The 288358-nt window shown below is 41.7% G+C and overlaps 1 protein-coding gene across 1 annotated transcript; it reads left to right on the top strand.

Annotated features, from left to right (window-relative positions):
- Positions 1 to 124828: 124828 nt before the first annotated feature.
- On the top strand, positions 124829 to 285164 carry LOC308070075 (uncharacterized protein). Its single transcript, XM_080403452.1, has 6 exons — positions 124829 to 189964; positions 212733 to 212947; positions 213099 to 213279; positions 227558 to 227680; positions 228703 to 240267; positions 243790 to 285164. The coding sequence occupies exons 2-5, from the start codon at positions 212901 to 212903 to the stop codon at positions 228745 to 228747; spliced, it is 396 nt and encodes a 131-aa protein (XP_080259578.1). The 5' UTR covers positions 124829 to 189964; positions 212733 to 212900; the 3' UTR covers positions 228748 to 240267; positions 243790 to 285164.
- Positions 285165 to 288358: the final 3194 nt, after the last annotated feature.

Raw genomic sequence — 288358 nt, 5'->3', positions numbered from 1 at the left:
GTTCCTGAGATCTGTGTGCATTTGCACTGAATTCCTGATGTAAGCCTTGGAATAGATAAGTGAAGGAATCGAGTGTCAGGTACAAATGAGGTCAAAATCACGTAGCGGTGAGTTCAGAGGGTTTTGGTGTTCAGCCCCTGCTCACTCGTTACTGTTCTGTGTGTCTCCCTTGGACACTTCTGAAGATCTCCAGGGGGTTTAGGGACAAGGCTTTTTACTTACCTGGGTGGAGAAGGGCAGAGCAGCAAGAAACATGATTCTTTCCTGTACATAGGCCCTCCTCCTCCTCCCCAGGGGAGCGCAGAAAGGGTGGGGGGAGGACAGCGTAGCTGCGCCCGGTCGGTAGGAGCATGCAGGAGGGGCTGGGGACTCCTCAGAAGAGGTTTGGCTCCTCTGCATCCATTCTGCTCAGAAACACCCAGCAAAAGGAGCAGAGGGAAATCTATGTGCAGGGTGAGCAGAATACCTGCTGGAGTGTAAATACTTGGATGAGAGCCGAGTAGCTCTTGGGCAAGTGATAGGATGGTGGCGTGTCAGACCTTTAGCAATTCAAAGCCCTGTGATGGCAACGGCAATACAGAGGCAACGTTCCCCCATCAGCTTGAGTTCTGGGGCTCTTCAGTGGCCTGTGATGTGCTGCACAGCAGGAGGAAAAAGGAAAAAAAAATCTGAAATGGGAAAGAAATGGGAACAGAAACAGGAGAAGGGTCCTGAGAAACTGTGATGAAAAAGCCGTATCAGATCAAGTTAATTGGCAAGATATGTGTTAGGATGTAAACAAGATGGGGCTTTAACGCATGGTTGCTAATTATCGTTCAAGAAGCCAGCATTCTGGTGATGCAAGTGCCCTTCTTTTCCCCCACAATTAGATTTTATGAACTTCATAGCAATAAAATTATTACTGTCGAAGGAAGAAAACAGGGAAGAGAGCTGAGTTGATTTACATGCGTTTCAAAGGGCCGCGGGAAGTCACTGTGGGTGGTGTAAATCATGCCACATGCACCAATTTCTGGAAAAAATGCTCCATGCAAGGAGGAGATTCAGTGCTTGTTGGTTATGACGGGTGGAGAGAGAGCTTGCTTTGGAGCAGCGTATGTAATTAGGTTTCCTGCAGAGCACAGAGTGAATTGCTAATGGCATGATTTTTTCTGTAGTCTCTCTGAAGGGTAGGTTGATCAGAAGTGTGGGTAGTCTGGTTGATCCTTTATACAACAGGGTTTTTTTCTTCCTAAAACTACCACAAAGGAAATCTGATCGGTCACTTCCTACTGTTTCTCTCTTATGTGGCCTTCACTCTTCCCACACCTCTTCTTTTACCTTTCTAACTTTCTTTATTTTTTTCTGTTGGTGGTTTTTTTTTAGAGGGCTTGTTGTTTGCTATTTTGTGGTTTTTTGTTTTATTTTTTTTCTTTCAAATACTTACTATGTACTAACCAGAGATTAGAATATCAAAGGAGAAAGTTGCAAAAAAAAAAAAAAAAGGAAACGGTAAGATTTTCTTCTGTTTTCTCATTGCCTATCTGCAAGGTTCCCAGTGTTTTGCAGAATCTCAATTGCCTCAGACCAGAGGACCTGCTTTTGCTCTGTGTTGTATCTTGGTGCTCATGCTGAGTCGTAGCTGACAGTAGGCTTAGCCTCATCAAAGAGCTTTGCAAGTAATTTCCTGATTTGGCGTACGTACCTAATATTCAATTTCCTGCTTTGTTAACATACATAGTAATCCTGGAAAATACCATAATAATAATAAGAAAGCGAGCTTTGACCATGTTGCTAAGCACCCATCAGAATATCCAGCGTGTGATAACATTTTTTGCCATGGTGCCGATTAGCGAGTTGCCTGAACAAAGCTTGCCTCCTTTCACACTGTGATGTCCTAGGAATACTCTCTTGTACATTAAAAAAGCATTTCAAAAAGCTGCAAAGGTGAAAAATGAGTGTTTTCCTATCAATTATTTACCTCTCTAAGGCCTAGAATACATTGCATCATGCAGATGCTGAAGTGCTTGTATGATAATACAGTCTCCAATGAGATCACTTCACATTGGTAGTTAGTACAGTGGAGTAATTCCTAAGCACATAATAAATCTAACTTTTCCTCTGTCAGATTCTGCAGTGTGGGAGGCCATGAAGTAATAAACTGAAAAGCACCTGTTTCTTCTTAGAATAAAAGCTAATTACACTTGATTCATAGGTCTACGGATGGTGTCAAGATGTGTGCAACAAAAAGCTTTGTTAAGCATAACTGTAGGAAAGGCAGTTGAGATTTGGGGTCTGTGTTACTTTATAAATGGGGTTTACCTATTTCTTTAAAACATTTCAAAGGGTGATTTATAGAAAAGAAAGTGACCATAGAAAAGCTGATAGAGAGGAGTATGGAACTTGCCAGCTGGTGCCTGACCAATGTTAGTGCCCTCAAAATGTGAGGGGGACGTGTGAGGCTGCTGTGCTTGGGACCAGGCACTTTTCCACGTGCTCTCGTTCTAAGGCATCAATAACACTGACGTGAACCGCATGTGCAGGTCTTGCTGCCGCTGAACCCTTGTGCAGAAAGAAGGTGTTAACAGGATGGGTCCCCAGTGAGGACAGGCCAGATGCTGCGTCTCTCACTGTCTCACCCCAATCCTTATTTTGCACGCTACTGAATTCTGTATAGCCACAGTGTCTGGGTTCTTTTAATGGCTGTCGATACATACAAGTGACATAACTATCCTCAGAACATGACATGCTGTGGGTTAAGTATGTAAACCCACTTTTAATTTGCTTTAGACTTTGTAGGTTCTGGAGTACCACCAGACTATTGAGTTGTCTGATTTTTCTTTTCCATTAAGCTGAGTAAAACTGTAGAAGTGTGGGTGAAGTGCTACAGAGTACCTGTCTGCTGACATCTGTTAATTTTTGTTGTTCCTACCTTAAAGATGGTTGGGAAAGATGCATTACTCAGCCGTACAGAATGACTCAGTTCAAATTGGCAGCTTCATTAGAATCCCTGGGGGACAAAGTATCTGTAGAGGAAGCAGCAATTAAATAATTTTGCTAAAAAGTAGAGGACTGTGACTGAGGGACTTTTTTTCCTGGTAGATGTGGGCAAGGGGCTGAAATTGTGTTGCTAGTGCTGTACTGCTGGGGTACGCCTTCAGCCATAAAACTGCTGTCACATTGGCAGATACTTAACACTGACCTTCAAGGGGTTGGTCAGGCACTTGGAGGTGTCTGTGGTTCATGAGCAGCTTAGCTGGAGTCTCTTTGTAGTGGCCTGATTCTGCCTTAGAAAGCTGAAGGGCATGTGAGGTCAGCAGGATGTGTATAGTTGTCAGGAGTAGTTCTCAGTAACATGAGTAAGTCACAGACAGAATTAAGGATTTTAATGAAGAGATTGTGCAAAAAAGAGATACACGTGATCCCTTCCGTGAGACATTTACACAGTGAGGAGGAGGAACGTGTCCGGCTGGGAGCAGTAATGCCCATATCGATATCCCAGATTTGTCACTTGTTGACTGAACAACAAAGATTTGGAAATTGGTCCTCTCCTACAAGTAGGTAAGGTGACTTTGAGGAATTTCCATTAGAATTTTCTTCTGGACAGTATTCTCCTTTAAAAGCCTTCTAAAAACCTTTTTAAAAACAATCTTAGTAGCTGATTCTGCAGTTTTTGCTAGGATAAGTGGTACTTAGGTAGGTGTTCAACTTACAATTGTTGTTTCATAATTGCCAAAAGGGTTTACTTGAAGGGATGTTTGAATACTGTAGTACTTAATTCTTTAACTTAGGCTTTTTTAAAACGAAGATGTGCATCACAGGGACCTGTCATAACACAAATTTCAGGTGGTACAATAAAAAGAAAAAAAAATTACAAAAGACAAGTAGAAAGATGAAAATGCTCCACTGAATGAATAGAGCTAGAAGATGCTTTTGTTCATTGTGCATTCTGTTATTGCAGTGGTAATTAAATGTATTTCCTTTCTGTCCAGGCCATTTCATGTGATGCTCTTTCCTCCTTCGTATCTCCTCGAATGTTTTATGGTTAATCTTTATAAACATTTTTCTGCATGCCGTTTTGAAAACATAGCACAATTTCATAAAGGTATTTGAATGACACTGTTTCTGGTGTCCTGGCCTTTTATTTTCTGTGGCACCTCAGCTGCTTCTGGCCTGTCTGTTTGCCCTGCTCCCTGCAAAACCAGGTTTTGGAATATACTGTTGATTTTTCACAAATCTCATTGATGGCCTTCTGACATTTTGCTTTTTCTAACGTTGGCCTCCACCATCGAGTTTTATGGAAGTGCATTGCATCGTGAGCCTTGTAAGGCTAGATGAAAAGGTCTGCTTCAGCTAGAGACTGGTGGATCATATGTTGACCTAGCTGTGTCCTAATAGGCTATAGCAGTAGTAAAAGAGAAAGTAAGTTTTCATGTAGTGCAAAAAGTTAGCACCTTTGGTGCCATTTTGTTAGTGTTTAGTAACGGAGGTGGGCAAGAGATCTCTGCTCTACCCTAGAACCAAGCACTTTAAGATGATAACACATAAGTTTGAGGGGCAGGTCCTCGGGCATTAAAAACTGCCAGTGGTTGGGTATGAATCAAAGAAACCCCACAGAATAATGTACTGACTCAGAGCCAGCCAAAGTCTACCTATTTGCCTTTAACTTGCGGCAATATTTTTCATCACGTCTAGCCGTGCCTACCTAATTCTGTTTCTATTGTACTGCTCCAAGGTAGACTTTGGGGATTTGACATAGTTTAAAACTATTGGAGATACTATCAATAGTGGCTCTTTAGGCAAAGGTGCCTGGGGAACACTTAGTTTTTAACAAGTCTTTGGAAAGTGGATGACAGTAGTACCGAGAAACTTGCTTTCAGTCTTCTGTTAGTGCTTTTGGAGAAGAGCCTTTACTTCAGCTAAGGAAAGCGATAAGATAGTAGAAAAGGCTGGGAGTCAGGCAGCAACGGCCTTGCCATTCATGCCTTGAAATGTAAGTATTGGAATTTGTCACTTCTCTTGCTTATGCGCTCTGAAGATATTGAGCAAATCATGTAGTCTTAGTTGTTCCATATTGTTGATCTGGCCTTTTCAGCTTGCAACTGCTGCTCTGCCTTTTTGTGGAATCAAACACCAGAGCATAGTTGTTCCCAGCAAGTAACTTCCCCTTTGAGGCCTGGAGTTATTAACATTTACAAGAAAATTGGCTCCACCGTTCATGCTATTTCTCCAAATGTTTGTCTTTCTCTAAAGTCAGGGGTGATTACTTTGATTAGCAGGAATTTATTTCAGGCTGCTGAGGCATGGTCTTTTATCAGCTGGCGTTTGTGCTGTTTCATTATGGAAATACCACCTTCTTTATGTTCTGCAAGGGCTGGAAACTTTCTGTCACAAAGGTGTTAGTTCTTCCCAGCCTAGCTTATGAAAAAATAACGTCATCTTTATGTTCCTGTTGGCCTCTTTGGAGAATTGACTTCATGCAGTGCTTGCTGACCCTATTTAAAAAATAATGCTGCACTGGGTATCAAGAAAAAGCTATGGCTGTTTTCTGATGGAGTGTGCTAACGAGTCTGGGTTCAAAAGTTGAAGGCAAACTTAGATCACATTGCTCTGCTAGCATTTATCTTGAGTAGCGCTATTAAACAGCAAGGTGAGAACCAGTGCAGGGGGAGGCAGTGAAATACAGCGAGAAGGTGACGGTGAGCGTGCCCCTCTAGCACAGAGACAGCGAGCAGAGCGTTGGGGACGGCAGGGGAACTGACGCTGGTTCCCAGGAAGAAATCGTCTCTTTGCCTTAAGTGACAGGCTCAAAAAGATGAAAATCATTTGATAATTTCTCTCTGTTGCTATGAAATACCTGAAGCGTACTCAAGAAAGAAGAGTGCAAGGCCTTTATTGCCATTCTGAATTTAAAACAAAAAAGTTGTGGTTTTGTTTTTTTTTTTTTCCAAAGAAAAGGAAGATGTGAAACATAATATCTTAGCATGCCCAGTTCTGAAAAGTGGTAAAGTGAGGAGGCATCAAATTAAAGAGTGACAAAAAATAGTGCTACTGGTCTGGTATACTGGTTATCTTTAAAAAGTGACTCTGAGTATCTGTGGGCTAAGGAAAACTGATCAAAGGGTCAGCAGAGCTCTGAATTCTTACCATCCATTTGAAATTCTGTATCATGTATCTACTCAAATCCAGCATATAAAAATGCCTAATGAAGCACTCTGAGCATCAAGTGGAGCATTCTGAACATTCACTCACCCATGTCTTTTTCTCTTGGTTGCAAACTTAAATTGCTGTTATTGATTTTTGTGTTTCTGGTTAACATATTGAAGTACAATTCATTTTTAACCATATGTATATATATATTTTATCATAGTGTGCCCTTTGAGAGACTTTTCTACATAATATTGAAATGCTTTCCTTCTGGTCAAGTAGTATATTTTATATTAATGCTTCTGTTATTTTCCTCGGCTGAGATGCTGGGGTTGCTAGAGAGCGAAAACATTAATTTCAAGAGTAGCAGGGGTTTTCTCCTTATTGACGCCGGAGCAATCCTGGAGCGTTAAAAATCTGATTTCAGTCTTTCTGTTTTGAAAGTTTTTGATGTAGATTAAGAAAATAAATTGCTACTGGTATTTCTTACTGATGGCAGCAGTGACTGAGAGATCAGCTCCAAAGGAGCTGCAGTCCAGGGTAATGTAACCTCTGCCCCGCCCCATGGGGAAAGGTGTTACAGGGCAGGGAATGGGGCTGTAATCTGGGGAGCACCAAAGCAAGATGGGCTAAAATCCCTCCGGCATGGATAATTCCAGACTGTCTGCCTGGAATTATCATGGAGATCATTTGACCAGTTGATTAGAAACTTCCATAGGTAATAATATTTGGCATAGAGCAACTTGAGAAAACCAAAACAAATTTGAGAAATACATCAATATTCTAAACCATAGTTTATTTTCATTTGAAAACAAATTACCAGAGTGTAGGGAGTCTCTAGCACCGGTAAGAACAAATACTGGTTTCTTACTTTGTGGCTTTAATTATCAGCTGCAAGGGTGAGTTTCCTTCTGTCCAAAGCAGCAAAATCACAGAAAATGAGGCTATAAGAAGATAGGATTTTTGAAGTCAGCATAGCTTCTGCAGCAGCTCCTTACCAAAATTGGAAACAACCTCAGCCAGAATACACTCACTGAAAGATGTGACTGTATCTTAGGAATCTAGAAATCTTGGTGAAAATCTGTGTGAGACACAAGAATCTTCTGGACCTCCTCCTGTGATGGAGGACTCGGGAATATGTGGGACAGGGAGGACCGGACTTTTTGGCTTTCTTCCCTCTCCTTTGGTCTTTTTAAGTTGTTTCTTAGTGAAGCCTGCTCACCTATGAGCCACAATAGCTGAAGAAATTAGTTTGAGCTTTAGAAATTAGTTTGAAGATTAGATTTAATGGGTTTGAACCAAAATCAGATTTAATGGGTTTGGCCATTCAATATTGGTGTTTTAACCTGTGCACTGGTTCCAACATATGGAAAAACGACCTCAACAACGTGCAGTATTTGGAGGCATGCTGCAAGAGAGGTGGGTCCCACAACGCAGGGACCCCAGACCCGGGGGTCCTTTTCAGCCACCCAGGAGAAGTCTGCAGATGATGTGTTCTCCAGATCAGGTCTGCTTCATCACTCTGCAGATGATGTGATCTCCAGATGATGTCCAGTTCATAACTCTGTGGATGATGTGGCCTTCAGGTGAGGACTTGGGTCTCTCCTTGTGCCTGCAAAGATTCCTGGTGTATCCTAAGTGAAGATAATGAGGCACAAAGCTAAATGGTTATTTTATATTACTTAGTGTTTCCTCTGGCTTGTGGTGATCTGAGGGCTCACTTGTGAACAAGTATGTTTTTCATTAACAGAGCCCTTCCTAGCAGTTTCTCTTTCTGTAAGATACTAATTTTTATGTGCTAAATGTTGCTGTAGTGGTGCTGTCTTAGTCCTTTTTATTCATTAAAATTACTGTGTCCAATTAAATGCTGAGACTGATCTGCAATTTTTGTCCCACTGGTTTGGTTCCATGCAGTATGTAAATACGTTTCATGCCATGTAATTGTAGCCTGCAAAATGTTGAGACTAATTATAATTTGCATACTAACCATCTAGATGATAGAATAGAAAATTCAGAAAATGCTTTGCCACTGGGGGCAATTTTTGATTTTTTTTTTTTTTTTTTTTTCCTGTACTGAAGGCTGGTGGCTTACACCACTACTGCACTGCATTCTGTGCCTGGGAGGGCAAGCTGAGGTGGGGATAGGTGGGATGGTGCTGTGCTGCAGTTGGCTAGAATTGAAATAAATGTTTTGATATCCTTTAATGTTAAAGTAGATGAAAGCTGTTATTCTCTGCAGGAAGTATTTTGAGGAAATATCTATTGTACAGACAAGGAATTGGGTTGGACCAGATGACCTGCAGTGATCCCTTCCAACCTTAGCCAGCCTGTGATGCTGTGAAAAGTGGTGGTCCAGTGTTGGTCACGCTGAGTGCAGCGTGCCCAGGTGGTAACTTGGCCATGGGGTCGATGCTTTCTCACCTGCTCCAGCAAGACTTGTAGAGGGAGGAGAACAACAACTCCACCGTGGCTGGGAGTTTAAAAAGATGAAAGCTAGTGGCAAGCGATTCCCTCTGCCCAGATTATGGGAAAATCCAAAATCTGGAAGTGGGAATGCTTTTCAGGAAAAGGTTTTTTCAAGAGGTTTGCCTGCTAGGTGGGATGTTTACCTAGCCTTTTGTTCCAAAGGGACAGGTGGTAAAAAATTGGATTATTGCAAAACCTTGAAATCAGAACAGAGATGTGAACTGGAGAGGAGCTTGCCTCGAGTCGCCCTTCCTAAAGCCCTTTTCTCTTCAGGATACCGAAGGAAATGCTTATCATAAGGGGTTTTTTGTTTGTTGTTGGCCTTTTTTTTTTTTTTTTTTTTTATCCTTTGAACAAACTCTCCCATGTCTTGTAGAGGTTCTCCCACGGAGCTGTCTGTCTGAGCTTGCCTCCTTCTTTAAGTCTGGGTGCTGGGAAGGAAGGAGAAATACGGGCTGAACTTGCTGTCAACTCTCTTAAAAGCTTTTTATTGTAGCTAAAATGTGTGATAATGGTACCCAGAACTATCATTACGGTTAATTAAAGGTCTGTTTCTTTTCATAATGTGAGGGTTTTACTTTCTGGGGTTGACAACATGGCAATAAAACCTTGCTTTAAGCAAAATCTTAGCATTCAAGGTTACAATTTAGAAGTAATCTTAAAATTGAAGGGAAAACCCTAAATCAGCATATGGTTCCTGTTATCTCTGAGTTGTGGAAGTACAAAGAGAATGATTTAGATTTAAAAAGAAACAAAAAAGAACCCCCCCCCCCAAAAAGGAAAGGAAAAAAGGAACACCAGAGCCTGTGTGCTGATGAAATGTTTAGTATTGATGAAATGTTCAGTATTCACACTGGAAAGAGGTGCATGGAGGATAGACAAGTTGGGGTAAACATCTCCTGAACCAAGGGAGCTGTGCTCTGGGGAGCTGAGCACTTGTCAAATCTTCATTCAGTCTGGTTGCAGAGACAAGACAGAGTCTGGATGTCGGCACAGAAATATCAGGATTTTACTGCTATTTCCAGAAAAGGGACATTTGCAGTCTGTTAGGGATGGAGCTTAATGCACTGCTGATGTGGGAGTGGGATATGGTGGGGCAGTGCCACATCCCACAATTTGCTGTTTAGGGTGAATCCATTCAGTGCTTGGAACCACCTGTGATTGCTTTGAGGATCTTCAGCTGTTGAAATGGGGATGAGCGCTGAGAAGCTGTGGGGTCTCCATCCTTGGAGATGATCAAACCCGCCTGGACACATCCCTGAGCAACCTGCTGGGAGCACGGTAGGACAGAGACCCCTGAACTCCCACCAGCCCCAAACCTCCCAGGGGTCTGTGCTTTGCTCCAATGTTTTGGTAAAGCTTGTAGTGATTTATGTCTTTATGCTTTACAGGAGAAGATAAACAAAAGAATAAAATATTGCTTAAATACTTTAGTCAGTATAGCGTTGCGGATCATGACCATTTCCTAAGTTTTTATTAAAATTGTGATTCTGCTTATTGTTTTTATAATTCTGATGTATATAATTTTTTTAGTATTACTAAATTTGAGAAATACAATATCTCATTAAATAATTGACATAAATTATAGTTTATTATTTTAGCATTTAAACAGTATTCTTTTACTTTCATTATAGGGCCATCTGATAAGACAGCAGGTGCTATATTGGTCAAAAAAGACATTTCTCTAAGTAAGCAATGTATAATAAGTGCCAGCATTAAGAGATTTAATTGCTGCAAATCTGTTGAGTAAAAGCTGAGTTTCCTGTTATCAAAAATAATCGTTGTTGAGGTGACATGGGGTGCTGTTGGCATGAAAGTATAAATTAATAATGGAAGAATATTTAAATCCTAATGTCTTCAGGCACTGCCATGCCATCTGCTTTCAAGGATGTAAGTGTACATGATGGGCATCCTGTCCCCTGCCAAAATGCTGTGTGTGTGGTTGGATGGCTTTCCCTAGCCAGGGACTGGTGGTGGGATACTGGGAGGTGGGCATGTGTGGGCTTGTGACCAGCAGTTCTCCTGTTTCGATACCTTCAGCTTTTTGGCAAATTTATTGGTGAATATGTTAATTATACGGTTAATCGTGGTTGAGATGTTCAGTTGCTCATGTTTTCTGGTGCTGGTGCGGAGCACTAATGCACCTCACCACAAAACTACAAGCACTTAAGGAAAACCAATATTACAGGGAGCTTGTGTTATACTCAAGTTCACATGCTTAAAAACCTGCAGGAGAATTTCTGTTTGGCCAACAGGCAGTCTGAAAGGATGAAAGCAGATGTAGATTTGTGGGTGGAGAAATGGAAAGCACGAGATAGGAAGGGTTTGCTCAGTCGTGGTGGCCTGCAGCAATGGAAGGGGCAAGAGCCACGGTCTGGTGCCACGCTGGTGCAAGGGGCACCCGAGGTGTCAGTCACTGTAAATTCCATGAGAAACTCAGCTGGAAAACACCAACAAAAAGAAAAAAGCAGAGAAATGTGTCGTCTGGTGAGAGAAAATTTTCTATCTGGTGATAGAAAAAAATGTAGTAGTGATTAGTAGTGAATCACATTACAGTTTCAAATGCCTTTTTGAATTTATAAAGCAAGAGTCGACAAAAATATAGGCAAATCCCCAGAAAATAATCCTTACAAGTGGAGCTCTGCATCTGTGTAAGAAGTTGCCAGTGAGCATGGGACACTGGGCCGGGACTGGAAAACAAACTCCCCACCCATCTTCTGCAGAGTGCGGTGCTGTGAAGGCTTCCTCTGCGCTGCTAACGAATCTCTCGGGACCACACCTGCATCGCTTTGAATGAAAAGAAAAACAAATTTCTGTAGCTTTTTGAGGAAAGTATGTGCGTGTGAGATGTGCTCCTGGGACACCAGTTCAGGTGTGCGTCTTTGAGCAGGTGTTGATAAATGTAGAGGAAATTCCTGGTTCCTGGGGAGCCGAGGATGCGCTGGCTGGTAACAGCAGAGACAGTTTTCCATGCAAGCTGGGTGCTGCTGGCATCTCCTGCCAGCCCTGGCTGCTCTGCTCCACGTACAGCAGCTTCGTTGGGATGCTGCAGGTGCCCTCGTCCTGCCCGGTGGGTCTGGGTGAGGCTGGGGGAAAAGGGACCCTGGCCCCAAGCTCCCCGCGCCTCTGCAGGGGCACCCCTTCTGCTCTGCCCCTCCCCCAGGGCTGCCTGCCTGCCTGCCTGCCTGGGGGGCTCCTGCCACCGGTGTTTGATAACAGCATCACAGCAGCCGGCTGGAAAAAGAAGGGGCTTCATTCTGCATTTGCGTGCCACACACCGATCTCTGCGGCCGCCTGTTGTGGGAAGCAGGGGCTGGGGTTGTCTCTTGTCTGCCCCATCATGTTCGCAGCCATTACTGAAACTGTGCTAATTAATGAGCTAGTGTAGAGCAGAGTCTTGGAAAAGTGCTCCTTGTACAAATGCAAGTTCTTAGCTATGTATTCCTAATTATTATCAGCTGCAAAATGAGAAAAATCAGGGAATATTTTTTCGAAGAAAGTCAGTTGAGTGAATGTGGCTAAACAGTGGCTAAATGAATAATTCTTTTGTTATTTGTGTACTGTCTTTTATATCAAAATCTGAGTTATAGGTCAAAAAATAAGGGCCCCGTGTCAGAGGGACCACTTGCTCACTCCCTCTGGCCACTGTGACACTTGGGGACACTCTGAACTTGCTAATGTCAGGCTTCAAAGATGGAACATGTTTTCAGTGAAGAGTCCATCTGAAATTAGAAATCAGAGCTCCAGACTCAGTCCTGTAATCTTCAGCAAAAGACAGAAATAATTGGATATTAGAGGCAGTCTAAGTGCAGCACATCTGCGCAGGGTGATTTTTTCCTTTTTCTGAAAGCGTAAGTTAATTTGTGTCTGGCTTGCTGTTTTCATGCCTGGACCGCTGCTCATACCTGGCTGGTCAGTACATTTCTAATGGTACTTTTTTTCTCTTTATTGTGATGATGCAGGCTAGAATTCAGGCTGCTCTGATAGGATCCGTGCAGATACTCTTACTACATTGAAAAATTAGATACTGGAGAAATAAATGAGGAAACTGCACATCTTTGGTTACAAAAGGATGCTTCTGTACTTCTAAAAAAAACCTTGTTGCTCTTTCATTCTTCAAGGTGATCTAAATGTAATGCTTTTGCAGAAGGTGGTGCCCTGGTATTTCACCAGGAACTTTTACAACAAGGCGTGTGTAATAATTATGAGATAAGAACAGGAATTATCACCTTTCCAATTACTCCTTACAAATCACAAAGCTGTTTATATGCATGAAAGGAAGATGCAAGTTATACACACTTGCATGGCAGACTACACAATCAGAAGTGGAATTTGTTTGCTGCTATTACAGCAGAAAATAAGAGGATTGTTGTATATTCATGTTACATCAATGCAAACAGTGCTGTGAGCCAATGTAAGCTGAATCTGAAAGAAACAGAACTTCTAGCAGAAATGTTCTTACTCTAGCTGTTTCAGGGAAGTGAAATTGACAAAAAGGAACTTCACATTGTAACTGGAAAAATTACTTTTGGGTTAAGAATAAGCCAACTGGAAAGATGTTTTCCTGTCCTTTTTTTTTAAAAAAAAAAAAAACCCAAATGTTAATTTTTACATTGCTTAAAATAATATATAATGAAAGATAGTAACTCCTGAATCTTTTAAATACTGGTTATTTTGGATGATCTTTCAAAAGGTAAATCAACAACCTACGGTAATAAAGTCCTTCTTGGAGAAGAAACTCAGACACCCCACTATGCTTCAGTCTTCAGCATCCTCTCTTGTCTCTAAAGGTTTGTTGTATATGCAAAGGTGGATGGATTCAGTCTAACGTGGCTTATTACAAATGGGATTGAAACCAAGGCATATTTAAACCTATCCAACTAGCACAAATAGAAATAGTATTTCTAATACATGCATTTAATGATGAATATGAAACTATAGCAGGATTCACATTAAAAAATCAAATGTAACCCTGATACTGCTACCCCACCTCCATCTCTCAAAATTTCTATTGCAAGACCTTTTCTGCTAAAATTTTGCATCTATCTTGAAGCCTTACCAACCCTGAATAGAATGACTATTCCTTTTTGATATAGACATTCATAAGAGAGTGTAAGATGTAGAGATAATTGTGTAAGTTTCTGAACTCCAGGATAATATTAAAATGCAGGAGTCCTGGGACTCTATGGCTAGTTTAATGTGATATTTACCTCCCTTAGAAAAGTTTTTGATAGAAACCTCAAAGTTATAATAGCCTGCAACCTTAGAAAAGTTTTTGATAGAAACCTCAAAGTTATAATAGCCTGCAACCTTAGAAAAGTTTCTGATAGAAACCTCAAAGTTATAATAGCCTGCAATAATAAGATTGCTTCCCTACCCGTGAAAAGAGAAAGTTCTTATATTTTTGCTTACTTTTTCTACAAAGGGGTCCGTTTACTAGGGAAGAGTGGTCCTAATTTCACAAGATGTGTGGAAAAAGTTGTTATCTTTCCAACAAGTCAAGTCCAAGAAGTCCAGGTCAAGCCCATTTTTCTACACCATCTCAGGCAGCCCCTGCCAGGCAGCCTGTGCTGATGTCCCCCTGTGGCACCCACCCCTGGGACGTGCTGGGGTGGCCCTGCTTGGTGAGTGTCAGGGCATTTTGGTAGGGGGCCATCCCCTTACGTAGGGTCTCTGTCTTGAAGCTCATGGGTAGCTGGAAGGTCCAAGGGAGCTGAAGGGTGCCCAGCAGCGAATTGCCATCTCACTGGATGAACCTTGCCCTTGGGTGTGTTAAAAGGCAGTTTGGTGACAGTGTGGACTGTGAGTGTTCAAATTTCATGAAAAACATAAGGGGTTGCTTGTTCTTTTCTTTTATTCTTATCTTCTTATCCCCCTCCTGTAACTACTCATGAATGTTTTTTAACCCAGTGTGCTAATTAATTTTCCTGGTTGTACCTTCTGCTCACACTGAGTGTCCTCTGAAGGGCAGCTGTACAACCAGAGCAGGGTAGGTTACAAAGGGCGTACGTACACTCTTGGTGTACCTTGGCTGCTTCCTTGGGCCAGGCTGACAACTGTATCCCCAGGCTGACATCAGTGATGCTGGGCTCCCAGCAGGGTGCTGGGGCAGCAGAGCAGCAGATCCTGGCTCAGACCCTCTGCCTGTGCTGGTGCAGCCAGGACACCCGCTCTGCTTCCCATAGAGGAAGGTTGTCCATGGCTGTGTGTCGTTGCTACTGATAAAGACCAGCCATAGATCTGCAGGTGTGGCATGGGATTCGGTTCTTCCATTGCTCCACAGAGAGTTGTATTTTTTTCCTTTGTTTTTTAAATGAAAACAAGCCCAACATTTTACTCTTTTCTGTCCCTCAGCTTCTAAGATGTCATTAGAACTGACACTGTTGACAGAAAATGTTGAAAATTGTTTGTGTGATGAGATAATAGCATTTGTATTCATCCTCCAGGTGTGAGATTTATTTTTAATAAACTGTCGCACAGCACGTTCACAGCAGTGGCTCTTCCCGCTGTGCAGACAGCATGAAACGGCTACTGGTTTCTCAGGGCTGACTTGCCCAGCCTGGTGTGCTCTGTAGCAAAATACATCATAAATCTACATAATCCTTAGCATTTGCTGCTACTTAAGCTATTAAACAGAGAATATCCAGAAAAATCTATCAATGTCTTCCCACTGAAGTGTTGCAGCCGTTGGAGCATCAATGCTGCTGGACTTCTTGCATGTGGTTTCTTTAGAGGAGTAATTAATCTTGACTTTCAGACAAGCAGCAAAACTGTATGAGCACCTAAGTATCACATAAGAAATCTGCATTAGCATCACAACAGCATTTTTCTTTTTTTGGAACTGAAAAAAAAAAAGTTCTAGAAACTTCAGTAGTGACACTAAAAAAGTTAGGGTGATGGTTTTCTTTCTGTCTTAATCTGCTCTGCTTTGGAGAGTGCTAGGAAAGTAGCAGGCTTTTAAAAGGTGTTCTCTCTATAGATTGTGTTAGGTGAGGTAAGTGATCATTTAAATTCAGAGATCATTGCATGAAGCACAACTGGACTTAAAGGGCATACAGAGTAAATCAGGAGATGCCAGTGAAAATAAAATTGATCTCTGGAAAAGAAAGTGTATGAGCTTAGGGAAAAGATTTCCTGGGTCAGGTTAAGTTTTTTTTTGGGCAGGAACTGGCATATAAAAGCAAAGAAAGATGCTTGGAAGTCAGTTTGGAGAAGAGTGGAGAGGCGGAGATCTCACTTTAACCCAAGGTTTAAATTAGAGAAGAGCCTGTTTCTGCAGCTCTTGTGTTCCAGAGCTGTCTCATGGCCCAAAATCTCTTGGCTGCCAAGTAATCTGCTACGTCTGGGCATATCAGAGCGTATCGTGACACACTCACAGCAAATACATCATCTTCTTTCTAGCAGAGGCTGAGAGCTGGTGAAGCCACAAAGGGATGCTGGAGATGCTGGTTATTTCTGTTTGCACTGGCACCAGTAAGAAGAGGATCCCTTACGGGAGAAAGGTACGTGAGAGCAGTGGATCCCTCTGTGCTGGACAGCCAGCATTTCCCAGGTGCCAGGTTTAGTGGTAGTCATAAAAGCTTTACTGCCATTAAAAAAGGTGAAATAAAAAAGGCTCGACATTGCTTACAGTGTATGTATAATTAATAAAATGCAAGAAAACAAACAGTATTTAATAAAGGTATTTTCAAGGGTGTAGAGTTTGATGGGTTTGGGAAAGGGAAGAATTATTTATTTATTGAAAACTGCTTAGTTTTCAGTGCTACAAAATCATATCAGTGACCTCCAAAATAGTTCTGCCACAAACCAAAATACATTTTCTCCTACTATGGAATATCTTTCTCTTGAAGCAAATCATCTTTTGATGAGATTATTTGTCTTCGTAACACTCAAAGCTGTCATAGATAATATAGCTACTACTAGTGCCTCGTATGATACAGAACCATCTGATCTGAGGTGGGCTGGGCATGTGTTCAACTCTCCTGCCACCTTTACATCTTCAAAAATAGATTTGCCCATGGATGCCCACCTGCAGCACATCTTGGGCTCGGTGGGAGAGATTCAGCAGGTTCCTCAGCGCACGAGCAGTGGAAAGGCAGCAGCAAAGATGACCCATCTATAAAGCAAGGTGAAAAAATATATCAACTGTAATTCAAGGTCTGCACATGTTGTCTGGAGCCGTTGAGAAATGCAGGGCTTCTTTAGTAGCAAGCAAAATTATCTATTTTTGTGTATTTATAAGAAAACTAGCTGAAGAAGGAAACTAGCTGAACAAGGGAGTCTTTTCTTGCCTGTTTGTTTCCTTCTGTAAGAGATTTCCAGCACAATTTGGATAAGTATCTTTTAGGAGTGATCTAGGTGCAAGAACCATCTGGTCCATCCTTCTACACTCCACAACAGTTTTTGATTTCTGTGACTGTAGTGACAGTAGCGAGCAAATTGTGTAGTGATGAAATTCCCTATTCAGAGATTTTCTTGTGAGTTTAAGACACATGAGCAAACAGAAAGAAGAGGGAGTTACAGAGAAGAGAGCTCTCCCCGGTTGTACCATTCAGTGCTGTGGCCTGGGTTGTAGAGGGGCCCTCAAAATCTCTTTTTAGCCAGAGGGGACTGTTTTTTGACTTTCTGCACATGAAACTTAAAATATCTAGGGGAAAAAAACACATGATCCCTTCATGCTTGTTTCAGTATTGTTTGACATGTGCTGTTGTTTCCTCCTACACAGACTGGGGCGAAGGCTTCGCTGTTCTTGCTCTTGCCTGTTGGGTGGGAAGGGTTGACTGGAGATGCTCCTGGATCCCTGCCCACGCCTGGTGCTGGCTGGGCAGCCTGGGATGTTTTGTGTTAGCTGCAAGGTTCGGATGCTGTCTGTATTCAGTAGGCAGAAAACACACTTGTGTTCCACATCAGTGCTTCAGGTGAGGCAGACCTGACCAGGCTGAGCTGGAGCTTGTGCTGATGTCATTAAGGGGACTTGGGAGCTGCGGGGAAGGGCTTTGAGGGTCTGTGGGGTGGGCTGCAGCGGTGGGGCCAGATTTGCAGGTGATTGCTGGTGAGCAGCATCTGGACTGCCTGACCCACATCGTGCTGATGCAGTGGTAAAAAATGGAAGGCCACGAAGATGGTCAGGGGGCTGGAGCCCCTCTGCTATGGCGCCGGGCTGGGAGAGCTGGGGCTGCTCAGCCTGGGGAGGAGAAGGCTCCGGGGAGACCTTAGAGCAGCTCCCAGCACCTACAGGGGCCGGCAAGAAGCTGGAGAGGGGCTTTGTAGGTGGGCACGTGGTGACAGGCCAAGGGGGAATGGCCTTAAGCTGGGAGAGGGGAGATGCAGATGAGCTGTGAGGCAGAAATTGTTCCCCGTGAGGGCGGCGAGGCGCTGGCCCAGGCTGCCCAGAGCAGCTGTGGGTGCCCCATCCCTGGCAGTGCTCAAGGCCAGGCTGGATGGGGCTGGGGGCAGCCTGGGCTGGGGGAGGGGGCCCTGCACAGGGCAGGGGGGGACTGGGTGGGCTTCGAGGTCCCTTCCAGTCCAAACCATTCCATAATTTTATGAAAATAATTTATCTTTATTTTTCTATTTTTCTAATAGAGAAGTTTCATTGTTTTGGTGGTTTTTTTTGTACAGTGGCTGAGGGACAGGTGGTACAGGGTTTATTTTGGTGATGAGTGAACATAGTGTTTTAATACTTAACATTTCAGAAAGTATTATGCATGCAATAACTTGTTTACTGAGAAGTCATCTGCCCCACGTATGTCCCTTTGTGCTGTGGCTGAAGGGACTTGCTGGGCTTGTGCAAGGGAAGGAGGGAAGGGCTGGGCTCATGGCTCCCGGGCAGCGGCAGGGGCTTGGCTGCTGGTGGACTGAGAGTTTCAGTCTCTGCCCCTGGAAACTCCTTCAGAAATGCAAAGTTCAGAATGAGAAAAAAAAAAAAAAAAGTAACCTTTCTTCATGATGAAATCTTCACTACCTATGTGTGTATATATATACTCACACACACTATGTATATTTAATCATAGTATTTTAACCAAATCTAAAGTCACCATTAATAAAATGAATAGGTGACAGTGTCTGGCAAGCAGTAAATAATGATGGGAGGGCAGTCAGCAGGAGCAGTTATAATCCCATGGTGCCTGCAAACAAAACACATGTGGCCGATGTAATGATGTACTACTGCACGTGGCCGCAGCAAGAAAGGGCTACACCTGCCGAGCGGGGTCTATGTCCTGGAAAGGATCCGTGCTAAAACTGGAGGTGCTGGGGAAAGAAACTGTGGAAGAGCTCCCAACATGCCAAAAAACAAGTGCTGGTATCTTTCCATAAAAGGCTGGTGGAGAGTAAGCAAAACTTTTGTTAGGAATTTGAGATGGAAAATGAGATGGCTTATAAGGGCAACAATTTTTTTTTTTCAGGGCTAGATTAATGCTCTGGATGAAGAAAGGTGTGTGAGTACGTACACGTGCGTGTACAGGCACACACACATATATATGAAAAATGAGTGTCTGTATATATCTTACAATAAAAATGTGTTAATTTGTGCTAAAAACTCATAGGTGTTTCTAAGTATCAACACATGTGTTTTGGTTTCTTTGTTAAAATAGTTTAGGCACCTCTAAATACCATTTTCTGTATGAAATAATGAGAGAGGATCGTTATCATGGAGAGCTGCTGGAGGATGCCCCAGTGAGTGTCTGACGTTTCTCAGCTGGGCATCTGCAGGAGGGCAGAGAAGCAGGTGTGGGTTGTGCTCTAAGGAGGTATGAAGCTCTTCAGTGACAAGGACGACATTTGCCATCTGCTGTCACAGCCATCGCTGGCTGGATGATGCCAAGGACTGACTGTGGCGCCTAACCCACCTTGTTGAGCGGGAGCGGCTGCAGCTTTGCTGGGACTGGTGTGCCCTGGCCATGGTGACGTGCTGCAGCCAAGCAGCGCGGAACCTTTCCTTCAGCTCTGCAAGGCTCAATGGCCACCCTGCAGCTGGGTTTCAGCACCAAATTTGACAGGTGAAGGTTGCAGTATGGTGGCAGAGGGTGGGAGAAGGGACAGCAAAGCCCTGGTGGTGTGGTGGAGTCACACCTGCGGGTGGCTCAGCCAGAAGTCCCTGAGGAGGCACAGCATCCATCCCAGACTCCATTGCTTTGCAGGGCATTGATAAGAACCTGTGATGGGGATGCAGAGAGGGCAGGAATAAGGGAATTGGTAAACCAGCAGCATTTCCATAGTGTCATAGTATCTGTGTGGGTTATGGAGGTGCTCCAAAGTGGTCACCGCTGTGCTGAACTAAGCCCATCAGAGGGTGAGTGGTGTCACACCAGCACCTTCACCCCAAATTCCCATGGCGTGTGCAATATGAGTGAGCACAAGCTCCCTCCCCAACAAATGGCTTGAGGGGATGCGCAGGTATAAATAAATAGTGATTATGGCACTTTGTAACCCAACCGACCATTTTGCCTCAGTCATTAAAGTTTCTCCTCTGGTCTTTAGACTTTTGCACTATTAGTAATAACTTTTTAGTGCATTAAGGGCCTGGAATGTGCAGGAGGCATGTCCGCCTGTAAAGCATCCCGTGCAGTCTTTATGTCGTGTGCATCCTTGATCTGGAGGCATCCTCCCAGGGGGACCGCGGCTCCAGTGGGTAAGGAAAGCTGTTTTTCACAGAGGAATTAATTTCTTAAGGAACAGGTTCATTTTTAACAGGTAGCATTCATTCATAAAACTCATACATCTACCTAAAATTATACGTGCGTATATGTACGTGCCACCATAGATATTAAATTATGTTGGTTGCTGCTTAAGATAATATACTCTAACCAGAACAATAACTTGTAAATCACAGAGTTATTGCTGAAACCAGAACTCAGTAATAACAAAATTATTAGAAAGACATAAAAAATAAAGTTGTTTCATCAGCATCATTTGCTCCCTGATCACAGAGATGATAGAAAATGGGTCTGTGTTTAAATGATAGATGAGAGCCATTAATATAACCAGAGACCTTCCAGGATTGTTTGTAGTCAAAATTAAAAGGGAAACTTTAACAGCCTCAGCTTCAAAAACATCCTAGAGAGCTGTCAGCTGTTGTGGTAGGCTTGGTATAAAACACAGCCTCTTACTTTTGTGAATTTCAATATTATTTTGTGTGGTGTATGACTGGGGAGAAAATCCCCTCTTACCTCCTCTCTTCAGCTGTGAACACCTTTTTGCTCCTTCAAAGGCTATTTGAAAAAAACTGAAATAACTTTCTGACAACCTAAAAATCACTTTTATCTCTACGGTACTCCCACGATTGAACAGCTTACTAGAGTAAAAAGCCCCGTTACAAAGCACACAGATCCTTCATTTCCATAAAACTCTTCCCTCTGTGAAATCCTGGACGCTCACGGGCTGGGCATTGCTGCGCCATGGAAATGTTTACCTCTAAATTTGACAGGGGAGGAACTGAAGTCTGAAATCCCATCTCTGCACTGGAACTGCCAGGCAGGCACGCGCCGCCAGCACGGACCCCTTGAAACAGCGGCTGCCGGGGGTGGCAGCGCAGCGGGCAGCCTGTCCTCTGGAGAGCTGGCACCGTGCGTACGGCAGCGCAGGAGTTATGGGGAAGAGGCTGCAAAGGTGCGTCATCTACCACACAATTTTTGTCGTGAAAGAGTTGCTGTGAACTTTTTGGGCAGGTGATATTTTTCAGATTTTGTGCCATCTGCCAAGCCTGGCTCCTTGCTTACACAATAATACATATGCTATAGGTGTTGTTATATATATGTATGCATATACACACTCTCAAGAATATAATAATACAGTAAAAACTAACATAATTAATACAGTAATACATGGATTAGTGTTGTAATATATTATTAATAGTAATATATGTTATATATTCTGTTTTCATTTGTTTTTTTTCTAGTTTAAAGTGTTGGTGGTTTTTTTTTTTTGTTTGTTTTTTGTTTTTTTGTTTTTTTCAGATACAGAATCTCTACACCTATGTTTTGCCAGTCAGGAGGCGAGAGCAATGCATTTACCAGTAAATTTATGGCAGGCTATTTGTGGTGCATGGCACAGGGAGCATCCCTCTCCCCAAGGAATGGCAAAGCCTCTGTGAGACACGAATGCAGACCTGGATGTGCGTGGGCAGATGCAAGTGAGTTTGGGAACGGCTGGTGGCTGCTTGCAACCTTCCTGACATTGCTTTGATTTTACTTTGAAATGCTTTTTTCTTCCTCACAGATGCAATTTGACTTCTTTCTCTGTATTTATCACTTCAATGTGAAAATTAACGTCTCTAGCTCCAAGTGCTTTTTGGATAATCTACAAGAGTATTTATATCTGCTCTACAAAACTGTGCTCAGCTAGTACTGAATGTGCAAATCTGGTTTCATTGGTGTAATGAAAAGAATTAAATAATACATTTGTATCATTCCACAAGCTTTCGTTAAGAGGCTATTGCACCTTACAATCTGAGGTTATAACTTCTGGTCAAGTTGATCATTAACGTGTCATGTGCGCACATGAGCTGCTGCATCCATAACATTGCTAACTTTCTAAACGAGAAATCAATGTTTTTGACTTCTAAATATTAGACGAAATGCTTTCAACATAATGTGAAAGAACTTTAATGTTTCTGTGCTAGAAGAACTATCAGTTTGTTTTGCTTTAAAAGCTTTGGACTATCCTGTCACCAAGCTGAGCAATATTTATTGCAAAATGTAAAAAGAAGTGGCAAAGCTGAGAAACTGGGAAATTAAGGGAAATGGTTTGCCAGTGAGAAAAGAAAGTGCCTATAGGCATTATATTTTCACAGTCAAGATATATATCTGTCATTGCTGCGGTGTTAGTCTGTGATTGAGGCCAGTACAAGTCCCTATGGAAATGACCTGTGTTTTTTAGCCTGTATAAATGTTAACAAAGTCTTGCAATCAGTGAAATCTTCAGGAAAATGAAAGGTACATTCAAGTAAAAGAAAAATCCCTCCCCTGGTTTTGCTGCAGTCTAAATAGAGTGCAGAGCTTTGGGGAGGAGGAAGAATTATTTCTCCCCTGCTTGCTGCCTCTCTCTTGGGGCTTGTCCTCTCCCTGTTGACATGGGTTTTCATTTCACATAAAAACTAAGAAAAGATTTCAGAAAGAGGCATAATTAATCAGATGTAACAGGAAGGGAAAATACATGACAAGACATATGTTAATGCCCTGGCTTCCCACTGAGAATGAGAGTGATATTTAATCCAAAGTTAAATACCATGTGGCTTTGACCTATTGCTAATGAGCTGATGTTTGGTTGAAGGTTGAAAGGTTTCTTGGGAGAAGTTTTTAACCAAAGTGATCATGCGTGTTTGCTGCTTTGCCGCAGACATGTGCAGTTTGCCTGGGCAGTGGCTGTGGGCTGAGGCCATGTCCCCTCTCCCACCAGCCACCCTGTCTTAGAGCTTAAGCTGAAGGACAGCTCTGCTTGGGCTTCCAGCTTGTTTTGCTTTCTTCAATGCAGCTGCAACCTTAGATCGCATTTTCAGAGAGTTGCACTGAAGTCCATGTTCAAACATACAAGATCTGAGCAAATTTTCTTTCCACTTTCTCTCTGTTATGTTAATGGCACAAACCTACGTTTTGCTTGTTTTAAGTTTCGCAGTAGCTTTGCTTTGACTGTTAGATCTGTGAAATTATGGAGTGGCGCTTTTGAAGTCGATGCTCTGTGTTCTCACCAGGGACAGGCACAGGTAAACGTGGCTGCACGTGAAACGCAAGGAATAATTGTAGTCTTTCTCAGGGAGGGTCACTGGCAGCCCCATATGTGCTGTTTTGTGCACAAGAGTTTTGAAGAATTGAGGACACCCACATCTAAAATGCAGGTGACAAATGGTAAGTATTTGAAGTGACTGTTGAGTAAATATCAAGACACTTCTGAAATGAGCCAGAGCTGGAATGGGACATACCTGGGACCTTGCTGCCACCTAGCACTTCCATTTGGCCATGCCCAAAATGTGCAGGTGCAGCCGTGCATATCACTTAAAAGTGAGTTTTGTAGTGTATTGGAGAAAACCAGCCAGCCTCTACAATAGATGCTATCCATTCCTTAGCTAAGGGCTCGTTTTGTGTATGGACAGAAAGAAAAGTTCCTGTTGCGCCTTTCTTGCAAGCACTGAAGCGCATAAGTGAGAGCTGAGGGCTCTCTTGGCGTCTGTGATGGGAGGGCTCTTGCAGTTCTCTGTCCTTCACCTTCCCCGGCAGCCTGAAGTCACTAAGGATTGCTGTGCCGGATGAGGAAGGAGTGGTGTTGGTTTGAGTTACTGGAGTGGCTTTTGTCTCTGCCGTCAGGGGAACACATATTTTGATGGTACTACTGTGTGGGGGGAAAAAAAGGGAAAAAATAAACAAGCAGAAAAAAATTTATCTTTTTTCCTGTGAGGTCGATATAGGTCAGACATAAGTTTTCTGAAAAAAAAAAAAAAAAGAAAAAAAAAGTATAAAGAAAAGGGAAGAAAAGGCATTTTATTATTAAATTTTATGTGTTGTTGCAAGCAATTGAGAAGTCATTTAAGAAAGCTCAGGAAAGCCGCTGGTAAACTCCTTAGACACGTAACTCCCCAGCTCTGCTTGGTGTAGTGAGGGTGTTTGGGGGGTGCACGGCCAGCACAGGAGCCTTCCCGAGGCACCAGGTGTGGACAGCATCGTGTGTGCCCCCACGTCCCCACGTCCCCCGGCTGCCTGGCTGCTTCTGCCTCGGAGGTCGGGCAGGAGGGTGGTGGTCTGGAGGCAGCCGGAAGACCCCAGGAGAAGGTAGTGCCACTGGGCTGTTCCCAAACACGATGAAAGCATCTGCTGAGGAGGCTGGGAAGCTTTCCTGAGGGTGAGAAAGGCTTCATCTGTCCCAGCGCCTGCACTGCTGGGGCCCTGGGGCATGAAGTGCAGCCCTCCAGCTGCTGGAGGAGTTAGTTCAGGTTCCTGCTTCATAACATCTGGAGATTTCAGTTTGTTACCTCCATCTAATCGCTTAGACAAGGGTCCCTTCTGTTCTTCCATTTTCCTCCTTGGGTCTGCTCTGTGGTGGACCATTTCCCACTGGGTTTAGTCTCAGCTCTGGGAGGTCCAGAAGCCTTCCTGCTGTGTCTCTTCATGGCTCCCAAATACTGCCTGTCATTAAAAAACCTGACACAAACATTCCACATCAGTGTGATTTTTCACTCAATATTCTGTGTGCCTGTGATTTCCTCAACATCCTCTAGGTGCTTCTCTAATTTTTTATTTTTCTTTCCTTTCTATTTCACTGCAGACGCCTGGGGATATAGTGATGATTCAGCCTCCAATTTACCTGATTCATCATGCTAAATCCACTGACAAAATCTGCTTGTTTTAAATCCTATAATACTGTGGAGACAATTTGTTTTCTAGCCAGAATGAATTATGGCTTTTAGGACTTCCTATCATTTTGAAACTGCATCCTCAATAACATTCCATTTTTTTTGTTAATTGTGTTTTTTGTTGTTGCTTTTGTTTGTTCTGTAGGAACTAGGAAGTATTTTCATCTTTTTAGATTTTTTTTTCTTTTCTTTTTTTCCCACAGGATTAAGATCTTTAAGTCTCAAAGTCTTTATTTCAGTGAGTAGTATTCCTATCCCTTCTGAAGCTCCATGTTTTTTTCCCCACAGGCTTTAGCATCAATCAAATTCTTTTAAATGTCAGTTGTGTTGCTTCCTGTATTATTATTATTTTTCCCTTTTTAGATGCCATAAACTGAACTTGCATTGTTGATGGAAATGACAAACTGCATCATGAGATAGAGCCTTGCTAGGCTGATATTTTCACATGAAACAGGCTGGTTATGTTTTGGGGAGATTGGCAGGAGAGAGTCAGCATTTTGGGACTAAAGTGAGTTGGCTCTGGATAGTCTGGGATGGAACTATCAGGGAAATATTTAATTTCTTGGCGCTCAAGAGCCGGCTCTAGAACTGGCTGTAGACTGCTGTGGGTATTGAATTAGTAGGAACAGAGCCAGGACTGGAACAACCTCCTCGACATCACCACTTACTGTAATTGGAGAAATGGTGGGGGTTTTGCTTTTTGTGTGTCTGTGGTGATGTCAGCTCCTTCTCATGAGCACACAGTCCCGGGCCGGGCTGAACAGACTGTGGCTCCCGAGGGACTTGCTGGGCAACAGCACAAACACTCCGTGATATGAAAGCCCAACAGACTGAGCTCTCCTGGCAGTAGAAAAGGCTTTTCCTTTTTCCCTAGTCCAGATCCACTCCTGGATTACAGCAGCTGTGGCTGTAACAATTTGCTTTTAAGGGAAATTATGAATGTGTGCTGCGAAACTGCCTGTCTTGAACCCTTACTTGCACAACGCTCTGAGAAATCATTGCTTGAGAGATAAGATATGTACATAACTCACTGAAACTGCTTATCAAAATGGTTTTAGAGCTAAAAGTACAAGGAAAGTCAAAAAGTGAAACTATAAGCCCTTTTCGCTTTTGTTCTCTTTACTAACACAGGGAGTTCAGAACGTGATTGCAGGGGACTGGACTAAGTTCAAAGGCTGTATGCCTTAAGTATTTTAAAAAATTCTTAAGCAAAAGCCCTGCCCCTCATGCAATGAGAGATACCGTTTGGCAGTTGCAAATTTATGGGCAATTTTAATACGATACTCTCCACTGCCTTACGGCAATTTTCATTTTGCAGTAGTGATGGCTTGCTCATTAGCCATGATTCTTCCTAGTGCTTTGCTGACCTCGACACCTTAGAAAATTACTTCAGTAATAATTGTTAATTTAGGTAGCAGAAAGTCAGGAAGTAACTGTGTGTTCTGGCATTGATAGGGCAAAAGGCAGGAGGTGCAGATCACCGAAAGGTGTGGGTGATGTCTCCTTGCTGACCATCTTCCCGCTGCAGAGCTTGACACTGTCACAGTTCAGTAGATGGGGATTAATGAGTCTCTTCGGAAGAGAGCTTGTCATTGCTTTACACAGCAGTTCTCACTATGGTGGTCGTTCCTTTCACTTTTGGGGAAATGTTTGGGGGTGATGCTGTGAGATTTTGCTTTCCTAATGCTTTTGGCATGCTGTTTGCTTAATAGCAGTCGGTCATTAGATTTGCCATTTTTCTTTGGGGTCTGTGATCTGTTTTGCCCTGTGAGCATGGATGGATGTCTTCCTGCCCAGTCTACGTGGTCCTGCACGTGGGCTTACCCACAAGCACCATCACTTTACACCAAAGGTGGCAGTGGAAGGAGAAACAGACAGCCAAGGTGGTTTGTTAAAGGCCTGCAGAAGGGATATGTGGCAGAGGAAAAAAACCTCAGTGCTTGTATCTTAATTCTCAGAGCAGCATCATTTTTGTTCTAGTTTCTTTTCAGTCTTTTGAAATCAGAAGTTATCCATGGGAATTTTGTGAAGTTAAGGTTAGATGAGTGTGTTGGTTTCTACAAACCCTGCAAGGCATTGCTGGTCTGGAAGTATCTGCAAGGTGGACTTAGGTCAGGTGGTAGCTCTGGTGGAGAGGAGGGGGAGAAAGAGGATGACAACATGTCCCATAGAAGACAACATGTCCCACAGAAGCATCAGCTTGCTGGGAGAGTTTTTCCATGTAGCTGTTGCTTAGGTGCCAAAACTTGAGCATGCTCAAAACTCAAAACAGAACCTCTGATGAGATACATGGGAAGAAATGCTGAGGAAGGACCGAAAGAGTTTTCATGACTGTGCCTAACAAGTTCTGGGACATTAGGATTTTTCAAAAAATACATGTAAAGAAAAACCTGGTCTAGATGAAACCTGAGGCTTTAAGATGTACTCGTGCACACAAACACGTGCATGTGTGCACACACCCCAGTGATTCCTGATAAGGGTTTCTTTGTGCAGTGCCTGCTGTAAAGGGCGGGTCTCAGAGAGACACAAATAAAGCAGAAAATGCAGCAGCTGCAAAACTGAACAAGTGAAATGTTGCAATATGAGGTCTGAGGTGTCTGTATGGCATGTATTTTGTTTTATTTCATTTTCCCACAATTACAAAAGCGATGACATACGTGGGAGCGTCACACTCCTGAAAGTCAGTCCCTATGACACTTCCCAAATTTTCATATGACTGAGTGGAGTGTAGCTGCGTTGTGGTCGTGAGTCTGTAACAGGAGAAAATGTCAGTGTTCACACAGAAAAGATGACCCATTCAGGAGCTTGCTATTATTTTGAAGTATTGTCCCACAGCAGAGCAAGATAATACACTAATTTCTTGTTTCACAGAATAGTTCTGCAGAGGTAATCTTTGCCCTATTGAAGAGAGGTTTCAAATGTGCCCTCCAGGTCTAGATTTCATTTTGATCCTAAAGGAGCATTTTACCTGATGAGTTATGACTTACAGGACAAGCACCTTTCTCAGGATTGAACATGTCATTGATTCACTCGACAGGACTGGTAACACGGTGCTGCTTCTCTTTGAAATCTGAGAAAACTAACACATGTCAGATGTCTCCCAGGTTGCTTCTATCAAATTATATCTAAAAACCTTCTAAGAGCAGAATTTTCCCTGGTTACCTACTCGAAAGTTTGAGGAGAAAGGTAGGAGGAGGAGCAAGTGGTGCAGAGAATGCCATGAACCTGCCCAGGCTGGTGGTGTCAGGTATGAATTATTAGACTTGCTCTCTTCTTTAAAAATTCTTTTTTCTTACTAGCATGTTGTGAGGTTTACCTTGATAAAAAAGCTTACTATTTTGAAAGTAGTTTTTTCTTCAACTGAAATGGCACACAAGTTTTAGTTGGAACTGGCTCAAACGTCAGTCAAGAGCTCTCCTGATAAAAGCTGTTCTTAATATAATAGCTTAATAAACACTGGTGGCTAAAAAGTTCTCTCCAGCGAGAAAAAGACATGGGAAAACAGAAGTGTGCGATGGCCCTTTGCCCAGTGCTGACTCCAAGCGCAGATTGCCTCCTGTGTTGCTGATGTTATTTCAGCCAACTTCAGTGTTTTCCTGGAGGTTGAACATATACTTTAAACCTGGTTTATTTATCACAACCAAAAGGCGTTATTACAGCAAATTAGTCTCTTGTTCTGATGCTGTGAAGATGGCTTTTAGCAGGACTGACATCTTGGTGACTATTGAGAAACCTCTGTGCAACATTTTACTAAACAACATGAATACTTGGATTATTTTTATAATTTTTTGAAAACGCTCACCTGTTCCGCAACATGTGAAATAGCAAATGGACAGAGCTGTAGCGAACTGTTTTCTCTGCAATAGGGATGCCTCTTACGCAGTCACCCTTCCAGCTTCTGCAACACGCAGTCTCTTTTTGCACTTGCCGCCTTGCTTTTTTTTGCTTGTAGCTGTGAGAGGAGAATATTTTTGAAAGAAACTGAGACAGAATATGGATGGGATGCAAGTGCAGTACAAGAAAGCAGAGCTAAGGAAAAGTGAAAGCACAGAAGGTGGAAAAGAGAGAAAAAATCAACAGAAAACAAGAAATACAGCCATGCACAGCCATAGGGAAATTACATAAATAACATGTATGTATCTGTGTGTGTGTTTATATGTATGTATATCTATCTATCTATAAACAATCTTATAACAAATGAAAGAGGCAAAAGGTAACTTAAACAGACCATATTGCAGTTGGGAAACGAAAGGGAGATGAAGAAGAGTGAAGTGGATGCCTGGTGACATTGAAGCGATGGCTTCAGGAGAGTCCTCCAGTGGCAAAGGTTTGATTTGTGCGAATGGTTTTATAATAATATGGTTGTTGCCAGCAGACAAGATGACGATAACTTCTGCATGCTTATATGCAAAATATTTTGTTCTCTAAAAATGTTGAGAACTGTAATTCAGAAGAAACTTAAAGCTGAAAGTCTGGGATGGTTTCCATGAAGACTCCAGCATGCCTGGTTCAAGGCATGTAGGCAAGGAGGCACTTGGAACAGGGCAGGATGAGGATGAAGGAAAAGATTTTTAAATTGAAGAAGTAGTTTGCGGATGATATGATATTTCTGGATGAGAAGGACATGTTCTGTTTTGGGCTTGGTATAACCACGTTTTGACCTGGCCACTGAAAAGTTGTTCTGTAGTAGGTTTCTTCACCCTGAGGTTGGGCATTGCAGACTCAGCAAGAAATGGCCAGACAATTGGAATGAGCCGTCCCACTGCTGATGGCTTTTCTGCTGAAGTATTAGGCTTTAGTTAATCAAGAACCTGAACAAAGAGCCAAAGAATGGGCTGATGTAAGTCAGCTAGACGGGGGAAGTAGTGACCTGAAGTCATCTCGGTGCGGCATGATAAGGAGGCTTTGAGATTACCTCTTTTGACCAACACAGTTAGCCAGGAGGTGAGAATATATTCTGGTTTAACACCATCCCCAATGTGTTACAGTGAAATGTCTCAAACTAAGCAGAATCACTAAAATGCTTCTTTTTCTGAAGACTTCCAGGTCTGTTTTCACCCATCGCTCTTTCACATTCACTTTCTAACTTGGAGGTAAAATGTGTCTCTGAATCTCTTGCCTTCTAGTCAGCTACGCTTGAATTTTTCCCTTCTTCTTTTGAATACTGCCCTGGCACGCATGTGCCCACAGTTTGAAGAATACAGCAGTCTGCCTTCAACTCTTAGCTCTGCCTCTGTGGGGGCAGTAGATCTTGTAGTTCCAGCTATTTCATGAATCAGTTGACAGTAATTTCTTATAGGCTATCGGTTTTCTTTTGGACTTTATGCTTGAAGATCAAGAGATGGTGATTCTGGAAGTTTATCTTACTTTTGAAACAAGAAAGCCAGCCAGTGCACGTTACCTTGGAGATAATTCTCAAGGGAGAGACCAGAATAATTGTAACCATAAAGAATTAAAGAACAAAGTAATAACGCTTATTAGGTGCTTTTTAAATGTCTTTGTCATAGATTGTACCCTCAAGTTGTACTGCAAGTTCTTCCCAGAAGCAGCGTAGCATAGCATATTTTCCCATAACACATCCGTGCTGTTTTCCTCTGGACGGCTCCGATGTGCCTTTCAGCTTAGGCTCGGAATTAACAGATGAAAATGTGCCGGGGTGTATTATCTGCCCGCGGTCACATGGGTGACTGGTAGTTTGTTGGGGTTTTTTTTGGTCTTCCATACTAATATAGAAGAGGAAAACTTTGCAGAAGTATGCTTTCTCCTCTCTTTCAGTGGTCAAAAAAGTGAAAGACTTTCCTGATCACATATGAGCAGGGAAAGTTTGTGTATGATGTGTCAGTTTGACAAGGAAAATAGATATATTGCTTCTGCTCAGACATGCATTTATCTGTTTTTCCAACCTAATTGTGTTTTAGATGCAAGTACTTATTCTGGAAAACATCTCTGAATATCTTTGCTGAATATCAGCTGTTCACTCCTACTCATTTTTTTGTCTTAACTGGATTCTGACCACAGTATAGCTTCATTTTCCACTCTGAAAATTTGTTTTTATGGTGCTTTCTCTTAACGCTCTGTTAAAGAGGCTTGAAAGTCTAAATAAATTATATTGTCTAATTCTCCCTTATTTCAAAGGCTTCCGGCAAATCTCTTCTCTTCAGAACCTGCATAATTCTCACTATTTAACTCAAGGTTTCAGATGTTTTCCTAAAGTAAAATCGTTTAAGCTCAAATTCCTAAAGCAGCATTAGACTTCTTTTTTTCCTTCTCTTTTCAAGAAAGGGCCATGGTGACTGTGAACCTGCTGCTTAATTTCTGATTCTGCGTAAGAAGGGGAAACTTCAGATCTGTCATTGCAACTTCAGGTGCTTTTCTCCATTAATTTATTGCTCTCCCAAGACGGCTTGCACCAAGGGGTTGCGTTTTTTTAAAGGGCAAAGAGTACAGAGGTATGTGACCATTAAGGAACCACTCCTTGTTCTTACACTGTGAAACTTAGGAGGCTGAAGAGTTTCCTAGGGAAGATTCTGGACACACTTGCTATGTCCTATTTTACTTCCCTAATTGGCTAGTGCTGAAAACAAGTGCTGGCCTAAACTTGCCTCTCAGCTATGTGGTATTGATGTTCCATACACAGTGTACGTACGTACCTATATATGTATTAAGCGATTTAATGAGTCAAACACACAGTCAAACAATTTAAAACGTTGTGACAATTAAGACAGCTCCTATGGTGTTGTGATTCATGACATCATGTTACTGAGTGCAAAATGCCTCCTCCTCCTTACGTGTTTGTATCTCCAAAGAGTGTTGTTTGTACATCTATTTGTAAAAAATACCCTTTGTCTAGGTACTTCACAGTACAATTTAACCTGTATTTTGTTTAATGTTGTCTTGTAGTATCATGGTGGTAGTGTAAGATTTCTTTGGATTATATTGGAAAAAGATAGTTTAAAAAAGCTTTGCTACTTTGTTGTTCTCTTCTTTTGAGCAATATGAACAGTGTTAGAATATTCTTTATGGCTTGCTATTTTCATTTATAATAATTACATGACTTTCAGCTCATGTAATTTGGGTGTTTCTTTCTCCAAGGAAGCATTCAATACGAAGGGATGAAGCTTTCAGGATCTTTATAAACAATATGTCAGGCACGGAGATGATAGAGTTCAGAGCTGTTGCTTCACGGATAACCCTGAAAAACAGGAAAATATCTTAAAAGGCAATGCAATATTGCTGTGGATAGGACTAGCTGAGTGACAGGCCAGTCTGTTTTCAACACTTTTGGCTGCTGCTCCCAGCCAGCATGAATAGCAGCACCATTGTACATTTAGCAGTGTTACTGTCTGCTAGCATGGCCCTGCTTCTTGCTGTAATTTCCCTCGAATAACTAGTTTATTAGATGCAAGAGGGTGATAATATGGTAACAGGAAACAACAATTTGCCAGTACTGTTTCACAAACTTCATGGGTGTCAACAGGGCAAAACTGTTGCTTCCCATCCTGGCTCCTGGCCCTGTGTCCGGCTACTCCCGGCCACCTCTCCTCTCCCCCCAGCATCTCTGTGGTGCTTCCGCAAAGATGAATTGGACGATCCATCTTCAAGGCAGGAGTTCTGATGATTTGTAGAAAAACTATCACCACTGATAGGACAGCCAATCTATCACATCAGGCCGCCTCCTTTATCCTTCATTTCATTCCTCTTTATTGCAAACACTTCCACGCTCACCCTCTTGACTTTTCTCTCCCTCACTCAAACACTGTCACTCTATAGATTGCCTCAAAAATTGGGGAAATGGAAACTTAACATCATTTAAAGCACAAAAGTGCAGCTTTACCTGCATGGTCAGGCATGCAGATCATGTGCTGTATTTTGCTTGCTTGGTGTCGATGGGCAGTGTGCCCCCCTGCCAGCCCCACAGCTGATTGGAGCATGCAAGCCCTGGGCTGTCCTGCTGTCTGGTGCAGACCTTTTCTTCTGGTCTACAGGTACAGCCCTTGAAGGACAGCCAGGCTTGCAAATGGCATGAGGCTGCTGGATAGTCACCGTCTTGATCCTTGACAGGTCCAGGAGAGCCTCGGCAACCCAGAGGACCATGCACACTGGTCTACCCAAGGTGATACAACAGTCTCTGCTGGCTATCGCAGCTGGTTCCGTCACCTGCAAGGCCAAAGATAATTGAGAATTTGTATTCTGGTGCTTCCCGAGGAACCAGACTATCACCTTTTGCACTGAAGGTAACTTGTGATGACTAATTAAAGGATGGTGTAAAATGAGCCATATAAAACAATGAACACCTGCAGCAAATTATGGTATCCTGGCGGGCTTTTAGGAGCATCCCCTGCCCTGAATCCCATTTTGAGAAAACACAAATAGTACTATAGCAAGAAATAAATAATGCATTGACTTAATTCTGTAAAGAATTAATGTTTCCTCTTTAGAGGGAATAGTCACTTGCAAGATTATTTTAATTTGCTAGTCTTCAGAATAGAGGCAATCACTGTCAGCTAAGACCTTTCTGTGGGTGTCTAGCTGGATCTCTTGTGGGGGTTTTAAATGAGAAGGCTGACATGCAATTGGAGACCTGGCTGATGGTACATCAGCTGCCAGAAACACATAGCTGACATAATGGGAGTTATTCACAGCTGCTCTGATTTAAACTACTACGGCACCACTTCATTGCTTTGTTATGTAGTCTGCAGACCTTAATCATCTGCTGTGCTAATAGAGTACACCAAATTCAGGGTACAGTACAGAGAAATGTATATAAATCGCTTATGTGCTAATTTTGCACCTACCTGATAAGATGTGGTATATAAAGTGATTCTTTGGGCAAAGGGTACTTTTTGAATTTCGATCAAGTTCATATATAAGCATTTTTCACTCTTAGATAACAATTTTGTTATGGCCGGTGTGATTTTTCTTGTGCATAATGTGAAAATCTTGGCTTCTCCATACCTGTTTTGCCTTCTACCATCAATAACAGCCTTTGGCAGAGTTTGTTAAAACTGACAAGTTGTTGGATATAAAACAGATTTGCCTATAGATGAAATATATTTTTGGTCATAACCTTCTCATATAAATCAGGAGCACCACTGCTGGTTTAATTTACAAATTTTAGAACTCATTGGGGAAAAATGAAATAGCCGGCTGATGGCAAGTTGCTTGTTCATTTTCTTTTTATTATATAAATGGCATGCAGATAATGAGTGACTGAAACAGCCAACCAACTTCTGATTAATATATTTGATACAGTTGCTCAGAAGGGAAAACGTATTTTGAATAATTTGTTGTTGTTTGTAATGAGCAGATGATATGACAGTAGTGATTACCTTAATGAATCAATTAAGTGTAATGCAATTTGAGTTGGATGGTGCCGGTGCTGGCCAATTGTGCAGCCACCACTGGGACAGTTACTTAGCAAACCTTGTCAGATCTCAGCCAGCCTGTCGTTTGTGCAGTAGAGGTGTTTTTGGGAGGTGGAGAAGACAAGGAAGCAGGTGGTGGAAAAGGAGCACGCTTTTGCAACTGGCATGTTTCTGAACGTGGTAATTATCTTTGTTGCTTAAGTTGGATGAGATCTGGTCCCTGACCTTCTGGAAAGAGCAGAGATGGATTTGGAGGCACAGAAATTTGTCACCAGATGCTCCTCTCCGAATCTGTTCAGAAAGGAGTAGCGGTAAGAGAGTTTGCCTGCTTGCTGGCTCTTTGCACTGTTAGCCGTAACGAGGTTTTTAATGGAAATAACTCTGTACCTGGAGTGTTTCTGTGTACTTTCTAGTAGTATATGAAAAAAACATTAATACAAATTTTTGTTGGTGTCTTGTGTTGGGGTCCATCAGAGCTGAGATCCCTGTAGTTTGAGCAGTGCACAGCATAGGCTGTGGGATTTCTCTCAGCTGACTCATGTCCAGTAACTCAGGTTGAACTGGAACGTTTCTTGCAGAGAAACACCCAGTATTGTGCTAAGGACCTCTGGCAATAGGGCATCCATGAGAACCTCTGGTAATTTTCTTGAGTCGTTAATTATTCACACCATTACTTCAAGAGTTTCTTTTTTCCTGTGTGATTCTGGCACTTTTCCACTTGTAACCTCTGGAAATTGATATACGTTCATCTCTAGATTGAAGAGCTTGCTATAGCACATTTTCATTATCCTTTTAGGTTCTTAAACTGTGATCAAAGTTCCCCTTTTACCTCCTCTTTGATAAACTAAGTAGTCTGACCTTTGCAGATCTTTCTCTGTGGTTCTGCTTTCTAATCCTTTAATATGTTTTTGTAGATTTTCCCTTAACACTCTCCAGTTTTGAATTATGGAGTACTGCTCAGATAAATCTTTTAAATGGCTGGTTTTTAAGACTTGAGAACTGTCCAGACCCTTTGCTGTTTTCAGCAATAGAAGGTGAAGAGCTGGGAATTCTGTTTTTCTGTTCTGGTCCTGTCATTCATTTGCCGAAGGACTTTCTCTTCACCAGAACTCATGTCTTGTTCATACTTGTACTTCCCAGTACCTCATGCATATGTTGTTCAACCTACAGTTAATTAAAGTTTAGATATTTAAATAGCGTTGGGGCCAAAACTCCAATGTTTAGATGAAATCCTTTTGTCTCTTTCTTATATGAAATTAGTTACACATTTTGCCCTGGATCTGTGGATAGTCTTCACGTACATGAACTGTTTTAAGCTTCTGAAAAGGTGTATTCCAGGCTGAGCTGAGCATCTCCAAAGCACATTCCAGCTGGTGGGAGATTGGTGTAGCATTCGCATCCCCTCTAAGGTTGCTGTGCAACTTCGCCTAATCATTTTTAATAGTTTGTCATGTATTTTAACTGGTTTATACAAACAGTGCATCCAAGCAGTTGTGTATGCAGCTATTTTATAGTCGCTGACATGCCTGTGTGCAATCTGTGGACGTTAAGGGATATCTGTCTGTGACATCTGGGGCTTTCAGAGCCTGAGGTAGATGTCCAGCAGCTTAGTTTGGAGTGGGTTAATTCTATATTATCCTTTTCTTAGACATTTTGCCGTCATGATCCAAGTTGTTCCTGTGAGGACCTTTGCCTTGTGCAGTTCAGGAAGGCAAAGGCAACTGCTGTATGCCAAGTGCAATGCTTGTAGCAGTTTTTTAATTCATCTGAGAGATGAAGGGTGAACCCATTAAAAAAAAAATATCAGTTTGGATGTAGCTTGCTTTAGACTTCTTTATTTCTTGTGGGTGATTGCGGTGACTTCACCTTTCCCCTCAGCAGATCACCATTGTCTCAGATCTAGTGTCCAGTCCCTCCCATTTATTTTTGTTTTGTTTTGTTAAAAGAACGCTGCATACACAGAGATGAGATTCTGGAGTACTTTAATTAAAGCCATGTTTCAGGCGGGTTGCTTGGTTTGCTGTGAAAAAATTGAACATCTTATGTAAAACTTAATTTGAGAGACTTGACAAACTGTACAGGAAAAAATTCAAGTAATGGATTGCTTGCTAGCTCAGTAAAGTATAAACACTTCTCTTGTTCCTGCTGTTGTATACAGAGGTGTAATATGCTGTGCTAATGCCTGATTTGACGTGTAACGCGCCAGATATTGTGTGCATAAAATGGAGTAATTTAACAGAGCAGTAAGATAGAAGAGGGTAAAGTTTAACAATAAAATGCAGTACTTTCTCATGCCTTTCATGCTTAAATTGGGGGAACTGCAACCATTGCGCAGCGGAAAAACTAGAAATGGGTTCAGAAAAAGGGGTAACCATTAAAATGCAAAAATAAAAAAGTACACGCAGGCAAAATAACGTTGCACATGTTTCTTGTTCTCACAGTTCTGAGGTATCAGCTAATGGCTGTTTTCAAGGAAAGGATACCATCCAGAAAGACTTTAGGTTTGCCAGAAACTGTTTCTAGACAGCTTTTGTGTGAAATTATGCTTCTATTTACATGTATACTTTTATTTGTTTGGCCTCAATTACCAAGTCTCTTCCCTGAAAATGTCAGTTGTGTCTGAACAACTGAGGGTCAGCTTCCATAGTTATGTATGTCTTTAAGAAGAGAATTTTGCTAAAGCATGAATATTTTAAGATTTTTTCATCATAGGAAGCAAAAAACTTGCAGTTTTAGTGGCTGCTATGAGACTGATGAAGAACATTCCTGTTTCAATGCAGAAACTGTCTGTCATGTTTGAATAGAAGTTACTGCAGTGGCTCTCAGGTTCCTAGGTGCTATAGGAACACATACAATAACAGCACACAACTTCTGGCTTGTTTTTCATTAAGTAACTACTGGGAAGCACAGGAGGAGATTTATGGTAGTCAGACTAGATGTACTGTAATGTAGCATTGAATGAGCTTTATTGCAATTATACTTCACTATGTTATTTACTCTTTGACATTCCTACAAGACTGCTGCTCTTAACAAAAAAGAGAAATTTGAATGCCTTGCAGCTAATTCCTTCGAATCCTCTAATTTTCTCATTAATGCTTTTGATTTATTTTGCCTCTGACATGAATTTAGTTTTCAGAGTAATTGTGATCGCTGTTACATTCACATGGAAGGTTTAGATTTTCATCTTGTGAATCTGATTACCGGCATCCTAGAGCTTCCATTCTCCCTGTTGAGAGCTGAAGGCAATATTATCTTTCATTAGTGTCACAGTCTTTCTAATTTAAATCTTGGCCTTTCTATTGATTTTTGAGTTACATCTGATTTTCCTACTTCCAAAGTCATCTTTCTTGCCTTTATTTCTTTGTAAGTGCAGGAGTAGTCAGTTATTTTTCACTGCCTTCTAATGACTATACTCACTGTATGTATCAGTACTCCTATACTTCCATGGACAACATTTCTAAGTTGGTTATCAGTTGTAACGCTTATGATGTAATATGGTCCATTCAGTATAATTTGATAGATATATAGCCCATATTTATAAACAAAACATTTGAATTCTGCACTGGAACTGTAGGAGCCATGTTGGAGCGACACTATCTGTACTGTGTGATATCAAGATATCATGCCATAGCTGGATGTTACTGTGTGGGCTTTGATCAATATGGGTTTTTGAAAGCACGGGTGTTGCTATGAGAACTCTGCGTTGCAGGGGGTGCAATACTGGCTTTGACTGGGGTGGAAGGTTGCTCCACAGTTTCCACTCAAGTGAAAGTTAGTAACTCCATGTTAAATACACCAAGCTTCTGACTTCACAAAAGCTTGCTGATCTTCTGAGAGAGGGATGATATTGTAATGAAAAAGAGATAATTGCCTAATAAATATGTGTGATTGGTAGAAAGTGACAGACATCAGTCATAGGCTGGTAAGTGCTTCACAGGTTTGAAGATGCTTTGGTGACAAAGCTGGACAGACTATAGAATAAGGTTCTATGAGAATGGTTTGGGTTGGAAGGGACCTTCAAGATCATCTAGTTCCAACCCCCCAGCCATGGGCAGGGAGACCACGTGTATCTATGGGTCACAAACAGCAGGGGAGTGCTGTACTTCAGCCTCCTCCAGTTCCAAAAGCATTACCTTCAGCAGTTATTTTAGTTTTAACAGGGAATTAGGAACTATGAGTCCAGTAATAAAGCAATATCTGCCACCTGAGAAAACCTGTAGCACTTCAATGTTTATTTTCTCTGATAGCTCACTGCAATGTGATTGAACTAAAAAATGGTAATTTCACAAACTCTGTTCCTGAGGTACTTCTCTGCGTTAAGCTACAAATCTTAATTCTGTGTATTAAAATACATACAAGGGAGACTATAAAAAGCAATTTGAGTGTTGGTCAATGCCTGAAGAGCTTTCATCAATGTTCGCAAATTCAAAGCGTGAATGAAATGGGAGCTTTCAGGGCTTTTTCTTGTATAGAAATAATTTCTCATGTGTATTGAAATGTAAGTGTGCATATGGTGCTTTTTACTTTTAATGCACTCTGTTTGCTTTAATTAATTGCATAGTGTTGTATATGAGAGGCATATGGAAAAATTTCAAAAGTACTCCAGAAATAATCAACATTTCAAGCAGATCTCATTTCCATTTCCATGCTTCACCCTCTTTTTTGGACATATATTGTTGCCTTTCAGAATACTGAATGGATGGCTTGATGTGTATGAGAGGCTGAATTTCCAACTGCTGCTAAATTTCTGAGTTAGAGGGTGGTACAATCTGGGACAATGATATTAACAAGTCTCTTTTTTCCCCTCCCTCCCACCTTCTCATAACTTTCGTACTCTTGATTTTCCCAATGACACTCAGTGAATCACAGGGTGTTTGCCTCAGATTGTCTGCTCAGCAGATGATGGTAGAAACGCTACAAAAAATGAGAAAACCAGCTTGAACACGGGTGGTGAAACTGCTGATAAAAATGCAAAATTATAGATGAAGTAGTAAAACAGATCTTCTGAAGTCGCTGAAGCTGACTTAAGATCTGGGGAATTGCTGTGGGACAATGTAAAGCAGGAGGAAAAGGAGGGAGGGAGGAAGCAGGTTTGGTTCATTTGAAAAGCTTGGTACTTCCCTGGATTTGCTAGCTTCATAGAGCATTCAACAGAAGGTGGTAGGAAACACCACTAGCAGTGGAAGATATCAGAGTTCAACCTAAATATCTGAATAAAGATGACTGCAGTGAGCCCTGAGAAAGGAGGCTTTGGCTATTGCCCAACCCAGGCTTGCCGTTGGCATAAAGTACTTCTGGAGCTCGTCTGGCAGGAGCGCAGTCAGCCCTGCCATGCGATGGCACTGCCCCGCAGTGACGAGCATCCTGGGGCAGCGGGAGCTCCCATCGTGCTGCATCACCAGCGCTTTGCTACTCCAGGAGCAGACAGCACTTGTACTTTAGTTCCTCCTCACAAGCTTATGGCATTCGCTTAGGGAGTTTGTGTGCTGCCGTCACTGCAGTCGCTTGGACATGTGTTTAATTCTGGCAGGTTGGCTCCCATGGCAGTGTCCAGGACATGAACATTGGCTGTACGAGCCACTGGGAAAGATGGGATAATGTCTGGGGCTGTAGTGCTGCGATGTCAGGAGTGTTTGTTAGCTGTGTTTTAAATAACCTTACCCTCCTTGGGTGTGTGGGAGGGCTGAGCTCGAAGCAAAGTTTTGAGTTACATCTTTAGTTAACGTTGAGATGAAGGCTAGCTACAAATGACTGCTTTGCAGAGCTTATCTATTTATGTGTTAGGAGCAAAGACTAGGCTCCAGAGCCATTAGACATCCCTGGAGTAAGCTTGGCAAGAATGTTCAACTACTGAATACTAATACCCAAAGCATAAACAAAGCTGTGCGGAGGAAATTGGAAACAAAATGTTCTGAACTCAGTGCAAGTGCAATGTATTGCAGTTACGTTCATGTAGTATTAAGACTGATATGGTAAGAGTACTGCCAGGCAGAAGAGCAGAGCAAGATATTTTTCCAGATAGTAAAGGATGAGAAGTGGTCAAAGTTACTTATTTTGGATATGTTTAAAATAAAGAACATAGTATATTTTTGTTTTCAGGCACCTCAGTTGCATAAGTTAGTGGAATACTGTCCCAGTCTTTGCCCACTGTAGACATTTTCTGTAAAGAAAAAGGTTTTGTGTCATCAGAAGCATCACTCAAGTTCATTTTTAAAGTACTGTAATTAATCATGGGTGGATATAATTATATGAGTGTTGAAGCAAGCATGAATTATTTTCAAACACAAAAAATGCTTCAAGGCAGGCAGGGAGGGCCAGGGATCCAAGGACTTTTTTTCCCGTTACCTTGCACATCCTCTTAACCCAACACCCCCCTGAAGTTAAGAAGTTAATAACTAGAGGTCAAGCATCTTTACTACAAGAATTCTGGCTGTATGTTGACCATTTTGCAGCAAAGATTTCCCTCTCACACACTGATGCTGAGCAGTGCTTCTGCGTAAGGAACCTGTGTCACGGGTGAGCGAGGCACCGCACCGCTGCCCTGGCACTGCCACCGTGCTCGGCTCCCTGTCCCTGCTGCCTGGGAGGTCTCCGCACCGCAGCCTTGCCTGGGGCTGCTAAAGCATGGGCTGCCTTGCCTGGCTTGCTGAGGGCAACTGGCTTGCAGCCTCCACTCAAGTCTGCGGCTGTGCCTTCTTCCCTGCTCCTTTCTGCTCTAGCTGGCTGCGTTAGAATTAATGCCAGTATGGCACTGGGCTGCTGTTGCCCTGCCGGATTGCAGTGGAGGCATGCATTGAGTTGAATTTCACAGGTCACGTTATCCATAAAATTCCTATTTGCTGCAAGAGAACAATGAGTCAACATTTAACTTCTCCCTAAGAAAAGTGCAATGTGTAACAGACACCAAAGGCAGTTCTGCGTCTGCCTTCCTAAGTGACCAGCTGATAAATCAACAGAATCTAGCTATGCCTAATACAAAAGACGAGTCTTGTGCCATTGAAAGCAAGCATTAAAGGAAAACAAAATTGGGTCAGCCCTAATAATTAAGGTAGAATTTCTTCTACATAAAATTATTTTTCGGATAAAACAGATGTTGAGGATAGTAATTGTCATACACGGTACAGTTTTCCTGTTTATCTACCCATGATGTGAATGCAGGAGTTGTAAATCACCTCTAAATATCTGAAAGTCATGCAAATAGCTTTCAGTCACAGGGAAACAAACTCATTTTATTCCCAGTCAACCATACGTGCAATAAAGAAATGCTTTGCATTTCAGATGAAATACATCTTGGGATGTATAGATAATCCTGGTTAACAGCTGTGGATGCCTATATATAATACAAAGGTCACAATTTTACAGGCAATACTCCCATTTGAATGCAAGAGTTGGCATTTGTTTTTCAGTATTATAGTGTTTGCAAACAAGTCTGGGAAGCATTTTCACAATGAGACTATATTAAACATATGGGGGTTATATTACAGTATGTACATAAAATTTCAATTTGTAGAGGGCTGTAGTGGTGGAGTACTTGGGAAACTGGGTCTCTGGGAAGGGTGGCAGAGCACTTGGTATTAACTGAAATGTCACTTGATGGCTTTTACTTATAGGAAAGGCTCTTTCTTCTGGGTTTGTCTAGCTTTTTGCAGATGTATGATTCACAAGCGATTGTTCAGGGGACTTACCTACTGTTTAGCTTACACCTGTAATAACATCATAGCATAAGTCTAACACTGAAGACTTGATTTGAAAATATGAAAAGGTTTTTACTGAACAACAACAGTGAGAAGCTTTAACCCCACAGTGACCGGTGCCTGTCCTGGTACAGTTTGTCACTAATTTGCAACAGCTTTTTCTTAGATTCCCTCTCCAACGGCGCGGAAACCACATGCATCTTGTCCCACTTGACTGCACTTTGCCTTCAGATAGGCAAAACGTTTTTGCTGTAGCCTGAAGAGTAAACCCTGCAGTGTGTCCTGACGCCTGCCCAAGGAAGGTCGTGGCACTGGCGGGCGGAATGCGAAACCAAACGGTCCTGTCCCAGACCATCCTACGGTAAACCTGTCATCAGGGTAAAATTATTATGCACCTGATGATCTTAAAGGTCTTTTCCAACCTGAATGATTCTATGATCATACTTTATGCACATTTGTCAGCTGTATTGACAGCATTTTCCACCAGTGTCATCATTTCTATGGCCAGTTAGCTTCAAGACTCTTATCAATTATTCTCCAGGACCTCTCAGAAACACAAGACCATTCCTTTTTCTCTCAGCATAGTTGTCTAGTAAGAAGAATCTTCAAATTAATGGAGACAAACAACACACAAAAAAAAGACGGGTTTTTGTTTATCTGTCTTTGGACTGAGATCATTTGTATCTGGAGTATGTGCAGGAGGTTTCATTAAATGTTAGCTATGCTCATGCAGTTGTACTGAGGGCTGCAGAATGTGCTAGGCATGGCCAGGTCCCCTTGTCAGGCTCCGTTTGCCTAAAAAGCTGCTGAAGTTTGAGCACAGATGCTTCAGGAACAAACTTGGAAAAACTTTTGGAGACTCAGGAGCGCTGCCAGAAGCAGAAAGGCTTCTGCTGGCAAGCAGCACAGAGCTAGGGGATGCACAGAGGCAGCCATGGGGGAAGGAGCACATCGATCGTGTTGGAAAAAAAACAATCCAGCAGAACAGAAACTTGTTATTGCTGCCTCGTATTTTCATTGCTTTAAGGAGAGGCAAAAGGTGGTCAAGCAAAATAGTTGAGAATACCCATGGGTAAATTCTCACCCCCCTATTTAGAGAAGCTATTAGGCACCTGTCAGACCAATTAGTGTGTAATGTAATTTCCATATAATTGCAGAATAATTGCAAATGTGTCCATGTTTTTTTTTTTGTTAAAGCTAATATAAGTTAATATGCTACTGATGTTTCTTATGTATCTGCAAAACACACTTTAATATACAATTAAAATGTATAAACATGCATTAATCCCAGTTAAGTTTCCCATGTCATTAAATAGGAAGGTGAGTATAAAACCTAAGGTTCATTTCAGATGAACAAGTCCGTACTCAGGCAGCATTTTAAGTAAACATGCTTGTGAGCTGCCAGAGCACAGGGGCTGCCTGCCTGTTGCACACCCCACTCATTATGAAATTCAGCACGAGTTAGTTTTAGGCTTCTAAAGTCATGTTTTGCAGCTTAAATAAAGGGGAAATTTTCCACAACTGCATTTGTTATCAAGCAACAGTGTTCCTGATATTTTCAGGCTGCATAAAGCTTATATAAAGGTTGTTTTGTGGTGGTATTCAAAAAATCCATGTATAAAGTGACGGGAAGTCCTTGTTTATTTGCTGGAGGCTGCACTTCTGCCCCTTAGGAGCTGTATCAAAAAGAAACCCTGCTTAGGCAAGGCTGGTACTTTCACTGGTTGATCTTATCAGCACCTGTATTGCAGTTACAGCAAGGCTGAATGGTAGCAAACCATTCTTGATAGTTCCTAAGGAAAAGCTCTGCGGTTTTTTTGTGGCGGGGAAGAGAGGACAGAGGTAGCAGGATCTTTTGAATAAAAATCAGGCTGATGGGGTTAGGGTGTCTGACTAGTTAAAGACAGTCTGATCATAGCATCCTGCAGAAAGCAAGTGCTTCCTAGCTGAACAGGTTTTAGACAAATTCATCATAGGGGAAAAAGATATAAGGAAATCTCAAAACTCCCAGGGAGGTGTGGATGTGATGGGAAAGGTCTTCAATACATTACATTGTATGAAAAATGCCCATTACAAAGTTGGAAATTCCCCTTAGTAGATATATTATTAAATAGTTAATCTATTTTTTTTTGTTTTGTTTTGTTTGATGGAAAAACCTTTTTACTAATGAAAAAGTAAGTGACCTTCTGTCACTGTGCACCCCTTAGCACACAGCAATGCTGTGTTGCTTTGCAGTCTACAGAATGCCCTCCCTGGCTGGACCCTACAGTTAAGGGAGAAGGAGGATGAGCCAGAGAGAGAAAAAATGTAGATACAGAGTTTGTCTTTTCTTCACCAGCTTAATATGGATGCAGTTACACCTCTGAAAGGTCTGTTTTCGGTATTCATTTTACCTGAATATTGTTAGGGAGTCTACAGAAAAATGCCTTAAATCAGTATTTTCTGCAAGTAATTTCTCATTTAAACAGTAAACTAGAAAAACTTGGCAAAAGGCAAGGCTTCTTCATCTCTGGCAAAGTTAAGCACAAACCTGAAACTAAGTATCTTTCTGATTTTTCCACACTTGATAGTTCTTTACTCTTTCCTAAGTTTTATAACATTTTAGCTTACCATTGGGTTAAAATTGCACATTTAAAAATGTTTTACTCTTGAGCCCATGGCTAAAACCCTGTTAGATGGGTTATGAGGAACAGAACTAATTAAATGTAACTTGTTTTTTTCAATGCAAAACAAAGTACTTTAGGTATGGGGAAATGGTAGGAGCTTTCTGTAGTCCTGGGTATAGAAATCTGCCCGCCTCTTGCCGGACTGGTGGGGTTTGTCCCTGCCTCCCCAGGGAGGGCTGCGAAACCCCCAGTCATACCCTCGTACTTGTGCCATGCTTTGGCATCCACACCTTTGCAACAGGGTTAGGTAATACACAACGTTTCTCACTGAATTTTGTCTTTTCAGGTTTTCACATGAGGAATGTTGGTTTGCCATTAAGGTGTGTATTTGATTTGATTTAAGCAAGAGGTAACTACATTCAAAATCACACGACCAGTTGCAGGGCTGTAATTCAGAGAATGGAAGCATTTTCTTTATTGAAGCTCTGAAAAATAAAGTAGCATCGTGGCTGGCTATTTAAGGTAAATAGGCAGATAGTGATCAATGCAAATAATATAAAATCAACAAGAAAACTCTCCCATCCTCCTGTCTCACTCCACGGATCGATGTGGTTTGAAGACCCGAAGTTTTATTGCCATTAACATTATTTTTGGGTTGAGCTAACCTTGGAACAGTTCGAAATCGCCAGAACTGTGCATCTAGACTAAGAAAGCTCTTTTTGTGCCCTGATAATTCTGGAGGTCTGGACGTGGGAGACGATAAATGAGTACATTTGTAAGGTTTGTTAGGACTATTTTTGTTCATTTTATTTTTAACACACTCGCTGCAGCAGCTTGCATTGTCTATATTTTACCTTCAACTTCTGCCATCATCCTGGCATCCATTAGGAAAGAGCAAAACTGATCACTTAGTGAATGTAAAAAATCTTTACCTCTTGCCTCCTCAGCATTATTGCAAGCCATCAGGATGTCTAAGTTTCTATGCATTTTGAGGAAGGCAATGATCATCTTTTGCTTTCCTACACCTTCCTCCTCCTCTCCGCTGAAGGAGCCTGTACCGACCCCGGCACGCTGGGTCCTGGGGTGCTGCTACATGGGCAATGCAGAAATTATGGTTTTGTCTGAAAAACTGTGTGGTTGTGTCAAAGCCACGTGGAGCTGCTGTAAGGTGTCAGAAAATAAGTTTCAGGAAAAAGCTTCCATGAGGAGCGGCAGCCTTTGTTGGAGGCTTGGTCAGCATGAAAAAAGCCGAGAAGTTTCTTTTGAGAAAGAAAGGTCTTTGAGAAGCGCGTTGCTGGAGTTGGTACCTTTATATTCTGCTCCTCGGGTGAAGTGATTCATTATTCATCCCTGAAGCTGTCCTGTGGTCAGCACTCCAAATGTCAACTGCTCTCCTGCCTGTTTCCGGGAAAAATGCATGCATTTCTTCATTTGGACTCCAAATAAAGCCATCAAATTCACTTGATTCAGTGGTAAAGTAGAAATTTCAGATTTTGGTAGTGTATTGCTCTGCAGGCAAGAAATTATTTTGCAATGTATTTTTATATAACAAAGTAATTGAATACTTAATATTTACAATATTTTTTGCATTTGCTTTCTACAGGTATTTAAATATTTGAACATAAAATATGTTCTTTCACAATGTTAATAAAATCTAAGGACCTAATACTCACATTCATTACAAAAGGCACTAAATCATCTTTGGTGAGTTTATTTTTGCTTCCAATCTAAATACAGATTTATGAGCATTCCTGTTATGTGATTTATTTGCCTTTTTTCCTTTTTTTTCCCCCAAGAAGACTATCTCCCTCTTCCTAAACTTATGGTATATATAAAAAGGGATTAAAGAAGTGAGGAATTATAAAAAAAAAATAAAAAATCAGGTCACCGTTTCTTCCACTGGGCACCTCAGGTAAAAAAGTTTAAGCTGATCTTTTGATGGGATTTTTGTCTAGAAGGAAATGGTGGATTGTGGAATAAGAAGAGATACTTGCCAGAGTCAAGTAGAGTATGAATACATATGTGACTTTCTGCACTGTAGATAGATAAACAAAAATGATGTCAATCTTCCAGAAGGCATACAAAAATGGCAAAGCATGCCTTTTATTTGCCATGCCTCCATATAGTGTGTTGCTGCTTTTACTGCTTGGTTATTGACTTCATATCACCTTTCAAGCAGTCTTGTATTTGCAGCAGTAAAACACTTTCCATTAGCAAACATTTGTATTTAACAAATTGTATTTTATGGAAGGAGAAGCCTGTATTTACCGTTTGTTTTCTTGAACCTGTGGGATCTTTCATCATTCCATAGAGAACTATCTCAAAGCTTTTAGTTTTCAAGTAAGATCAGCCATTCTCATTTTTCTGAAGCTCTGGAAAGATGTACACAGGAAAATCTCTGACACAGGAGACTCTTAGGAAATATTGTAAAGGAGAGAAATACATTTATAGGAATGGAAGGAGGAAAAGAACATCGTTAAAATCCTGCTACTAATGCACTGTATGGCATGTACCACTTCCATGAGTTTTTAATAGCCGTCGTGACTCAGCAAGAAAACATGCCCCTAGTTTTAATAAATCTAAGGCTGCTGAGTGAGGACAGCTCTTCGAAACAAGTACATATTTACCAACCCATTAATGCTTCATACACTTTACTATATACATAGCAGTATTCTGACTTGCAGGTTGTAGCTCTTAATCTGAAATAATTAAGGTTGATTTCCCCCTCAGTATTTCAGTTCACAATGTCTTTGATTTACACCCAAAGTCATGTACACTTCCATTTCAATGGCACTTCATTTGCTTGAATGCTTCTGATGTCATGAGATGAGTCCACCTATTGCATTATATAAATTTTTCAGTAAGCTATATGCTTTCTTTTTTCGGAAGGGGGAGGTAAAATGGGTGTATGAATATGAAATTACTTCTCTATTTTAACTTCAAAGGGTAGTTGGACTGCTTCAAAGGATTTCTTTGCCAAAGAGAAATCATGGGTTTTGAAAATACTTTAAAAAAATAACCCACAGCCAGATTGTACATGTCTATGCTGAAAAAAATTCGCTCTCAGATGACTTGAGCAATTCTGGGCAGTGGTGATTTCTGTATACCTATAAGACTCACTCATTATGTAAGCTTTGATTGGCAATGGCTGGTGCCTCCAGGCTCTTAATCTATATAACTACATTTAAATTAAAAATAAGGCAAAACATTTTGCTACAACATGTCCCTTACGTGCTCTATTTAGTATTCTCCTGTTGTCACAGAGATTGCTAAGGGAAAACTTAATTTATCTATTTGCCCTTGTGGAATGTCTGTTTAAACATCCTTCAGTGGAATTCTTTTAAGAGTCTTGATTTCTCTAGTAATTCCATCCCTAGTACTTCTACTTAATATTACTTAATTATTGCAGTATAGCCACGGGTGAAATACAGTGTCATCTGCTGGTGTTCATTACCTAAGAGAGTCAGATGACACTGTTGTTAATAAGCAATGCCTGCGTTTCTGAAAAAAGGACCTTATGTAACACATGCTTAAATGTATGGTTAACATTCCTCTTGATTTAATAAGGTTTGAATTGAGTGAGAAGGGAATCATAAAAAAGAATAATACTTTTCATCCTGATGCTATCTCTAGTAGGTCACTGTGCTGACATGAATAGATATTCCTTGGAGTAATGTGTTTCTCTGTTGTGTCTGTGGGTGGCGGAGGCAGATGCCTTGTGGTTCCTGAATAGAAAAACAAGGAATAACTGCATGTTATTTACGGAAAATAGATGGAGTTTTCATTTGGAAAAAGTTTTCTTTTTTCCCCAGGAAGCTCGTTACCATGTTTTCTTTTCCAGTATTAAACTGAATAGTTTTCTACACTAGCAATCCGCATATCAAAAAAGACTTTTAATTTATTTTTATTTTTTGTTTCCAAATACAAGTCATCCTGAATTATTTCAGTAGAGATGATGCTACCTAAGAGTGGAAACTTGATATCCTGGCTTCTAAAGTAGGATGCTTTTCTTCAAATTAGCTGAATATGGTAAGTCTATGAAATCTGGGAGATGTACACTGGTTCAGTGTATGTACATATATATATACATGTATCTATCTATAAGTGAAAGTTCATATGCAGACATCTTTATATACGTACAAACACTCCACACTTGTCCCCTTGCATCTCCAAGGGGACCATAGTGCTACTGAATGCTGAAGTATACTTCAGCAGATAAATTTCCAGACTAGAGAAATGCAAATGTTTTCATTTTTAGGTGTCAGTCTTTTTTTTTTTTTTTTTTTTTTTTTTTTCCCCAGCTGATCGTATTCTTTTGAAGCTATGGGGTCTGTGAACAGCAGTACACTTGAAGCTATAAAAGCAAGCCAACATTTCTTCATAATGGGAAGCGTTCCATGAGTCAGAACAGAAGTAAAATTCCTTCAAGCTACATTTATGGCAGACATTCACTGTGAAACATGAAAGGAGCGTTGATCAGAAATGTGGACCTTTGGAATGGCAAGGGGTTTTGTCTTCTGAGGTTTGTCCTTCCAGTGAATCTGTGTATCGTCCACAGTAAGAAATCAAAATAGCAAAGGTTAATTTAGGAAGAAGGTGGGCGGCTGTTGGATAACTTGCTTAAGTTGTTATTGTTCTTCGTGGTTTTCTTCCATGTTGCAATTGGGAGGAAAAAAAATAATCACAAAACGGCCTCTTCCTTTCTTCCTTTTCCTCACATTTACCTTTCCAGGGAAGCACCTGAACACTTAGTTTTGGGTTGGATAATGTCCACTTTTGACTCTGTGTGGGAAAATGGAAACATGAACTTGGTTGGGGTTTCTGTATTCCTGAAATCCGGTACATCCCAAAAGAATATTCCTGAAATACTGAGTGTCTGGGAGAACGAATGCAGGATTGTCTAAGATGGAGGGTTCACTTTCATGAGGAAAAACATTTTCATCTGCCTCCCTTGTTCTCTGCACGCCTGTTGTTTCAGGTGCTGAAGAGCTATTTAACAGAGAGGAGATTTGTTTCTTCCATTTCCCTTTGCTGATCTCTCCTCTTATATCAAAATGACTTGATGACACATGAGAAAATGAAGTGCACTTGCTGAGCCTTTATGGAAGGAAAAACCTGTATACCGTTAAAAGCTGTCTATAGTGATAAATAGGCAGTTGGCAAGTGGCTGCTCTGGTTTTCCAGTGTGTTTTTCTCGGAGAACCTGCAGCAGATTGGCTATAATTGCTCATTGCTCTCCATTAGTAGATCTCCCTCCTGGCAATTCTTTAATAGTTTACATCTCTTGGGGCTGAAAATTACTATTTTAATTAAAACAATTTGTTTCAAATGGGGCTCCCAAATCCCCATATGATGTTTTAGAAGCCTTGGGCAAAGAGCTGAAAATGGAGAGTAGCAATTGTTTTTAGGGTTTGGCGTGAGGCTGGAAGCAGGAACTGGGATTTTCACGCAATTTCCAAGGCTAGGGCTTGTGGTGGGGCAGAATAACCCTCAAAGTACTGAAACTGAGTAGGACGGAGATTTTTGTCTTCTAAATATTATATTAATTCACAGGGGTGGAGAAAACTTCCCCAAGTTTCAGTTTAGACTCATTATTTTCTTTGCTTTTGTGTAGATTGAGAGAAAAAAAATGTTTTTCTGGTGAAGGAAAGGTGAAAGCCAAAGAAAAGGGACCTTGGACACCTAAATGCTACGAGCCCACACTTTGGAAGTGAGATTGAGTAGCCAACAGCCATGCGAGGGGGGTGTACATGCGAGGCAGGGCTATTTATTGCTTTGCAGATGAAGCCTGGACCCACAGAGCCTGGCTCTCCCTCTGCACCCAGGGAGGCAGGAGACTCCCAGGGGCTGCGCTGTTTCTCAGCTCTCGGGGGTTTAATGTCCAGCTGCTGGATGTGCCCAGGGCTCCTGCTGGGAGGTGGAGCAAATATTTTGCCCACATGAAGGTGCAGGTCTTACACAGAAAGTTTTCATTTCTGAGGATGAGCCCTGAAGGTCCCAGTGTGGTGAATTTGCTGCATCCTAGCAGCTTTGAGAACTACACAAAGCTTCATTCCAAGCAGTATTTTATTCTTTTTATAAGTGTGTGAGTATATATATATGTATAAAATATGTATTTATATTATTTTTTTAGTATTATATATAACGTAGATATGTGTATAATATATAAAAAATACACGTTCATGTGCTGTTCTGAAACATCCTAGTGGTGAGAGCACCTGCCGTGGAAACAGAAGATGCAGGTTCACTGCTGTCCTCGGACAGTGGGTACCAGCCTCCCACCTCGAGGGGAACGCTCCAGCCAGCTTCCCCATCCCCAAGGCCCATGCAACCAAGCTATGGAGCCAGGCTCCCTTCTTCTGTCTCTTCAGCCTCATAAAAATTAGATTTCTTCTTCAGGACTGTTTCATCTTTATTTTATGGTCCTTCTTCCCCAGCCACCATTCTCACCGTTAGCCTGTTACACTACACAGCAGAAAAGGCACCTCCCCTCGGCAAAGGAGAGCCTGGCTGCTGGCACGTGGGCTTGTGATTTAAGCATCTCCTTGCAGAGTGGTTTCAGACTCTCCAACAGTATCAAACAGGCATTTAATTCATGCCTGCCAATAATGCCTGTTTCCCTGAATGCTGTTGCTTGCTCCCACTGCCATGGTGTGAATCCTGTGTTTCCTGAGGTTTGGTGAAAAGCGTAACTCCTCTCCTCCTGGCTGAGATGCTAAGGTCTGTAACCCTGCCCCACATGGTGTGTTACAAGTGCTGAACGGTTGCGTTGGTATTAATGAGTATGAATTTATACAGCATGAAACGTTCACAGAAAGGCTTTTCAGCAATGCTCCTCTGTAGGGGGATAGAGGAGAGGAAGCTCTGGAGCATCAGCTTGCTGGGGGTGGGAAGACCCCTGGCATCTCTCCAAGCAGGGCTGGCCAGCGCCCCATCCCTTCCACTGCAGCGATGCCCTGTTGGGAGCTGAGGGTGTAAAGCTGAGGGTCTGATGCAGCACACAGCTGCTGGGAACATCTGCACTGGGGTTTGGCAATCTGCAGCAGCCCGGAAAGCTAGATTAGACAAAAGCTATCAATTCATAGCAGGTTTGTCTTGAAATGTCTTGTTAACTGCTGCTCGGCTAAAAACTCTGCATGTGCCTGGCTGAGGCTGGAGGTTCTTTCTGAAGATGTAATTCCCAAAGCTCCTACCTTCCCTGGCTGGAACAGTCTGAAATGATAATGCAAAGAGGTCTCTCTGTACTTTACAGCATGGCAAAAGAATCAAAAAACTCAAAGGCTAGGATTACCAAGGGCTCAAGATAAGAAGAGTGACACCATGCAGAACACATGAGAAAGTCTTAGGCTGGGGGAAAAAAATAATAATCCGTTGTGTAAGTGATGCAGCAGTCACGGCATGCCATCGGAGACTGATCAGAGGAGACAGCGAGTGCAGGCGCTCTGTTGTGCTGCCTTGGCTTAGGGTGGTGCGAGCGCGTGGTGACTTGCCTCTTGCCCAGCAAGCTCTCAGCTTTGCTATATAGGCTTGTGTAGAAAATTAAGCTGCTAAGGCATGACAATATATTTTGCCTTCTGTAGAACTGATAAGAGTTATTACTGTTCCGATGTTGCCATTATTTTATCTCCTGACTGGCCGCTTTATTCAATTTTCTTCGAGTCCATGTGCTTTGTGGTGTGCTCATTTTGCTCTTCCTTCCTTCCGCCATTGCTTTATGCACTTCTGTCCAGGGTGGTTAATTCTGACTGCTTTGCTTAAGTGACCATGAACTATGAGTATGCATTAGTTTAAACACATGCTGGATTATTAGGAATGCTTGGCTTTATTCTGGCTTTGTAATGAGCTTTATTTGCATTTTATTTGTGCTGCTTTTGTTCTTGTTTTCCTGCTGCTGTCAAAACTGTGAGGTCTGAACAGTTTCTGGTATGTGCTTAAATCATATTATTTGCTTGTGAAGGTCTGCTTGTATGCCTAGCATCCAAAAAGACTTAATTTCCAAGGATATTGATAATTTAAGATCTAATTAGCTGCTCTGCAAACGTATTTAAATGTTCAGACCTCTTCTATCCATTATGCAGGGCCATTTTTATCTTTTTGCCACAGATCCTATCCCAGTAGGTAGCGTGTCAGGCCTGCCAGGTTATGATGAAATTCCTGACCATCTGTTATCCACGGGCCGTTGGTCTCTGCCAAGTAGTGCACCAAAGGGAAGAAGACTGGCTTCTTCATGAAAATGTGCTTCTGCTTTCTTGAACAATCCCCAAATCAGCCTCTGTTTTTTTGCTGCTACAACACAGCTACCATAAGGGAAGGATATACCCATCATCAAATAATTGCAGCTTTAAGAAAAGCAAGAAAAGAAGTGAATTCCTTATTGGAAGCGCAGATTCCCTTACAGGCTAGAGGAGTGATATTTTTTGCCTTACCCTTTGCAGCAGTGGCTGCCTTTCCCTGCCCAGGTTCGGCTCCCAGCCCTTGTGCAGCTGAGCTGGTGGAGCAGGCACGTTGGGAGCAGCCTGCACGCTGCTGGGGCTCGGCACGTCTGAGGGCTGCAGCTGGCTCCAGGTGGGGAGCCGTTGCCTCTGCACCTCTCTGCAAGCGCAGCCCCTGGTTTGTTCCTAGAGCTGGTGTTTTAATCAGCCTGGATGTGAACATGCCGTTTCTCCAGGATGTTTCGGGTATTTATGTTTGCAGCGTCGCAAGTTCAGCGCTTGGTGCTGGAGCCTGGGCAGCAGCTCTTTGCACTCCCAGTCTTGGCGTGGATGTCAGCCTGCAGGCTGGCTGGCTGTAGGCTCAGGTCTTGCTGAGTTTTCCTGTCCTTTCCACTTGCGTCCTTGTGATGATGAAGTTGCAGAAGTAGAAAAATACCGAGGGATTACTAAATAATCCTACAGTATCTCAACGGCCCAGAGAGATTGCTAAGGTTTAAAGTTTACAAAGTAATCTAATTGCGCTGAAAGCTGTTTTCCTGGAGCAGGTCCAGCACCATCTTTGCCTGCGGGTTCATGATCAGCTCAGGGCAGAGCATCGCACAGCCCTGCGGGAGCTGGTGCTGCCAGCGGAGGCTGGGACGTGCCAGGGCTGCTGCGTTGTGGGCTTTGGCCTTTGGCGGCTTCTTTCCATCCACCAGACTGGGCTGTGCTGGGGTCGTCTCTGTCTGACCAGAGCATGAACCCCGTATCCGGCACTGAGAAGTCCTCGCTCCATCTGGTTCCCTATAGCCTGCTAGGGCATCAGCTTCACAAGTCGTGAGACTTAACCATTCCCCCTACTTTTTTTTTCTTCTTTTCTTCCACAAAACCCAGTATATACACTTTGGTTCAAAGAAAAAACACAGACTATGATTCATAGCACCTAATTACAGATGACAGGCCATGTTGTTGTTGTTGTTACCTGTGCTATTAGATGTTTTTGCTGATACATGATGCTGCCACTTTCCTGCAGCCTTGAACAAGTTTGCCTTTCATTACACCTGCAGATGTTAGTTTATTATTGGTATTTGTCATATGCTTCCAGCATATTTAGCAGGAAAAAACCCAATGCAAAACATTTGCATTTTTTCCTTGTTAGCTTCTTTCTTACAAGCAAATATATACAATCAACTTACAGTTGTTTTAAACAAAACTTAGTTTCACAGCATACTGTGTATTATGATTTTCTTCAGATAGTCATAGACAGGTTCTGGAGGCAGCCTGGAAAAAAGGCCTAGAAAGAGATAGCCTGGAGAATGAATTTGTTCTGTTGGATATTTAATGACTTTTGCCATGATTTATGCTATCTTTAAGAAGACACAAGGAATTCTTTTGACAATTTAAATCCCTACACTGAAGTAAGGTAGGTTGGTTTTTTTTTGTGTGTGTGTGTGCTGCCAGTAATATAGCGCACTTATTACAGTATGCACAAATTACCAAGATTTTAAAAGTCTGTCTAACTAAATTGTATTGTGTAATGTTTTTTGCATGGATTTTTGTGAAAATAGTGAAAACAGTATCCAGGGAAAAGCTGTGCCTTCAGTTTTAGTTTTTATGTTTATGAGTGTTTTTATGGTGTCTGATGAACTGAAAGGAAGAATATTTTTTAAACATAAATATCTTTCTACACACACATGCTCACACATTGCCTAGTATCATATAAGGCTCTTGCACTTTTCTACTTGTGAAGATGTTCTTTTAACAGTTATACCATACTACTCAATACAACTTCTTTATGTGTGAAAACATATTTATGAATTACAAATAATTATTAAATTGACCAAAAATTCTGGATTTTTTACTTATCAAGTTGAAGTGAGCACTAATGAGTGCACTGAGCTGAAGAGAAATCATGGAACTAAATACCTGTTTTTCTTTTAAGCTGTTTTAGTTGGTCTAGAATTCTTGAGTGAGCTGATAAATATTGAGATAAAATATGATGTCCAAGTTAGAGTAGTTGCTGCAGGAAATCAAGCCAATTCAGGATATGATAAGAGACTTAGAAAACTTAATCTGCAAGGTACAGTAATACAAGAATATACCTCCTACAACCTCTTCTATTATTTTCTAAAAGTCGATGTGCCTTTGGTCAGTATCCTTTGGAATGACACTGAGCTTTAGGAAGCACACAGATTCTCAGGTTATGCCTCTGATTTAGTGATTTGCTCATGTTGGAGACAATATTTTAGTTTTGGAGCTGAACGTGTCTGTGTAAGATCACACAGCAACCTGCAGGGTGGTGGATGTTTTCAGATAGCAAAAGTGATCAATGTTAAAGAACTAATAAATCTTACTCAGCTTTTAAAGTAAATAAAACCATTTATAAGAAAAATTAAGGAATTAATATTGATTTTTTTTCCCTTCTGAGTATAATGCAGTGCCAGAAGTGAATATTTTTTGAATGTTTGGAGCCTACAGTCTCAGACTAGGTATACAAATGCCAGCTGGAAAGAACTATTATTCCGTAGTTATAAAAAGCTGAAAATACTGTTCATCCGATTGTCATGTTAACCTTAAACTCAAATGTAGCTCCCTCAGTAGACCTATAATAAAATGAATAATTATTTCATGTCCTGCATAGCATTATATATAGCAGGCAAGTACTAAGCCATCAGTTGCTGTCACTGCTGTGAAAATATATATGAGAAAAACAAATCAAGCTTTCCATGCAGCAAGAAATGTTTTGTGTTTTTCAGTGTTGGTTATTGTAAAAAAAACCCATACTTTGAAGCTGAAAATTTAATTTCCATTCAAGAAAGCTGCTTTCTTTACAAGCAAGCAATCCTGTAAAATTAATGGGATTAATTAAGATATACATGTATTTGGAAAGTATCCATAAGCACAACACAGATTTACTCTTTCATACCATACTGCATAAATTTTCATGAATTTCCTGCGAGATTTTTAAGGCATTTTATAAGACCTTGTTTATAAAAGGAAATTAGGGATTTCTAACTCAATTAGTTTTAAGAAAATACTCGAATGAACATAATCAAGCATTTTGTAAAGCATTTCTGTTTAATATATAATTATCTTTCTAAATAAATATATTAAAAAGAAGAATTTAAATCTCTTGCATTTCTAATTCAAAACAGTTATTTTTTATTCTGCAGTTTTCAGTAATCTTTTACTATTTACAGTTAAATGATGTGACTAGCTTCCAACTAAGAACAGTCACTTCAGCTGCCTGTCTGTCTGACTTCAGCAAGAAAAAGCCATTCCCTTTTAATGGTACCTTCATGCTGCTTTTCACCTGTCTGCCTGCCTGCAAAACGTACTCGCTCTGCGTTGATGGCACCCTGTGCAATTGTTCCTGGGAAGCTGATGCTCACACACGTGCCAGGGACTGGCTGGTGACTGTAAACAGAGTTCCCTTCTGGACCAAGCCACCAAAGACTTGGGTTTGTTGCAGGTCCAGCTGTACAGGTACAGTTTAAGCTCTAGTGTGTTGGCTGGCAAAACCTGAAAAACAGGGCTGTTGATTTTCTGGAACTAATCAGAAATCTTGGTCAATTTTAAAAATGTTTTGATTTAGGTCTGTTGGGGTGGTTTTCTTTTTCCCCTCTTGTTTTTCCCAGTGGCTATACTCAAAGTTCAAGAGGGAAGGATGCCCTTTTAGATGATTGCTGATAGGAAATTTGCAAATGGTTAAGGCATTCTGAAATAGTTAAAACACTGGGAAAAGTGTTCATCAAAGGCTAGTAAATAAGCAATAGTGTTTGGGAATTGCTGGAGTCTGGGAGAGTATTCTAGAGAAATATAAGTATGTGCTTTTCCTGCTCTTACACTTTTCTGTAGGCATCCGTTGCTGGCCTCGGCCCCAGACAAGACAAGCCCACATTTTCATTTGGGAAACAGAGGTTCAGGGTACAGGGATTTGAAATGATTCCTCCACTCTCAGAGGAACGTCCCAACCATTGTATATGCAGTCGTCTGCAGCAGACAGCTTTCCTATCCATTATGCTTCACTTGATACGAAGCACTTGAGTGCCAAGAGTATTTCAATCATCTGGTATTTGGGACACGTGTCTTGCATTGGTGGGAGGACACCTGTTTTGCTCTTCTAATGGATGGTGAAATAACTCATGGAAATGAGCAGTGAGAGAACAAGAACAAACTTCTCCCAAATATGTTGTAAGGTGATGATAAAAGCCCTTCTTTTAGAGGGGCAAAGGAATCAAGGGGTTCAATCCAGGTCACCTACATGTTGGCTGAAAAAACCCTATAGACAGCCTGCTGGGTGAAGGAGAAGCAGTGTTATCTCGCCCTGTGTTTCACCTTAATGAGAAACAACAACAAAAAGCATTTTGGGTAATTTCAAATTATTTACTTTTCCAATTTGGCTACTGAACTGAAAAATCAATTATTCCTCCAACTCTGCCGGAGATTTTGGGTTGGGTTCCTCTCTTGTCTGCCAAGGCTGCAGTGAAAAGCATTTGTAAGGCTGAAATAGTAAATCAGCTGCCATTGTCTTTTACATGCTGCACTCCTAGCCTTTGGACTTAATTGCACTATTTTGTTGGCCCTTGCTGTGATAAAATATCCATAAAAAATGAGGCTTGAATTCTGGGAACTAGATGCTGGATGAAGGAACCAATGGAAGAGAATGTGGGCTTGGACTTGTGTAAAGCATTTGACATTGTCCCACAGGACAACCTTGTCTCTAAACTAGAGAGACATGGGTTGATGGATGGGCCACTGGGTGGATAATGAACTGCCCAGATGGTTGCACTCAAAGAGTTGTGGTCAACAGCTCAATGTCTGAGTGGACACCAGTGACAAGTGGCATTCCTCAGGGCTCCGTACTGGGACCACAATTGTTTAACATTGTCAGGGATATGGACAGTGAGATCGAACACACCCTCAGCAAGTTTGCTGATGACACCAGGCTCTGTGGTGGGTCAACACGCTGGAGGGAAGGGATGCCATCCAGAGGGACCTGGACAGGTGTGAGTGTTGGGCTCGTGTGAACCTCATGAAGTTCCACATGGCCAAGTGCAAGGTCCTGCACGTGGGTTGGGGCAATCCCAGGTGCAGTTACAGGGTGGGTGGGGAATGGGTTGAGAAGAGCCCCGAGGGGAAGGACTTGGGGGTGTTGGTGGACGAGAAGCTCCATGTGACCCGGCAGTGTGCGCTCGCTGCCCAGAGAGCCCCCGTGCCCTGGGCTGCATCCCCAGCAGCGTGGCCAGCAGGGCGGGGGAGGGGATTCTGCCCCTCTGCTCCGCTCCCGTGAGACCCCCCTGCAGCGCTGCGACCAGCTCTGGGGCCCCCAGCATGAGAAGGACACGGACCTGTTGGAGCGAGCCCAGAGGAGGCCACGGAGGTGGTCAGGGGGCTGGAGCCCCTCTGCTATGGCGCCGGGCTGGGAGAGCTGGGGCTGCTCAGCCTGGGGAGGAGAAGGCTCCAGGGAGACCTTAGAGCAGCTCCCAGCACCTACAGGGGCCGGCAAGAAGCTGGAGAGGGGCTTTGTACGTGGGCACGTGGTGACAGGCCAAGGGGGAATGGCCTTAAGCTGGGAGAGGGGAGATGTAGATGAGCTGTGAGGCAGAAATTGTTCCCCGTGAGGGCGGCGAGGCGCTGGCCCAGGCTGCCCAGAGCAGCTGTGGGTGCCCCATCCCTGGCAGTGCTCAAGGCCAGGCTGGATGGGGCTGGGGGCAGCCTGGGATGGGGGGAGGGGGCCCTGCCCAGGGCACGGGGTGGGACTGGGTGGGCTTCAAGGTCCCTTCCAACACAAACCATTCTGTGAGTCTTAACAATTTTGCAGACTCCAGTTTGTTTTGAATTTTTTTTCAGGCATCAGCTGACAGCATGTAAGGTCAGTCAAGCTAAAACATGTTTTTTTTTTCATGAGATGATTCATAACTACTAACATAAATAGGCACAAACTCATCTGATTGACATTCTGAGTCCCTGTTCTCTAGAGGCAGTTTAGGGAGGGCTTTCTTGCGCTTTTCTGCTGAATTACAGACAGAAAATTGGACGAGATTTAATAACAGTCTTAGATATTATGATAAGTATCAGGAATGCTCTCTGAATGCTTAAAGGACTACATGGGCTCTTGGAAAGCCTCTGAAAACTGCAGAAGCTATAGGAGAGAGCTTCTGTCACTCCTGCTTTGTATTTTCCTGGTATTTTTTTGTATATGAGTTGTGGAACTGGTAGATTCTGAACACTTACGCAGCTGCCTGTATAGTTCTATAGCATGCATAAGCACCCCCGAAATAACCCAGTTTGATCCCAGAGATAAGTGCAACAGGAGTTTTCTCTATTTAGAAGAAACAAGAGGTCAACACTGGAACATTGTATAAAGATGAAAATGAAGTTCAGGTGTTTATGTCTAGAGGTAGACATTAAAAGAGGAAAAAAAAAAATATCCCTGTTAAGATACACTTCCATGGTACGTGTTTGCTATGGAAATAAAAAAAAAAAAAACCTGGAAGGCAGACGAAAGATTAGAGATCCATCAGTGGACTGAAACCAAAGAGGTTCAGCTTTTCAGCTTTACACTTGAGGGTTTCCTGCGGGGAGTCATGGGTTTGGAGGGGGGGGGTGGCTGCGCCATTTGGTTTTTCCATGATTACCATTTGCTGAAGTATTATGGTTGCATTCAGCTTTCACTGACTTTTGAATCCATCAGATTAGAAGACATATGTATGGGATGGAGCTGACTGAGGTAAACATCTGATTTAACAGAACCTTTTCTTCTGGAGATATGGATGGAAGTTTCACAAGGGCTTTCCCCAAAGAGGTCTCGGTTCACGCTGGTGTGCAGCTATGGAAAGCGATGTCTGTGCTCAGGAGGGGTGCTGGGAGCTTCTGGTTTTGTTTGTGGGAAAGAGAGGGTACTTATGCTGCCAACGCGTTGTGCTCTACTCCTGGGATTTCTACTCACTCTGTTAGATTTTTATTTTTTAGCCTAGGAAGGATTGCTGGCAAGTGCACGGTTCATTGAGAAGGTAGAGAATTCATGAGCTCAACTGATCTTGAGTCATTCTTAATTTTTTTTTTTTTTTTTTGTACTTTGGACCATAAACTAAGTGCTATACATATTCTTCTGCAAGGAGAGTATTTTTGTCTTTAGTTATATATTGGAGATATATATATCTTTGGGATGCATATTGGCTAACCTATTCTTAACTTTTTTAAAAAGTCCTTTTTTAGGAAATCTCTCATTTCAGAAACTACTATAGTTTTATTTAGGAGTCTTAGTATATTTGTTACCTGCCATGTAAAAATTTAATTCCAGTGTGGGTTTTTTTTTGTTTTGTTTTGTGTGGGGTTTTTTTTGTTGTTTGTTTTTTTTTTTTTTTTTTTTTACTGGAATGTGTCCTAGCATTATCCAGATAATGTTGCTTAAGAAAGAATTCAATTCTGGAGAGAAATTCTTTTAACTGCACTTGAGCTATACTCACAAGTATGGGATTAGGGGATTCTGTCTGTTAAGGTCTTCCTTGATGCTTGTATGCATGGATTTCCAGTTGTCTCTAGCGAATTTATTCAATCCCATGTTCAACTAAATTCTTAAATAAATTAAATTATTTGCTATCTACTTAAACTCTTGAGCTATACACAAGGATGATCTTCAAATTCTTGTTAAAATTAATTATTTTGATTTAGAAGGATTCAGCTTGGAGTTAGAGATATTACTGAAATTTCTCCAGGGTTACAGGTGTCGCTTTACCTGTGTGGGTTACTAAAATGGAAATTATCTGCATGTGGAAGTAGTTTATGCAGCTTGACTCCTCCTGTAATGCCTGTTAGGCCCTATAAAATTGCTAACGGTTTCAAAGCCAGGGAAAATACTATACTATTAAGGGATAATGCAGCCTGGTGCTCCTGGGAAGTGGTAATGAGGGAGATCTTAAGCCTGTAGTCTTGTTTGTGGATTTGAATAAATCATTGTGATCCAGTATCAAGGCTCTGACTCCAGACCTGGCCTGCACATTACTGACCTGCCTGGAGCCAGTTCTCAGCCTTGCGAGGGTAAATCGCCGTACAGTCATGGTTTTGCATTAGCGTCGTATAGTTGCTCTTGGAACAGACTCATTTTTCTTGGAAAAGTTGTCAGGTGAACTTAAGAAGAAAGCAATAAACGTCAGGTCTCCTTTGATATATTTTTCATATACTTACAGTGATATAGCCTAATAATTGTATAATGATGCTTAAGACTATTTAGCACATGCCTCTTCATTGTTCTATTAAACTCTTCTATTTATTTTTCTATTAACCTGCATTTCATGTACAGTATTTTGTACCTCTGCTCTCTGTGAGTTGGGACAAAAGAGAGCAGGACTCCCTATTCTTCTACTACTGCAATCCATCAAAAATGTTATTACTGATCACAATGAATTGAGATTAGGGATGTTTACTACATTTCCACCCATCTATTTAAATCAGATTTCACAAAGGAGAGTTATTAGTAGAGCCTCAGAAGTTTGCAAAGGGACCTCAGTGACTAGGTGATACATTTATCATGACATAAAAAAGCGAAACTCTGGGATAATAAAAGTGGGAATATATATTTCTAGCCCTGCCTATGCCAAGTAATCTCCAAACTACTTCACAGGAGAAAGATCTTGGTGTTGGTGACAACACCTCTGTGAATCACCAGCTCCAGGGACAGAGTAGGCTTGGACTCGGACCGGTAAAGAGGTGATTCAAGGAGAGTGGTAATGCAGATAAATAACATCATCGACAGCTGTAAGAAGGTGGATTGGGAATGACAATCAGCTGTCTCTTGTAGCAGAAATCTTACAGGGATGCTATGCTTTGTACAGTGAAATTCCTGAGGAAAAAAATGGAAGATAAACCCCCCCAACCTACCAGCCCCACAAATGAAAAGCAATTAAGAGTGCTTAACTAAATGTAGAACTGCTAAAGGACATTCCAAGTGGAAGAGTAAAGAGGTTGTTAGTAGAAGTTATGGGAAATAAACTCATCAGTGGCTATTAAAGCACACAGAGATGCTGATATAATCTCCATAAAACTTGCAAGCTGGTGAAAGCCAGCAGGGTGTTTCTGTGAGAAGTTTTTGTGTTCTGCAGTATTTCTTCCCTGACTCACCAATTATTGGCCCTCTTGAGATAAAATGTTGGGGTGAGATAAACCTTAGAGATAGCCTTCCTTTTGGACTGTGAGGAAAGAATTTGTCTTGTTTAGGGAAGGTAAATCGGAGGAGAGACAGGTAATAATAACAGCTGATCCAGCCCAGATGGAATCAATGATACATCATAAGACACACATGAATTATAATAGACTACACAAATCCATGAACCCTAAATATTTAAAAACAAAACACCACCAAGCATGCTGTCTGCTAAGAGGGATTTAGTGTGTAATGTCATTTAATGTCAGTCCCTCCACTGAGATGTTTCTGCTAAAAATGTTAGATTGATGAAATCACAGGCTTGTACTTTGCCTGATTCACTTCTGAGCAGAATAATTAATTTTTTTTCCTTAGAAACAGGTCAACTCGTTGGAGCAGAGCTGAAGCCAAATCAAATTAGGCAGATGTTTACATTTTCTGAGATAATACCATCTATGTTTGGACTGTTATGAGTAAGAAATTTATATAGAGTAAGAAAATTCAGAGACTGTAATATTTCTACAGTGCTATCAATACACCCAGACGTGTTTGTATTTTTTTTTTTTTTAAAGTCACTTCATTTGAGTTATTTCTGCATGCTTTCCAAACTCTGTGCTTAATCTGTACACTGAGTGAATCACCTAATTTATTATAGGCTTTGCAGAGTGGCTAAGGTGTGTTGTATGACTTCATCATAGTTCAGGCAGAGAGATTTCCTGGTTGCCAGTAGTGTTAACTTTAGAGAATAAAATATGGAAAAGAGAAAAAAGAAAAGAAAAAAAAAAAAAAAAAAGCCCACCAGTGTCCCTGTGAAAACCAGTTCTTTCTGCAAAATAAACCACCTCCTGTCATGCCAGCACAAACTAAAACAGTAAAGTGTAGGGCAAGTTAGAAACTTGTCAGGGAAGGCTTTTGCATGACTACAGGATTGGCCTTGCAAGCAACATAAACTTAACAATTGAGTATACATGCTATACCAAGTCACTATTTTTTTCTCCTTATATGAAGGATGAGTGAAGGTAAGATGAAAGGGGATGTCCACCTCACCAAAAACTTTCTGCAAATTGCTTATTTTGGTTAATGCTTATGATTTTATGATAATTTCTTATACATTATCATATAATTTATGATAATTATTATGCCACAGCTGGCACTGAGTCCCCATCAATAATCAAAGCTGCTGAGAGAATAAAATTCTCCATAAGTGCAGCGTCTGCTTCCCTACAGACCCAGCAGAGGAAATGATAGGATCCATGATTTTGCCAGCAATTTTCTCTTAGTTTTACATGCTTCGTTAGTAGCACTGGGCACACAGCGCCATTTGGAGCACAGCTCTCTGTCTGCACCCGATCACCTGTGGTGGAGCTGTGTTTCTGTGCTCCTCCAAAGAGCCTGGAGAAAGAACTGGAGCTGGGACCGACCTCTTAATAAGTGCAAAATTACCACCGAGATCTCCCTTGGGTTCAGGGCTTCCATGGAGCTAAGGCACCTGTGACTTGTAGACTTCTGCCACGTTCCTCATCAATCTCCTTGTTTCCTGGCTAAGGAACCCTTGCTCGCATAGTCCATGCTGACAGAGAAGCCACTGTCCATGTTGTTGTACAGCTGCAATGACTTTGTTATCAAAGCAAGAAATGATTTTGTTAATCCCTCTTTCAGAGGATGGCAGATGCACAGCTTCCTTCAGTGGTGAACTTCTATTGCAAAAGCAGCCAGACGGGTCCTGCCTTTGTCGTATTTAGCCGTTCCTGCTTGGTCTGTTTAACAGCCTACCTCTGATGAAGGGCTTCAGGAAAAATTCTCCTTGGTCATCCAGGAAGAGTCCATTACCCAGATCAGCCTTTTTGACGTGCCTGTTTGAAGCTGCAGGTTTGTAAAGATTATTCCTTTTCCAGACCTCAGTTAGATCATTCTTATGCAGGTGTTCACTCCTGTCTTCCACTGTACTTTCTGTTAATCCTAGTCAATAGGACACTGAGGGTTACCTATATACCCTTTAAATTAATTGGAGAGTGATCACAAAAGAATAATTATTTGAACTTTCTTTCTGTCCAGAGAGAGCAAGTTAGTACTTCATATACATATTCATATGTAGTGTAAAACCTTGTGAAATAAATAGGAAAGAGGTCAGGGCAGTATTTAGGTAATCTCGGCAGTCTGGGGAATGGCTTTCTTTGGACATCATGACTCAACAAGAGTCTTTGAACCAGAAAAGAATTGCAATTTGTTCCTCTCCTCTGGGTTACTGGAATTTTGGCCAAAGAGTTTGTGGGGTTTACACCAGTTTTGTGGCTGTACCTCTATAAAATGCCAGTTTATAACCTGTTATGTCATGAGGCATGTTAATATCTCAGGAGCTGCTTATTCGTTTGTAGGTGGGCTGCTAATATTCAAAGTATTCAGTCTGATTTCAGAAATTGTTCTAAAAAAAAAAATAAAAGCACTGCTCACTCTCGCAGATAACTCCTTATTCTAGGGGTCACCCCGGCCATTAAACAATGAAAGCAGAAAGTGCCATCCAACACTCCAACTACCTTTAGAAAAAAACATTTAGAAAAAACCAAGATCATTTGCTCTTGCTATTTTCTCTTAGCCCCCTGTTCTATACAAATCAATCCTAGGTGTTCAGAGTGCCTTAAGCATAAAACAAATTTTCTACATTCCTAAGCCTTCCCCAAGAGGGACTGCTATGTTGTTTTCCCAGCTTTCTGGGATTTTTGGGAGTCATTTTGCCAAGAATCTGGGTTGTGCTTGAGCCCTGGAACCGCCACTGCAGGGATTTGATTTTTGATTTGATTTCCCAAGTGAAACCCTAGGACATGGGTCCAGTGACTGGGAATAGGAGAGGGAGTGCATGAAGGAGTCATGTTTTTTGCAGAAAGAGAAATGAAAGGAAAAGGGGGTTCTCTGTAGAATTTGATTGGTAAAAACACGTGTTTATGCTTTTCCCTCACTGCTGTAATTCCCCATGCAGTTTCCTCATCTGGCTTCAGTGTCTTCCTAAAGTGGGAAAGAAGCAAACACCAGTATTTCTGCTCACCTAGAAAATGCATTCCCAGGACATGAAACTGGAGCTGGAGAACCCGAGAAGTCGAAGGGTCTTGCAGCTGGAGTTTTGCAGTGTGATGGACCACATGGTGTGGCCGGCTCAGCCCATGGCCATCAGAGTGCTGTCATGCTGTGAGTATCCTCCCCTGCTCCATCCTAGAGCTGGCCTAATTGCAAGAAAAACAAAGGAAAATTTGGAAGTGGAAGGCTGGCTGTAATGATGCTTCCCACAGCTAAATAATATTAAAAAAACAAAAACAAACCCAAAAAAAGAAAAAATAGCCAAACAAACAGAAAAGTGATTTTGCCTAAAGGCACCTCTGAACAATACACTTGGTAAATGACTTTAAACCCAAAGCTGTCCCATCTTCAAAACCCATGGGGATTAGCTTTCCTTAAAAACAATTAAAAGTTACACACCAGCTGTGTTTCAGCGGTGATTTGTATTCTGTGAAGTTTTCTCCTTGGGTCTTTTCTTTAGGTTTATTAAGACCTCCTTTGATTCTCTTTTCTTTTTCTCTTCTCTGTCTTTCTGGTTTACATGAATGGTGAAGATTGTAAGTGGTAGTTGCTGACAGTGATGTATTTTTAACTTATTGCTAATTCAAAACTTTTCAGTCATTCTTTTCCCGAATTTTTGTGCAATTCCCAACCCCATGTTCAAAATCAGTGCCTGAAGTGTTAACTTGGATACTCTGTAGAGGCTTGTAAATGGGACGCAGACAACAAATTTTGGCCAGGGAGGAATCTTTCTGTCCATCTGTATATCTGTGCAAGCAGTGGAGCATCATCTGGCTGCACGGAGAGCCACAACTGGCCCAGCTGTGCTGCACGGCGTGCTTGTATGAGCTAGGAAGCGTAAAGTTTGCTTTTGCATAACAACGTTTTGCCATACAAATATATTATGAACAACCATCTCACAACTGTCGGAACTGTGGTCAAGTGGGTTAGTTAAAAACTGCACAAACATTTATAACACAAAATTTCCCATTCAAGGGAAAGATTTCCAGTGCTTGCAGAATGTCAAATAACCTCAATGACAGTCCTAATTTTTTCTGGTGGGGATATATTTAAGATAATTCAATTCTTGAAAGGGAATATCCTAAGCCTTGTCAAATTGAAGATGGCACAGTCACAAATGTCTTTCTTCTCAGTGTGACAGAGAGAAAACCCAGTAATTTTATTTTTGTCTTTTTTCAAAATGGTAGGTGTTTGAAGCTGACATAGCTACTAATACAGATGGAGAAACAGAAAATGGTATGTAAAACCCATTTGTTTGCAGAAATTGTATTTACACAGACTGTAATCCTGTAGGATCTCAGATATTAGAGATTGTAGCTATAATGATGTAGGAAACCATTTTTATTAAGAATCAGAAATTGAATTAATTATATTTATTGATGGGAAATTAAATTTAAAAATTGAGAATTTCCTTAAGTTAGCAAGATTTTCATTACAGAATCATAGAATCATTTAGGTTGGAAAAGACCTTTAAGATCATTGAGTCCAACCGTTAACCCAGCACTGCCAGGCCCAGCCCACCGCTAACCCATGTGACTAAGTGCCACATCTGCATGTCTTTTAAATACCCCCTGGGATGGTGACACCAGCGCTTCCCCGGGCAGCCTGTTCCAATGCCTGACCACCCTTGCAGTGAAGAAATATTTCCTGTTACCCAACCTAACCCTCCCCTGGCGCAACTCGAGGCCGTTCCCTCTTGTCCTGTGGCTGGTTCCCTGGGAGCAGAGACCGACCCCCCCTGCCCACAGCCCCTGCCAGGGAGCTGAGAGCGATCAGGGCCCCCCGAGCCCCCTTTTCTGCAGGCTGAGCCCCCCCAGCTCCCCCAGCCGCTGCCCACCAGCCCTGTGCCCCAGCCCCCTCCCCAGCCCCCTGCCCGGCTCTGGACACGCTGCGGCCCCTCAGGGTCTGTCTGGGAGTGAGGGGCCCAGAGCTGAGCCCGGCTTCGAGGGGCGGCCTGGCCAGTGCCCAGCGCAGGGGGACGGGCGCTGCCCTGGCCCTGCTGGCCACGCTGCTTCGGCTACCAGCCAGGGTGCTGCTGGCCTTCTCGGCCCCCCGGGCACACGGGGGGCTCATGTTCAGCTGGCTGTCAACCTGCTCCTTCCTGTGCAGAGAAATGCCTGTAAAACATACTGGCCAGACTGTGGTAGTGTTTGGGAGGTGATAGCCACCATTGCTACCTTCAGCTCCAATGAAAAGGTTTGTTGACGACCTAACGGTCCTACTCCTGCTGCCCTAGGTTAAAAACCCCACACCTAAACGTCAAACACCCCCCCGCCCCCACCCCCTCAAATGACATTAACACTATTTCTGGCATTTTTCATCTTTTTTAAAAAACCACAGTTTCATATGAGCTGTGACATGTATGCAGTGTATGTATGATGGAATTACTCATGAATTACTTGAAGCTCTATGGAATAAAAGCATTGATGCTGACACCTGAAGGAGACGAATGACGCAATCGCAGGAGAACCGTGTGCTCTGGTGTCCTGCACAGGAGGGACCGTGCTGGCATTTACAGGTAAGCAGTGACTGCGACAACTGAAACCTGCAACTGGCAGCAAATAAAAAGGAGTAAGCAGGAAAATAGTTTGCTACAGATGTCAGAAAAAGGTACAGAAGACACTGCTTCCTACAGAAGACACTGCTGCGGGAAAAAGTGTGACCCCCTCTTCATCTCTTGTGGGAAGCCTAATGCAAACCTGTACCAGATGGCAGCCTGGGAAAGACGTGCGGACCGTGCTGGTAGGACAAACATCAGAAGGGCCCTATAAAATCAATTTACTCTTTTGCAGGAAGCCACTGTGAATGGTGCTGCATAGACATGATGTGATGACAGTTGCTTAAAACTTTGGCAGAAAGCAAGAGCTGTGCTGCTCCGCAAAGCCCGGAAAGCTCCCGCAGCTGGGAAGGCGACACAGTGGGTGCAGGTGCTCATGGCAGGGTGTGCTCCTGCCAAAACACTGGGCTGGCCAGGGCACGGCTGCTGCACTCTGCTCATGGGCAAGTGTTTCATACAGCATTTGTCGTGCGGCATTGGACAGCCAGGGTGGTAAAAACATCACAACTGCTTCCTAAAAGTCCCCCAGCAGGTGAAGGTACAAGGAAAATGGGTCTGTCTTTTGCTGACAATTCACGGCTGCCAGAGGGGGATTTCCAGGTTGTCAGAAGCTGCATTTTACCTTCAAACTCATGGATCTTTTTAGATCCCGTGTGGAATACTTATGGTTTGAAGGGCAGGAGCTGTACTTGACTGGGGCATCAGCTCCTGTGTTCCTTCAGCTCATGGCTGGAGATGATGCCATTAAAAGATGCAAAGCAGTGGCTCAAACACTGGCATGGGGATTGCTGGTGGTGCAAAGGCCACTGTTTTAGCAGGGGACGTGTGTGTTGTCTGAAGAGACACATGCTTCCTTTGCCTCATTTGTGTAGCTTGGCATCATACCATGCGCTGCTGCTTCTCTGCTGGCTGTGGTACCAGAGCAAAACTGTCTGGGACCCCAGATGTATGCACATCTTAAATACTGGTGCAAAACCTGTGAAAATACAGCCTAACAGCTGCAGCTGGATGTGTAAACAACTCCTGAGGATCCTCTGTCAAGTACAGTGAGGTTGTGCTCGTATTAAATCAGCAGATGAACTTTTATGACCATATCCAGATTGGCTTCACTTAAAGAAGATGTAATCATTCCAAGATTTCACTGGCATTCGGGGGAATTCAGTAACTAAATACAGTATTTCTGCAGGGTCAGTCCTAGGCAATTGGCTGACTTAATGAACTCGATTATGTGTTCCCTTCCCACACATTTATACAAAATCACATCAGTGAATTGAGCAATAGATTGTTCTCTACATCTGAAGCTTCATTAATTGTGCAAGAAAAAATAGTTGTTTTACTGAAATGCCCAGCATACAGAGAACAACGTTCCGAGGCAGAGCACTCTACAAAGCAAAGTTTCTTAACTTGGTGAGAGGTTAATTAAAAAAGTAAATTTGTCTGGTGTGATGGTGCTAAGGTAGTACCTGCACATCTGAAGTGTCTCTCTGTATTTCCCTTATCAATAGTCAAAGCTTCTGAGTAAATTTACTGAGCCTGGGATGAAGTGTATGTAAGTTTGTGCTTCCTAACTCTGAGTTTGCAGTTGATCTTTTCAGACTCCTCATAACATTTAATTTTGCAGCATTCTCCAGCAGCTACTTCACTGCACAGGAGTCGTGGCTGAGAAACACATCTTTCCTCCTTTTAGGGTTGATTCATGTTTAGATACTGCTCAAGCTATCCTGTCATCAAGCAATGGAGGGGGAGCAGAAATCCTGAGTGTAAAACCCAGAGAGGCAGAGGAAATATTGAAGATAGACTGAAAAACACGGAGAGCCAGATTTATGCCAACAAACACTCAATGGGGCAGCAACACCCAGGAAGAAAAAATTATGTGTCCTCTGTAAAAATCTTCAGTTTTTCCATTCCTGTAAATTTTCCTGCATATTAAAATTTTCTTACTTTCTAAAGTAACGAGGTACAATTATGCTTCTGTTAATTCTCATTAATTCCCAATACGACTTACAGCTTAACCTGTGCTTTCCTTTTTCCTTTCATGCTTAAAGCTACTTCACATCAGGTACATCTTCCATTTACATGCTAACAATACTCTTTTAAAATCCACAATAATCTCCTTGTTATTTCACTGCCAGCCTTTTTCTTTTTGCACTTTTTGTTTCTTCATAAGAAAATGTTCCTGCAAATATCCGGCTCGTCAGCTATACAGAGCTCATTCATAAACCGATCAGTTCTACCATTGTAATTACTTCTGAATTGTGTTGTCTTTATTGAGCTTATTTTCTTAGGTGTTATTTCAGATTTAACTAGTTTAATATTTCAGTACCTCGTTTTACATAGCTTTTGGATTGCTCAGTGGTCTTTCATTGCATAATTGAATTATATTTTTATGTCTTCTTTCAAACTTCTGAATTGGTGGGCATACTTGCTTGGCGTTACTTATCTTTTAGGCTTTTTGATTGATCCTGGCAAGGATCTATCTTCTATTTTTCTTGATAGTTCCTTTTATTATCTCTATAAAAACTCCTGTGTCCGCTCAATGGAACTAACTGTATTTGTACCAGTGAAAATGCAGCCATCCAGTTAATGATAAAATGCATTTTTTTGTAAATAGCCTTAGCTTTCCATTCTCCTGGATTTGGAAAGTTTTCTATATTTTTTCCAGCTGATTTTGGCACCATTACTCTATTTGAACACACAAGTTTTTTAAGAGTTTATTTTCAAACCTAGTGTTTCTCGTATGAGACAGGGCACCCCCAGGAAGCTGTGGTACTCTTTAGAAGAGATGCTGGTGCTCCCTCTCTTGGACCACCTTCATGAAGACTGGTATTGGTCACTCAGTGACTAAGGACACCTTTTCTGTGGTGATTAATGCCTTGCAGCTTTTGCACTAGTACACTGATCTGGGAAGACTTTTTTTTTTTTTTTTAATTGCTGTCCCTCATGCACATGTAGAATATAGCTAATTTTTTGGAAAGGTTTGCTTAGTTCCAGTGTAACCACCAAGCTGCACCTATTTTTTTTCTTTCTTACTGACTCTAATTCACAACTTGAGTAAACTGATGAGAAGAACAGTGATATAAAATAATCTAATCAAGAGAATAGCATACCTACCTTTCAGATTGTTTTTAAACAGTAAATCTCAAAGGATTTTATGGAGCAGTCATTATCATTGTCTCCACTAACTTGATGGGGAGAACAGAGGTGCAGTGATTTATTTAACTAAGTTGCTGAGTGCAGGATAATAGCATCCAGGTCTCCTGGGTTCCAGTCCTGTCCTGCTTATGGCGTGTTGCACTGTTGGCTGGCTGTGTGGCCTTTTCTTTCATGTTTTTCAACCAATTTTCACTTTGGGTAATTATCTTAGGAAAACTTAAATAGTAATTGTTTTAACACTGGTTTTCACATGACATAGTAAACCCAATATGGGTATAAGGTAAGGTGGGTTAGAAAAGTGGGCTGTGCCTGGAAGTAGGAAGATGTAGGATTTCTACCTGAGTGTCCCTGTATCAGTATGTCCACCAGAAAGCTGATTAACTATGTCTGAGGACGGGCAGGGCTATGATACCTTTGCCACTTAAATTTTAACAGCACAGGAGTCAAGGCATCTCCTGAGTCTGAGATACTCTTCTACCCTATTTCTTTTCTTCTTGGGGAGGAAAATCACCTAAAAGACATCAGAAGTAAACTTAACCTTTAGTGTGCTGACCTGTGTATCTGTTTCAGAGGGAAGAGGCAGCAGATAGAATATTTGGACTTCAAAGGATTGTTTCACTTCAGGTGTAAGTATGGTTATTAAGAAAAAAATCATATGGTCACAAAATACTGCTTGGAATAAAGTAGATCAATGTAGGTTAACAGATCAGGGTTAAAAGTGAGGCTAGTCACAGAGACCTTAACCTCATACATATTTGGAGACTGTGAAATTGTTTAGAATAGGGAAAGAACTCTGCAATATTTGCTAGATATTTTGTGTTGGGAAACAAATTAACTGATTTTTTTATTTTAAACAGCTTGTGACCTGGCTTGTGATTTGTCAGAAACTAAAACTCTTGCATTATTTAAAATAATACTTCAGAGAAAAAATATACTAGCAGCCAAGAGTTCTGTGACTCTTAACTTCAGGGCTACTTATAGACACAGTACCACAGTTGATAGTGTTTTCTGTCTGTGTGTGATTTAACAGTATGAGCTGTTGTGCTAACTGTTACACACACGTTTTAATTCCTTGTGCGTTCTTTTTCCAAGCAGGGAAGGCTTGAACTGCAAAAAATGCCCCTTTGTGCATATCCAAGATTGGGAACAGTGAAGTCTCTGTTATCATCATGCTCAGCTACAGGCTTTGAAACCCCATGTGAACGGCAAATGTCTGCAGTCTTGGGGTGAAAAATGTCCACTTACACTGTAGCAAATCACTGCTTGCTTGGGTAAATGTTCCTTCATGAGTATCCGTGTCAGGTGCCAAAAGTCAGGGAAATACTGTAGAACGGTGGGACAAATGTGCCATGTCAACTGTTCATTTTCCTTAGAAATGCACCTGGTATGAAACATGCAAGTGATGCAAATAAGCAGAAATGTGAAAAGTATCTGAAGTGCGACTGGTTGTACTCATGGGACAATGATCATGGTAGCTGTTTGAGATACGAACATTTTCTCAAGCAATTCAGGTAGTGGGTGCCTTCTGAGGCAGCCCATTATGTCGAGCCAGGAATTTTGATGGTGATCAGACTTGCAGATGATGTTGAGCTGTCACAGGTTCCATGCAGTTGGACTTCAGGTCGTTGTGGTGTGACTGGCAGTGCTGGGAAAGAGCATCCCCTCTAATAAAAGCCCCACCACACCCCGCGTGTGTTGCCTTTGGGGTGCTGGCTCCACTGGCTGCTGTAGACATGAATGAGATTTCGTTACTGCATTTAGCTGTGAGCCCTTAATGATGCTGTTAGTGCCATTGCAAATCTCCCATAGACCTTGTGGGAAGGAGAACTTCCCACTGGGTTTGCAGAGTTGTCCTGTATCCGTAAATTCTAAAATTGCCTCTGGACCCTGGTAGGGGGATAGAGAGGAAAACATGTTTTTCTTTTCTTTTTTCTTTTCTTTTTTCTTTTCTTTTTTCTTTTCTTTTTTCTTTTTTCTTTTCTTTTTTCTTTTTCTTTTTTCTTTTTCTTTTTTCTTTTTCTTTTTCTTTTTCTTTTTCTTTTTCTTTTTCTTTTTCTTTTTCTTTTTCTTTTTCTTTTTCTTTTTCTTTTTCTTTTTCTTTTTCTTTTTCTTTTTCTTTTTCTTTTTCTTTTTCTTTTTCTTTTTCTTTTTCTTTTTCTTTTTCTTTTTCTTTTTCTTTTTCTTTTTCTTTTTCTTTTTCTTTTTCTTTTTCTTTTTCTTTTTCTTTTCATTCTCTTTTTCTTCTGTTCCAAGAAATGTTCCCCAAGAATTGCTGTATTTTTCTTCTGCAGGGATAAGTGCTAAAAGCCTGCTCAGCCTCAGTGCAATCTAAATGAGTAACAACGAATATCTTGCGATGAGGTCCACTGTGTAATAGAGACCTTCCGAAGGTCTTCTTTCTTAAAAATGCGCCATTTCACGTCTGAGAGGAAAGAAAAAGTTCTCAGTCTCTTTTGGAGTGTCTAATTTAGATATTTCTGAGTCCATCTCCCTATTTCACCAGAGGCTTTTAGAGAATTGCCACTCCTTTTATTCCAAGTAACACTGAAATTGTACCTGGAGTACCTGGAGTGGTATTGCTGGATATTCCTGGTGTCTGCATGTCACCCAGACAGGAACTACCCTTCACCTCTGTTTCTCAAGGCTCTTTCATGTTGTGTTTTATTGACATTTTTTTCTTTGGATTTGTCATTAATATTTGACAACTGTAGTAATGAACCTCCTGTGTCTTTGCAAGTAATATTTACGATAAAATTCTCCCCATTTCAGCATATGCTGGTTAATGTGGCCTGGTGTATTCTTTGGTTTCAGAAGGTGTAAATGCTTAGAGATGAAATACGTTCCTTCTTGTGTGCATGAGGAGAGCATATTGCTTATTTGGCTAAGTGCTGGTAAAATCTCAAGGAAAACCATACATTAAAAGAAAAGGATTATTTTCTGGTTTTGCAGCTTCACTGTTTAGCTGTTTTGCTAATGTGCCATAAAGATTATGTTCTGGTTTTCCATATAATGTCGTTTCTCGCATGTATTAGGTGAAAGGAAGCAGCTGGGTATGGTCAGGTAGGATTCCTTCTCCAGTGCTGTATTTGCACTATGCTTTTAATCTTACAATGAGCAAAGTTGATGTGTAACAAAAAACATATTCTGAGGAGTATTTTGGTATCAAAAAAGTGCTGTATGTATTTAATTTGTTAGGTCTCATCTATCATTCATCCTACATGAAATAACTGACCTTTTTATAGAGAACTTTGATTTCTTGCTTTAAAGTATATTCGTAGTCAGTTATAAATTATGGTCTTCACATGGGAATCACTTGGTGAAACTTACAGCCTGTGTGATGCATGAGTTCAAATAGATCATAACAGTCTCTTCTGGCTCCAAAATCTACGACTCTGAAAATCTCATCTAATTTAATATGTGCAAAAGTACCATGAGGATTTCACTTGGGTTCAGTGCTGACATGGGTATAAGTAAGAACCAAACACATACATTGGGTCAGACCAGCATAAGGAATCGTGTTTCCAGCACTGGTTGAAGGCAGTTACTTTGAGGAGACTTGTTACCTTATTTTTGATTTGTGCTCAAAATATTTCTATTTCTACTTATTTTTCTTCTGGTTGTGCAGAGCATATAGCAGGGGAGACCCTACCAGCTGGGGTGATTTAGGGATGCACTGAAACCATTCTCAGGTTTGTCATCATTAGCAATGTAAGAGAGGACTGTACCAACGGGACTGGCCCTTGCAGTCAGACTCCCCCAGACCTGCTCGTCTGGAGTAAGACATCTCTAACTGGTCTTCCCTCACTGGACATCAACATTTCACGTGAAGAGAGGAACCCCAAAGTACGCTGTGCATCTTCGTCACCCTGCCGCATCTGTGAGAAAAGGGCCAGCTTGCTTTGCTGATTTTTATTTCTCTGAAGAAATGGTATTTTTAAGTACTGTGAACAAAAATATTTAATGCTGAAGGAAATTCGATTCACAGAATTGACCTATGAAGCAAAGGTCAAGTGATCTACTAATGATGTTTTTTAATGTGACCTTCATGATACAGACATTTTCATCCTTTACTGATACCTTCCTAAAACTGAAAAAAAGAGTACAAGTTCCATTTTTATGCACCCAGATCAATCCCATCCAAAATATCTAAATGATAGTTATAGTGTAAAACTACCATATATTTCCTAAAAGACTAAATTCCTGTATTATAGTTTCCTGGCAGGTCTGCTAACGGAAAGAATTTCTTCAAATTTATCTCTCTGTGGCCACTCAGTGTTCGCTTCACCACTGCGTGACTGATAATAGATATATTGAAAGAGACTGGCGTGTACAGAGAAGGTGCTTTGGTTATAATTTATCCAAGGCAATCAGCAGAAGCCAACACATCTGGAAGAAATTATCTAATTATTTTATGGAAGTTAATTGTCCTTCCTACCCCATCTTACCCCTTCCCCTCCCTTATTTAACACAAAGCATGTTTTACCTGGAAAAGCAGCAACTGTCACTGTTCAGAATGCAGCTAAAAGGTCAAAGGTGCCTATAAAACCTAAGTGCTGTAGGCAGCATATCACATTTGCCTGATGTAATTATTCTCCTTCCTAACCCCCTACTTCCCTGGGATTAATCAGTGACACCTCATGCTGAACAGCCAGGGATGATTTTGACAGAGGGAGGCAAAATGGGACGTGAAAAGGCAAAAGAAAAAAGAATTAAATCTTACGCCTTGCTCCTGCAGGTTTGTATTGCTTGCCCATTTTCAAAGAGCAAACAGTAATCATCCCAGCTTCATTTCCTTTGCATCTTACTCTGGTCTGAAACAGCTTTCTGTGTGAACATATGGTTATAACCTGGAAAAAACATCCTAGAAAATTGAAGTGGGGGGAAAAAAGGAACTTGAGTTTTTTGAGCTATTTTTCTTGATGTCTCAAGAAAACAAGGGATATTTGGTGATACACGGTGCATGCGCTGCTCAGGTCATGCTGGATGCCTAAGACAGCAATGTAGGCAGAGAAAGGGAGGAGTGATGTACGTACTGTGGCAGGCACCGCTGCCTGGAAATCACTCCAGGGGCACCTACGGTGGCATTTCAGTTTGGAAGCACTCTTGAAACAATCCTGATTTTCTCTGCTGTCAATGCTCCAGTTTGCAGCGTGAGGTGCCCAGGCTGCAGCCCCATGCAGCTTGGGGCAAGCTGGAGGGCTGCCTCGAATCTTGTGGGCCAATTCTAAATAGCCATTCAGTCCACCTAGTCCAAAATCGTATCAAACAAAGAAATCCCAACCCTGAACTGAGAGAGGAGCGGCTGTCAGGACCGCAGCAGCATCCTTAATCCTCCGGCTCTGCTCCTCCTGCTCCACGATGTAACACCAGCACAGGTTGCAGTGTTTAAATCCAGCGCAGGCTGGAAGCACACAACTGTTTTTAATTTGGCAATTCACAAGGTCAAGGGTAAGCATGATTTAAATGATTTGATTAATCAGAATTTTCCCTTTTGGGGTTACAAATGCAGTATTTGCTTTTCTTTTTTTTTTCTTTTTTTTTCTTGGCCTATGCCAGTTACCCCGAGCCTATGCATCTCTGGATTTTGGCATAAATCCAGTTAAAATCGTTTAGCTGGAGCCTGACCTTTAAAGAACTCCAGTTTTTGGAGTCATGACCAATTAAGGCACATAATCTCCAGTAGAAATAGTCAGGTGTAGCCAAGTTAATTTTTTAACCAAAGGCTTTAAAAAGAACTGAAAAATTAAAATTAAATTTTAATTTGTTATTCATTCCCATGGTTTAATTATGCAGTGTTCCTCCAGCAATAAATGTTTTAGTCTAGAGTGATTGTTAATTTATGAATGTATTCTGTATTGATTTTTGAGCAAAGCTATTTAAGCAACATCACCTTTCTTTCAGCATTTTATCTTTAGCAAGCTTAGGGTATTTGAATTTCTTATCTTCCAATTCTGGTTCAAGGATTTATTAGAGCAAAGGTCAAACATAATTACATTTAAATATGAAATAAGCCTATAATACAACAGCTGAAATGGTGCCATTACAGTGCATAAGGTTTCTGTAAGGAAGAGGTGTCAGGCTTTTCAAAATGTTTTCACTTTTGTTTTTTACAGTAAATTGATACTAGCGCACTGTATCAGAAATGTGGAACTTCTGAGTAAAGAAGTCTGGGTTTTAACTGGAGGAAGAGCAAATTGATTTGGAAATAACTTTTTTTTTTTAAAAAAACATAACTAATAGTATTTAGGGTTGTGGAGCAGGAATTCCAGCCTTCATAGCTAAATGTGCACCATGGGCTCACTTACTCAGATACAGCCATGAAAAGACTTTTCCAACAACCTGAATAATACTTGCTACTTCTCGGCTGTAAGAATTTTCTGGCCTGAAGCCACTGCACTGTCCAAACTGTGTTTAGTTCAGCTTGAAGTGGTTTCTTTCTACTGTTTTTACAGTGCAAAAAATAAAGTGATAAACTTAACATTGCTAATTCCAGGAAGTAAACTAGACTGTAAAAGAAAGGCAAGCTCTTTTTGGGACAAGGGGTAGCTGTAGCTATGAAATTAGTGTGTTTCTCAGTTTGGGAGGCAGAGCAGAGAAAGGCAGAAGTCAGATTGGGAAGGTAAGGGGAGAACTTACAGAATTAAATGATCAGGTTTGATTTAAAAAAAAAGAAGTTAAATTTTCTTAGGCAAACTTCATTTTATAAGGCTCTGTAAGCTTTCCCTTCACCCTCAAAGAACCTTGTTCTGAAGGGGGTGACAAAAAGAAGACAGGAAAGGAAGATGCTTGGCACTGAAGAAACAGGGCAAACAATAATGGAACAATTGTGAGGGTTTTCTTGTTTCTGTGATCCTGCAAATAATGATGGTTTATGGAGAAGTTGACAAAACAACATGAAAAAACCCTGCCTAAAAGGCAGAGGATGTGTTTTGGTTAGCATCAGTTCATTCCAAGAGATGCCCCAAAAAACTGACTTATGGGAGGAGGGTGTGCTGCAGTATGTGCAGGAAATTAAATTCACGTGGAGGTGATTTTCTATGACAGACTGTCCTTGGTAACCAAAGGAAAACAATCCACCCAAATGTCTTACTATTTTCCAAATGTAGACAAAATATCATACTTGGGTGGAATTTCACATTAACATCAAGGCAGTCCTTCCCTGCGGGGAGGAGAAGCTTTGAGCCTTGTAAGTGCTGGCATTTGTGGGCGTATGTGAATGTAGCAATGTCCTTCTTGGGCTGGTCCTAGGTTTGTGTTACAGACTTTGGTGCCTTTTGTGATATTAAATTTCCCAAATCAGCATTGCTATTTGCTTTGTTATATTTAACAGCTTGCCTAGAAAACAGCTCAGTTTGATTACAGTGCAGCAATAAACAGGATAAGTAATTAACTCAAGGCACATTTCCTAGATCGTTTATTAGCTGTAGCTATCCCTCATGTCAAAAAAAAAAAAAAAAAAAAAAAAAAAAGCAAGTAAGTCTTGTTTTCCAGATCATCTGGGGCACTTTCCCAAACAGCCTCCATGGTATTTTTCTCCCGTCTCCATCCTGCGTTGTTCCCCTCCTCCCCAGCCTGTGTTCCAGATGTGGGCAGGGAAGGGGCACAATTCTACACAGGGGCTTCCAGGGAGGAGTTAAAACTTTCCAAAGCCAAGGGTATCACGGTGCTGGGACTGTGTGGTTTCACCCATATGATTTTGCTGCATTTGGTGCAACTCCTTTTCCAGGTCCTAGTGTGATCTGGTAGCTTGGAAGTAACGTTATATTGCTTCTGGTCTGGACCCCGTTTAACTGGGGGTCTTGGCTTAGGTACTTTGCCTTTTGCAAGCAAGCTCCTGTCCCTCATGCTCTGTGGTGGTCCACTATCTCATGGGGGATATGCTAACCACGGTGATGGGTGGAACCCAGGAGGTGTTAATTTGTCTTAAAAGGAACTGAAATTTCATTTTTGCATCACAGATCATGTATTTATCAGAAATCAGTCTTGTAAATTCGATTCGCCCTGATGCATGACCACAGCCAGTAATACAGATAGGCATTTTTAAGTGAAATTTTTTTCCTCTATAGTAAAAAACCAAGACAAGGTCTGAGACAATGAATGAAACAGCTTATATTGTTAGAAGATATACCAAAGACTAAGCCTGACTGTGACCGTAACAGTGAATGTTTTCTATGTGATTATTATACAAATATAGAAATGTTAAAATAGAAATATATAATATTATATAAATAATTATTAATATATAAAACATTAACATAGAAACAGGAAAAATGGAGAACAGTTCTGCTTTGAGGGAAAAAAGATTCTCCGCATGTAGGGAGTGTCACCTGCCCGTTGGTGCCCATGTGCCAAAGGCGGCTCTAGAAGCAGGTGGCTGGTGGCTGGGTTGTACCAGCTTTGGAGATGGCCCGTTATCCACAACGACCTCTCCTGCCTTTATTTTTGGTGCTTGTACTTTCCACAGCAATTTGCAATTTATGAAGACTAGCAGCAAAGTCAATGGCTTTGGAGCATCAAAGGTTGAAATGAAGAGGGTTTTGTAGACAGGTGGCAAGACTTGTTTGAGTTTACATAATGGGAGTAATTCCAGGGAAAAGTGTGAAAAATCTTGCAGTCATTTCAGCTCCTTACTGTGATCACCCTCCTCCCTGTTATAGCATATATTTTTGTGTTATAAACCAAACAAATCTACCTGGCTGTAAAGTTTTATGTAGTCAAACTCTTTCATGGTAAGAACAATCATAGTGTGATCTTAAATGGAGCGAGTGAGATAAGCCTAATTGCTCATTTGAGAGGACTTTTTTATAGACTTCTTGAAAAAGAAGAAATAAAACCTCCAGGTATGTCAGAGAGAACAAAGTTTCATAGCATAGAAAAAAAAATTGTTTGTTGCAATATTTATTTTCCCATCCAACATATAAATAGTACATGAGTGAGAGAGAGCACTACATGCCTTTTAACCATGTGATCCAGAAAACAATGCTTTTGTTGGTTTTTTGGTTTTGTAATTCCCAATGCTGTTACATCATTTATTACTATGTTGTTACTTGTCACACCTGGTTACTGTGTTTTTTATCAGCTGTGTTGTGTGATGTATCATGGAAATCGGCTATGGCTGGGGAAATGTTAAAAAAATACAGGCAAATACCATTAATGGCCATATTGCAAAGTCGGTGGAATTGGCTGTTCCACTTGCTCCCTTCCCAAAATAAGAGGGGCCCAAGCGGAGGTGTTCCCATGGCAGCTCATCTGAAGGCATGTGGAGGTGAGTGGGGGGTGGGGTAAGGGGTGTGTGTGAGTGGAGGGGACTGTGTGGTCTCCAGCCCCCTCGGGAGGCACCTGTGGGTGCAGGCTGGGCTTTTCTGGAGCATGATGAATGGAAATGTGTCTTGCCTGGAGGCTGGCGGGGCTGCAGGAGCTCAGAGCTGGAGGATGCAATATCCCACTATATCAGTTGCTTTAGTGAGAGAAACCTTAATTGCCCCCTACCCAAAACTAAAAACAAAACTCAAAAATATCCCCAAACAAATAAAACCTAAAATAATGTTTTAGGTAAACATCTAAGAATCTAAACCAAGTGTAGTGTGGTTTAGGGAAGGCCAAGTTTCTGTAGGTATTTATCTGTGCACATGAATCTTACGGTAAAAAACCCTGTGTATTTACAGATAGAAGATTCCTGTAGTTACATATTTTTTTTTATCATGATCCTGATTTGCCTTCAAAAATGAGCTCTTCTGCAAGTGCAGTCTTATGCCTTTCTCTTCTCCCACCCCAAAGTTTTACTTCTGGTGTTGCATGTTGGTTCCTCTTTACCACCAGTTTGCTTGTAACTCATGTTGTGGCAGGTTAATTTTGGCAGTGCTGTTTCCCCAGTGTGGTGCAGTTTCACGGCTGGGGCAGTCTTGGGGGAATTGCATTGAGATCTTCCCCTCTGTGTGGTGGACATCCATCGTGCCAGCCCTGACCCCAGCACATCCCTCCATGCCGTTACGCAGCCCAACAGCATTCACTTTTGTCATCACTGCAAATGGTAGATGCTCTGAAGCTGATGATAATTCATCAAAACCCAGCATTAACCTTAGCAATGTATTTTGTTCTGCTTTCCTAGGCAACCAAATTTTAAACAAATCCATTTTTCTCAATGTTGACCGTCCTATTTGACTGTTGGAAACATTGCTACAAATAAAACTATGCTGAGAACATAATAAAGTTGGTCTAGAATTCATTTAAAATTCAGGTGATGAAAGGTCACCTATTAAGCAAGCTAATCCATTTTTTTTTTGCATGCCTCAATGAAAAAATGTATATTTCTGCTATGAAATTAATATCTAGCCTCACCTAAAATCGAAGTATTTTGAAACAGTGTTTTTTCTCACCATTATTCCAGAGCCTTTGAATGTGTTCAAACTTGAAGTATGATCTAAACTAGCCAGATATTTCTACCTCCACACACCTGCAATGATGCTTGAGTATGCCAGCCTTCCCATCGAGTCTTGTGTGTAACTTAGTTATATTCAATAGCGATCTACACTTACACTGTTACTGATGCTGTAGCGCATGACCTACTGCAAGTCAGGCTGCATGATCTGTCACAAGGGTAACAATCCATACAGATGAAAAGGGTGCATATACTGGGAGTGGCTTTCAGGTGACCAAGAGCCCTGCCAGCCTGGGGACTGGGATGGGATTGCCAGCCCAGGGACTACACAGAGTGTTGACACCCCTTTTCCTCCTTTTTTCTCTGTGGGAACAGGTTTGTATCTCTGGTACGGAGAGTTGCTCTTTACAGGTCTGAGATTTTCCTTTTGTGGTTATGCACGGCTTTTGAGAACATGCCTTTCCTTTGAATTTGGATGTAGTTCTTAGGTAAAAAGTAATTTGTTACAGAATTTAATATGGCAGGGAATTATTCAGACACCAGCTTTAGCTGTATGGCAAATCAGCTTGGGCGCATCCTTCCCACAACAGCCCTTATTTCAAAACTCAGCTTTTTTTTCTTTTTTTTTTTTTTTCTGGTATTGCTAAAAGTTCACCAAAAAAGGACCCTGTGGTTAAGGTGTTGTGTCTTGCTGCTGAGGAGTCATCGCTAAATAAATCAGGCTAATTCAGGAGTGAGCGAGGCTGTCCCAGAACCACTGTGAGCTTCCTCTCCATAGGGAGGATGGACACCTACGCCTGCCTTCTTCAGGTACCAATGATCTTGGAAATAATCACGGGCAAAGGTTCTCAAATGGAAAAAACATATTTTATCCTCCCAACAGGCAGGAGCACGCCCGATGCCAGCGAAGCAAGGACTGCAGTTTGTGAAGCTCTGGGCAGACATTTGCTTACATATCCCGGCTCCTTGCTTTTTGGTCTTGGACTCAGGGTAGGATCTATGCTTGGAAAACCGCAGATTCTTGATCTGAACCATGGGCTTGTAGATTAAGGCACTTTGTTTTGTTCTGAACAAGACGACTGAAGATAACACCCCAGTTCCATGTAAAGCTTTCTCCTTTTTTTTCATCTCGAGTTTAACATTGGATCAACGTGATTTTTTTTAATGCAAAGAGTGGATGCTACTCCTAACACTTTTTCATTGTTTTCCATTAACTATATACACAAAATCAGTTTTTTTTCTAAGTCATGAGAAACCTTAGGCTTTCTATGACATGCTGTTTGGGGAGCCCAGGGCATGCACTTTGGGGGTTTGTTTGATTCTGCTATTCACACTTCTATACAACACAGTGGTAAAAAACCTCTCCAACAACTTTATTAGCATTAATATGAAATACTATGTCTAACATAATGATTTCCTTCTTTATTTCTTTAGTCTGAAAACAAACGTGATACATCTCCCTTGAAGCTTCAAATCAATAACCTAAAGTAATTGCTTCTCATAAATGGGTTTCAGGACTGATGCTGATATTTCAAAGTGTGACTTTTCTTCTCTTGCTAAATAAAATAATGCTAATTTTATAGCAAAAACTCTTACCAGCAGGGTGCAAGCTTCTGCAACTTCCATTTTAAGGTGGAAGACTGGGGTCTGGGGCTTGTGTGTTCTGTTTCAGACAATATAAATTATTTGTGTAACAATGGAAAATTTTCATTTCTCTTTTTTACTTAAATTTAACTCTTCATTGAAGGTGCATAGTAATGTTTGCCTTGCCTGTGAGCTGAAACGTTTGCTTAATGGTTACAAACTGCTGTGAAAATTTAGCATTAAAAGCTTTGATCATGCAACTTTGTAATTATGGTTGCTTCTCAAGTGTGTAACGTGAGTATTGCTGGTCGTGGGTTCTCAGGAGTTTCTTCCTCCTTGCTTGTTTAGCCATGAGTGAATTTAAAAATCTTATGAATTATATACTATATGTATATAGTTAATCCACAGGATTTTTATACGTATATTATGTGTGTGTGTATATATATTTATAAATTTTCTCCTTTTATTCTCGGGCTGATGTGGAAGACGGACAGAAGAACAAAGGTGTGTGGAAAGATGAGTTCTGCTGGAGACTGGGGCTGGCTGGTACCTTCCACCTGCTGGGCGTGGGAGTACAGAGGTGTCACCTGCTGTCACACCACCACCGCCTGTGGCTCTGTCAGACCCTCGTCCCCGAAGACTCTTAGAGCAGCCTGAGGTGAAAGCAGCAGCTGTGGAGCTGATCTGTTATCATTTCTACCAATATTCCTGGTGTTCTTTGGTTGCCCTCAGCCCTGCAGGGTTGCCAGCCTGCTGGGTGATGAGACCTGGCTGTGCTGGCACGGCAGCTCCATCCCCAGACCCACTGCACAGCTCCTGGGCTGGGGAAAGGAAAGGCTGGAGGGAAGGAGGTTTACAGCTCCTCTGCTCCCCCCCATAACCCTTGACCATCAGCATGCAGCGTGGTTTTAGGATTTTTTCCTTGGTTTGGTGGTAAAGAGGACTTTACGTGGAGACTCAGAGAATATTTTAGGTGGGAAATCCTTATGCCTGAATGCAGACACCAACACTGCTTGCTCCTGTGTTGCCCTGGGTAAATCCACAAATACTGATCTATCATCAAATGCCTTATCGTTAGCTAGTACATGGTATAGCTTGCCTGTGCGATGTGCTTAGATGGGGGGGTCACCAGGGGTATTGCCACGCACTGAACCCTTGTATAATTAAGTTTCAGAAGGAGCAAGGGGACAAAACACCTCTCCTTGCTTGCAAAGACCAGGAACAAATTCTGCACACCAGTTGCTTCTTGATTCTTCCACTGAATTTTGGTATTTCATTGAATTCTACTTTAATTTTTAACTGAAAGTGTTTTTCAGTTAAAGGGAAGCATGTAATTAAAACACAGAAAATGTTTTTTGTATTCTAGGCACCCATTTTTCCAATTCCCAGCGTTCCTTTTTTTTCTGTTTCCATTTTTAATGGACCTTGTTTTAGTTAATTATTTATATTGGGTGCCATGTATATTTAGGTTAGGAAATTAATCTTCACATTTTGATGTCAAAATTAATTATTTCCAAGTGATATCAGCAAGGGTTATCCAGAATTTGATCTTGCTGATTAAGTTAGAAAAATATTTTTTGTTTGCTTTTGGGAGTTTTTGTTCACCTTTCCAACACCTAGGATTTATATGTGTAATGAAGTTCATTAAGCTACCCACTATATGGAAATGAACAGAAATATTTTAGGTTTTAAATATTGGAGTGGTAATGAAGCAGAACCCCTTGTTTTCAGTGAGTGAAGCTACTCATAAATGCTGAGATATATGTTTTCTAAAGTCTCAGTTCAGTAACTTTTCTCATTTGTCGCTACAATGTGAAATGGGTGAGTTTTGTAATATCTGAAACAAGAGCTTCCCCTATAGTGAAGCTTATACTTCAGGTTTTATACAGCATGTCTGGACTCTATTTTCTAGACTGTCTTTTTGAAAGTACTTCTATATACTAGATAAAAGGTCCCCAAGATCCAAGAAGAGGGAGTTGAAACTATTGTCTCTTTGTGGGTTTGTAGTTGGCAGTAAGGGATGGTTTACAGCTGGTACTGGCACTGGTGAGGAGTGAATGCCGATGAAAACAGGGTAGCTATAGTCATCGGACGTTTTTCTGGCACAGAAAATGTTCCTTTTCTGTCATTGTGTTGTTCAAGTTTGAGTCATTGAAAAACAATTCTCATTGAATGTAGTTTTCTGGATGCAGGGAAGGTTTCTGCAGAGATCTCATGAGGAGTTTCATTGTCATCAGCTGGGATGAGTGACTACTCCTGAGGACCTTCATCCTTGGAGGATCCAAGACCATACGTAGCTATGGTCTTGGGTTCTCCAGAGTAAATTTAAGGTGTCCTCTTAATCTGCTGTCAGAAACAGCTCAGGCGTTGCTCCTCACCATTCCCAAGATCCTTTTCTGAAAGCTGAGACCTGGTGTCGCGGTTGCCTTCCCCAGGCTGGTTCCTCTTGGTTTTTCTGTTTTCTCCGTGATGGTCCCTTCATGCCTTAATGGCATGTGACAACTGAAGCAAACAGGCTTGGGCTTCATAGAGGGATTTTAGGACAAGTACTCCTTAGGTGCCATAAAGAAGTGCAGCTATAAGGAGAACGTAAACCCTTCCTTTGCTATTTCTTGCCTCATTTTTTTTTAGCATGCTTGAACATTCAGTGCTGTTGAGTTGGAGTTTCTGTGGCAGGAGGTCTCACCTCCCCATCTCACATACTTTTGAGCAGGTAACACAAGATGAGACAAAGAAACAAATATCAGAAAGCTCCAAAGTAGATAGCCTTTTTTGACTTTTAATTTATTTTCCTTATACATTCATGAATTTGTAAATAGATGTGTCGCTTCCTGCTAGCTGAAAAAAACAGTACAAAAAAATTTTCCCTCCTCTCTCACACGCTTTATGCTGCAGAGGTGTTCATGCTCACATAATTAACATTATGGCACATTTTATTTTCTTTCAAGCTCTGCCTAAATAGTCAGGAATCAGGATTCATTTTTCTGGGTAGCCTGTGAAGTACAGTGCGATGTGTTAATGGTCTGACCCCTCGGGTAATTTAATTATCTATCAAGTCCATTCCTCTGCACAGCTAATTGACCGTCTCAGCGGTCTGTATGCAGGCAGCTTTGGCAGAAATATCTCCATGCCACTACCTGAGATCCTCTTCATTACGCCCTATGTATCCTGGGTCTCTAAACTATCCTCGGAGCCCAAATCTGTCTGACAAGGAGTGAGAGTGGAGGGAAAGGTGAGGTGGGGGGAAGGCCTGTAAATTCACACGCTGCTCTACAGACACGATGTGCTTTCACCTCCAGAGCAGCTGCAGGTCATAAATCAGGACATGCCCTATTTTAAAAGCTGTAAGGGACAAACTGCTCTCAGTGTCATTTGTAAAATATCACCCTACCTTTCACGAACAACCATTACTGGGGTTCATAGCAGCCTGAACAGAGAAGTGAGCTAAAGAGTGGGGTTTTAATTTTTATGGCTCTCTAAACCATGAAAACTCTTTTGTTTGGTTACCTCTTGCAGTCTTCCTCAGCTGGAATGCTGTACCTTACTGCCTTTTGAAAACCTTACTCAGTCAGCAAACATCAAGCTTGCAGCACTCCAGCCTTATATCATCACCAGTTGCACAGTGTTATTGTTAATCTTGAAAAATATAGTTTGGCTCCTTTAATCTATTCAAGAAAGCTGCTTCAGCATCAAATGCCTTCACAAGGCATTAAAGTATATCACATTAACACCACAGAGATATTTGCATTACATAGGCAATTGCATTCATTAGTCCCTTAGCAGCAATGATGTATCCTGTCTTATACTAAATATCATATATTAGCACACCCATGTACATGCTATATGTAATTAAGTATTTTTTTCTCTGGTATCCAAGTCTATTGCAGAGACTAACACAATTCTTAGTTGGGCTAACTAATTCCTGCCTCAAAAGAGAAAGAAAGAAGGAGGGTAAGAATGATTACAGACCATGCTTATTCTCCACTAATAGATTTTTTTTAAAAGAAAAGCTTATAGTAAAGTTTATTTCAAATAGTTTTTAGTAAAGTTTATAGCTTACATTACATAGTTTAGTTTATATTAGTTTATAAGAGTTTAGTAGAGTTTATAGTAAATAGTTAATAGGGCAATGTTTGTGTGGCAACCTGTCTTCAGAAACAGGTGTGTATTGCATTTGATGTATCCACACTGCATGTGTAATCATCACACAGCATTTATATATGCATGTATGTATATTGTTTCTAGACTATCATTAGTAGGCTGCTGCATATTAAAAATGCATTTGCCCTTTTTGATTTTCACATTTTAAAACATCATTATGTAAATATCTGGCAATGCAACGATGATCAGATATTTCTGAAAGGTGCAGCTGGAACCTTCTAAGTTGGGTAATGTCTGTAGGATAAGTCTGAACAATTATCTTTTTAATGAACTGTATATTCATAGCACAATCATTTAAAAAATTAGAGCTGGAATGAATATTCTTCATAACTGTATACCACTGTTAGAGAAATTTACTTTGATCCTCATTTTAATTTGGCAGTACATCACCGAGTGGTATCCCTATGCCCTGCTGTTTCCAAACGTCAAAATTGCTTTCATTTCGTTGATTTAAGCTGGAATTGCTTTGAAGTGTATTTCTGAAGGAGGATATTACAGAAAGTCTTGTATACCTCTTGGTCAGTGGTTTGGTTTGTGCTGTCAGTAATTTAAGTTTGTTGTGTTCTATGCTGTGTTCTTTTCCTGGGGAAAATCCCATTAGATTAGTGTAGCTGAGGATGTGTGCAATGTGATTCCTCCCAGGGTCTGTGGAAAAGCCATCAGCCTGGCGCTCCAGGAAGTTTCCTCCATGCAAGCTTTTTTTTTGCATCTGTTGGTGAGAATCGAATTTAATGCATATATTCCTCAGTTCCTTAATAAACCTATGTAATGATTCAACATTAAAGCCACGTGAATGACTTACTAGTATTTGTAGCATATTCAGTGTTTCCTCTTATAATTCTGGCATTGTGTTTAGTTGTTTGGTTTTTTTTTTCCCTCAACCACCTCAAGACTATTTCAGTATGCATGTTCTATCAGGTCAAGTGTATGAGGAATTTCAAAAGTAGCTGCCAATCAACATAAATGCTCTCTTTACACTCATCTTTTCATTCTCTTCTTTATATATGCAATCTTCTATCCATTTTGTTTTAGGGAAGATCTGTTGTTGAAGAATATATTAGCTGACCATGTTCTGATCAGAGTAGCATGATAGTTCACATGCTACATTGCTTTAACAAATATGAAAATGCTTAATTATTCTGCTGGTGGAAAATTAAAATAGCAAACATTATAGATCTGCATTGTGAATGACCTAAATTTCTTCCCATTTTAAAAAAAAAAATTCCAGTCAAAAGTTCTGAAGAAAATTGACGCATAAAGACATTGAAAATGAAGATGAGGTTTGTTGTTTTGATATGAATTTCTCCATACATTATTTTAGGAGAAAAAAAAAAAAAGGTATTCTTAATCTAACTAAACCAAATTGTTGTGTAAAACCAACGTTTCCCTTGGTACTTCGATACTTCTTCTGAAATCTTGTATTATTGACTATTTTTTTCCATTTAATTGCTTTCTGAGATTAGGTTTTTAATCATTAAAAGAGGATGTGGTTTTGCATTGACCGTACCTAGGAGTGGGCTGTGTACGGCTGAGGCAGCGAGCAGCCCCCAGGGAGCACGGTGGGCTGGGCAGCCAGAGCCCCGGGGGGGGTCGGTACAGCCCCCGGCCGCGGAGCCTGTGCAGCCCCTCAGCCTCCACCGCCCCATGGCCCTTCTGCTACTGGCAAATTTAACAGACAAAATATAATCCACGGATCAAACAGGCCTTTCGCCTTTGTTTTATTATGCAACTGGAATAATATAGCTCCCTAGATTAAACAGAGCCCTTGTTTCCTAATGCTTTGAGGAAAGTTTACAAGTGGTAAGAATGTGGTTAGAAAGAGAAATTTATATTTTATTATCTTGATTGTTGTCACAGTTTCAAATTCCTGTATTAAAAAAAAATCTGTTTATTTAAAAGTGTGTTATGTAACCTCGGGGATGAAAGCTGAGTTTGCAAGATGCGATAATTAAGCCTGCATTGTAAATAACTGTAAAAAAAAAAAAAAGCTGGTGGAAATGCCATAATGCTAGATTCTTTCAGACCTGAATAAGCCTTTAATTAATCAGAAATACAGAAAGATATTCCACAGGTGGTATAAACATTATGTGTTCTTGATATGAATTGATTAAAAAAAGATACCCCAAAATTGAATTATTAAGTTTTTAGCTGCAGTCCTGGGAGACCCTTTTACCAAAGAAATTCTTTCCTGAGGGATTAGTGGTTCTGACTGAGATGGTTTATATCCAGCACATGACAGTTTAAGAGCCTTTTTTAGTTAGAAAAGCTTTTAGGATGTTAGAAAATGGGGGGACTTCAATAATGTTAAGCCAAATTGCCCTTCCTTCAAATGAACATCTATATTACCTTGATTACTGCTGTAGAGACTTGCCAATGTAATGTTTCTCTTTACTGGCTTTATAGGATCCACTTTTTTTCTCTCTCTCTCTAAAAAATTCTTGGCAGGTAGTTTTAAAGGTCACTGCAGGACCATATTAGTTATTGCTAAATCAAATCTTAGTTATGTTATTGGTTTGGCAATGTCTTTTCTGTTGTTCTACCGCATGCTGTATTTTTAGGAGATTAGTTACATGAAGTAGAGATGCGTTGAACTCCTTATTCACAGACTCTCACATAATGACATATATTTTCTGGAGGGAATGTAATATGCTCTAATTACCATCTTGTGCCTGGGATAGGGGAAGGGGAAAGAAATCAGCTAAAAACACTAGGCAAAATTCCAAGCTTATTTCAAATTCTCTTTAATGCTCAAAGCCTTTTAGAAATCTTTAGAAACTTCTGATGAAAATCCATTTTGTCATTAAATCTATGCCTGTATTACAAATGAAGAGCTTTTTACCCTCCTTAAGTAAATGGATTACTTAAGACCTTCTTTACAAAATGTAGTTCTGTGCTTCCGCTTAGTACAGTCCTGCTAAGATGCGGTAAGTATCTCAAGCAGGATAATACCAGCTCATGTCCCTTTCCCGTGACACAGAAATTCACATAGTGAATATGCCATTATCTGCAGCAGTGTATTTAGGGCTTTTCTTGACTTTACCAGTGGCTGCCTGAGTGATCTGGATAACTGGCTGTGTTTTCCAGCATTACTCAAAGAGCGTCAATGGATTTTGTTCCTAACATGTTCTTACATCCATGCGTTTAAAAGAGAATGTATTCTAAATATTAATTATCCTAGAGTTTTATGCTGCTTTCCAGTATGTGATACCAGAGTGCTTCTCCAAAAAACCAGCTCATTAGGGGCTGGCTGGGAGCCAGAGGGGAGAAGTGAGCACATGGTGGTATGAACACAGGCAGCCGTGGTTCCATCCTCCATCATATTCAGCCTCTGTTATTTCTTGCATTTGGCTTCAGACCAGATAAAATATGAGTGCTTTTTCCCATAAAATACAATGCAAAAGTCATTGTCAAAAAACTCTGTTGAGGCCTAAAGTAAGACTTAGAGTAATGAAAGAAGTGTTTACCTGTGGTTATTGAGCACGATAACCTCAGTTCAGGATTGCTGGGACCCACGGTGTTTCTAACAGCCAAGGACTCTTCTACATGGCTTTTGTTTCTTCTTTCCCTATCTGCTGCTGTGCTAATGACCACCTCTGAGGAAAGACTGTTGGGCCTGATGGACCTTGGCTGAGCGAGGATATTGCCAGGGCAATCTATTGAGACTACCTGGGCTACTCTGAACTGGCCTGTCCCCAGGCTCTGAGGAGAAGTTCAATATCATGCCCTCTGAGCACACATATATGTATATATTTTATTCTCCTCCAGAAAGCATCTCAAGCATGTAAGGTAATGAACAGAAGTTCTAAGCAATATCCGTGCAATACTTGCATGATACAACTTTGCTATCTTGGAAATCTTTACCTCTATTGCAGGAGTTTAAGAGAAAGCTTAATAGAGCTTGAGACTATGTTCTTGGCCACGGCAACACACTCTTCCCTGGAGTCTTCCATCAGAAGTCAGCCGGGGTAGAGGAGAGGCAGTCAAATTATACTTCTCTGTTAGCAGCTGCCTGACAGATTGCATGTGGTACGGGAGAGCCACTGGTCCCACTGAGTGTGCGGTCAGGTTGGCTAGTCAAAGCCAATGCTGGTGTTGCATGCCCAATCTCAGCTTAAACCACGCGTTTCTTTAGCCATGCCAGAGGCTGTGCTGCTTGCCCTCCTCAGCACGGAGTACCAGGGTACCTTCAGCTATCTGCTGTGTGCGTGCAAGGTGTGTTGAAATGCTGATGTGTACTAAGTGACGGTGCGGACAAAGCCTTTCCTATTAACTCACCATCTAGAAATCCGTGTGCATTTAAGGCTCATCACATTTTGACTGTGAACTTCTGTAGGAAATTTGAGAGACTTTTAACTAACGTAAATGTGTACCGTAGCGGTCCTGCTTTGCTCTCAGATTGCTTCCCTGAAGTAAAAAGACTTCTATTTTGATTTATACCATCAGTTTAATTGGGAAAGAGATGTAAGACCAAAAAAACAAAAGCAGAAAAAATAATGAGTATGTTCCGTGGCAGACAAAGCCCCTTCTGACTGAATGTGTACTAAGAGAATCAGCTAAGCAAAATGATTTCAACATCCCATTCCCGATGTAAGAAGCATTCAGTCAAATTTCCCTGGTTTACCTGAGCCAGAAAAACCTCAGGTGGATGCTGAGACCTCCAGGAGCTGGCAGCTTGCACAAGAGCAGCTGAGGATGAGTGGCAGGGCCAGAAGTAATGACGAGCACTGTTTCTGAAGGGCATGAGGTTGTGGTCTCTGGTGGGACAGGAGGGCTTGCTTGGCCAAGGGGCACAGCTGGAAGGGCATTTCTGACAGAGCTCAGTGTCGTTGTTGTGACAAGTGAACGCTTGGTCCTGTGCAGCTGTAACATCCACTGAAACCAAGAAACTCCATAGGGAAGAGAAGTTTATTTTCTGTTTTCTTCTGGCACACCTAAAATTATCCTTTATTTTAAAATATATGGTTTTTATGTAAGCCTTCTTAATGTTTAGAAAAAAACAAACTTTGGAAGCTCAGCCTATGCACCAGAACATGACCTAGAACCAGCCCTGGGCTGTTGCTGCCTGTTTCCTACTAGACAGAGCAGAATAGGTACAAACAGAGAAAAAACAGAGACAAGAATGCATAGCTTTGGCTGTTTTTCTGGGCTTGTCGCGCCATTTTACCTAGACACCAAGAAATTATAGATGTGATACCTCTTCTTAAGGTGTTTTGGCTCCATGGGTTTCTTTATTCTTTTTCTTCTGTTTCCCAGTATATAATTGCAAAACCCCAAACAAGACCTAGCCGGTAGCCTTTGTAAGGACTGCCAGCTTGAGTTCCTGCATGCAAAGGAATGTTTGGCCTTCAGAAGTCATGCTGAATTTTTTATTTATACATGCCCCTTTTGAGACAGAGGGAGCGTGTAAGAGAGATTTTATTCTTGCTCTTAGTCTCGGGTTGAGAGGGATCTTGAGCGAAGGCTCCCCGCAGAGCTAGGTGCTGGGCTGGCGCTCTGCAGGGCTGGTGACTGACAGCCAGTGCCGACAGCACCGCGTCACCGACGGCTCCTCTGCCGATGAGCTGCCCTGCAGTGCCACCTCTCCCCTCGCTCAGTGGAGGGGCAATAATGCTACAAGGACTAGGAAATCGAATTGATATGTACTCAAATTAGTTATTTCATCTCATTGTCTTCTAACATTAAAAAAAAGTAAAATAACTGCAGCTTTGAAAGGCATCAGGCTCGTTGACCCTCAAGTCATCTTTTTCTTCTGCCTCCATTTCCACACAACCTACTGAGTTCCCACGGCCAAGTTCCTGTATATACATGTGCAGAAGTGTTTGCCGTTTTGTACATTATTCATCAAAATGGAAATGAGATTATCCTTGACATTTTGCGAGTGCCAGGATCAGGGCAGTGCATGGCTGTTGGCTTCGTGAACTCAAAGGTTACCTCCGATTTCCTGACAGCTGAGAGGAGCCAAATTTTCTGCTAGGCACAAAGAGCAGATGTTTATTACTGGAGATCTGTTTTTCTTAGATTTTTTTTTCTTCTTCATGCACATGAAATATTTGAATAAGCATGAAGCAAATGCTTTTATTCCCATTTTGTTCAAAAGACTGATCTGCCTAGTTTTTCTAGAGCAGTGCAGAGTCTTATTAGACAGTTCGGGGTGAATTTTCTTGATTATATACCAATGTCAAAACCAAAGAGGAAGATGCTTCTAAAGATAATGAATACTGAGACAATATAAATACGAACTTCTGTAAGTAGTTTGCTTGCAGCTATTACATTAAAGCATTATAATGTATCTGAGAGGAGTTTAGACCAGTGGTCAAGGCTGAATAAAATATTGTGATAAGATTTGGTGAAAAGATTTATTTGCAAGGTCACTAGCTTCTTTTTGAGTGAATAAGAACAGCAACCAACAGCACTAGCAGAATAACTCAACTAGCTAAAAGTTATAGGTTACAGCACATGCAGGTAGAACTCTAGAGGGAGAGCAAATGTCACTTTCTGAGCCAAGCAGCCCATCTTGTTTAGCAATACGTTATTGCTTCGGGATTGCCATGCAGTGGGTTTGGTGTTTGAAGTTTTTGAACATGAAGTTTACTAGCACCTTAAGACTTGAATTTAGAAATATTGGTAGAAAACAACCAACTTACTTGCTGCCATGCTATAGATGTGTATGACTATATAGCTTAACCCCTCATATGGAAAGTTCCTCTTTAAACACGGAGAGTTTGGGTCTCAGGGGAATAAACCATTGTGTAAAAAGCATCCTAAATGGTCCTTTTCTTATCCGTGGTCAGACAGTTCCAAATCTCTTTGTACATTAGCTTAAATAAGTTTGCAGTACTTGCTCTGGAGGGGCTATTCTATGATGATTTGTTTGGAAACAGTGATTTGGGAAAGCAGAAAAAGTAATGTGAATTTTGGCAGGCAATTATGTCATTTTCATAGATATTTGAAATGCCCTGGCTTTCAAGATGTGTCATGCGATGTGATGCATAAAATAAAAAAAATCAAAACTATGCATTTCACCAGTTTTGACTATTCTGGATCTGATAACAGTTGGATTGAGATGTGAGGAAGGTGTTATTTTGTAAAATTAACTTCAAGTGAAAAAATTCACACTGAGATGAAAGAAATGGTGGAGTATTTAATATCTCATTGATTTAAAAAAATAATCATGCACTGATAGTGAAGTGCATCAAACATAACAGAACCCATACTATTTAAAGCTGTTCTGTATGATGTGATGGAACTTGTATAATGCAGTAGTTGAATTAAATAGGACTTATGGCAGTCCCTTGTGGGCATGGGTAGAAGAAGTGCCTTACACACTGTTGTGTCTGAACTCTCCAAGAAGAGTGCATTATAGCCTGCAAACCTCTTTATCTTTGGTCTTTCCCACTGAGAAATTAGGCAATATATTTACATGCCAAGTCCTCTGGCACAGAGGAGAAGCTTCCTTATAGTTATACATAGAAAAAGTGTTGGAGAGCCACAGCAGTGCATTAAACTTATTATAGGTGCAAGAATTAATTGACAATGTTAATGAATTAACAATCGACTGTTAGTTCCGGTGCTTCAGCCCGTTTTTTCTGTATTGTTTGGTATGTTAGCTTTGCACTCTCCTACTCCTAAACGCACTAACTGTACCGACTGACTCCTGCTAGAGGGCAAAGGGACAAAGGTGTCTTAAATCCCTCACACTTGGGTCTCACAGCAAGAGTTGGGCGTTTGGCCACAGTAATTGTTGCCTCTGTAAGTAGGACTATGTCTTTCCCCAGCTACGTTGCCACTTCCCCTGGTTTATTACTTTCTGTGGTTATTGCATAGTGGTCTGCTCCTTCCCTCTGTAAAAACAGCATGTAGTACATCAGGAGTAAAGCTTGGCAGATCGAAAGTCTCCATTGTTGTACTCAGATCTGCCTGAGAGTATGACTAACCCAAGTACTGCCTAGTAAAATTGTGCTTCCCTTCTCTCTCTCGAATTCCCTCCCAGAGCTGGCGGGAGAGCTGCCCTCTCTGTTTTGTGCTGCAGTGCGCTGCCTGTGCTTGGTTCTGAGCAGAGGAGGGGGTGCAGCAGCTGAGCAGGGATAAAATGCCATCTGATGATGCAACCTGATCTCTTGACCTCTTGCAATGTTTGCAGCTTCTGTATTGCAGTTAACAGAGCTGGAGGCACACTCAGTAATGTGTAAAAGAAGGGTCCTTGTCAAGCAATGAGTATTGGTCTTGCTGGCAGTACAGAATTTTAATTCCAATTAATAGCAATGAATGAAGGACTTGTGACAGACAGATGTTCAGGCCAGAGGAGAAGGGGTGAGTCCACTGGTGCCTTACTGCAGCACTGTCACCTCCTCTGTGAAATGAGAGGGGACCTTCTGCATTGCCTTTGCTGGCTTTGGGGAAGGCCCTTAGTAGAACAGACTGTCTCTTTAAAAATGTTCTCCCTGATCTATCTCAACCTGTGCCTGCACAGCACTCAGAAGAGTATTGTAAAAGTGCCGTGAAATAGGGAACTTAAAAAATATTTTGATTCAACTCTACAATAACTTTTTAGTATGTCTCAGCTCCTGCATTTGAGCCAAATGAGGTTGGCTTTGGAATAACAAAACCTAAGCACATGTTGTAAAAAGGCAGGGAAAAGAAGTCGATATTTAAGATTCTTTGCATTTATGCTTTGATCCAAATCTGTAAGTTTTACGATGCAGTCTTCCTGTAGAAGCATTTTGTTCAATGATACGTTGCGCCTATGGAAACAATATTGGTTTTAACTTCTACCATATATTCAACATGTCAACAAAAGGAGCATCTATATTCATAGGCTACAGAACTGAGTCTTAAATTTTATTGCTTGTTTTTCAAAAGGTCCATTTAATTGTGTGAATTCCTTGTCTCTTTCTGCTTTCCTAGAAATCCATGCAAGTTTAGCAATGTCACCACTTGTTGCAGTCGTATTTAACTCAAACTAATTCGTAAGCTAGCCTAGCTGGCAGAAGTATGTCAGGTTACCAGTGGTTTATATTGGTTGTTTAATTCAACTGGAGACACTGATGATCTAGGTTTTCATAATCCAGGAAACAAACTACTTTGTTTTAAATAGGGAAGGCAAGGGAAGGGCTGTGATAAACTTTCTGTGATTAAATTTGTTTACAGAGATGATGGTCAGTGCCCCAGGTGTGTGTACTCAGGTGTAGATTCTTTGGGAGGGAAGGAACATTGAGAGGCATCAGTGATGACTGAACAGGTTTAGAATCCCCTTGCTCTCATTACACCATCATTTTCTGACCATGTATATCAAACATGATCTAAATTATAAAGCATGTATGTGTTAAACCTTTATATTGTAAATGCATAAGGTTGGCTTGAGGCTGAAGCAATTCCTGACTTTCAGGGCTTGACTTTGCCACATTGGTGACATCATATTGGAGTAACTTCTATTTTGAGGATAGACAATATAAGTACACGTACACAATGTTGTTAGTGGTTAAACTCTATTCTGTTATACACAGAACTGTGTGCATGTCATCTAAATACTGTGTATGTAATATAATACAATATAGCTGAGCTGAAATTTGGAGGAAAGGAGTTTTTCTCATTTTCTTTTGGCGAATCAGAAGAAAATGAACAGAGTTACAGAAAAGACAAGTTTCTCCAAAATACTTACAAATATTTCATCTATTCACACACAAAAAAGTGTAAATACTAATTTTCCATGCCAGCAATTCTAAATGACGTATCTATTTGCATGTGGGTTAAGCCTGCAGGTTCACATACTGCCGTGCCTATTTTAAACTCTTATGGGAACAAAGTACCAGGGAACAGTTGGTCCCATGAAAATTTCAGTGTACTTATTTAAAACTCTTCCACAGATCTGTTAAATTCATCAGGTTACAGAAGCCACAACCCCAAACTGTATTTCTCAAACAATTTTTGATTTATAAAGTTCTTAATTGCACAGTTATTTTGTGCTAATATTCATGACATTGGTGTAATTGAAGCAGTAATAGGTTTCTCTTCATTTAATGCCAAAACAAAGATGAAACACAAAACCCCTGTGGGTGCAGATTATTGCAGGCACAGATGGATGGTGTAGAAATTGTTGAAAGATGAGATTTATGATGTCCAACATTGTCTCAGTGGTCAAAAAATCTTGAATATAAAGTTAATCCTTTTAAATAATTGACATGATACTTTTTAGGTAGTGTGCAATGTCTGTTTTTTATATATATGTATATTTAATCTGCCATTGTTATTGAAATTATACATTGTTTCCCAGATTTCAATTTTCTAATGCCTAGACACTTGATCTTTGGTGTTCCTTCTGTGATTTCCAGATTTTGAGGCTCCAGATGCATTCACACACACACACCCTTTAGTGATAGTTTAAGAAGTACCATTTTCCAAGACAAGTGTTCTGGAAAAACTGCTCAAGCTTGCCTGTCAGAGCTTTCAGAGGAGACTTGGAAAACAGACTTACATGCTGAAGATGGTGACAGCTTGGACAAACTGGAAAATAAGCTGTCTTGGGCAAAAAGAGGAATCAAAATTCCTACTTCCCTTATTTGCCTTTTTATTAGGAAAACAGCAGGGTAACAGAAAACAATCACAGAAGACATCCTCCTCAATGCCTGTTGGCACCAAAATAACAGTCCTTGTTCATAATGGCTGGATCCTCGTTAGCAACATTAACAAGGTTTTGAGGCTTCTAGCACTCTTCCTATGCCTGACTCCCACCTAAAAGGCAGTGGAAAAAGCTCCTTTTTTTCTTTTTCTTTCTTTTTTGTTTTTTTTTTTTTTTTTTTTTTCCTTCCCCCCCCCCCCCCCCCCCCCCAGAGCAAAGGTATTTCCTAATATCTTGTTATCAGTAACAGGGTAATGCAGGTGTGCCAGGAAGGTAGCACAGGGACTGGTGTTTAAAAGGCAGTACCTCTGATAACACACTTACTTCCACTCTGCAGCTGTGAATACTTCAAAAGTTAGGTTAGTAATATTTTTTAGGTGTTGAATGCCAAGAGAAAAAACGTGAAGAAATTTTAAATTGATCTTTCATAAAGTGTTTTACCTGGAAAAAACCCACCCCTCCAGCATCAAGAAATCTGGCATTAATTTTTCAGTGCTGTGCTCTACCCTAAATGTTGTGTTTCAAAGATACTGGGTTTGGACATCAGTCACAAAGATTGTTTTGTACTTCATACAGCATACAAATCTGCTGATAATCGGGGAACACTTTCATTTCACCCTTTTTTCCCCTGAAATTTATGGGTAAACACAAAAAATGCACATGAAGCCTGGTTTGTATGCAAAAGTTATGTGCTAATCCATTTTGGATGGGCAAGTTCTAACGTCTGTTTTTGTAAACCACTAACGGATGCACCCATCGAGACATGCACATGTATGGACTGTGCCTTCAAACTGTCCTTAAATGTCCTTGAAAATCTGATTCACACTGAGCATAGGATTTACAAACTTCTTGGTGCAGAAAAAAATTTAAGTTTGCAGTAATTTATCGCAACTTTTTGATGTGATTACCTTTAAAATATGTAGGGTGCTTAAAATATGTAGGATAACACATAAAATATCTTTGCACATCAAGAAGGTGCGTAATTTTATTGATGCTTCAAGTAAATGCTTTCACCCATGCACAGCCTGGGCAGGAATCTGCCCTTGGGTAACCTCACAGGCATTGCTGTGCTGCGAGGGCGGTACAACGGACATCGACGAGAGCTCTTCTCTTCATGAGATGTTCTTGCTTGGCTTCATTTATGCCATAGGCTGACATAGGAGTTGCTGGAAAGAACAAGCCAGATTCCTGCAGGATTTACATAGAAAAGTCCTAGCACTAGGCTCGGGCCAGCTGTGACCAATTCTGAACTAATGCTGTGGGGAAGAGGCAGGGTGAATCCGACTGGGATTGCCAGGAGAAGCAGGGTCTGGAGCTTAGGTGGGTGGGCTGCAAAGCCTACGCTTCGCCCACGATTTGAAGTGCAGAAGTGAATTGAAAGAAAGCAGATAGGTTCATGGGTTTCAACGCATTAATTTTTGATGTTCATATACTTCATCTGTGCCACACAGACGCCAGAGATTTAAAATAATTGTGGAACGGATGCCTAGAAGCAGAAGGCACGTCACATTGAGTTCCTTTAGTGGGACTGAATCATTATTCTTCTTTATTGTACTTTCCTGTTACATCAAATGTAAATGGACATGAAAGGTGTAATTTCCTTGGAGACTGAAACAATATTTTTGTCACGTTTGGCCCCGCATCCTGTCATTCTGCCTCCCTCTGCCTGATTTTGTCATGTGTCTGTCTGAGCTTTCCATTGATAGTTACATAATTGCCTGAAGCTCTACTAATTAGTAATTAACATTCACTTTTGTCTTCTGGTTATTGAACCAGTTTTATTTGCGGGCTCTGGCAGAGCTGCTGCCTGTGAGGGTGCTGAGCTGGGTTTCTTGTAAAGCAGAACTGTCACCGTTCACTAAAGGTTGCTCTGTTGAGCCACCTTCGAAGCAAAGTTGGTGCCCTGGCTGCTCTGTGCAAGTGTTCCCCCTGGAAGACTCCCCTTCCCTTTCCTCCCGAGCCCTGCTTTGCGATAATGACCAAACAACAGCCCTGTGAAATCATTTTCCTAATGAGGGTGAAGCGTGTGACCCTGGATATCGCTTTGATCTCCTTAGTAAGGTTAAGCACAGTTACTCAAAACGCCATTTAGGTGTGTAATTTTGCTGCCTTGTTCAGGTGCAAACCCAAAGAATTTGGTGCCATCAAAGTCTGTCATAATAAAATAGATTTTAAAAAGTAGGTATGGTTATATTTTCAAAGCAAAGATTGCTGAATATCAAGGGTCTAGAGTCAGAGAAATTCTAAATCTCAGCTGAAACTGCTTTGGGGAACATTTTTGTGCATAATTTGTGTTGAATTGAGGCTATTTTTATTTTCCACATGAGGGAGATTCTGTTAGGAATGCTAATGCAATATTAAAACAATATAAGCTGAATGATTTTCTCCTTCCCAAGTAGTTCTGTTGGTGAATCTTTGCTGTAGTATCTGTGCTAAGTATGATTCCTGTTCATTAAACATAATGACACAACATTAGAAGTTAAAATAAATGCTGTGCAGGGGGCCCTGGGAGACCGAGGCTCTGAGTTTGCTTTCTGCATTTCACTTAAGTACACTTAAATTCTAAATATTTATTCGATTTGCATTTTCTTGCTTTGTTCCAGAAAGCTAGATAGAGCCTTCTAAAGTTAATGCAAAGTTCCTGTTGGCTTCAGAATATTTTGGAATAGACCCTAAATAAAGATGCACTAATCCTACACTGTGGGGTTGCACTGCAGCTATGAAAGGATGTTATTTATTTGTAGGGTTTTTATTTACTGTTGCCTAAGATGTCACTATAGTTGTCTGGAAAAGTATACTTTCTCACAGCTCTAGACTCATGCCAGTTATAAAATTTGCATTATGATTTCTTAGTGAAAAGGTTCAGAGAGTCCGTTGTCACAGAACTAAGCTGAAAATCCTTGTAATGACAAAGCTTCTCTGACACTAAGACTATGCAATCCTATTTAATTCCCTACCTTGAGATTTATTCTGCTCTGCCAGTGGAGTAGCTGATGTCTTTAGTCACTTAGCAGCAAGTTATGTCAGGAGCATTGTGGAAATGGGAGCAAGAAGAGCATTGGTTTCTTTTTTTGAGAGTTGGTTTTCTTTGGAAGGAAGACTTCCAAGAGTTCAATTTCTTGGTGTATTTAAGGCTCTCCAGATCTTAGTTGTACCCAAGTGGGAGAGTCCTCCTCTGTTGACAGCTGCACCATCCGTTTCTTGCCTTGCAACAATGCCACAATTCGTCTGATGACCCAAGAATCTAATTCAAGGAGCTAAACTGGCAAAACCATGCCTGCTGGTTTTGGAGGGCAATTTTTTCTGAAGCAGGTGTCAGTGGGATGAGGCAAGCGCCAGTGCCCATGGCCTGTGGTTGGACTGGCTCAGCTGCACCATAAAGCCACTCCTTAAGTCAAGTCTAAGCCATAGCTCAGGGCATTGAGCCATGAGTATTTAATCTTCAAAAAATGAGCTTAGAAGAGAAAACACTCCTGAAAGCACGTTTTTAGTAACTGAGACCAAGCTGTGAGGAGCAAACCGTTCACAGGCGCTGGAGGTGCAAAGGCACTTTCTCCAAAGGCAGGGAGCCTTGTCAGAAGTTCCCAATGGTGTCATTGCACTTACCTCAGTCTTCCATGGCGATGAGATACATAACAGAAATTTTATCTCGGGAAAGAGGGACCGGTTTTCTTCTGTGCTATGAAATGCTCCATTTTACAGTAGGAAAAACTGTAAAAGATGTACTGAGGAAGATGATCTCGATATGCAGCTTGTACAATCTGTAAAATTCATCAAACATTATGCAAACTACTCATATGGAAAAGACTTCATAAGCTTTATTTATATATACCTAAATAGATATATATGTGTGTATTATCACCATAATACTTATTATATAAAAAGTGTGTTAAAGTGTTTTTTCAGAAGCCTGTTAGAAATTCATTACTTTCTATTTTCTTGACATATACTGGATGTCTGTCTTCAGCTTTTTTAAAGTTAGTTATCTGCAGCTGTTCCCCGCTTTGAATTGTTTTCTCTTTGAAAAGGATGTTTCAGTTAAGGTATGGAGGAATGATTTGGGGAACATAGATAGTCTCTTCTGCGTGGGGGAAAAAATCTTTAAGATTTTTTTATCTGCCAGGATTATGTTTCCTTTTCTAGAGAATTGGTCATTTCAGTCTTTTGGCTAAAACTAAACTGCTCTATATTCTATGTTATTTAGGAGGTGTTTAGCAGTTATCATGAAAAGAAATGACCAAAGCAGCAGCATACCTGCTCTGCAGCATGCAACTTTTGTTTTGTGGTCTCTCACTGTGCCTGCAGGTCACAGTCACCAGAACCTTCCCAGCGTGAGGAAGCGGTGGTTAGCGCCTGAATTTCCCAAGTTGCCAAGGTCAACAGCTGCAATTTATCGATACTGAATTTGAGAGACAGCTAAAATAGGTGCCTTTGGACACTGAAATCATTCTTCCTGGCCCACCGTTGGATGCATGCAGATCGATACCTCTGCATAACAAAATGTAGTGCAGGTTGCCATGGGCTTGGCAAATATTCCAGTTGCTCCAAACCCAGGGTAGTAATCCTCAGCGGGACTTGTGCAATGCATCACACTGCTATCATTTTTCTACCTAGCAGAAAGTGATAGATGAATATTTTTTCATTTCCAATATAAGAATCAAAGCACAGAATATTTAAAACTATTTTTGCCATTTTATTTTAAATTATATATTATTAGATGCTATTAAAACTTTTATAGCTTTTATAATTTATAACAACTTTTGTTTTTGTTTTTAAGCCTTAGAAAAAATACCCCTAGGTAGACAGTAATTTGTAATGATTTTTCTTTTTTTCCAACTATTTCTGAATTTGCCATACAATGCATTCTAAGCTTCAAATACTTGCCCTTGTATTCTGTAATGTTTTAAAAATATTGAAGCCATTTATGTCAAAAGTATCCATCAAACTTTTTGCCTGCAAGAAATTCAGATAAAGCTGTTACTTTTGTGTTTCACTCATACAAATTAGATGTCAGTGTCAGCAGAAAATATCTATTTAGTATGGTAAAATACCTTTCACTTTTGAGCATTTCTGTAAGACCTGTCTGTTTGCAGGACGATGTAAATGCAGTAGGTATATTTAAGAAAACAGTGAGTCTGTAAAGCAAGGCACATGGAGTGAGTGCTAGTTCCATGTTTGTCAGTGGATGGCGTTGAAGTTAATGTTTTTAAATAAAAGAAGGAATTTTTGTTGTCATGTGCATTTTTACGCTCCAGTCCAGTTTGTGCTTTGCCCCTTGTTGTTCTGGCTTTGCCCAGAGCCCCCTCCTTGGCAAATGCTGGTGGGGAACCAATCTCTGCTGTTTTGGCTGTGCCATGCTCTGATCCTCAGGCTCCCCCATCACTGGTTTTGGTTCAGAGCTGGCACAAAAGCCACTGGCTGCAGATAATAACCAGTGGAAGGAGAGTCACAGGGGAATAAGTAGCTGGGAGCTGGCCTGTCAACTGCATCATCCTCCGAGCTTGTTTTTCCCCCATGCTGTGAGAGTCTTCATTTTTGGTGGTTCCATGAGACAGCGTCCCATCAGCTGCTGCAGAACACAGACTTGAAAGAAGTCTCTTCTCCTCATTTCTGTTCATGTTTCCAAGAGTTTTCTTCAGTGCTTGCTGTGGGATGAATGTGGAACAATAAAGGGGACTGCCATACAGAGGTGAAAATATCAACTGCACTGACAAAAATTATTTTTTTTAATGGTTTTTACTGGCAGCATGAAAAGCAGAAGATGAGGTTGTATCCCTCAACCAAAGCCCAAAGGCGTTGTACTCCCACTCTGAAATACCAGTATGGACCCCATGGCAGAATTGGGACCTGGCAATGTAAGTTCTTGTTAGAAAATAAAATTCTCCTGTACCTCTTATGTCTTCCAAAGGCAAAGCCACACCCAAGTTGCCACGGTGAGCAAGGACTTGCTGCTTTTCTTTCCCGTTTCTGTTTTTTTCACATAATTTCTTGTTTTCTCAGATCTTTTCTGTCTTTTCCAACTCTCGTATTTCATTTCCTCTAATTTTTTCACATTTAGTGCCAAGCACTAATTACAAAATTACAAAAGTACCTTTTGCCTTTAGTAGGAATAATCTTGATTCTCTGTTTCCTTTCTTGTGCCTCTGTCTCCCTGATTTCTGCTCTTTATTAATTCACATCCACGGTTTTAATATAAGAGTTGGAGATGGCCAGGCTGCAGTGGGCCTGGCTTGAAGTTCAGAGGCAATCAGGTCCAGTCTGACTCAAAGTACTCATGATTTAGTCTCTTCACAGTCCTGGTGTCCTCTGCAATCTCAGTGTCTACCTATTACCCATCTTTTACAGTTAAATGACTCAGATTGCACAGGAAACCCCACTTGTAGCCTTCAAAGATGTTATTAATCATGGGCAGTGTCTTTCTGATGGTCCCATATGCTGTTTATAGGTTTACACACCCATCACTGCTTTTTAGTGGTTGTTCAAATGGCTTGCCTTTATTTTTAAATGGGTTAGATACATTCACCCAATTGCTTCCAATTGAGAGCAGTAACTTTTAATTGAGCTGTGATTAGCTTCTTAAACTACCTGAATCTGGTGGCAGAAATACAATGCACTTTTGTTAATTAGGAAATTGATTGCTTGGTTGTGCATCCCTGGTGGTAAATATGATGACCTTTAACATGACAGTGGATCGGTGGATCGATAGTTCAAGGGTTTGATTTCTTTGTTTTAAAGCAATCAGATGTAAGCATACCCTCCCCCACTGCAGAAAAAAATAAAATAAAATGGTTTGAGTAGATCTAAGAGTTTAACACAGGCAATGTTGCATTGCATCCCTTCTTGGTGCTTCTGAGCGTATATTTAGACTTGGGTTGCTGAAAATCAAAATATGATGCAGAAATGATAGCTTCTGCCTATAAACTTATTTTTTATTATCTTAGGGATGTCTCTGCCTCAGCATTTTTATTTTCTTTTTGCCTTCAGGAGAAGTTGACAGATGTATATGTCTTTAGAAACACCGGAATTGAATACCTATGGAGTAATTACCCTAGGCAGCTGTAAATGATCCCTCTGCCTACCCCTCCCATAAGTATTTCAGCTTAGTGAGTTGTATTATTTGTGTTTTCACTGAAACTGAACTCACTTGTCTGAAATGCGACAAGATGTGTTGCCTCAAATTGTACTGGAATATTTTATATGCTTTTGTGTTCAGAGCAGATGAGGAAAGCAAAGGGAACTTGCTGCCATTGAAGAGCCAATTACCCTGTGCCTTAATTGGCGGTCCTGGGTGAAACCCTTCCTGCACCAGCTCTAACGCTTTCCCAGTACTGGACTGTAATCTACTTTAGGCAGCATCCTGATAACGTCCTCTTATGCCATGGACCAAAGCTATGCAAGGCTGGTGCCTTTCCAAATGATTGCCTTGTCTTTATAAGGAAACAGTTAATTCATGTGAAATCAATCACCAATCTAAGTCCCACGTTCTTTTGGGCTGCTTTGTTGATACACATTTCCAAGTCTTTTGCCCAAGTTTTCAGGGTAAAAAAAAAAAAAAAAAGTGATTAGTCATGTGGTTTAGCTGCTTCCTTTCTCAGCATGAAGTTTCTGAAGGTAAGACATCCCTAAAGTAGCTCACCAGTAACTCTGTGACTTACCCAATAGTCCTTGTAGTCCTTGTCAGAAATCTCTCTATACAGAACACTACCTTGAAACTTGTGCCCGGTTGTTGTTTTTTAGGTAAAATTAATTTAGATACTCCTTTTTAAAAACTATGCTCGTTCTAGTTCCTCAGAGGACCTGGTACAGTGGTTTGAGCAATGCAGAGGCATGGCTGGTTCTTCCTATTAAGTCTGTGCTCCTCACAGTGGCTTGAGGTCTCTTCAATATTTTACACAGTGATATCCCTCAAAGACCTGCCCTCTTGAAAGAGCAGGCTGAATCTGAGGGCAAGGAGCACAGTAATACAAACTCGAATGACCTCCTTCCAGCAAATTTGAACTTTCCAGTTCAAGTGGAAGTATGTTTCTGCTGAGACTGGTAATGTTTTGTCCTTCTTTCTATAAATCAACCCCGAATTATGCAGCAGGATGTTCAGGAATCTCAGTGCCTGAAAAAGGTAAGAATGACAGGCACAATTACTGCTAAACTATCAGCTCTAAAGAACCTGTCTATATTCAGTTTTTTTTACAGACCAAAGCCATCGTCGTTTTACAGCAGGCCAAAAGCTTTTCTGTCCCTCACAGAAAGACGGTTCCAGTCCTGTTCTTAGGTATATACTGCAGAGCTACCACATGAACAGCCCTATATGTGGATGAGAACATGCTAATTCAAAACAGCCAAGAAAATGCACGCTGCTCATCACTGCTTGTGGAAGACTGCTGCTCTGCTGAGTCACTTGAATGCCTCAGGTCCCAACTTTTACTAGTATTTATGTTCCACTGTATTTTATAATTGCTGTTTCAGTTTGAGCGTTAGAGTCACTTATGGAAAGACAAAGTTTGAATCAATAGGTATTGGTTTAGAAAAAGTCCCAGATGGAGAGCAAAAGGTCTGACAAACATGCCTCCTTCCTGCAGACCTTCAAGGTAAGATGGGTTCCCTTCACTGAAATGGGCATATTACAAACTTTTTACATGTTGTAAATTTTTAAATCTTTTTAGCTACAAATGCTTAAGTCATAAATGGGCTGAGCAGTCTGCAAAATATATGAAACGTGAATTTATATATGGGAAGTGATCTCTGGTGGGATGCCTGCTGGGGGAGGCTGGGGTGAGCTGGAGTTCTGCAAAATTTACTGACCTGTAAGAGACCAAAGCAACCAGGGAATGTAGGACCTTTTCATGTGGCTTTTCTCTCTTACATCTGCTAGCGTTGGCAGAGGTGTCATACACTTCTAGTAAAAGTATTCTACTTATATAGGGGAAATGGTTTGTCTTTCAGAAAAATCACAGATAACCATCAGCAGCATCTCTGTCATGTATAGGAACTGCAGAGTCATCCACCACTGAAAGAGCATATAACAAAACATTTTTCTGACACAATCCAGTTTCTGGATGTTTCTTTAACATTGTGCTCCCAAAGATCCATTTCAGTGGTCACTTATCACTCGTAATTACAGGTCTATAATAAGATATGATAATTCCCTGTCATTGGAGGCGTAGTTCTGATGATGAAAGGGTAGAAGACTTTGAAGTGAAATAAACAGTGGAAATATGATCAGATGGAAGATAAATGAGATCCCATAGGAGAGAAAAAATTGCTGGCACATTATAATTTTAACTCCTGAAGCCCTGTGTGCTGTCTGATCAGCAGTGAAGGAAAGATGTAGTTTGAGGCTCAGGTTCAGGATAACGGATCAAAGCGGACTGTTACAGGTGCTGTTAGACGAAGAAGACTTTACGTTAGCTAGACATCATAGTGGCTGGACATCACCAGTGGTTTGAGTCTGGGTATGTCTTTGCACAGGTTTTCTAATAGGATCTTCGTTCAACACAATCTGTTTCATGTATAAATGTTAAGTCTTATTTAGTTGATGTTTTTAAAATTACTTACTATTTGTTATAGTTAAGATTAACCTTTCATATCTGATGCCTTACAGATATTAACAGTTTATCTGCACTCAGGGCCATTCAAGGAAAACTGCAGTTTGAAATAGTTTCATACATTTCTTCTCCAAAGACTTAGATGAGACTCAAAGCTAAAATAAATGTGCAGAAACAACATCGGCATTTTGAAACTCAACATAATTTAGAGCATATTGCATGATTGAATTACAACCTAATATCTCATAATTTTTCCCACTTGTCAGAAAAGGTCATGCAATGCTGTAAACAATCAATAGTTTTCATGTCTAAAACGAAGAAGTTCGAACAGTTTTTCATGAGCTGTGAAGGTTAAATGAGGCACTTGCCAAGATCTATTGAGAGCCATCCAGGCTTTACATATTTTATAGTATGCTTAGTGGCATACTCATTACCATTACCATTAATGGCTTATGATTAATCAAAAGAATTTGGTTTAGATCCTGCACATGGGAATCATATAATTTATCTCATCTTCTGGGGATTATCCTGAAGAAAGTGCTATGCGAATGAACTTAATGTACGCTGGAGTTTATATGGCATGTTATGTGCAGCTGTGCCAAATGTTATAATCTAAGAAAGAAAAATATGCGCTTTGTGTATAATATCACAGCATTTACATTTGCACAAAGCTTTGGTTCAGTAATTCTTGGTGTGTCTCTTGTAAACCACCATTGTTACAGGCATACAGTTGGCCGTATAGAAAACACTATAGACTGAAACTCGGCAGTTGGCTTGTCATGACTGGGGAGCAGATTAGGTTTTGCCAGTTTCGGGAGATACTGGTGTGGTTGTGCGCTTGCACTGTGTAAATATGTATATATTTATAAGGAGGCTTGGGTGTTTGACATAGGAAACGGCAGCTGGGATCTTGCTTCAGTGGCAGCGGGTTCACAGTGGCCTGTACGGTAGGTCTTCAGAAGCAGCAATGAGTGTACCTGTGGTCTCACGGGGAGAACAAAAACCCATGCGTGGAAATAGTGGATGCGTGCAGACTACTCCTCGTTAGATCCTTTTGCCAAATTCAGGGCTCAGTGGGAACTGGGAAAGCAGAGCCATCTTCCACTGGGGCCAGCACAGAGTCGCGGTGCAAGGGGAAAGGCTCTGACAGAGGCAGGTGACAAGTCTGCAAGCAGACCGTCCCAGACTTTGCCGAGAGACACGGGCCTCCAGCATTTCCCAGATGGAGATTTTGCCAGGAGAAAAGAGCCAAAAGCTGCTCTACCCAGGAAGAGATGCCGTCAGGCAGCTCAGCAGCTCCTGCCTCTCGCTGGGGAGATGGGTCATGATCATCCCACTCTGCACTGAGTGCGGGCTTTGCTGGGTGCCCAGAGGTGTACAGGATACAGCCATTTCCCCAAAAACGTCAGTGTGGTGGTGCTCAGAAAGTGGAAAAATGACATGTTGTCATATGCTACTTCATTCCAGAGTGGGCAGCAATAGGAGTGGATATAGTCACAGGGTACATGAAAAGTGCTGTGTCTCAGCTTTTAAGTAGAGCAGGTTTAGTCACTGCATTTGATTGATATCACCCAAGAATGCTTTAAGATGCGTTTATGTCAACCCTGCAGTGTGGAGGTGCCTGGAGATGCCTGAGTCAACCCCGGCACTGGGCTCAGGACCGTGCTGCTGAAGCCAGTCGCCCCCGCTGCCCTCCTGGCGCTGCACCCTGCCTTTCAGCCATTTATCAAGCTGGGTTTTGCTGTTGGGAGGAGAAGTTAATGCCTGGTCCAGTGATAGCAATTGTTGTTCTGCAGCTCTGTCCTTGCCTTTGAAAATAAGGCTTAAAATATTGTCATCAACCTGGATCTTAGCAGAGTACGGATGATAAGGGATTAGTAAATAAAGCAGGGCATCGGTTTGGCCACAGGGTCAGCTTATTGTCTAATCCTCACTATCTCCATCTCACTTTCTGTAGACAGGGAAGCTAATATCTGTTTATGGATCTCCTGGGGTCTTTGGGAGGATTAATCACTGAGTGTTCATAACCTATTTTTTTAAGTGCCAAGTATTATGAGAGATTTGTGGGGACAGCGTAAAGTAATACGCATCATGGCAAAACCAACAGGGTCTGATACGTTCACTCTCTATTTTCTTCAGAAGGGTTCAAGAAATTCGATTGGATGAACTTCATTTTACAGCTTAGGATTTAATGGTGACCAAGGAGCAGCACAAGGTTGTAGGTAACCAAACCGATTTACTTTGTGTCTGCTCAACAGGAGTGGTGCATGTCTAGTTTCTGATTTCCAGTCCTGAAAGCCTACTGCACCTGTTGATAGCACACGTCTCCATCCAGATCAGGCTCTTCCTATCCGTATCTCTTAGATGCAGAGGTATGAGATGCCCAAATGCTCTATAACAAGTTACCAGGGACTAGTATTTCTCTAATTCCAAAAAAATAAATAAATAATTGAAGAAATGCAAATCAGTCAAAGTTTGTACAAACTCTCCCCTCTCTCTGCCCCGGTAAATAAGTCTGAAATGGTCTTTGAGCCTTAGAGGTTGCAGAAAGCCCAGGGACACACCTGAACCTGAGCTCTTGAGGAACATCAGCTCAATTCTGTTCTCAAATTGTCATTGCACAGGGATGGTCTTTATTCTTAAACACCCAGGAATTAACTACTTACAGCAGTTAATTTTAATATCAAAGGCTTGCAATAATATGTTTGAAGATTATAACCTTATGAGGCCTTTGTAGTGCTACGCAGAGAAGTGGTTATGAAATTTTTTTTCTAGGAAAACCCCACTTTGTCTAATGTCAAAAATCGCAAAGAAGATGCAAGGGAAAAGATAAACCAATCTTAACCTGGAGCACTAGTGTCAGTTTTCTCTGTTTGCTCCACACACCAAGGTTGTAGGATACCCACACTGGCATCGGGTAGCTGGGCTATAAGGCACTTTAAGTGCAGGCGGCACTGAGCTCCGTGCTGCAGTATTTCCCTAGTCCATTAATAGTAACCCTGTCTGAGCACCCTGCAGCCTTCAATGCCTACATTTCATGTACAACACTTTAGGAGAAATCCAGAAATCAGGGAAGCCACTGCCATGGGGGGCCTGGGGTTCCATCCTTAGGGTGAGCAGTCTCTCATCGGGGATTTGGGCTTTGCACAGTGCCTAACCAAACAGTGGGTTGTTGTCTTGCCATGATGAAAAGAATACAGTGTTTTGCTTATAAATGAGATTAATTTAAATGTGGTGTAACCCCCATCAACAGTCACTTGCCAAGGTGATCATCCAGTGCAGATGCATTCCACTGGCTGAGTGGAGAGACTTAAGGTCCACGTAACCGGACTGTGTAGCATCCTGTGACCATCTACACAGGTAAAGGGCACTCATCCTACCTGACCCCTAAGGCAGAATGGTGGGCACTTGTTCGAGAGTCAAGGCTGCAGCTCTGGCGGGGGGTCTGCGGTGGCTAATGCCTCCACCCAGATGGAACTGCTGCAGGGGGAGGCTGTAGCGCAGACCTGAGGCTGCAAGACGTATCTGGACCCTTCTCCTGGGGCAGGGACAGGCAGCAGACCTGCCTGAAGAAGGTGTGCCTAGGTGGAAACCTCCTGCAGCCGGTGGCTGAGCTGCAGGAGGTGGTGAGGAGGCTGTGTAAACTCTGGGAGGCTGGGAAGGATTTAAATAGTTGCTGACAAGTGCAGTCTGCAGTGGACCCCACAGCCTGTGGCCAAACAACCCAAAACTCCCCCACCGGCACACACAGCCAGGAGAGGGGCCAATAATGCAGAAGAACGGAAGCTCACAATGGCAAGGACCTGCAGGAGGAAGAGACATCGTCCAGAGCCCGAGGTGCCCTTGCAGAACCACTTCTGCCCTCTGCAGAATGAAGAGGAGAGACCCATCACATCAGGAGGGACACTGCAGCTGACTAAGGCAGCCTGATCTGCTTTACACTGAAGTTACCAGGGGAAAGAAATCTCAGTCCATCCTCCTCCTACCAGGCTGATGCCAGTGCCGGCAATAGATGCCCAGCACCTGGAGAGGAATCACAGGTCAACAGGAGAGCACCTATAGAGCAGCACAAAGGTAGTCCAGCCTCGCCAGCTGGTAAGCCAGCTCCATCAGGGGCCCAACCGAAATGCTCCATACAAACACACATAGCATGGGGAATAAACAAGAGGAGTTGGAGGCATGTGCAGGCCTGCAGGGCTATGACCTTGACTGGCATCACAGAGATGTGGTGGGATGGCTCTTATGACAGTAGCATTGGGAAGGAAGGGTAGAGGGTTTTTATGAAGGACAAGCAGGGGAGATGAGGAGGGGGTGTTGCCTTCTATGTGATACAGGATAGTGATAGAGGAGCCCATGAGGAGGGGTGCTATGCTGGACCTTGTTGTCACCAACAAGGAGGGGCTGGTGTGGAATGTGAAGCTCAAGGGCAACTTAAAAGGGCTGATGAGAAAGCTGGAGAGGGGCTTTGTATGTGGGCACGTGGTGACAGGCCAAGGGGGAATGGCCTTAAGCTGGGAGAGGGGAGATGTAGATGAGCTGTGAGGCAGAAATTGTTCCCCATGAGGGCGGCGAGGCGCTGGCCCAGGCTGCCCAGAGCAGCTGTGGGTGCCCCATCCCTGGCAGTGCTCAAGGCCAGGCTGGATGGGGCTGGGGGCAGCCTGGGCTGGGGGGAGGGGGCCCTGCCTGGGGCACGGGGTGGGACTGGGTGGGCTTTAAGGTCCTCTCCAACCCAAACCATTCTGTGACTCTATGATGAAAGGATTTTTTTTTTCATGAGAGGGAAGCAGTTGATCAAGCAGAGAGAGGGTGAGCAGGAAGGCAGAAAGTTCATCTATCAAAACTGGCTCTTTTCAGATGTAAGACAATGGTCTTAAATGACTTTCACAATTTGCTAAATTTGCTGATCCTATTTTTCAGTGAATAAGAAATACTGATTAACAACATCATGATTCATAAATAGCCCCTGAAGCTATGAAAGCCTGGTATGGAGTTAAAAGGAAGAGTCCATGAAGGGAATAAGCCTGTGCCCTTTTAACAGCTTTGGGCATCAGTGTAAACAGTCTTTGAACCACTGTTAAAGTCCTGCAACATCTGTTTTCTTAACCCCATGAGCAATTGAGTTTTCTCAGTACCTGGATTACTCACTGTGACAAAAAGAAGAGATTTTTCTTTGCCAATCGGCCGAAACATCCTTGTTGGGGCAGGAGCTGTGCGTGCCAGCAGGATGAGGGTCTGTCCCAGAGCACTTTCAGACACGTCTTGGAAATGAAGTCAGTGGAAACTTTCCCACATACAGGCACTCTGACTTTGGTATGAGCTCAAAACACTGTGAATTCTGAGACCTCTGTGTATTCATTTGGGTTTTGGTGTTGTGGGGTTTTTTTTTGTTTGTTTGTTTGTTTTTTGTTTTCTTTCTCTGTAATTTTGCAGTGGAAAAGGAGGTGGCCGAGCAGGCATCAGGAGAAGTGAATGAATTTATTGGACTACTTGCACACTGTAATGTTATTCCGCTACCAAGGATGGCAGCGTAAATCTCAGACAAAACAAATTCATTTTAGAAAGGTTATATATATGCAGATTATTTGCATCCCAACCCCTGTGTGTGCCTCCCCCGCCCCAATAAACAAACAGCTTTTTTGTCCTACTGCAATCTCTGAGGATATTTGCAGAGATAAACATGCACTGAAGTCCTTGCAGAATGGAGCATTGAATGGGAAGCAAAACAAAACCAGGAATATTGTCACCATCTTTCCTGTTTAAAAAGAATAGGTACTAAATTCTCTCTGTTCAATCAAAAATACCCTCCTGGACCAGGTCCTGGCTCTGCACTGTCTAGTTTCTCCTGCTCAGGAGCAGGACACATTTTTGGGGGACTTCAAGGTGAAATCAGAGTGACTGTGCTTGGTAAAAATTGAAGAACCTTCCTTTTTGGAAATGCCTGCCACTATGGCTATAAGGATTATTTTTAGAATAGATACCTTACCTCCTCTTGAGATGGGGGGGAGGGGGGAAAAATCCCCAGCCTCAAATCCCAAGCTGGTAATGTGTCATATCAACCAACAAAAGCCCCCAAAACAATGTCGGAATTATTCCCAGCAGTAGCTCCACTATTGAAACAGGAGCTCCAAGAAGGCCCTTAGAGATTTTATTTTATTCTACTTTATAAGGCAGGAGATCAGGCAAGGAAATGAAGAATACCAGCTTAAAAATCTCCAAAAATAAATTATAAGGCTATATTCTCCCAATTTTCACTCTGAGCATCTGGGTAGGGTTGGTCATAGAGTAGGAAACCAATGCGAGGAAAAACCTGTGAGTCCCAGGGAGACTGCGAACGTGTCTTTGAAGCTCATTGCATCCTCTGGGGGCCATAGGGTGTGCAGCAGGACAGCGGGCATCCCTGACCCGCAGGCAGGAGGAGGGCTGGACCTAGGGGCAGCAGTGCCACTGACTGCCACCTTGGACATCTCAGGCTACGGTTTGCCGTTGTCTTTTACGACACAGATCTGAGTGTCTTCTGTCACAATATACCATGTTATTAACAGCAACTGAATATTGTTAAGTAGAAGTAGTGCAAAGTTAGATGTAATGAGTTTATTTAGCAAGAACCTGTGTTCTGTGCCTACAGTTTCACCATCCTCATCCTTTACCCTGTTGTAAACTGCAATTCTGGGCAACGTTTACATGTTGATTTGCCAAAATTAAACTCCTTGTTAGGTTATTCCACATCGGAGAAAGTGATGTTGTGACTTGATATTTCTTTGACTGAATCCTGCTGGTTTATATCATATTTTAGCCTCTTAGGACAGAAGGAGCAGGACATCTTTAATGTGTTTGGAAATGTATGGCCAATGAATGCAACCTGTGAAGGAAATGCTCGTATTTGCCCTTTTGGATTGTCTCCAATCTCTTTGCAGGCAAAGTTTTTAATTTTTTGCCCCTCATTGCCAGCCTCATTCTGCCTTCCTATTATTGCATTTGCTGAAAGAGCACCCGGCCCAGGGGACCCCCAGCCCCCGCTGATGAGCTCCCCGTTTGGAGTATCAGGTTCCCCCACCACATCATCAATGGGGGGAAAAAAAACCCCACTTTATTCATTAAAGTAGAAAGGAAGAAGGCTCAGACAGTAACATGTAGCTGATGGCAAACTTTGATATGTCCCATTATAACAGTACTGTGATGAGATTCAGTTATCAATTCATTAAGTCCCTCCATCTTCGTTTTAAAAAGATCATTTTCCATTGGTGGGTGGCAGATCTTCCATGTTCTGTAATGTAATCCATCTTTTTCTAGCTCAGCTTCCAAGGCTGTCTCACTGCTGAAGGCTGATGTCGGAAAAGATTTGAGAGTTGTGCACATCGGGTTTCTGCTGTCATGATTGAATTGTCTGCTGATACATATATTGCTGTGACTCAGGAAGGAATTTACTGTGAACGCAGTCCTTCTGGGAAGGATCTTTCAGTACCAGGAGATAATTAACTAATGCAGGTGCTTTGTTTTTTATAACAAATCTCTGGTGCTTCCGCCAAAAATTAGTCACATCTTCAGCTATGCAGATACATGAGGCTCCACTTAGCTCATCAAATCTGTACTTAGTAAACCTGATGCTGCCTTTTAGGGGTGTTTCATTTCCACAAGTGAAATGAAAGTAATCGATACTTAGTACCCCAGAAAACAGAGGTTTTTTCTTCCGGTCATTCTGTGATTCTTCTTTCTAGGGAACCCATATATCTGTATGCATTTAGAGGAATGATTGCTGGCCTAGTTAGTGAGAATATAATACTTTCAGACTGGGTTAGAGTTCTCCTCTTTCGTCTAGACTTTGCTTGAGAAGCTTCCCCCAGAATCGTTGTTTGATATTCAGGGTGTCATGATTTAAAAATGCTTCTGATTTCCAGAAAAAATAAAATAATGAAAAAAAGATGCTAGCTGGGAAGTGATATTGGATGCAGAGGAGGTCAGCAGCTCTTGCTGAATGAGCCCATCGCGCTGCAGCTGGCATCAGAGGCTCTTGGGCTGTGGATGACTTCAGCGCTTTGCATGCCGGGCTGGGCTGCTCAACACGGCCAAGACTGACTTTTCCAAGGAGCAGTGGGAGCAATAAACAAAGACAGACTTGGGTAACTCCGGTAAGGACACTTCCAATCTTCTATTATTTTTCTAATGGCAGAACAGGGAGAGATTTTAAATGGATGCTGCATCTGAGAAATGTAAAGGTGGTTCCTCCGGATGAGCCTTGTGCTGAGCAGGGCTGCTGGTGTGGAAGCGGAGTGATGTGCTGGCCATGCTGCCTGCAGCGGCTGCCACTTGCAGAGTGTGGGGAGCTGCGGGCAGCACCTCCTGCCTGGGTGGGAAGCAATATTTATGGAGTTGCAGTAGCAACTGCTTCTTCCAAGTAATAAATAGTTGATCTCAAAAGGTCATGATCATATATAATATTCTTCTAGTAATGCATGCACAATAAATACATAGAGTTTGCTGTGGCTGAATTTATCAAGGCAGGACTCTGGTCCTGTAAGGAGCTGATGAGATCGGGCACTAATCCTGTGGGATGAAGGACTTTTTCTGTCAGCTGCTGGAGTGGTTGACGGCGTCTGCTGAGGGGTGCTTGTGTGAATCTGAAGTCAATGCTAAAATACTCAGCAGCTTCAGCCAACAGATCACATGAAGAGACGCTTTAAGATAACCAGAGTTGCAAGAGTTTGTCAGCAGTTGTTACTCTGGAAATCTTTACAGGATGTGCATGCTTACAGCTGCATCTTGCAGAGGTCCTCATACATAGTGACATAATAGAAGAAATTTAACTTATTTTTAGCTGAGAAAATATGAGCCTGTAATTGGATTAGCTGGGTTTTAATTTGCGCTTTTTTCCTTTGTTTCCTCTCTTTGATCGCTAACAATATCCGTGCTGCTGGTTTACTCCAGCAATTAATTTTTAGCTTTTATTGTAATAATTATGAGTTCACAAACACTTCCGAGCAGGTATATAGGTTTACTGTATAGTTAATTCCTACATACAGTATGTGTTTATGTGAAGAAACCAAATCTTAACAACAATTAACTGTTGGAACAATTTAAAATGAGATAGAAAGAACAAAGTGCTTTGTTTTACACACTCAACCAAGGTTTTTAATTGCCAGTGCTTGTGGAGCAGCATTTGAAACGTGCTCTGCCCTGCTGACCGCTCACTCAGGTTTCTGGAAGAAACATGTAGTGTCTCTAATCTAGTTTTATTTTATTTCCAAATAGCCGCCTTGGCCCACAGGGACCAGCAGCCACTGCCTTTGGTTGCTGCTCCCTCCTGGGGTTTACTCCTGGTGGTGCTGCACCCAGGCAGCGGCACGCTGTGTCTTTGGAGCTGGGGCATCCTCCCCATGCTGGGACCCAACTCCCATGCATTGCTATGGGGACCGCTATGGACTCTAGTGTCATCTAATCTTACTGAAAAGAGGGGGTCTGTCTTTGTAGATGGTGCTACCTGTTTTTCCTAATTGCTACTCGTTAGCAGAGATGTGCGTTCATCACCACACCGCTCCGGGGAGTTTGCAATTGACTGTAATAAAATAAGTAGCCATTAAAGCCACAATAAACATTTGTTTCTTTTGCTTTGCCTTCTACAAGGAGTAACACAGGAGTCGTGAGAAAATGTATGTGACTTTACCGCAAACCAAGGCAGAAAGTCCTGGTGAAGGAGGCACCTCGTGGCGGCGGCGATGGCCCAGGAAGGGAGGGGGTAGGCTGCACGGAGGGCAAAACCAGCTTCACTGCACCCCTCACACGGGGAGAGGGGCCTTTTCAAACCTGAATTTTATAAAGCCACAGGACCGCGAAAGTATAAGGTAAGCCCAGGTAAGGGATTTGGGGAAAACCCTGTGGAAGCCCCTCTCCGTCTGGCTGATGCTGAGATGAGCGCTGGCGCTGGTGTCTGCGGTGGGGAGCGATGTGGCGGAGGCCACCAACCCACGCTTCTATCACAGGAGGGATTTTCCACTCACAAATAGTCCTTGGTTGTGCTTTCCTTTTCTGTCTCTATTTCTTTGTGAGGATCTCACATTTATTATTGACTTTCTTTTGGTCATACTTATGTAAAAACTGATCAAATTTAATCTAGGCTCAAAGAATACAATATGGGATTTAATACAGTAATTAAAGGGACTTAGGTTCTGATTTTATCTGTAAGTGTTCAGAAATCTGGGCATCCAAGCTTCCATCTATGGAGTAACTCCAATGTTTACATCAACATCAGCCGGAGGGTGCTATTCTTTTTAATTGTAGCGGTCAAAACAAGATGTGCATCTGTTCTGCCAGTAAATGGAATTTCATTGAGGTACAAATAATAATAAGACATCATCATGAATGATATTTAGTACTGTTAACCCTCTTAGGTTGGCGTGTGGGTGTGTAGGATGTCATTTGTCTTAAATACATTTTTGCAGAAAATTGTTTTCTTGCCCTGGCTTTTAGAATGCAGTGGATCCCTAGAGTTTCAAATGGCAGTTCTCTACCAGTGATTCAGTGATTGTTAGTCTCCTCCTCATGCTACATTGCTGTTCCCCTCTCAGACCCAGGAGCAGATCCCACAGAAGAGAGATCTTTCTTTGATCCACCACGGAAACGAACATTCCTCCTGCTTTTTTTTGTCCCAGAAGTTAGGATGCTAGCTCAGAGCGCTTGTGGAAATGGCAATTTCTGTCTAATAGCTTGGTTATAGACATGAAGCTACGAAGTCTAATGAGCTGTACGCTCTAATGATGTCCTGATAATGGTAGAATAGAAGAGATTATACATATATATATTTTTAAATGTACAAAAGGCTAAGAGTAATGAAGTGTGGAAGGATGAACTGTTTGGGTGGAGTATCATGAACCCCTGAGTCAGGCAGCTGGGATACTTAAAAAAAAAAATAGGATCTTTCCCATAGTGATATTCCCTGCTATTTAAGAAGCTCATTATACCCTCTCTTAATTTTAACCCATATGATCATAGTTACTACAGATCTTAAATAACATCTGCCCTGGATAATCTGTGATAGGTTAGATCTAGCGGCACAAATTCTAAGCCTCCTAATGACATTCAGATGATAAAAATATTTTATTTATAGATTATATTACTCACCTAACTGTATACTGAAACTGAGAGAGAAGGAAAACACAGTCTGCATGGAGCTAATGCTGAGCAGATCGAAACAGAGCGGACTGAAATATTGGGTTTAAAGCAAAATACTCCTTTTGCTCAGTTCTGAGAAAAAAACAGAGATATTTTTTTTTCCCTTTGCATTCTCAAAGCTCAGTGCTAGGAACTGCTGACGGACACTTGGATTAGAACTCTTTTGCATAAGCAACACACATTTATATGAACAACAGTAAATTGTCCCCCCGCAGTCCTGGTACCCTCAGGGGCACGGCAGCGGCCGGGCACTCGGACCAGATCTCACAGGAGTGTCCAAAGCTGCCAGGCTTTGAACGAGCTGCTGTGGCTGTTTTGTTCATGACACTTCTAAGGTGAAACTTGAGATTTTTGTTCAGACATACATTCAGATCTTTGTTGTGTTATTGGTTTTGCCCCTGTATTTCTTCCCTGTACAGGGAGCTAAAAAGGCTGCAGGCAGCCCCTTGGCACAGTTGCCCCATCATGGGATCTCTGGGAAGCCAGGGAAAAGACTCAAGTATTTTGGCAAAAAATTCTGAATAAGATATATTTTTTTTGTTTGTTTTGTTTTTTGTTGCATGCAGATCTCCTCAGAGGAAAAGAGCTCAGAGCGTGTTCTTACACACCCACAAGACACTGTGATGCTTTGCAGTGGTTTCCATTGCTGTTACAAATGCACCATAAAGCTCAAGTGAAAGGTAAAGAACAAAGTACCAAATTATTCTCCTGGACTGATGATATTCCACTTCATTGTCTAAACTTCTAAATCTCATAGGACTTTATCAGGTGTTGATATAAACTGCTATTATTATTATTATTACTACTATTATTATTACTACTACTATTATTACTACTACTACTATTATTATTTTTATTATTATTATTATTATTATTTATTATGGCAAACAGATTTGATTTTTGTGAAATCTGCAAATGCTTTCACCAAATTGCTTCAGCTGGCAATTTTAAAGGGGCTGATATTCGCAGACCTGCTGCTGGCTCCTTAACAGCCTGGACAGGCAGAGCTGTCTCTGGGTGACCCACCAAGAAGGAGTGGAGGAAAAAAAAAGAATATTAATAATGAGGCCAGCTTGGTTTGCAGTGTGCTGTGGAGCTAGTTGTGTAGCCACTCAAGTGTGCTGCCCAGGGGGCATGCAAACAGAAGGGAAAAGGTTTGCAGGACGCCTCCATCCCAGCTGCATAAGCAAATGCTAATGTGCATATAGCAGAGTTGTGCCTAAAATCATTGTGCACTGGATTTATTAACAGCCCATGTAGCTGGCCTTTAAACTCGGATCTTTTGCAGGAGCTGAGCTTTGGAGAGAAATGTTCCCCAGAAATGTTGTCCCAGAGGCCACAGAAGCCTTTTCCGAGTACTTGGACCAGGACAAGGCGATTCGAGCCTTCCTAATTCTGCCTTACATTAAGTAAATTATTTTCTGTATGAGTGCTGAACTTGCTGAGGCAATGTTTTCTTGCTCTCTTTATGTTGGCAGAGAAGCATCATGTGCATAAGGACCTGCTGGGAGGGCAGAGGAGGGACAACAAGGACCTGTAGAGCACAGTGGGATGGAAACACTTAACACAGCTCTTTAATCTGGACCTTTATTCCCTCTCCAGTATCTCTTACAATGATTTATACAAGTGAGGTACAGCACTGCCAGATCTGCATGAATGCTTCTAGGATCAGAAAAAAAAAAAAATTCCCATGTGCACTTGTCATTTTTTAACTGTTTTAAAAAATATTTTATTTATTCAGTACCATGTATTTTTTGCAAGTTTTACATAAATATTTATAACCCCCTGTGTATCTTTGATATGAAAGTAATTTCTCTTATGATTCTTGTTCACGAAATTACAGCCTTCTCAGCAGATATTAGGGAATCCCTTGCTCCTTGTATCCCTTCTTCCCCCTGGCCTTGTGTGGAGGAATAATTTCTTTGGTCCCTTCTGAGGGTGACAAAGTGCAGGCGCAGCCCAATTGTCATTAGCGCTAAATGATGTGTTATGCCTTCTGGATTTGGAGCACCTCTTAACTTATTAGCATCTCAAAATCACTATGTAATGTAACCAAAGGGCCAGGCTTTGCTCCGGGGAGTGCCAGGGCTTGATGGCAGTGATGCTGGGGGTCTGCTGCCAGTACATCCCACTGCCCGTGTCCTCGCGGGATGGTTGGAGCCTCAGTGAGATGTCACCAAACCTCAGGGAATCATAGACTCATAGAATCATTTAGGTTGGAAGAGGCCTTTAAGATCATCAAGTTCAACCTTTAACCCTAGGACTGGAGCAGCACCTGGCTCAGATTTGTCTCCCTGCAATTAGTCCCTCACCCTCACAGACACGTACTTTAAATTGTTGAGCCACCTATTTACTTCACCCAGTAATTGTTTTAGGAATTATTCATACTGTGTGCTTGGCAAGATTCATAGAGGTTTCCTTGGGAAACTGCAGGCCTTCAGGGACTCGGCTGGTTTATATTCACAGGGCTCATTTTTCAGAAATATCCAATTTTCTAACTATTCTTTAAAACAATGTAGTATTCTTTCCTCGTCTGTGCTAGAAACATATTTCTCATGCAGAAAACTTGTTTCCTTTTACATTTTGGCAATTGCACTGTAAAGCAGAACAACAGCAACAACAACATACCAGGGCTATCAGGGCTTGGGACCACTGCCTGTCTTCTTGTCTTCTCAGCTCCCGGCGCTTTGCGCTTGGGTCTGCTGCACCCACAGTGGGTTCCTCCCTTGAGCAGAAAAGGCAAAACATGGTTGTCTTGTGGGTCTGTACTTGTAGGAAGCTGGAGTATGGTTAATGCAGTATGTTTCTTATGCTGTGTCCTTGTTAACTGTAGGGAGGGACAGACTTCAGGGAGGCAGTGGGTGTCTGCCCAAGCTGAAAACCTTGTTTTCACCTCAAAACATCACCCCAAAATCTGTCCAGAACTGCTGCATGGGCTGCTTGGTACATGGTGATGTTTCTCATGATAGTTCATGTGGGTTAGAAATTGTCTTGGGGATTTAAGCTACAGTATGTGTACTGGAGATTCTTGTGAGGGAAGTGCAGCAAATGCCACCAGGACCAAACATTGATGAGATGCTGAAGGCAGCCCAGGTAAGCTGGGTTATATCTGCTAGTGGTCATGCTCCGTGGGCCTGCTCAACACTCACATTTCATTTTGACTTCAGTTATTGTGATGATATATGAGTTTCTGGGAAAAAAACCTGTCTGCCCCCAGAGAGGCAGCATCTCTGTGGGTGTGAAATATCACAGCTTCTTTCAAAGGAGCTTCTGACAGCTCATCCCAGCTGAGGATCGGATCATGCACGTGATGCAAAATGTCTGCTCTTTTCCACCTAACACTGACAACCAGCTGGGCCAGGATGCAGCAATGAAAGGCTGGGGGTCCTCCCACTATGGGCTGCTCAAGGACCCAAAGGTGAATAAATTTCCACTGGCACAAGTAGTGTTTGAAGTACAGCCCCTGCTTGGAGAAGCGCTTTGTCCCAGGGTTCTCCTTGCACACTTGATGTTTTCAGGTAGCTTTAAAAAAACATGATGAGTTTTCAAATTGGTGTTTAATTTTCTGGGAATGGACATGCAATTTTCCTTTCCCATCCCTCTGATCTCCTGCAGATAAGGTTCCTCATGGTGTGCCCAGGGTGGGCTGATGCCTAATAGCAGCGCTTATGCCCTAAGGGTTAATTACTTCCTAATTCCCTAAATTGGCTTCTACTTTTTTTTTTGCAAATAACACAGTTGCTGCTCAAAACCAGTTATCAATATAAGCTTAAGCTTATGAGTGTATCATTAAAAAGTTACCCTCCAAATCTCTTCTCTCTGCTGTACGAATTACAATATTTGAAAGAAATACGAAAAAAGGGTGAACAACAGAGCACATAAAGCAATGGTCTAAAATTGCTCTTTCTGAGGGCACGTTTTTCAGTCATGGCAGCTTGGAGCAGGAGAGGGTAGGATGGGGGACCAAAATGATTTTGAGGGTGGTTGTATTACTCCCTCCATAGCTGTTCTCTTTTTCATGTTTTCTGTCTCTTCTTTTTGCCCCTATGAAGACACAAGTGAATTAGCACAGAAACACTGTTTGTGGTCTTCATAGACAGGAAAAAACAGTGGAAGGCGCAAAAAATCCTAGCAGTGAATTTGATGAGATTGCTCCATGTAGTGTTTACCCGAGTGTATTTTATAATCATGATAATATAGGGATGAGGATGTGACTGATTTTTATGTCATTTTGTTGTTTAGGGCAGATGCTGTTCTCCAGCTTCACATAGTTTATCCAGGAAAGAGCCAGTATGTCTGTGATCCTGTTCAAACATACCCACTCTTGGATGTCATCAAAACTTCCCTTGGAAAGTTAAATACGAGATGAGGTCAAGAGTTTTGTTATGACCAGCCGCTGAGCTGGGTTACTTGCTCACCACTGAGTGAAAGATTTTTTTCACTTTACCTTTGACTGATGCCAGTGTTGTTCTGTCCAGAAGCTTTTTCCCTATAAATCACTTTGCCTCAGTGCAGGGTAGCTGATGTCATCAGCCGCTCTTGGGCTTTTGGTAATATTTGAAGCTGCACCAAGTAAGTGGAAAGAATTCTTCACTAGCAGCCTTTATTTTTTCTGTTTTGGTCACTTCCATACTAATGAAGACAATCTTGGGTACCAAGAATTAGCAAAATTCTGGTGTTTACATGTGAGCAGCCAAAGGCTGCAGTCATTGGACAGCCTCCCAGATGGTCTTCTGGGGTCAGAGCCACCATAAAGGTCTGAGTGAGAATGTTCTGCAGGTGGAAAAGGAGATCTTGAACTTCCACGCTTCCCAAAACTAATTCAGATGCTAATAAGCAAGTTGCTGCAAATTGCTCGTCAGTAGGTTTTACTGTCTTTTAGGCTCAGCTAGTTTTCTCTTGACATAATTATACCTAATGTACTAATGGATAAGTCAGCGGGGATCTATGCTGGTGTAATGAAAAGGGTTTAACTAAACGAAAGTTATCATATATATCTCTGATTTAGCTCCCATCTCTGGCTCTTTGGGATGCAAATTGTGTCTGCTTGGCCTCCTTCACGTATTGATAGAATGGAAGTTGCTGCACATGACGGATGCTACAAAATAGCCTTAATTGAAAGAGGATGCTTCATGTGTGGTGGCGAGCTTCATGCGTTGTGGATGGAGAAGGTAATTTGGTTCAGTGATGGTTCGGTGGGATAAGGGAACATGGCATCACTGCGGGAACAAGCCTGGCCGAAGGCACGGGGCTGGGGCTGCTATCTGCAGGTAAAACCTCTCCTCCTCAGTAAATCAAACGGCTGAGAAAGGGAGGGGACAGAGTTGGTACATTGCACTCTAGGTCCTTTGATCTGTCACTTTTACAGGCGTTGCTTTAATTTGAATGTATTATCCTCAAGGAAATGTAGTCAGTGATCTGGGCATTCAAATAGGAACACACATTGCAAAATGCCCCCAAATGCATCACGTTTCTCTACGAACAGTGGCCCGGGAGCCTGTGACTGAGCCTGTCAAAGCCAGCCAAGAGCAGAGGCAGGGAGTACCTGATGGGCCATTTCTGTAAGTGGAGCTTTTGTCAAAACTGCAGAGCAAAGAGAAAAACATATTCTTAAGACTTCAGTTGCTGCATCTTAAGCTGATGCATGCTGTCAGATTGGATCTCTCATGTCAAGTTACAATCTGACTTCAGATGTCACAACCCAGCACATCAGCCACAAATCTGCCAAGCTTGGTCTTCATGTGAGAGTTGTTCCAAGAAGCAGCTTATGAGGAGATCTTTTATTTTTGGATCCACTTCTCACAGAGTGTTTCAGACCAGGTACTTCTAAAAGCTTTCCCTGATGAAAATGCCTGTGGTATGTATACACCTGCATCGTGCAAGGCTGTTTCAAGTGTAAGACTGATGTCTGGTATCTTGTAGGTCTTGTTTGTCTCCGGCTGTCAGTTCCTCCCATGCCAGCCTGATCACGGCTATGTCCCACACGCAAGACTATGTTTAAGCTTGTGGGACACATTGGCTTGAAAAGGTCTGCAGGTGTGAATATCCAGGGTTTTTTTTTGAAAACCCCCCTCCCACATTTGCCATGTCCTTTTCAGACCGTATCTTCAGTGTGAGTAAACCCAACGCTGTCAGTACAGAGAAGCTGCTTCTATTGCCCGAGGACCTGTCCCAAAGGTCCTCTTGAAGTTGAGTTGTCTGCTATTTCTGTAAATAATGCACTTGGGCAAGTTTATGCCAGGGAAAAATGCTGATCTGGCAAGCAAAGTGAGCCTTGCTGGCAAAGTATTTTTATGCTGCTGTACACAACTGGAGGATATGTTGGCCTTGTCTCAACACAGAAATGTCTCCTCCTGACCGCACTGGAAAGTCTGTAGTGCAATTTAGGATCCATGGTTATCCAGGCTCTGCTTTGCAGTGATAAAGCACGTGTCTTACCTTGTGTTGTTCACATAAATGGCAACACCCCTCTTCCCCCCTCCCCCCCCCCGCCCCGTTTTAATGGTACTTGAATGACAGAGCCAGTTCGTGCTGCCACTTGGATTTTAGTTCTTACAAATGCTAAAATATTATCTGCTAATTATGAATGTGTATGTTAGAAAAATACTCAAAAATGTATCTTTTTAGTTAAAAGGTAAGTAAAGCAGAAGTTAGTCTATAGTTGAACACTTAGTGGCTACCATGCTATTCAGCAGACACAAAAACACAAATGGGAGAGCCAAATTCTGCATTTACACTTTCTAACAGAGATCTGTCTTGCAGTGAAATCCCATGCTGGTTAAAAGTCTACACCTCATCTTTGTCCTTCCCTTACATTATTTAATGTCCTTTCACTATGTTTGAGACTTACGTACGTATGATAGGTTCCAAAATGGGTCCCAGGAGGAGGTAGAGGATCACTGTAGAGGGATGCAGCCACAGAGAATGCCAAAGGCTGCACATCTGGTGCAACCTGGCCCCTCACATCAGGTTGATGCAACCTGGTTCTTCTCATGTGGTCGAATGGAAGAGGCTAATTTCATCCCTAGGAATCATGGGCATGGGAAAAATAGGATAGCAGTTATGCAGGATGCATTTTCAGAATGCTGCTGACTGCAGGTCTCAGCCGTCCCACTTCTGTCACCAAGGATCAGATCCTTCCAGAGGTGAAAATGTCTTTAAAACACTCTTTCTCTTTACACGTTATACTTGTGACTGTCCACAGTGACAAGTTCATAATGTGTTCCCATTATGTCGTCAGGCCAGAGATCAGAACCTGTGTGGATAACAGAAAACTGTCCTCTCTATCAAGTACCAGCTTCACTCCCAATAGCAAATTTTAAATTGATTGAAAGTAACACTTCTTACAACTGATTTCCTACAATCTTCAAAAACAGAGGCTTGTGTAGTTTGCCAGGCAGAAGCAGTCTTTTATGACCATGATTTAATTAACATGACTAAAAGGGAGGTGGTTGGCAGAGCAAGGTGTTTGCATAGGCGTTGTCTGACCAGCTCTGGGCATGTGGATATTAGCATGAGTAAATAATTATATTTGGCACCTGCTTAGTATTGCACTTCATCCGCTGTTTCTTCAGACCCACTTTTAGGAATTAAAATCATCATGTTATGTTTTACAATATTTTTTATGTATTATTGATGGCATTTATAAAATTAAATTGCATCGCATTCATAGTAACGCAATTGAAAAGTTTCAGTCTATTAATGTTTTATTGCTGGAGGGGACAGTAGCTGGTAGTTTGAGCTACACAATATATCCCAAAGGGCATGAGAACTTGCTGAAAATATGGAAAATTTAGCTTTCAATAAATGTATTAAATTGTTACAACTTGTTCATGATAGTGGTTCACTTACACTAAAATATTATTTTCTTTAACATTTTGGAGACAGTGGTTTTCACTGTGTGCTGCAGAGATACCACAGTACAACAAGCGGACAACATTTATTTAAGCCTCTTAATATTTCTTGATCAGCAGCGTGAGATATTTTCTTCAGAGAAAGACCTGTTCTTACACTGTATCTCTATGTTAAAATATCCACGGGAAGGGGAGGCTTAATTGTCCCAAAGCTTGTTAGAAACTCTTCCTAGCCAAATACAGAAAACTGCATTCCTCTTACCATGAGCTACTTCTCATGGCAAATACCTTGCTTGTTTGTATAGGTTTGCAGGCGTAAATGGCTCGTGTTGTTTCCCCCGAACATTCAGCGGAGGTAGGTAGGGGTGCAGACTCGTTCTGCTGCTTAAGGGACATGTTCTGAAGGTTGCTTTCTCCACTCTCCTTGCAAGAATAAAAAGATTCCCAGCCCTCCACTGCTCTGGGATGATGACCCTCAAATCTCCTACTGACACCTGTGCTGAGGGCCAGCAAGAAGTTGGGCGTGAGCCGTTGGCTGAGTGACCTACATCTGCCTGGAGAGAGACGTTTCTTAAGTGAGGTAAGGAGTCCATGTAGCAAAAAACCTGCTCCCAGATGGGGAAAAGGGCTGTTTAATAGAGTAGTAAGACTCAAACCCAACTTTCTTACCATGTGTCTGCTTGCTTAGCTAGCACTGTTGCTGGTACTGGCAAACTTGATAAACTAAAGTCACAACTCATTTGAGCTAAATGGGAATTTTCATGTTAAAATGAGAAAAATAAATCTAAAATTAATTAAATTTAGTTAAAATGGGAATTTTCTCATCCAAAAACTAGTGGAAAAACATTGTAGAACTTTAATTTCACTAAGAGGAGAATGGATTACTATTAAAGCGATGCTTTAATGTATTTTACACATACATAACATACACATGTATGTTACACATACAAAAGACAACTAAATAAATGCATATTTATACCAATATAAATAAGAAAGTAGATGTGGAAGGGCAATGTCTGAACAATGTGGAACACATCAGAGAAGTGGATGGTGTACTGTGGGTCAGCACTGCATGCATTTGTCATCAACTTCTGTCTGTCACAAGATTTTTGATTTCTGAATGAGTCTGAAGTTGAGCTGTACAGCATAAAACCTAAACTGTGGAATAAAATAGCCAGTGACCTTGTATGACAAGTATCTGTGTTATTTCTTTTGCTGGAACAAGTTCATTTTTGAAACTGCAAGGCAAGTGGGGAAAAATGCTGTTGCATAGATGAAGCTGGTTTTAAGACCGTATTTCAGACAATATTGTCTCTCTGTTTGCATTATAAAATACTGATGATCTCAAAAGTACCCGCTTCTGCTACTCCTAAGCACTGGTTGTTCCTTTTTGAGGACTGCAGTTATCTTGCTTAAGTGAAAATTTAGATGTGCAATGGAAGCAGGGATTCTCACATCTTTAATAAATAAAACCATTTCTCAGCTAACTGTGTGCATTCCAAGCATTGATTTAGAGGGTGATTTCTATTCACTTTTTGCTTTTTATCCTCCTTCCCAAGCAAACAAAGCAATAGTGAGTCCCGGAGTAAAAATGCTGTGAGGAAGCAGAAATTAAGACTCCTCACTTGAACTCAGCCTAAAGTTAAGCTTCAAAAGGCAGAGGAAAGTATAGATTACAAAGGAATCCTGCTAGGTTTTTGCATTCAAAGGAGAAAGTATTCCCCTCCAGGTGCCTGAAATCCAGTTTGCAATGTTCAATGAGCACCTGAAAGTTTTCAGGCTAAATCATCCCCAGGTCCGTGCCGCGATTATTTTAGTCCTGGCCTCCCATGCGAGGGAAGGAAGCTTTCCTCTGGGAAGTTTCTACATCCAAGTAAAGATCAAATAATCACAAGTTATGACATTGCCCGAGTATGAAAATGTGGTTCCTTTTCTTCTTTTTTTTTTTTTTTTCTTCTTTTTTTCAGAAAGAAACAAACCCGATTTGCTCAGCTTTCTGCTTGTTGTTGCTGCTGGTTGTGCCCATGAGTGCTCAGCAGAGATTTCCCTGCAGAAGAGGACCTTTAGCTGGGGGGAGCCTATCCTGCACAGCCGCAGCCCCACACTCCACAGGCAACTGGTCCCAGGCCATTTTCTTCTTGTCCCTTTCTGAGAGAGGGCACACACCGCTGTGTTTCCACAGCACTAAGCACAGCATGGCCCCAGGCAACCCTGGAGCAACCCTAATGCAAATAATAACGAGGTACTTGGGCCGAGAGGAGCTGCGATACAGCTCTGCATTGCTGAACTTCCACAGATAATATATTCCCACAAGGATCCTCCAATAGCAGAATAAATTAGAGCAGCCTTGAAGCTGCTGTAATACATGCTCAAGCTGGCAGAGAGTACCATTAGACCTGGGAACAGCAAGTATCCCCAGCACTCTCTGCCACGGAGAGCCCAGCATCAAGATGTATTCAGTGGACAGTCTCTGCTTTTCAGCTCTGTGTGAATGTAGAAAAGAGGATATAAGCATTTCTGGTTTGGTGTGTCGTCCCCATCTCTGTCCCCCCACCCCCTACCTTTCTACGTAGCTGTCTCTCTTTTTTTTTTTTTTTTTTTTTTTTTTTCCACTGGTATGATTGCACCGGTTTAATTGAAGGCAACATGTGGCCCTTCTGCTGGTGCAAGTGTGCAGAAAGGTAAGAACCCACTTGGGTTTCTGTTCTCAAGTTTACGGGGTTAACAATAAAACGGAGAGGGGGGGACCGTTCTCTTTATTCTGGAGGAACAAATCTCTGAAAATCCCTCACTGTAGAGAGATCAGAGTGAAAAAGTTAAGAAGAAAAGATAAAAGCAAAAGTAAGAAGAGACCACATGCAGAAGATCATAGACCTTTACTTTGGTTAGTAATTTTAGAGACAGATAGGAGGAGATACTGCTTCAAGCAAACTTCACTCACAAATAATTAATTCCATTATAATGGAAATAAGTAATTCCATTATGAAATTCATTAGAAAGTTCTCACTTCCTGTTTATGTGATGAAATGTGCTCTGTATTTCTTTAGAAAGTTTAATGTCCATGTTTAAGAAAAGAAAAAAAATCTTCTACTATCAAAGACAATGAGAGCACCAGTCCCTTCTTCCTGCCCCCGCAAAATTCCTGACAACTTCTGACTTTGTTTCAAAATTCAAACTGCTTCATGTTGTTATTGAAATGGATTCTGAAAAAAATAACCCAGAAGAAATGTTTCAGGTGTTACTCAAGCACAAATTTCTTCTGAAGATCTGAATAGGGTAATGATGCACTTTAAATCTAGTAGCATTCAGTGGAGTTTGAGAATTAATTACATTTGCAGCAAAAGGCTTTGCTTCCCACCCCACATGGCTCCAGAGCACATTAATACCAGCATGGAAAAGTTTACAGAAATGAGTGAGTTTCTTTACTTTGTTGTAAAATTATAAAGTTCTGAAAACAAAATCAGAAAAGCAGTTGTGAACGAAAATGCTGCTGCAGAGTGAAAGAAAACTAACAAAACACTTTATAGTTTTACTGTTTAATACTTACACAATTCCCATGCTGGTATGAGACTGTCGGAGTGCTCAGCCCCCCTGGCAGCAGGAGTGGGGCGATCTGGTGGGGGTGGGATCCCTATCACGGTGCGGGGGGTGCAGGACAGGGTCCCTCCAGCCGTGTTTTCCTGTACCTGCATCTACAGCTCTCTGCTTTGCTCTGCCACCCTTCCCGGCGCGGGCTTTGGGAAGCACATCTACAACCAACAAATCTTCCCTCTGTTTGTAGTCCAATTTGCCAATGGCATAAAGATTCTCTTTTCAGCAAGAAATATATTTATAAAGTTTGAGAGGATTAGCTAGGCACCTTTTAGCAATTCAATAAGTATTTTATGATCAATTTTAGCTAACACCAGCATTTCTGCAGGCAATTGGTCTTTGGTTTTGACAGTACTTTTGCTGGATTTCACTGATGTGAATGGGAGCTGAAGAGTCTACCACCTGACAGGGATTAGATCGCTGAAAACAGCAATCAATTTCTGAAAACTACAACTTCTGATAAAATTCCCAAAGCATAAACAGCAATGTATTCAGCCAGTATAAATCAGGGAAGTTCCACTAGGTTTAGCAAAACTAGCTTACATCACTGCAAGGTATCATCTTTTTTTCAGATGGTTTTGAGAAAACAGAAAAAGGTTGGGTTTTTTTTGTGTGTGTGCTTCTGAGCCTTTTGAATTACCAGCAAAATAGGCCAACCATGAAGGAAAATGCAAAATGATGCAGAAAGTCTCTCCAAATGATTCTGGTGAAAACTAGCTCTTATCAACATTGTCATCAAACACGTTTCTAAAATCCTATCTAATTTAAATAGGCTTCACTTTTTACAGTTCACAGGTGCCTGTGAAGTTTCCTTTATGTTGGCTTTAAAAACAAATATCAAAAAATCATTGCTTGGTTGTATTTTAAGATGAAGCTCTTGCTTCCTATAGCCTGTAAGATGATGCTAATGTTTAACTTCGCAGGGAACAGACAGTAGTTACTTACTCCTAAAGCTTCAGCCACTCATAACTCAACGTTTGGGACTGTAGTATGCAGAAATAATATTTAATCAATGAATTAAAACCAAATGGAGCAGCTTTAGTGATGTAAACAGAAATATATATTACTACACCAGTGCCTGCGGTGTTGCCTCCATATGCTATGGGTAAACCACCGTGCTGAGTGCGTAAGCTTTCTCTCCTGGGGATTCCTGATTTGGTCCCCAGTGTTTTGGTCATGATGGCAGCCTGTCCCAGTTTCAGCTGGGATAGAGTTGGTTTCCTTCTTGGTAGCTGGCGCAGGGCTGTGTTTTGGCTCTGATGTGAGAGCAACATTGATAGCACACTGATGTTAGTTGTTGCTGGGTGATGTTTATACTAAATCAAGGACTTTTTGGTTTCCTGGGCCCTGCCAGCGGGAGGGCTGGAGGGGCACGGGAAGCTGGGAGGGGACACAGCCAGGACAGGTGACCCCAACTGGCCAAAGGGACATTCCATACCGTATGGCATCATGCTGAGTATATAAACTGGGGCAAGAAGAAGGAAGGGGGGGACATTTGGCATTGTGGCGTCTGTCTTCCCGAGTAGCCGTTAGGTGTGATGGAGCCCGGCTGCCCTGGGGATGGACGACCCCCCGCCTGCCCGTGGGCGGTGGGGGATGAATTCCTGGGTTTGCTTTGCTTTGTGTGTGGGGTTTTTTGCTTTACCTATTAAATGTTTCTTATCTCAACCCTTGAGTTTCACATTCCTTTCAGATCCTCCTCCCCATCCCTCTGGGTGAGGGGCAGTGAGCGAGCGGCTGCGTGGGGCTGAGTTGCCGGCCGGGGTTAAACCATGGCACAGCCATTGCCAACAGCTACAGGGAATTTTTCAGCTGAACCAGGTATGAGATACCTAACACTGCACCATGTGGGAGGAGATACACACCTGGCCTGGGCACTTGTAGGTGCATAAAGACAGGCTTTTACAGTGCTCTGCTCTTTAATTCCCTACAAATATTTCCAATTTCAAGCAGTAGCAAAGATGTTCTTTTGGCTTTTGAATGTTTTGAGCTTTTTGGATATTTGAATGGTGTGTGTGTTGTGTTGGTAGTTCAGGTTTCTCTCTGAAGGAACAGTGTTTCAGCAACCCTCACACACTAAAAAACTTAACTATTCCTTTTGTAGCTGTCAGAGCTTGCACGGTACATGGTGTCCAAACCAAAGAGCTTATTTCACTTACAGAAGACTCTTTAGGAAGTAATTCTGATGGGTTATTCAGTAAAGCACTTTTTATTAGTGTAGGTGATGTTTCATCTTTTGCACAGTGAGTCTTTCTGGAAAGCAAAATAGATGAACTGCTCAGTGTATAGTTTCTTTTAAGGGAAAAATAACAGCAACAAGAAAAAAATAAAATCAACAAAAAGGTTATATTGCAGCAGAAGAAATAGACACTGTTAGCTCATCCTAAGCATTTTTTGTTCATGGATATAACACAGTTCAACTTTTAAATCAAGTCAGCTCATACAATTTCATGGTGGCCAGATAGGAGAGTCTTTTGCTGCAGTATGGAGGATCAAGAGTGGGTAAATGGCAGTCTGTCCCCTTCCAGAAAAAAAGAGAAAACATAATAAGTGGCTTGTTTTTCCAGTAAGGGGCAGATCTGTGGTTTTGTTTTGTGCTTCCTATATTTTCCCCGAGGGAAATAGCAGATGGTTTGAAAAAGCAAGAGGAGGTTTGGCTCAGGTTTGAGTGCTCTCTCTGGTCAGGGAGTTTGGCAGGCTTCATGGTCGTGTGCTCTGTCTGGGAAGACTCTTAAGAAATTCATTACTACCGGAGGGGGAAAAAAGCATGTTTACCTCCCCAGCACAGCCTGTACCCTTGCGAGGGACGGCACTGATTTATGGGCACTGCTGTGCTGCAGAGGTGGGAGGAGTGGGGCATGTCAGGACCAGGGAGCTGACGTTTTCCTTTCTCCTTAAATACTGCCTGGTTTTGCATTTGGATTGTTTTCTGTCAGAAACCGAAGAATAAGTGATTCTTGCAACGCCAAGTTCAATAAATGTAAAATATCAGTTTCCTTTCCAGCCTTGAATAGATATTTAAAGACTAACTTCAGTCAAGCCAGAGTGGGAAAGCGTCTTTTCAAAGAGACTGGCAATATGAAAGTATATTTCCTGAATGACAAGGTTTTTATGATAGTGGCGATTACTGTTCAGCCTAAGGGCTGGTTTGAATTTAACTCCTGCTTTTGCTATACAGAAATATAATGCATTGTGGGATGCAATATAACGAATCCTAGGTTTTACCTCCCAGTTTTCTGGCCTGTTTCTCAGTCAGTGGGGGTATTCAACGGCACTTCCCAGCCTGAGGGAGAACACCTCTGCTCGCTTCCCTGCCACTGTGTTTGGCAGATGAGATCATGTGTTCACCTTGTTCCTGCTACCAGTGCAATAACCTCTAAGAAACAGCTGACGTGATTTTTTTTTTGGGGGGGGGGGTGGGTGGGTGGTGGGACTTTAGCACTTCCTCCTACTGCTATGAATGCAGGCACTGGATTCAGTGGCAGCTCAGGCTTCTTTCCTGTTCATCCCCCTCTGCTCCTGGCTGGTGTCCCAGCTCAGCCCCACAAGCCCCAGGCTTGTGTTCTTGATTCATTATCTCTTACATTCAGATTTCCACCAGTTACAAGCTCACGAAGCCTTGCTTTGGAAACTTTACCCTGAATGTGTTCTGATGACCATATTGACAGCTCAACCATTGCTTGATAACATCAAGGTGTGAATGCCATTGCTCCTCGTAACAGGTGCTGTGTGCATTTTGCCATGACGGCAGTGTCAGGCATGACAGCCCAGCTCAGCCAGTGATACTGGAGGCAGCACAGAAGCTCATTAACCAGCCTGCACTAATGATGGCAGGGGAGGAGACGTCTGCCTTCCAGGTACGAGCGAAACCAACTGGTCTTAGATAAGAGCATTATTTTTTCTCTTAGTGTGGATTCAAAGAAGTCTTGGATTTCCTCAAGTCGTGTCTTTGGACTTAGTTTTCTGATTGGGTGTCACACTAACATCTTCAAGGAAAAACGTTTTTTCTTCCCTGTTGAACAAAAATACTTCAGATACTGAGATACCCCAAGTATTCAGAAGAAAAAAGCTTGTCTGTATAGCAGATAAGAATGTATTTTCTTCTGTTGCCTCAAATTCCCTTAAACGTTAAGAAAAGGGATTGGAAAAGGATGTTTTGGGAATATTTCTTGACTCCTCAGTTATAAAGGTGGACATCGTTTGTACCACATTACTCTGTTTTCAGTAAGAATGTAAAATGATTCACAAATCGCAAAGTAGCACAACCAAGTTGCAAGACTAGATACTAAAACCAGAGTCATGCAGAGATCTACAGACACATTTATTTTACGTACCTAAGTAATTTCTATTTCTTGAGCCATTTTTCAAAGAGGGGAAATTATTATGACACGTGGCAACAGCCCGGTTCGAGGTACAGAGCCTCAACAGCCACAAGGACAGGTGTGCATCTCTCAGTGGCTGCTGGTACAAAAAGCTGGTGAAAATCTTTCAGTGCTGTGTTTTGCCGGCTAACATGAGCTCTGTTTATGCAGCTGTATCTAGGATTTGTTAAACTTTATAATAATCCTTCTTTAATTTTATTTTTCTGCACAGGCAGAATTTGTTCTCATGTTTTATGGAAATGTTTTTACCACGCCAGTATTATTATGCATCAAGATCAGTAAAGTATTTTGATCCATGTGTGGTGCCTGTGATTAGTTCTGCTGCAGAATTTGTGCTGTTTATCCAACGAGCATTTGAAATTTGAGGGCTGTGGATGTGGACCTCAGTAGTAGCAATGATTTAATTTCTTATTCCAATATCATGTCTTGATACGGTGGTGCTAAGTGCAGTACAAGTACTTGTTACTGTGATTAAACCAGGGAAAAATAGTGGGAAGCAAGGATACCAGAGCATATTGCTGTGACCATTTTCCCGCTGATGTGAGAACATTCCTGAGCACGAGCTCTGCAGGTCTGCCTGACAACATGAGCTATCTGTGGTCGTTCCAGCTTTAAATGTGCTCCTTATTTTGACTGTATTGTCACCCGTTTTTGTACATCACCCTATTCATTCTGTCCTTTTTAAGTGTTTTTGTTACTATGGAGACAGGAAAATAGTTCATGAGAGGGGAATTTTGCAGCATGGATGGGGCATAGCAACAAATTGGTTTATAGAGTGGCTGGAAAATTATGTGTTGGCTAGTGGATAAACAGGTATTTTATGTAAGTTATATATATTGCAATACAATAGAATGCCTGTTTCATTTCTTCTTTCAGAGATTTATTAGTGCCTGAAGAAGACAGAAACAAGCAACCTTAATTGAAGGTCTTAGGAGATAACAGCACCAGAAATGGCCCTTCCAAATATTGCACTTTTTACAGGAAGTAATATTTTATGCTTCTGTGAGATTTTATTGATATCCATTGTATTTATTGTAATCCTTATAATATATTCATTTATGGGTGTATGTGCTTGGAGAAAGAGAAATGTCCCTGAAATTGGAATGATTTCCTGCAAGGTAAAAAATGAACACAAGTAAAATGGTCCTTCTTACAGTACAGAGAAGCAGACAGAGGAGCATGAGGGATCTCAGCAGAACCCAAATCTGCATTTTGAGTTCTGAGTCTGCTTCGGTGACAGGGTTTCTGTCCGTGGAAGTGATAAATGTCAGGGGTTGGGGCCACATAGTCAGGCCATTATTAAACTGAATTCAAATTTTAATTGCAGGGGCTAAAAGGGAGGTAACACACAGACACAGGCACAGACAGACACACAGGCACAGACAGACACATAGATACACACAGGCACAGACAGACACACAGACAGACACACAGACACCCTCTCTCTGTATCTTTTAGCTCAACAGCAGTGTGTTTATTCAGCCCCAGCCTTTTTTATCTCCTGTTGTTCCATAACTCAAAAGTGCTTACTGTGTTTGTCTTCTGCAACGGTAGGATTATCAATGTTATGTTAGTTTGATGATGGATAAAGAGGAGCAAGACTTAGGTGATGTATTTTGAATTGTTCTACATTTTAGTAGTATTGATTTTGGGGTAGATGATGGCTGTACTCCATTTGACCTTTCCTTGTCAGGTTATTTTTAGGACAGGTTGTTTATCAAATTGCTAAAGAAAAGCTAACCTGAGATACACATTTTAGGTTGCTTGGTATTTTGCAGATGTTAGCTCTTCTAGTGTGAACTCTGAATCCCTAGCGGTAAAGGTTTTCTGGACAATCTCCAAATATTAGATTTCCAGTTTCAGCGTAGCAGGCCAGTGTGTTTGCCATGTGAGCTGTGTGTCTAACAGCAAGTCAAACACGAGAAGCTCACCTGCTCCAGCGCAGGACAGCAGTCCCAGCACCCTCCCTGGTGCAGCTTTGGCTTCTTCCAACCAATGTCTTCCCACACTACGTCCCGTGGGTTTCAGTCCCAATTCCTGCTGTAGTTCAGGAGATGCACGCACCTGGGGTTGTTAGTAAGTGCAGTTGGGTGAGAACAACCCATTTGGGAAGAGAATGGGGTGTGGGGGCAGCCAGGTATATCTGAGTGGTATCACTTGCCATAAGGTGCAAAGAGACCGTGGCCTATTTAGTTACGAGTTTAGCCGTGGCTTTATAGCTTGCTTCTCTTAAGTGTTATTAAACATTTACTCACAAATACGTTCATAACACACTAATGTGGCTAACAACACTCTACTTTTGTCTAGTATTGCTGTGAGACCTAGACTGTAATGAGGATGCCACCAACAAGCACTGTCCTTAGGATAAACTCGTTTTTTCTCCACCCCGAGTAGACCTCACCACCCCACGCTTTACACAGCCTTGGATGGATATCTGTAGTTTTGTGAGAGTTTTCTGGCTTTCCCTGTTCTTGCTTCTCTGATACCTCACGGGGGGAAAGCAGTGGAAGAAAATACATTTTTTTCTACAGAGACAAGCTGTTTTTCTTGCATCCCAAGAGCATTTCCAGGGCTATTTCTGGGCAGGAGCCCTGCAGCATAGGTTGCAACAGCCACCTCGGGAAGGGACAGACAAGTTGCACACAGATAGGAGAACAAATCCTCAAAACCAGCAGTAGGGCATGATGAGCCCCACAGATTCTCACAGGGAATCCTCTAAGTGGTACTGGCTGTTTGGCAGGTGTACGCTGCTAAATGTTAGAAAGGAAAACACCTAAAACAGTGACCGCTTGTAAAGATGTTGGCCTGAAGGCACATTGCGTCATGCATGGGGACAGTACTTGATCTCAAACATATATATGTTTTTGATTTGTGCAGAGAAGACCCCAGAAGGCATGGTTTGCAATGACAAATATCAAAAGCGAGGGGAAATATCAACGTTGACTCTACATAAAATCTGTGGATTTTCATGCAGTGGGAAGATGAGTGCTTGTGAGCAGTGCTGTTGTGACATGGGGGTGAAATTGCCTGGGAGGAACTCATGTAAAGCACTCAGAAAGTCGGCTTTTTTCTCTGGTTACCAGGGTTATTACAGAGCTTCATGTGCTGCTGGATGAAGCTCCAGATGAAGTGGGCAGTGACTAAACTGGCCAGCAATTTGGTGCAAAGTATGGTGAACCATCTTGCCCCTCTAAGCATAGAGAAAGCTTGATGATGTCAGGGGTGAGTCTTCTTAAGCTTCTTGATGGATCAAGTCTCCATTAAATTTAATGACAAATTGCCATCCAAAGCCTTTTTCTAGTTTTGCAAACCTCACCCCAGCTCGCTGTGAAATCTCCAGCATGTCCGATGGGCTCTGGGGATGCCAAAGTTCAGGGTGCTGAGTGGGGTTTAGTTGAGGTTCACCTCAACTCTGGACAGTTTTGTTTAATTTGATACAGCATAATTTACAGGACTTCTAATTATGGACACAGTCTTGCTTCTTGTACAGTGTGAAGGGTATCAAACGGTGTCTTTACACTGTATTCTGTCTTACGTGTTTTGCTTTTTGTCTGCAATCTTGTGTCTTTGCATGAATTTAAAATTAGTAAAGAGTGTTCTTCTTACCTTTTTCTTTATTGTGTAGTAATACTTCAGTTGAGAAAACTGAACTCTTCTTCCCTGATGTGCCATCATGTGATCACACATTATGTGCTCTTGAGAGTCATTCTCTCCTTCAGAAAGAGCGAGAGAAGGTTGAAACTGGTAAAAACCCAGAGTTGTTTCTGCACGTGTGTTTCTGGGGTGGGGTGTGGGAGAGCTGCAGCCTGCACGGGGCTCTGCCCCAGCTCCCACGCTGAGCACACGGGATGCTGCTGCTCTAAATCTCCAAGGGAAGAAACCAAACGTCAGAGGCAATTTTGGTTCTGGCATATTCAGGTTTTCATGGGTTCTTGTTTCCCAGAGGCCTGGTAAGTAGGGTCATACACTTGGTTTCTTTTGCCTGTGAAAATTCCTTTTTCTGTGGCCAGAGAAGACAAGACCAAATTGTACAAACATTTCAGCATATAAATGTGAAAATCCTTTTCTCTGCAGCTGGCAGTGCTACAAATCTGTGCATAGATCTAGACACAGAGTGTGGCTATGTTCTCCATCCCTGCATCGATCTATTTTGTCTTTCAAAAAGGTGATCGATCACACCAGAAAATGACAAGGTGGATTTGAGAGGGAAGAAGCTGGCACTCTCAGACCAGAGTGATATTGCGAGAATCAGAGTTTGACTCTGGTACTTCACATGAGGAGTTATGAAAGGACTGCAATTACGCTGGAAAAAAGATGAATTTGATTTTTTTTTCTTTTTTTTTTTTTTTTTTTTCTGGCACAGTCTTGACTCTTTCAAGAAAGCAGGATCCCTAAGGAGGAAGAGGCTTGATGTTTTCTGAGGCTGGACACAGCCTGTGGGCTTATGGAGGTGTACAGCTCCTTGCACACCCCAAAAAGCCAGGCAGAGCTTCACACAGCTTTCCTTGCACAGGTACTGACCTGCCCCAGGGCTGTTCCCATGACTGAGTTAAACAGCAAGTGTTTACAAACAAAAGCTCCAATGCATTATCAAATGGCTATTTCAATGTGTGTATCTCTAATATCTTGCAGATTGTAGACTTTTTGCCATTTCTTGCTTTCTAATGGATGTTTGTAGGCTGAAGCAGCGGTTAAAAAAACCATGTGGTCCACTCTGACCATGAGCCATTTCTGTGCAATAAAACTGATCCAACAGTAAAAATGTTGTCAACTCCTGAGGGAATACGTGTCTCTGGCGGTGCCAGCAGTGTGAGGGGCGGGGGGAAAGGGCTCCATGGTGTCCCGCGGGATGCTTGGCTTTGCTGTGCAGAGGATGAACTCAGGGAAAACGAGGTCACGAGCTGTTGGGAAGTGTGCTTGTGGGGCTGGGGGACCAGGGGCTTTGAATATCGAGGGGTTACAGGTTACAGGTGTTCTCTTCCAGTGGTCCCCACTGCCTCCTGTGAAGCTGTCAGTGCAGATCCTGTTGCAGATTGGCACCAGAAGAGAGGTGTTGAAGGGAGAAAGACACGTCCATACCTGGTCCCTGTCCCGGTGAGGGCTGCAGCAGCATACAGGTCGTATAAACCACCCTCACAGCAGATCTCTGAAATTTCAGAGCCAACGGCCCTGTTTCTCAGCTCCTTATCTATTATCGCTGAAGTACTGCCCTGGTAACTGTGCTTTTCGTATGTCTTTTATGAATTGACTGTTTTAGCATCCTGGAGTTCCTTGACCTTAACAAATGGAAGCGATGACTTCTTGTTTCCAGGGGTAATAGTAAATAGGATTCAAGGCTGTTATCGAGTTGTCTGCAGCTCTGTGCACAGTTGTAGCAGTTTTGTGAAATTCAAGATGAGTCCTGGTGCTTTAATTAAAGCAGAAAAAAACTGAAGCTTTTTTAATGCATATCAATATTGAGACTTCATAATGCTGGGCAGAACCTCTGTTAGACAGTGATTTGCCAAAATACCTACATTTAATTTGGACAGTTGGTGAACTGTAGTATTTGCCAAATCGTGAACAAGACAAACACTTATTCCAATTACATGGTCTTATTTGCTACAGCAATCAGTTTGGGGTCAAAGAGGTACAACATAAATTGAAAGTAAAGCACTGTGGCTAAGTGACTTAAACTGCGCTTCATTCTGCTGCAGCTCCACCGCAGGATGTATTGAAAGTAAGCACCAAAAGAAAAATGATGCAAAATGCTAGCACTGCTTGAGCAGGATAGTACCAAAATGTTAAGACATGTTTATTCATGACTTTCAGTGCGACAAGTGTCATATAATTGAAATGCTTGATGGGTCACCAAATTCATACAAAGCACTGTGCCTTCAGAGTGCCTTTTCTGTAGAAACAGATCAGTGCAATTTACAGTTGAGTAAGAGGGACAAAAGAAAGGCAATTCCTTTATTACTTTGGATAACACATTTATTTTTTATTAACTGGGGAGGAGTAGTTAACAAATTATCATACCGTGGTTTGTTTTTTTTTTTTTTTACCAGGAGACCATCAGGTCCAGCTCTGCAGTGCATTTGTTGTGACCCCAAAGTGACAAAGTGAAGGTGCATGGCTGGGTGGAGAGACCAGGGCAGTGGGACCTGGCTCTACTGGCAGTAGGTCTGTTGGAATCAATAATGGGAAAAATGTTGAAGAAAACCAGAGAGAAACCCAGAGCAGCAGCAGATTATTTTTTTAGAAAAGGTACTTTTTGGACTCTTTCATAAGTCTTCCTTCTCAGTAGCTCTTACCTGTTTACTTCCATCTCAGCTTCCACCACCTGGTCAAACAAGGCAGCCTGTAAATGAGCCCAGATCTCCAATTTCTTGTGAAAACCTAGCTGGGAGAAAAATGCTGCTTGTGCTTTCAGTAGGTTGTTGTAAAGTTACTTGCAGAACAGGAGTCTTAATGATAGCATCAGACGGGAAGGCTTCCCAGTCCTTTGTAGATTTTTTGCCTGGATCAAAGTTTTCCCCAGGCTTGAGAAAATCTGGTCGGGAGTAGGGGTGAAGTGCTTTATTTTCTGTGAGGATTTTTGGGTTTTGTCTTTATAGCACAATTACAAAGTAAGAGCTTTCCCCCTCCCTGCCCCATGTTTGTCCTAATGAATTACAAGCATGCCATGTTTGTAAGCTGCACATTTCTAAATAAACTGCCACATCATAGAATTTAGTGCATGTTTTTAATATGGTACCAACTGCCCACAGCATTGCAAAATGTTACTGTGACAGAGTGCTTATAGCAGTGTGCTTCCATCACTATGTACCTTCATCTAGACACTTCTAAGACAGCATTATTGGTGACAGTGTTGTCCCACTCTGTACCATGGCAGTCCAGCTTTCCCTCAAGGTGCTGATAAGGGGCTGCAGGCGATTTACTCTTGTGTTGAAGTGATAAATGAGTCCTAAGACTTGTGAACACTGTAAATTTCCTTGTAAAATATACTAAGAAAATTAAAAATTGATCTTATTTTCACGGGAGGAAAATATTTACTCAAACATTATCTAAAGATAGCAATATTAATTCCTTAGTGTGACAGGCAGACACATCCATTTTTGTTTGTATATAACTGACATTCTCTGAGCAGAAGATTTTTCAGAAAGGCATCAAAGCTCTAAATAATTGCTTGTGTTCACCACTGCTAATACAAGACTGGGGAGAATTTTTTTCCCAAAAGAAAAATCCTGTGCCTAGGTATCCAACATGCACAGCTGAAGGTGGGTTTTGAAAGGGCACACTGTGCATTAATCATTCCAAAAAGCTCAGCAGGAAGCAGTGGGCTGTGCAAACCCCAGGCCAGACGTTTCATCTTCCGTAGATGTTCCCTGACTGGTGAGTAGTACCTCAGGTCCCTCAAATATGGGGCTAAATAATAACATTTAACAGTGTGATTGTGTTAAGACTTCAGCTGTAACAGGTATGACTGGGCCTGGGGTGAACGTGGAGGGTAGAGTCTGATTTGGCTTTATCCTTACAGGAGGTAGATGGTATATATGTATTGCCACAGGGTCTATAACGCATTTTCAGAACAGTATCTGCCTAAATATAAAAAAATAAACAGCTTGGTAAAAGTACCTGCATTTTGAAAACTAGTGAAAAATTACCTTCTGCTTTTTCAAATATCCGTCATATTTGGTTTAGGTTTGAAATGCTGCATGTAATGACCTGCAGCTTGAGAAATATCCCTGTGCTTTCACCCATCCACTCTGAGCTATGCACAAGCACATCCTTCAGTACCAGGCTGTAGAGCCGAAGGCTTATCCATCCTCCCACTCCAGAAAAATGGGACAAGCTTATCTGCCATCTCCTAGGTAAATAATCTTGTAGTGCAGGGAAACAGTGAACGCCTGTCTTGAAACTGAAAGGTGCCAGCATTTTCATAAAATAATGTCATAGAATGGTTTTGATTGGAAGGGACCTTAAAGACCATCTAGTTACAACTCTCTGTCAGCAACCAGGTTGCTCCAGCCCCATCCAGCCTGGCCTTGAGCACTGCCAGGGATGGGGCACCCACAGCTGCTCTGGGCAGCCTGGGCCAGCGCCTCGCCGCCCTCACGGGGAACAATTTCTGCCTCACAGCTCATCTGCATCTCCCCTCTCCCAGCTTAAGGCCATTCCCCCTTGGCCTGTCACCACGTGCCCACGTACAAAGCCCCTCTCCAGCTTCTTGCCGGCCCCTGTAGGTGCTGGGAGCTGCTCTAAGGTCTCCCCGGAGCCTTCTCCTCCCCAGGCTGAGCAGCCCCAGCTCTCCCAGCCCGGCGCCATAGCAGAGGGGCTCCAGCCCCCTGACCACCTCCGTGGCCTCCTCTGGGCTCGCTCCAACAGGTCCGTGTCCTTCTCGTGCTGGGGGCCCCAGAGCTGGTCGCAGCGCTGCAGGGGGGTCTCACGGGAGCGGAGCAGAGGGGCAGAATCCCCTCCCCCGCCCTGCTGGCCACGCTGCTGGGGATGCAGCCCAGGGCACGGGGGGCTCTCTGGGCTGCGAGCGCACATTGCTCGGTCACATGGAGCTTCTCGTCCACCAACACCCCCAAGTCCTTCCCCTCGGGGCTCTTCTCAACCCATTCCCCACCCACCCTGTAACTGCACCTGGGATTGCCCCAGCCACGTGCAGGACCTTGCACTTGGCCATGTGGAACTTCATGAGATTCACACGAGCCCACCTCTCACACCTGTCCAGGTCCCTCTGGATGGCATCCCTTCCCCCCAGCGTGTTGACCCACCACAGAGCTTGGTGTCATCGGCAAACTTGCTGAGGGTGTGTTCGATCCCACTGTCCATATCCCTGACAATGTTAAACAATTGTGGTCCCAGTACGGAGCCCTGAGGAATGCCACTTGTCACTGGTGTCCACTCAGACATTGAGCTGTTGACCACAACTCTTTGAGTGCAACCATCTGGGCAGTTCATTATCCACCCAGTGGTCCATCCATCAACCCATGTCTCTCCAATTCAGAGACGAGGATGTCATGTGGGATGATGTCAATTGCTTTGCACAAGTCCAGGTAGATGACATCAGTTGCTCTTCCCTCACCCACCAGTGCTGTAACCCCATCGTAGAAGGCCACCAAATTTTTCAGGCACAATTTTCCATTAGTGAGGCCCTGTTGGCTGTCACCAATGACCCCCTTATTTTCCATGTGCCTTAGCACAGTTTCCAGGAGGATCTGCTTCCCGATCTTGCCAGGCACAGAAGTGAAACTGACTGGCCTGTAGTTCCCCAGATCTTTCTTTTTTGCCTTTTTAAAAGTGGAGAATATTATCAATCCTTTTGATGGCTGACAGCGGGAGTGGGGGCGCAGCCACCCTGCCTGGTCCTGGTGTCAGTCTGTGGGTAGAAGAGTGGGACAACAGGGACAAAGAGGTACAAAATCCTATCCAATGCACTGCTCAGGGTTTGTCCCCTCTGGAGCAGATGGAGATGAGTTTTCCTCTCGGCCTGTGGGATTATACTGCATATTGAGATGTTAGATTTGGGGACATGAGTTGGGTTGTGTTGAGAGCTGGGGATCCACAGTGCTGCGCGTAGCGATCTGGGGAATAAAACCTTGCTTGTAGCCCCGTGTCAGAAGCATGAAAGCTCTCAGTTTATGAAGGCATTTTTAAACAGAAAGTATTGCCTACAGGTTGTGGGATCAAAGGTTGTACAAGTGGGAAAGAGGAAACATCTTACAATACTTCTTGCTTCAAATTTCATCGAGAATGCCTTGCTTTTCTAATTGTTCAAAACTGTAAAAGCTGCAACAAGAATGAACAGCTCAGACAAAGGAATCAACATTTAAACCAGCTGAGAATAGCTGCTGATGTGCCTGTCTAAAATTTAGAATATTGACTAAAATACATTTAATTTGGGTTCAGTGAAAATTGGTGCTGAAGCTTGCCTGGAAAAAAAAAATGCTTATCATCTACAAGGTGGCAGGCATTTATGGTTACAGAGCGGATGCATTGCATTTCAACTTATTCAGCAAGATTTTCTGTAGCCCTTATAAAGACATCAGTTGCTAAATAAAAGTCTTTATTATTTAGGGTAGTTGATAGTATGGGTAAGCAGTGCAGGGTGGAAGCATCGTGGACAGTCCCACCAGCCCCGTGCTCAGTGGCAGAGGGGATTCCCATGTACACTTCCTAAGGTCGTCTTCCAACAACAGGGATGGAGAGAGCGGAGGTGGCTGAAAGACAGTGTTATGTCGGCATGGGAATTTTATGCTGTGCCTACTAAAGAAGCAATGGTGCATTATCTCATGGCGGTGGGATTTTTTGAATGCATTTTGTGAATTTTGCATTTGGAGCCTTGCCACCCCTTTAATGAAAGCAGTGTTAATTATGTTGGGCCAGGAAGCCACTGTTAAGATTGTGTTGGCTGACCGTGGTCAACCCCAGCAGGAGATGCTCGTGTCCAGGCTCCATTGAGGATCTCTCACAGTACAGCACATTTTCCCGACTGCAGACGAGCTCCGACGAAAGCATCTGCTGCTTAGAGCAGGTGCCAGTGAAGAACAGGTAAGCTGTGCTGCTCCCAGGAGTGAACCTTGTTCACAGTCATTGCAGAGTCTGGCTCCACAAGCACACACCAAGAGCATCTCCCAGTCATTCTGCATGGGAGCGCTTCCTTCATGGGAAGTGAGGATGGGATGAGGCCATGACTGGAGAGAGAGCAAGCAGGATTTCATTTGCCTTAGCAGTAATAAGCTATCACTTCTGTGCTCTGCTTCAAGCTTCCCTGGGTCTAGCCACGTGGAAAGGATCTATGTTCCCTTAAAGTGATTATAGTTACAATAGTGACTGTAGAAAAATGCTATTTCCTCATTGAGCAGGCTTGCTCAGCTGAGTGCTCCAGTTGTTTGGATTTACCTCAGTGCATTTTATTTTGCATTTTTCTTTCCCTACATTTTATTCTGTAGGTTCTGCAGAGTATTTTGTAGAGAGTTGGTACAGAGATTAACAGACCTGTGTTTTCCAGAGGAAAAGATGATCCTGTAATCCTTCTGGTCTCAACAATCTGATTAGAAATATCACAAAGATCCTTTGAAAATATCTTCTCTTTAAGTATCTCAGCACCATGGGTGAATGAGGTGATGAAGCATCCTTGAAAGCCTGGGCACAGTGTTCTTGTGTTTTTAATGACAACTGTCCTGCATGTCTTTGTGAGCTTCTAGTGAAGCTGGATGTTGGCGCGTTCCCATTTTGGTAAAAACTTCAACAGCTGAAGTGAGGCCCAGCAGCTAACCTCTGACCTGCTGCAATAAACAAGAAGTATTTTTCTGTAGGAAACATTGCAATGCTGGCACATTTCTAAATGGTGTTTCGAGACACCATTGCAAGAACCTTTCAGGGTTATCAGCTCTGACATGCTCCAAATAAAGATGCGTGGGTTGACGTAGGATGTAGGATCCTTGGGGGTTGTGGGGAAGAAGGAACCAGGACTTTGGCATGGTGCAAGGGGCAGCTGGGGGACCACAAAGCTCCTATGGGTGCAGGACATGGGCTAGGGGCAGCCCAGCTCCGTGCCTGGCTACTAAGGAGGAGTAAAAATCCTTTCAGGTCTATCAGCAGCAGCTTTCCTCTTGCCTTGAGCTCTGGCAGGTAGCACAAAGTGCAAGAAAGGTGGTGGCATGCTTCCTGGGTTCCCTAGGACCAAGCAGGGCTGGTTTTGCGGTGCCACAGGCTGGGATTTCATGGTTCCTGATGACTGCTGGAAATTCTTACTGAACGTGCAGCTAAACAGCTCTGTAGGATACACAGCACATAGCAAAATGTGGTAGCAGCTGAAGCTAACAAGCCACTCGGAGCTTCCCTGGTGTAGGAAAAGCCAGCATCTGCTAGAGGCAACCAGAGACCTCGCTTCCTCACAACCAGCAAAACTCCTGATTTGTATCTGCATGCACTGACAGGTCTACCGTATGCAATGGCATGTTAATCAAAGTGCTCTCTGAAATACAATCCGAGTGAAAAATATATTTAAAGTTTGCTGAAACTGACATTTCTGCAAAGCATTTATTTTCAGCCATGTCAGAATATTTCACGTTCATTGCTATTTTTTCATTTCACCTTCAATATTAACATGTTCCACACAACCTGCTTTATTACAGAGAATTTTCTTGAATGCATTCAAATTGCAATGTAACAGATACTTTAACAAGTCACCCTCCACTACAAATTACTGAGGGCTTTAAAACTGAATTTTCAGGGTTGTGAGGAACTGGTTTCTATCAAAAAATGTTGAGGTTGGTATAAATGTTGCCATCTCTATTACTAAAAATTTATAAATCCATTGGCTGTATATGGCTGCTGCATGGGAATCGTGACGATCTCACACTGGCGCAGGGAAGGCAGTGGTAGAGGTCCCTGAACTGGGGTTTTTCTGTCCCTGCCGTGGATGTTGCTGTTTTGGGTTTCTTCATGCTTCATTGATTTTGACCATAGTTACAGGAATCTATCTGGAAGTTTTCTTCTTTTGTTATTGTTTAACAGTGCACCTCTGCCGGAGTCATAGGATGTTACTACAAAGAGTGAAGAAGGAGGCAAAACATCATTTGAAAATGTATTTTAAGTTTATCCTTAGTCTGTCTTTGTTTTGTCCATCCTCATAAAGTAAGTGTCTCTGCCAGGCAGCCCTGCACGCTATGTCAGCTCCTGGGACAGTGCTGAAGAAGGGGTTTAGAGCTAGAAATGGGGCTCTAATAAAACCTGCACCCAGGCTTGCACCCTGAGTTTATTTCTCTTTAGCAGTTCAAAGGCACGTCCTCATTAGTGGGTTTGAATCCATCTCCATTTAGTTGAAAAAAAAGTGAGGTTAACTGGAAATCATCTATTACTTAGATAAATCAGAAATTTTGTCAGATTACTTTTTTTTTTTTTTTTTCCCTCTAAAGGACCAGTTCTTCCCCGGGGTGTAAACACTCAACTCCTCGTGAAGCTGAGAGGTCTGGGTCCCGCTGCCTGCTGCCTGGCTTGGCAGTGCCGTGGGGTGCTGTAACCTTGCAGCAAGCTGCACCAGCTCAGTACTGGGACTCTGCATGCAGTCATCCTGAAAACTGCTACTGACATTGTAAGAAATCTGTTGTGTTTTTTTTTTTTTTCCTGTTGAAGCAGTTGCTGTAAAAATTTGCCAGTGACGCTGTAGATTTCTTTATCATAGATAGTAATATATACTATTTAGAATATTATTATTGTTAATTATAATTCATGTCATAAAGAAAAAAATAATGTATTAGTGTTGCAGTGATTCAGCTATGTGGTTGGAGAATTTTATATCTTACAGGGGGATTTTTGCTAACCAGTTTTGTTGAAGTAAATTTGATCGATGTGGTGCTCTTGGCTAAAGGTGAGGAGGAGAAAGTCAGCAGTGCCATGGACTGAAACCTATCAAGAAAGCAGATTCATTGCACGGTGCCCCGTGTGACCTGTGTCCTTGGTCCATTTTCCTCCTGCTCCAAAGGGAAGGAAGGACCATGGCAGGGAAGGCTGCAGTGTTCTGTGGTGAATGCGTCTTCACCAGGGCTGTTACTCCACTACTTCTCAAAGTCTAAGTTAACTTTAATGCTAAGGTTCTCCAGGGAGTCAGAGCAATGTCTTTATTGCCTGATGATGATGGTTTCTATTACGAGCAAGCCTTGCTGTGTTAATGGAGGAAGAAACAGAATGAAGTATCATATCACCTCTTTAAATTATTTTGTTTAGTGTCTCTGTTAGATATTAAACATTATGTCATAAAATGCATGGCTATAGAGAATTTCAATAGGCTTGGCATCAGGGTAAGAGAAAAATAATAAACACACCCCAGTCTCTTTTATAACACAGCCCTGTGTAACCAGGGAACACTAAAGCTAAAATGACTTTTTGCCAATAATTGTCTTTTGGTTCTTTAAAGCAATATAGTGAAACCTCTGTAGATTTAATACTACTGGTTATGGGATTTGTATCTTTGCTAAATGCAAAATTTAATTCAGTGTTCAGTTGTTTAAAATTTAAAATCTAAACTTCAGTATGTCATAAAAATTGGACTGCTTCTCATACTTATTAGTGTGAGAAAAAGATCTGTCTAATTCAATAGAATTCACGGGCATTGATACTACATTGGGGTTATATTAAAGAGAAAATGTTGTTTTAATATATAAACCATGAAGAGGCTGCAACATCAACCAAATTATGCAAATTCAATATGTAGAAAAAGGAATCATATCTGCATTACACGAAAACTTAGAAGGGCTCTCCCTTACCAGATTGTAACTGTGAAGGTTATTGTGGCTTGCATAGCGTTACAGATATGTGCACGGTCAAATTGGATTGCACTTCTCTTTCTCTTGTTGGTAGCATGGAGCCAATATGCTAATGCATTATAGAAATGAAAAATAATAGAATTTGGAGGCCCCAGCAGAATTTGAGGCTTCATTATGGTAGGCATTGAGTCTATATATAGAGTCGTCATCTGTGGTGGTATGGTCAGCAGTGTGCAGCTGGTGTGTGGACCTACGTCCCCATGATGTGATTTGTTGTGCACATTCACTGACAAGAAACCATGGCTTGCAAGAGTGTTTTGAGACAAAGCAAGTTCCTGAGAACAGCGTTGGTGATTGTGGATGAACCTTTGCATAGGCATAGGGTCTTTCTTTTGCATCCTCCAGGTGCTGTTCATACCACTGGAGTAAAGGTGGGCAACCATCTGAAGTGCTGGCTTGGTAAGAGCTGAGAGGTTCTCCACAAACCACCAAAGATATGTCCTTTTCTTTTCCTTTTCAAAAATTAGCTCTTTCCTGAGTTTGAGCAGTGTAACAACAGGCTGTGTTTGAGTTAAATTATCTCCAGTTTGATCAGTGCCCTGCTCGAGGCCATCCTTTTTGCAGCATTGATAGCCCAGCGTTTCCTAACTCTGTAAAGTACGCTTGCAAATGAGATGCAGTCCCCAGTCTTCTACCATGGCAGCATTGACAGAAGGTTTGTAGTTCCCAAGTATCCTCCTTCTCGTGAAAATAATTCCCATGAAATTTAATAACGCCATAGGCAGTGGCTTTAGCAGGTCAGATGCAATCGCTCACCCCTTCCCTAGAGTCCCGCTGCTAAACCTCTGCCTGCCCAGATGCTCTGGCAGCCGGGAAGAGAATCCGTGGCCATCATTTTCCTTTGCTCATCCTTTACAAATATCTTCCCAGTTCCCACGTAGGTTCAAACTTGAACAATTGAGATGTGAATAGGAAAGACAGATATGCTTGAATAACTCCCAGTGTTACTGTGAAATGGCTGAATAGGTGGATCACAAATGGATTTTGCCTCTGAATTTTAGTAGCCAGTTAAGATTTAGCGAGTCAAGGCAGCATACCTCTCCTTTTCTCCCTCAAAGGGAGACTTTTTGAGATCTCAGATATTAAACCCCAAATAACAGATGAACAGGCAAGGACAGAAGTAGAGTCATATGAGACATTTTTTTCCTTTTGGGGCAAAACGTACTTTGAAATCCCATTATGTGAATTTTCATAAAAACTGAATGTAACTTCCATTTAAAAAAGTTACTAAACATGTTACTAGACCTTGGAAATGCTATCTTTGCATTTAATGCACTAAAATAGTAATGAAACATTCCAAGATACTTTCAGAGATGTTCATGAAAATATTCATAAAAGTTTGAAGAAAACATTTCTAAAAGTACCCATAATTCCAGTAAAATCCTACTAATCAGTAGGTCCTCCTGGCAGCATCATGCAGACTTCTATGGAGAAAAAAACCACATATCATACCAACACTACTGCATGTTAAAGAAGGCATTAAAATATCTCAGAACTGAAAATAAAATTTAAAAAATTGCATGAGAGTGCATGTCACACATCTAAGAAAAGTTCCATTAAAAATGCAGTTTCTAATCTTAAAACCACGGTCTCAATACTTAAGTTTTTGTAACACTACATAAAACCAAGCACGGAATATTTCAAATCACAGTGGGGAAAATCTCCCTGACTAATGAAGTATTCATAACATATACATGACAAATGGGCAGAAGAGTAAAGAGGACACAGACAAATATTCACTGAAATTTAAGTTTGGTGATTAAATGCCTCTCCTTTTAGAGAACAAAGATCTCTTTCGGCTGCTCAAAATTGTCTGAAAGTCTCTGTGTCGCCACTTGACAGCTCCGGCCCTACTCCCTTAGCCCACTGCACAATATTTCCATGCTGTGCAGTGGCAGTTTGTGGTACCAAGCTGGTGGTGCCTCAGCAGCTCTGTCATGAAACGGTCTCCTTAATAAATACTACTGAAAAAATGCTAAAACTGATTAGGTGTAAAAAAAGGTCTTTTTTTCTGCAACACCTTGACACCTTGGTCCCTTTTTTTCCTATTTTTTAATTTATTTTTTTCCCCTTTTCATAGGACAGCAGAGATGTGCTGCATCTTCTGAAATGGTCTTATTGTATTAGTGCCATTCATGGAAGCAGATGGCGAAATGGAGCTTGGGGCAGTTCTCGTGGTTGCGGTTAAGAGTGACGCGGTCACATCTACCTGTTCTTCAAATTCATGCAGACAGCCTTTTTCCTAAAGCCAGTTAATACCCGTCTACCACTTGGCAGGTCTTTCATACTTCAGAAACCATAAGCTACTGGGTGATGCTGTTGTGTGGCCATTGGTGGCTTCAGGTCCCAGTCTGCCGAGGGACACTGGTGTTGGACTCCTGCCCTGGTTCTCCTGAAGCCTGCTCTCCCATGCCTTGGCTCTGTCCAGCACCCGATACAGCACAACTGCCTCATCCACACATTAACAAGGGAGGTGCTGCAGAAAAAATAGGAAATAATACTGTAGGAAACAATTTCCCAGTTAAATTTAATGCAGAACAGTTGCTGCTCTCTTCTGTATGGATGTAGCTATTCCTTTGGCACTAAGAGGAGAACTAGGGGTTTTGTCCTGGCATTGAACTGTTACCCCCCCAGGCACGAAGGGAAAGGTCCTTGCACCCAGCACCCTCCTACACGAGACACCAACCTCAGCCTCCACTCAGAAGTCAAAGGGAGTTACTTTTTTTTCAGGTGAGTTTCTGCCTCCCTCAGCTGGTGGAAATGTCAGAGTCCATGTTAGCCCAGTGAACACAGTTTTATTATAATTTTGTCCCTGGAAAAAGAGCTGCCGAGTCCCCTGGCTTCGATGCCCGGGCTTGCTGTATGTGGAAGCTCTTCTGCACTTCTGCAGGTGCCAGTCGAACAGGTCTATGCTAAGCATATAGAGTAGGGCACACAAGGAATAATGAGACTTTTTAACCTTGAAACTTAAGCCAAAATCTGAGCTTAAAAGTGTGTGAATAAATCCTTGTCTGCAGTTTAAAATGCTCTTAAAAGAAGCAGTGATATTCTTAGTACTTTTTCCTTGCAAATATACAGATTCACCCTTTCCCCTTAAAAATACACCTGGGATTCCTGCACATGAAGTTGACCTGATTATGAAGATGTTTAGGATTTTATTGGTTTCCATTTTCATCAATTTTTCCAATGTAAATTTTGGATTTATAGTCTCCTGTCAGACTCTGTGTAAAGGGAATAATAATCACATACTAACATTTTTTTGCTTTACAGCTTAACGTAAATCTTTATTAGAGTTTGCGAGCAGTGAAATAACCTCTGACATGAGGCACTTCAGAGGTGATGTAAAACCCTCCTGAAGCCAAAGGGAAGGCTGCAGCTGGGTTCAGCAGACACTCAGCCAGGCTCTTCAGTTTCCCTCAACTCTCTCTTCGTAGAGTTGGTCGTCCATCACTTTATTTTAATCCCCTTTTCTCTTTACGGACTTGCTGCTGGTTCATCCTTGTGCATCTGGATAGTCAGTAGGAGAAAAAAGAAAAGCTGGTGCACCAAGAAACTGAGGGAAGTCCTGGTAAGGCTGGAGTATATTGTCCTTTAGCATGGAGACCACAAGATAAATGCTGTTATAGTTGCCTACCTTTAATATACTGTGTTATATGCACATTGTGCAGCAGCCTTGATTATTTATCAGCCCTAGATTTGTCAGAACGTATATATAATCCACAAAGATCTGTTAATTTGTTGTAGTTTGGCATTCCTGTATCTATATATACATTACAAAAAAAAAAGCTTTTCAGCCTTGTTCGATGAGTTAGCAGCAGCTCTGGGAATTTTGGCAATCAATGCTTGCTGTGATTCCCAGTGTTGTAGCTAATTTGAATATAAGTTAATATGTTTATTAAAGGAAAAAAATAAACTTTTTGGTTTTTAAAACAGTTCATTCTTTGCCAAAGGATTTTCATTTGTGCTGTAAATTATTTCATTAATTTTCTTGAAATGTTCATAAACTGTTCCTTAAGAATTTCTTTGGTGCTTACGGTAATGTTCACTGAACTCTGGAGGGGAAGAGTGGTGATTTCCTTCAGAGGAAGCAGTATATCAGTGTGGATCTCCACAGAAGCATGTTTGCAAAACTGCTTTATGCTGGAAGTAAGCAGATTTGTAAACTCTATAACAGTGAAAAGTTGTTGCCGGCAGCTTTGAGAGGTGGCTAGGCCTTGGCTAGCATTCGGGCTTGTGTCAGGTTTGTTCTCACCTGGCAATTACTGGGAGAGCACAGCTCATGACCATCCTATTGATTCATCACTTGACTCTTGAACCACGATTTTCAGCTGTGCTAAGCGGTAGCATTCTCTTGCTGATTTCTTTGGAGTGGGTATTTCCACTTTTTTTTTTTTTTGATTAATTCCCATAATGCAAATTAAGTTATAGAAAACCTCTTAAAGATGTTGGCAACTCCTAAGATCTTGAGGAACGTTCTTCCTATATTGCTTCAAGGTACCTTAGATGTATTCTAAGGTTTGTCTTCCATAATGCATTGATCCTGAAAAGGAGCCCAGAGGATGCAAACCCTGCTTAGCTGTGTGGTCCTGCCCGTTTGATGCAATGGTGAGAGACTTTTGCCCACTGGGTAATGGTTGGACAAATTCAGATTCGCCTAGGCTAGCTTCCCAGGTCTTAACCTGGCTGTTTTCTTTTTGCCTTTTTAAATTAAAACTAAAGGTGATCTGCCAGCAGGACTAAAGCACACCCTCGGATTTGTGCATGTAACAGTGATACACAGTGATTCTCACAGCTGATGGAAATATGAGAAGGGAACTCTTCTTCTGCTGTCCTTTGCTCCTGGTGGCTTTGCTCCAAAGCTGGGAGGTTTTTCTGAATTTTTACTGGGTGGGAGTCCCACTGGGTGGGAACTGGAGGCCAGTCACCAGTGGTGTGCTGAGCACTGGGCAAAGGGGATTTTTGAAAGGCTTTTTTCTTCTCAGCATCACTAGAGCAGGTGAGAACTCTCTCCATGGAAAGTTTAGGCTTTGGCAAAACACAAACACAGAACAATTTCAACTCTCACCTGAGATACATGGGCACAGCAAAGAGAAAATTCACAAGATTTATGAAAAGAAGAGAAAAAGGAGAAAAAAATAGGAGAATTAAGGTTTGGTAGTAAGGCAGGTGGGAGATGAATTATACCGGTAGCAGTTTGCAGGACAAATTCATGTGGATGCCTAGGCCCTTCCCCTCTCTCCATGGTCAGATATGGTGAATGCAATTGCTGCTGCTTTCAACCAAACTGACAAACCTCATAATTTATTGCTACAACGCAGAGTGTTTAGCTGCTGACTGTGTATCGCACGTCTCCTCGCACAGCCCGTGCACCCAGCTGCAACAGGAGCACTTGCTGCTGTGCTCATTCGTGACTACAGCAGTGATGGAATGAGGGATGCAAGAATCTGGGAGAAAATACCAGCCCCACTGTGCTGCCTGCTCTTATCTGGTTCATGTTTGTGCTCTGGAAGATGGAACGAAGAGCACACAGTCTGCTCGGTGCTACTGAGGAGCGAGCCGGCAGGCAGCCTGCCAGTACAGGTAAAGGAATAAAAAGAGACAGAGTTTAGAAAAATAAAGGAAGCATAACCAGGGAATCTGGGAATGTCATGGGTTTGGTGGACAACATGATTTGCCTGCGGTTCTTCCCAGCTTAATGCCATTCCCCAATTTAAAATAATTCCAATTCTCAGTCTACTTTAGCCCTCTCCTTGGTCAGGCAAGCCAGGCTGCGTTTCCCTGGCCTGTTCCTGAGGAGTGGGGCAGTGTCAGAAATCTCCCTGGAGTCAAAGCACGGAGACTTGCTGTCTTCTTCCCATCTACAAGAGCTTTTGTTTTGTCATAGGGGAAAACCTGGCTGATTTGATTAAGCTTATTTTGGTTGTTTCTCATTTCCCAGCTGGCGTGCTGCTGCTTGCAAAGGCACACACATGTACTTGGGACCATGACTTTCCTCTGTAGGTATTTCTCTCAACTGTTCACATGAAATACGAATCCTAACAGCAGATACTTGATGGACGAGAAGCAGGGTGCAACAGTGGTAAAAAAAAAAAAAAAAAAAAAAGGCAGAGAAGATTTAGAATTAAAAGGACGTACCGTCTGTAATGAGGTGAAAAAAGGAAGATTTAGGCAAAAGCTGAACTTCTGTAGAACAGAGCCCGGGGGTCATTTGTTGGAGACCTGTGTTTAGAACCAAAAGTAGCAGGGAAAAATCCTCTTAAGAAACCACCCACCACCGGTACTGAGGCTGAAGGCTGCCCCTTGCCGCTCACATCACATTCCCGTAGCTCTCCCGTGGTGGTGGCACAAAGGGCTGCTTTGCTGTCAAACTGGTTGGAGAGGTGAAAAATGTTTATTGCCTTGGAGTTTCTCCTCTATGTTGTACTTCTTGCCTAATTAAAACACTGGTAGCCCCTATGAGATAATTTATTATTTTTCTGCAGTCAGCACTGTAAGGCTTTACTTGTCTGTTTAAACTGGATGCTCTGCTTTACATTGAAGGTTGTTTTTTTTTTAGAAAAGAAAGGTACAACTTTGTTGTGCTGCATTGTAGAAGAATGTGTTTAACACAGAAACTCCAATCAATGGGATATAGATTTTGTGTTCTTTCTTGCCCTTTATTTCGTACCTACACTGCACATGCTTAGCGTTGGCTCTGACTCTGCTCCCAACATCAGAGGTAGTAATTTAAAATTCACAAAGCCACACAGGATTCACAATTGCCTGTGAGTAGCTGGTTGCTGTTGAAAGTAGGTTCATCGTGAAATGCTCCTCTGGTGTTTTAAAGCCGCCAGAAACCATTCATGCCCGCTATCGTGTGATGTTGGAAATGATAATTCATGATATCTGCCACGTTAAAGACCCTGCAGTCTGTCCATCTTTGTGCTTGTGCTTTTGATTTTATTCAAATATATTTATTGTAAATATTTACAAATGCCAGTGGCTGCCATTAGTCATCTCTCTCAGATGTCTTGTTGAAAGGTAAGAGATTCCACCCACAGGACATTTTGGGGAGGGTTGAAGTAGTCTTGTAATGAAGAGGGAATTGGGGAGAGTAAGGAAACAAGTAAACACCTGAGGCAAAACCATGCCTATATATAATCAGATTAACTATAAGGGCCTGCTTAATTTTAGAGCTGTTCTAAGCCTGGGAAAGGAGCAAAACTGGGATAAACAATAATAAATAGCAATGTACAGCTGAAAACAGTACTTGGTCTAATTACCATAAGACATATTTCCTGTTGGAAAATAACATAATTAGTCATATATTGAACTTAAAACCTCTTCTGTGGTAGTTATTAAATTCCATGACATTTCAGCTTGATTAACTTTTTAACAGATATGACTTGGGGCAGTTACAGGGAACCTTCTAAGGTGGATGGGAGATCTGATGACCTACCCCACTGACAGTCCCAATTACTCAAACTGAAGAAAATGTATTATAAAACCTCATTAGCAGAGAGGAAACTGATAACCCTATAGTCTGATCTTTTTCTGTTTTAATGTTGGCTGAGATGAGGGGATAAGATGTGGAAGAAAGCGGGCAGAGGGAGAGCAATGAGAGGTTTCCTGAGCTCCAGCTCTACGTCTGCCTTGAGGATGTTATTTTGCAGGAGTTAATGATGACTTTTGTATAGGATATTTATTTATAGGGGGTTATTCTGTTCTGGAGAGTACCCCAGCACTACAGCTGCGTTTGGGAGTCTCTTTGCTCATCTCTCTGCTAACCTATATGGCTGTCCAGCGGCACGAAAAAAGCTGTACAGCAGTTTGTCAGTGGTTTCTGCCTCCTTTCATCTTCCCCCTATTCGGTGAGAATGACAGCTTTGGGTATAATAAAGGGAAAGGGGCTTCAGGTAGGCGGGGAGTAATCGGTGACATTCCCGAGAAAAACAGTAATAGAAAACCTTTTCTCACGCTGCGGGATCTCCAAGTGCTGCCCCGGTCCCGGGCACTCTCCAGGCCACTGCCTCCTGCCTCGGCAGGTGTTGGGGCCGGGGCCCTGGAAGGAGCAGCCCAGTGCCACCAGTGCCGCTCGCGGGGCCACTGGGGACCGGAGGTGAGCACGTGCCGTAAAGCAGACCGGCCTCCTGGTGTGCGGTTTGTCAGGCTGACAGCAAAAGGGTGGAAGAAATGGATGCACAACTGCTAATGTTTCCCCACTTGATACTGGAAATATTATTTATATGTTTTAAATGACATGTGCGGAAAGCCATGCCCATCTCGTCATTGCCCAGTCTTAACTGCTGATGGCATTTGCCTATATTTTCTAGGTTATAGAACAGCAACTTATATATTTTCAATTTTTCCTAAAAAAGGAAAAGTGTGGCATTATTTTATGGTTTTATTTCAGGGTTTTTTTGGTCTAAACTTGTACCTCTGCTGCGCAGACCTGCTTGGTGTAATGCCCAGAAACCGCTGCTATTGAGGTGATATTTCCTGACTCTGTTATATTTGGCTATTGCAGGTCTGGGGGCTTGACCCTGCTGGTGCTGGGCTGTAGAACAGGTGCTCACTGCTACGGTTCGCAGGGTCCTCTTGGGTCTGGTGCTGCAGAATTCCAAAGATTTATCCATTTACAAGTCTTCATGGAACTAAAAAAAGAAAATGTAACTATAATCTGAGGGCCTTTCCTGGAACGAACCATGGAATTTATATCAAATATTTAGGGAATGTGCATGGACTTGTTTTTTGGGATGGGAAATTGTCCCTTGATTCTTCAGGAGTTTTCTGTGCAAGGGATCACAGATATAAATCTAGCTGCTTCTAATATTGTTGGCTGCTTTACTACATAGTACATAAGGAAATGTAGAATGATTCAGGTAAAAAAGTTATTTTTTTTCAAAAATTTTTACAAAATACCAAACCCTAATGCAAAACAAACTCAGAGAAATAAAGCTCCAAACCAAAGTGATATTGGCTGAGTTAGTGAGTAATGGTCAGGGAGATGACGAAATTAATTTCAAATTGCTCTGTGCTCCAAAGTACTGAAAGTGCATATAATGAAGGATTAATGGAATTTGCTTTTGTCTTTCTGTAAAGAAGAAAAAAAAAAAGGCTACTTAAATCAGTAGTGTGCTTGTTATGCATATGAAGACACAAAGGTTATGAAAATACGGCATGAGGTCCTCAGTTCTGTGATTTAATTAAGATACGCCTCTGAGAAAAAGAAGCGAAAAGGCTGCTGGCTCTAATGGTAATTGATAAACTCGCGTTCTGTTTCTTGAAGGTGCGAAACAACAGCAGTAATGAATGACTGCTTAATAGTATAAAATGTTTGCTGAGGAGCAGTTGAAATCAGTTTTGAGGAAAAAGGGATAATGTTAATTTTACCAAATCTGTGAGAATAGTAGTTGAACAGCATAATTGGAAGACCCCAATACTTTGCAAAGACACACCAGGCTGAGCTCTCCAGGTGTTTCTGGCTGACCTCAGAGTGTAAATACCAAATTTTTCCTGGCAGCATTTTTTTCTCTGAGTTCTTGAGAGGTAGCATGGTGTCAACAGAGGCAGAAGTAGTTTCAACTATCACTGGTATCTGTAGAGACTGAAAAAATGTATATTTTTTCACGTGAACACAGCTCTCTAGATGCTTTTTTCCCTGGCAAATTCAGTTAATCCAGCAATATATGCCATGCTTTAAACTGGATCCTCAGGTAACACGGTAATCCTAGGTTTGTCACTGGCCTTTCTTGCCATGAGAGTCCTTTTACCAGTTTGATTTTAAAAGTTTTTAATAGGAAAAAAAAAAATACGTGGCAAGGCAAGTTTTCAGCTGTTGTGACGCCATTCTCAGCTGAGACTTACCGGATTTTGTAGGCTGCTCCAAAACTGTGTTTAACTGCTTAGTAATCCTTTGCTGCCATTACATGTGGATACAAGTGTAATTTTTTTTTAAATAAATGAAGGTAAAGAAATTCATTGTTGTACATTTAGAATGGGACATGTTCATATTAGTTCCCAGTGGAGCATACCTTTGGGCTCTCATACTAGGAACGTAGCCTGAGAGAGCCTGAGGTTCAGCCTTACACACCAATTCCCTCCATCAAATACAATCTGTGCTTAGCTAAGGACCTCCCTGAGCCTCCTCTGGACCATACCTGTGAGTCAGGGAGCAGAGGTAAGTACATGTGGCTTCTTAGTTTACTTTCTCATCTAATACAAAAAAAAAAAAAAAAAAAAGTTGTTTTCTTCTAGTAACTATTTTTTTTCCAGTTTAAATGATTGTCTCTCACTGTCAGTACATGTGTTAATCAGTCTTAGTGCTGCAGTACCTCAGATTCATGCTGAAGAGTTGGAGGATAATTAGTATTTAACCAATTAAGCTTGCTGCAAGCTCAGGAACACAGCTCTCTAGATGCTTTTTTTCCCTGGCAAATTCAGAGTTAATCCAGCAATTTAACAGCATTTTCAGAAATAAGCAGAGGAGCTGGTCAAAGAGTTGGGGTTTTTAATTTTAACAGCAACCATGGGATTTCACCTTTCTCTCCCAGCTGTCTCGCAAGCTCCCTCCAATTTCTCATTAGACATCATTAGATTATAGTTGTTAGATTATGGCTCTGACTCATGTAACCCCACAGTATTTGTTTCCACGTATTCTTAATGTAAAAATGTAGAAGTACTAGTCTGTGAATTACGATAAAGACCAATTTGGTTCTCCTTCCCTTTTTCTTGCAGACTGTGGCCATGTCCCAGTCAAGCAATTCTTGCAGTTGCCATGGCACCTTTGGGTGCCTCTGTAATAAAATTTAAAGGTTCTCACCTTTCTGGAAGAAGAAAACAGTTAACAAATGATTTGTGAGTGTGTCTGAGGGGGAAAAAATCCTTAGTGGCTGAACAATACCACCAGTGCTTCTGAGCTCTTGCATGATGAAAGATCTAAATTAGGTTAATGTTTATGTTTGTTACTAATTGACATACTAATTGCTAGTAATTCTTTTTACTCAAATTGCATAGACTTCAAGTGGGTGTTAACCTCCTTGTCTAGCAATCATTTCCTGCAGTTGACACAGTAGCTAACTACTAGGGTTGCCTGAATGGTCTGTTCCTGAGATGTCTTTGAGTGTGAAATGACAATACAAACCATCATTGGGGACCTCAGGTTTCTTCCTTTCAGCTGAATTCCTACATGGGTAAAACAGGGGGACAGGGCTCTTTTGGTAGTGGGTGAGGGTTAGCATCAGCGTCAGCACCTGTGTATGGGGATAATTCCCAGTACCACCAGTTTTGAGAGACATGCCATACCTCATTGTATCATAGAATCACAGAACGGTTTGGGTTGGAGGGGACCTCAAAGCCCACCCAGTCCCACCCCGTGCCCTGTGCAGGGCCCCCTCCCCCCAGCCCAGGCTGCCCCCAGCCCCATCCAGCCTGGCCTTGAGCACTGCCAGGGATGGGGCACCCACAGCTGCTCTGGGCAGCCTGGGCCAGCGCCTCGCCGCCCTCACAGGGAACAATTTCTGCCTCACAGCTCATCTGCATCTCCCCTCTCCCAGCTCACATGCATCAAACAGTTTGATTTGCTGTGAGTACGGTCCTATGAGAAGAATTCTTTAGATATTGGATTCTTGCATATGAAGATTTTCTTTTCAGATTTTTCTATTGATGATTTTTGTTATCTTTCTTTAGGGTTTTACCTTGGAGCTGTTGGTTTGTAAATCATGGTGGATGTGTTAACTTAGTAGCAGCACTTTAAAGGCAGTCAGAAATGAGAGGTTCTTGCCCTGTGGCTCATGTTGTGTCCATCAGACCTGACGTAAGGAAGAGCAACACCTGAGAGCTGGGGGAACAACCTGGGGAGCACCAGGCTGAGCAGCGATGGCTGGATCTTAGTGCTGCTGGGGACATGCAGAACTGACCTTGGCTGATGATGGAGGTTCTACAGTAACTGTGTATATAAATGAGCTGAGGGGAAAAAAAATATTAATGACTGTGTTTATGAAAATCTAGAACATTTATAAAAATGTTATCTCAGAAAAAATGACTGGTAAGAAATTATAGGTAAACTCACAGCCAGCTCAAGCAAACTGCTCTATCTACAGCTGTACATTTACAAGTGTTCTATCTGAAAAACTGCACAAGAAAGCCCAAGGTAGGAGTTTTTTTATTTCCATTTCAGTTAATTGCCTAGTTTCTGCAGAAACTGCACTGGTTTATCTCTCAGGAGAGCAAACTACTCTTTCATCTGGTATTCCATTTGCTGTAAACTCCTTTACTGCATGTGAGCTGAAGGAAGAATACCAAGAGACTGCTCTAATTAAGATATGCCAGAGCAAAGTTAATTTTCAGGGTTTCTTTCAGATCCTGACAGGAATACACTATAATTATTATACAGTTAGGGTAATTGACTTTTATTTAATGTGGTACTTGCTTATAAACAGCCAGTCAAATATACCAATGTAAGCAATGAAGAAATTGTTCAGAAAAATTATCACTAAAACTTGAAATAAGTAATGTTGAGTGTATTAATGTCTTCACTCCTGTTACTTTGGCTAAGAGGAAAGCAGATGATGAATTTTCTGTGTTTTCTCTCAGTACAATGATCAGGCTGTAAATGTCTTAGGAATTGGAAGAAACAAAGTATCAGTGTATTTTTCTATTTCATTGAGCTTGCTTATGTTTATATTTATTAGATATGTTTATTTTTATTCTAGCTTTATATGAACATTTTAGTCTTCCCTTTTTTTTTTTTTTTTTTTTTTTTTGCTGTTTGTGGTAGCTGCACCGAGCTTGCTCTTTACTGTGCCCAGAGGAGCTGTGGCTAAGGCAGAGCAGGATTTTCTTGCTCTGCATGCAACGTTATGGGGAAAATAGCAAAGAACTTGTTTTATGGTTCGAAGAACAATGCAAATATGTGGAGACCGTCTAATAGAAATATTTCATGTTAAGAATTTTTTGTCTTTCTTCAACCAGGTTTTATATATTGAAATATGGTTTAGAAATCACATGTTTTCTTTAACTTGTAGTGATGTTGGAATATTTCCTGGGCAATGCTCACACTATGGAGAGGCTGTCAGATGCGTTCACAGCTTCTCAGGGTGATCACAGTGGGGATAAAAGAATGCTGAGGAGAGAAGATGGAAAATATACAGCATATATATAGATTTTTCCTGGTCCTGACAGGGGTCTTATGATTATTTTATTATTTTATTTCTATGAATCTCATAGATGCTGGAAAGACTGATCCTCTCGCTGAGGTGGACTGGTTAGTAATTTAAGAGGAAATTTGTTCTTATCGTGAGGGATAAATGTGGTCATTCTTTATAAGAGCGTGGCAGTTACTGAGGAATTATGAGCAACTCTAATTCCCTGGGAATTAAATATGTCTGCTGAGCAAGATGTGTGCCCTGCCAGTCAGTGCAGGCAGGGCTGTCCTGGCAGAGGGGAAAGCCACGCTGCTGCCTTGCCCTGGTCCAGCCCAGCTCCCCATGGAAGCTACCGGGCAGCCTGCAAGGCGGGTGATGGAGAGATGCTACTTGCAGCAGTGTGCATTGCCTCCAGACCCTGCTTTTGTGAAAAGCAACTGAAGAAAGGCGTTTCTCAAAGAAATTTATTAATTAAATAAATTAATTAAAAGAAAAAGAAAAAGAAAAAGAAAAAGAAAAAGAAAAAAAAAGAGGTGAAGATTTCCATCAGTCTGCAGAACCAGGAAGGAGCCCAGACAAACCCTGGGCAGGACCCTCTGTAGCTCCCACAAGAGCAGGTCTCCCCCTGAGCGGGTATGTAACTCCTCCTGTGTTTAGGATTCACAAGCCACATCTAGATAAACTGCTATTGCATTTAAAATGTCAGGCTTTAGTGGAGCTGGGAGTTCACTTCTGAGGCAGATGATGGGAAGAAGCAGCCCTCTCAAGCATGTGACACACAAGTGTTTCTGCCTCATAAGCAAGAGACAGCCAAAACTATAAATTTTGTAGACAAGCAAAAGAACCCTGACAAGCTATTTGTAGGCAAAATATACTAGAGATATACTTTTTAAAAAATAATATTCTACCTTTTGTTCATACACACTTTCTGAGTGACCTGTATTAATTTTTCCTGTAACACTGAATAATTAATTCTAACTGAGAAAGCTGGCATTACAGACTGCAAGCTTCAAGCATCAGTGCAATCTGAAATGAACCCTCTAATATTTATCCTTTATTTATTTCTGCCTTTAGCATTCAAGCAATGCAGTGGGTAATTCAGAAGAATATATGATCAAATGCAGCTTTTGAGCAAAGAGGGCAGCCTGTGATAACTTCTCTGCTGAAATAACCTTTTGTGATTTCTTTCCCAGACTGTTGTCTGCCTTTTCCTTTAGCTCTACTTTTTAATTTGACTCTGAGCTATAAAAAATACCAACCTTATCTGCTTTACACTTGTACAGAAATCCACATCTTCAGAGTGTTATAGAAATATTGATTAATCTATTCTTGCTACGTATCTCACTGGGTGAAGAGAGACAGAAAAACTGGCACCTGTCTGACCCGTGGCATGCAACGCACTGACAGTCATCCTCGTGATGTGGCAGCTGGTGGACTGGGTTAAAACCTGTTGTTCCAGCTTCTTTAGGGAGAAAGGTGCTGGGGGGGGGGGGGGGGGGGGGGAAACGTATCAAAGCTCATGGAGGGACTGTTTCAGTCTGGAGTGCTTGGTGGTTCAGGTGGTTCAGGTACCCGCTTTCAGAGGAACTCACATTGCACTGCGCGGGTGCTTCAAAATAAAAAAAAAATCAGGGCTCAAAGTGCCAGCCCTTCATGGACATCAGACAGCTGAAGGCTGAGCAAGGCGCTCATCCAAAAGGTTGGACTGAACAGTGTGCAGAGTTGAGTATAAATAGATTCAAGGGTTTATGTGGTTATTGAGGATTTTGCAATGTGGCAGCTGAAGCGAAATCTGAACTTTTTTTTACGTGAGAAAACAGTGAGTTAAAGAGTAGCGTGACATTAACAGCCCTCTGTAATTGCCTTTTTCTAGTGAAATCACACTTGTGGCACCAGTGTCCCATCTGCAGAAACCTCACCTGATGGATGCATCAGGAAGATGCTAGCACTTTCCAAATGCTGGTATGGAAAAGGTTGTCACAAAAATCGTATTTCTGACACAGGTTTCTGTAACGTGCCAATACTAAACAAAGATGCTCTGTCAAAATCAAATCCTCATCAAGTTTATATGTAATCTTCACAGTGACCTCTCTACCTCATTTGCTGGGATGTCACTCAAGTGTGGTGGCAGGTGGCTGTCATGCTGACGAGTGATGTGTGCTCCATAACCTGTGAGCTCTCCCTGGCACGTAGCATTGGGCTTGTCACGCTTTCGCATGTCAGAGCATTAGGAATTGATATGTCATCCTAATAGCACAGCATGAAAACATGTCAGCTGGATTTGTTCAAGTGTCAGGTAGGAAGAGGAGAGCAATGATACCGAGAGCATGGTAAGTATGTAAAGTGCATAAGAAAAACATATGCATTATTTATCTATTAATCTCTAAGTGAAGTAAGAGTAGAACTGAAAATACCTTTCGTCTAACATGAAAAGGCATATCCTTTCCCCGGGAACCTTTCTTTTTGTCCCTCATTTCTTTCTTGGCTGTTTCTAGCTTCTTTTAGAATGACGGTGTTTCAGGAAAGCACGCGTGCATGGGCTGCCTTAAACGTGGGTTTAAAATTTAACAAAGTGGTGAAGCAGAGCCTGTAAGTTCCAGGGCAATATTAACTGCCATAAAAAAAATTTCCAAGTACTGTCTTGAGGGCTTGATCCTGTGACCCCCTGAGGGACACTATTTTTTTTAAAAGAGGAAATAAAATCACAGTGCTAAAAATTACTGCACATCAGAGCTGTTCAAATCACTGCAGGTGAAGTTCATGTCAGCAGTTACTCACCTGTTATTTCCAAGGGCTTGCGAGTTGGGTAGAAAAATAACCTCTGTGATGGAGCTTTAAAATCTCAGTCCAAACAGATTTCTTAGTTATGCAAATCAGAAGTAAAGAGAAATTATGTTGTAGAAGTGCCAGAAGTGTTTGAAAGTAACTGTTTCAAAGAATGATTCCATCAACTTAATTTGACCGTGCCTGAGCACTGTGGTGAGCTGGTACAGTACGTTGAGCTGTTAGCGCACAGTATAGAAACATAAACTGCTTATATCTGTCATTGACAGATGGTTCATTTCATAGAATACCATCAGGAAGTGTATTAAAAGATAAAAAGAAATCCAGAAAGTTTCTCAAGGGGCTATGGGTTTGAGTTGCAGAGACCATGAATCTGCGTAGGGCGATCTAAACGACAGCCAGTAATTCATGTTTCTCTCTAATTGCAGAGCTTGAAATGAGTTGTGCCTGTCTTACTTATGACTCTTACTTTTTGTATATGTTGCTAACACTATTATTTACACTGCTCTGTTGGATTTAAATTATTGTTCATATGCAAGAGTGAACAATTCCTCTGGTGGAGAGGTTGAGAGAAATTTGATGTGGTGATGTACCTTGATACTATGCTACAGCAGCTTAGTGGAGCCTTAAATATCGAGGCTGTAAGAATGAAACTGTGTCAGGAGCAGTATCATGTATCTTTTAAGGAGTTCCAAAATTTGGTTTGGTTTTTTTTTTTTTTATGTTAGCACTCCGGCGTTCCTGAGTTGGGATAATGTTTGTATTCACTCCCCTATCGATGAGCACAGCATCCCAGCCGGGTCTCTGAAAGGCAATGTTTTCCAGTGTTTATCTTATAATCTTGTTAATTAATAGGTTTGATACAGACCTAATAATATGAGACATCTTATCCCACACATATTATCCCTCTGTTGAACATTTAATCTGCTAGTGATGCTGGGGAGACTTACCAGAAACAAGAGGAGGGGAACCCCCAAGCTTGAACGTGAGGGATGTGGAGAGGTTTTCTGGTACAAACTCTAAAGAGTTAAACTGTGATGAAAACAGCTTGTTCTCTGGAGTCTTGCGTTGGCGGTAACAGAAACTACTCCTCTATCCTGTGGTGAAAAAGGACTTAATTATCTGATTTCTTTCTTTCTTCTGTAGAGAAGCTGGTTTGTTCTACTAGCAGAGCTAGGCAAATGGCTGTTTATGACCTCTGTGGAAGCTGAAAAGAAAAGCCTCAAAAAAAGTCATCTTTTCAAAGTGGTTGGCAACATAAAAAAATTGAAAATTAGTGTGTAGCTGCAGCTAATGGGCCTTACAACATCTTGAATTCTCCTGCTGGGAACCAGAGACACTTGCAGAGGGTGGATGAGCTATTAATATTTGCACTAAATTTAATTCTTACAGTTGTAGTCTAAAGAAAATGTCAGCATCGTTCCAGCTTTTTCCCTCACTGAAAGAGCTGGCATGGGAAAGCCAACACCGAAGTAAATGGGAGATTAGATATTAAGGCAATATTTTCTTAATCTTAATATTCTGTTATGGTGCCTGATCACGTCTGGAAAACCTTTTATTTGAAGTTCCACAGTGATGCAGATAATTTCTATAAGGTGTATTATCAAAACTCAGTGCCAACAGGCAGAAAATTGGACAGAAAGACTTCACTCACACAACTCACAGTTTTAAGTTTCTTTTTTTCTGCTCAGTTTACCTTGGAACAATGCACTTCACAAAACTGCAGCCCCGACACACCTCAGGGTTGATTTGTCACTGCTGCATGGTGACTGACAAATCACCAGGTTTTCATCAATTCAATTCATTCCCTTGAATGAATTTTTTGACAAAGGACTACAACCACCACACTAGAGAAAGTTGTTGTTAAATGCATGCAAGGGCCAATTCAAACATGTATCCTTGGTTTTATGGAAGGAAAGTCTTCAAAACAGAAGGTTATGCCAAATTTTTAAGGCAATAACCCTGGCACAAACTTCTTTAGTTGACCTGTATGCTTGTGTTTTTCTCCCAACAAGGATCCAGGATTTCATCAGTCATAGTGTTTGTTCATAAAAATTTTCTAGAACCCCTTTGCTGCAAACCTTCAAAGTCAAGAAATGAGTGCAAACTTGGAAAACGTGAGCCACAAAGAAAAATAACCCGTCAGGGACCTGAACCACGCTAACCAAAAGTGTCAAGAACAAATGTTAGTCGTTTCCTGAGCCTGCAGAAACCCCATGGGCGGAACAGGGGTGGGTGCTTCAGCTGCCAGTACAATCAGAGTTACTAATACTGGGTGCTAGAAAGAAAACCAGTAATGGTGGTTAAAAATATAAAAGCACAGAAAAGGTGTTCAATTTATTATCATCTTTTTTTCCACTTGCAATGGAAAAACAATCCTCAAACCCCCACAAATTGATATTCTGATTAAACCTGAGGACACCTGCCTCTGGTAATGATGGAATTAAGCAAATGATCCTTTCATTGTTTTGTTCTCAAGTCTTTATATAATTCCTCTCATATTTTTCTTGTCATTGCAGTATCTGAAAACCTTCCATTTAAACAGTGGGACTAATTTCTCTCGTAAGCTTGTTTCTTTACTTCTTTTTAGCGGCAGACATTTAATTGCCTTGGGTGGCCGATGTCTATAGGTTTTACTATTTCTTCAGTTTTTAAATAAGGCCCGGTTATTAACTGAGTATTTGTTAGGGGAAAAAACACTATTGAAAAGACCCCACCGAGCCCAGAAGCAGAGATAGTTTTGTAAGTCATGTGGTATAAAGTTATCGCTATAGAAGTTTCTGGCTGGATGGGCACAGTAATTGAAAAGGCATGAGATGGTGGCAGGAAGGGCACAGTATCATTAGAAAGGTCTGTGTTACTGGGAAATGGCAATAGAACACTGTGAACCTGCTGTAATTGTATGAAGAGTGAAGATCCAGTGTGGCTGCGGTGACAAAGGTTGGGTCAAACTCTTTACCCTTGGTGGATTGCCTCCAAGCAAGGCCGAGCTTGGAATTGCTGCCATGAGCATCAAGGGCATTTGACTTCATTGATTAACAACCTCTTCCAGATCTGTGTGGGCTATAATATTGATGTGTCTGAAATCTGGCACATGGTATCTTTATTCATATTTCATTACACAGGTCTTCCCAACGCCAGCTGAAATGGCTGGTATGGGTGCCACTTCATTAGGTGTGGCAAGTCAATCAGTTTCGTTTGCTTGGCCAAATGTGGGGTCTGGTTCAGCTTGCACATAGGTTGTCTTGGCGAATAAGAGACTTCTGATATGTGATTTTTTTTCCAACTCATTAGGCTTCCTTTGAATGGCTTTCCAAATAAGATACTTGCAGAAAAACACATACAAATTACTTTAAAAAATAAGGTATTTTCTCATTTTTAGAATTCCCTGATTTTCCAGGGAACTGTCATATAGTGAAAAGAACGTGCAAGGAAAGCTTGTTTCCTTGAAACCGTAAGTTCTTGGAAGTTAAGTTCTCGAAAGAATTTCTTGTAATATTAAATGTATTAGGGCAAATTCGGATGCCTGTGTGATGAGCTCTGAGGGTGTGGATCTCTGACCCAGAGACTGTGAGGGCAACCCTGAGTGCCCTGCATGATGGTGACCCTGCCTGGAGTTGACCCAAAACCTCCTGAAACCCCTTCTGGCCTGACCCGCTTTGTGACTCTGTGTCCAACCAATATGAAAGAAGTGTTACCATAGTGCTGAACCACTGTGTTTGGGTGGACTAATTAGATTCAGAAAACGTAAGTGTTATTCCACTTTGTCAGACTGCTGATAACTGAGAGATAGGAGCTTTTGATTGCAGGAAAAAACCAGCACCTTAAATACCAAAATAATAATGCAAAACAAGCAAAGGACATGGTAACAGTGTCTGGAAGTTTGTTGTAGGACACGACCTGCTCACAGCAGAAGCAGAAAACAAGGTAAAGCTGCCGTGGCTGTTCTCCGTTCATGCAGTCAGTTTTCCATCAGCCTGGTTACCTGGAGCTGCCCAGACCTCACAGGAGCCAGTCCTCCCTGATGAGGCCGGTCTGCACCTCGGCCTTTTCCCCCTATTTCTACACCCCCACCACTCCCACCTCCCCCCTCCATGCGTCGGTGTGGCTTGGTTGCAGTGCCCGGTGGCTGGGTTGGCAGGATGCCACCAGCTGATGGTGAATGTCATGGCATGTTTGCAACGAGCAGAAAGGACATTGATTTACATGTCATATATGCATGGAAAAGCAGAGGGCATGTTTGCAGTATGATAGAATGTTTTCCTGTCTAATTAGTACAATACTGGTATTTTGCTATGGATAAGTATTTTTTTGGATATGAGGCTCTGGGAGGTCAGTATGCTTCCTGCTGCAGATTGTTTTTTTCTTCTTATGTATTTTTTTCCTACTACTTTTTTTTATGGTTTTAGGTGCTTTTTTTCTCTACTGCTTTTCATATGTTTCAAATAAGAATTCACGCTTCAGGTGATGTGCACACCTGGGACTGAGTTGGAATTGCCTCAGTAACAGGTAAGAGGAAATGCAGGAAATAATTGTCTTCTTTTGATACCTCTCCTTCTTCATGTGCCCCTCTCCCAAAGAGGAAGCAGCAAAGGCTTGGAAGGAAAAACACAGGCTGCACCAATCTGCAGCAGAGACAACAGAGAAAATAGCCTCTTCTCAATGTTTTTGCAGTTTCCAGGAGGGATTCCCCCAGGTATGTGACTGGAATAGAGGGCTGCTGAGCTCCGTCACTCCCCTTCTACCAGATGTGATCCCATTGCCAAGTTTTGCTGCTTTTGCACTGATGACTGCATTAATGAGGGCACAGTGATGTTGGTCCACGTGATGACTCTAGATTTTGTGCTGACTCACCGGGGTGTGTGTATGCATGTAGAGACATCAGGACTATCGAGGTGTTTGTGTGTATGGGTGTATGTGTTTACATATATGTGTGCATGTACATATATGTGTAGGTATGTATGTGCACGTCTTACCTTCAGGATGGAATTTCTGTGAATTTTTAACAGCTGAAAAGAAACCTGATCAATAACAAATGGCTTGCGTTGCAAAGTCAAAACAGTAAGGAATAAAACATGTCAGCACTGAGATTTCATTCCTATTTTAATGTTTTTCTGTGCTAATGAAGCCTGGATGAAGCACTTGGTCTCCAGAAGCATGGAAACCCCCAGGAGACCCATCCCCAGAAGCCTAACTCACCCCTGCCCAGGGAGCGTGGTCTGCTTGCTCAGGAAGGGTTCTGTGCAGATTGCCTCCTTCATTGTGAAGGATGCTCCTTCTCCACTGAAGCCTTTTTGGGTGTTTCTGTTGGTTGGTTGGTTGGTTTGGGGTTCTTTTGACTTAAGAGAAATGTGAGATCAGCAGGGAAGGGCAGGTGGCAATAAGGGCTGCAAAGTTTCATTCATAGTGTGGCCGTATCATCAGGAGGGAATTCAAGACACCAACAGGAAACTTTAGAGCAGGACCATCTCTGCTGTGTGCATTGCAAGGATGTATTTTGACATTGCTTCTGCATCACCCCAGCTCAAGCAACACAAGTGATTGCGCTGAAGGCTCCCTGGAAGTACTTACACACTTGATGGAGCCTGGCTGGTGCTTAAGTACATGGTTAAGTAGGGGCCTGATACAGCAAATACAGAATTTCTTTGAGGGCAAGAGCTGTGTAGTAAAAAATTGCCCTGAGGTAAATAAAATTATTTCTTATGGGCATTTTAACAGTTGTATGATTCCAGTGAATAAAACCACTAAGATGCTGATAAAGATTTTTCTTCCTTTAGGTGATATTTTATGTCAGTTGTTCTGATAGTCATTCATTAACTTTATATATTGCTTTTACTAAACTAATTTTCTTTTAAGGAATATTTTCAGTGCAATGTAGTATGTTCTGAATATGTCAAGGTGGGGTGCTTTGTTGGTGTTTGTTTTGGTTTTTTTGTTTGTTTGTTTTTTTTTTTTTTTTTTTGTTTTTGTTTTTTTTTTTTAAAGCCCAGAGATAGCCTTTATTTTCTCCAAATGAGGTGATCATTTTTCTGCCTATGAAGATTAAGGGCCAAAAGTGCTGTGGCATGAAGCCCTGTGTTTATATCCACAGGTCAGATATCACACCAATCCATCATGTGCATTGCACATTACGGCCAAGCCCTGGGGTCTGCCGAGCAGAGGTGAAGTTCATTACACAGTGAGAAACCGTGCCCCGTGGTTGTGTGCCAGACTCACCGCTTTGTCTTCTGCGGATGAAGAGAAGCTACCTTAGGTCTGCTCAGTGCTCAAGAGCATACTGAGTTTAGTTGCTGCGGTACGGCCGTTTATATTCTGCCACGCAACCCTCTTAAACCAGCTTGGTAAACTGGTTTTGCTGCCAGCTGCCTCGCCCAGGTACAACGGCAGGGGTAACACCTGTGGGCCACCCCAGCCTGACCCGGCCGCCCTTACACAGACCTCGTTCTTCATGGGAAAGCAGTTGTGTAAGAGCAACATCCAAAGATAAGTCAGAGAGGATAACACTTTAAACCTGAATCTCAGCATCATCAGCTAGGGAATGTCTTTTGCTAGAACAAGTTTCTCTTTTCTACAAGTTATTTCATATTAGAATATATGTTGGACTTTTTACAGCACCTTTGCCATTGCCGGTGTTCCCCTGCTGGCTCACCCTGCTTACCTCCTCCTGTTCCCAGATCTTCACATATAACAAGAGTTTTCCATATGAAAATTATTACATTTGCTCTAGAAAATTTGCTCTAGAAATTGTAATTTCTTCAGTGGAAATTAGCCCTGGCTGCCCAGCCTAATGGACCGTAGAGGCAGAACATCGCAATGCAATTCTCTCTTACAGGATGAGGAGGCAGAAAGAAAAAATCTTGTCCCCTGAAAAGGAGGGGGGGGGGGGGGGGGGGAATTTCTGAATTTCTGTAGTAAATGGCTTTTAGTCCTGAGAATGTTTCACTATATCAAGAGCTTTGCTACTGCAAGGTTCAGCGGCTGTCACAGATATTTACAACCTGAGAGCAAGGAAACCATTGCAGATAGAAGGTGGAAAAAAGTACAGGTGCATAAATTTAGCAAATGTACATCTGACCGACTGCGGGTGCAACTTCTCTGAAAGAAAAGAAAAAAAAATAGTCAGGAAGAAATACGGGTAACATTAGTCTTTCACAATGGATGTGGTGACATCACCTTTCTAACACAATTGCTTTTTATTTCACTTTAAAAGACTTTGGCTTGGCTGCCAACAGGAAAAATGAGTTTTTTAGGAAGAAGACTGTGAAGATGCTGTGATTAATCTTGAGGAAGATCTCAGACCTTTTTTTTAGAGAAGTTTCTATTAAGCAAGATCCTAATTTTATCCTTTCCCCTCTTTTCCACGTTTTCCCCTTGGGATATAATCAGAAATTCCAAGTATTAAAAAATGCCAGTCCCTTGGTCTTCCAGCTAAAGGGAGTAAACAGGACTTCCCAGGATGGATTAACTTTTGTTTGATTCTTCTGGAGTCACTGTGAGCATGAACTCCATTTAAGTAACACTGCCAGAGACGTAACTTATTATCTAATTGATAAGAAATAAGAAAAAGAAGCTGAGACAATGAGAGCAACTTCTACGTGAAATATTTTACTAAGAAGAAGCTACCAGGGGCAGAAAATTGAGTTACAGCTTAAAAAGGTGAAAAATAGTTCATACATAACAAAATTCTACTTTTTTAAAGCAGCTTGGGAGGGTCTGGTGCTATTTATTTGTGGATGGGGGAAAAAAAGGGACTGACACGCAGAGCGGGCTGGAGAGGAAGAATGAAAAAGGAGTTGGAAGCTAAAGGGGAAGGAAAAGAGCTGGGAGGTGGGACTGGGGGAAGTAGGGAATGCAGAAATAGGTGGAGAGAGGCAGAGTGGTTTGTGAAGGAGGGAGCATGAGGCAATGGCATTTCTGAGCTCTGGAGGTATCATGAGTTATGAAAAGCTGGAAGATAGTTCATGCAGGGCCTCAGGGGCACATCACCTGCCCAGGGGCAGGGCCTGGCATTATCAGGGATGCGTTTGTGTCTCTGCAGAAGGTGTTTCTACTGCAGTGAAGAGTTGTTTCTATTTCATTTGTATGCATCTTTTTAGGCGTTCGAGACCATCTAATAGATGCTGCTCCATGGAAGTGTTACTGCTGAGCACAAGATGATTTCTCCCTTCTGTACGTGTTTTGTAAATGTAAGAAATCTGTTGCTAGATTAATTTCTGTTTCTTGCGTGCTGTGACCAGGGAGAGGTTTGATTTACCAGCTGCTCTTTTGCAATTTGTCCTTTGCCATCATTACCCTTGGGGATAACAGTGCTTCCCTTCCCTTGCCCTCCTGCAAGAGGCAAACGTGGTAGCAAAAGCTGCTCTAATTTAAGGTGGTCAGAACAAGAAGAGGGGATTGAAACTATCAAATATTACATGCTTTTACAGTCCTGCCCTTGTAAACTGTAAAGAGGAGGGGTGATTTCTCCATGAAACCCACAGGCAGTGACACCAGACCATCCACCTCTGTTTTCCTCACTCCTCTAGCTCTTCCCAGCATGTCCCTCTGCACAGACCAGCTGCTCTGCGCATCCCTCCCACCCACACACTGCAGCTCGCTCCCAAATGTGAGTCCTTAACACGCCTTTAAAACAGTTCCTTCCTCTGCCCTGTAATTTCAATGTTTACACTTGGCTTATGGAAATTAAGGCGAAAGCTTGAAATGAGGGAAAGAAAAAGGAAAGGGGAAAAACCCATCAAACCCTTGACAAGTTGCCAAGGCAACTTCAGGAAGATGATCGCTCAAGTTTGGAATTAAGCAGCAGGTATCAGGAAAGATGCTGCAGGCTGAGGAGCGAGTAGGAGCACAGTGCTGAGCCAGCGTAAGGTCCAACAGCTTGCAATTAATTCAGAGTAACTATAAATGAAATAAATGCGGGGGAAACTTGAAATGTTTTCTACCTCATAGGTTTTTCAGCCTTCTTTAAAACAAAGACTTCACCCCCATTTCAAGGCTAGTTTCTAAAACTAGATTTTATTTTTTTTCTCCCTTCAGATAGACCTTTGCTCTGTTCTGTATCTAATGCTATAAAATATGGAAGTTAGTAACGTTTCTAATTAAGTTTTCGAACTCTGTGCCAAACCTTTCTCTCAGGGATGAGAGAACACAAATCACTTGATGATTATTTCTAACAATGGTCAGCCAACCGGTTTGAGAAATACAGATCAAAAGGATGATTTTCAAATATTTATTATGATAACCTGAACAAGCAGCAGGCTATAATTCATACAGTAGAATGAAATCTTTGTTAAATCATCACATCATAAAGAAAATTGCTTTTTTAATTTAATATTTCTCTTTCAGCTGTTTCTATAGAGACATGCTAATTTGGGAGCTTAATTTATTATCTGGAAGAACATTATGCCTGATACAAGTTTTCTCCAAATTACTTTCAAGTGAAACCAAAGGCTCACGTAAGCCAAGCATGTGAGCGAAAGCGCAAATTGCCTCCTTCGTTATGGCATAATGGGAAATCATGTAATGGCACATCATTCCTTCAGCAGCAAAGGAGTGGATAACGATGCTCTTTGCGGCTAGTTTGGTCAGTGAAATGCTGTAAACTCAGCAGCAGAAACCAGCAGGCTTTTTGCTAGTGAGGTAGTGTGGTAGTGTGGCAAAGAAACGTTTCTTCTTTGGGATGATGGTAGTCCTATTTAACAGTTGATGCAGCATGTGGTGAAAATTGATAAGAACAACTAATTGCTTTGCTACAAATCTGCCGCTGGAACCTCATTAGTTTTCAAAAATTAGATGAAAACCTTTGGTATGCGTTTTCTCTATAATTTACCCAGGACGAGGTCCTGAAGCAGTAAGATGAATAGGAAACATCTGCATTGCCAGCAGGGATGAGTGTCCCTTCCCATCCCTCATTGCACTGGGATGCTGCATGGCCACATGCCAGCCCTGTTCCTCCCTGGCTGGACAAGGACTAGGACAAAGCCAAGGCTTTGGAGGTGTTCAGCTCCTTAGGTGCACCCTGACCCTCTTAGTCTTACGTCCATGCTCTTCAGCTACAGCACAGCTCTTGGTATGAGCACCAGAAGCTCCCACTGGTTTTCCCAGGTAACCAGTTAGTCCTGCATGACTGTGAGGGGTGGGATTAGCCACTGATGAGGGATGCTAAATGGACAGGCTGTAGACCCCAGGAGCACCTACTTTCCAAAAGCTGCCTGGTAAAAGACCAAAACTAGCATGACGGCTTTGTGGAGTGTGACCTCAACCTATTAGACCTTTTTCAGAAATATTTTATCAACACCATTGCAAAGAGAGGACAGTCCATGGTTGATCAACCTGGTAGATGATTATCTTTAATTTGAGTGACCTGGCTTATAGCACATTATTTTGTTCTGTGAATCTGTCTACATTAGAAGCGATCGTATATTACCAAATGATACATATTTCATTGTCTGTGAATGAAGGTTTGATAGTTCAGTTCAAATAGAGATGTCGCTCGATTAAGAAACTGCCAGCCAATTGCCATCTTTGTTGAATCACAGCAATAAGCAATTTATGTACTTTGTACATATGTGCTATGTACATAAGATTTCTTTATGTACTTTAAAAGCCGTTTATGCAGAGCATAAACTATGTAACAAACTCTACATTAAAAAATTAGAAATGGATTCTTTGGTGGTCTAGTGCAGTAAATAATCTCTGAAAGATTAGCAATACTAACAAAAAAAAATAATTCACTTCTTGCCTCTATAGTGTACATAAAAAGTAATTAAAACATGTAGGTATGAGAAAATACTGTTAGTTCCTTGATGCCATGTGGGTATTTAGAATTTTTTCTTACGTGGTAAGGGAAAGCTAGCATGTCGGGAAATGCCATGGAGATGCTACTGCAACCGGAGAAATTATTCTAACTTCCAACCACCTGCAGCTGTACAGAGATTCACTGGGTGTTCAGGTTTCTGCATTTCCAGCGGTGCCAGGTGAGCAGGGCAGCATGGAGCCCTTTCATGCAGTGTGTTGCAATCTTCACACCTCTGTGCTGCACGGGGGTTTCCTCTGGCACTGAACATAGCCCTGCCCTGGTGTGAAGGATGTTACTGGGACTGTGCTATCTGTCTCAACATTGCTGGCTGACCACAAACCAACACAGAGACCCTGTAGAGAACTTGTCTACATCTTGCTTCGGCGAACCACATATGTTTACCCAAACACCGCTGCATTTGTTCGACCACGAAAACCACACATCTCCTGTTTTGTACCCTCACCCCAGCAAGTACGCCCGGTCCCCAGAGGATGAAAAATTCTCTGAAGAGACAGTATGGGTGCTTGCACCACTGCTGAGTGAGGCGTGAGGCTATGCAAAACAGCTCTTGGAAGGAGCAGAGACTTTTGGGTGAACAGCTCTTGAACATTTATAAAAGAACTGTGACAACCAGCACCGCGTGGAATTCCCCACCTGACGTGAAGTCGATCCGGGCTGACGGGACCCCCAGCTCCGTGCAGTGGTAGTTATTGCACCTTTCTTTACTTCATTTTTCCTCTCTTTCTCTCCATTTCCTGCCTCTATGCGAGTACCGTTAAGCTTCTTTTCTTTAAGGCATTTGACCTCGTTTGTGTCTTAATCTCACTCTGGGAATCACAAAGAATCTCCCCAGACCCGACCATTCCAGGCCTGGACACCTGGTAAAACCCCCGACACTTCCTCAGACCAAGGAAATCTTGTCTCCTCAGTCTTTTGTGCTTCGTACCTGATTCTGGATCCACCTGGGAGTCCAGCCCAACAGGAGGTATGGCATTATATTGGACAATGTCAAATGCTTTTAATATATTTTTTAAATTTCCTGGGGTTTTTTTCTTGTCTTTTACGCTTCGGGCATGCACCCTGGTTTTATATGGGAGGTGCTGCTCTTTTACTAATTGCAGATATTTCTACAGCATGAAGGCATAAAGATGAACTTGGAGATCATTATCTCATTACTTTACCACAACCAGTCATTACTTGCTGTTTGCAATTGATTTCCCTTTATACTAAAACATTTTGTTTAATTTCACAGTGATTGATCCTCAGCCTACTGAAGGCTTAAAACTCTTTTTTTCTCAAGGATGTTCACGTTCCCAGCCTGTGAGCCTGGACGATAGCACTCTTACTCTCCCTCTGTGCTGTCCCCTAAAGACACCACCTTCTGGCACGGAGATAAAAAGCCCACCCCAAACCTGAATAAAAATAATTTTTGCCCAGCATGCCTGGGAAGGTAACTGTGTCTGTCCTACACAATCTCAGCTACAGCATTTGCTGTTGCTGCATCCCCACATTTGTGTCTTCCCTGGGGCGATGCTGACCTCCCCTCCTGCCCTCAGTGCTCACCACTGGCCAGCCTGATGGCATTGCTTGTTTATCTATTCATTTGTTGCTATATTTTATAGCTATGGCTTATCTGTTGAATTGCTTTGAATATTTTTTTAATGTATACTTGGGAATTTGTCGAACTATTGATATTAGTTTCATCAGTCCACAAATACAAGCATCCAGTGTAGTTGCCTAAATCACATATAGGACAGCGGCACGCTATAAGAGGGAAAGATTTTGAAAACATCACAATAAAAGGATTATGTGCATTCGATGTGTGGCTTTCAGCAGGGAGAAAGCAGTGTTGGTGGTCTGTTCCTTAAAGATAAGCTTGGGGCAGTAAATTTATTGCTAATGGTTTTATTTTCATTTTCTGGCACGGTTCTTGGATGCTATTAATTTAAAGAATTATGTTATTTTCATAAGATAGATCTACAAAAAAGAAAATATTTCTTTGCTCCTTCTGGCTCAGAGGTGGAACTATGTCTGTGGGCTGGGAAAATACTGTTTATTTGAACCCTGGAGAAAAGTGGTCTCCCTACCACTATCCTGGGTGTTAGGAAGGCAAGATTTTGACAATTTTCTGAGAGGGAAGCTGAGAATTTGTCATTGTTTGAAGGGCTGTAACTGAGTCCCATGTCAGAGCTTCATCACCAATGGAGCTGCTGCTGATTAGTACCAAAAAAGGTGTTGAGAAAGTGTAGCAAATGCTCAGAAGAACTATTCAGATTAAGTTACTGAATATAAACATCTTGGCATTTTCACCTCTTTTGAATAATTTGATATGATTTGATACTGGCATATGTAACCGCAAAACTGAGGACTTATCAATGAATTATAATGAGTAGCTGTGATTTGTACCAAATAGCTGTTCTATTTCTGAGTAACCTGTGGCAAGTTACTTGAACTGATTGCATGGGATAATTTGAATTAGATGTTCAGGTATTTCTATTTGCCCGTTTCTCTAAGGATTGTCAGGTTCTTACGGTAGCACCAAGTGATACTATTTTTATGATGCTTCTTTGTGGTGACATGAAACGGGAGGTCATTATGGAGAAGCTAAGATCAAAAGCACCTTTCTGGGGCTGCAAATTTTGTGGCTCAGCTTGAGGCTTTTCTAGATTTTACCTGCTGTATCGTTTTCTCCAGTCAAAGTGCTGGTCTAGTAGATGCTTTTGCAAACTTGCAGTAGTGTACAGCAGTTCTGTAAATCTGGCTTGTGCCCCACCTTTGGCTGCTCGGAGAAGACGTTGCAATACATAGTGAGATGCTGAGTTTAAGCAGTGAGCCCAGCACCAAGGAGAATTCCGTTCCAGGGCAGAATCAGGAAAACGATGAGTCTACTGTGGATGACAGTCATGTTTGGAGCATTAGGAATGCCTCAGTGGGTCAGATCAAAGGTCAAGCAGCATGCTGGTCATTACCACAAAGGTGTTAAGTCTCCTTGCCTAAAGATGTGATCAGCAGCTCTGAAAAAATGAGTGAATTTCTGTCGATTTGCATATGCATAAAGTTATGTTTGCTTGTTTGGCTTTTGAGGTGTGTTGTTTCTAATACACTTCACAAAATCCACTTATACGTATTACCACCCTAGCTTCTGGCCTTATCAGGAGAAAAAGGAAAATGCAGTGTTCCCCAGAATTTGTGCATCACTCTTTCACGAAGTGGGAAGATTGCAAGGTGATAAAAGCATCTTCAAAGGGAACAGCAGATCTTAGCAATGAGCACTTCTCATGTGCCTCCAAGCCATGCATCCAGCCTTTCTTATCAAGAGTGTAGCTACTGTGTGTATGCGTGTGTTAGCTGTAGAGCAAATGTACTTGCGGTACTTCCCAGTGTGGCGCAGACCTAATTGAACAGCTGAGCTCAGGAGGAGTGCAATTGATTTTCTGTAGTCTGCAGATACAGGGAAGTGGTTGGAGAAGCCATGCAACCCTTGCCTGAGGAAGAATTGCTCAATCTATATTAGACTGAGATGAAAAAACATCAGTTAACCAGCATCAAATACAAGTTCAGCATACAGATTTTGTAATCGCCGTGTATTGAGTATTTTTTATGATCTCCACAAATGTATGTAGAAAAAGACTAAAGCTGTGATGATTTTCCAATGATAGTATATAGACTCTAGTGAGGTTGTCATTGAAATGAATTTTTTTTTTTTTTTTCAGTGTAAGCAGGACAGGTCCCGTACAACAATGAAGTCACTGGATCAAACGCTTCACCCTACAGGGTTACATGGCAGTTTACAAACAGGGTTTCTTGTTCTTGCAGATGCAATAAGTCATGGTAGAGGCTTAACAAGTCTATGGTTTTGTCTGATAAGGTAGTTATTGATGAGTGCGGGAAAGGAAGAAGTGAATGAGCAAGTAGAGGGTGAAAGGGACTGAAAGAAACAGGGTAATAAAAGTAATATATCTACATGAGAAAAGGAAGCATGACAGGATGACTGGCCAAATGATGGGAAGCACAGAAATTAAAGTGGAGAAAGAAGATGCAGGAAGAACCACATGACAGAGTCAGGAACATTTTAGGGAAAGAAGAGGAGGATTTGAAAAAAAATCTCAACCTGGTGTGTAAGGCACATGGTGCAAAGCGAGATCTTGAGTGGTCTGGATGTAGGAGGTGGAGAAGCAGTGGTGGAGCAGTGGATGTGGTTAATGGTGAGGTCCTTGGTGCCCCATGGAAAAGACCACCACCATGGTGGGAAGATCCTGCTGTCCCGTGTTACTCTAACTGCTTCTTGCTAAACCCATCAGTGCTTTCAAAAGCCTGCTGTTGGGGTTTGTTTTCCACACGACCAAACAACCTTCCTGCTTTCCTTCAGACTCTCCAAATGGTCCACAGGTTTAAGTGCAGTACCAATAGCTGGGCATAGTAATTGCTGCTGGGATTTCCTCTCCCAGAGAGTGTGCATCCACCTCCTGTGCAGAGCTCCAGTAGGTTCAGAGACCCTTGATGAATCCAACTTCACGCAGTGAGCGATTTTTGTTCACCGAAGCTTGAATTAGCTTCTTCATGACATTGCTATTGCCATCTTCAGTACTTCATAGACCCATTAACAGACACTAAAAATACAGCTATTTATGCTTCTTTTTCTGCTAGAATTTCTACTATATTTCTAGATCAAGTATAATTTTGTCACTACCGATTGATTGTATTTAAGTAGTGTTGAGGAGGAGAACATGGGGCTTGGGCTCTTGTAGATGAGTTTCCAACACAGAGCCTATGAACTATGTAATTTTTCTGCCATGACAAACCATTTAAAGCTGCTGTATGTTATTAGAATGGACTAAAAATTATCACTGCTGATAAAGTTTTGGCATCCCTTTAACTGATCTTAAAATCACGCTTTGATTTTTTTTTTTCTTTTTGCATCATAAAAATTATCTTTTCTTTGAAAGTAATCACATAGTGACTGCTGATGTGCATTCACTGCTGAATGCATTTTGAGAAAGATGCAGTTATTAAAAGCGGGGAAAGTAAGTGCAACAAGCTTGGTGGACGCTTTCCTATACACAGCCAGCTTCTGCAGGAAAGGATGGCAGATCTTGGAAAAAAACAACTTTTCATTTATTTTACTGAAATACTAGTTTTGCAAACAAAGTATTGCTTTGCAGAAAGGCAGTATTCAATGTCACTTACTGTTTAAGGACTGACTATAAATTAGCCATTTTGGGAGACTTTTGTTCTGTGTTTTGGTTGACTGGGATGAATGTAAGCTGCAAGTGGCTGGGGAGGATTTTCTGTGACCATGGCCACACTGGTAATTCTGCATAAATCAGTGTGATTGTGGTGAGCAGCATCCCTGAAGCTGTTTTCCTGTGCAGCTGTTTGCTTTGCAGCTCTGCTACCCTTTGCTGAATGTAGTCTGGTATATTAATATTCTAGCTATTAAACCATTAAAGTCTACCAGTGAGTTAATTACATTAGAGGTTACTTTAAAAACCTGCCAGTGATCCTCTCCTGAGGGCTTCCCTGGGGAGCTGCATTCAAAGGCACTGTTTCTCAGCATTCCCTCTCAGAAGAGAGTTCCTCGACTAAACTGAGAGCAAAGAGAATTGAATGTTTTCAGCACTTCTTTAAATTGATGTCTCTGAGAGTAGCTCTCATGCCATGTACTTGAAAAAAAGACAGAGATGCTGGAGATGAAATCTGAATAACCAATTCTAGCTGATGTCCAGGGTTTGACTTTCTGGAGTCCTTAGGCACACATTCCCATGTCACTGGCAGCGGTGAGCACTGTGGCAGCATGGCAGCAGTGCTATACTTCTGAATTTACAGACTTAAAGGGAAAGAAGACTAACCAGGAGGCAGGATCCAACCTGTTTCTTACTTTGTATGTCTCTGCAGCCGAGCTCCATCCCCTCTGCCTGCTCCTGGCAAAGCGCACGGGCATGTGCACAGGTTGCCGGGGGAAGCGTGTTGCGCAGATGCTCTTTGCAAGGGCTGTGTTAGAAGCCTGGGTAGCAGTAGGGTTGGGGGGGTTGAAATAGCTTCTGACTCTGGGTCTTTCCAAACCCCAGTCTGGATTGAACTACAAAAATAAAATTAAAAAAATAATCCTTTTTGGTTTTTTTGAGGATTTTTTTCTCCCAGAGAACGTAGTGAGTGCGTAGTGATGTTCCTCTGGCTGTTCTTGCTGACTAGAAAAGCTTCTGCGCTGTGAGGGTGAGCACGGGCACAGCTGCCCGGAGAGGCTGTGGGGTTCTCCTGCTCTGCAGACACCCCAACCCGCCTGGACGCGGCTCTGTGCAGCCTGCTCTGGGGGACCCTGCTCTAGCAGGGGGTGGGACGGGGTGGGCTCCAGAGGGCCCTTCCAGCCCCCACCACGCTGCGATTCTGTGACCACCCAGTTTAATTCCAGACAATTAATAAACCCCATCATTTCTTGTATAAGCCATGGTTAGCCCACGCGTGTCACAAATACCAGCATTGCTGAGATTAAGAGTTTAAGGAGATTTGAAAAGGATTAAATAGTTCTATGGGTAATAAGAATATTCAGTTATTGATTAAGCAGGGTGAATTTACCGAAGGAACCCAAAATGCTTTTGTCTCAGAGTAGAACCATACCCCTGAAGGCTGAAATTAGGAAGATTTTTACTGTGATCTATTGAATGTTTATCCACGGTGAGGTTTTGCTATACAGAACCAGCAAAGGTGGGATGCGGGGAGCAACTCGCCAACTAGGTACAGGGTGTGGGTGAGTTGCGCAAACACTGAAATAAATGCGCAGTTGTCTGAGTACCTTGGAGAACTGGGTCATTCCAGGCAGAAATATTTTGCGATCAGGAATGTGTTTTTTACTTGTCCTGCTCCTACAGGATAAGGAGATTTGGATATGGTTGGTTTGATCAGTGCTGCATTGTGCTGCATAAGAGATTCCTTTATAGGAATAGGGAAATTATCTCTGGAAAGCCTGACACCAAAACTCAGTCACATCCAGTCATCAGAAAACCTGAGCGAAGCATCTGTACAGAGGTTGAAAAGGACTCTTACATAGATACAATAGTCCATGAAGTGCTAACTAAAAAAAAAGAGAACATGCATCAAATATCACGATGTATTTAAATTAGCGGGTGAGTCTTTTTACCTAATTGATTAATTATGAAGTGGCAGGCTGCATTGGGTAAATTAATTATGGAGAAGGAAAGACAGAAGAAAGTGAAATACTGTCGCTGTTGTAGCAGTATTAATTGTTCTCCATCTGTCTGTGGAAATTAAAGTGAAATGGGAGAGACCAGATCTCCTGGAACAAGAAAAGAGATCTCAAAGGGTTGGTTCTTAATATCAGAAATAATCATTAAAATTTTGAAGGTTTCCTGAAATTCAGAAAACATGCTACTGCTAATAAGGAATAAAAAGCAAGAGCTGAAGCAAGTCAAAATGGTAAAGCCATAATTCTGTAAGATTTCAGTAGGTGAGGGAAATTTTCCCAGACAGGGGACAGTGTTAGCCCAGCTCTGCATGGTCATTAACCCTCGAGCTCCTGCCGGGAGGGGTCTGGAGAGTGCGCGGAACGATGCTGAGCTCTGCAGAGCTCACCCCCCCCAGACAGCCTCCCCTGGGCTCCCGTGCTGGCAATCAGGTGTTTTTTCCCTTGGATCTGCAAAAGATATTATTCAAAATGGGAGGAAAACTTAAAACTGAGAGCTGGCTTAGACACCAATAGAATACGTATTCATGCTTAATCAAAAAAGAAAAGTACAAAAGTCTTTTTTATCTTACTAAGGGACAGAGTTCAGCAGCTTACTGAGATAAATCAGTGTTAGCTTTGTTAACTTTTTCACTGTTGACCAAAATGTAAAAACAAAAAAAAGATGTTCATTGGCTGTGTAACATCTTAACCAGACAGCCTCATTAACAGAGATTATCCTATTTCTTCCTAATTGCTTCCATTCATTTAAACAACACGTCTTTAGAGACAAAAAATTTCTTTAATCAGAGAACTGAGGGGCAAAGCCCTGACTGTAATGAAACTGCATTTAATCTTCTCTTTTATTGTGATGGCCTTATGACTAGGTGGAGTTTGGGGTGTGGATACAGCTTGTGGTAAAAAGTACATGACAACTTGTTCACAAATTTTTTGGTTCACATGCTACAAGAATAGGCTTTTTTAAAAATGTAAAGCAGCTCAGCATGGTGTTCAGCAGCCGTGCTACCTCTGCAAGTGGAGAGCACTGCCCCCACTGGAGGTGATTTGGGGGTGCTTCTGCTTTTATACTGTCCCAAGAGCTAAATTTGCAAATGGGGTTTCTAAGTTGGAATTTACAAATGTGTACCTCATTTACAAACTTTTTGCTTACAGCTCATAGGGAGCTGAAGGCAGTCTTTACTTATCCTTGGGAATGCAGTTATCCTATGGGAATCCAAGGGTTTGGTTGATGCTGGCCTCCTTGTTGCCTTTTTGGTCCCTGCCCTGATTTTCCGTGGCTGTTGAGAGCCACTAGTGAGCCATGCTCGTCACCTTGACAAATCCACGGTGCAAGATAAACCTGATTATGGAGATTTACATAAACAGATCTGTAGAGGCTTTTCTTTCTCCCAGATTTTTGATATCACTCCTCGACATTATGCCTTGTTGGTGGTGTTAGTATTTAAGCACTATGTCAGAGGAGAACGGCCCTGGGAAGTTTCCCTGGGACTAAAAAGGGTGCCTGAAGACATGGGTGTGGGACAAAGAGCTTTTCTCTCCTACTAGATTAAAGGAGAAAAATCAAAATTTTAAAATAAGTTTATGGATTTTTTCTGGCTAATCATTACATCTATATACCTAGCAGGAGAGCTGCTTAGCAAAAAGTCTTAAAGCTGTATTCCAGGTTTCCATATTGTTGATGTGTTCACACACATCATGTATAGTCTTTCCTAAGTAGCATAGCAAAGGTACCTAAACAGTTTCCAAAAAGATTTGGGGTTTCTATTCAAGAAAAAACTCTTTACCTGGGAAATATTTCCTAATCCCATAATCCTGTGACAAAAACATTGATGCTATGAGGAAAAAATGGCAATTGCTCTATATGATGGAGAAAGTTAGAGAAAACATGGAACAATAAAAGAATTTAAAATCAAAACAGCTAGGAGGCAAGAAAGATGCAGTTGTGTTCCCCAGCTGTGTTAGTTTACAAACTGGTCATTACCCTCTGGCCCACTATTCCACAGTGATCAGTAGAATATGAAAATCAGAAAATTATTTTTCCTAAGGTATGAAAAGAGATGCAAGGCATTTAATCCTTCTGAAGTGAGCGAAGGATAAGACTACGCTCCCCAGCAAGTGCAGCTCAGCTGTATTGCAGTGACAGCAATTGTGCAGAGCTATTTTGTCCATAGAGTCCCTCTATTACATATAAAATAGAAACCTGAAGCCCTCTAGGGCAAGATCTAGTACTCTGCCCCTTCACCTGGGTGCTTCAATGGGGTACTTTGACCTAAAATGCTGCATTCAGGAAAGGAAATACCAGTTATGCAAGCTAATACATATGTGTTGCTATTTAAAAGGAAATAAAATTTCTGCATAATAATACTCAGTCTCTGGAAGAATGTCAGAGGAGATTATGGCTTAGCTTGCTATACTTTATTTTTCCAGTTTCTGAAGTTACACAGAAGGGAATGATTGAAAGACAGGAGAGTTAAATCCCTCTAGGACTTGCAAGACACCAGCCCTGATGGTTGTAGTTTTAATTCTCTTTTGGACAGAGATGCAGCATGAAAAAGATGCATGTTGGTTAAAGACAAGGAGTTATGACACCAACAGATGTGTGGTATAACTCATAGTGGTCAGTTTGGTCAAATTGCTATGGAATTCTCATATAAACAACAGAAGGCAGGCAATTTACTTATAATTTCAATCAGAGCAAAAGTTCCCTTAAAATCAGAATTCTTCTGAACATTGGAAATGCATTTGATTTCTTAACAGTGCTGCTGTGTTTAATATGTTCACACTAACTGGTTTTCTTGGGGTATGTGTGTACACATGCAAGTTTGGTGGCCTTTTCTAATAGGGTTGTGCTCAAGATTACAACAAATAGCACACTTCAAAGGTGGCTGAAAAGCCGAGCCTGCAATTTTTCTCTGCAGTGGCTGAACAGGAGTTTTTCATTTCATACATCATTTACAACTTGCTGCAGTGATTCTACAAAGTCAGTACACATCCTCCAGACTAAGCAAAGAGAAGAAGTAAATAGAGTTGTTGGGTTTTTGTTTGGCTAGTTGTTTTTTTTAAGATATCTGTTGTCATCATTATGCATGTTTGGCACCAATTATATTTTACTATGCCTCACCAGTTGCCCAGAGCACTGTTTGGCACTTGGAGATAGAATACAGCTCATTAAATGTCTAAAGTCAGTCTCGTAATTGCACCTTTTCCCATTGCATGTATATGTACCTGCCAGCCTGCCGTGAACCGGGGAGAATGGCAGGTCTATCTGTCCAAAGTCACTTGTCTCCTATCTCACACATGCACAGCAAACCTGCTTCTTTCTCACGTGCCTTCACCATGTTTTGGCTTGACTGTCTCCTCCCTTTCCTTGTGTAGGATACTGCAAGGTACTAGTGTCATTGATGATTTTATAGGTTTTATTTTACTGACTTTGGTGGCAGTGAGAAAACTGGAGAGGATTCCTGGGTTTACCTGTGATGAAGTTTTCTTTGAAAACTGTTCATCCTTCTAAAAACCCAACTTGAGATTTTTTTGCAGCTGTGTGTCTTTGTAAGGAGCTTTCACCAAACTATGTCTTAAAGCACCTAAAACAGGCACTATATTTTCCTTCCATAATTTGCATGTTGCAACAACAGAGCTTAAAGGTTATCTACGTTTGGGGATCTGGTTTAGGTAATTCCAATAATTATGAAGGTACAATGTTTGACAATCCATTTTAACCTTTGATCTGCAAAATGAGGCTGGATTTTTTAAAAGAAGAGTGCCCTCAAGATTTTTCTCTTGACAGTGGCATGAGAATCTATAGAATTGTTTAGGTTCAAAGAGACCTTTAAGATCAAGTCCAGCCGAGAGGGAAGCAGTGTCCATCTCTTCGTGTCTCAGAACTGCTCTTGCACAATGGAGACTGAAGGAAAAAGGATACAGTATACAGTTTCAATAATTTTAAAATCTAAAGTATTCCCATCCTGTTTGCTGTTGCAGCCCTGTGCTCCCCTTTTTCACCCAGCTTGTGGCTGGTTTTTTGCCTGCTCCTGGGAACTGCCTTTAGTTTCCGCTTTCTTATTACTGGGAAGATCAGAGTCTGTCCTCAAATGAAACGGCATTATTATTATTATTATTATTATTATTATCATCATCATCATCATCATCATCATCATCTCTGACTCCAACACATCTAGATACCATTACTGTCAAATTATACAGATTTTAATAAGTTGGCCAGTTTTCAGCATTCCTTTTATCACATTTAGTTGAACTTTAACTTCAGTCGTTTAAGATTTGATTATTACTTTCAGGGCATGTTAAAGTGGGTAGTAATTATATCTATGTAGTACAATATAGGAATCTTGATGGATTTTTAAGACAATTTCCCAGTTTCCCCACTTTAATTAAAGAATTACTCTAAAACTATCTAAGAGGCTATTATCTTTGAGTGGTGATTTAGTATTTTGACCCTTCTTCATGCAAGCAATAAATTATTTGGAAGGCAAACATTTGCAGGTAAGCAAGGAAGTGAAGCGGGTTGAATCGTTGCTCAGAAATGGAGCAGAAATTAAAAGAATTGTGAACTGATTGCAGTGAAATTGTCTGCTTGATTGCCTTTCTTCTGTGTGGCTGAGAATTGCAATAAAACTGGGAATACAGCAAAGATTAATGGCTTTGCAATGTTAGCTTTCTCGTAAAAGTGGATGAGTCTTTGGACAGATAGACTCATTCATGTTTTCACCTGAGGAGAACTTTACTGAAAGGTTATCTACAGAAGAGATAAAAATTAATAAAGCTGTAACATAGCCAATGCTGTAAGCCTACTAAAACAAAGGGAAAGTCTGGTCTGAGTCCAGCTGTGGCTGCGGCTCATGTAGAGATACCAAAACTGCTGCCAGCTGTGCTGGTTTAGCTTGATGCTTGGGAGGCTGGGGTCTTGCTCTACATTATCTTGAACCCACCCTTGCAGACTGATGCAGATTTGCTACCAGCAGACTTCCACTACCTCCATCCAGGAATGCGCTGGAGTCCCCTTTTTTTACTAGACACGTAGAAAACTAGCAGGATCTGGCAGCGTCTGCCTTGTGGGACTGTGTCCTGGCCTTATCTTAACTGGACAGCTAGGGATGGCGACACACGCCACATCAGTTAGTGGTATGTGGCCATGTTGTTTTCCCAGTTTTCTGTCCTCATGTCATTGTTCAAGTGTAATCTGAAGCTTAAATGATTTGCAGAAGGACGAAAGTAAAACTGGATATTAATCAGTAAGGAAAGCCATGCCTGGAGTTTGGTAAAATAAGGTGCAGGGTCTCGGACATCTCACCAAAAATTTGGGTGGGATTTGGAACAACTCAGGGTACAGAGTGAATAAATCAAAAGATTGCAGTATCTCAGTGTTTCCATGGTCTTTCAGCCTTGACGACACTTAATAGACTGCATTAAAACTGGGATGATGATGATGGTGTTGTAGACTGCATTATTTATTCACAGGCTGGCAAACCCAGACTTATTTATTCAGTTCATAGGCCGTTAATTCATGATCATTCCAAGAATATAACTGGATTTAACACTGAAGTGAATTTTGAAGCCTGTGTAAGAAAATACATTCATTGCTATAGTTAAATGGAAGGTTTCCTATTGAACAAATACATTTCTGTTGTTAATGAAATGTTATATGCAGAATTTTAAGAATAGATCCACACTGATTTTAATGCTAGGATAAAACTTTTAAAATAATACATTTTCAAAAAAATCCTATACTTCTAACATCAAATCAGAATATCAGAATATAGAAGTATTAAAACACCAAAATTTGTGATAATATTTGTTAAGTGTTGTTAAAACCTGAGCAGTTTTGAAATAGACTTTACTCATACATGTTGGCCTGTGAGATCCAGAAGGTATGTGAGTAGCAGACAGTCCATTAGCTGCAAAAAATGTGTCTTGGGTTTTTAAATATACATTTTTTTTATTTAGGAAAACAAAACAAAAAAGTCTGCATGTTCTGCTCTATATCCTTTTTTTTTGTATGTCAGGGATAAATGGATCCATGGATCCCTCAAAATTGGGAGAACTTGTCCAATGATGTTATTTTTCCTCATTTGAAAAAGCTAATCTGAAGAAAATTCAATTAATAGAAAAGTTTTTCAAAGCTCTCTTGATTTTTATTTTTTTTATGTGTGTGCTTGGGAGGCGGTATAACATGATGCATTTCATTCATCTTCCATCTGCATTAGAAATGCAGCTGTTAGTGTTTAGACCCACTGGATTTTAACAGACCTTAAGAATTGGGGAGAACACTGAATGAAGGATGACTAGAATGCTAGTAGGTTAAATAGTCTTTACATTTCTTTGCCTTGAAAAGGAGGGCCTGCTTTTCATTTCCTAGTGTTCTGTTCTACTCTTTAAGTACACCTTGTAGTAGAGACCTTGCTTTGCCTTTAGGCTTGACCACTGTAGTTCCCAGAACATTCTGAAAACCAGTAATGATTTTAGGCTTTTTAGCTTCATTTGTTCTGAAAATTACTACGTAATATTTGTGGTTTAGGGGAAACTATGAAATGGACATACGGCCCTCCTGCTGGGACGAATGACATGCTAAGAATACTTCAGGAAATTAAATGAAATATTTATTTATGGTTTTAATCTATACAAATTTATCATGATGTTATCTTTGGGAAACTGGTGTTTTGTTAGCCTAAGTGTTAAGACAGACAAGAGGAAAAAAAATTCTTTTTGTTTTGTATTCAATACCTTCACTGTGTTTCCTAACTGCTCTCTCCAGAGTTCTATGTTTAATCCCTTTTGCAATTTTTTCTTAAACATATGAACTGTGCTGATTGCTGTATTTTGAAGCTTTCTACACCACAGAGAACTCTGTGTCCATCTGAATTTCTAGCAAATAAGAGACCAATATTATCATTAAAGTAGGTGATAAACAGACTAAGAACCATGACTCATTATCAGTTTTTCATGGATAACTCAACTATCTCATCGCTGGAAAAGTCCAAATAGCTTTTGTCTGTATCACATCTCAAAAAGCAGAATGAAGTCATGAGTTTCTTGTACCAATGACAGCATTTGCTATTAACCATACTGAAAATTAGTGGCCCTCAAAATTTTAGGGTTAGCTTCCATACGGTCATAGAACTGGTTCAGGGGGAAATCTTAATCAGTGGGTCATTATGGCCTGGAAAACAACATGATACAGAACTTGCTAATGTGACTGAATGGCTACTCGCTAGTGTGTTTAAATTGGCATTTCTGAGCAAAAAGAATCAGAAGAAAGAGATCAGGCAGCTTTTCCCGTAGTGTTTATTTGCAGTAAGTGTGCATTGGTACCAGCATGAAAAAAAGATGTGCTTTCATGCAAAGTTTCAGAAACGCTGAAGAAAAGATACTTCATTGGGCACTTATCACCTGTCCATCCAGGGGCTGTTTGAGAGATAATTTACATGTCCTGTTCTCTGCATTGATTTGTTAGGAGGAAAGTTATAATCATGAAGAACCCACAGTTCCTGTTCACTGAAAAGAGAATCAAGTAAAATCTTGACTGCTTAAGTGAGTAACAGCTTTTCTTAATATCTGAAACAATGAAGAATACAGGTTTTTGAACTGTTTTACTGTTTTAAATTAATAACTTCACATCTGCTTAAAAAGATAACACTGTCCTGAATAAAGCACGACTTTCTAGCTTTGTATAATGACTTTTTCAGATGATACTACAGAGAGCCATAGAATAGGAGATGAACCTTAATTAATACTCTTTCAATTACAATATATTTCACTGCCATATTCTTCTAATATTCATGAACTAGTGAGGAGCTGGTTATAAATCTAATGACTAGGAAACTAAAGGAATATGAGAGTGCAACTCCATCTCCTCCTAGAGAAGACAACTATTTAATTCCTACCTTCCATGCATTATTCAAATCTTTGCTTTTAAAAGTATAGACAGCGATCCAAATCCTGCCATCGCTGATATACAGAAAATACATAACTATTAACATTTCATTGGAAGTTCATTTCGGTTTTGTTCAAGTTGCGTGATGGGAAACGTAGCCTTGTGCGGATTACTTTCTGGGGCAATACACAGCTGCTTTTGGCCATTTCTTTTTGCAGATGTTGTAATGACTATGTGTTATAGCAGCTTTAGTGATGGTGAGTTTTAAGCTCTTTGAGAACCAGAACTTAGGTTGCTAATATTGCTGTTGGCAGGAGACCTGGTGGTACCAGGCTGTGCTGTTTGTTGTGAGATAATGCTCTTGCTTGTTTAAATTGAAAAAAAGAAGTCATAAAAGAGATGGAATTAGTTTTTACCCAGCATGTTGGAAGGGGTCGGTGCCACATATTCTTCCTTTTGAGGTGGAGTTCTGATACTTCAGCTTTTAGCTCTGTGTGTGTGTGTAACCTGTTGACCTCCGCTCACAATGCTTTACCCGCCGCCTCTGACCCTGCTCTGACTAGCTTGCAGCTGATTATGGTGGAACCCAAAACAGGCCATGCTTGACCCTGAACTAAGAGATAGATTGCTGGATTTGAGAGAGTCAGAGAAAGCTTTGCTCTAGACTGTGTACAGGATGAAATAAAAATAAAATAATCTTTTCTCAGAAAATTGCTACAGTGACTTAGCAAGACATAAATTTGATTGTTACTGGTTTGGGTTTTTTTTCCTACCCAAGGCTAATGGCATTGAGTTGATGTAGCTGGCTTCATATAGTGCATATTCAGGATACTGACCTCAGACCATGCTGGCTAACCTTTGAAGGCCACTGCTGTTGGCTGGTCCTTGCCACCATCACTGCCAGCCCCCAAGAAGTGCAGTCCTTCTTCTGGGATAACTCACAGGATAATAGCCATTTCCCTGGAAAGGCTTCTCATGCATAAGCATATTTTCAGGTTCACACATTTGAGATAAAAATCACGTTTAATAAAAGTTGGCAAGGCAAACAACAGTATGTACAGTTGTTTTAATTAGCAGCTTTCCTTTGCTATTGCATTTGAGATATAAGATAGGAGAGTGCAGTCGTAAAACAGAATGACTTTTGAAAATGATTATTTGAAAAATATTTTTTAACAATAAATAAATCAAAAATCATGTCCACAGCTCCTGCAGTTTAAAAATAACAGCTGACAAAGGAAATAGATCTTGATAGTAACATATAAGTGTGAAAGAAACCACTTTTCAGTTGACTACTCCAAAAGTCATTAACTAGCAATGTGCTGACAACATAGGAAAAATAACCTCACAGAGACTTTTAGTAGTTTTCCTAGTGAGTTTCAGGTAATGTCAAAGTCAGTTTAGGAATTTAATGCAACAATTATATCCTTAATTATTTCATATTACATTATGTGGGTGGTTTTTGTTGACTAGCTCACAAAATGTAAAACTCACCATTCATCCCAAACATTAAGTGCCAATTACTTTCATAATGAAAATTGATCCTACTTGTAATTTAAGATCAAACCAATTACCATGCTCCTGAGGTTAACAGGAGTTTTGATATTATTAAATAGACACTATATTCTAAATTCTTTCCTCACTTCCAAGTTTACTTGAATAGCCTATTCTTTGAACAACTACACGCAGAAAACTACTTTCTCAGCAAAGATCGCCTGACCCTGTGATTAAATCAGGACCATCGACCATTGCCTGGACTGGCAAGCAGCAGTCAATACCTGCTCCAAGTAGACAGTGATGCACTTTGATGGAGCTGAAGTGATGCAACAAAGTGGAAGCTGATTCATTATCTGGATAGATAGATAACCTTTTAGTTGGTGCATTTTATCTATGTCTATTTATGAGGTGGACAACGAATAGTAAAAAACACAGCTATTTATTTGTAGTGTTTTGGGACAACTCCATAATGACTGGAGCATGAGTGAGTGATGCTGCATCATCTCAAGATGATACAAACAAGATGAGAAATTCCCTTCCTGCTGGCCACTCTTTAATAACATTAGCTGTGCATTCCCTAGAATAAATCATTTTTTTTTATCAAGAAGGGAATATTTTTCAGCAAAGGAAACACTGAATTCCTCAAATAATTTTTATGTAGTGGTGTTTTTGGTTTTTTTTTTTTTTTAATAAAAGTGTCTCTAACCCTTTTCAGGATTAATGTGCACTTGTACTTGAGCATTTGGGGGCTCAGACCTTCAACATCCAGCATGTTGCATCTTTCATAAGTCAGCAGTGACGGGATCTGAGTCAAATTCTTCTATCATTTATTACTTTTTCAAGTGTTCCTGTTATTAAAGGACACAATCATTAATTCTGGCTTGCTTTTACTACTTCCAAAGAAAGAAAACATTAGATTTAATAAGATGATAAGATTTAAGTCCAAGATGTGACTGGACAATAATAGATGATCTTATCTAGGCTCCCTTTCCCATGAAAGGCTGGACCAGATGATCTTTTGAGGTCCCTTCCAACCCAGGCATGCAAGCTTTAAAAAGAAGGAAAAAATATGTTTGGACATAGGAAATAATACCTAAACCATCTTATTCTTCTGTGATCAAGTCCAATTTCTTTGCTGTTTAACCTCAAGGGAAGGGTTCCCAGGAGAGACTTCTCAAACACCAGGGGAACCAGGATTTGTCAGATTTATCTCATTTTGGGTTCTTGGTACTTGTCTGACAGGTGACAGCATGGAGATGCTGCTGCTGCACTCCCAGGTGGGAGGGACACAACAGGATCTCTGCAGACCCCTTGAATTCCAAGTGCATTTCCCTGTCAGTTTGGAATAACCAGATTCCCTGATACTTAATTTCTTATTTTATTTTTTTTAAAAAGCTTATTTGTCCAGCTTAAGGGGATGAGCCAAAACACAGCTTTCCCAGAGGAATGGGTCAAAATATCTCCCTACTGTGTGCCTATATTGAATTAATCTACCATCATGACTTGTACTTCAATAAGCATATCACAGAATCACGGAATGGTTTGTGTTGGAAAGGACCTTAAAGACCACCCAGCCCCACCCCCTGCCCTGGGCAGGGCCCCCTCCCCCCAGCCCAGGCTGCCCCCAGCCCCATCCAGCCTGGCCTTGAGCACTGCCAGGGATGGGGCACCCACAGCTGCTCTGGGCAGCCTGGGCCAGCGCCTCGCCGCCCTCACGGGGAACAATTTCTGCCTCACAGCTCATCTGCATCTCCCCTCTCCCAGCTTAAGGCCATTCCCCTTTATCCTATCACTACATGCCCCTGTAAGAAGCTCCTTCTCCGGTTTTCTTGTTGTTCCTTTTGGGTGCTGGGAGCTGCTCTAAGGTCTCCCCAGAGCCTTCTCCTCCCTAGGCTGAACAGCCCCAACTTTCCCAGCCTGTCCTCATTTGTTAGGATTTATAATTATTGTTATAAATATGGTTAAGATGATTATGCTGGGCAATATAAATCAGTTAACAATAAAGAAAGTTGATTACTTAATTAAATATAATACTGTAAAGAGTTTTCTATTATTATTTTTTAAATATAATTGAATATATATGTTTACAGTGATGCTATTTCTTTTATTTAAAGACAAAAAAGGGTTATAAAATGTTATGGTTATTTCAGCTGTCTTCCCCTGGAAAAAAAAAAAAAAAAAAAAGTGATTTGACTCTTCATGTCAAGGTTCACTAACGTGGAGGCAATCTTTGAGCTATTATTGAAGATATGATAATTTCATTGCTATAAAGCTAACTGTTTAACTGTTATAATGCCCTGTCCCCAGTAAATTGTAAATTAAACCTTTGAAATTCACTGTCTCCCTGTGACACAGATACCGGTGTTTTGTAATTGCAGTACAAATTGCTTTCCAAGGAGATCGTGTTAAGCTCTTGATTTCTTCCGTGACATTCCTGGAGAGGTGAAGTTCTTTATACTTATCATTAAAACTCAGCGATCTATACAAATCACTTCCCAGTGTGGCACTCACCCTGTTACTCCAAGACAGATAACTGGTGCATCCTGGATGAGCTTCAGCTTGCTTCTGGGTGACAGATAAGAAATTCCGTTGGACGAGTTTCTGCTGTGATAGACAGAAGTAATATCTCTGGCAGCAGGAGTACTCTACCCCTTCAGCCTCTATAAAGTTAACACTTTTGGAGGAAACAGTTTTTATGCAAAAGGAGATTCACAAGAATGTCTTGGGAAATCCTCCACCATGTGCTCCCATATGGAGTTAATGTCTCAGGTGCAGGCAGAAACCCGCAGCAGATGAGCTGACATTTACACCTTGACCCAGAAACATAGATATGACCTGGAGTTGTTTTGCTGAACTTTTAGGGAGCGAAGCTGATTTAATTCAAAATCAGAGCTTTCATAGGGAAAGTTCTGTATTGGTAAAATTGTCCACCTGTATTTGGCAGAGGAAAGAGGGGAGGGTAGCTCCGGTAGCTCCCTGGGTAAAGCTGCTCTTCAGCATCACTCATCTGGAAAGTTAAGACTGAAAATTGTTCTGATTGGCCCAGACTTATTTTGTTTTCATGTCTTCTTTGAGATATGGCAGTGGAAAACAGTGAAATCAAGACAATAACCAATTTGGGAAAATGTAATCCACCTCTACTCTCACTGGGTGCTTTTTTGTCTTTTTATACCCGGAGTTGCACTCTGACTCCAGTGGACCCAAAGCAAGCCAAGAAGTTTGAGCTGCCTAGCATGTCCCTTCCTGGGGCCCTGCTTGCTGTGTGTGTTCACCTGAAGGCAGAGGACACTTTTGGTTCTTGGGGTAATTTTGAGGATTGGTGGCACTTTCCCATGGTACATAGATAATTCTCAGGCGTTCAGTAAGCATTGGTATTTTCACCTGGAAAAGAAGCTAGGTGTGATAAAAATGAGATGTTGAGCTCTTTTGCTCTTACATACTGGCCAATATCTTGATGTCTCAATGTGGAGGCAGTGCAGGTAGGGAATATAACTTTAGGACTGAAGGGTCAAAACTTTAAAAATTAATTCAAGACCTTATAATTAATGAAAGTACTAATCCAGCACATCATTGCTGCATTTGAGTTTAAAGGAATTTAAGACATTGTGTTCTCATGGGGAAGCACATCCCCCAGTGAGGACAAACATTTAGGAGCTGGAAAAATAACCTGTGGGTTTTCAGCTTTTTGAGTCACATTGGGATGTCTGTCGTATCTCTTCCAGGTAGGGAAATTATTTCTAGTTTTGTCTTCCAAAAAGTATTTTGTACCCATATCATCAGAGGAGGCTTTAGAAAAATAGAAAGGAGCAAGAAGCCAAGCTCTCCTGACTCAGAGCTCAGTTTTTAGGGCTACGCAAAGGGAAGGTCCCTGTGCACCAGGGATGCAGGCAGAACAGTTCAGAAAAATACTTCTTTGTATTTGCATTGCAGCTCATGGGTACCTAAGAAAGCTGTTGCATAGCCATGATGTTTCCTCATATGATCAAATCTTAGATAAAACTTCTTAGATATTCAAGAAGGTAGCTACTGTGGGTTTTTTTCTCTTTTTATGTAGTGTAGTTTTTTTTAACTTCTGGCACTTAATCTTTTATGTTGTCAGGACTATGGTTGTTCTTACATAATGAGGTAGAGCAAAATGGCAGAAACTGTCTCTGCTAATAATAATGATATTTGTTCTATCCCTCTGTGTGTGTAAAATGACTGCACAATTAAATGCAGTGTAGGCAGGAAGCAAAACTGGCTTTGCATTTGATCTACTTATAAAATAACATGCTCTTCCTTTTTAGAAAACACAAGCTAATCTGCCATAGGTAAAATGTTTTGTTTTTCCTTTTTCTAGGACAGGCAAAACAGTGGACTTGAATACAGACACTGCTTGGAAATGAGTCTGTGGTCAACATGCCAGTGCTGATGACAAATGCCGTTATTCAAAAACAGCTTTGCACTGCAGTTTGCAGGAGTTGGAATTCAGTACTTAGATGACGCTCCAGATCATTTTGATATCAGGGAACAAATTTGGGTCAGTACTGTCTGATTTACTGCTGAAATACTTTGCTTCATTGTAGAGTACCTAAAGTTTCTTTCATAAGGGTACAACAACCAATTGAAAAATGTTTTTAGAAGATAGGCACTTTACACCCCCCTATTAAGAGATAAATTCCTGTCAGATGCTTTTCACACTCAGAAATGCTTTCTATACTCAGGAGCTTTGAAAAAGATCAACAGGTATCATGGGAAGGGTGAAATTAGGGAATGGTGACACAAGACATGCCATCAGCATTGTGAGAACCCCCTGCATCGCTGTGTCCAGCTCTGGGGCCCCCAACATAAGGAGGACATGGACCTGTTGGAGTGAGCCCAGAGGAGGCCACGGAGATGGTCAGGGGGCTGGAGCCCCTCTGCTATGGCACCGGGCTGGGAGAGCTGGGGCTGCTCAGCCTGGGGAGGAGAAGGCTCCGGGGAGACCTTAGAGCAGCTCCCAGCACCTACAGGGGCCGGCAAGAAGCTGGAGAGGGGCTTTGTACGTGGGCACGTGGTGACAGGCCAAGGGGGAATGGCCTTAAGCTGGGAGAGGGGAGATGCAGATGAGCTGTGAGGCAGAAATTGTTCCCCGTGAGGGCGGCGAGGCGCTGGCCCAGGCTGCCCAGAGCAGCTGTGGGTGCCCCATCCCTGGCAGTGCTCAAGGCCAGGCTGGATGGGGCTGGGGGCAGCCTGGGCTGGGGGGAGGGGGCCCTGCCTGGGGCACGGGGTGGGACTGGGTGGGCTTCAAGGTCCTTTCCAACACAAAGCATTCTATAACTGTACCCAGATGTGCAGGCTGCCAATGCTCCTCGACAGGCAGGGACAGATACCCAGGGACAGGGAGTCTGGGTGAAAAACCTTAAATAAATTAAAGTTAGATCTAGTAAGAGATTAAGGAAAGAGAGACAGAATGCTCGCTGATTTACCATCTATATGCTTTACTACAGCTTTGGTGGTACCTGGAGTTTGTAGGGCAAGGTAAGATATGTATCTCCAAAGTCATATAAAGAAGAGTAGAAAAATATAAAGAGTGTAATTTACTCATTCAAAGTTCAGAAACCGATGGGCACCAATCAGTAGGGGCGCAGGCAGAAAGCCCCCTCTGCCTCCTGCCTGGGGAGCAGCATGGAGCAGGTGGGTGTGAGTTCACTAAGACTCACTCCTCGCACCCCGGGGGGGGGGGGGGGGGGGGGGGGGGGGGGGGGCTAAGAACCAGCTTTTTACCATACCTCAAAAAGAAGGACAAAGAACAAACCATATAAATAATGAGTCCCAGTCTCTTGTTTCCCTTCTTGCACCTTCTGAAATACTTTTCCTATCTTTCCCAGCTCACCTTCTAACATTATTTTTCTGATGGAAGGAGGAAAAGGAAACTGAGAGGTGTCTTGCTGGGAGCAGACAACTTGCATGAAGAGCATGGGAAATCCAACACTTCCCTCCCTGGCTCCCCTAAACGAAGAGAAGAGAAGAGAAGAGAAGAGAAGAGAAGAGAAGAGAAGAGAGAAGAGAAGAGAAGAGAAGAGAAGAGAAGAGAAGAGAAGAGAAGAGAAGAGAGAAGAGAAGAGAAAAGAGAAGAGAAAAGAGAAGAGAAAAGAGAAGAGAAAAGAGAAGAGAAAAGAGAAGAGAAAAGAGAAGAGAAAAGAGAAGAGAAAAGAGAAGAGAAAAGAGAAGAGAAAAGAGAAGAGAAAAGAGAAGAGAAAAGAGAAGAGAAGAGAAGAGAAGAGAGAAGAGAAGAGAGAAGAGAAGAGAGAAGAGAAGAGAAGAGAAGAGCCATGCATTTTCTGAAACAACAGTCCTAAGTACTGTCTCACAAGAGATACGAAATAACAGAGTTTGATGTGTATTGTCTAAGGAGGGGAGGTTCTGTGCCACAGTATTTTAACTGCCCCTGCTTTGCTCATCTCCCACGAGCTGTGGTGTTTGACTGGGGTTGTGGCACGCAGCGAACTCTAGACGCTATGGTTTAACACATAAACAAGTACAGTATCATTTCCCTATGTACATAAAATTATAGTAACGAATTACTCATATTCTAGGCTAAAGTATGAATTCAAAAGATATGAAAGTATATAATGCATCTTTCTGAAGACGTTTTAGAATATTTATGAAAACAATTCATAAAATTAAATCCCATTAGTTCTAGATTAGCACTTGACATTTGTCAGACTAATAACTTTTCTTTGCTAGAGGGGACACCCTGACTTTCAATAATGCTTAATGGGTTTTCTTCCTGATATCTTTTTGGCAGTGTTATTTTTATTCTTACTTATACAAATGACACTGATCTGACAGGATTGCATTTTTATCTGGGATGCAATCTTTAATCTGCCCTTTTCTGCCAGCTATATACATGCACATGTACAGTTGGCATTTCCAGCTAAACTACTTGTGTATTTTGTGTGCTCAACAGTCAGCTTAAACATGACAATTCACACCCATTAATAATAGCTAAATCATATATTTTTATGTCAATGCTGACAAAGTTCTTTATATGGTTACCTGTGTGTTTGGAAGGGAAGATTGCCTTGGTGTGATTAATATATCACAAATATTTATGAACCGTATCCACTGGGCTGTCATACTCTATACCAGAGACAATTTTTATAGACATTTTTTAAGATACATATCTTACTTCCATGGGCAAACAAAATGCAGGAAGTAGTAACAGCTACATCAAACAGGTATTTTTTCTCACTTGATTTAAATGTTGTAATAGAGCAAGCTTCAGCCTTGCAGATAGAAAAAACTTTGATGTTTGTGAGTGTCAGATCAATACAGTATCTTTAAAATTACACTAAGTTGTCTTAGCTGGAAATGAGAATCTGAGAAGAGTATCTTTACCACAGCCTGGTATACACCTATGTTTCCACCCTGCAAGTTCCTGATTGCATGGTACCAATGATTAGAAAGCATCAGCTAATAAGAATGTCCTTACTAGATACTTAAATTTGTTATCTTAATTACTGTAGAGTTTTTCCCTTGCTATAACCTACTCCTTTACCTTCGGTCTCCTACCTAGTCACCTAGGCTGAATCTACGGACAGAAAGCACTCCCATCGTACATGACATGCATATTTTCATAACTTGTCAATAGAAAGTGGAATTACATTATTTACCTTGCCTTTCAGATCTTTCTGCTTGGCCATTGAAGAAATGCTCATTTTCACCTGGGAGCGTATTATTTATATGAGTGATTGCGCTGACTTTGGACACAAAGGTAAAAAAATGCATCTGAGTTCTCACAAAAGGGCTGGAAACTGTAAGTGGACTAGCAGTAGGCAAAATCTCGCACTCAAGGCAGTAAAAAATGTGCCTCTGTGTACATGCTCCAGCATCAGCACTTTCTCCTCTGGCTTAAAACCAGCTCTAAAATGCAGACCTGAACACTTTCCAGGGAGAGCGGTGTCTGCCCAATGCCTTGGCTGGGTTTCCCTCCAGGTTACAGGGAAGGCAGTAAGGTTTGAAGTTTCTGATCTACCAAATGTTGAAGCTGGATTTATTTTGGCATCTAACCATAGTAGGTATGCACTGAATGTTGAATTTCTAACACATAAATAAATAATAAACTAACCTGGCAAAAATTACCTTTAAAATAATGCACTTCACTGTGAAAGTGGTTTGCAGAAACTTTCTCATAGATCTTCAAAACCATTTGAACTTTGAACTTCTGTGGCCTTAAAGGATTCTAATTTAAGCAAAAGACAGGCTTAGCTAGCAACAAAACACCACAGTAAGAACTGGCCCCAGTACTGAGCCCTGGGGAACACCACTCGTGACCAGTGTCAGCTGGATGTAACTCCATTCCCCAACACTCTTTGGACCCAGCAATCCAGCTAGTTTTTTATCCAGTAAAGAGTACACCCACCCAAGCCATGAGCTGCCAGTTTCTCCAGGAAAATGCTGTGGGAGATGGTGGCTTTACTGAAGTCCAGGTAGACAACACCCACAGCCTTTCCCCATCCACTAGGTGGGTCACCTTGTCACAGAAGGAGATCGGGTTCATCCAGCAGGACCTGCCTTTCACAAACCCACCCTGGCTGGGTCTGATCCCCCGGTTGTTCTGTTTGTGCCACATGGTGGCATTCAGGATGATGTGCTCCATAACCTTTTCCAGCACCAAGGTCGGGCTTACAGGTCTGTAGTTCCCCAGATCCTGCTTTCTGCCCTTGTAGATGGGTATTACATTGCCTGACCTCCAGTCAACTGGGACCTCCCTGGTTTGCTGGGAATGCTGATAAATGATTGAATGATTGATTGAAGATGATTGCACAGAACATAAAAGTTTTATTTTTCTTGAAGAATCAAAAAAGAAATAGTGTCTTATCTTCCACATCTGTAGCCTTCTTTGGGTCAAGGCTTAGCTCAAAAGCTCTTTTGTAGATATTTTCCTGTGATTCCAGTACTCTTTTGTTTGTTTTGGGTTTTTGTTGTTTTTTTTTTTTTCTGTCTGCAGCTTCAAAACCAGCAGCTTGCATATGGGCTTTCTACATGCCTTTGTTTTTTTGGATAAATATATTTATCTTTAGACTGGAAAATATGATTAGTGCCACAGTCTTGCTTCATAATGAAACATAATGAATTAAGCCAACTGATTTAAAGGCAAGATGGTGGTAATTTCAGTGTATATGCAGTTCTGCAGTAGATAAGAAAAAAGGCTACGAAAGAGCAAACAGGATAAGTTGTAGTAGATAAATTAAAATGAAAAAGATCAGTTTTTATGAAAAATAATCATTGTGTACATCATGTTTTCTTTTTTATATAGTACCTACCACTAAAAATCCACTGCTAGCTATAAGAACATTTTAATAAAGGCTATTAAAACTCATAGCTGTGATATACAGTCTTAAGTATAAAAAAATATGGGAAACATTTATAGTGCTTATTACCATTTCTGCAATAATCTTTTAAGACCTCTGGCAGGTATTTCTCCTTCATTGGGATGCTTTTATTGGAAAACAGTGTTCCTTTGAGCCTTTCCTGAGAAAAGGAGCTGGGGGTCTTATTAAACAGGGAGGTACTTAGTGAGTTGAGATGCCTTCAGCTGGGGCAGAACTTGTGCGAGGTGGGCCTGTGTGCTTCACTTGGACCCTCATCTTCCTGCTTCAGGAGTGTGCTCCCATATCCTGGCTCTGCGAAACATGAGGAGTATCTCTAGTGGACCACATAGAGGATAAAACAAGTAGGATAATATAGATTGTATTTACTATTAACCATTGGACTGTGGGACATTAATGGAACACATTTGACCCTTCCTTTCTCTGGGCAGCATGTGTTAATGGCTGTTTAATGGAGAAGCAGCTTTGGCTTGAAGTGCAAGCACTACTTAATGAGCTGATATGGTGAAAAATCACACAGGAGCTCCCAATAAGTGCACTGTTTGTTTCCCTCATCATTGTGGCAGTTATTGTCATCTCTGTCACATGCATTTTATTCCAGATAATGAGATCCACGGGTAGCACTTCTCTGGGTGGGAGCACTGGGACTCCATGGGATCTCCATCTATGGCACAAAATGCCTTGGAGAAGTGCAGCAAAATGGGATTGGGGTTAGAGTTAATTAATGCCTGCAGACAATGAGACAAAGGACAATTTGAGGTGAATATTGTCCTCTTTGTGTGTGAGAGATCCCATTGTCACAGCAAGGAAATGAGGAGGACTGAAGAGGGCATTGTCTGGCACACAGCATGCTTCCTGGCTTTAGCAAGAAGCTTTTGAAGAATTTTATAAATGTTTTTATTGTTCAGTTACTTCTGCACCTTTAATGTTTTCTCACATATTCCTCATACGGAAAAGGCACATTATTTTGTTCCAGTACTGTACAAAATTAGCCATATCTCAGGGAAAACATCTCGGGGTCATTGCAACTAGATTAATAAATATTGTATGAGTGCTGAACGTTCAGTAGCTGTAATTAAAGTTAATGGGAGGCTTGCAATTAGAAATAGGGAGAGGGGAATCATAAAAAGCAAAGCTACTCAAATTATTTATTGCAGACGTTTAGACCTTGATCATTCAGAGAACCTCATGTTTAATAGGTGTGTGCTAAGTGGCTGCTTTGGTTTTGGCTGTTGTCTGCAAAATGTTGTTTTGATGGTTATTGGTTTTTGGGGGGGTGGTGGTGTGTGAATCTGGGGAATGCATCATCCGTGACCAAACGAGGATTTTCCCACACCTTCTGGGGGCTGTATGTGAAGTGCTGGTGGTGTGGGTAGCCATAACTGGGTCCAGTTGCACCATAGCTGTTGCCTGATAGGAAGATCAAACCCTTGCTAATTATTTCTACATCAAGTGAAGTGTGTCCTTTTTTCAGCTGGTGTGGTTTTTTGATGCATCTAGCGAATATGGTGTGTTTTTTTACTGAAGAGAGTTCTTTGAACTGAAGTTGTTGAATGTTTGTGAAACATGAGTGTATATGGGACTGCCAAGGCAGCGTTTGCAGGTGCCCCAGGGCAGGAGCAGCCCTGTAGCCTGAGAGACTGGGGCAGCTGGCAGCAAGGACAGCACACCAAAAGACTGGTTGACTTGGCAGGGGATGAATAAGATAAAAGAAAAAAGTAACAAAGACAGAATACTATTAATTGCTATGAAGTAACAATTTGCTTCCTGAACTTGTCCAAAAGCATTTTTTCCTAATTTTTTGATTAATTTCTGATGAGTTACAGGCCAACATGTAACTTTATTGCTTCATTACTGCATAAACAGATATTAATATACTTTTAAGGGTATATTAAAGTCTTCATTTGTGTTAGGAGTTTTCTACTTGACAAGTGAAGGGATTTTTAAGCAGTGTTTTCAGTCCACATATTGGTTTATGTTCTAGAGAAGAGTTACCAGACTTTCCATGGAGCAGATGAGAGGACTGCAGTCATTTGTTGTTAATGATAAGTTTTATTAAAGAAAGAGTTTAAGACAACTGTGTTGCATTCAGTTTAAAGCCAAAATGAAATTACAGGCCAGGCTCTAAGGAGTTTGTGGAAGAGCTGGGTCTTGAGAGGCTGGCTGAGGCCATGGGGTGATTGGGATGGGCAACTAACCCTGCCCATGGCAGGGAGTGGGAACTAGATGATCTTTAAGGTCCCTTCCAACCCAAACCGTTCTGTGACTCTGTGAAGTGCTGAAGAAGGGGATGAAGGATCTGCCCTACATGTCAACACTCATCTGTGAAGAACCTGCCTTGGACTTCTCTCACTCTTTTGTTTACCACTCTGCTTTTGGAAATATCCATCCTAAGCTACTGTGCTGATTCGGATTCATACATTTATTCATTTATTTCTGTAGACAGAGAGGAGCCATTCTGCTACAGGTTACCTGAGTATTTGCTGTAGCTATGGGTGGCTCACAAAGCCAGCCTGACACTCCAGTGAGCTCTGGGAAAGATTTTGGTTTATTTCTCATTGTCCTACTTTGATTTGATTGTTAATAAATTAAACTAATTTTCCCCAAATTAAGTCTGTTTTGCCCATGACAGTAATTGGTGAGTGATCTCCCTGTCCTTATCTCGACCCATGAGCCTTCGGTTATGTTTTCTCTCCCCGGCCCAGCAGTGATAGAACAGCTTTGGTGGGCACCTGGCCTTCAGCCAGGGTCAATCTGCCACAGCTAGGAATTTTTTTTTCACTGAAAGGGTGGTCAGGCATTGGAACAGGCTGCCCAGGAAAGTGGTGGGGTCATCATCCCTAGAGGTATTTAAAAGACGTGTAGATGTGGTGCTTAGGGACAGGGTTTAGTGATAGACTTGGCAGTGCTGGGTTAACGGTTGGACTCAATGATGTTAAAGGTCTTTTCCAACCTAAACGATTCTCTGATTCTATGATTACAGAGGATTGCAGCAGCATGAACCTTCCCTGACATGGTCTTGAGTGGGGATTTGGGAGTTCTGATGTGTGGAGAAAATCCATGGGTGAGACAAACGCACTGTGCCTCATGAGACCCCAGCACAGGGGCAGGACCAGCTTTGCCCAGCTCTCCCCATGCCCACTAAGCAATTTCACCAGCAGCTTGTGAAGCTTGGTCTTAGCCAGTAAATCTGCTTTTGAGTTATTTGCAGTTCCAGCGACAATCCGGGTTGTTAATTTCAGGACTAGGTCTCTGAACAGAGCAGTCTTTCTGGGATACATCCAGCATTGTGCTACCTGAGTGTCTGCAACCGTAACAGTTTCAGTACCTTCTGCCAAACCCTCTTACCGGCGCGGCAGGGCTTTGCCAGTGTTACTTGTGCTGCCCTTGGCTAATTTTATATCCAGATAAATACCAGACCCCCCTGCAAACCAGACCCCAAATCTCAAGTTAGGCACACACAGAAAATGAGGAAAAATATCTATTATTGCCATCCCAAATTTTAATCTCTTTTCTAATAAGCATCACAATTCTGGCAATATGAATTGAGCTTTTTGTTGATTTTTAATACACCCATCTGCTGCAGTAGTCCAGGAGGAGAAATAATCACGGATGTAGGTGAGAGATCTTGTTTTGTGTTGGAAAGATGCCATAGCAAACAGAAGGACGATTGTTTGGTCTTGAGATCTGGGCTTTTGTAATCCAAAAGCCCCTCATGTTTGTTAAGCAATACAAGATTTCCATCAGCTTTTCCTATCCGGTGCACAAATCTCAGGTTCACTGGGCAGAAAACTAGTACTGGGTGCTGAAGTTTGGTATGGAATCAGATGATTTACAAGAGCAAAAGCAGAGGACAGAAATGTAAATTCATACTGTCATACGACCAGCAGGCTGGACCAAAAAATACTGATCAACTACTTCTAGTTGAAAAAAATGTACCTTTTTAAATAAAACCAGGATTGTTACATGAGATTGAGTTTAGACATGACACAATATTCATTCTTTCCCTTAAATTTCACATCCACTTTGAAGTTATCACAGAAAGTCACAGCTTTATTTCAGCAAAATTCAAATTAATGCTATGTAGTAAAAGGATGATGTTGAAACAACCATAAGAACATTTCCGAAGAACCTCTCTCCCACCTGCTTTTGATATATTTTGTCTGGTTTACTTTCCCAAATTTTTCTCCATGAATAGAAATCTTATACTATCAATAAATATTTATTCATGTTGACTATATGAATTGCTAATTTATATTTTTGTCAGGCTTTCATCAACACGTGTTAGTTTATTACTTTAGTTGTGTTACTATTAACATTAGTTAACAACTCAAATGTTCTGCCTAAAATGCCACGGTTACATTTTCCCTTCTAAGAGCCATCTAAGGTATAAATCATTAAAATATGTCAAGCCAAATACATAAAGCTTATATTTTACCTCTTTGCATTTTTGGAAGGCTAAAAAGTATCTTAATAGGATTGCAAGGAACCTTTCCAACAAAAGATGTGTGCATTGTATGGGAAATATCAATTACTGAGGCAAACCAGAAATTCCCCTCTGAGGAAGCACTCGGTTGTGGATTCCCATCTCCCAGAATCTCTCATCTCTGGCAAGGGGAGGCAGCACACTGTAGTGCAGGGGGACCTTCACATAAACACTCCCACAGTGCAATACTTCTACTGATAATTATAAAAAGCTGAGAAAAAAAGTACAATTCAGTTTCTGGCATTGACTGGGCTGAGTAAGCGGGCATTGTCGTGTAGGTGAGTCTGGTCCAACATGCATGATTCATTCCTGTTCAAAGAATTCTACTATATATTGAGAAATTCCTCCTCAAACCTACTATTTGGAAATTAGGAGTAACTAGACAGCACTGAATCACGCTTTGTTTTTATTATGGTGTTTGAGTTTCTTTTTTTTTTCCCTTTTGCAATTAATTTTCTATTAAATGTAAAAGGAAATGGCTGTATATAAAATTAAAATAAAGCACAAAGTCAAGGGTAGCATCAATTTGCTCACCGTCTTCCAGGAACAATTAGAAATTGCCTACTGGCTATGGATTTCCAGATATTGTCTTATTTGTCATAGTTCATAGTAATTTGATGATGAGAAAAAATTATAGTGTGGTTTTAAAAGGTGCTTTTACCAGGCCAATTTGTATGCTCAGTTCACCTGGGGGAGGGAAGGATTGCAAAATCTGGTAGATAATATCTCTGAATATCTAATAATGGAAGTTACTTTTTTTAAGCAGATTCCTGGATGTACATGAATTTTTCATACTGAGTGAAACAGATATATTTTTTATCATTTTAGCATGAAAGATGAAGTTTAACTGGACTTGTTTGTCAATTGTCTGAAGAACAGTAAAGTCAGAGATCCCTTTTGGGGATGCAGCTGGCAGGAGCTGTGGGGTCTCTGTCTCACCCTCTCACAGCAGGTTTGCTCAGAACATTTCCAGGCAGGTTTGAGCATCTCAAGGATGGAGACCCCCTGACCGCTCTGGGCTGCCTGCTCTAGTGTTAGACCATCCTCACAGCTGAAAGTTTTACTTATATTGAAGCTTCTTCAGGAATTGAATTTGTGCCTTCTGCCTCCTGTCATGTCACTGGGGGTCACTGAGAAGGATCTGGCTCTGTCTTCTTTACACTCCTCCATCAGGTTATCCATCCAATATGTAAGATACAGATAGGTTCCCCCTGAGCCATCTTTTCTCCAGGATGAACTATCTGAGCTATCTCCCTGCTTCAGTCCTTTCATCTTCTTCATGGTTCTTTGCCAGACTAACTCCAGTAAGTCCTTGTCTCTCTTGTTCTGGGGATCCCAGAGCTGGTCCCAGTGCTCCAGATGTGCCTCACCAGTGCTGAGCAGAAGGGATGGATCTCCTCTCCTGACCTACTGGAAAAAATTGCCTCATAGACACCAGGATGATGGTGGCCTTCTCTACTGTAAGAGTGCTTTTATGTTTCATGGTCAACTTCTTGCCCACTGAGACCCCTGGGTCATTTTCTGCAGAGCTGCTTTCCAGTCAGTCAGTCCCCAGCACGTCCTAGTGCATGGGTTTTTTTTTTTTCCTCCCTGGGGCAGGACCTAGCATGTCCCTTTTTTGAGCTTCATGGGTTCCTGCTGACCCATATCTCCAGCTGGTCCGGGTCCTTCTGGCTGCCAGTGCATCAGCCACTCCTTCCATCCTTGCATCATCTTCAAACTTGCTAAGGTATTGAGTGGCTCAGACATGTACAATCTATTTATACATTATGAGCATGTACAAAGAGCTCAAAAGATAGAGAGGACCAGAGTGTTGGCTAAAAAACATATATGGGAAGGCAAGATGGCTGGGCAAAATTTTCAAAAGGGATAAACCAACTTAGAAATCTGAACTGACTTTCAATGAGGCATTGCAACTAATTTTTGAAACTGAGTCTTGGGTTTCTATGTCACCTACATGGTTTTGAAGGGCTCATCTTTGACTGCTCTCACATTTTGCAGAATTTACAACCTGCATGGGACAATTTGCAGGGAAAATGAGATGCCAGTAAAATGAAAATGAAGTAAATGAACTGTAGAGAAATGTCAAGTGAAGTATTTCAGAATTTTTTTCCATTTCACTTTGTTTCATCTCAAAATTTGTATCAAATGGAACCTTTAAGTTTTCATATTGTCTTAATTTTCATCTGACACAAAACAGATTAGCTAATGCTCCCAAATTAATATGCAAGAAAAGGGAAGATGGAGTTAAATAACAAATGTACACAGGAATCACCACAGAAAACGTGCCAAGAGCCATTTTTAAAAACTCTGCTCTGAGCTTTATCATCAGTTCTGTCAATAATTCATCCAAGCCTGCTTTCTGTTTGGAGGTGGCACAGTCTAGGGTATGGAGTGAGGCTTCTGCTTCTTCAGGACCACAGTTTACTCTGCCAGGAGTTGCTTTAACTCATGTCTTTGCATGTGGCTGTATGGTTCTCTGGGGACCACAGAGGTTCCAAGAGTCTTCAGTTTCTGGAGGTGACAGCACAGACCTAGAGAACAGGGTTTTTTAAATATTGACCTTGAGATATGCAGGAGATGGGCCCAAAATTACAAATGTGCGTAGAGATGGGACACCCTTTCTCCGAAAGTATCAAAACTGCTCTATATTTTAAAGCTGCAGCACATCCCATTGTCTTTAGGCTTTCCAGGAGAGAAGCACAGAAGGTTTCAGACCTGGAAGTAGCAGCCTTGGTTTCTCTCCTCCCAGTGTGGATCAACGTGATGCTCGTCATGTCTTGTCTGTCACAGGCAATGGCAATTATGAGTCCTCAGCACATTTTTTTTAAAAAAGTAGAGCGCCATTTATTTAGGACAAAAGCATTACTAAGCAAATATATAGTGTAGCTGCACCTGTGAAGGTGCAGCTTTCCTGGACACATATCCCAACTCCCTAGTTTCCCCCAAGGTCTTGCAGGTCCTGCCCAGATTTGGTACTTGCTGGGTTTATTCCTTTTTGCACACATCGTGTCTGTCTCTTTATGCATTTTTCCTTTGTACAGTAGGCTTCTTGAAGCAGAACAAGTGTATATATGAACATGTGGAGCAGTGATTCACATTAATTACTTCCTAAGTGAGTGGTTTGCTGAGGAAACTCTCCCGCTGTGCAATGTACATAGATGCATACAGCACTCACAGTGATGATACGTGGGTCTTTGAAGATTTCATGCTTCCTGCACCACAGTAAGATTTGTCCTGTTGGAGAGTATCAGCCTTTCAGGAACTGCTACGCTGGAAAGAAAAACAACATATGCTAGAAATGCAAACACATGCCGTTGTCTCTATTAAGGGAACTGCTGATGAAAAAATACATACAGAATGAGTCCGTTATACATGCTGAGCTTGACCACCTTTATGCATCATAGGTGAAAATGAGGTATCACCACTTTGTTGATTAGTACTGAGACCATAGAAATTAGCAAACAAACAACAAAAAAGTTTGCTGTTTTCCAGAGCTGTGATATAATTCATTATTTTATCTTGTTTTTAAAGGGAGGAGAAAAAGGAATTTTAATGTCATCTAAGCAGAGAAATGGAAACCTTCCAGAGTAGAAAAGTCACGGTTGTACTGAAAGCATTGCATGTATGCACTGATAGAGATATTTAAAGATAAGTGGTCTTTTGAAGGATGGAAAGTCATTGGTCCTATGCTTTTCTGAGTCTTGAAAATGCATAACCTGGAAGTATTAGTTGCTTTTGCATAAAAGTGATGTCCTCCCAGGACTGCCCAGAAAAGAGGCTACCTCACACCGTGCTTCTGCTCTCTCACTCTCTGATCTGCCAACAGAGACCTTTGGTATAGTAGTATTATTATTATTCCAAATCTGGTATAATGTTGTGAACGCCCACCAAGCTGCTTAGTCTTCCACACCAGTAACATTTATCATCTCTGTTGCAGGTGCATTTGGCATATTGTGTGTTTCTTATTTTCCATTTGGAATAGCCAAAGGAGGCATTCCATTTTTCTTCACCCAGTGATAAGGGCCACAGGTTGTGGACTAGTTTTCTGCCAAGATTCCCACTGAAGACTCTCCTAGGTGTTTCAGATAGCCATAACATGCCCTTTGCTATGGAGGAGGTGGCATGACCACGTCAGTTGTGTGTTTTGGGACTTGGGATGGGAGGACGGGGGGGAGCCCTGACACTGATGCCCACAGGCTGTGTGGGGACAAGGTCCAGGCACCATGGAAGTGAACACCATGGTGAGTGGCAACCAGTAAGTGCCTGTCAGGAAGAAACACGTCAGATGAAGCTCATTTACTTCTTCAGAAAAGTGAGAGAACTTGAGGTCTGAGGAGCAAAGGAAGAGGTCACGGACCTTGACTCAGTGGTTTCTTAGAAAAGAGCCCCTGTGGAGCAGAGACCTCATATATCACCTCCAAGATCACTGAGCATGAGCTGTCCTGTCTCATTGTTTCCTTCTGGATAGATATTACTTTTTTCATTGATGGTAAACAAACTAGAAAATACTTCCGCTTCCTCTTAGAGAACAAGTATATCATTCTGCTTTTTTATATATTAGGAAATAAAATGTTTATTGGATGGCCTTGATCTGGTGATCTTAAGGATCTTTTCCAACCTAAATGATTCTATGATTTTTCTGTCCATCACTGTTAACATTTGTTGTAAGCCCCATCTGCTAACGGGCTTACACAACTGCTGTGGTTACTTTTGTTCCTATTGCACTAAAACACCCAAACCTGTTCTCTTCTATATTGATGTTACTGCTTCCAGAGACATATTTTCCCTTGATGTCACTAATGATACAAGCCAGCTCTCTGTGCTTTGCAGGCTGTTTGGAAATGTGATTTGCACCAGACCTGAGAATAAGCATCCCTCCACATCACTACTGACACCACCCATGAGTGTCAGTGCTTGCTACTGTCTCTGCTTTACACCTGAGAGGCTAAATTACAATTTTCATGGACTTTTCTAATCTATATATTCATAGATAGGTTCTAATGCACCTAATGGATGGGTTTTCTAATGACTTTGGTTTTTTAAGGACATAGATAATATGATAATATTGGAGGGGGGGGAAAATTAGAAACTGAAAAAACAAGGTTTTTAGTATCTTTTTAAAATTCTGAAGAATTATAAGGGGGGAAATGCCAGTCATATTACTGTGACCCTGGTACATTCAAGCCTTGAACCTTATGTGTTCAAGGCTATGGAACCAAGGAGGTCTATAAAGTAGATTTTTAGATGTGTTTCTCTATTACTATATTGTTTGACAAATCCATCTGCACATGACTGTCCCTCCTGACTGGATATGGCAAGTCAAAAATCAAATTGAAGAAGAGTATAATCACCTTCCCTCCCCCACATCCATTTATGTTCCACACGTTCAAAGCCTGGAGGATCAGAGCTGGAGTGTTTTTTGTTGTGTTTCAGTACTCATTGGGTTAGAGATAGAGGAGTTATTTGCTGAGGGATGGAATAGTCCTGAGGGAAGTCTCTCCTGTGGAAAGTGAATCTGTTTTGAATACCTCTATCAAAAAATGCCCACCAGACAGGTGCAAAAAGTAGTTTACATCTGTTTTCCCCAGAAACAGTCTCTGACTTGGCAATTGAGTACTGCCATGTATTCCTTCCATCCCACTGATGTCTCCGGATCTGCTGCACGTTTTAGTATTTTCTCTGCCCAAGCCCTCAGTGCACAACTAAATATGCACTTTGTAACTATGACAATGTCTGAACAGAGTAATGTGGCTTCATCATGGAGAGTAAATAAAAAGCAGATGCGGACCTTGTAGATGAAAACTGCTGTCATAGTAATTCAGAGTAGGAGGTAATGGCCAGCTAAACAGAATTAAATAACTTAGCTGTTTCTTAAACTGAGAGACTAGGAAAAAAGCCATAAACTATCAAACAAACAAGAATAAGCAGGCCTAAGAAAGCTAAAAAAAAAAAAAAAAAAATCCCTGTAAAATTCCCAAAGACAAAGAGCTACCATTCTCAAACTGTCACTGAAATCCACTCCGTGCAAATAGGTCACAGGGTCCTCTGATATGGATCTCAGTGCTGGTATTCTGAAACAAAGACCTAACTAGTCCTAAAGTTTGTCCTAAAACGTTAGTCCTAAAACATTCTAAAATTAGTTAGTTAGTCCTAAAATTAGACCTGAAGTGTTAACTTAACCCATCCTTCAGTGTAACAGAAAAAATTGTAAAATAATATTTTATTTTTTTATAAAAGTATTTATTACAAGGTACTGCAAAATACAGAAGATCTGCCTTGAGAAGAGTAGGAAACACTACCAGAAACCAAACTCATGAGCTCAGTCCCTTCCTGCCCTTTAAAGGGGCTGTACCAAAGGAGCTTTCTTTTGCACAAATTCTGTTTTCCTTCTTGCTCTGTAATACAGAAGCTTTCAGTTCAGTCCAGATGCCCATTGTTATTGGTGTCCATATGACTTGGGCACTGGGTCATCTGAGCCCATCTTTCTCTCCATGTTGAGTTAAAAGAGACTTTGCACACATTGAAGAGATGTGTGCATATCACAGGCAATAACTACTTATACTGTGAGAAAAAAATTCTGCTTGAATCAAAAAATAGAATTGCTTGGCCAGACTTTACAAGTGGGCTTAGCAGTGGAGTGCGCTGTTATTGCATTGCACCTGCTGAGATGCTGGTAAAAAAATGGTATTGCTAACTGTCTACTAGTAATTATGGAACATATTAACAGTTTCCAGTAGATGGTTTAATCGCTTCCTCCTTCAGCAAAAGAAATTTTACAAACCTCAGCCTGTTATTATTTATGACACATTTAAAGCTTTTTCAGTAATCTCAGCAGTGAATTATTGCACATGCATGGAACATGTGAAAGTCAGATGTGCTAATGTCCATCATTACGAAACCCTATTGAATATTTGTGTTATTGCTTTTGTTGCTACAGTTTGTTTTCCCACTTGGACATTAAAATCTGAGACCAGCTATAATAATCTTTGAACAATAAAACTAAAGATAATGGCATTTAAAATGGAATTTCAGTGTAATGAGCTATAGTAACATTGTTGCTGTTTTTTTACTTGCATCTCTGTTTAGTGAACAGGTCAGATGTGTTGAGCTGCAGCAAGGCAGACTCACCGCATGTGCCAGCATTTCAGTGCTGCTGTTGTTGTCCAGACCACCAACAAAACCGATGCTTCTGCTGGCAAACTGAGGGGTCAGGAAGGCTAGAAATGGGCTGAGGTGCAGTACCTGGAATACCTAATGGTGCAGTTGCCAAAACGGCTGCTTTGCACTCAAAACATCACCAGGTGAGGTGGGACACATGGAAAGAGAGCCTTGGGAGGGAGGATGGGTCAGGGATGCAGACCAGTTGGAACAATTTTGGTTTAAAGTCCCCCAGGAAAAAGGAAACTCTGTATCTAAGCAATTAATTGATGTCATGGTGGGATTAATTTACAGACCACCCATCCAGGATGAAGAGGCAGACAAAGTATTCTATAAACAGTTGGGAGAAGACTCACAATCAGTAGCCCTTGTTCTTGTGGGGACTTCCACTTACCAGATGTCTGCTGGAAATACAATACAGCAGAGAGGAAACAGTCCAGGAGGCTGCTGGAGAGAGACCTTCCTGACAGAGCTGGTGAGTGTGCCCTGCTGGACCTGCTGTTTGTGATCAGAGAAGGACTGGTGCGTGATGTGATGGTGTGAGGCTGCCTTGGGCAGAGCGATCACGAAATGATAGGTTTGGATTCCTGGAGAAGTAAGGAGGGGCGTCAGCAGAGCTGTCTGTCACCTTGAACTTCTGGAGGATAGACTTTGGCCTGTTTAGAAACCAGGTTGACAGAGTCCCTTGGGAGGCAGTCCTGAAGGACCAAGGGGTCCTTCAAGAAGGAAATCGTAAAGCCCCAGGAGCAGGCCATCCCCCTGTGCTGAAAGAGGAGCCAGAGGGGAAGAAGACCAGCCTGGCTGAAGAGAGAGCTTTGGCTGGAACTCAGGGGGAAAAAAAGAGTTTAGCATCTTTGGAAGAAGGGGCAGGCAACTCAGGAGGAATGCCAGGATGTTGTGAGGTTATACAGGGAGAAAATTAGAAGGGTCAAAGCCTAGCTAGAGCTTAATCTGGCTGCTGCTGTATAAGACAATTAAAAATGTTTCCATAAATACATTAGCAACAAAGGGAGTGCTAAGGAGAATCTCCATCATTTAATTGGTGTGGGGGAAACATTGTGACAAAGAATGAGGAAAAGGCCGAGGTACTTAATGCTGCCTTTGCCTCAGTCTTCAATAGTAAGACCAGTCACTCTGCAGGTACCCAGCGTCATGAGCTGGTAGACAGGGACAGGGAGCAGAATGAAGCCCCCGTAATCCATGGGCAAATGGCCAGTGACCGTCTACACCAGTGAGAAGGGCCAGAAAGGAGGATCTGGGGATCTGCAAGCATGTCAGCTTGACCTTGGTGCTGGAAAAGGTTATGAAGCACATCATCCTGAATGCCACCATGTGGCACAAGCAGAACAACCGGGGGATCAGACCCAGCCAGGGTGGGTTTGTGAAAGGCAGGTCCTGCTGGATGAACCCGATCTCCTTCTGTGACAAGGTGACCCACCTAGTGGATGGGGAAAGGCTGTGGGTGTTGTCTACCTGGACTTCAGTAAAGCCACCATCTCCCACAGCATTTTCCTGGAGAAACTGGCAGCTCATGGCTTGGGTGGGTGTACTCTTTACTGGATAAAAAACTATCTGGATTGCTGCGTCCAAAGAGTGTTGGGGAATGGAGTTACATCCAGCTGACACTGGTCACGAGTGGTGTTCCCCAGGGCTCAGTACTGGGGCCGGCTCTGTTTTATATCTTCATCAACGATCTGGACGAGGGGGCCGAGTGCACCCTCAGTCAGTTTGCAGGCAGCACCAGGCTGGGTGGGTGATCTGCTGGGGGGCAGGGGGCTCGGCAGAGGGTCTGGGCAGGCTGGGCCGTGGGGCCGAGGCCACTTGTGTGAGGTTCAAGCAGGCTCAGCGCCAGGTCCTGCCCAGGGGTCACCCAGCCCCCGCAGCGCTACGGGCGGGGGGCAGAGTGTCTGGGCAGGGCCTGGTGAGAAAGGGCCTGGGGGGGCTGGTCAACAGCCGGCTGGGCATGAGCCCCCCGTGTGCCCGGGGGGCCGAGAAGGCCAGCAGCACCCTGGCTGGTAGCCGAAGCAGCGTGGCCAGCAGGGCCAGGGCAGCGCCCGTCCCCCTGCGCTGGGCACTGGCCAGGCCGCCCCTCGAAGCCGGGCTCAGCTCTGGGCCCCTCACTCCCAGACAGACCCTGAGGGGCCGCAGCGTGTCCAGAGCCGGGCAGGGGGCTGGGGAGGGGGCTGGGGCACAGGGCTGGTGGGCAGCGGCTGGGGGAGCTGGGGGGGCTCAGGGGGGATCTGATCACTCTCTGCAGCTCCCTGACAGGGGCTGTGGGCAGGGGAGGTCGGTCTTTTTCCCCAGGTAACAAGTGACAGGACAAGAGGAAACGTTCTCAAGTTGTGCCAGGGCAGGTTTAGGTTGGGTATCAGGAAAAATTTCTTCACTGAAAGGGTGGGCAGGCATTGGAACAGGCTGCCCGGGGCAGTGCTAGAGTCACCATCCTTGGAGGTGTTTAAAAGACATGTAGATCTGTCAGTTAGGGACATGGGTCAGTGGTGGACTAACACATGGGTTAGTGTCAGGTTGAGGGTTGGACTTGATGATCTTAAAGGTCTTTTCCAACCTGAACAATTGTATGATTTAATTCTATATGTACTCTGAAATAAGGGATTTAATTCTGGCCATCTGTGGTGTCCCTATGTGCTCTCATCACATTCTTACATCCTATCAAGTGCAGGAGGCACCTTGGCATGGTACCATGTCATGCCATGCAGACCCGCTTCAGCCCCAAAGAACGTTGTTGCCGTAATAGAAGGCCCATAGTGGGAGGAAGCCAGATGTTTCAGGTGCATGCAGAAAAAGGGGTGTGAAAAAGGGTATGTACAAGTGGAACTGCTGCACTCACCCCTCCCCTTGATGAAGTGTCCCCTTGCTGTGTGGCTGTCAGAAGCATTGAACTTGCTTAACTTCTCTGCCTCCACATGTCCATGTCTGAATTTCACTTAAGCTGTTCTACTTTTTATGGATTTTTGGCTATGCACCAGTTAGAGCAGAAACTTTGCCTGCTTGATGTAGCCTGGCAAATCAGGCCACTATATAATTACCATAGTTTTTGAAAGACTATGCTAAAAGTCTTTTTTAGATTGTACAGGCAAGCACTTGAAGGTCAAATTCATATTTGTCCCTGCAACCTCAATACTTCTCCATACATTTCCATCCTGTGCATTGAATGGAAAAGATATCATGTGAGCATGTAATTACAGGCTGTATTATAGCACAATAATTCCCCAGCAAGACAGCTAAAGACTGACTGAGAGCTAATCTATCCAAAACCAATATACCAGTCCCAGCACAAGCTGGACTCAGGCCAGGATGTAAGCCTGGAACAGCTTTCGTGACACTGATTAATGTGGTTTAGCTGCTGATGGATGGAGAACAGACATCCCCTTTTATCCTTTTAGACCACTCTGGCATTCAATCCTGTACTGCTATCCTGCCTGAAAGTAAGGGCAAAATGTTAAGGAACATACTAACCAGTGTTGAGCTTGTTTCCCAAGAAGCGGTGGCAGAAAATTCTATTTCTGCTACTCAGGCTGACTGGAGCTCGACAAGCCTCAGCTCCAGCCCAGGCTGGCCCGCCACAGAGCCCGAGTACCCCACGTGCCATCTTTAAACTATACAATGCTAAAAGTGTAAATATAGCCTTTTCCTAACAAAGGATGAGCTCACAGCTCTCCAGAGAAAGCACCAGGGTCTGTAGGTAGAGGCTGCAGCTGTAAACTAAGGGTATATTGGTTATAACGCTGCAGTTTTCATTATTTAAAGAATAGTAAGGTAAATGCTGAACTCGTGCAGTGTTATACATGCACAATGGCCCTGTCCTGTTGTTATTTTCAAAAGCTTCCTAAAGAACACAACCGAGAGGAAGAAAACAGCAGATTTGGGTAATTGATGGCTCAGCCAGAGCTGAAAGGAATGCAGGGGGACAGCGGAATAGACATCTCCAGCTGTGAGGCTTTGTTCTTGCTAAATTTGAAAAACCTGCTTGGAAGAATGGCTTTAACAGCTTTTCTTAATCCCCCACCCAGCACTGATAATTCTTAAAATGGAAAATAGAAGGGAGTTTAAAAAAAAAGTGCTTGTTATACAATTTCCTATGTTACTTAAAGTTTCAGACTATTAAACCAAATTCCGAGCAACTTTGGGAATGTTAAGGTACTTTTAAAATAAGTGGATGTTACTGCCGTATTTCTGTCTACTGGATCAGCTAAAGTGACAGCTAAACAGAAAATCCATTAGAAAATTTATATGTGTACTGCTGTTTGGGAGAAAACATATTTTGATGTTTAGATACAAGAAGTATGATGTTCAGGGACTAGAATAATCCCCATAGGACACAGTTCATTCGCAGTACATCATCCAAGGACAGTCAGCTTCAGGCTCCACTTTAATTTCCTGGTGAGCTTCACAGTAATATTTATTGTGCAGACAAAAGAAACTGCATCCAGTGAATATTTATATCAGAAAGGAAAGATTTTTTAATAACTGATAGTACATAAATCCAGGAATAGGAGAGACTGGAAAAAAAATTGAAAGGTCTAAGTAGGCAGATAGTTTGGTTATAATTTCTAATTAGAAAAGAGTATAGAATATAAGCATTATAGTCATGATTCATTTTTATATAGATGGAAGTGTAGGAGTTTCAAGCCAATATTTTGCAAGAATTTCCACTCAACACCCCCACTGTAAATCAACACCACCTGCTATAGCCAAAGCACCTGTAGTGTTGGCTGTCACCCTGGGCTGCTGCATCTGCACAGGGTTGTCACACCTGGCAGGCCACAGCCACCAGTCCCACTTGCCTATGGAGGTTCAGGGTCAGCCACTATTGCTTCGGGCATAAACTGGGAGTAATGAGAGGGAGTGGTGAGGGCAGGGAGCAGGGTGTGAGCAAGTGAGCTCTTCCCTGGGCATGCCTACACCAAGAAGAAATCGTGTCTGGTCGATATTTATTTTATAAGGAAAAAGATTTGGGACACATAAAGAATGCAAAGATTTGCACTTTAGCAAAAATTATAGTGCTTTATACAGTCTGACAGCATCATGCAGTACCTGCTGCCTGATACCTACACATTACTCCAGGATATAGCCAGTGTAAAAAGGCATCTGGTAAAGGAATAATAACAAAAATGCACATTGAAAAGCACTAGATCCCTTCAGAGTATTCAAAATGAGTTGAAAATGCAGCAAATGGCAGTATGTATGGTGCCTTTAAAAAAAAAAAAACAACAAACAAACACAAACTAGTTGAGAGAAAAATTTTGCCGTTTGTTAAGGGAAAATGTAACTATAAGATGATGTGGGTAGAAACAGATCTCCAGAGCTCCTCCAGTCCAACCTCCAGCTTGGAGCAGGTCACATAGTGCCCTGCCCCACTGAGTTGTCAGCGTCTCCAAGAATATTAAAAGTACTAGAAGATATTGGAAGATTAGAGGCAGAAATCACCATAGTTCAGACAATGCCTTTAGTATTGTGTGTTATATAAGGTGTGGGCTGGAAAACCATAGCCTGAGAATAAAAACTACTGTTGAAAATGTATAAACCCACTGTGCCACTTCCAGTTGGCAGTTGAGATCCATCAAGATCTCATTAAACAAATGCCTTCCTTAGATATGAAAAACTGGGGGGAGGGGGTGGGGGAGGAAATTGTGTGTATTCCGCAGCACCAATGTAAGTAAAGATAACAGGTATTATGAAAAGATTTTTTCAATCAAGAATTTGCAAATATTGGGACTGTGCTAATAAAATCTAGCTGGTGGAGAGATCTGGCAAAGGGAAAATGTGTTGTGAGAAGCTGCATTGGAGATGGACAGAAATTTCCTCAGCATGAATAACTCCCTGAACAGCAGCAACAAATGCACCAGAAATTATAGGTGTGCTTTTCAGTGAATTCCAGATCCGGCTTTCACTTTGTTATGTCAGACTCAGCATGCACTTATGCATCATTGTCGGGGAACAAAATTTACCTGTGTCCAGAAAGACAGTGAAAAGCTTTTTAAATAGTTACCTTACACTCCAAGAAGTGCCAGCCTGGGAAATGAACAGGAACGTGCAGCATGCAGATGAATAATGCCGCCGCTCGGTCTTGCTTGTAGAGTAGTTGAAATGTGAACGTTAGCGATTGCAAATAAGGCACAGTCGGGACCTGACTGGTGGAACAGATGTAGAACTTTAAAGATATTGCCTCTCAGCTATTCATTTCCAGCCCTCAGCTAGGGCATGGGTAACTAAGGAGCTCACCACCACTTGTAGCTGTTTCTCTGCAAAGTAAAGCAGATTAACATTAACTCTGTTCAGCAGTGGTTTGAGCTAATCCTGTCTGCTTTGCAAGAGATGAGTAGGCAAGGTGGGTTCCTGCATCCCAGTGAATGGATGGTCAGGAGTGGCTGGAGAGGGACCCCTCCTTACCCACTGCCACCACTGCACCTGGAAAAGTTTGGTGATGTCCCAGGAAGGTGCTCAGATATCCGCACAATGCTGCAGGGTCTGTGGACATGATGGATGTGTCACCTGTCCCTCCTAGGAGTAAAGCCCAAAAGCCAAAGTATAAATCTTGCTCTGGATTCAGAGGTTGGGCTGTGAGGGGTGTTGGGCTACGGAGTGCCTCGCTGCCAGCCCACCTCACCCTTTCAAAATAGCCATGAAGGCAATTTTAAACAAGAAAAGATAAAAAAACTAATTAAAAAGATGGGAAATACTATCTCTTCTTTTTTCAACACCTGCAGATTTTTATAGAAACAATGAATTGATTGTAGGAGAGAATAATATTATAAATCAAGTTGTATTTCTATTATAATGACGAAGAGAGAACACACTTTCTATATGCTAAATATATTCATGGAGTTATATTATAGTAACATTCCTTAAATTGATGATATTTATCAGTTGGGGAAAACAAATTGCTATGTACAGAAGAAAATAATTAAAGGAAAGGGAAGAGTAATAGCAGCATCACAGCAGTCAAGTCTAGCAATGTCTTAACAGAAAAATTGATGTTGCTTTGGGTGCACGTCAAGGAAAAATGGAAAGATAGCGGGGCAATTTCTTCTACAGTTACAACTACAAAATATCTTTAAACACTTGCAGTCACATATACCCAGGATTAAATTCTGTTTCCAGGAGACTGCCTTGTCTTTGCTTTCTCTGATAGGAAAAAGAAAAATTGGTTACAAGGGAATTTTTGTTTATTTGTCTTTCTGAAAACTGTTGAGTGTCATCTGTGCTATGCTTAATCTAATGTATCACTGTGAAAAGGAGGAAAAAATACAACCTGCAAGTATAGGCATCATTATGGTGAGGCCCAGTTGTGCTGTTACACTTATTTAAGGGGGCTATCGGCTTTTCCATCATTTCTCTTCCCCCTTTTTTTCCAGCTGCTAATAATTCGTCTGATATGTTTGCCAAGAGTGAAACTTTGTGTGGAAACGTACAGGTCAGGGGCAAGCTCGTTTCATGTAAATGGATTGGATTTGATTCCATATTCTTAAAGCAAGAGCTTGTTTTTGAAGGTAAGGAGCGCACATCTGGGAACATCTGGAGCATGAGAGGTATCACAACACCCATCTCTTGGTGGACTCAACGTAATGGGCAAAGCAGGTGGGAAAGGTACGTGTCACCTGGTTATCAGCCTGTCAGTGCCTAACTGAGCAGCTGCAACGCTGCAGAGCGCGCAGCATATGCGTACACTCACCTAATACATACACACATCAGAGGTGCTTGATGGGCCTTTTGTTACAGTGCTGGAATAGAGCACTTTTGCTAAAGCTATCAGGGCTTATATCACTTGAAAAATAATTGTCCGGTCTCTGAGGACTTGGTTAGTGCTTAACACAACAGTTTTTCTAGGTCATAATACGAAGCATGACATCGATGCACTGCTACTGCGCCTTGTGATGCCAAAGCTGACTCCCAAGGTCTGTGTTTCTCTGGTTTACTATGGACTTTCACACTAAAATTGTAAATGCTCCTCCAAAACTTACCTCCCTCCAGAGCTCCCTCTTGCAGGAGGGAATGCTGATCACATCTCTCTAAATGCTTTGGTCCCAGCACACCTACACTGAAGAAGAAGTTGTGGGCATCATATTTTGCTGCCTGTTTCCCCCATCCCCCTCTTGCAGAGGATTCCCTCTGTCTCCAGAGGCACCCACTGGGCAGCAGCCGACCAATTTCATATCTGAGTTGCTCTGGAGCTGTCTCTTCACTATGACTTTGCCCAGTACCTACCTTTAGGAGATCTGATATATTGGGTCTTACATAGTAAGTAGGAATAAGTGGGAATGGATAGAAAGCTTCTTTCAAGTTTTTCTGAACTCTACATGCTAATTTTTAACTGCTGCTTCCTTTACAGATGTTCTTATAAACAGAAAACAGCTTGTTAACAGTAACAAAATGGATATTTCCTCTGTGCAAAATAAATGTAAGCAATACACATTTATGAATATAAAATACTCCATGTAAAGCTACACTCTTTGAAAAAATAAATATGCCTTTATGTTATACATAAAACTAATACATTACAGTCATTAAGAAATATATAACTTTGACATTAATTGAAGTTAAATGAGGGTATGCTTGAACTAATAGAACTGAGGGAAAGCAGATGAATTGGGGTTTGTAACTGATGGGGCTACTCTGCAGAATGATTTCTGGGCATACTATGACTGTAATCCATCAGAAGCATGGTGAGTGAACGGGATTTTGGTAAAAGCATCTACCCAGAAGTAAATTTTTGTTGCAGCTTCACAAAAATGGCTATGCTTACTCGTTAGCACAGAGGAGCAAAACTAAGTTCTCAGGTTCTTACTGTAACGTTACCCAGTAAGATGGGTTAACGTTCTTATAAATGTTACCCGTGTTTGCTTACTGGAGACAGAGATGAACTAAAGGACATGTAGCACTAGGAGCAAAGAAATACAAATATTTCTACATTTTCCCAATTGTTTGCATGTGTAACTAACATACTTCTTTCAAGCATCTCTTTTTGGTGATAGCACATATTTTATTGTACTTCTACTGCCCAGTACCATATAATACATAATCTACTCACCAAATGACTACTTGCTCTTGTCAAACAAGGCAGTAGTTATCAGTATCCCAAATGTAAGGCAAGCATAACAGATCATAATTCCTCAGTAAGGAGGTGTTTATAAACTCTGGTGTTTCTAGTGCAGCATTTATGTTACTTTTCATACAATAGAAAAATAATCAGCCTGAAATTAAAACGTCTTGCATTAAGTTGGTAAGAGTATATTTTTTTGCTAATGGATAGTTACATTTCATTTACATATATTTTCCCAACAATTTTATGCCTAAAAAATCATCACCCTTTTGAATTACGTGAGGCTCTTTTTACTGTGAGGCTCCAGCAATTTGCCAGCCTCATGTGTATAATTAGTTTAATTAGCACTACAGCTTTATTGAGAGCATCAGTGTCTGCTGTATGCACTCTGTTCTTTACTGGACAAAGTAAAACATTGTGTTTCTTAATCAGCTGCAACTGCAATACTCCGGTCCTTACAAGTCTTCATTCAGTGCCTGAGCAGAGGTAATATATTTTGCCTTTTCTTAAAGCATCACACTCTTTATTTTGGCTAAAATGTCTGCATCCATCTGGGCTGTACTTAGAAAATGTACATACACATTGGGTATGTTCAGTGAACTGGTTTTCACAGCTTTTAAAATACATTACCTTGGCCTTTCAGGTAATCCCTAATTATTAATGGTAGACAAAATAAATAGTATTCTTACTGTCGGTGAACAGTGCCTGCATAACGGATGGAGAGAACAAGATGCAATGCATCTTCTTAATACAGGATAAGGATATTTCACCAAATCCAGTGAAAGCCTGGCACTGAAAACAATTCTTGGGGAACTGTCAAGATGGTAATAGAAAAAGCATTAACGATTTATCAATGTGCCATTAGCCCTGCATGTTAGACCTGACAATGTACAAAGTCTATAGATCATTTTTATGTTCTACAACAGAAAAATTTGAGTGGAAATGGAAGCATGTGACCTCTAGACTACATCAAACCAGTATTAACTAAAAGATTATTTGAAAGGTACAAAATCATATTAATTCTGTCTACTTGTTGGTCTGACTGAGTATTTCTGATTTGTTTACTCTCATTTCACCTGGCTATCAATGCATAAATGCCTAACAGAGACTCAGTAACTCAAGCACAGCGTTAAGAAAGAGAGCAAAATCCCCAGTATGAATATCACAATTTTTAAAGCAAATGGGGGGGTGGGTGGGGGGTGGGGGGGTTGTGCTCCAAGCTCCTGTTCCTGGGGTGGTTGTGGCCATCTTTGAATTCAGGTTTCCCCTTATAAAAAAAAAAAAAAAAATTACTTTCTGCCCTTTATCTGGTTTATGAGAAACAATTTTAAGCAATCACAATACACGCGTACAGGCAGAACCCAACCTTTTTCTCCACAAAAGTACAGTTCTTTAAAAAGGAAACTTTCAGGAAGGAAGCTTAGCTATATTGGTTCAAAGGACCATGTTTTTAGTCATCATGCAAATACCACAAGCCTATTAATCTCCATGCATTGACTGCACATGCCAACCTTTGTGTGGAGTCTGAGATCAGCTACTTTAAAAGTAAAGTGTTTTTGTTTTTTTTTTTAATGTCAGAAAGAAACTATTGTCATCAAAGCACCACAGTGTGTCTTCATTTCGCATCTGAAGGCCAAACTGTTTTGGAAGATTACATTTTACCTGCAGATATTTGTAATAAAAAGTATCCGAGCGCTTCTCTTGTTTATGTGTTGACTGTAGCAAAACTCATATAGCGCTTAATGTTGTGTTCCTGTTCATTGCAGAGCCAACGCCATCAGTCTGGGAGCCTATTGAAATAAAAGATTTCATTTCTGGACTCGCTACTGGTTCAGGCACAGGCTGCCCTGACAATAACTGTTGTTTTGTATTGCATGCAGAGAAATGGGAAAGGACGTCTGCTCGCGGGGGAACTGCTCCCTGGGCCCATACCACTTTCTTTTTAATGTCTGTGCTCGCCAGCAGTTCCAATTTGTTTTATTTTAATTTCAGTTGACTGTATTACTCCATTGCACGTTGATTTCTAAACACCTATTTTTATTGATTTAAGACCGTGAAGTTGTCAGAATAATGCAGTAATAATGCGATAAAACAACAATAGGTCTTCATTTTGCTTGGCTGCGGAACAGCGTAATCTTGGAGCATGCAGTAAGTCCTCAACAGAAATGCCCACCACGGTGCTACATTCTGGCACATAAATACACATTTAGATGGCTAACCACATGGTCTGATTTTCACAGGAACGAGAAAAACTCAACCAGTGTAAATACCAGCTGTGAGTGGTCACCCCCTAATCAATCAGGTGGCATCTGAATGACTGAAGGGAAACAAATTGGAAATATAATATCCAGGGCTGCTCTCAGATGTGTTATGTAAAAACTAGGAAAATTTCACAGACACTTCTGAACTAAGCTGGTGTAAAACCACCAAGAAGGGGAAACCCACTGGAAATTTTGCTGTTCCCTAACCTGTATGCAAACATAAAAACTAAAACAGCAAGTGTTTTCCCTTGTTTTAATATGGTTTCAATCGGTGTTTTATTCCAAATCTGGTCTGTTTCATTGGTTGGTTTTTAATTCCTTATTTTAAGGTTAGATCTTTTAACCATTGTTTCTTATTCTAGTTCGACCCAAGGATTATAGTATTTCTGTTTAAAAGGAGAATGGGTCTGAATTAGGGGTTGTTATAACCCGGAATGGCATTAACCCACTGTAGACCACTGTGTAGGCTGCTGGAGGAAACTAAATGGGCAACAGGTTTTTGAATCAAACCTATAAGAGACTTTGTGAGGTTCTGCCCCAGGCAGAGGAGGAGATGGCAGCAGGGATGGGGGAGGATGGGCAAGGGGAAGGACTTCTGCTCCTGACATCAGCTGTCTTGATGTCAGCTGTCCTGATGTCATCATCTGCCAGCTGGTGTCTCCATGGGAGGAGCCCAGGTGATGCTCAGCTCCCCTGTGCTTGTGGCAATGAAAAGCAACGTAAAATCTCACAATTTCTCTGAACAGAAACATGTACAGAGGCAGCACTAGCAAAAGTTATGAAACTGCAAATGATCATAAAATTATATAAAATTATTATAATTTTATTTAATTTTTTCCTTGTCTTACATTATTTTGGTTGAAGGTTTCTTATGTGCTCTCTGGTGGCTGAGGATGGTTTGATCCCAAAGAAAGTAGCTGTTTTTACAAGTGCTGGGGGGCACCAACATTTTGATTTAAGTTCTGGCACTAAACAACACTGAAGGACAATGACCAGCTGTGCCAGTGGTGTTAACTGCATTTCGTGTGCCTCCCATCCATATAACTGCTGCTTGAAACATAAAGTTTATAGCATGTAGCCACATATATATATATATATCAGATGCTGTGGAAAAAAAACCCAAATGATTTATGGCTGAAGCTTTAGGATAAGAACTATGGCTTTATTTTGATAAATTATAATTATTTTTTTCTTCCCAGGGAAGGTAAGATAAAGTGGGAGGGATTCAGACATCGAGATGTTGTGACGTGTGTTTGGGCTTGATGAGAGCACTGTTTCCCTCCCTGGGGCTTTTTTTGGGCACCAATGCTAGGGCCACATGCACCCCGCCACTCTGGGTGCAGAGGCAAGGGAACGGGGAGGGGATCCCTAAAACTGGCTTAATAAAACCCCCACTTCTGTAAATGGAGAAATGGAGATGAGAGTCTGGCCAATGAAATATTTAAATAACTTGTGATTGACACGTTGCAAATAAGATCCAGACACCTGGACACTGATTTTGAGTGATGTACAGCAGGCTTGCTGTCACTGGGTCCTTCCTACAGCAGGTGGCAACTTGAATATCCCTCAGGGGTCATAGAAATGTGAATTATAGGCAGAACCAGTGATTTTCCCTACACATTCAATAACCATATTCAGGATGTGTCTTTGTCATTTTACTTAGTGATGCAAAATACAGCTAAGGAAAGAGGTGTTACATTCTAGCTGTAACAATTATGTTAAAACTCAGTAGTAAGATTGGGTAACTAAAATCAACTGTCTTATTTAGTGGAAAACACTAAACTTATAGCACGGTAATTACAGTTCAATGGATGTTTGAAAGTTAAATGAGATCTACAATAGACTATGTTTTAGTTAAAAAATCTGTTTGAAAATAATCTCACATCTTAAAAACCATTTATACAGTAACTGTAATTAAATGTATTCAGCAGGACATGGAAAACAAAAAGCTTTAAAGTTTTGGTGATGTTGCTGCTCAGATGAGCAAGCCTGGAAAACTTGACGAGCCAGGAGATACGGTGGATACAGTGTTTTGTGCCTCATGAGATGAGATGCATTTGTCTGATTTCTTACCTACAGGTCTCTGCTCATTCCTCTAAAATAAACATTTGATTTTTATGCAAGAAATCAGCCATTCATGAGTGTCTATACTGAATAAAACAGAAGGAAAATATTTAGGTTTTCCTTTTACAGGATTAATATATTTGTTGCACAAGCATTATCTTAATCCAGTAGCTGCCCTTCAACAAGTTACAAATGAGGTCAATGTCTTTCTGTGAATGGATTTTATTTAACTGGCTGAGATTATTTATGAGATGTTTGCAGTTCTGAGCCCCTAAGAGTAATAATTTGTCCAAATAAATTAACATGAAACGTCCCTTGATATCCCCCAAATAAACAAATTCTTTTGTCAACAACATCCTGCATTGCCTTAGCAGGTTTGTTAGAATTACAGATTTATTATGAGGCACAACTCTTCTGCCAAAATTGGAGGACTTGATTTCCAGGGCAAATAATTGTTATCTTTTGCAGAGACCTTTCACTGAGTTCTTTGTGCAGCAAAAACTTGTCAGAAGAAATGAAAACGGAGGTTGTATGGTGAGATGCATCAAATGGGAAGCACCCTGACTCCCATCCTCCCTGGTCCTGCAGCTTCTGTGGGTGACAACTTGAACCTTCCAGCAGCAGAAATTGCAGAATTGCATCTTCTCCTGATGTTCTAATTGCTGGGTGTTAGAAATATTGTGAAATTCAGAAATACTGTGGAAAAATGATGCACAAAGAAGTATCACAGCAGCAAGGAACGGTGCTGAATTAAACTGTCTAGTGGGGCTCATTTGCCGTGACTTCACAGCTTGCTCAAAACAGAACCAGATAGATTTTTCTCCCCTTTTTCCTTCAGAGATACTTTGGCTAACCAGTACACACAGGAATATTAGATATTTTTTATGCAGTTGAAAATAGTATAAAACAATTTTAATAAAATAATTGAAACTCCTAGAGGATCTTTGTGTTGGGAGCTGAGCAGGCTGTAAATAATTGAAACATTAACAGTAATTTACACCCCTGGGACCAGCCATAGAGGTTTACAACCTCATGGAACCATTTACCATGAGAAAAATGACAAAATTTCCAAGGACTGATGGTTCCTCGAGAGAAGATTTGAAGCTGAGGCTGCACTTGGCTTGAGCCTATCTGCTATCAATTCCAGTTCATACGGAGACATTTGCTCTGATTATTATTATATCCCTGCCCTTTCTTGCCCTTGAAGTATTGGCATTGTGGCTCTGAAGACAGATTCAATTAACAAACCGGATAGAAGCTGACCTTTCTGTGATTGTTATTCTATCCTTGATTTGCTTTAGGGGAGAAATATTTCTTTCTTGTATAAATATGAAATAACAAATAAATAACCAACAATTGATTTGTAGTTTAAAAAGAAAAAAGAAAAAAGAAGGAGAAGAGAGAAAGAAAAGAAGGAAATTAACTGGTCGAACATAGACACTGGTCACAGCCAAATGGCTTCAAGACTCTGCGCTGGGATCACTCACTGGGTAAGTTGCCATCTGTCATGATTAAAGAGTTGCTGGAGGATTCCTGGAGTAGTTTTTCTGGGGAATCAGGTAGCACAGATAGCTTAATGCTTTTCATGATTTTGTTAACTTTGTGATTGATTTTCTGTAGACCAGTGAGGAAATTTTCTTTTTGTTGCTTCTTCACACGTTACAGACCACTGTCTCACACCATAACATGTAGTTGCCAGGCTGCTGATGCAGGATGGCAGGGCTAAGACCCCCCCACAGGCAGGGCAGGGCCAGAGCAGAAGCAGGACCACGATGCTGGGCCACAAGTGCATCTAGGCAACAACTTTGTTTATACTCACATTCCAAAAAATGTCAGTTTTATACTTCAAAACAGCTTTTTTCCCATTTTCTCCCCTCCTCTCCTCCATTCACGTTCTTGAGAAAAGCTCAAACAGTGCTTTGGTTTTCCTTAACAATGATGTAATTATTAGACAGTATTAATGGCAGAGAAATTTTGAGATAATGCTGTTCAGCATGTAAAAAATTATAATTATAGTTATTTAAATGATAATTATTTTCAATTACCATAATTATCGTAATAATTTTCATGCTATCATGTTACAAGTATTAAACTGAAACCTTTTTAAACACTTATCCTGAATCTGTTACTTTTTATCCAACTACCAGGTTATTCTATCAACTGTGCCACTTACACCAGCAGGTCTGCCTTGTTGATTTGTGTTATTCCTACTAAAGTCACCTTAATTCTTGAAGGCCATGTTTATCTTCTTTTTTTCCAGTCTTTTGGATTTATGTTAGTCAGATAGGTATTATCCAACCTGCTTGTCACACTCTTCTTGGGAGAGAGCATTTAGGAGGAAAGCTGAAACCCATGGGCAGTGTGTCTTGATCTCTGGCAGGAATGACTAAGGAAAACCAGGGAGGGGAGTTTGCACTTGTAGCCTGGAATATAGGGGTTTTTTTTGTGGAAAATTTTTATGAAGCTTGTTCATTTAAGATTATCTATGCCCAGTCAATCTGATTTTATACAGCAGGATGCTGGACAAAACAAGATGGCATCACCTGCGATCTCCTAGTGTTCTTACAATATGAGTGCATGGTAAGCAAAAGGGCTTTTATTCTTTCCTCTTCGTTGCCTGTTTGAGTCCCATGAATTCCCTTCTTTCCATTTTCTGTCTCATCTTCTCTGTTTTTCTCTCCACTTTTAAAAGTAACAAAACACCATACTCAGTTACACGAAGTCTAGCAATCCTCTTCCTCTGGGCCAGACTTACTGATTGATCTGCCTTTCTGATATCTAGATCACGGCTTAGAAAGGAGAGGTGAAATTCTCCTGCCAGCTGGAAACAGGAGAAAGTGTTTCAGATTATAAATGTTCATAATTCTACAAAAAAATTAAGATCAAAGGATTTCTACCTTGGACATAATGGTAGACAAAGGAAAAGGTCAATTTTGCCATTAATTCATAAAAAAACCCACTTTCTTTGCAGGTGGTGGAAATGGTAAGATCTTATTATAACTGTAACCTTAGGTTACCCAGTTAGATCAGAAAAGTCTTTGCTGGGACAACAGAAGGAGTTAGGCATTCCAGATAGCTGTTTTGTATACCAGTATGCTACACACTTGCACAGGCACACTCCTTTCGAAACAGTATTATAAAATGCATCATTACTTACATGTGACGTATATTAACTGCCCTTCCATTTTCTGATTTATTTATTGTTGGATCAAATAATGTTTATTCTTAAATAAGCCCCCAGGGAACCAAACATCACCATCTCACAAGGTACATGGTGCTGCCAGTTCAGCCATGGGGCAGCCTGAGAGGGCAGAACAGAGATGTTAGGCATTCTCCACCGTCCTCTGCTGCATCCTGGGGGGGAGGAAGGTATCCCTCTGGGCCTGACAAATGGACCCTGGTTCACTTAAAGGTACCACAGGGTTTAGGAAATGGAAGTGGTCCTGCAGCCTCAGAAATCGTACATTAACTTGTCAGTTCATCACAGGTTTAGGGCACCTACCACTACTAAAAAGCAGAGTGACAGATGTACAGTTAAGCCTTTTTATACAATTACAATATGGTCTGTCTTTTGCGTCCTGCTGAGCACCTATTGATCACCTAGTTTTTTTTAACTTGATGTAGACAGCCTTACAGATTTGATTTATAAAAGAGATTTCTTTTCTTTTTTCTTTTTTTTTTTTGACAGAAACTGAAGGCTTTTCTCCCTAACTTATTTAAGTATAGATTAAAAGTGATGTGCTGATTTGTTACTGACTTTGAGGATTTCTTTCTGTGCTGTTTGCCTCCAGCATTAAGCAGTCCACTGAACACACAGCTTTTGCATGATTCCTTCTTTTTTCAGTCTTAAGACTCATTCTAGTATCATGCATGCTGTATTCAACCAATAAAAAGGTAAACAGACAGACTGAGTTTGTGCCAGCATCTCACAATAAACTGTGCATTGGCAAAATATTTAATCAGGCTAAAATTGGATGCTGGGCCTTCCCACATGGCTTTATTTTGGCATTGCAAAATACACATTCTTTAAAGGTCAGAGTTTCCAATTTCCATATAGTAGCATTGCTTTTCAGCTGAGAATTCAGTTCCTATTATTAGACTGTTATCTAAAATTTCACTACCAGGACTTCTGACCTTTTCTGTAATTTTTTAACCGCTGTAAATGAGCTGTCCTTACTGTGCGTTAGTCCCATACGCACACCCACATAGCCACTTCTGGTCATCCAGGTGTGGGTCAGGTGATGGAGGGGCAGCTAACGGCAGCGGCGCTGCGCAGAGATCTATCAGCCCACTCCACGTTTAGAAGAATCTAACGTCAAGTGTATGGTTCTTTACTGAATCCACAGGTTAGCCCTTCCACGTTATGAACAAGACATAACCCAAAGCAGATTAAATCATATTGTCTAGGGTTTGCTCTCTGCTTTTCTGGCTGTAACAGACACTCATCAACTAGGCAGAAATTGATAAAAATCCAACTCGGTTTCTGACTTGTCTTACACAGGGATATAGCTAAAAGGCTTGATCTCACACAAATTGCAAGTCAGTCTTGTGTAAATAGCAGTACTAGGGCTCTGTAATGTGATCAAATAGCCACAAGCCATTGTGTCACTGAAAACAATTCTTAGAGTTAAAAGCATCTTTGTTATTTTCTACTAAGTGTTAAAGTCTTAGACATTTTTCAAAACATAAATGTATACACAAATGATGTAATTTAGGATTATTGTACACAGCCAGCTCTTGTGGTTTTCTCTTTAGCAGGGGAGATGGTATTATTATTTTTTGTAGTTCATCTTCTAGCATATGATTTCATTAGTTTTTTTAGTCAGCAATCACATGCTCGGTAAGTATCATATCAAGCCAAGGTAGTTTGATAATGTTTTCCTTAATTTGGCTGTATTTTCTGTTGCTAAAGCATTCCTGAAATTCCTTTTCCTAGCATCACTCTGTGGTCTCATATAAATGCATTTGAACGGTACAGCTTCTGCGACATCGTGCTCTGACCCTTAGTCAGCGTTGTCAAGCTGCCTGCTTGACACTGCACACAACGTTGCTTTGGCATGGCGTGGTTGGGATGTCGAGTCAAATGCTGATGTGAAACAAGATGGAAAGAATTTCCTTTCAGTTTACCAGCCCTACAGGGTAATGGCCATCTATTTAACCTGAACAACAAATGAAAAATCAAAAATCCAACCTGAAGAAGTGAGTGTTGCCCATGGACAAGCTCTATTTTAGTTTTCTAGGAGAAGGTTTTATTTTGCAATGTTACACTTCCCAAAGCAGTTATACCTTAGCACAACTGCGTCTTCTGTCACACATAGACACTAAAAACCTCCTGTGTTGAGCCTGGATCCTCCAAGGCTTCTGAAAGCTGATTCCTCCCCAAACTGCAGAAATAAACCTGAATGCAGAAGCTCCCCTGTGACTTTTGTTGCAGCTGATTCCCAGTCTTAGGTAGCTGGAAAAGAAAAGAAACTTCTTTTTTTTTAAAAAAAAAAAAAAGTATATAAGTTTGCTCTAGGACCAGAGAGATGTTTGTCAGAAGGCTCTGATGTAGTCTCCCTACCGAAGCAGGGCATGCTTTCTTTTCAAGGTACGAACCTTAGCATTTAGGAGATCACCAGCTCATTTTTTGTTTCATTTCAGAAGTCCTCATAAACCCCCTCTTGTTCTGACCCATTCCAATCTCCCAGTTTTCAGTCATTAATACCTTTCCTTTTCCACCTGCTTTCAGACACTTCTTGCTGGCATCACCCAGCGAGGCTGCACCTGGAGCTCATGCCTGAGCTTTGGCCCTGGTCTCCCCTGCAACCCCTCCCCATTTCGGGCATTGTGAGTGTTGATTATTACCATCCTGGGGAAGTCATGGGCCCTTGAGAAGATCCCCATTTCAGCCATTTCTGGGAGGTAAAGAGGTGTTGTTGTCTTCTACCTTACATTAAGAAAAACTCAAGGAGAGTCCATTTGCTTCGAGAGGTTTGGCCAGGGAGGTTTACCAGGGGGGCCTGGGGCGCAGCAAGGAGCACATCTCCCGAGTACCCAGACAACACCATTGTGGCTGTATCAATTTACCTCATAATTTGTCACCTGCAGAGTATTCTTACAAGCAATACACTATAACAGGAGATGATGTTAGCATTTTCTTCTCTTTCTTTTTCTTCCCATCTTCCCTTAAAATTATGGAATTGTTCCTGCCTGTCTTCCTGGGATTTCTGTGGATCTCTAAAGTAGTGAATTAGGTATAGATTGAAATTAGAGACAAAAATAAAATGCATTTATAGATCATATAATCTATACTCTAGAAAACAGAAAATAAATTACATTTAAGTAATTTTCTATTTCTCAGATGTACAAAACAGACCATAAGCTTTCTAGGTATTAAGATGACCATTCTCAGTTCAAAATGACTAACACTGCAGTATTCTCACAAATGTTATGTGTTTTTTGATGAATGAATATGAGCAGAAAGGAAAATTAGAAATTTGACAGTCTAACACCAGCAGTGTTAATTTTCTACAGTTTTGTCATTTACTTGCAAGAAACTTAATATGTTTCTTCTATAGCTTTATCGCTCCTTCTATCAAAGCTCTATAGACTGTAATATTCTGCTCAGTGAACTGAAATATCTGTCAATATAAATGCATCTTCTCATTGGGAACTGTTATGGTATAGTGTTATGTACACTAGTATTACCTAAGGAAACATTTAAAGATTTGAAGAGTAGACATTTTCTAGAGAGAGTGGAAAACAAAACTTCTAAATTAAAAATACAATTTTTCTTGATTTAATTCAATAAGATATTTCATTCTCTAACAAAAATCATATGCATGGGGGGAAGAAATAATCCTTTAAAGAGAAACAGAAAAGGAAATACTTTTTTGGTGTCTGGAGTCACCTGCTCTGAGCTGTCTTTGTAAAAATAAACCTTATATATCGGTAAAACGATGCATTAACTGCTGTACCCAGGTCAAAGGAGAAATGAGCTGGCCAACGTATGGCAAATGTATCGCTTTCCCAGCCCTAACCCTCATCCCAAACACAGATCGGGAGGAGGCCGAGGGAGGAAAAGCAAGTCAGGTTAAATGAAAAACCACAAAGATTTGTCTTGCAATTTTTTCCCCAAGGTCATGGTTTCTTGCTGGAGCGCTGGTGTCAGACACAGACACCTCCTCTGTGACATTTGTGACCACCCATTTCTTGCAAGGTGAGACCCTAAACCAGCTGTATCTCCAGGACAGTCATCAGGCAAAGAGCAGCCAGTGCCGGGAGATCTCTGTGCAAGGCAAGTCATATGAGCTGCTGTGCTGTGGTCACCTTCCCCACAAAGAGGAGAAAACCTGAGGAAAAAGTTATGAATCATGTGAGTAATATAGAGTGTGTTGGGAAGAAGTTTGGTGGGAGTCAGGGGACATTTATTTCAACAGAAATTGTGTTACTGCTTGTATTTTGATTCTGATGCCTGTGATAACATAGTACGCACTATTTCCATCCTATTTTTATTCCAGTTCATACATTTCCCAGGTTTTTTTGTCATTGAGTTCGTTCATGAGTTTAACAACAGACAGTACCGCATGCACTGTAAATATTAGAACTTTACTGAGCAGATAGCTGTTGTGCAAGGCTGCTGATATAATGCAAATATGCTTATTACTGTTAGAATTTCAGCCAGGGAAAAGTCCAGACATTATCATTTTGAGAAATGGGAGTTTTTTTCCACCTTATTTACAGTGCACGGTTCACTGGTAAAGACTGTTAGGGCTGAAATTGCTAAAGAGCTCAACCTCAAATATGTTTGAAGATGTTCCCTGAATGAAGCAGAGCACACTCGTAATAATGGCGATAATAAGTTCACTGCAAGGCATCTTCTGGAAAACTTGTCAGTACTACAGAAATTATGTGCAGAAAATACTGGCACTCACATCTGATTTAATATCAGCTTTCTGTACTTTATGTCATATTTACAAAAGGGACTGTAAATACAGGCACGTGTCTATCTGTCCAGCTGCCTTTTAGGAAGAACTCAGGGGAGAGCTGCTGGGGAAACCCCTGGGGGTTGGGGTTTGGGGGGGCACTGCCTTTGCACGAGCTGGGGGAGGGTCCTGTGCCTGAGCTGGCTTTGGCACCTTGAGAAGGTCAAAGACTGGCATTTCCACTCTGAACTGCTGTCTGATGCTGATCTTGGTTACACCTATTGCCAAACAATTTAATTGACTGCTGCCTCAGTTTCCCCGTTCTCTGTTAGACACAAAGAATTATACCTGCATGCTGCAACTGCTCAGCTCAGGGACGTATTGGGAACCAGCTAAAACCTCTGGGAAGTGTTTTATATGGGAAGCTCTGAAAATAATGTCTTGTCTGTATGTGGAGTGACAATTATTATAAATATATGATCTTTTTAAGGTAAACTTGAAAAAAATACTATACCTTAATGCACTGGGAATTAATTTTATTTTATTAAATATAATGTTGTAGATGCACTTGCCAGCATTACATTAACAGACCATTAAAGCACTTTAAGTGGACATGACTAAATTCTCAGGTTGATGACCTGAAGTGTTTTCATTTTTAACATGGCTTAAACCACTAAAGTACACTTGAAACACAGACATTTATTATTCCTTTGCTCTCACAGTAAGTTACTTAACTCAGCCATCTAATCATGGAAAGAGGCAGAAATAGCCAATTAGAAACCAAAGGCAGCTGAAATGAAGAGTTTTAGAAACAAGCTATAGGCTACAGAACCACATGCAGATCCTAATGCAGACCAGCATCCTTTTACTGGTGGGCTGTGAGTACCTGGAAGGACGTTTACCTAATACCATACGTAGCTGGTGATTTAAACTCCTCATCTGCCATCAGCACAGTAAGTGGGATAAAACCTTTAGGCCTGCTGTTTGCACAGCATAAATGCTGTTGACAGCTGGCACAGAAGCTGCTCTGCCACTTGCAGAGGATCTGGGCTGGAGGAACCTGCCAGAGTGGGAGATGGAGCATTTTGCAGTGATGCTGGTTTTGGAGATACCCAGCATGTAAGAACAAAGCTGGACTAATACCTTACCATGTTCACTCTTTCCAGCTTCTCCAGGACCCTTGATAAATCCTTGCACTGAGGATTGACTCTAATATGTAGGGGACACGGAAGAGGAGGTAAGCAAGGCCAATGATTATTAGTATTTTTACACAGATCACCACAGTTATACCTAGTTCAGCCTGAGTTTATTTCCCTGATATGAGTGGCCTTCAGAAAAAAAAAAATAATAATGGGAAAATGCCAGGAAGATGAACAGTGGTTACATATGAAAAGCTATTTGAGTCATTGGTGCACAGGAGGAAGCAGCAGCAGTCCTTAGAAAAACCTGTTGGGTTTATGGTGGGTTTTTTATTTTGGACAATGCTGTTGGTTATTGTCTTCTTCATTTGAAATAAAAAAATAATGTAATCCAACATGTAAGAAACGAAGCACTTGAGTCCCACTTGTTCATATGCAACCATAGGAAAAATGAACAGATGGAGTACATATGTCTCCAGGCATGTACTCCAGAGCTGTGCTGGACTCCAATGTGCTTTGTGTGGGACTGTCTAGGGATATAAAATTATGCCTACTCTTTCCTGACACTGAGATGTAAATGCTAAATCCACTGTCCCAGTACAGTACTTGTGCTAGTAATGGAGGAAATGGACTGGATCATCCAAGGAATGAGATGATGTCCTTGGCCCAAAGCCTCCAGAATTGCCCCAGCGAGAAGTATGGCCCAGCAGCATTCATGAATCTGGCCCATGCATCAACACTATCGTGTATAAACTGCCTTGTATAAAGTGATGTGCTTGCAACAATTAGGTTTTACTATTATGTCTGTTTCTATTGAATGCATATTATTGAGTTTAATCAGTGAAATGAATTTGTTAATGAACTTGTTAATAAGCTTGCCGTAGTGGAATTTGGAGGTTTTTTCTGTTCCTTTTTTTTTTTAACTATTGTTTCCATATTAAAAAAAAAAAGAAAAGAAAAGAAAAAAAAAAGAAAAGAAAAAAAAAGAAAAGCTACTGCAGCTGTTTGGCAGCTTGTGTTTTTGCTTTAGGCAAATGATGAGAATAACTTCAGCTACAATTGCTTTGATGTAAAGAAAAGTTAATAGAAATTTTAGTAGCAATATCAGCTTAAGAGAGTTTGAGCTCATGACCTTTGCATTGTAATGAAGCCAGTTTAACTGCCAGGCTGGCAGTCCTTCATTCCCATACATGAGATATTCAGTTACTGAGACTGGGAGAACAGTTTTGAAAGAATTCAGAAAGGTTTGTTCCGACTAATTTGTACGCAGTTCTGTGTCTATTAGATACAGCATCGGATAGCATGTGTCCTGAGCATTAGTCACAATATCAAGGTATATATACAAAGATACAGGTTTAATACATGTAATTAACTATGAAATATTTAGGAAACACAGACCTTATTTAGGGCATTCCCCTGTGTTTCGAAGTGATCCCTGTGGCTGGCAGTACAAGGGAGAGCTGAGCATCACAGAAGAATTTCAGTCCCGAGGATACTTTGGGCCAACATCATCCTTTGCTTCTCTTACCAAGCATTAAGCCAGCTCCACAGGCTGGTCTGTCCACAGTATGGCCACAAGTCCCAGCATCACTATTGTTCCCACCTGGGTTTGTACAGTGCTTACATTGCATACGTGTTGCAAACAGACAAAATTCCTGTAGGCTCCCATGTGCCTTCACAAGCCCTCCCCAGGCATGCTGCAGGTTGCTGAGCTGTCCCACTGAGCTCCCAACCGGTCTGCTGCTGGAGGACCAGCCCTTGCTCAGGTCTGTCCTGCCTGTGATCCAGCAGCATGTTCCTGGTGCCACCAGTAAATCCAGAGCACAAAAGCCTTGCTCGAGGAGCACTGCTCAGTCTGCTGGTGCGGTTTTTCCTCCCCCCACGACTTCCCCACCAAACAATAAGGCACAACAATGAAGTGGTGTGATGAGATTTCTCTGACTGCAGCCTGTGTCATGGTGACAGTGGCAGCGGGTTTTGGCCTCTACAACCTTATCAATTTTCTATCAAAGCACTGGAAATCAGGAAGATGACTGCGAAAACCTCCATGCTATTAGTGCAACATCCCCAGCACCTCACAGAAAGAGACAAGGCTGTCAAACATCTCTGTGTGTTAAAATGCTGCTATCAGGGTGCTGCACAGAACAACTTTCTTTCCCTCATTCTCAGTAAATATTATGAAACACCTTTTGCTTGGCAGAAACATGAAATTCGCTCATGAGAGTGAGAATTGTTATAGGGTACGTGGTAAATAGAGTTTTATACTCTCTTTATGTTCCATGAGCGTACACAAAGATTTCATTAACGTTTCAACAATGAAAACTGTTTCGCACACAATAGTTAAAATGGATATGGACTGGGTATAGCTCACTAAACTGGTTGGATGTCTGGGAGAAAAGCTTCTATAAGGGAAGCGCAGGTGAGCGCCAGGAAGGGGTGCTGGGCAGGGCTGAGGCTGCTGTGGAACTGCTCTTGATGGGATTTTAACAAGGGACCGGGCACCCCTCTGCCAGCAATGACACAGACAGTGTTGAGTCCTGCTTTGGGGTCCCGGGTGGACTAGAGGATCCAAGGAGATCAGTCCCTGCGTTACTCTCCCTGTCTATCACTAAACATTCTGTACCTGCAAATAGTGTTTAAGGGGCAATAGCACTTAGGTATGAACATGACATAGGCACGAGAGGAAGAAATTATATGATTTAAAATTCATTTCTTCCTTTGAGATGAAAATTACCCATTTTGGCCAGACACTCATCCTTGCCCTGTGCACCTCTTAACCCAGTCAGGCACCTCGCCCTGTCCCTGCGCCCCAGGGATTGCTTGCTTCCTGATGAAACTTGCATTAACCCATAGGTTAGACATCCTGATGATCTGCTAGCTCAGGTTTGTTTATTTTTGGGAGGTTTCAGCTTCTCATCCCTTTCTAGAGCTATATTATAACAGACTTAGCATATGACAGGACATAGCCCTCACATGAAGTGCTACAGCATTGCGTTGTGCCGCAGGACAGCCTGGCACAGGAGCACAGGCTGCTGCAGAAACCGTTCCTCTGTTCCTGGAGCAAGGGCAAGAGCACACTCATGCCAAACCTGCAAAGCCAGAGGTTGAAATTGTCTCCCACTGAGATCAGAGCAGTACAATAAACTGATTTTCAATTTGTTCCATGGGAAAAGTAACTTGCACTATACCTTACCCTTACGTATGTCGTTAAGTATTTCCTAGTTTATTGTCATTGTAAGTGCTAAATTTTACAAAAGGAAGACATACTCTTTAGGATGAATATGGGGGTTTTTTTTGGAACCTCACAAATCTATCAAAGAAAGTATTTTATAATAAACTCACAACTGCCTGTGCGAAATGGATGAACCGAGCAACTCCGTTCCCATTCATCCAGTGGATCAGTAATGGAGAATTTCCAGCCAACACAAGCTAGCAATTTCCTTTTACATTCTGACCCATAGGCTAGGGTTGTGTTTGGTTGAATGTAGTGCCAAAGGTTATAGAAAACAGCTTTTGGGGCCAAAACAGCCATGACAATTTCAGACAAAGTGCCATGGTCAAAATATTTCCACCACTCCTGTTTCTAGGTCCGCACAGTCTCCAGAGCTAAGCTGGTTTCTGGTCACCAGCGTATGTCTGGGTTGAGGGCTGAAACTTAATAACAGAGATTGCTTTGGAAATGCAATGGGAGAGCCTGACAAACATTATGTTGTGTTTGTTCACCTCCAGCTGTCCCAAGAGGATTGCACAAACTGCTGTGGGCTTTTTCATATACACCAGACAGCTGCCCTTATTTATGACACCCTATTTTTAACATTATGAGGCTTTAACCTCACACATCATAAAACTCAAATTAAAATGTGTCCTTTCGAGCTTTCACATGGTGTGTGCAAACGACGTAAAGTGAAGTGGGAGATGAACAATGACAACAAACTGCATCCTGCATCACAGTTAATGCTAACTCAGAGTTTAACCTGACAGGTTTTATCTCACACTTTACATATAACGTTTTGAAGAGCATCCTTTAACATTCCTTTACACTAGATTAGTTTAGATTAGGATCTTCAGAAGCATTAAAAATGGTCAATGTCTATATAGTCCCTGACAGAACAGAAAAATGCTTCCCGCTTCTGGTGGTACAATATAAGATAATTTACCTGCAATGAGAAAGCTGCTTTTGCATTTCAAAGCCCACAGCTCCACTTTTCTCTCTTTCTCCTGCTTTCACTGCTGAGAAAGGAGCACAGATGCAACAGTGCTGAAACTTCATTAGATTTGCGTTAATTTTTGTGTGAAGGAATAGGAGCTGTAGGTTTTAAGGTTGAAAACTAGTGTCTTCTGGGAGAATATCTTGCTCAGCATCTCATTTGTGTTACCAGCTTCACCACGAGCGGTGGGAATGTTGGAGGCGGCAGTATGGCAAAACACGTGTCCCTGAAGAGAGGCAGTTTCTATGCACACAAAACTTTAAAGGTGAAAAATTAATCCCACCAGCATTCCCACAGGCAGATATTAGGTTTCCCTCCTAGAGATGAAAAATGCTCAACTTCCTAACACTCCCTTGCACATGAGCACTGTGTCCTTCACTCTGCCTTTGCTCCACAACACGATGGTGGTTACCATGAGCTGATGAGGGTGAGGAAAACGATGACCCCATCATGTGCATTTTCCCAGCACGTTGGAAATCCCACCATGCAGCTGCAGTTCCTGGATGAGTAGATTTGAAGTGTGGTTTCTGCGGCAATACCACAGCCATCGGTGGCTGGCCTCTGCCATGCAGCAAGGCGTGGATGCTGATACCAGGTGGCGGTGCTGGGACACGGATAGTCATCTCATTAAGTAGTATTCATGCATATTACACTGCTCTGTTACTTTAAGTGAACCTCTTTAGTTTATAAATACAGGAAAGATGGAGACGTTTATGAAAGAAATAAAGAACAGAGAGCTGGGGGACAAAAGACTTTTCACCTTGTAAGAGAAGGATGAATATTGAAGGAGAAGAGGAGATGGATTGGGAGCACATTTTTGAAGGTTGGGATGGTTTTCCCTTTCCTTTTGTTTCTCCCTCTTTTCATTTCAATGAGAATTGCACAGAATAATAATCTACTTGTTTTGTCTGTGTGATAATTGCATTGATAATTTAGTATGATTTAAATAATCAAATTCAGAGTGGTTTTTTAATGTCAGAGTCTGAGAAAGGGTTTTCTTTAATCTCCAAAGATGCATATTCATGATGCCATTATAGATATAGATTAAGAAATTACAGTACCATTGTCTGCTTCAAACAAGTCATCCATTGCCTGCTTTTTAAAAAAAGATGAAACAGTCAAAACACAAGATGATTGATTTGTACTTTCAAAATTCACCTCCTTTCACTTTGATGAGAGGACTTCTTTACCTATCAACAGATGTTCTTGTCATTTAACGTCTGTCCAGCATAACCTGTACTCAGGTCTAAGTCCCATGTCAAGAAAATTCACGCCCTGATGTTTTTCTGCCACCTCCAACTCATGTTTTGCTCTCGCTGCCACAGCAGAGCAGGTCCTCGGTGTGCTAACCGTGTCTTTTGTGCCATGCTGGTGGTGCTGTCCTGAATACTGAGCTCGGGACACAGCCGGGGGCTGCTTCTGCCTCCCAGGGCGCGAGCCATGGGACACCCCAGCAACCACGTCCATACCTTGGTTCTTCCTCCATTTGTCTGCTGGGCTTCAGCTGGCAAACGCAGGACCCCCATTTTGTGTGCCACTATTCATTTTCTAAGCATAGTATATCCTTTTTTTCTAGATAATTGTATGTCTGGTTGGAGGTACAGATGTTGTTAAATGAGGAAGAATAATGGTTGTAAAATAAAGAATGTGAGAACAACCCTGCTGAAGTTTGTGGGAATTTTGGTCAGGGTATGTTTACATGAGTAGGTCACAAGAGACCTCATTGCAGTGCACAAGATAATGAACCCATGATAAGAAGCAACTCAGATTTTAGTGACAGTCTCTTTTTGTATTGGATTTGAACATTTTCTGGATCAAGATTTAACTAATTTGTTGTACAAGATAATGAAAATACCCCAAGAAGCATCTTTATGGAATAATATTTGTCTTTGAAGGGGAAAAAAAAAAACTATTCCAGAAATATTAATATTAACATACCACGGGTCAAAGTGCTGTGATTTTGTTAAGCTTAAAATTGAATCTGTTATATATTACCATGCATTGATAATAAAATGCATTTTTTAAGAGAGACAGCTACAGGATAACAACTGACATACATCGGTGAGACAGAATTTAATAGCGGTGAAGACTGATTTATCTTTGCTTTCTGACACTGCTGTGGTATTGCCATTTTGAAATCCACACCACAGGGTAGAAAAAATGTCAAGATGTGTGGGAAAATATTTTTTTTTCTGTGAAAATTGCCTGATATTTACATATGAAAATATTATATTGAAATCACTTGAACGAGCCACAGACTAAGGTGTCGTGTTTAAGAGACAGAAGAATCCAGCTGAGAAAATCAGATGTAAGAGATGGGTGAATCATTTAATGCAAATTCCTTAGTTAGCTATTTTTGGTTCTTTTGTTCACAAATTGTCTGGAAATAGCTTGTGAATTTTCTCAATTATATGTGCCTTAGTCACTAGGCCAATTTTGTAGATAGCTTGTTATATGTGCTGTGAGAATTGTTTGCTGTCTTGTGGACCTGGCATGCCATTTGGTGGTTATTTTTCTTTCCATCCATTGGAAGGATGAAAAATCTAGGCTTTCTGCATGATCAGCTTTACATAAACTTTCAAAATGTACTTACCATTGTTTTTATTTAAGGTTTGCATATACCAATGCTCATAGGAATTGGATTAGAATTCAAATAAAATAAGCAGAATTAAAACATGTTTTCACAAGAATGGAAAATGTATGCCTTGATAGAAACCTGTGCAGTATAACTGAAATAACAGCAGGAAGGGGGTGGATAAATTATTTAATCTCCATGTACATACCAATATTTTTTTATATGTATTATTGAGCTGAGCACAGAAGAGCTGTTGCTAGTTTCTTGCCTTCGTACATAATTCCTTTTTAAACTGGAACCAGGGTTTTTCCAGTTTGGTTAGTTTGTAACAGCAGGGACTGCTGAAATATGGGCAATCTCAATACAACTTTTCTTCCTTTCTATGTTTTTCTTTCTTTCTATTCCCCTCCCCCCGCCCCCCCCCCCCCCCCCCCCCCCTTCCCCCTTCTTCCTTTCTTTCTTTCTGGCAGAGCCCCAGTAGAAAAGGAGAACACAAAATTTATTGCATAGAGCAAAGCCTCACTTGTACCTCTGGCCAAGCAGTTGATTGTCATTGTACAAAATTTGTAGTTAAACTGATGTTTAATCCCTGGACAATTTAGTCTGTCTGCTGTGAAGTCTGAGCTAATGTAGAGTAATTCCTAAGTGTGCAATTCAGGGAGGGTTGTTTTTTAAAAAAACGTTTTAAAATTATTATTATTATTTATGAATAAATGTTTCTAAAAAATAATGATGGTTGAAATTAAAAGAATTAGATTTTTTCTTCCATTTTATCTGAGGCAATTAGTTACTTCATTACCAAACACAGCTTTTACCAGTGGCTGTGATGAGGTGCAATGTTTCCATTTTTTCAGACTCAGCCATCAAAGGCTTTCAGTTCATGCTTTTAAAGGGGAAAAGATTTCTCCAGTAAGTAAATAATTTGCAGTGTTCAGATCAAATTATTGTGTGTAGTTAAAAGTATTGAGGGCATATTGAAATAAATAAAAGAATAAAAAAAGGAAAATGTTGAAAAGGCAGTTATTCAAGCTATGGCATCCGCTAATATGACTAAACCAGTTTTTTATAAAACGCACCCCCGTTTACTATAACATGCCTTTCGAGAATGCTTCGTATTGGCTCATTTTGACCACTGGCTCTGCCCCATGACTATCTGCCTGGTGCAAGAGAAGCACAGGAGTAAATTAGAATTAATACATTAATTTTTAGCATATTAGCTATGTCCAAGAGCATTGAGGGCTACAGCTGAGAGCACTGGGTGCATGAGAGAGGCAAATCTGGACGGGGGGAGAAATCTGCATTTAATCCATGCTTTGCAACACAATGAATAGCAGAAACCCAGCCCGAGGATCGCGGGAGTGAGAAACCCATGGGAGGAGAAAAAAGGCCTTGGGAAGATGCCCCCAGGGCAGCCAGAGCCCTCTGAGGCACCACACACCATCTTGTGAACTGCAGAAGAGCTTGTCCATGGGCTGGGATGTTTTCCTCTTTGGATTTTAAATACAGAGTTTAGCAGATAAACATCTGACTGTCCTAAAGAGATACTGACTGTCCTGGGTGTAACACTGACCTCCTACTGGGTAAAATGCCTGAATGCTACAAAAGGCTCAGAATAACAGCAATAATAACGCACAAGCAATCTGCAACTTATACATTGACATTTAATGATTGGACTTGATCTCAAAGGTCTTTTCCAACCTAAATGATTCTATGATTCTATGATTTAGTCTTAGAATTAAGCTGTTACTGTTTCTTGCTTATCCCTCCCAGGTTAACTTTTTTCTACTTCCAGGAACATTTCCAGAGAAGGAAAAAGGCATCTGCTGTTTCGGAACCCTCCACACAAGTACCAGTCCGTGAGTGTTCAGGTCAGTGTGATGATCCCAATATTTACTGCTCACATCCTGCCTCCAGACAACCTTTTCTGCACACACCAGTTTGGTGTTTGATTGCCCCTAAAGGTCCTGCCTTGCTTGGACAATGTCCCCCAGCACTTTATTGAGATCTATCAACCCATTTTTGCTTGCCATTTTATCACAAAGCCTTTTAAATTTCATTTTATATGTAAAAAATGCAAACTGCTGCCTGGATCATTGAGTCCCCCCCTTGCTGTAGTACCAGCCATGTTTCACTGCTGGCCAGGCAACTGTTGCCTTGCGATTTCCTGAGCAGTGTAGCTCCGCTGGGAGAAACTCATAATTCATCATTTTTTACATGTAAAAGTCAACAGCCCTCTTATCACAGGGAGGAAAGGAGAGCGCAGTGGGGACTTGGCAACCAGCTTGGCTAATGCATGGAAAGGCAGGGAAAACTCCAAGAAGACATGTCCTAGGAAAGGAAAAAATGACTTTTTAAAAGAAGGAAACATCAGCATTAGTTTTGCCTGTGTATTTTATACCCAGTTCTCATAATTTTCAATTATGCAAGTAGTGCTTTATGTCTGAAAAGATAAATATTCAATGAAAGTAGTGAATATTTTTACTGCATTTTTAGATTTACAGCATTGGCAAGAATAAGATGCGAGTAACCAGCTCTAGTTTTATGAAACTTCAAGGTGGCTCACTCAGTTCCAACCTACTGTGCCTTTGCCCCGATATCCCAAAGCCAAAGGAGCAGCACTGTCTCGTCCACTTCATGCCACTCACCTGTTTCCCTCCACACCAACGTGTGTGGTGCTGACATGTGTCGACAGAAGCTCTGCTTGTCATGTATTGCTCCATGCATGAATGACTTCTCCATGAAGCTCTGCATCCCTGGGGATAATATTTCTAGGATTAACTAAAAGTCATCACAACCCCAGTGGAAGAGATGAGTTACATTAATTATTGATATTAACTTGCAAGGAGATTGAAGAGCTTGACCTTGTGAAGAAGAGAGTGAAAATCTAGGAGACCAAACTGGAACACACGTTATTTGAGAAGCCACCAGGCCCTTCCAGTGGGGAAAGAGAAACTGCAGAAAGTTTAAATATGGAGAGGCCATCAGACCTTGTATGGGAAGTAAAGCTGAAAACTTTCTTTTAAGTAGATTTCCTTACCTAAATAACAAAATAAATAAAACCAAGAGCATGCTGAAATAATATATATATATATATATATATATATATATATATAAATTGGGATTTTTATAGAAATGTTACTTTTTTTGCAGGCTAAGATCGAATTATTGCTTGGGATACAGCATTAAGGGGACATTCCCAGCACGCTAACATGCAGCAGAGATGGCGATACAAGCTGGTAGGTTTTATTCGGAAAAAGATGTATTTTGAAGTTGTGTTCTAAGGCACAAATCTGAGTCTTTTGTGACCAGCCCCCACAGAAGGGTGCTCTGCTACCTCTGTGCCAGGGCAGTGGGGCTGGGGGGAGAAGGGTCTTTGGGGACCATTTCCCAGAGCACTCCCGCTCCTCAGCCTTGCCTGGGATGTCTTCAGTAAAGACTGAACATGGGCCAGTTATGTGCTAACAGGCTGTTAAGGCGGTTGGCAGATTTTCAGGGGTGATTGTGGGCACATCTGAGATGTGAAATTGCAAGTGAAAACTGCCCAAATCCACTTGTTCCACTACAGACTTAAACAAAAGAAAAGTTGGATTGATCCTTGTCACTTTAAGGGAAAAACAATTTGCTTCCAGAAATTTCTCTCCTTATCATAGCCACTCAGCCTTATCCTCTAGCCAAGTTCAGTGAAACTCAAACAAGCTCAGCTTCATCCTTTGCTCAAAAACGCTCAGTGAAATGGGAGATTGTAAAGAAGAAGCCTTACGGTGCCAGCAACTGGAGTGAAAGGTTGATGTGCTAAATCTTTCAGCAATACCATAGATTGCTATTCCCCCCCAAATCCCCCTCCCTGTTGTCTTGTCAAAGTAAATATTAGTTACATTTAATTATGGATTCAGGACTGACTGCTTTCATACAAGGAATTAACATCGAGTTGAGATCTTTTTTCTGGTGTGGCACTGTGTTATGAAGCCCCAAAGGCAGGCGGCACAGTTGAGGGCACCATGTGGGGGTGTCATTTCTCATCAGTTATATTTGCATCACCAAACCCTTGTTTACCTGCGCTTCTCTGGTGATTGATTGTGGTGGTGGCTGTAGGTGAAGGAAATGGCTAGAGCTGATGCTGTCCATCATCAGATATTAAACTGCACTGCCTGGAAATATTGTGTGTCAGGACTTCAGTTTCTTAAGTACCAAAATTAATGATTCTTTTTCTTGGCTGATGAGAGCTCCGAGTCTAATTAGTTTCCTGTCACACCAAGCAGCACTGGCAGAAGAGGAAATAGTGGGGGAAAGAAAGTGAATCTCAGGGAAAAGATGCATTAATTAAAAGGTCAATTTGCTCTGGCCATGTTTCTCTCTTCTCTTCGGATTTCCTGTTTACTTCATTTATAGCAAGTAAAGTCCAAATCTGCCATTGTATTGACTTAGAATAGAAAACTGTGTAAAATCAGATTGCTACAAGAAAATACCTTTTCTCAAGGTAATACTGGGACAGCACACATCTTTAACCTATCATAATCACAAACTGAAGAGCCAGGAGCAGTGCATTAGGCAACCAATTACCTGAAACAGTCTTCAGAGTGTTGTTGTCCTGATAGTGCTGCAAGACTCTTCTATTTTTAAGACGGCAAGTATGCCGGGCACATATGAGAAATTAAAACATGTTGGACTTGGTTAGCCATTGAAGCTTTAGTGTTCTTGCTCCAGCCCTCTTCCCTGGGTGGGCGGCATGGGGTCTACCAGGCACTGTGTCTTTCCAAAAGCAGCTGGCCATCACCTTAGTCAGGGCATTAGTCCTCATGGTGTGCCCAACATTAAGCTGCACCGCTGCTTTTCATGGGAGCCATGCAATTAGGACTGACACGTAGGTTTCAGCTCTATTTCATGACATCTGCCATCCCCAGTAACTCAGAGAGAAATATTTGGGTGGTTAACACAGCTAATGCCTGTGGTTCACCCAGTGTGCACATTTTGAATGGGGGAAAGGGAAAAAGATTAATATTTTAGACAGTTGAAGACAGGTATTTGGAGAGAAAAGTAGTTGCCTGGCTGACACTTGAGTTAGCTGCCCATGCATTTGTGCAAAGTGAAAAACTCAAACAGTAGGTAAATTTCTCATTTTGAGACATTTGCTATTCCCTAGCAGAGCACCTTGCCCCATATACCCTGGAAGGCTTCAAATACGATACATCTTCTCGATGTATTTCAGGAGAAAGTCTCTCCCTGGGAATATTAGTGACTTTACAACTGGAGAAAATAAATTCTGCTTTACCTAAGTAATGCAGCTTCGAGTGCGAATCTAATTTTAGATTCCCTCTGTCACCTCTAAATCTTTGCTCCATGTCTTTCCCAACTTGATAGAAGGGCATATTTAATTATCAAGAGTCACATTTGTATGGACAGATCTTTCATCAACAAAGAATATGTCTTTTGGTTTTGTAATTGTTGAAATCCCATTATTTCTCATCTTTGAGTAACTGAACATATAAACTGCATCTGCAGTATGCATTTGAAGCTGGTGATCTAAAGCAGGCACAAGAAGGTAGCAGGTTATGTGTGCAGAGATAGATATTCCCTCCAACTTTTATTTCCATCTCCTAAAATATTAGGCAAAAGTTTATCCCCATCAGGCCTGTGAGTTATGAATCTTCATTAATATTTGTGCCTTTCTCCCCGGGAATCCGTTGGATCTGCTCCTCTCTGTCTGTCCCAAAGTTCTTGCTGGGATGTGCTTCTCAGTGACACAGTGCAAGGCTTCTGCTGTGTCTTCCAGGGGACACCCTACTTCTCACATTTTAGGTGGCTCAAAGCACAGATCCTGTTGTGCTCAAGCTCTCATCCTCCATGAGGAACTTGCCATAAACACGGGGCGAAGCGTTCCTTGTTAGGGCAGCTAGTGCCTAGCCTGTACTCCCACGCTGTAAAATTGCACCACTCATGAGCACACATTGAGCAGTTTTCTGTGGGTTTCTCCACTGAAAAAAGGTCTGAATCAGTCTGTGCAAGAAAAATGAGATGTGAGGGAGAATTTGTTCTTTGTTGCATTTCTTCAGTGATAAGGCTTCAGATGTGAACTGCTCCCATTTTTTTCCCCCCATTTCTGATTTGTAATAGAAAAAATGCTTTGGAAATCCACTTGTTGTTTTCAAGTACCAATAATGAGACACTTCCCAAAGACCACAGCACAGCTTTTGCAGCAGCAGCTTACTCCTGCTTAATCTAGTGACACACTGTGTAGAGAAATACTGAATAAATAAGATCTAAAGCACTTGCTATAGCCACCTAGATGGGCAAAAGCCTGCCACAAAACATTGCTGGTGAGGAATTACATAGTCAAAGGCAAGAGGCATGGTACTTTGATGCTCGCTGAGGCAGAGAGCAGAGGGAGGAGCAGACGGATGCCTGCCAGCGCAGCAGGAGCTTGGCAGATAGTGCCAAGATGTGAACTGGGGTCAGTTACCCAATATGTCTTTAATTATCAGGGGTAAAGAGAGAGGTGTCTGGGTGTACCCATGGTGAGATATTTCAGTTAAGTTGAGTGGGAAGACTGAGGGAAACTTCCAAAGGGTTTAATAAAAGTAGGAGGGAGGACAGCAGTACGGCAGATTAAATGCTGCGCTGACAAATGCAAATGTACCTTAATTCATATTAGACATTTCTAAAGTGCAAGTTTGTTTTGATAATTACTCAGATAACATTATGAAGGTCAATTAAAAAAAACCAAAACCACCATAATGTCACAGCTTGGATGGCACCTCTGGCCATTGAGTCCAAAGTCCTGCTCACTGCAGGGCCAACGTTCGGTCATGCTGCTCAGCTCCTTGTTCAATCAAGTTTTGATTATCCTGAAAACATTGCGTGCCAAGAATTTCTGCCTGAGATTCATTACTGTTCCATTAAAAAGCTGGTCTTTAGTCTGCATATTTATTTTGTTCTGACTGGTACATGAAAAGTCATAAACCAATTCATGAGCTGAAAAATGCTCATCTTCCTGCCACAGCGATTTGACAGATGCCAACTTTAATTCTGGCTTTCCTAAAGCCTCTGTGCGGTTTTGTGGAGGAAGGCGAGCTGCGATACGGCTTCAGTGGCTCTTCTGAGGAACAAACCTTCTTCACTAATAGAAGAGGATGTCTGATATACTCCTTGAATTACAATATTGCAGACAAGTATTTAAAAGGCTTTTGTGTTATCAGTGCACATACTTAAGTAGTAGCTGCTCAGAGAGAGGGAGAGAAGGTGTGGGTGTACACGGAGTGTTTAAGGGCACATCCTTTCATCACACTCACAGCGTGGGGCTGTGCCTGTCGTGCAAAGCAATCCCTCACCTTTCCATCCCCTCAGATTCGAGGAGCAGCAAGGTGTTTGCTGATGATTGTAGGGGAAATAATCAGAAGATGAAGAAGTTTCTGCCATCTGCTCCTCGGGACAACTCAAAGTCTGCATTTGGGTTATCTCCCTGTAGTGGTTCTGGCTTTCCTCCCAATGACAGTGGCCTCGTTAGGACTCTGACATCTCAGCAATGCATGCTCTGCTCTGCTATCTTACACAGTGTCACAACCAGTTTAATACCTTGTTCAACATCTAATTGAGCACCACGTGCTTCAGGAGGAGCAAAAAGCAAAAGAAGGATCTGGATGTGATATCACCTGCTCTCCATTATGATCTCTTTCTAATTTCTCTTAACTAGTGAATGATTTATGTTCAGTTTATACCTTCTGCAAGGGCTCGGGCTGCTGTGGCATTGAACCATATATTAGCCTTTGATATGGACCAGTCTCTCTCCAAATTCTGCTCTACCCTCAGCCTCTGCCATGCTCACTTCCTTCTCTCTGAAAACATTTAGAGTCTTCCAGCTGCAGGATTGAAACCTCCTTTGCCCCCCAAACCCTGCCCCAGGCCCTAGGGCACCCCCAGCCACCATGCCATGCTGCTGTCTCTGAGTCCTCAGGGTCTTCATTCTTTGTTGCTTCTCATGATACTTTTCAACCCTTCCAGCCAGTCTGATCTCTTTTCCTCCTTAAACAGCCTGTGCCCAGCACTCACTCTAATTTTACCCCTGTCCATCCCAGGGCTTTGCCCTCAGGTCATTAAGATTTTATTCTGTTTCTGCTATTTCAGTCCTTTCCAGTCTCTCTGTGCACAAATTTTAAGAAAGTTCAGGCAGGGTCATCACCTTTGAGCACTGTATGGTAATGCTGACAACCTGCCTGGCACTAACACCGAGGTCTGTGCAGTCTGCAGCACATCCTGTCACACCTGAATTCCTCTTCTGCATATCTTTGCTTCATTTCCATCATTGCACTAAATAAAATATGAAATTATAAGCAAAGAAAAGAGAAAAAAATAAACTTCAGGAGTCCAGTTATTGAAGGAAGATGAAGCAGAGCTTCAGAAGCCACCTAGTGAGTTGAAAAATCTTATGGGTGCAGCTTGAGCATTTTGATGGGGACTGCACTAGTTGGACTTGATGATTGTAAAGGTCTTTTACAACCTAAATGATGTTATGATTCTATGCTATGATCTGTCCAGGGGCTGATGTGGCATCCTGGCCTCTGGTTTCTGTTCTCGTGGGCTGAAAATCCGTAGACTCACTTAAAAAGTCTTGATCTGTGGCCAAAGTTCGGTTAATCAATACTTGTGACTATCAGACTGCCCATACCCAGCACAACGCAAAGGGATTATTTTTGCTTACTCCATCACCTCCTGTAAGAAATCTCAATATAGAGCTGAAGGAACTCTCTTTCACTTTGATCTGAGCAAAGCAAGGTTCTGTGCTATTTGGATATATTTTTCTTGTCATTGTTGCTGTAAAAAAAAGGATAAAAAATGGGGGAAACCACCACACCTCATACTTTAATCTTCTGTAGTTGCTCATTGCATGTACTTGAATTTTCTTTATTACCATCAGCAATGCAAGGCTAATATTTAGACTTCTAGCAATGCATACAAGAGACAAAGCAATAAATGCATTTTTGTGACTCATAAATAAGCTTTTTCTGTAGTCAGTGCAACAAAGACATCGGCTCTCTTATCGGTAACATACACATTGTGGACTGTTAATAACATTGCCAATCATCAATAAGAGTGCTATAGCATAGTGTCTTGAAAAATAAGCTGAAAAAAATTAAACAAATTAAATTATTTTCAGTCCACAGTTAATGCTGCAGGGTGCATGAGCATTCTCCTTTGTTTATGTCACATCCTATCTTAGGGAATAAATATGGGTTTTTTAAAGGTACTTCAGCACTTGGTTTGTGTTATTTTAGTTGGAAAAAGGATACTAAATTCCTTAAAAGATTAAGCCTACCTTCTTATTTATTACTGTCAAACCTGATTCAGTAACCTGTGAAAAGATTATAGAATTCTTACGATACATTTCAGATTGTTTTGAGGAGAGTCTTTCGTCTGCAGGGCAGACCTACTTTTTGCTGCATTTCACTGTAGATTTTACTGCAGTGTGGGGAACGCTTTGCAGCATGCAACCATGAGTCAAGTATTTCACACTAATCTTTCAAAAAATTTCACTCTAAGAGCCCGAATTACTGCCAGGTTGTTTTGCTAGATGGCTGGCTGTAAATGCTCAGGCAGCAGAGCATGGCCCTGGTCCCAGAGCCAGCTCCCACCTGGGTTCTGAGTTTATGGTGTACAGCAAGGAGAGGCACAGAAATCTCATGGACTTATGGGTTATCTCCTCAAATTAATAAATGTGTTTATGGCCATTGTGTCAGCTCATGGGAGGAGTGCACACAATTACTACACCACCTACTGCATAATTCATGAACCAACACCAGATGGGCAGCTGTGCCAGCGAGGTGGGGATGAGCAGTGCTTTGGCTTGTAGAGGGTCACCGCTCCACATCCCAGACCAGCTGATGGAACCACATTCCCTGCCAGTCACTCAAGCTGCATGTTCCCTTCTACCCACAAACCTTCTGAGACCTGTGTTGAAGAAGGAGAAGCATGGCATACCATGCAATTGAGTACCGTGACATAAAAGAAAGGTCAACTAAGAGAGACACCATACAAACCAGTTGGAAGAAGGTGTCTAGGATGATGCCTTCCAGGACACCCACCAACAGACAGGTTGCACTGGAGATGGAAAAGTTTCTTTTGGAGTAGTGACAGGTAATATCTGCACTAAATTGAGCTATGGTGAGATTACAAAGAAATGCCCTTCTAGGTCTTTGCTCCAGAGAAGAAGAGCCAAAATCTTCTAAGGGTTATGGTCCTGCTCCACACCATTTCCAACTTTACTTCTCCTATTACAAAATACTTGTGTAACACTAGAAAAATAAAAAAGGACACCCAAATGGGTTACTCCTTTGTTGTTCCAACTAACCATGCCTGGCATGTTACCTGAGGAATATGTTGGTTAAGTCTAGTATTAATTGTGATAAAAGATTTTAGCTGCATATTTTGAAGCTGGGATTTATCTCTGTTCATCAGACAGCGGTGACTTTTTGGGTGGGAAATTCCTGCGGAGAACCAGTCATGTCTCTGAAAAGCTGCTGGATGAAGGAGTGGCTTTCCCCACCCTGGCTGCGCAGAAGCGTGCTGGGCAGCCGTGGGTGGTGGGGAATGAGGGAGCTCTTGGCTACCTGATGTCACTAAATAACCTCACTGGGTTTTTTCTTTTTAAAGAAAAGAGGCTGTGAGCTGCTTTAAGCGACACTAATGCTCGAAGAAGTGGTTTCTGGGTGCAGCGTTTGCTCCTGCCCCCTTTGAAATCTACGGACTGTGTTTTGATCCAGAATAAAAGTTTGTCAGGGACGAGGATTATCACAGACATCAAATGCAGAGTTGCAGTTGTGTTTGATAAACTCTGTGAGGATGGGACAACCTGTGTCCTGCCCTACCAGCGTAATTGTCTTCTAAATGTCACATTTAAACTGAAATACGCCTTTCTTGCTCATTGTGCCAAATGCTTTCATACTAGTGAGATGTCTAAAAGGGAAAATGTGAGTTTGCACTATATTTAAAAATCTCTAAGCTATGCATTTTATTAATTTTGCCTTTTCTCTCCTTTTACTATACCACAAAGAAAAGGAGACGTGCTATACAGCTTCTGTATTTTAATGACCTATGAAAACTTCAGTTAGTATACCAATAAGACTTGACAGTTTTACTAGTATTAGAAGATGGGATTGAAGCAACGTAAAGCAGGAACGATTCATGGATATATTCTGTAGATCTTTGAAATGTACACTTGAAATATGTTCTTGAATATACGACCACAGTTTTAAAACTAGGCCCATCATTTTCTTGATAATAAACATAAAGTTATCATTTTCTTGTCAGCAATTAGTCAGCCACCTCAAATAAATAGTATGTTATTTTTATATTATTTTTTTATGTTTTATTTTATATATTTCAGTATGAGATACTGAGAAAGTGAATTCAGGTGACACACAGAAGCTATAAAACATACAGAGTTGTGTAAAGTTCAGGAGTGAAACATTTATTATTGAAAAACTTTTATTACTCCACCTGGAAGGTGAAGCACATAAGACTATGTAGCGATGCTGCAGTTATGACACAGCACATCACCAGAGTTTGTCATTATTAAGACAGTTCTGCTTTGTCACCACTGCCATGAGATGCTGTGATGTTCATCTACAGCAAAGAATCTGCGTTATTAAAAGCCAACATAAAACTTGAGAAATGTATTTTCTTCATTATTTTGGCAATGACAGTTTAAAGCACTTCCCAACAAACTCCTCCCTGCGCAGTGCTATATTATACACAAATGGTATTTTAGCACTCTGAAGTGTCTCGGCACTGTGTTCCCGTGAAGTTGTCTCTGGCAGGCGGGAAGCCAGCCAGCTTCTTAGCAGAGTGGCAAAGTGTGGGTTAGAGAAGTTGTGTTAGACTCCATTTGCTGTAATTGCAGGGGTAATTGAGAATAAAGACAAACAGATAGGTCAAATCTTTTTCAAGTAATTATGTGTGATTCATACGGAGGATGTAGTAGGACAGAGACATAAGTGTATGCAAATTTTGGAAGTTATTTCCTAGAGAAAGTGATTATAAGGTTAACAGTATCTTAGCATCCTAAAATTAGAAATTATTTTAATGTATTTGAGGAATAATCTATCACATAGGAAAATATATCCTTCTTGTTAGAAGCAATTTAGGAACCAGAAAGCCTTTTTGATTACTGTAAATGGTTCTGAAAGACAAACATCTTCCAGCTGATGTACGCGACAGCTGTGTACGCACGGCTCAATGCACAGCTCGGATTGGCAGAGCAGCAAGACCGAGCCAGTGTTTCCCACTGCTCACAGGAGGGGCCAGGCACCACTCCTGAATCAAAATATTTGCAAGGAGCCAGCAAGCCGGGGGACCTCCAGGCCATCCACCCACACTTCACTCTCTCAGTGTTGAAGTCCCCTTTGCAAAACAATTCCTGCCGTATGTCGAATGAGGAACTTTAAGCCATCACAGCTCTCCTGCCCATCGGTGTTCTCCTCCCGTGCTGCTGGGCTAAAGAAACCCTTCACCAGAACCACACAGGACTGTGCAGGAGAACTTACTGGAGCACCTGGTAGCTGCTAGCAGGGGTATGGGTTGGCCAGGGACACAGCTGCAGGGGTTTGGGGCTTTCTTCCTTCCCAGTCCTGCTCACAGGGTTTGTCGAAACATCACAGTGCAGTTGGTGCCCCTCTGCTCCCGTGGTCGCACCTCACCGGGTTGTTGCGCTCACAACCACGCTGTCTGGGCAGAAGAAGGCAGAGCTGGGCGAGAGCACGCGGCCCAGCAGTGTCCCACCACAGGCGAGGGGCAGGGCAGAGTCCCCCTGAAAGCAGAGCCTGTGCCATACAGCATGAGCTTTTCACAACTGTAGCTATAGGTAAAAATCTTCAAGAAGATTTCAAGAAACTTTTAATTCCTCTAAAGCTGGCTGGATCAAGGGATGCTACTGAGGTACTGCATTTAAGTCTGTAAATGGGGAGAGGTAGAGAGACTGAAAAAATGTTGACCATGAATTGTAAGGTTTGTTATACTCAAAGAAAGATCAGCGAGAAGAAAATTAAACCCTCAAAGTACATTCTTTTTCTCCCATGGGTGGGTTTATGTAGATAACTCTCCTGTATCAAACCACAATATCCTTTGAGCAATGTGTGCGCTTAGGTGCTGGGATGCGCCACGAGCCAGAGGAGTGAGGAGTACAAAAACTGCTCTCACATTTCCAGTGTGTTTTCCCCCTGTGCCTGCAAGAAATTCTCCAGTGCTTTGTTACATCTGCATCAAGGTGCTTCACCATCCCCTCTGCAGAGGAGCCCCTTATGGAGGGGTGGCTGGCAAGGACTTCTGGTGCTGCGACTACTTTCTCAGAGGAAAGATGAGCAAAGTGATGGTGAAGAACGGGGCTGCTCTGCTCTTGGGTTGCAGGACACGGGTCTGGAAAGCTCTGGCTGGAAAAGAAGAAACAGCTGTTGTAGAAATCTGTGTCTGATACCTGTGAGCTGCAGTTGCTGTAGGAAGGGATGTAGAAACTGCCAGGCTTGTAAAAATAAATTCCAATTCTTTGGTCTTTCACGGGAAGGCTCTGATGTTCACTGTCAATCTCAGATCAAATAAAACCTCTGCTCGGGCTTTCCCCATCAAGAGGCTCCTCGCTGCCAGCCCCACCTCGGAGGCCCCAAGGCCCTTCTGCTGATCTAACGATCCTAATGAGGCGTGGGAGCATGGGGAGAGGGTCTGAGGAGGGGGTGAGCGTGCCAAGATGAGAGGGTGCTCTGGTGCACGTTAGGCTAATATCTCACATGCCAAACCAGCCCCGGTCGTTTCTGTTAATCATATCTGATATTAACAGTCTGTGGACAGCAGCGATGCAAGAAATGCAGAAATTCTACAGTGGTTTTATTTTTTCTTTTTCCTTTTTGTCTTTTATAAGCATGTCATTACGGGGTGGTTAGATTTCGATTACTTCTGACAGCTGAAGTGTATTGCATTCTGTGCAATCAGCTCTGATTCATCATTCAGTTCTCTGACTGAACTTCAGTTTGAAAATCCAGTTTCCGTTTCAAATACAGTTCGTTGATCAATGAATGACACAGGTCTTCCCGGGATTTATGTGGATGCAGCTGGATCAATGGTCCTCCGGTACCTCCCCCACACTACAGCCGTGCGGCCCTTCATACCTGCCTGCTCAGCGATGGAGCCTGTGAGGGTGGTTCAGGAAACATATTTTGGAAAAGGAACAGTCAAAAATGCCTGTTTTACTTTGTTGAAAAAGGTAACGTTAATCTCTTTGGGTAGCAATGCTGGTTTGGGTGAGCATTCGGTACTCACCTGTAGCTGCAACTGCATTCTGGGCTCCTACAGACCTCACCGAGTCTACAGCGTGCAGGCGTGGCTGTCTTAGCTCTCTCCACGCAAGGCATTCCTCTTAGTATTTCTTCCTAACATTAACAGAATTATTAATGCAATCTGTGTCGGTGTACGCCCAGTGCCATGGGACCTATGTTTACAGAAATCCCCAGTACAAGCTCAAATGTTTAACTCCAGACCGCTCTCAGTGTGGTCCGGCTGTCAGAAGGGTAGAGCAGGGCTGCTGCCAGGGTCCTCTCCACACGCGTGTCCCCCTGACAGCCCCCCCGGGAAAGGCCGGTGTAATCATAAACACAACAACCAGCAAACCACGAACTGTGGCCACACAGCCGCGTTGTCATCCTTCACCTTTCTGCCTTAAATAAAGCGCACGGATGTTCTGGAGGTGGTTGGGTTTGTTGCCTTTCTGTATTTGCCTAGGAGAGGCGTTGTCCAAGTTCTCCGTAACAGCGAGGCCATAAGAACAGAAACCCTGTCTGGAACGGTGCAGCGAACACGCTTTCTCAGGAAAGCAAATCCTGGCTGCAGTTCCTGGGTAATTTTCAAAGGGAGCTGCTTTCCCTTGAGCCCCACCACGTCACAGCAGCACCGGGCAGGCACAGAGCAAAGCTCAGGTTATATCTGCCCAGCCTGGATTTGGCTTGATTTGATGCTAAAGAAACTTTTTCAACTCTTTAGATTTATTCAGAATCTAGCAAGTTGCACAACTGTGGTATTTCAGTATTGATCAGATATTTTTGAATTTATAACTGGAGAAAGAAAATTATATTTCCATAAACACACACACACAAAAATATGTCAAAGTGAAACTTCCACTATACAGCCTGAGTGTGATGTTAATAGTGTCCTGCCACAGATAGTTTGACCCTCTCTCATGAAATCTGTCTTGGGATACAAAACAATGGGAGAGAGGCATTAGTGCTCTCTGGCAGAACTAGGATGAAGGGATGCCCAGAAAGGGGGGAAGGAGGCAGCAGTGGGGAGAATGGTGAGGTGCACAGGAAAAGCTGTACATTGCTTCAGATGGATTTCACGTGTCGAGTGATGCATCAGACCTTCCAGAAGTGGTCTTTGTGCACCCAGGAGATTGTGTGTAGTACATTTTAGTACATATATTAAAAAGACTGAGCAACTATTTGCCTTTGGCATATATTTATATATATGTGTATAAAGAAGACAACAACAGGAGAGCTTTAGGACTCAAATTAGAAGGGCTAATTAGATGGTGCATCTTCCTCTCAATGAGAACCATTCTCAGCGTGAAATAGATTAAAAACGCTCACATAACGAGATTTAGAAGTCAGACAGCTTTTCAGATGGAGGTGGCCATCAAAACTTGTGCTATCATTTTTTGAATAAACAAATATTAATCACGCTATGTATTTCAAGCTGTGCATGTTGTTATATGACATTTGATCTGAAATTGGCTTTTTCTTCTTTCCCTGCTTCCACTTTTTTTTTGACTAACCGCAGAGACACACAAACCTGCGCTCGGTTGATGTGTGCACATCTCTCTGGTGTCAGTTGGGGTCTGCCGTGGCATCAAACCTTGCATAATGTCCCTGTTCCTGCTGCCATGTCACAGGAACAGAAACAGGTTGAATCATCAGTCTCATTATTATTTTTGTATTATTTTAACCAGACTATTTTTATCTCCATTTAATACCTAAGTTGTTGATAGATTTTGATGAAATGAAAATACTTGTGATATGCTGAATGGATCTGTCTGTCTATTTAGAGTCAGAAAACCTGTTGTTTATAGTTTAAGTTAAAAACTTTACCCTCAGTGCTGGTGTTAGGACAGGTTTTCATGAGTTTTCCTGTGGCAGTTTGGTTTTCTGTCTGTACGTCTCAATAGTATCTGTAGAAGTTGTGATGTGTTCCTTACACCATGTGTTTGTGTGGATTGTATTGCTTGATGAGCATAGTTTTGTCTCAGAAACAGCAAATACATTCCTCCTTTTCCCCCAGATTGATTTTAAATGTATATTCAATCTTTGAGTCAAAACAGCAGGGACCAGCAGCTGGTTCTATCCGAAGGTCTTGGGCTCAATCTCGCCCAGAAAAGGGTTGGACTCAGACTGTGCCCCTCACTCCTGACTCCTTATGGAGGTGTGATGTTGAGGTTGACTGAACATCAGGCTCAGGAGAGGGTCTCCTACATGCTCACTAAGGCACTGTAAACTTTAAAAGATCACCAGCGGCTAAATTTGCCAATTCACTTTGCTCTCGTGTATTTTAGTAGCCTCATTTGTAAAATGGGAGTAATGTGTGTATCATCATTTCACATCAATGGGTTGAAATGGTTTTATGAGAGCTGAATATGATGACGCTTACTCTCTCTTTAGAAAGAATGCTTTGATTTGGGGTAGGTTAAGTTTTTATTATTATTGAATTCTTGTTTCAGAATGCTCAGCTCCAAGGTTTTTTTATTAAACTCATCTGTCAGAATATAAATACTTTCTGGAGAACACTGGATTGTAAAGGATCTATTCAAAGAATGTGTGCATATTATGTCTGTAAATGTTTGTTAGAAAAATTATTCCCAACTGATATGACAAAGATATGAAAAAGTAGATCACAAATCTCATTAACAATACAGACACTGAAAACGAAATGAAGCCAATTAATGTTGATAATACTTGTCAGAAGAACGTCATGGTTCTCTTCTTAATGCCAGTCACATACCCTGAGCTGAATGACTCCAGAAATGATGACTTTCCTCCCATCAGGAGCAAGCTGGGGTGGATAATGGAGGAAATTTCTGATTTTCTTTACTTACATCGAATTGCGCCAGTTTGCCAGACAGATGTTATGCTAAAGTTTTGAAAGTGGAGGCAGCAGGGACAGGGCTCATTGACCTCACAGAACCCCTCCACTCTTATTTCTGCAGGTATTTAAGTGGAATTAAATATCAGGCTGCTCTGTTACCATGACAACTTTGCTTTTCATGAAAAAAGTAGTATATGGTTCATGATTTGAGCACTCTGTAAATGTGGCTATTAAGCATCATCCACTTTGTCACTGGGAAAAGTGAAAAAGCTAAACATATATTTTTAAGCCTGGATAAAAAAAAAGAACCTTTCCTCTTGAGAACCAAAATAGAAAACTGGTGGAAATAGTTAGAATTATCAGACTTGAAATTTTGGTTATACATGCAGTTACATATAAGACTATACACATGTCCACATATGAATTACATACAGAAGCATATAGGAACGTAACTCGGTAAGATTATTCTCTGTTATGAGCACCTCCCTTTGTCAGGTAAATTAACGCTTTAACTGAACATTCAAACCAGAGATGTGAAAGGCATTAGCTTATTTTTTAACTTTGACAAAAATCGTACTTCATACTTATGTATATATGCAAAACTACCTTTATCTTAATGCTCCTGTATGAAGTAGCACTAAGACAGTCTTGCAGCTGATGGCTTTTTGACTGCAGCGGTGTGAGAGGTGCTGGTAGTTGGCATAGTGATAAAAACGCTCATGTCCCAGGACGTGCTTGACCTGACCCTTGCATGTCCCACCATCCTGCACCGCAGTGGCCACCTGGGCTGAGGGCTTCTTTAAAGAAAACAACCAGCTTTGACACTGTTTAGAGGAAAAGTCATTTTCCAGCACAGCGAACTGCAGTGGCTAATTATGCAGAGCTGAAGAGGCACAGATTTATCAGCTAACCCCCCGTAGATGTGGTTACAGCAGACCCATCTCCCACGTCAAGCCCACCGATGGTGGATGAAGGCGCTATCCATCGCATGGCAGTAACATCTGGACCTTCCTCCCACACCGATAGGGAAACAGCAGGAGAAAAATGAGCAACCTGACCTCAGCTGAGTCACCATGCGTTGCATTTTGTACTTCCAGAAGAGGAAGAAGCTGGGTCATTGTACAGCAAGGACTTTTTGGAGAAGGTATGGCAGCTCTAGCTCCAGCTGGAAGTTGAGTGGCTCCTCCCAGGGCAAGCACAGGCACGCGGCCAGCAGAGCTCTGCTGAGCAAACCTCAGGAGATCTGGATGCCCAGTTCATTTAGGTAGCATCTGGAAGAGTTTTTTTTCCCTTCTTTCTATCTCAGTTTTGCTTCAGTTTTGTGAATCTGCAGCGTTAGGAGCTGCAGTTTGCTGCTTAGAGCAGCTGGAGCTTGGGTGAGGGGTGGGATGCCAGAGACCAGGTGACCTCCAGCCCACTGGAAAGGGCCACGTGTGAAGCAGGTTCCCAGCAGTACTCAGAGTGTAGAGACCTCTAGGACAGAGGATGGGAGCATTTCAGTTGTTGCTGAGTAGCTGTCTGCTTACTGAGGTTAAAAGCAAAATAAAGGGCAGGGAGAATTTTGGTGGCCTGTGGTTTTGTCATCAGCAATGACAAGGCAAGACACTGTCAGGGCATCAGATTCAGCTTTGAAAGGGAACATCTAAATTGTGCAGTGAAATAAGCGCATTTAAGATTGCTATCTCAGACTCCTAATCCCAAGGTAATTCTCGTTTAATTAAGTGAATTTTTGAACAGCAACAAAAAAGTTAAAACTGTGAAGTAGGGGGCCAAGTGCAAGAGCAGGATGTGCTGAAAACACTTTGCTAAGAGTGGGCAAGACTTGGCCCCTGACCACAGGGAACAGAGACGCCACCAGCTTCACGAGTGCAAGGGATGTGTACAGCCTCCAGTGAAAGGCTGGAAAGAGCTCTTTTCTTTGGGGTATCATTAAATTGTCAGCTTCTGACTAGAGGATGCCCATGTACAGCAAACCTTCATTTGTTTACAACTTTGATGTTATAACCTGAGTCTTATCAATTAGAAGGTTGAAATCGTGCTCAATGATTTATTCACATGAATTTAGAAGCTGTCTGCAAAGAGATCGTTCTTTCCTGAAGTTTATTATCTAATTTACTTTTTCTCAGTAATTCACATTAAAATGAGAACTGCATTATTTTTGTCATTTGATATCAAGGGTAAATAAGGGATTTCGTAATACTTGCTGCTCCTAGATTCAATACCTGCTGAAACGGTCAAGTTAAACATCTCATTTTTGTAAATACTATCCCATATTATTTCAGTTTTCCAGTAGTCTCAGTTGCTGGACTATCTAACCCCTAACACTTATACAAGCATATGAAGCCCAGTACATTGATGGATATTAACCTACTGGATATCTAACAAGCCTGTATGTGGCATGGTCATTGAAGATAACCCTGACCCCCCTGAGTTTCTTTCTTTATTTATATTAAATATATTTATTTATATATATATTTATATATATGTTTATAGCACAAGGATGACATGGAAATGATAATGTTTATATTTGTTATTTACTACCGATACTGCATAACTGATTATTTTAAGCAGTAAAATCAAGTCTTGAATGCCTACAAAAATTAATCTGATTCTATAGAAATATTTTTTCTGAATTAGAATAACATTTTGCATAGATGTATTTATTAAAATACAGGTGATTCTGAAAGCAGCTCTAAATATAACTAAAAACATGTGAGAATTTTAAAAAGACATATAAAGACTATGGTATCAAGTTAATTTATTTAAGACTTTCCCATGCTGTTTCAATCACTGGAATTAGGAGTCTAAGGGCATGGCAGTACTGCTGCATGTGCCTGTCCTTGCGGGCGCTGCCCCAGGACTGGTTTGCCTTCTCCCTTCTTGGTGGGAATTTAACCCCTCCTGCTGGTCTGAGCCCCCCTGTGTGTGCCATACGGCACGCTGCTGCCCTTCCCGTGCTGGGCACAGTATTTGTGCAGTGCCAGCGACGCACGTCAGGAGCAGGGCTATGGCAGCAAAGACTGAAAAGTGCAGTTGCGTTAAAAAAAGTTTATTTGCATGCATACATTTAACAGTCACTTACAAGCTTACCTTTTTTAAATAACATTGGTTTGTTAAAAACATTTTTTAACTTTTGTCTCTTTACCTTCACAAGGTCTTAGAACAAATTGGCAACCAGCTGTTGAGATATGCTTAACCCATCCCTGCCATCCCCACGTACTTCAACTCAGTTCCTGCATTCACCAAGAAATAACAGGAGATCACACAGGACCTTTGGTCACTGACATTCTCTAACTTCAGTACCGAAATAGATATTAATGCAGGCATTCTAGTTCAAATATTTCTGTCATGGCTTTAAGTTGGTTGTTTTCCTTGCTCATTTTACAAGAGCCTGGATGAAAATAGGGAAGGAAATGAATGACAAACCTTGTAGAGCAGCTGTGGAGTAGATGGGCTATCAATTCAGGGACACCAATTGATTTAAGTCCTTCGTGCGGAATTAGGGTTTATTACTATGATTTAGTAAGAAACATATGTGCAAGTATACACAGAACTACAGAAAATATAATTTCCATAGCTTATTCAGCAGTGGCTTGCAGAATACAGATGTTGGCTGTAATATGCTTGCACTAAATTGGGTTGTGGGTGAATAAAAGGAGTTGATCTTAAATTCAGCGGTGGAGTCCTGCTCTGCATTCAATTGGAAATACAGTCTTTTTGTTTCGCTTTTGCAACTTACTCAATAAATATTTTGGCATGTCTGTCTGTTATGCTGCCTTAATCTTCTCTTCTACTGAACAGAAATTAGCATTTGTAATTTATTCACCAGGGGAAACAAAAAAGGCTCTGCGCCGAGTTGAAATTTAATGCCTAACAGATAACTGGAATGCTGAGTCAGCACAAAGCACATGTAACAAATAAACTCATTGCCTGCATAAAATCTAATAGGAGATATGGCAAAGAGTGGAAAGAAAAGCTTTTATCAGTACTGCAGTAAAAAAGGTGTAAGGTTTAATGGGCTTTCCGATCCTGGTTTGTGTTACGCAATGAGGCCCCTAAAACCCGGCACTTTCTGATGGCAGCAGCACGCACGCGAGCTGGCCAGCAGCAGGGACAGGGGTGCACTGGGAGATACTGTGGGTACTTTCTGGCTACCAGAGTGATTTGCTGTCTCCTGTTGTCTTACTGGAGCAGGGTAGGACCTGTTATGTGCTGGAATAATATTCAAGCCAACAAAATCTACTTTGACACAATCCCCTCTTCAGGTATCAGTTCCCCCATATCTTAACGTGTGCAAATTTATACTTGGATTTAAACCCATTTTGCTTTCATTCTCTGACTGACTACATTATAAATGCTTTTGTAGTGATGCAGATGCCATCCAGGCTGAGCTCAGGAGATTCTCTGCTTCCCCTGAACCACTTCTTCTGTATTTAACTGTGGGATTTTTAATTTAACCATCACCTCTATGGCATTTAAGACTTGTGCCTTGTGCCCTGAGAGCAGCTAGCACCCACTGATGCTCTGGGCATAACCTGGGGGTGGCGGGGGGGAGGTGAGCACAGGCACACTGGCATCTTTCATGGGGTCAAACAAGTAGGAAAACTTTGGTATTTGGGTATATTTTTACTGAGAACTAAAGCATATTAGAGATAAAGAGATGATGTGCCTCTGACATTGCCACTGCTCATCTGGACACTAGAGCAACCCACAGTAAAACAGCTGCAGAGTTTCTGTTCTCCTGCGCATAAGGAAAACATTTCCCCCCTTAATTTTAGAAATAAGTAAACAAATCTTGCTGAAGGAAAAAAAAATGCAGCTTCAGGTACATAACTAGTACAGAAAAAATAGTAAATGGTTAAATGCTTAAAAGTAGCAAAGTTACAACAGAAAAAAAATTGTTTGCTTCAATTGGAAATGTCAAACAACTTTAAACAAAAATGAAATTATCATCTCTGTCCAAAGCAGCTGATGGCTGCAAGGGTTATTAAAGTGTGATGATGCACACTGCAGAGACACGTCCTCGGTGCTGGGGTGTCCATTTCCGTGGCGAGGGGCTGGGGCATGTGCCAGGCAGGATTACTGGAATGAAGACTGTGGAATGATGTGTGCAGCCAGGATGGGTGAAATCCCCCCCTCCTTGAGCACCTATCACCATCCCTGCCCACACTGCCTTCTAGCAGCCTTCGCTGCCAGAGAGAGGAGCAGAGCATCACCTTTCTCTAAAGCAAATTGATGCCAAAATGTTTACAGTCAGAGTAGACTGGATGTAATGTAAGTGGCAGATCCATACTAGGGTGAAAAGCAGTTTTATCTCTAGTGCAGCAATTGTGATGGTAAATTGGCTGCAATCTCCCCAGTCCTGTATGAGTTTTAATAGCAGAACAATTTTATTCTGTTGCATGAGCATGTCTACTGGGGTTATTACCGGTATAACTGCCTTGGAGGGGGAAGATCATGCCCTGACTGATATGGCTGTGTCATTGAACTCAATCACTTTTATTTTTCATTAGAAAAAATAATAAGATGCCTATTTTGTTTTCTAAATGGCAGATAGATGAGTTTTTCAAAGTTATAATACTGAGCAACATAATGACGGTCCCTAATTAGATTAATTTTTTCCCTAATCCAACCCCATGCAGGTTTAAACAAATTACCTCTAAAAAGCCAACCAAAATACCCACTCAACAGATTTCAATGATTAAACAGCAGTTTCACTCGCTTGCTCTTCATTTTTCACTCTGGGGAAGAGTTATATATCTTTTTATTAGCTTGAGATCTAAAGCTGCTTTACTGCCTCTTAGCCTAACACGTTACATCTAAATTGCCTAACGAAGCCCGTAAGGAGCGTGCTTTTCTGGAAAGAGGGGCCGGGTACATGTCTAGCACGGCCAGCATCGAAGGACCAAATCCTGGGAGACACTGAGGCAGCGGCTCCCACCCACGGCCGCGCTGCTCCCGGCTCTGCTGCACACATTGTGTCCCTCTGTGCTGCCTCTGCATGATGAATAAGACACAGCACTAACATTGGTCACCTGCCATGATTGGCATTAATTTTTCAATCTGAGGAAAGTTTGTGAAGCTGGATGCCCGTTGACCCTCAGGGAGCCTGGCCACCTTACGAAATCGGGAACATTCATTGTAAAAAAAAGTATCTCCCTTTCCCAAAGATGAATTTTTGAAAATGGGTCGCACTTTTGGGGCTATTTGCACCCATTTCTTCTTTGTACTCTCTATTAATCATATTTTGTATTGATTATGATGCAGCCCGTAAGACAGGCACAGTATGACAATTAAGGCTGTTCTGAGAAGCGGTCGCAATGACTGCGGTTTGTGAGTGGTTTGTATGATCGATTTTTACTTTTCAACTGAGATAATGGGCACTTTGCATAGAGAATTTATAACCAGAAACATCCTTCCATATTGGCACATGAAATGGGCATGACTTTTATTGCAGCAGTATTTTATTGATTTTGCAATACACTGCTCAGTTCTAGGAGCAACGGGTCTAATTTTGCCTTACCTGGAAGGAGAAGCTTTCCCACGACTATATATTCATGATTTAACTTCCCAGAACCATTTTGCAGGCTTGACTGTGCGTGACTTTCAGAGCAGTTTTATGCCCATCTGACTTTGTTAACACAGCATAAAAAATACGAAAAAAATGCAGAACCTGACATCAAGGGCTTTAAATATATATTTATCTACATGTCGCTGAAAGGAAGCAGGAAGGATGCTGGGTTTGAAGCTGTTTGGTTTCTTTTTGCAGATAGTGTACACGAAGGATCTGCTGGCTTCCGAGGAGGCTGCCACCGCTGCGCTCCCGGGAGCTTCGTCAGACTCTGCTGTTGCAAACGCTGATTTCTGCAACCTGCATGGCTTCCTCCCGTGCAAATGTGTTATGAAATCCTGAGCTGAGCCCAGCTGAGACAGGGCAAGGCTTCAGATGGGGTCCTGCCGCAGGGGAGGGTGCAAATACACGAGGCCGTGCTTGTATAAGCTCTGCATCGTGACTGCTGTGGTACCTGAGTTGTAGCTGTGAAGTCAATAAAGAATAAACTGTTCTTTCTTTGACACGGATCAGCATGCACCTGCATTTGCAGGGTGGTCGCATACAAACAAATATTTGCTTAAAAAGTGAAAAAAAAAAAATGAAGTATTCAACTATCTTTCTGCATAAGAAAATCAAGGAAGGCAAAGCTACCACAGCTGAACTGTCTGCTGGAGGGGGCAGATGAGTAGTTACACTTTCCAGTATGAATGATGACTGATTTTTTTTTTCTTCCTTTCCAGTGTCTTACAACCATAACATTATTTAAATGTAGCTTTTCTTTCCAGTGTGACTGTAATAATTTCTTAGAGAACATATTTTAATAGCTTGACTATATGCTTAGGATTTCTGTTTGCTTCTATAATTGCTTCTTAATTATTTTCCAATTGCTGAAACAACAGTTTTCACAGTTTATTAAAAAGCATTTTTGAAAGCATTACCCTAAGGCATTGTCAACATTTTATTACTATCAGTAACAGCCAGCACAAATGAATAATCATCAGCACGAGTAGCTTGTGTCAAACAGATGAAAACTGTTTGAGGCTTATGTAGAAATTGTAATAAAGTTTAATGTCAGACTGGAGCTGTTTTCATGCAGGAACACAGGCAACCTTCTGCTACCAAGTATCTGGACCAGTTCCATACCCTCAGTATAGAGCTGGAACATCTCAGAGAGGAAACCCAGGGGTGCTGGGTCTGTGATCTCACGAGGACCTCACGTAGGCAGCAGCCAGGCTGCTCTCCAAGGCTATTCTGCTTTCAGCTTTAGCATTGATTTAAAGCCTCTTTGGCTCTAAAATCATCTGTTTTGCCCAGATGCTCCTCTTGCTGGGCTGGCCTGGTCATTGTTGTCCTCGAGCTACAGCAGCTGGATCACAAATCCCATACATGAAAAACCACAGCACTGGGATGCTCAGAAGTATATTCTTTAACTCCTCAGTCTGACCAGGAGAAGCCCATTGCCAAAGGCTCATCCCTGCATCCTGCCCTTCCCGTGCTGCCAGACTGCTGGTTAATACAGCAAAGATGTGGCCTTGCGTGGCTTTAACACAAACAAACACTATATCTTCATCACCTTTCATGTTTTCATCACCTTTCCCTTCCCTCCTTGTGCCAGGCAGTGGTGTTAGCCCTGCTGATATGACAGCAGCAAGGCGCTGGCCCGGGCTGCCCAGAGCAGCTGTGGGTGCCCCATCCCTGGCAGTGCTCAAGGCCAGGCTGGATGGGGCTGGGAGCAGCCTGGGCTGGGGGGAGGGGGCCCTGCACACGGCAGGGGGTGGGACTGGGTGGTCTTCAAGTTCCCTTCCAACCCAGACTGTTCTATGATTCGTTGCTGCTGCAGCACACCTGAAAGAGTCAGACACCAAGGAGATGTTCCTCAGTGAAACACATTTCTGGGTGGGGGTCTTATGCCTGTTGATGAAGGGCTGCTTTGTGATGGACAGGAGCGTGGTGACAGAGCTCCTGTTGCTTTTCTTATTAAGGATTCAATGCTAACAAATCCTCAGGGAGGCCATGGACATGGCCCATGGTGTTTCAGCAGAGCAAGCCATCACCATCCATGAATGGTCCCACACCAGAGGGGCAGCACAGCAGGGCAGAGCAGGGCAGAACAGACGGCCAGCCCCACTGGGATAGCACGGCAAGCCCGCGGGGAGCGTTGCTCGCTCCATACAGCTGTAATCAGGCTGGGTATGTGCACTAATGAAGTTGCTTTTGTAAAATTATACCGCTCCAAAATGCTCTTTTAAACATTGCTTGTTTTCGAAGTAAGTGTATTGCTGTGCACATTTGAAAAGGCAAAGTAATAATGCCTTACACTTGTTCTGCCCTTTCATCTGCAGATTTTTCCACCGGAAAAATCAACATCACATCACTAATTTACAGATCAAAACATCTGAGATGGCAGGAAGCATACAGGATCTCTGGTATGTTCAGGGAGAGGTTGCCTAAGCACCCACCCAGACGTAAGGGTCTCCTAATTTCCCCTCCCTTTGGCCACAGGGTAGCTTGATACATACCAAATTTGACGCCGGTGGCAGGGGAGAAGAAAAGAAGAAAAAACTGTTTTCTGGATATTATGTTTAGGCTCCGGTGCTTTTTTTTAACGGGGGAGGGAGTTATGTTTTTTGAATAGGATTACCTCTAAACAAGTTAGAATTTCTGTTCCCAGTGCAACATTGCTAATGGAAATGGCATCATTATGTTGGGAAGCAAAATTATAGTTTCAAAACTTATACAAAAATCAATGCAACTATTTTAGCCATATATTTCCCCCCTCTTATTTACTTTAGGGAAAATTCAGCCTCATCCATTTAGCTGAAACAGGCTGAAACACCTATAAGCCTATATCATTAAAACCCAAGAATATTTAGTGTATGGAAGGTATCAGTTTAGATTATATTTATGCATAGTCCTGATTATACACTCCTTTAATGTGGTAGCTTAAGAGACATTAGCAGAGCTTCATGACCTTATTCTCACCTATATAATGTTTCAGATCAAGCCCTGTATAATTAAGTCTTCATAATCAGCGCTTCAACAGCAGCCTTGTCTCTAAGCTATTCCAGCAGATGAAGTTTGTGAAATATAATCCCTGTAGAAGTTGCTAAAAATGCTGAAGTACTGGTGTCCACAGTTTCTGTCCTGTTGGGGTTTCGTCCCCCCCAGATCCCTGCCAGCCCCCACGTGCAGCTGATGGGGCAGGTCTTTCTGCCCTGGACCCTCCAGCTCTGCCCCCTCAGATACTGCGTTTTCTTTGCCCACCTTAGCTAACGTGCAGCCACCATGCCCTTGACTGACTGACATGCCCCCACATCATCTTTCTTAAGAGCAGAGCTCCTTGAATTTTTATTTTTTTTTCAGAAAGTTTAGTTTCTCCCTAGCTTTGCTGCTACTTCAGAGGTATTTCACACCCAGGCGCTGGTCTGGGATTCACACCACACCGAGCCACAGCCGCTGCACATCAAGGTTGCTCCTATGACCATTGCAATAGAGATCCTTTGAAAGGCAATAAATAAAGGAGATTCATCATGACAGCTCTTGGTTATGGTTAAATCTTCATTTGCAATTCCAGAAATGACTGCTACTAAACAGTTTACTCGCTTTTTTTAACAGAAACCAAACCTGCGTGGCGGTTCTCCCCAGCATTGTCCATGCCAGTGGTGTGCAGCAAGTTCCCTGCGTTCAAGTACAATAAATGTTTGAACAGCACCATCCTTGCCAGTGGGTCATTGGAAGCAGCAAGGGTGACCTGCAAAACCCTGGAGACAGGATTTCACTGTTTCTTCAGGGGACTCCTAGGGATCCATTTCTTTTTTTATTGTTTACACTCTGCATGCAAGTGGAACATGTTAGCTTTTCAAGTAAGCCATCATACTCAATGATATTCTAACTTACAGCTATACAAACCAGTACTACTCTCTGTGCCTGTACTACATCTGAATTTCAAAACTACAGCTGATTAAACAATTTTAAAGAGAACAATAGAAACATTGTTCTTGTCCAGGGTTCCCCAAACTTCTAGCCTGCAAATACACTTCTTCCAAAGAATTCCCTTGGAGGAGAGAAATCTAGACAACACTTTTGTCCTGACTTCTAAAATCTAAACGTTAAAAATAATTATCTATAAACTAGTTGAGATTCATGCTATGTCAGGTCTGAAAATTTAGAGGAAAAGATCCCTTTTGCCAAACCTCCCAATGTAAAAAGTACAAAATTTCAAAATTTGTTTCCAGCATAAAATATTTCCTTCAAAAAGGGTAAGGAAAATAGATCAAGTCAAACAAAAAGGTTATGGATTATTGATTCATTAGTGTTTTCAAGCACCTATTTTTTTTTGTCACTGCTTAATACAGATAACATGTTACTTTTGAAAATGCCCACCCTCCTGCAACCGAATGCTGTTGGAGAACACGTCCAGCTTTCCCTACACCTTTGTGCCACCGTGCAGCTTTCACTTACGAATGTCCTTCATGGTCCCATCCGCACCTGGAGGTTTCTGCCTGTGGAGGCAAATGGCTTGAAGAGGAAAAAGTTGTCTGAAATGAACTGGGGCTGACGCACCATTAAGAGAAAAGCTTTAAGTCCCTCTCCCTCTTCTCACATGACACTGACATTTTCAAAAGAAGGTATATTAGAAGCAGCAATTTGCATATTTATACAGGTAGGAAATAAACATTTTGCTTATATTATTTTCCTATGCTCTTCTCATAAACTAAATCATATAAATGATTCCTGGTTTACCTTCGTCAGCTATGAGCAGTGTATTGCCTGCATATAAAACTCGCTCTAATACTTTGGGGTTTATTATTTATTTTCTAAAATACTCAGAGAAGAATTGATGCCTTAAAGGCATTATTAGCTTCAGTGAACTAGAAGTTTTCCTCCTTAATGTGGAGGCAGGATGGAATCCCTTCCTCTGGAGCAGGACACAGAGGCTTTGCTATTAGGTAGCAGGATAATACACCTGGGGCCGTGGCTGCCAGGAGCATGTTGTGCCAAAACACACGCACGAGGGCAGTCGATTTGCTGCTTAGATACGGCATCTTAGGGAGCAAGTTATGTTACCTTTAAAGCATGTGATAAGCATTCAGAAAGTAAAGTTTGCAGTTCGACTAATACTCTGAAGGTAGGTAAAACAAACAGAACATTGTCCCATGAATTCATGGTGACATGACAAGGATCACATATAATTTACTAATGAATAGGCATATTAGCAGCCCTGGCGGTATGAGGAGGGATTTACTAATGTTTCATCAGGACTGTGTGTGAGGATGATGCTTTGCTGCCTACTCTTCACCTTCTTTATGCCACGGTGGTGAGAAAGGCAATGTATTTGGATGTTCCGTCATTGAACCAACCCTGTTTAGCAATGGAGCTAGCAGTGACATAACGATATTTTTGTTCATTCCTTTTGTGGAATTTTAAACAACTTATTATCAGTTAAAGCAATGAAGCTAAAAGAAATACAACATTCTCCAGAAATAGTTGCAAATGAAAACTTTGCCTGTGCCAAAGCCAAGACCTGGCTGCGATGAAACCCAGCCCTGGGCTGGCTAGGAAGGGAGGGAATCTTTCAGGGCCACTGTGTTAAGTGAAACCACAATTATCGATGGCGAACCAGTTCAACAAGTAAGACTGTTTCCAAAAAGCAGTCATTAAAAACTGCTTTTAAAAGTTGTGTCTTGAAATCGTGTATGAAAAAGTCTCATCAACGCTACTGGATGGAGCCTTTTTTCAGATTTAGGTGAAGCACTCTTAAAACTTCCAAATTCTTCCTCCGGGTCAGACTGAAAAGTCTGGCACAATACCTGCTCTCAGTAACGAAGAGATCTTTCTTTTTGTAGAATTTATTACTGGGCCTGCATGCAAATTACACAATCATATTATACATAACTGTATACGTAATAATTTACATGGTATAATGTTATTTTATGTATTATGTGTATGCATAATTTTGGGTTCAGACACATTTCCTCGTTTCCATGCACACAAAGTGCGTGGAATTTATAGTTCAGATTTTCAGGCTAAGATGCTTTTTATTCCAAACTTTTCTTTGTACAGCTGTACTTACCATCTAACAAGGCGAGTCTTGACAGCATTATTTACGTGAACAGTCTCACCAAACTGCCCTGCAGAATTGCAATTCATTATTGATTTAAGTGAAGTATGTGGATAATTACAACAGTCTTTTCTGAGGTCAGCTGAAAGTACAAAAACCATTCTCAGAGGCCAGGATTTTCAAAACAGCCCAATATTTCTGAAATTGAAAAAAAAAAAAAGAAAAAAAAAGAGATGAGAGGGGCGAAGGGTGTATTGCTCGCAGATTCATATGAAATTCCCAAGGGTTCAATTCCAAGTCACATCCATTAAAGACCTCACTGCAGTCAGAAGTACAACACTGCCGCTGGCAGAATAACACAATCTAATAGCCTGTAGGAAATACAGGGCTGGGAATTTTCACACAGTGATGTGCCTGCCATTCAGTACTTTTGTACCAATATTTTCATGAGCCTATACCATAATAATTAATATGCTGAAAGGTTTTCTTAATGGGATAACAAAGAATATCTGTGCCTGCTCTGAATAACACTAACAGCAAGTCAGCAAGTGTCATATGGGTCCACCTGAAAGAAATAAATGCAATTTGGCTTCACTTACTCAAGAAGGTGTGTAGAAGCTGTTAGAAATGGATGAACTATACATAGAGAAACCTGAGCTATTTACTAAGACTAAATGGAATCACATTATTATTTGATATCACTTGCTGTCAATTACTCCTGTAACAGAAGGAATTTGCAAGGTCACGTCAAGTGTGAGCAGCGATCCCACTTGGAAGATGCACTTTAGGATGCAGGCTGCCTTTCTGCCTTCGTGACAAATAATTCCAAAGACAGACATTTCAGAATAGAGACGTGGATTGAAGACAACAGTAAATATCAGCGGAAGAAAGGCTCCAGAACTCCTCCAAAGACTGAAACGTTATCTCCAGCAGTGCAGAGGGACATCGGCAGGGAAAGATGGTGTATGTAAAGCTGCAAAAAGATCTGAGGCAAACAAGCAATGGTCCAGAAATGGCACCAAGGAAATCCTCTGTTGCCACTGCCAGCCACCACGCTGCTGCTGCGGGTGGCACAGTCACTGCATCTGGCTCCTAACGAAGCACCTCCTCACTGCCGAGCAAAAGCAGAACATGAGCGCATCTATAATTACATAGACAAATCTTTGTATGTTCAGTGCCTCGTTACTCCCTCAATTGTAGCTTTACATGCAATGGTACAAGGTTTTTTTGCTTTTTCCTTTTCTTTGTAATAGGATAACTACAGTCATTTCTTCTGAAGCCCCAGGAAACCGTTCTCTGCCTAGCTGAGTTGTTGACTTATTTATGTATCAGCTGTATCTGCAAACAATATTAGAAGTGAAAGTATTCTCAGTGTATCATGATCCTTGTCAGAGCAACAAATGCCTTATTTACCCAAGAAGCACTCTATAAAAGAACACAGATTCCGCATAGGAATTCACTCCTGACATTGATGTTAGTTAAAGGTTATCACATGAAACACTGAATTATCTGCTAAGGCTGCGGAACTGCAGCGAGTTAACAGAGAATTCTGAATAATGATTGATAACTCCATGCTTAAATCAATGCTATTAGACTATATTGATGTAGATATTTCTTTTATCTATAAAACACAATTAAAAATTGAACTGAGTGCCGATCTTAAATGTCAGTATCATTACCAGGTTCATGGTTGTCAACACCCAAAATGAAAATTGTGAACATGCAAGCAAAAGCACCCCCTACAAAGATGTTCAGGAACTCATTTGCAAAGTCTATTTTCTATTAGACGAAACAACATGTGGTGTATTAAATCGCATGCCTCTCTCTCCAAGAGGGCTTTTATCAAACCGAGGCATGTTCAGGAGGGGCAGAGTTATCTGTGGGGCATAGATAAAGGAGCGAGGCCAGTTTCTTACAATTAATTCAAACAGAAGGGGTTAGCCCTTACTAGGCAACATGTAATTTTCCAGTAATTTCCCCCTTTCCCCAGCATCCTGAATCCCAGTCACTCTGCTACACTAAACCAGAGCTGAGCAGATGGGTATCTGGGGTGGGAAGAAGCGTGGTGAAATGACTGAGTTGGGCTGGTATCTATTTCATTTCAAAACACGGAAGCTTTGGTGTAATTCTATGCACAGTGTCAGCATCTTCATTAAACTTATACACCTATGGCTGTTTAACAGTATTTAGAAGTGAAATTTCATAGCCCATTTTTGGTACCAAACATAAAGCCTTACTTTAGTCCAAAAGCAATATTCACACATTAAAAGAAGCCCTATCTATAACAATGACATATTTGGGGGATTTTTCCTATTCCACCCCTCAAAAACTGGTGAATCAAAGCAACCATGTAATTCCACCATGTCCCAGCTATCACACAGAGGGACAGTATATTTTCCAGGAGAAATGCTGTGGAAGAACATCAGGGAAAATACTGTCATCGGGTTGGGGGTTGTTTGGTCATGACATGCTATTTTCTCTAAATCTAACATGCATTTCTAACAGTTATCTAGGAAGCCAGCACCCCTTTTGGGGGCATATTTTATGGTCTGCTCTGGATTGGCAGGGTGCCAGGACTGACAGAGCTGAAGGTGATGTTAAAGTAGAGGAGAGGCAATGCCACAGCAGCAGGATTTGCCGCCAGCCTCAGGAGCAGGCAGATGCTCACAGTCTCCTTTAACAAAACCAGCTCCCTACCACGTCACCCCAGGTTCATGGCAGCTTTGTGTATGTTCTTCTGTTCGTACCTTAGGGTGAAGCAGGCTCTTGAACGAGCCTGGTTATGTTGTTTATTCTCAAAGTGTTTAACCACATATCACTCAAGGAGGTGTGTAAACCCTCAGGCTATTCACAAATTCAGTATAACATTTAAGCCCAAGTACCTTGTTCAACTGCAGTTTCTGTTCTGCTGGCAGTGGTAACATCTTTTAAATACAATAGAAGTTGTTTGATAAAAACAAATTGAAGTATTGAAGCATTATCTCAGTTTTTAAAATATTGTGATGTTGAGGGTCTTATTGTTGCCTGGGTAAGGAAAGAGTGGCAGACCTGGTGCCGAAATCATCATGGAGAAAGAGTGAGTTCACCACTCAGAGAACTCACTTCCCTGTGGTACTTTTTGAACTCAAGGCAAGGCAGAAGTGGCACACCTCTGCTAGAACGGGGAGACACAGGGGAAAAAAAAAAACCAACCACAAAACCAACAGTAAAAAATACAGGAATATTTCCCTGAACCAACTGAAGAAGGCAATTTCCATCCACTGAGTTACATCTCAGTTCTTGTTTTTTAATTACTTACCCAGCTATTATTTCTCATGTTGAGACGCACACAAGCCAGCAACATCTACATCAAGTTTGCGACAGAATATTCTTTTATGCCAGGTGTGATGCCCAGAATAATGTATTTCAAGAACGGTAGTACAGTTACAGGATACTGGTGTGAATGTCTTGAGATGAGACATGATAAACTTTGATGGATGGCTGAGGACAGGACCTTGGAAACACCTACACCCATGTCACAAACCAGCAGGGTGGGTCTGGGTGTGCACCAAGTCATACCCACCAGCCATGCTGCGGCAGCATGTGCTATCAACGTGGGGGAAAAAGAAATGCAGCTTCCCAATTAGCAGATCCGAAGGCTGATGACCTTCCGTCCTGTCAGACTGCTGGAAATGTCAGTGTTAACTAAATAATGATGAAAGAAATGGCAGAGCCTGGTTGTCAAAACTGCAGCTCCTGGAAGACAACTGCAGCTTTGATGAATTCAGAGTCTTCCTCACCAACAGGACAATGTACAGCTGTCTCCAAGCATTTCCCAAGAATTGGAATTAACTTTCAAGTTTTGAATTGAGACAATGAGTTGACTTCATACTCAAATACCAAATACAGCTATCAGAAATGTGACTTCTACCAAAATTCAGATCTAATGAAGACCAAATACTAGTTACTTGACTGAATACCAGTTATTTAAAAGAGTATTATTTGGTGTCCCTAAAGGTGACAGAGAAGCAGGGTAATAGTACACGTCAACATGCTATCAGCTGTATGATAGATTGCAGCCCTACACCGGTTTTATTTGAACAAATGTTACAACAACCCCCAGTAATTTGATTGTGTATCTGTATTTTTTGTGTGTTCTACAACATGATATTACTTCCCATCATCCTTGAGGAGATGGGGATCATTTATTGTAGTAAATAAAATAATTTCCTATTACTCTATGTTATGAAAATACCGTTTATTTTGATTTGATAAAGTGACTCTGGTTTAGCATCTTCACAAAGAAGAAGGGCTGGTGTATTTTACTCTGTGCTTTCTTATTGTTTCCATGCTTAGTTGTATCTATTAAATACACACATACGTATTTTTCCAGAATATTGCTATTTTGAGGATACTGGCGTACCATGCTGAAATATACCAGCCGATTAATTCTCACAACAGTTCTGTAAAGGGATGAGAATGTGTAACTACTTCTTTGAATGATTTATATAAGAGAGTGCGCATGTGGGTACACAGGCATGCATACGGCTAAAACAAATCTAAAGAAAAATTATTGTTATTATCTAGTGCTTTACAACAAATGCTAACTAGAACTCTATGGAACAAAATTGCAAAAAAAATGCAAAAGGGAAAAAACAGCTGTATTTGGAGAATAGTTAGACTGCTAACAGTGTTTCTATGAAAACAAACATGCAAACATTAAAAAATATGACAAAACTTTGTGGGAAAAGTAACACAAATGTCTGGCATCAAGGATTTAGCAATTCATATTACCAGCTTTCAAGCTTGAACTTTCCCATGGCAAAACTCCACTTGTATCCCCATTTCCTCTCTGCTCCTCAACTTGGCTGTATGAAACCAGAAACACACCCCACAGCATTTAGCCATCCCAGTGCTGAGAGAATTTATCAGGCTGTACAGAAGACTTTGGGAAGGGTAATGGGGTTGCTGCACACAGCAAGAGAGAGCAAGGAGGGAGGATGGCACCAACCTGCTGCCACAAGATGTTAAGGTAGACTAGATGATAACCAGAGAAAACACAGATGCACAGCATTATGTCTAGCAGTCTTTTGCAGTATAGGCTGACTCATTAAAAGGGATATTTAAAGACAGCTGCCTACATAGTTAATTACTGTCAACAATTAAACCTAGAGGTACATTGCAATAGAAACCCGAAGAAAACTGAACTGAGAAATGGTCTCACAGGGGCAATGGCTCTTCTCTGGCTTCATCAGGTGCCAATGTATTCACCCCCATGACTTTTAAAAGGCTGCATTTCTTTTCTAGGACATTATTTTCATCATCTTATGCAGGAAAATTGCTGGGTGTAAGCCCAGGAGGGCCTTTTCTGGGAGATGCTAATCCACCTTCTGTCAAAGGGCTGGGCTAACCTTTTATGGTGACTGGTGGGATGGTATGGGAGGCCTTACTGTCCCTGCAGATCAGTCCCAGACCTCCTCTTCTGAGCAGGGGGCTACAGTTGCCTGGACCCCTGGTCTACGGCAAGAATCAATTATGAAACTGCAAGGAAATCTTTGTATAGGTGGCGGGAGGGCAGAAGATTGCATAGCTGTGAGATAAAATACATCCATCACACAGGTTAAAAGTATTCCCATTTTTTTTTTTTTTGGGGGGGGGGGGGGTGTTGTTTGGGCTTTTGGGTTTTTTTTTGTATGGGAGGAAAACAAGAAATATGTTCTCCTTCACTCAGGAGAGAGAGGAAGCAAAATAAGTATAGTAGTTTCAATATTAATTTTAATATTATCTGTTGCCCATAATAGCTTGCAAAACACAAAGAACCCTCAACTGGGCTTAAATGAACTGGTTTATGAATCTGCATCCAGGGTACAGCTTATGAAAATTTAAAATTACACCAATAACATTTTCTGTTAAAAATCCTTTAAAATCTCATCATAATCAGTGATTGAAAAGTCAACTCTAAAATGTCTTGGATTGTATTTTGTCAAATCACCTCACCATCCTTGAGATTGCCTTGAGAAAGGCAGAACAAGGACAGTTTGTGCAGAAGCAGCGCTCCAGCTTACGTCCCCATCTTAAACCAGCACCCAGATCAGCTTCTGCATGAATCTTTCACCAAAACCGGCATGCCAGACCCCACATGCCAACTGGAAAGAACACATTCAAATTGACAGAGAATACTTGCAATCACTTGCCGGTTCTAAACATTTCCGTAAAACCACCCCAAACCCAGCAGCACATTTACCAGCAAACACCAGAACAATGTGGAGCAGGGGACCAGCTTTGCTCTGCTGAAAGGCAGGCACATCACCTGGCAAAGGCTGGTGCTCTGAGATCCCTCACCCTCAACATGCAGCACAGGGTAGTGTGGCCACCCATCATCCAGCCAGCACAGCTATTAAACACTTCTCTCTGCACAGCTGGCGATGCAGGGGCAAAGAATTGCTTTTTCAGTACTTCCAGAAAAAACTTCAGAAAATTATCATCACCTAGAATACAAATAATACCTTTACGTTATGGCTCTGGAATCTGCAGTACTTCTGGCACTGTGTGTTGGCATCTACGGATGGCTCTTGACAACACAGGGTAAGAGATTTTCAATGTTTTTTCTAGAACTCCTAATGTTCACAACAGCTCCTACCTGTTTGCTACCACTGACTCCAAACAGCGCCTGTTTCCTGGTCATTACTCGCTTCCGTACGGAAAGCTTCAGTAACTTTTTTGCTTCCTTGCAAAATAAATCTGACTGGTGCTCCAAGCCCATGCAATGGCCCCTTGTAAGTTGTCTGCACATTTGACCCATGTCCGCATACCTGGTCTGGAGGAACAGGAGGAGGCACCATCACGGGAGTTTTAGCTGACGCTGATCTTCAACCTGTGAGAATATGGCCAGTACTCACTTTGCTCCATTCCTTCTTCTGTTACACAGATTCTGAGATCAAAGATCTGCAAATGCTATGTCTCCCAAGAATAAAAATTGTTACTATAGAAATCCTTAATTTCCCAACAGAACATAAAGGATGCAAATGGGATTTTATTTAAAGGCATCTTAATAAGTTTATTAGGAATTATTACTTTATAAGCGTGTTCTGATAACATTTTATGATCTCTGAACTATTTCTATGGTCACACTCACCAGAACAGACTGTCGCTTGCACAGCAACCCACCGAGACCCCAAAAGGCCAACTGGGTACGTACGAGCACATGCAGCCTTTACACTTGCTTCTGAGACGACTTTAAATCAGATTTTCCACTTTGTGGAACATCCTTGTGCCTTTAAATTTTGTGCTTTTTGTACATGTTTTCATTCGGGATTTTAATTAATGAAATCAGGTATGTATCACCAAAAAACAAGAAAAAGAGGAAAAGTTTAAGAGGAGGACAAGAGGCAACAGTCAGAAGTTGCAGCAAAGTAAATTCTATGTCGACATAAGGAGAAAACACCCTTGAAGATCACAGCAATTAAGTACTCCAAGAGGTAACCCAGAAAGATTGGGCAAACTTGCCATTTTTGGAGATTTTCAAAGGGCAATTGGACAGGGTCCTGAAAAACCACCTACCTCAGCAGTTTACTTTCTGTTGAGTAGAGGATTATGGTAGATTATCTACAGCTTCATTCCAAATTCCTACCCTCCAGTTTCACAGTCCTTTTGGCGGTGGTGGGCAGGGGGACTTCCCGACCCAGGAGCAGGTTGCCCAAGGCTGGGCTGCCAAGGGCAGGACAGGACGAGCCACCGGGAAACAGTCATGTTTCCCTTTGGAGCCCTGGTATATTTTAGGGGGAACTTGGCAAAAATGTAAGAGTCTTCCCAAAACACTTTGTTTTTGTCAGACTCAGGATTTGATAAAACGCTGCTTCAGAACACTTCTCTTTATTTTTTGCCTAACAGTTGTAAGTATATTTTGTTAGCTTTGTGGTTAGATGAGTTTCCAGGTTATTTAGGGACTTGGATATGGGAGTAGAAAATCATTTTACTTTTTAGAGATTGCACAAGACAGACTTATAGGAAGAGGTGATTTATTGCTGTGCTGCAGAGAAGTCCCATGGAGGAAGAATTTGCAGCTACCAAAGCCCCAGACCCCCCACCACTTCTATTGGTTTGAAAACGTGACTTTGCCTCGCACGCTGCTCTCACTGGTCGTCAGCAGAAGCCTGAAATTTTACAATAACAAAAGTTATACTGAAAAATGATTTCTCTAGTTTTTGGGGTTTTTTGTTCACCTTGTTTTGTTGTATCTAGACCTAACACAGAAGTTATCAGTGCATTGGAGGTATTAGATATTATTTGCCACTCATGGTTCTTTAGTTTCTTGGGCTTTTAACGGAAGTCTTTACCCCCAGTATAAATTTGGGTAGGATTATTTGCTCTGTTGCGTACTTCTGGCTCCCCCAAGAAGTTTTTTTTCTAACTCTTTCTAGAGATCGATTTTGTACTGAGACACACATTGAAATATAAAACATTTCCCATCAGTATCTCATCATTATCCTTAAAAAACAGTAGCACAATGGCACTTTAAAACATACCAAAAAAAAACCAACGGTCCAGAGAAGTAATATTCTTTCCTTTCACAAAATTTTTCTTTTGCATTTCGCAGCTCATTTTCTAATCCTTTTATAAGTACAGAGATACACCATAATATACATTTAACAATAAATTTCTGGTTTTAAAGGCAACTCCAAGCGAGATTTGAGAGTCGAGTAAGATACCCACCAAAACCAAAGTTCAAACAAACATCTTAAAAAAAAACCCAACACACACACAAAAAACCCCAACCAAAACCCAAACCCAAGTCTCTTAAGCTAACTTTCTTTTAACAGCAACTCATGCAGCAACCTAAAAATTGCTGCTAGACATTTCAAGCCAGGATTCTGCAAAGTTATTGTACTCCTCACAATAAAAGGCCACAATAGAGCAGATATTTATTATCTCAGAAGACATTCTGCAGAAATGTAAAATCATGCATTTTAATGCACCATTCAGCTTCTCATCATGTGAGAGCAATACTCATTCTGGCAGCTTCAACTACACCTGCAGGCATATCATACACCCTTGTACTGCAATACCACCTTTAGAAAAGGTTCAGGTTTTTCAGAGGAGGCTATAGATAACCTAGGAAAGCACTTCAATCTTAAAGCCACCTGCAATACCTCTGTGACTCAACATCTCTAGGAAGACCATCCTAGGGGTCCTCTGGTGCTACAGCCAGCTGGAGGGAGGACGGGCACGTGGCCACCGTGTGCGTGGTGTTTCTTGCAACAGGGCAGCCACTGGACAGGCCTGTCCATCCCCTGCCCAGTGGTAATATATGTCACAAATATTCCAGACTATTGTGTGTGTAATTATATGTGTGCTTGGAATACACATACAGAATATTCCAGATGTTATCTTTATAGAGCTAAAGCCAATAAGAATGGCTACATTCAGTCCAGCACAAGAAATTGTATCTGCTGAGCTAATTAACCCACTGGTGAGGAGCAAACTCACTGGGAGAGGCACGGAGGAAGAATTAAGTCCCCAAGTTGTGTCTCAGCTGTCCCAGCCCAGGAAACCTCTCTGGTCTTCATCTGATAAGAGGGCATGCATGAGTAGCTGGCAAAAGTGACCAGCCAATTACTTCTTGGCATGATCTATGCTAAATATAAGATTAATATTTGCAGGGTAGAAATGGGAAATCAAATTAAATTGGGACTGTTCACAAGGTGATACACAGAAAGTGAAATACATATATATACACACACGTAAAACACATACAATTTCTATGCTTCTATTCTCCACATTCTGTTTCTCCCAAGTAGCAAAATGAATATTTTTAGCCAAATCTGTGCCTTAGGAATCAGCTGTACATCTCATGTATACAACACCGCAAGCCATGAGACACAGGCAGTGGAATATCACAGAAACCGGCACACTCTCCAATTCACACAGGTTCAGAATTTACACTTGATCAGCGCTGGGACACAAGGTGTTTTTCGTGTACACCCTGGACAATTTTTGCAATGCAAAAGTAATAGGAACTGTAGGAGATAAAAAGGCACGAACACCTAAGGAAACGAGGGACATGATCAATGAACACAATTTGATGTCAGGCTCTTACTTCTCCCAGTTTAAACATAAGCTGTTTTTTAAAAACAAGACACAGAGAAACCCAGTTACAACTCTCTGTTAAGGTCTGGCAATGCTACCCTGCAAAGGAAGAAAAATGGCACTATTTTATATAGCCAGCATGCTTAAACCACTTATTAGTGGTCTGGATAAAACTGAAATCTGGTCCTTCAAGTGGATAGAGTACAAGCCGTTAGAAATTACACCAGAAGCAATAGCTGCAGTCGTGTTGGGAAGGTGCTGGGAGCACTGTGACCTCCTCAGCTTGTGTGCCTGTGAGACCCCACGCTCTCTCCTCCCCGGCATCGGCACTGCCTGACCCCATGGCAGGAAAGACCGTAACAGGGGGCTAAGTGGGGGTACACGGCTGGGGATGCTCTCCACCAGCATGCTGGACCATCGCACCCCAAGGGACTCGCAGCCATGAAACAGCCCCGTGAGTACACGCTCAGTTCTGGGTCTCAGCAAAGGCACTACTGGGGGGAAAAGAGAAAAAACCCAACTATCCGCCTGTTTGTGTTTTTCCTTGTGTCACCAGTGAAGCTGCAGCAGTGGAAAGTTTCGAGGAAAAGCTACAAGTACGTAAGGAATGAACATCTGTTTACCTGCAAACTCTGATGTCCTGTCCTGATAATAAACTGAGGTTATAGAAGCTCCTGCTTTGTCTTTTCAACATACATTTTCACTAGGATACTCTCTTAAAATATACATCTGCATATATGCATACATATATATGTATATAGGAGAAGTCTTGCCCCACTTCATATTTACTCTGATGACCAGTTTTATTCCCTTTAATGCTTCAAGCAATCAACCAAGGAGGTACTCATGTGCACACATAATATAAAAATGCCATGCCAAAAAAAAATTATTGTACTTACCACATCTGTGTTATCACTTTCCTTTATGCATTGCTTTATCTGCTCAAAAAAAATGCTTTAAATATATGACACTAATACCAAGTGGATTTTGGTTTATTTCAAACTGCATTATCAATAATTACAGGGTTTATATTCCAGCTTGATCTTTTCTGACCGAGGATGCATTTATTATGAAAGAAAGCAGTAGCTACAACTTCCCATTGCACTGCACTGGCAGAACAGCACACAAAAATGCCATCATTTGGGTGGAATGTGTTTAGAATTACAACATAAAACAGTGAGTCATACCTCCACAGTGGAAGGAGTAACTGCAGTTAAAATGAATTATCCTTGGCCATTGAAGATGCAGTTTGACAGACAAAAAACATGAGCTAGGGTGAAGTTGCAGTTACAATAAATGAAAATGAAAATAGCAGATTTTACCAAGGGGAGAATCAAATGGACAATATGCAAGTGCTGCAGTCTTTTACATCCTGTCTGCTGGCATATCAGTTACACCTTCCAAAACTTAATTTCCCACATGCTCTTTATGCTTAACCAAGCAACATTATTGTCACCTTACGAAAACTGAAAATATCGAAGGTTTGCATGCCTGCAAGCTTCCCTGCTTTCTCTTGTCGGTGTGTGTTATTCTAACAGACATACCTTCATACATGTCTTTAGATCCTTAGACCATTGCAGCTCTAAATATTAAATCATACAAGTTATGGGGGGAAAAAAAAAGTTAATTTACCCAAATCTTCCAAAATACAGGTTAGTTGCAGATTGCGAAGCATACCTGCTGAAACCAAGGCATGGCATACTATGGGGAGACAAACATGCAAGACAGATCCAGAAAAACAGCTTAATTGCCATCTCATAGTCATGGTGATTAAGAGGCACTAACAGTGGATAACTCGGAGACCACTGCAGAGAGGGAGGAGACAATCCACCTTCCACGGCCCCAGTGGCTCACACCAGAAATACCAGCCCAAATCCACAGCAAGAAGGATCATGCTTGGTACCAGAAAACCAAACAGATTGCTTGGGGAGTTTGTAGGATTGCCATCTCTGGTGGTCTTTGGGAGTAGGCTAGGTGGCAATAGCCCTCATCTGTGCAGGCAGACTGACCAGATGCTCAGCTTGTGCTTTGCATCCCATGACTTGGTGATATTGTCCAGGAGCCTGAATTCCCACAGCTCTTTGTGAGAATCTAGTGCCTAAATAGAGGCTGGATGCATCTAAACTTCTGGATCTGGCCCTGAGGGCTAGGACACACACTTCTGCAGCTAAATGGACAAAAACTGATTAAATCCCCTCTGTGGGCTCATCAGGTGAATGGAACAAAGCCGAAAGTGAGATGGCTAAAAAAGTAATTTTGATTTTTTTTCTTAAATACTGTATACCCGTGCAGTTTCTGAGCTCGCATAACTCAGAGCACAACCTTATTTATAAGCCTATTGGCTGTCATACAAAATGCAGTTGCCAGAGATGCAGACACAGACAAGCACGTGGAGAAGGTGTTTAAGTCAGAGCAGTCTCCAGCCTGCCCATCCCTTGTTCTCGGGTTATGCTGGGGTCCTCTTCAACGCGGCTTGCTTACAGGCCCCACAGTATCACCTGGCAATTAAAACTCAAAGAAAAAGGCAGTGACAATGAGAAAGCTGTGAAGACTTGTTATACATGCAAAAAAAAATATTGTCCAAGAGAAATGAAAGATACGTTTTGGCAGTGTAATAAAAATAGACATACCAAGGCTGAGAAGGTATATCACCATTGCATTTTATTGCATCCTTGAATATTAAACTCGCTTTTATATTATGCAGTTGCTAGAAGATATGACAACCAGGTGCATATATATAATACCTTTTGAGTTTATTGGGGATAACTAAGCAGGGAGCAGACCTTTTTGCAGATACATATTGACAGCCATGAACCATCTGCCATGGCCTGAGCAATTCCAGTCCTAAGAAATCATATAATCCCAGTATGCCCAGGGACAGCAGCACATACCCGAGACAATTTCCATGTTTTACTAGCTTATTACTTAACAATGGTCACAAGTACCAAGATTGTATGGTGATGTTTCAGGTTTTTCTTCCACTGTTTCATTTTAAAAGTTTCTACTATGTTTACCTTAAAAGCAGGTGCTGGGAAATTAAGCATAGAGGCATGCAACAACCCCACAAGTTATGCAATGTTTCGGTTAAGTAGTTTTAAACTATTGCAACTTCTCCATCACCTGAAACAAACCAACTGCTTCAGATTTTAGCTACGCCTCTCTGGAGGACTTGAGAAAATACTCATCCAAACAGTTCAGAATTTAGTTTGAATTTTAATGGACTCTGAGTCAAGCCAATGGCGCATGGGCCTGAAATAGCATTTCCCTGGGGGTTCCATGGGGTAACTGCGCTGCTCAAGTGCCGTTGCTTGCCTGGAGAGAAATGCAGAGGCATGCAAGCCCAGCAGAGACCGTCTAAGGCACATATGCGGCGAATGAAGAGACGGGACGCAGCTTGATGCAAGCAAATGTCAATTTATTGTACAGAAGCACGAGGTTTTATACACTTTCAGAAGCTGCGCGTTTTAAACTAATTGGTTCTTGAAGCTAAGCACTGCATACTAGGCAATCCCTAATTGGTGGTTAACTACCAGCAATTAACAACAAGGTGTTACCTTTCCTTGGCGCCACCCGTCTCCCACCCCCCTGTGCTCTGCAAACATGCCTCATCATGTTAATTGTTGTCTAGACAAGCTCGAGCACATTCCCCTCAGCTAACTGATTGCCATGCATGGTCCTAGTTTGCAGACCGCTCCTGCATCTCCCCCTTCCTGTTGCACAAAAAGAACCTTTGAAACCGAACGAGTAAAAACAAGGTACAAGTAATAGAACAAATAAAAAACTAACTAAGACGTATTATCAATGTCAAAATAACCCACTGTCTTTGTTCCGTACAATTTTACAATTTCCCCTTTTTGTTTTTGAACAGCTAGTACCAGGTTTGCCATGTTCTGCAGGGCCCTTCCAAACATGACAGCAACCAAGGTAATAGCAAACAATACTGCCAATTGAGTGAATGGATGCCAAAAAAGGCTGAAATTTTCTCAGATTTTGATACCATGTTGCTGCAATGGGGCGCCTAAAATCCATTCAGCACATACCACCAAATTCCTCACAGCCATGTCCCTGAACCAACAACAAAAAGCAGTGGCAATTTTGACTCACATTCTTAACTGCCTACCAAACAAGGTGATTTAACTCTTTAATGCTTTCCCTGCTGTTACTCTGAATAAGAGAAGAACCGCTGCGACACGTTCCCATCATAGCCTCCTACTACATTAGCATCTACAGAAAGACAATTATCGACATTCAAAGTGTAAACAACATCATCTTCTTTTGGATTAACATTATACATAGGTGGAAGGGCACACCAAACAAGAACTGGTTCAGTCAAAAAGTTCGAAACATCGCATGCCTTCTCTGAACATACCTCTCGGGTCATTCCCTTCATTCCCTCTCTTTTTTTATGCAAAGAGAAACACTTTTACCATAACAGAGAAGCCCCTATTTACATCTCTGAGCCCGGACACAAACTGCAGCTGTATGCGCCACCAGGCTCAGGGCAGGAATCATTCATGCAGTTACATAGCTATATATCTCTACAAGCGTGCAGACACCTATTAAACACTAGATAACCATGTTTATCTTTCCTATTCTCCTTCACAATACCTAGCTGTTCTCTCATCTCTTGTTAGGTCAAATATTCTCCAGTTTCCTCTCCTATCTCTCTCTTCAGACATTCTCTAACCTCTTTTTTGCTTGTTAATTGCGAGGAGGCAAAGGGGGTGTGTAGCTGGGTGACCATGACCTGATTTATGTTACAATCAACTAAACACTGAATACAGAAAAAAAAAAGTATGGGAGACATAAGGCAAACATCAATAAGGTGGTTAAAGGTAATTATAATAAATCCTGTAATACTTTTGAGTCATGGCCCAAAGTTTCCCAGCCGTGAGAAGAGACCAAAGGCATCCCGCCCCTGGCTCTGTTGCACATCTTTGTTTTAAGGCTTTTGAGTTTTGTATACTTTTGTAAATTAATTCACAGTGGTCACTCAGATTCACGTAACACATCCTATCAAAGTCTTCACACTTGTGTCCCTGTGCTAATAATAAAAATCAATAGCAACTCGGTTCTGTAGCAACATATGATGGACAGAATCAACATCTGTTAATAAGCCAGAAAAAAAAATATTTGTAGTATTACTTTGTTTAGCAAGCTAGCAGCCTAATTTACTAAGCAAGTTAAGAGCGTGTACTATTCTTACAGAAGAGATTAGAGAAGCAAAAATCTGTTATGCTGCATTCCAGAACTCAGCCTGAGAGTTACAGTCTGCTGTGAGTTCTGCGTTACAATCATTTGACACGTTGGGGTTGCGATTGTGAAAGTTGCCCGTTTACAATTTTCATTGACATTATCACAGCTAGTTGTTTTAAAAGCAACCCTTGAGCTTCCTCCTGCTCGACTTGTTGCAAAATATTCTGAAGCCAATCAATCAAGTTAGTATTAAAGTTAGTGACTCTCTAGGACCCTGCAAGACTGTGGCAAGACTCCCGCATCCTGACTGCCTTAATAGCCATTCCTTCATTTGCAAACAGTTGTCCCTGGGATACCTTGCCTGAGTCACAGAATCGGCACAATTATTTGCTCCAGCCAACTGCTCATAGTTAACAGCAATTCCCCGATTAAGGTTTTCAATCAAGGCCACTACACATAGCTCACAAAAATCAAATAACCACATCATATACTGTATCAGTTAGTACCATACAAAGCAATAACTTCCAATCACGCAGTGTGAGCGTATAAGGCTCTGCCATCACTTCAAGAAGGGACATAGCAAATGTATTATGAATCCTCCCTTCCCGCACTGCTTTGCTTAACTCTTTAACAGCCTCGTATTGCACAGGCTGCCACTCTGGAGGTTGATTTGCCTGACAAAATACTGAACATGCCATAGCGACTCCCAAAACCCATCACTTAAGTGTTTCCCACTTGCATTCCTGCCACAAATCCCTCAGACTCCCTTTCACCCTCCCCAGAAATACAATCAATGCATCAGGAGAGACAAGGGGGTGGGGGAAAGGTCTAGCTCCTTTTCCAGATCTATAGGACCTGGATCAAAAGGTTTATCAGTGTCAATGGAATCATTGTCCGAGTTGTCCTGTTCCCGTGCTTGGTCCTGTGTTGTGAGGGTCGCTGCAATCAGTGACAGAAGCTTTGGGGGCAGAGGAGGTGTGGACAGAATCGCCATCACTGACGGCGTCTTGAGAAGAGTCGCGCTGTCGGTGGAATTTACAGCTTCCTCTGGTTTAGCACCATTAGTAGAATTAGTCCACACTTGGCAAAGAGTAGTCAGAATTTGCCACCAAGATGCTAAATGCATTCCCGACACGGAGTTCCCCTCCGCGGCAGCATCATACAATTGGCTGCTGTATGTACACACTTTCATTCTTTCAAAGTCTCTAAAGTTTCTTGGCTGCTCACCTGTCTCGATGAATACAGGTGTTATCCTCGGGGTTTAGGTTGTCCGCCTGGTCCAGACAGCAAGTTCAGCCAAGCCGTCTCCTCCGGAACGCAGCCCTCTTCCACAAGCTGTCTTTTTTCCGTCCTTATTC

Source organism: Falco punctatus (assembly GCF_963210335.1).
Source record: "Falco punctatus genome assembly, chromosome: 9".
Lineage (NCBI taxonomy): Eukaryota > Metazoa > Chordata > Aves > Falconiformes > Falconidae > Falco > Falco punctatus.
Note: the sequence above shows the minus strand (reverse complement) of the source record. Positions and strands in the feature narration are given on the sequence as shown.

Bases quoted from the DNA above. Each gene is read 5' to 3' on its own strand.
- LOC308070075 (XM_080403452.1), top strand. From the start codon at position 212,901: ATGGTGCAGTTGCCAAAACGGCTGCTTTGCACTCAAAACATCACCAG. The intron at 213,280-227,557 runs GTGAGTGTGCCC...ATTGATTTGTAG, and splicing joins AGACCTTCCTGACAGAGCTG to TTTAAAAAGAAAAAAGAAAA. The intron at 227,681-228,702 runs GTAAGTTGCCAT...GATTTTATACAG, and splicing joins GCGCTGGGATCACTCACTGG to CAGGATGCTGGACAAAACAA.